The following is a 267,867-nucleotide window of genomic DNA, read 5'->3' as shown; positions in this document are numbered from 1 at the left end:
AATGAGAACCAATCCAAAGTAAATAGGTGAGTGAAGAGAGTCAACAACTCTCTGAGCTCAGCTGGAGATAAGGAAGTCTACTTCCTATTGCCTTCCCATTGCCCAGAGAAGTGGCCATCAGTTGTAAAGCCTGGGCTAAAACCCAGTCCTACTGCCTCCTAGTCCCAGGCCAGGCAGTACCACAGAGTCCCCCCAAAGGGCCTGCTGACTACTAATCTCTGATGGGGTTATAGAGTGTTTTTTTCATCAATCACTCTCAACGTAGGAAACAGAAGTATAAGTTACTTCATTAGAAGCACTCACACATAACTGGATACATTTACATATTAAGCAGGCAACTGAGACTCTAATCTTTCTATTTTATGTACAGCTGTAATCATTACTCAGCATCAGAATGCTTGTTAAATACCCAGGGTACTACAGAGAACTCTCAAACCTTTGCTAAGTATAGGTAACGATTAGAAAGTGCTCCCATTCACGAGCTGGATGCAATCTCCCCTCAGCATCCCTTGCACCACGGCGACCATGTATTCAGGTGTCCCTCGAGCTCATTCAAATCACCTTAAGCATAGACAGAGAGATAGGACTACAGGTCTCTTGGATCCCTGACGTTTAGTGTGTCTGATTAGGTAACTATCACATACAGAGAGCGGGTCCCGGTTGTTTTGTGCATTGTGTCTTTGATTTGGAAGTGAAGCAGAGAAGGGAGACAGAAAATGTCAGAGCTCCGAGAGCAGCAGAGGGACTATTTGAGAGGCCAGCGCCATCTGCAGTTGTCAGTAGTGTGGCTTAGCAGAGCAGAGGAAGATGAAGAGAATGCCTCAGAGAAATTTGCCCGTCTTAAAAACATTGTTGCCTCAGACCAACTCTAAAGACAGCTACTTGAAAAACAACTCCAATTCAAAATTCAATAAATACCAAACGAGACAAAGACATTATAAGAAAACTATAGCCCATATCCCTCATAAACGTAGACAAAAAAAAAAAAAAAATCCTCAACAAAATATCAGCAAATCAAACTTAGCAACACATAAAAAGGATAATACCTCATGACTAAGTAAGGTTTATTCCAGGAATGCAAGAGTAGTTAAACATTTGAAAATCAATCAGTATAATTTATCATGTCAAGAGGATGAAAAATAAAAACCATATAATATATCAATTTATGCAGAAAAGGCATTTGACAAAATGCAGACCTACTCATGATAGAAGCTTTCAGGAAACCAGATAAAGAAGGGAATATCCTCAACCTGATAAATGACATCTACAAAAACCCTACACCTAACATCACACTTAATGGTAAAAGACTGAACACTTTCCTCCTAATATCAGAAACAGGACAAAGATTTTTTAAAAAGAAAGAAACAGGACAAAGATGTCTGCTCTTACCACTTCTATTCAACATTGCATTGGAGGTTCTAGCTAGGGCAGTTAAGCAAGAATAAAGAAATAAAAGACACAAAGATTGAAAAGGGAAAAATAAGACCACATTTATTTACAGATATCATGATCATCTACCTAGAGAATCCCACAGAGAATACCAAAAACTTACTAGAACACATAAGAGTATAGCAATATGATAGGACACAGGGTCAATATATAAAAATCAATTGTATATCAGTTGAAAAGATTTATTTATATGAGAGAGAGAGAGAATGTGAGTGGGCGTTGGGGGGACAGAGGAAAAGGGAGAGAGAATCTCTGGCAGACTCCCTCCGGAGTGCAGAGCCCAACACTGGGCTTGATCTCAGGACCCAAGCTCATGACCTGAGTCAAAATTAAGAGTCGGACACTTAACCAACTGAACCACCCAGGTACCCTCAAAACTGAAATATAACAAACAAGACAATTTACAATAGCATAATAAAAATGAAATACTTAGGGATAAATCGAACAAAATATGTGCAAGATTTGTCTGCTGAAAACTACAAAACACTGATGAATTAAATTAAAAGAGACCTAAACAAATAGGGAGGCGTACCGCATTCATGGATCAGAAGACTCAATAGGGTTAAGAAGTCCATTCTCCCCAAATTAGTCTATAGATCCAACACAATCTCTGTCAATATCTCAGCAGGCTTCCTTGGAGGAATTGACAAGCTGACTCTATAATTTTTATAGAAAAGCAAAGGATATAAAAGAGCCCAAACTATATTTTAAAAGAACAAATTTGGAGGACCTACACTATCTGATTTCAAAACTATGAATCCACAGTAAACAAAGCAGTATGTTATCGGCATAAGGCTGCCTGTATAGATGAATAGAACGAATGGAAAATCTATAAGCAATCCCATACATGTACGGTCAGTTGATTTTTGACAAAAAGGCAAAAACAATATAGAGATAGGATCATCTTTTTAAAATTTTATTTATTTATTTGTCAGAGAGAGCACAAGCAGGGGGAGCAGCAAAGCAAGAGAAGCAGGCTCTCCACTGAGTGGAGACCCCAGTGCAGGGCTTGATCCCAGGACCCTGGGACCATGACCTGAGCCAAAGGCAGACATTTAACCAACATAACCACCCAGATGCCCCAGCATGGACTTTTCAACTAATGTTAGTGGGACAATTTGACATCTGTATGGAAAAAAAAAAAAAAGAACCTCGACCGTTACCTTGTATCGTATATAAAAATTAACTCAAAATGGATCATAGACATAAATGTAAAAGCTGAAATATAAAACTCCTAGAATAAAACATAAGAGAAGACTCTTTGTGACCTCTGGTTAGGCAAAGATTTCTTAGATATGACCAAATGTATCTGTACATAATGGAATATTACTCAGCCATCAAAAAGAATAAAATCTTGCCATTCACAATGCCTTGGATAGAGCTACAGTGTATTATGCTAAGCAAAAGAAGTCAATCAGAGAAAGACGAACACCATCTGCTTTCACTCATAGGTGGAATTTAAGAAATAATACAGATGAACATATGGGAGGGGGGGAAAAGAGAGGGGGAAACAAACCGTAAGAGACTCTTAAAGATAGAGAACAAACTGAGGGTTGATGGAGGGAGGTGGATGGATGACAGGGTAGATGCGTGATGGGTATTAAGGAAGGCACTTGTCATGTTGAGTACTGGGTGTGGTATGTAAATGATGAATCACTGAATTCTACTCCTGAAATTAATATTGCACTGTATGTTAACTAACTAGAATTTATTTTTTAAAAAGATTTCATTTGTCAGAGAGAGAGAGCGCGCACAGGCAGGGGGAGCAGCAGGCAGAGGGAGAAGCAGACTCTCCACTGAGCAGGGAGCCCAATGCAGAACTGTATCTCAGGATTCTGGGATCATGATCTGAACTGAAGGCAGACACTTAACCAACTGAGCCACCCAGGTGCCCCTAACTAACTAGAATTTAAATAAAATTTGAAGAATGAAATGATCAAAGAAAGAATGAACAATAGATGAAAAATGAACAGATTGAGCTTCATCAAAATTATAAACATCTGGGGTGCCTGGTTAGCTCAGTGGGCTGAAGTTTTTGCCTGCAGCTCAGGTCATGATCTCAGGGTCCTGGGATTGAGCCCCAAATCGGGCTCTCTGCTCAGCAGGGAGCATTCTTCCTCCTCTCTCTCTCTCTGCCTGCCTCTCTGCCTAAGTGTGATAATAATTAGGCAGAGATATAAATAAATAAATAAATAAATAAATAAATAAATAAATAAATAAATTCTTTAAGATAAATAAATAAATAAATCCAAGTAAATAAATCCAAATAAATAAATAAAATCTTTAAAAAATTATAAACTTCTGCTCTTTGAAATACAGGGTTAGGGGCACCTGGGTGGGTCAGTCGGTTGAGCATCTGACTCTTGGTTTTGGCTCAGGTCATGATCTCAGGGTGGTGGGATCAAGCCCTGCATTGAGCTCTTGTGCTCTGTGGGGAGTCTGCTTGGAATTTTCTCTCTCTCTCTCCCTCTGCCCCTCCCTTTGCCCACTCACCACTCACACACACATACACACACTCTCTCTCTCTCTTTCTCTCTCAAATAAATAAATAAACCTTTAAAAAAAAAGGGTTAGAAAATGAAAAGGTAAGCCACGGACTGGGAGAAAATCTTTGCAAAACACATATCTGATAAAGGACATGTATCCAGACTATGTAACTATATAAGTCAAAACTCAATCATAAGAAAACAAACAACTCACCTAAAAATTAGGCAAAAATATTTGCGTAGACAATTAATCAAAGAAGAGATCTAGATGACAAATAAGCACACTGGAGAGGAGCAAATTACATGACCCTAAAATATGTCACTTTATCATATGGATTATTTTTATATGAAGGCAATCAAAGATCTAGCAGTTTCAGGAAAAACTTTTCCTTTTCCCTTTACCATCTAAAAAAATTTAGATATGGGGCCTGCCTCAGAGAGAGAGAAAGCTATTACCAGAGATAGTTTGTATCTGAATGATCTCTCTGTATGTCAGGACAAACATTTAATAACCAAACATCTGCTCTTCTTATTGTCCTGTGAATTACCCTCCTACCCTTTGAAGCCCTGGGTGCCCATCCTATCTTTTAGTTCAAGATGGCACATAAGCCTCAACTGCCTGTCTTTGAGCTTCTTATGTCTTTGTCAGGCTCTTGTACATATGAAATTAAATTTGTTTTTCTCCTGTTAATCTGTCTTATGCCATTTTAATTATTAGACCAGCCAAAGAATTTTAAAAGGGAGAAGGAAAATTTCTCCTTCCCAACAACATGAAAGGACCCTCATTATTATTAGTCATTCGGAAAATGCAAAGTCAAACCATAAATACACATGTATTAGAATCCTAAAATCTAAAAAAAAAATTGACCCTATGCAAGCATTAGCAAGGATGCAGAACAACTGGAACATTTACGCATTGCTTATGGGAATTCAAAATGGTACAGTCATTTTGGAAACTTAATCACACACCCCCCAAACCTGTGCAGGTTCTTTTTTTTATGAAGTTAGGTATACACTTACCTTAGGAGCCAGGAACCCAACTCATAGGTGTTTACCCAAGAAAAATTAAAATATATGTTCATGCAAAAACCATACATAAATATTCATAGCAGCTTTATTAATTATCACTCAAAGCTGGAAACAACCCAAGTGTCTATCAACTGGTGAATGTACAAACAAATTATAGTACAACCATATGATGGACTACTATGTGGTGATTAAAAAAGGGATGAACTAAAACATAGATGAATGTCAAAAGCATTATGCTAAATAAAAGAAGTCAAACCTAAAAGTCTATATATTGTATGATTCCATTTATATAACCTTCAGGAGAAGTCAAAACTGTGGGAGTAGGGACGCCTGGGTGGCTCAGTTGGTTAAGCGGCTGCCTTCCGCTCAGGTCATGATCTCAGTGTGCTGGGATCGAGTCCCATGTCGGGCTCCTTGCTCAGCGGGGAGCCTGCTTCTCTGTCTCTGCCTGCCACTCTGTCTGCCTGTGTTCATGTGCTGTTTCTTTCTCTCTCTCTGACAAATAAAATATTTTAAAAAAAAAAAACTGTGGGAGTAGAAGATAGATCAGTGGTTGCCAGAAGTTGGATATAGGGGGAAAGGGCTGACTGCAGAAGGGCACAAAAGAACTTTGGGGGTAATGAAAATATTCTTGACTGTGTTTGTGGTGACACAACAATATACATTTGTTTGAAATTCATTTATATGTTTACTTGAAAAAAGAGACTATTACAGTATGAAATTTACCCTTCAATAAACCTGACTTTAAAATACAGGGATCATACTGGTGAGCCTGTGGTAGGGAATGGATTTACCAGGCTCGCTTCCTTACCTTCTAACTAAACCAAATGAAAGTTTATCCACTCAACACACAGCAAACCAATAAAAACAACCACGGAGATTTTGTGATAAAGAAAGGCGATTCATTGCTGTGGCATCACCCAGGAGAACACAGAGCTAATGCTTAAAAGTCCTGAGCTCCCCAGTGGCTTGCAAATGAGGGTTTTTAAGGGCAAAATTTGGGCAGGGGTCTTCTGAGAAGATGGACACAGTTGATTGGAGGCCCATGAAGTCTGCTAGCAGCTGCTCTGGTGCCACTTCGAACGATTTGGAACCTGAAAAATATCTTTAATTTTTATGTTAGAGATTTCATTAGGTACATCTGGTGATTGTATCTCTAGGGCAGTGCTGATTAACTACTTGTCCTACAGGTTCCTTTGAATGATAAGCAAGCATTCCTATGTCTTGGGGCTAGGCCTGTGTGCTCCTTGGGCAGTCGCGCTGTGCTTGGAGGTGACGTGTTCATTCTTCCATCTGAGCTGGTAAGATGGGCGCTGAGTTCAGCTTGTCTTCCACGCGGAAGGGTATGTGTGCTCAGGGGGAGTGTTCTTCCTATTCAGGAAGGGTCTCCGTCACTGCCCTGCTTGCCAGAAGGCCAACCTCGGCCCTTTGGTAGCAGCTGGGCAAATACAGCTGAGGGAGGGAGGGGGGAAGGGAGGAGAGTTAGCATCGCGCAGTAGTTTAGGGCACAAGTTTGGGTGTTTGTGTGTGTGATTAAGTTTTTAATTCCAATTCCAGCATAGTTAACATACAGTGCTGCATTCGTTTTAAGGCACAGGTTTTGGCATCAGACCAATGTGAGTTTAAATGGTAACTGCAATATCCAAGTTGCACAGTCTTGGCTAACCCACTCAGTGTCTCGGAGCCTCAGTCCCCTCATTTCTAAGACCCGAGCACTAATACTCAGTTATTTCCCAGCCTACCTGCAAAGCTCTCATACACAAACACAAGCGAAAGTGTCTGTATAACACAGCGATGAGAGATAACATAGGAAGTAATGCGTCTGAGAGGGCTTGATACGATGATAACCATTCTTATTCCTAATCAGAAGATCATGTAGGGTAGTAGAAGGAGAGCAACCTGGCTAGTAGGAAAGATGCGTGGGAGGCGTTGGTGCCTTCCACCCGAACCACATTCAACTCTCTCCACTTGTGGCATTACCCATTCAGTGGGTGACCCACATTCTGGAATTTCCGGGACAGCCGCAGTTCTAGTCCCAGGGGAGCACATGTCAGTGCTGGGGAAATGGGGGGAGGGGGGCTGTAGTTAGAGAACACATTCCAAGTCTCCCCCACACCCACCCTCTTCCTTGCTCTTCTCTTCTTTCCTCCCCATCAGCGGGGATTTGCTCAGACTTCTTTCAGGTGAAATCGAACAGAGCCAGAAGGTAAATCTCCTGGGTGGGGAAGAAATGGCAACAAAACCCGACCACCTCTGCACAATACATTTGAACGCCAAACACAACTGGTTGAGAAATCACCGTTATCTGCGACACTCCTCCCTTCCTCGCCACGACCTCACCGCCTCATCCCTACTCTCGCCCTCCCTCCTCCTCTCCCCTCCCTTCCCGTCTCTGGAGGGGCCTAGAGTTGAAAAAACATTTGTCTCCAAGCTGATCAACTGGGACTGAGAGGAAGGCAAATGAATTATTTCGGTTCAGCGGCAAGTGCGAGCGTGGGTTTTTCCGGCGCCCGCCCCCCCCCCTTTTTAATTAATGAACAATCTGGCCCATTGCTGCTCCCGTAGGTATGCAAAATAGCTTCTTCATTTGAAATCCCTGTTGTTGAATGTACTCCGCGGGGCACAATCACATTGCCGCCCCCTGTTTTGCATAAGAAACCGCTGTTTCCAAGATAAGAATCTATTCATTTAGCAGTCATGAGCTCATCCTTTTTCCTGTGCATTGTGGCTCCCGCTCCTTTGAGTCAACACCCAAACAATGGCCGCCTGCGCCGGCTCGGGCACCCTTCTGCCCCCCGCCCCGGAAGACACAGAAGCCTGTGGCCTCCGGAAGCCTGCCTAGGCAGGCAACCCAAGTTCTTTTCAGGCGTCAGATGTCAAGAGGGTCAGAAATAAGAAGATCCGAGACCTCTGAAAATCTTCCGCTGGCTTTAAAGCCGACCCTGGGAAAGAAACCTTGAATGGCATGGGGTGTGTGACGGTGGGGGGTGGGGGGGCGGACAGGCGGTGCCCTAGGATCATGAACTTAAACAGCCTGGGAAATCTAGGGCCAAGGAGTGAGGAAGCCACAATGCGCAGGGCTGCTCAGCCACTCCTCCTCTGTCCCTGATCATCAGACTGCATCCTGTCCCTGCCCTTTGGTTTGGAACAGCCACGCCCACCGCACAAACCACACAAAGGCTCTGCACTCCAATCAGAAGGTGGAAGGAGCCTTCTGATTTTCTGTTGGAATCGAAAGGCTGTCCTCTTTCTGCATGCAGGTAAACCGAGGCCCAGGAGAGAGGGAGCTCCAGCCTCATGCCGTTTCTTCCACCACACATGGCTGCCTCTGGAGGGAATCAATAACATTTGTGTACAAAGCGCTGAGGAAAGAGACATGATAGGAGATTAAATGCGATCACGGTAAACTACAAAGCCCATACAAACAGTAGGGGTTTTATTGTTAGCCTCCTCATTTGTAGGAGATATTTTCAAAAGATCCAGGAGAATAGCAAAATTTAACCTTTACCAATGTGAAAGGATTCTGCAGAAAGCAGTTGTTTCCAGACAAAATGTATGTAGTCAGTTTACCTCTGGGAATGGGGCTACACGGTTGCCTCAACTCCGCGCTCATTTATTTCCCCTTTGGGCAGAGGAAATAATGCAACAAAGAAGCTTTAATCAAACCATAGATAAGGACCGCCTATCCAGAAGGAAGCCAGACGCGCTGAGGCCCACAAGAAATGGGGAAGACAAAGGCCATGCCTTTAGAGAGGTTACAAGCTGGTTGATAGGATGTTTTGTCTCTGCAATTTGATCATAAACCCCTTCAGGGCAAAGCCCATGTATCCTTGGTAACTTCTGGCCGAGAAAAGCTCACAGTAGGAGTCTAGTGTGTTCTTGCTGATTGGTTGGTTGACTGGGATAAACAAGACCTCCCGGGCTGACTCTGAAGTATTCCCAGCATTGCTTTTTCTCCATGTTTGATACAGAGGAACCTTTATTGCATTTCAAACAAATAGTTCCCCTGGAGTCCTGAGAAAGCACCAATGATTCCCAGTATGTTTAGCCCTCTGTGGCCCTCAAGATGAGAGGGAGGCATTTTCCTCTTATGCACCAAAAAAAAAAAAAAAGAAAAAAAGAAAAAGAAAAAAAGTAGTATTTCAATGCCACTGATGATATTACTGAGTAAAAGCACAGCATGAAAATCGGGACAGATTTCCCTTACCAAACCATCAGTTTTATGGATCACACATCTCACATCCTAGATCTAAAACAGTGCTAGAGCAGAAGGCAGGGGACTTGGGTTCACATCCTAACTTGGCCCCTCGTTAGTTGTGAGAGTCTGGCAAGTCACCTCTCTTCCCTGAGCCCCAGTCTCCTCATCTGTAAAATGAGGCACTGACTAGACCAGTTTCCTAAATTCAGTGTTGGAAGTCTAAATCTTTTCAAATATTGGGGATGTGAGGGGGTTGGGGGGGAGTCCCTGGTGGTAAAAAGACAAGGACAAGTAATACCTTCAGACAATGGAATATTACTCAGTGCCCCCTCAAGATGAACTAGGAAACCATGAAAAGATAAGGAGGAAATTTAAATACATATTACTAAGTGAAAGAAGCCAGTCTGAAAAGGCTGTGTGCCACAGGATTCCAACTATATGACATTCTGGAAAAGGCAAAACTATGGAGACAGTAAAAAGATCAGTGGTTCACAGGTGTATGTGTTGGGGAGATAGATGAATAGGCAGAAAACAGGATTCTTAGGGCAGCAAAAATACTTTGTATGAGTATTTGCCCAACATAAACTATGGACTCTGAGTGATGATGTGTCAATGTAGATTCATTGGTTGTAACAAATGAACCACTCTGGTGAGGGGCTCTTGATATTAGAAGAAGTTATACATGTGTAGTAACAGGGAGTGTGTAGGAAACCTCTGTATCTCCCTCTCGGTTGTGTTATAAACCTAAAACTACTCTATTAAATAGAGTCTTTAAAAGAAAAAGACAAGAACCACTGGACTGGATGACTGTTTCTAGTTACAATATTTCCTGATTCTATGAAGTCCAATTTTTGTTCCTGGGATCTGCTTTAAAAGGAACCAGGGTGTTTGCTATTTGAAAGAACCCCACTTCCAGTTAAATCTGGCAAATTGAACACTTCCTGAGACCCCACAAAAAAAGACAGTAAAGGAATGAAAAGGCCAAACACCAGGAGGACACAGGCAAGACAGCGCAACCCCGCCCACCCTCCACAAAATGTGGAGACTAGAAAATGGATAAATGAGTAGTAACTGACTTAGTGGCCTACAGAATGCTGAAACCAAAGGAAGATGTTTGTATTGCAAACCCTAAAAGGCTCCAGAAGGTACCAAGTATTCCCCAAAGTGGGAGTTTGGGTGAGGAGTTGAAGTCAGGATGATTGATTGAACATTTTTAGAAGGAACAATTAGTCCCCAGATCTCTTCCTCCGTGCTAGCAAAAGATGGGACACCTGAACTAAGTATAGCTGACGGCCCACACTGAGATGCCAGGGTTTAAGTTGAAGTCTGCATTCTGAACATTGAGACCTCCAGTCCCTTCCCTTGGCTCAGTTCCTAAAATACTGACAGCTAGGTTTACACACTATGCAAGAGATTGGAAGGTTCTGCTGCAGGAAACTGACGGAACCCAGAGAAATAAAACAGAGATGATACTGGAGAAGTGAGCAGGGTGTCAAATGTGGAGTCCTGTAGGGTTTGGGGATGTTAGCTGTCTGACCAGAAAGTCCTCCAAGGGTTTTAAGTAGAAGAAAAACAAGATCAAGTTTGCGTTTTTAAAAGATAATTAAAAAGGGAACTAGTGTGGATGTTTACAGACAGAGAACACGGAGCCATGGATTGGCTAGGTCCAATCATATTAAAACACAATTGCTTACCTTCCCTGTTCATCTTCCCTTCCAAGCTTCTAGGAGTCAGTGGCAGTGAAGGGAGCTGTGACACAGACATAACAGTGGTATTCCTACTGGTTCTGGAAGACGTAGAGTGCTATGGAAGGGGCAGGAGGTGTTATAAGGAAGGATGTCAGTAGCATGTCAGTAGCATGCCCACCGGCACCCAAGGACATGGAATGGTAAGGAAAAGATAGCTGCACAGAGACACACTGGAGGTGTGTCTCTTGGTACCCAAAGACACAGGGCACTGAAGCATTGTTAAGATGCCAGATGAAAGAGCATTGGCAATGTGCCTGTTGACGTCTGAGAATGCAGAGTGCTGGTGGTAAGGGGCAGGGGTGGCAAGTGGAAGACGAAGCTAATGTGGTTCAGAGATTGGTTACATTAATTAAGCAAATAAATGAGAATTATAATAAGCGCCAGGTTTCTCACCATTGCAGAGGATACCAAAAACATGGAAAGGAGCAAGTCCAGACTGAACCCTAAGATTCTGAGTTGAAATCGGAGGTTTTGGTATGAACCCATGCTTTTTAAACATATATACTCAGAAAAATGGAGAACTAGTTATAGGGGTGTGTGTGTGTGTGTATGTGTGTTTGTGTGTGTTGTAGGCCCTCTTACAGACTAGCTCTGAGAGGTAGTCAAGAAGGTCTAGAAACAATGACAACCCATTGACAAAGAGCACACCAAGTGCCCAGGTCATGGTTTTTATCTACCACCCTCCACTAAAGGAAGTGCTCAAAGAATAATAGGATGCCAAAAGAACACCACCTTGCAAGGGATTCCCAATGGTCAAATCTGGGACAAATTGAGCATCAAAATAAATAATGATAATAATGGATTACAACCAGTTATATAAAATAGGAATCCATAAGTCCATATTGATACAAACAAACCAATAAATAAATAAATGGGGGGGATAGACAGACTGTATTTTACAAAGATACCCACCACAATATATTCCATGTCACATGCTGTTCTTATAATGAGATGTTAATGTAATTTTCTCACAGAGGGGTGAGGGCTATGTCCCTTCCCCTTAAACCTGGGTGGATACTTATGACCCCATCAGCCACAGAGTACAACGAAAGTGAAGCTGTGTGATTCCAGAGATAGTATCAGAAAAAAAAAACATGCGGGACACCTGGGTGGCTCAGTGAGTTAAAGCCTCTGCCTTCGGCTCAGATCATGATCCCAGGGTCCTGGGATGGAGCCCCACCTTGGGCTCTCTGCTCAGCAGGGAGCCTGCTTCTCCCTCTTCCTCTGCCTTTCTGCCTGCTTGTGATCTCTCTCTCTGTCAAGTAAATAAACAAAATCTTAAAAAAAAGAAAGAAAGAAAAAAAACCATGCATTTCCACCTCACCCTCTCGGGATGCCTGCTATTGAATCTCAGCCTCAATCCCAGAATACAACTAAGTAGCCACACAGAGAGGCCTCACAGAGGGTGTGTGGCTAACAAGTCGAGCTGAGCGCCCAGCCAAAAGCCAGCGCCAACTTGTCAGCCATGTGAGTGAACCACCTTAGAGGTGAATCCTCCAGCCCCAGCTCATAGTTCACCTTGCCCAGATGCAGCCTCATAAACTAGAGAAATATTTTTTTAACCTACTAAGTTTAAGAGTAGTTTGATACACGGCAATAGAGAGCTGGAGCAGGTCCCTTCTCTTCCTTATAGGAGAAGGCCACCTAAGGCAGAGCAACAGAAATAGAAAGTCACTCCAGGCGCCATGACAGTAGTAGGTGATTTAGGAGGCCAAGGTGGTGGCTGGCGGACTGATGAGGAACAGGGCATTGGCATCATCTAGGAATATCTCCCCACAAAATACAATTGATTACAGAAAAAACATGGGGTCTTTAGGGTGGAGAAACCTGCAGACACCAACCTGGCCAGGTGATCAAGTTTGACATTCCCCGTGAGGGGACGGGTTGGCATTGTCTGCCTTCTGATGTGAGGTACCGAGAAGAGCATAGCGTCATTTCTGGGATATTTCTACTGAGAGAATGTGGACTGAGTCTAGTCCTGAGGAGACACATGTGGGTCACCCTACAAAATGTAAAACCAGCAGTTTCTAAAACTGTCGAGGATGTGAAAGAATCAAGAAAGACTACAGAACTATTTCAGACTGGAGGAGCCTAAAGAGCCTAAACAACACAGGCATGCAACCCACGTGCCTGGATGGAATCCTGGACTGGAAAGGGAAAAGAGACCTCACTGGGATGGTCGGCGCAATTTTAACGAGGTCTGGAGACTGGAGAGAAAGACTTATGTAAGCGAGCACAAGCACAGTGAAGTGTTAACACTTAGGAAACTAGGTGGAAGGAATATGGACGTTCTCTGTGCCTCACTCGGCTTTTCTGTAAACTTGAAAATATTTCAGAATACGCTATTTTTCAAAACCACACAGTTGCTTATATTACCAAACCATTTCAGATCAAAGTCTCCTTGCTTAATTTCAACCACTCAACCAAATCTATTCTTCAAGGCAAAGAGGTAAAGATATAGCATGCCTAACCCCAAACCACAGGTATGCAAATCACGTTGCCAGCCAAGCCCTGATTCATACTAATTCATCAACATTTCCATGCCCAGTACCGCATCAGCTCTCTCAAGCCCAACCAAGAGGGCAGGGTGTGGCCTGCGCTTCCACCTTCCACCGCCACAGGTGCTCATTGCACAAAACAGCCCCTCCCCTGATGTGATGCAACAGAGAGGTATCCCTTTGTGGTAATAGTCTGTCATCTCTGAGTCTTTGGCAAAACTGTAACATTTCGATATCATTCTAATTCATTTTCTGCCTCATTCTTCCTTTTGTCACCTCATTCTCTACTCCTGATGCACTGATGGCTGGGGCGGGGGGGGGGGTGCGGATTTTGAGTCTTCCCCTCAAAGTGTCCTGCCCCTCAGCATGTGAGTTTTACCGCAGGGATATCCACGTAGTAAGTAACTGGATGGAAGAAATTAAACAACACGAGTAATTAAAGAATACAAATTAGACCACAATGTGGTAGGCTTATTTTTTAAAACATTTTTTTAATATTTTATTTATTTATTTGGTAGACAGAGATCACAAGTTGGCAGAGAGGCAGGCAGAAAGAGAGGAGGAAGCAGGCTCCCCGCTGAGCAGAGAGCTTGAGGCGGGGCTCCATCCCAGGACCCTGAGATCATGACCTGAGCGGAAGGCAGAGGCTTTAACCCACTGAACCACCCAGGTGCTCCTGGTAGGCTTATTTTGAGTTAATGCCAGCCTTCATGCAGCATGATGGTAACATATACTGATGATCACAAAAATATTTGTGCCTTGTGTCAAGCATTTTGATAAAATTAGCCTACTTTTAGAATGTTTCCCAGAAAGATTATTCAAAAGATAAAGAGTGTTGGGGCTCCTGAGTGGCTCAGTCGGTTGAGCATCTGCCTTGGGCTCAGGTCATGATCCCAGAGTCCTGGGATTGGAAAATCCCCCTTCACCCCCCCCAGTTTCCTGCTCAGTGGGGAGTCTGCTTCGCCCTCTCCCTCTGCAGCTCCCCTTGCTTGTATTTTCTTCCTCTCTGTCAAATAAATAAATCTAAAAAAAAAAGATAGTGTTATTTGCAATATTGAAAAGATTCACTTAATATAAATGTGAGCTATTCATACATTCTTTCAACAAATATTTACTGAGAACCTACAATGAACCAAGTATATATAATAGAACAGAGTAACGTTGAAGTCTTACAATAAATTGACAAAATGAAATGTTACATAACTGTTAAACGACTGTGTAGAGATACTCACAGGAAAGTGTTTATGAAATTACATAAACTGGAATAAGCAATTTTATAGACACTATGTATGAACTGTAAGTTATAATAAATCCAGACATGTCATTAGATGCTTAAGTATCTCGTTCAAATACTCACAGAAGCTCTAGTGTTACTGCCCCCATGGTACAGATAAGGAAACTGAGGCTCATGGGGATTATGAAAATACAATATTAGAATGTTAGTTCCACAAACTAATGTTCTGACTGTCTTGTTTATTGCTGTACCCCCAAGCGTCTAGAACAGCACCTCACATACAGCAGACAATAAATAGTTCTTGACTGCTGGAAGTGACTGAACCATGATTTGGACTCAGTGCCCCTATACGAGAAACTTCATTCAAATAAGGTAACCCCCCCCCCGACCCAGGACTATGGGGTAATGGGTTCTAAAGTCGATTTGGGTGCCTTCTGAGTTCTTTGCTGTGAGGGCCTTCCAGACTTTCCTCTCCTTTCTTTTCTCTTTTACTGCCTGCCCTCTGGTGGAGGTTCTGATGAGTAGCAGGAGTCAGGGAGGAAGGCCACAGTCCTTACTGACTAGACAGATTGCCTATGTCTTATCTGGAAGTGATTAACATCCAGTTTTGTCAGTTTCTCCATAGTATGGAAATAGCTGCACAGATTTTCACCAAATTTGGATGAAATTTCACCTATTTGAAGTGAGAACACATTATATTGACAAAATTAACTTTGAGTACTTATAGGGCACCTCAGTTATTTTTTTTTCTTCCGTGTTGAGTTGCGCAGTCCATCATTTTCAAGACATGTGTGAGTTAAGAAATTTACACTTTATGAATTGTGCTTCACTGCCGTGGATGAAGAGGACGTTCACAAATTTCACTGGTTTTTGAATGAATAAATTCATTATTTTTCAAAATTATTAATTTTTAATTTTACTTGTCTCTGATCACAAAGAAATACCACAAGATTTATCCCAAAGGTTTTAGATTAATATTAGTTTCGCATCACCAAGAACATTGTTAAATAAGAATTTTTCCAAGACACACCCATGTAAGGGCCAGTAGGAAGGATAGGCTCTTTCAAGGGCAAAGGAACATGAACATGCGAGAGGAATGTTTGGTGGAAGATCAAGAGACTGATGTTCTTACATTGGCAGTTGAAACCAAAGTCCAGTTCAAAGACACATTTGGCTGCGGGTCAGGAGCTACGTGTGCTATGAATTCAGATGTTTCTGCAAGAGAAAATAATGCTTTTAAATTTGAGCTCCAAATCAATGACGCCAGAGAATCCACACCAGTTCTCCGTCTGGAATCTGAAAGGAGAGCCTAAATGTTCCAACAAAAAGGTCACGTTGGAGCCAATTACCAAGCCCCTGAAGTTGTTAAAATCATTAATGGAACAGCATCCACAATTCCAAGAGCTTTAAGATAATATCAGGGCTGAAAATGTAATATTTCCACAGCGTGCAGTAGAGAAGAAACCGTATTTAACTCTGCCAAACCACTTGTTCCCTCAAACTACTCCGTCATCTTTTAAATGCCTGAAATACCGAGTATCTTACCCACCCCCATGGCTATTAATAAATCACAAGCACAGATGCCTCAAATAATCGGCGTTGTTCTGTGATGGGGCCTGCTCCTCATATGGGCAACACCATGTAATGTGTTCCTGAGTGATTAGCAACAGGGATCTACTCAAACCTGCTCCAGAATATAACACTAGGAATGACTTCTAAAGAAACTTGTTACAAAGTTGAAAATTATTACAGCTGTGAACTAATTATTTCCATTAGAGAAAAGTATTACAATTCCAATATTCAGGTTTTTATTGTTTCTATTAAACTTTATTTAATGATTGTTAATTATTCTTTTGCTTCCTAGAGTTTCATTTTTTCCAGGTACTCATAATCTAGGCCTGTAGTATTAAACTCTAGTTTTCTTTCTTATTGACGAAAAGAGACCAGCCTATCAGGCACTTAGAAACCTCCCCAGTGACTAGCACAGGGCTCGGCAAATAGTAAAGACTTAATAAATATTTGCTGAATGAATGAATAACCTTTATATAAGCTGGGGGTTTTTTGTTATGAATAATAAAATTCAATTCTTGTTAGCTTGGGAAAAAGAGGAATTATTTGAAGGTTAGAGGGGAGCAAAAAGGTTCAAGAAAAGCCTAGAGAACCCAGATCTTCAGAAACCAAGCATCCAGGGTGCCTGGGTGGCTCAATGGGTTGGGCCTCTGCCTTCGGCTCCAGTGATGATCTCAGGGTCCTGGGATGGAGCCCCACATCGGGCTTTCTGCTCAGTGGGGAGCTTGTTTCCCCCACTCGCCTGCCTCTCTGCCTACTTGTGATCTCTCTCTGTCAAACAAATAAATAAAATCTTTAAAAGAAAAAAAAGAAACCAAGCATCCAGAAGGCACCAAAGCAAGAACTGCTTGATGCTTCATCCCGTCTTTGTATTATTCCACTGGTGAATCAAATTCAAGAGGATGCTTCTAATTGACCTAGATTGGTTCCCCTTCACTACTCCTGAGCTAGGAGAGGATAGCGTGTCTTAATTAATATTCCTGCCAGTCTTTATCTAGTATATAAACAGAAGATCTCCCCAAATGAAACCTGGGTGCTAATGCCAACAGAAGGCAGGATGGATGCAGGAAAGGAAGGTAGGACAAAGGAATGGAGTCTTCTTCTAAGAGCTACATAAGGTTAGGAAGAAAGTATTTCGTATTAAAAAATCACTAAGGGGGCGTCTGGGTGGCTCAGTCGGTTAAAGCCTCTGCCTTTGGCTCAGGTCATGATCCCAGCGTCCTGGGATCGAGTCCCACATCAGGCTCCTTGCTCAACAGGGAGCCTGCTTCTCCCTCTGCCTCTGCCTGCCATTCTGTCTGCCTGTGCTTGCTCTCTCCCCCTCTCTCTCTCTGATAAATAAATAAAATCTTTTAAATAAATAAAATAAATAAATAAATAAATAATCACTAAGTAGGGGCACCTGGGTGGCTCAGTGGGTTAAAGTCTCTGCCTTTGGCTCAGGTCATGATCTCAGGGTCCTGGGATGGAGTCCGGCATCAGGCTCTCTGCTCAGTGAGGAGCCTGATTCCTTCTCTCTCTCTGCCTGCCTCTCTGCCTACTTGTGATCTCTGTCTGTCAAATAAATAAATAAAATATTTTTTAAAAAATCACTAAGTAATATTTTATTTTTTTAAGATTTACTTATTTTAAGAGAGCAAGCAGGGGGAGGAGCAGAGAGAGAGAATCTCAAGCAGACTCCGTGCTGAGCACAGAGCCTTATGCCGGCCTCTGCCTCACGACCCTGAGATCACAACCTGAGCCAAAATCAAGAGTTGGATGCCCAACTGAATGAGCCACCCAGGCACCCCCAAAAGCCACTAAGTAATAAAGTGTTGTCTTAGAGGTTGGGCTCCTAGGACTCCCCACAGGGCACAAGTTGTAGACTCCTAAACAGAGAAATTACTTTCAAGGGAGTATTAAAGTGAGAGGGCATTTGCTAGTCACTATTAACCTAATGCGAAGAACTAAGAGGAACTCTAGTTTGTTCAGAAGAGTTGATAAAGTATAAAAAATGGAGAGGTATGATCCTCACCATGTGCATCCTCAATAGAGATGCAGAGTAGACAAGAGGCTGCAATCTGAAAGATGCATCATAGTCTCTAATTTACTTAACGACCTGTATTTAGCAACACTAACAACTCTCAGGCTTCAACTTACTCATCAACAAAATGGGGTTAATAACACTTTCTTCACCAACTATATTAGGGTGCTCCAGAGAAACAGAATAGAACCAATAGGGTGTGTGTGTGTGTGTGTGTGTGTGTGTGTGTGTGTGTGTGTGTGTTTGGAAAGACAGTGAGATTTTTATTATAAGAAATTGCCTCACATGATTATGGAAACTAAGAAGTTCTTAGATCTATAGTTGGCCCTCTAGATACTCAGGAGAGTCAAAGGTATAGTTTCAGTCTGAATGTCACTAGGCTTAAAACCCAGAAAGAGCCAATGTTTCTGTTTGAGTTCAAAGGCAGGAAAAAAAACAGGTTTTCCAGCTCAAAGGCAGTCAGGCAGGAGAAGCTCCATCTTATTTACAGGAAGGTAAACCATATGTGTTGTGCAAGCGTTCAACCGATTGGGTGAGGCCCACCCAAATTAGGGCTGGCAATCTGTTTCTTTGTCTGGAGAACCCTGACTAATGTAAATTTTGTTACTACGAAAGGGAGTGCTGCTGTAGCAACTAACTAAAAATGTGGAAATGGTGTTGAAACTGAGTAATGGACTAAGACTGGAGGAGTTTTGAGCTAAAGGCTAGAAAACGCCTAGATTGTCATAAAGGGACTAATCGTAGAAATATGTTAGAGGTGATTCTGGTGAGAGCTTAGTAAGAAAAGAGAAAAGCTGTAGACAAAGCCTTCATCTTCTTAGAGAATATATAAATAACAGTGAACAGAATGTTGGTAGAAATATCAGTATTAAAGTCCATGGTGTTGAGATCTGAGACAGAAATGAGGAGCAGGCTAATTAGAAACGGGAAAAAAGGTGACCCTTGCTATAAAGCAGCAAAGAATGTGTCTGAATTGTGTTCTGGTGCTGTGTAAGAGACAGAACTTGTGAACAATGAAATTGGGTATTTAACTGATGAAGTTTCGAAGCAAATTGTTGGAGGTGTGGCCTGGATCTCCTTGACTGCTTATAGAAAAATGCAAGAGGAGAGAGAGAAATTAAAGGAATTGTTAAGCAAGAAGGAAGCAGAACTTGAAGATTTGGAAAATTATCACCCTGTCCATAAGGCAAAAAAATGGAAGAGCATGTTCTGGAGGGAACATAAAGGGTATGGCTTATTATGGGATTAACCAGCAGAAACCCTGCCAGTTCCCACTGAAGTGGGGATGGAGGCCACAAAACGAAGAAAGGCTGTTGAACTTCTTGGATTCTACAGGAAGTTGCCCTAGAGCTATCCGCTATACATTGTGTTATCCTTCAAGAAAAGAAAAGAAGGATTCTGAAAGTGATCAGGGGCCACCATTCCCAGCACAGACCCAGGGGAAAAAGTTGATTCCTCGGTTTTAGAGGGTGGGCCCACCTTTAAAGTTTCAAGACACCAGGCTGCCACAACCTAGAGCTCTGGAAACAGGGCTGCCGGGCAAAGCCTTGAGAGTGAGGCACCGCCCCCTCTCACCTGCAGAGACACAGAGACTGTAACACCACCTAGCAGAACTTCAGGGGAAGGAGCATAGCCTAGGGACATGGGGACAAGACTGCAGGACCCAGCTGGTTCAGAAGGCAGAGCACCAAGCCAAAAAGGATTATCCTTAAGCTTTAAACCCTAATGGAATTTGCCTTGCTAGGGCTTTATTTGGGGTTTTTTCCCCCTAGTTTCAAGCTTCTGTTTAAATTCCAGTTAGTTAACATACAATGTAATATTAGTTTTAGGGGTCGAATTTAGTGATTCATTACTTACATGCAATAGCTAGTGTTCATCATAAGTGCCCTCTGTAATACCCAACCCCCATCTCACCCATCCCCCATCCACCTCCCCTCCAGCAACCCTCAGTTTGTTCTCTATAGTTATGTTTTACCTCTATACCTATGTTTTACCTGTTTTATGTTTTACCTCTCTTTTATTCCCCCATGTTCATTTATTTTGTTTCAAGCTCCACATATGAGTGAAACCATTTGGTATTTGCCTTTCTCTGACTGGCATATATCCCTCAACATAATAGACATGTCATTCTCTTTTTATTTAAATTCAGTTAACATGTAGTGTATTATTACTTCCAGAGGTAGAGTTCAGTGATTCGTAAGTCTTAATATTACCCAGTACTCATCACGTCACATGCCCTCCTTAATGCCCATCACCCAGTTACCCCATCTCCCCAGCCACCTCCCCTCCAGCAACCTGCAGTTTGTTTCCTATGATTTATAGTCTTTTATGGTTTGTCTTCCTCTCTAATTTCATCTTTTATTTTTCCTTCCCTTCTTCTATGATCCTCTGTTTTGTTTCTTAAATTCCACATATAAGTGAGATCATATGATAATTATCTTACTCTGATTGACTTATTTCACTTAGCTCAATACCCTCTAGTTCCAACCACATCATTGCAAATGACAAGATTTCATTTTTAATGGCTGAGTAATAGTCCAGTGTGTGTGTGTGTGTGTGTGTGTGTGTGTGTGTGTGTGTGTGTATACCACATCTTCTTTATCTATTCATCTGCCAATGGATATCTGGGCCCTTTTAATACTTTGGCTATTGTGGACTTTGCTGCTATAAACATTGGGGTGCAGGATCACTCTATTTGTATCTTTGAAATAAATACCTGGTAGTGCAAATGCTGTGTTGTAGGGTAGCTCCATTTTCAGCTTTTTTAAGGAAACTCTATACTGTTTTCTCAAGTAACTGTACCAGCTTGCATTCCTGTCAACAGTGTGAGAGGGTTCCCCTTTCTCTGCATCCTCTTCACTTGATCTTAGCCAAAAGGCCGAGAGGCGATCTCTCTGCATCCTCTTCAACATCTATTGTTTCCTCACTTGTTAATTTTAGCCATTCTGACTGGTGTGAGGTGGTATTTCGTTGTGATTTTGATTTGTATTTCCCTGATGCTGAGTGATGTTGAGCATTTTTTCATGTGTCTGCTGGTCATTTGTAATCTCTATACTTAGCTTCTTTGCAGAAATATCTGTTCATGTCTTCTGCACATCTATTGATTGGATTATTTGTCTTTGGGTGTGGAGTTTGATAAGTTCTTCATAGATTTTGGATATAGCCCTTTATCTAATAAAACATTTACAAATAACTTCTCCTATTTTGTCTGTTGTCTTTTGGTTTTGTCAACTATTGCCTTTGCTGTGCAAAAGCTTTTACCTTGAAGTCCCAAGAGTTCATTTTTTCCTTTGTTTCCCTTGCCTTAGGAGATGTGCTGAGCAAGAACTTGCTGCAGCCGAGGCCAGAAAGGTTGCTGCCTGTATTCTCTAGGATTTTGATGGATTCCTGTGTCATATTTAGGTCTTTCATCCATTTTGAGCCTATTTTTTTTAAGGTTTTATTTACTCACTTGAGAGAGCGAGAGAGCAAAATTCGAGGGGAGGGCCAGAGAGAGAGGGAGAAGCACAATCTCCACTGAGCAGGGAGCCTGATGTGGGGCTTGATTCCAGGACCCTGGGATCATGACCTAAGCCTTAGGCAGACACTTAACTGACTGAGCCACTCAGGTGCCCCATTTTGAGTCTGTTTTTGTGTATGGTGTAAGAAAATGGTCCTGTTTCATTCTTCTACATGTGGCTGTCCAATTTTCCCAGTGCTATTTGTTGAAGAGATTGTCATTTTTTCCATCAGATACTCTTTCCTGCTTTGTCAAAAATTAGTTGACCATAGAGCTGAGGGTCCTTTTCTGGATTCTCCATTCTTTTCCATTGATCTATGGGTCTGTTTTTGTGCCAGTACCATACTGTCTTGATGATCACAGCTTTGTAAGAGAGCTTAAGTCTGGAATTGTGATGCCACCAGCTTTGGTTTTCTTTCAGCTTTTCATTCCTTTGACTATTCAGAGTCTTTCCTGGTTCCATACAACTTTAAGGATTATTTGTTCTAGCTTTTAGAAAAATGTTGATGGTATTTTGATAGGGATTGCATTGAATATATAGATTGCTCTTGGAAGCGTAGACATTTTTAACCACATTTGTTCTTCCAATCCTTGAGCATGGAATGTTTTTCCATTTCTTTGTGTCTTCCTCAATTTCTTTCATGAGTGTTCTACAGTTTTCTGAGTACAAATCCTTTGCCTCTTTGGTTAGGTTTATTCCTAGGTATCTTAAGGTTTTTTGGTACAATTATAAATGGGACCAATTCCTTAATGTCTCTTCTTAGACATGTCATTCTTTGTTTCCTTCTGATTTCTTCCTTTTGGAATAGGAAGAGCTATCTTTTTCCTGTCCCACCATTGTATTTTGGAAGCAGATAACTTTTTGGTTTTTCAGGTTCACAGCTGGAGAGGACTTAGCCTCAGGATGAATCATACCTCAAGTCTTGCCCATATCTGATTCAGATGAAATTTAGATGAAACTTTGAACTTTAAACTTTAGAGTTGATGCTGGAATAAGCTAAGACTTTGAGGCTGTTGGGGAGAAATGAATGTGTTTTTCATGTGAGAACAACATTTGGGGGGACCAAGAGTGGAATATTATAGATTGAATGCTTGTGACCTCCAAATTCCTATGTTGAAGCCTAGCCCTCAGTGTATGTCCAGATAGAGTCGCTAAGGAAGTAACTAAGGTTAAATAAGGTCATAAGGATGGGGCCTTGATCTGATAGGATCAGTGTCCTTATGGAAAGAGACACCAGGGTCTCTTCTTCCCCACCCCTCTCTTTCTCTCTCTCTTCATGCACACACATCAAGGAAAGGCCATGTGAGCACACAGTGAGAAGGTAGCCATCTGCAACCCAGAGGAAGAGTCCACATCAGCCACCAACCCCACTGACACCTTGATCTTGGATTTCCAGTCTCTGTAACTGTGATAAAACAAACTTCTGTAGTTTGTAGCACCAAGTCTATGGTATCTTGTTTTGACAGCCCAAGTAAGCAAATACATCTACCATTTAAAAAACTGCTAAGAAAATCAAATAATTTAAGTGATATAGAAGTGCCCTTTGAGGAGAAAGAGTTAAAATAACTGCATAGGTATAAATATTATTTTTGTGTGTCTATAATTAATATAGACTACACTGGCCATCAGTTGTTATGTAGGAATATCTGGAAGACCTAAGTGTGAAAGACTGCTAACATTCTCAATGTTATTATCAAAATATGTACAGGGAACATTTCAAATTAGTGGGGAAAGCATGAATTATTCAGTGAATTGTGTGGAGCCATTTGGAGAGAAATAGTTAAACTCCCACATGATGCCCAACATATAAAAATTCCAGACTCTTCTAAACCCTACATTTAAAAAATAGCTCAACAGCATTAGAGGGAAATGTTGAAAACATTTTTATAGTTTAGGGATCGAAAATATCTTAAGTTTCAAATTCAGAAGCCATCACACTAATGGAGGATAGTCAGAAAAAGGGCAGACAGTGGCAAGGGGCTCCCCATCCTAAGAAAAAACTACCTTTAAAAGGAAAAAGACCCCACCCCGTTATTCTACACCACCCTGGAAGAAGCCCTCTATACTTTCTCTCATGAACAACTACCTGATAGGTAGCTGAGTGTGTGGACAAAAACCTGACTCAGTGACAGGTACACGGAGGGTTAATCAGATTAAAACAGTCTGCCAACAATCTCATAAAAAACCCCAAAAACCTAGAGTCAGAAACTCTAATGGCAACTCTCTCTGGTGCCCTCCCTCTTTGGGAGCTTTGTACTATCACCCAATAAATTTTGCTTTGCTGCCCACCACTCTTCGTCTGGTCTACCTCTTCATTCGTCAAAGCAGCATGACCAAGAAAAGCAGGCACTAAAGGAAAAAAATCCTGAAACAATACTATGTAAAATTTTTCAAATTCTTTTTTTAAAAAAGATTTTATTTATTTATTTATTTATTTGACAGAGAGAGATCACAAGTAGGCAGAGAGGCAGGCAGAGAGAGAGGAAGGGAAGCAGGCCCCCCGCTGAGCAGAGAGCCCAATGCGGAACTCGATCTCAGGACCCTGAGACCATGACCCGAGCCAAAGGCAGCAGCTTAACCCATTGAGCCACCCAGGCACCCAATTTTTCAAATTCTTTACAGCAAACACACACACACACTTAATGGATAAGCAATAGAGTGGGAGAAAATATTTGCAGCATAAAAACAAAGGGTTAATAGCCACCAAATATAGTTTCCACAAATTAATATAACACCAATTATACAATAGAAATATAACCAAAGAGAACATAACCACACAATTCTTTTTGTTAAAGGGTTTTTAACACATTCACAATGTTGTGTAACCATCACCACTACATAAATTTCAGAACATTTCATTATTCCCAAAAGTAACCCATTCATATTAAGCAATCATTCCTTCCTTTCTTAAGCCCCTGGTAACGACTAATCTATATTCTGTGTAAATCTACAATCTACATAAATTGATGAATTTGCCTATTCCAGACTTTTTATGTAAATGGAATCAGATAATATGTAACTTCTTGTGTCTAGCTACTTTCACTTAGTATAATACTTTGAAGGTTCATTCACATTGTGTCATTCATTTTTATGGCTGAATAATATTTCATGGCATGGATATACCATATTATTATACACTCATAACTTGATGGACATTTGGGTTGTTTCCACTTTACAGGTACCATGCATAATGCTGTTATTTGTGTAGTTTTTTATGTGAATGTATGTTTCTAATTCTTTTAAGTATATACTTACCTAGGAATAGAATTGCTGGGTCATATGGTGAATCTATGTTTAATTTACAGATGAGCTGACAAAATGTTTTCAAGAGCAGCTGCACCGTTTTACATTCCCACCAGCAATGTTTGAGGGTTCCTATTTCTCCACATCCTTGCTACATCTTGTTATTTTCTGTTGTTGTTTATTATAACCATCCCAGTGGATATGAAATAGTATCCCATCATGGTTTTGATTTCCATTCTCCCAGTAAATAACAATGTTTAGCATCTGTTCATATGCTTATAGGCCATTTGTATATATTCTTTGGAAAATGTCTATTCCTTTGCCCATTTTAATTGGATTGTTTTTCTTTTTGTTGAGTTGCAAGAGTTTTTATATATTCTGGGTACTAGACCCTTATCAGACATATACTTTCCAAATATCTTCTCTCATCCTATGAGTTTTCTTTTCACTTTCTTGATTGTCTCCATTGAAGCACAGAAGTTTTTAATTTTTATGAAGTCCAATTTCTCTATTTTTTTTTGTTGCCTGTACTTTTGGTATCATATTTAAATAGTCATTTCCTAATTCAAGGCCACAAAGATTTACACCTATGTTTCTTTCTAAGAATTTTATAGCTCTTCCATTCAGAGCTTGATACATTTTAAGTTAATTTTTGTATATGATATAAGGTAGGGGTCCAACTTTATTCTTTTGTGTGTGGATGTCCAGTTGCCCCAGCACTATTTATTGAAGACTATTTATTTCCCATTGAATGGTCTTGGTACCCTTGTCAAAAATCAATTGAGCATAATATATGGGTGTATTTCTGGATTCTCAATTCTATTCTTTTGGTCTCTATGTGTACACTTAATCCAGTACCACATTGCTGTGGTTACTGTAGCTTTGTATTAAGTTGTGAAATCATAAAATGTAAGTTTTCCAAAATTATTCTTCTTTTTCAAGGTTGTTTCTGCTATTTATGGTCCTTTGTAATTCCATATGAATTTTAAGATTGATTTCTCTATTTCTGCAAAAAAAATGCCATTGGGATTCGGATAGAGATTGCATTAAATCTGTAGATCGTTCTGGGTAGCACTGCTATCCTAACAGTATTAAATCTTTCGATCCAAAAACACAGGATGTCTTCCCATTAAGTCTTCTTTCATTTCTTTCAGCAACCTTTTTTAGTTTCTAGTATGTCTTAAACCTCCTTAATTAAATTTATTCCGAAGTATCTTTTTTTGATGCCGTTATAATGGAACTGTTGTCTTGATTTCATTTTCAGATTGTTCATTGCTAGTACATAGAACTAAAGTTGATTTTTTTTATTTCTTAAGTAGGCTTCATGCTGGGTGCAGGGGTGAACTCACACCCTAAGATCAAGACCTGAGATGAGATCAAGAGTTGAATGCTTTACTGATTGAGGCACCCAGGGGTCCCAGTAAAGTTGATATTTTTTTTTGAGAGAGAGAGCAAGAGAGAGTGGGGGGAGGGGCAGAGGGTGAGGGAAAAAGAGAATCTTCAGCAGGTTTTATGCTCAGCATGGAATCTGACTCAGCTTCATCTCACAAACCTCAGATCATGACCTGGGCTGAAATCAAGAGTGAGACACTTAACCAACTGAGACAACCAGGTGCCCCTGTAAAGTTGATTTTTGTATGTTGATCTTATTCTCCGCAAATTTGCTGAAATTTATTAGTTTTAACAATTATTTTATGGATTCTTCAAGGTTACCACATAAAAGCTCATGTCATTTGCAAATAAAAATAGCTTTACTTATTCCTGTCCAGTTTGAATGACTTTTTTCTTGCTTAATTGCTCTGGTTAGAGTTTCCAGTACAATGTTGAATAGCAGTGGAGAAAGCAAACATCCTTGCCTTCTGTCTGATCTTAGGGGGAAAGTGTTCAGTCTTTCACTATTGAGGATGATGTTAGCTATAGGTTTTCTGTTGATGCTTTTTTAAAAAGATTTTGTTCATTTCTTTGACACATAGAGAGAGCACAAGCAGGGGAAGCAGAAGAGGGAGAGGGAGAAGCAAGCTCTCTGCCCAGCAGGGAGCCCAATTCAGGGTTCAATCCCAGGACCCTGGGATCATGACCTGAGCCAAAGGCAGACACTCAACCCACTGAGCCGCCCAGATGGCCCTCAGGGATGCTTTTTATCGTATTAAGGAAGTTCCTTTTTAGTCCTTGTATTCTGAGTATTTTTCTCATGAAAGGGTATTGGATTTTGTTAAATGCTTTTACTGCATCAATTGAGATGAGTTTGTGGGGATTCTATCCTTCATTCTATTAATATGAGAATATTAGTTAAGGAATATTCTCCAATATGGTGTATTACATTGTATAATTTTTATATGTTAAAACTACCCTTGCATCTCTTGCATAAATCCCACATGGTCATGGTGTATAATCCTTTTAATATGATACAGGATTCAGTTTGCTAATACTTTGTTGATGATTTTTGTATCTATCTTCCTACAAGATATTGGTCTGTAGTTTTCTTTTCTGGAATGTCTTTGTCTGGCTTTGGTATCAAAATAATACAAGCTTTGTTGAAGGAGTTAGGAAGTGTTCCCTACTTTTTATATTTTGAAAAGTTTGAGAAGGGTTGGTTCTTTCTTCAATGACCTTTCTGAGCTAATTTTGTAAGGTTTATATTCCTGGCAGCCATTGAATTCTTCATTCTATACACTTAGTGGTCAGCTAGTGATTTAAAAAATTTTTTTTTATTTATTCACTTGTGAGAGAACAAGAAAGCAAGCACAGAGGGAGAGGGAGGAACAGACTCCCCACTGAATAGGGAGCCCCATGCAGGACTCAATCAGGACCCCGGGATCACAACCAGAGCTGACAGTGTGGAGGCCGAGAAAAATTAAGGCCATCCCACCTCAGGTTTAGCCTTAGCATAAGTACAGCCATCTTAGCTCCGGCAGCCATCTCAGACCCGTGTGCCCAAGAGCTGAACTTTCCCCTACTTTACTTTAGCTCTAAGGACCCCCACCCTGCTTTGGTTCCAGAAACCCCCACCCTGCTTTAGTAACAGGAACCCATAAATACCCCTGCCTTAACTAAGCTCGGGGTCCAAGTCCCTGCTCCGCTGTGTCAGGTGTACTTGGGCCCAAGTTTAAGTTGTTAGTTAAAGAAACCCTTGTGTGATTGCATTGGTGTTGGCTCCTTGGTGGTCTCTCAGACGCGAAAACTCAGGTACAACAATGGCAGACATTCAACAGACTGAGTCACCGAGGTGATGAGGGAGCAGGAGGCTGGCTGAAGACAAAGCAAAAGCTGGCGCCTTGCACGCCCCTCTCCATCCGCTCCCCCTCAGTCATATGTGTAGCATCCCTCAGGCAACCCTGACCGCTATGAACAATAAGCAAATAGTTAACTTGCAGAGCTCACAATCCTGCTAGACAGGAGTCTCCCTTGGCTTACAAATGTCCTAAATCTCACTAACAAAGACGATTGATAGCAGGCTTGTGACATCCCACCAAAAAGTCTCCCAACTATCTTAATGTTAATGGCTGGTCTAAAGACAACATTGATCAAGCCCCAAGGGCAAGGCCTCTGTTAGGCCTCGGACATCCAGGCACCTTGTAGGCCCTCTTTAGCATATGAAAACTCCATTGAAACCTCCCTTCCCCTCACCTTCCCCCAACCACAGGGTACATAACCTGCCATCCCTCACAACCCAGGGCAGCTGCTCTTCCTGCCCATGGGTCCTGTCCCCGTGCTTTAATAAACCACCATTTTGCACCAAAGATGTCTCAAGAATTCTTTCTTGGTCATCGGCTCCGGACCTCAGCCCACCGAACCTCACCTAGGTTCTAGAACTTCATCAGAGGCACCCCAATGGTCAGCTAGAGATTTAACAGAGAATTCCTTAAATACCTGTAATAACAACAACAAAACCCCGAATCTCTTGTGTCATTGCTGAGGGGCTCTGTGTGTATTGTAGTATGCCATCAACACTCAGGTAGTTAACAAGTCTGCCCGACCCTTTATTACCTGCTTGCACAGAGACTGTGAGTAAGTCATACGTGAGAGCTTATGGCCTTCTCAGTACTTTCTTGAGCATGTGCCCCATCTTGGACATACGTGTGGCCTTCTAGATTCCGAGGAATATATAGGAGGTTTTCAAAGCCCTTTTCCCCAAAAGCAACTCATTTTCCAGCCTCTCCTCCAAAGCTTTTCAGTTTTCCATTGTTGGCCACTACTGTTGTCTCTTGCTCCAAGCAACAGTAGCTAAAACATTTGTCTTTCAATATTTTCAGCAAACAGCCCCACCTCAGCTCTGAGGGAGTTCCATATTAGGTAAAATGAAGGTAAGCCCTTTGAGCTAATCCTCCCAGGGAGATAATCAGACAGGTCAAAAAAATTAACCACAATTTGGGCTCTTCTTTAAAAAAAAATTAATCACAATTCTTAAGAATAAAGTCTGTTCTGCTCCCTTTAGTACTGGGTGGTTATACCAAAAATGCAGCTTGTTGTCTTCAAGGCCTCTGCCAAGATTGGGAATGAGGAGAGGTACAGGGTAAGTTTAAATGGTACAAAGCTCTCCTACTGAGATTCAGATCTAGTTTCTTTTTTTTTTCAAAAATTTGTTTAAATTCTAGTTAGTTAATAAATGTAATATTGGTTTCATAGATATAGTTTCTTGATTTAGCATTTCCCTGGTTGTTGTAAGCATTTGATTAATTTCCAGAATTCTGAAAAAGTTTGTTCTAACAGTTTTTGCCGGTTTACTCATTGCTTTTGTGGAGGGGTGAACTTTTGGAGTTTCCTGTTCTGCCATTTCACTGATGTTTCAGGTAATTCTTTTTTTGTTTTAAGATTTCATTTTACTTTGTTAAGTAATCTCCATACCCAACATGGAGCTTAAACTTACAACCTTGAGATCAAGAATCACATGCTCCACCAACTAAGCCAGCCACAGGACCGCAGACAATTCTTAAGATGAAAAATAGTTGTGGGGCCCCTGGGTGGTTCAGTCAGTTGAACATATGACTCTTGACTTTGGCTCAGGTCATGGTCTCAGAGTTATGGGATCAAGCCCTGCATTGGGCTCTGTGATCAGAGCTGATGAGGGAGCAAAAGGCTAGCTAAGGACAAAGTAGAAGCCGGCGCCCTACAACCAGCCCTCTTGTGACATTCCTCAGGAACTCCTGGCTGCCCTACAGGAAGAACAAATGGTTAACTAATAGAGGTCATAGTCCTGCAGGACAGGAGTCTCCCTCAGCTTACAAATGTCCTAGTGATTTACAATAACCTAACTTCCAGAAGATCCCCAACTGCCTTCATGTTGGTACCTCATTAGAGAAAAAACAAACAAACAAAACACAGCTTGGTTTGACAATAACCAGGTCTCCAGTAACCTCAGTCTTCTTTACCATATGTCAGCCCTTCTGAACACCCTCTTTGTCCTCACCTTCCCAGCTCCTGAGTACATCATCAGCCACTCCTCGGGATCACGGGGCAGCAACTCTTTCTGTCAATGGGTCCTGTCCCCGTGCTTTAATAAAAACATGTTTTTGCACCAGAGACGTCTTAATAATTCTTTCTTGGTCGTAGGCTCCAGACCTCACTTATATTCTAAAACTTCATCAGTGCGGAGTCTGCTTGTCCCTCTCCCTCCCCAATTTGTGTGCTTGCTTGCGCTCTCTCTCTTTCTCTCTCTAAAATACATGAAATCTTTTTTAAAAGATGAAAAATAGATGACTGTTACCTCACGAGTTATTAGTGAAACACAGATTAAAGTGATATTTTTTTTCTTACTCCATCAGTTAGCAAAAAAGCAAAAAGATTGAGGATATCTAGTATTGACAACAAGGTGTAAGAAAATAAGCACTCACATACTATTGATGGCATAGCTTTTAGCATGCAATTGGTAATATCTCTCAACTTTTTTGATGTGCATTCCTTTCGACTCAGTAATTCTACTCCAAGGAATTTAACTTATGGACACACACACATGTATAAAGATATATTTATAGGAATGGTTTTTGCACAATGTAAGTAAAAATCTAAAGACAAATGGGGTGCCCAGTAGGGGAGTAGTTAAGTAAATTATAGCACCAAAAAACCCTGTAATATACTGTAGAAACAGAAATTTCATCCTAACATCATTGGCAATTGGCTTCTTCCCCTGCCCAAGTGTTGGATGGGGAGGACTAATGGTCTTAGCTTGTGCGGGGAGCAGGGGAAGGAGTCTGGGACTTGGAGGAGAGAACAAAATTAGACAGCAAAATCGCAGGCAGCCTTGGAGAAGGAAGTAAGGAGCTAGAGGTAAATATCTCTTCTCCAGTATTCTTTTGGTTCAGTCCCCTCAGATTCAGTCCATGAACACAAACGACAAACCAAGATGCATAGTATGAGTCCATTTACAAAAGTGTGAATGTGTATGTGTGTGAATTGCATACATGTATATGTATGTATGTATGCAAGTGTCTTTTAAAAGAACTAGATGGAAACACATAAGCTAATAACTATAGCTACATCTAGGAAGAAAAAGGGGGCGATGGGGAAGGAATAAAGAAGTCTTACATTTTACTACGTGTAACTCTATGTTATTTGAACCTTTAGAACAGGAGGGAATTCATCTAACTAAAAAAAAATTATCTAAATTGAAACCTTGTTTAAGATGAGTAATGAAAGCAGACTGGGAAGAGGAATCAGTAGTAATTCCATTTCTCTAGCAACAATGAGCACAGTTAGAGAACCCCAGAGCCCCGAGTGAACTTACAGATTGCAATCTCAAAAGATGAGAGTTGCCCACATTGACGTAGTGAGTTAGTGACAGTTACACGTACAACCCAGGTCTTCTTAATGCAAGAGGAAAACTGGATTCCCAAAACAGAGAGAAAACCTGAAATGACAGTGGGAATCAATGAACCACTAAATGTGAGAAATGTTCTGGAGGCCAGTTGCAGCCCATGGTACTCTCCATCTCCGTGAACGTGGAAGAAACGACTAGAGGCTTGGTACAGACCATGGAATGTAGTGAGAAAGAGGCTGTGGCAGTTTTGCCTTCTACGAGGCCTCTGGTTTTGGTACCTGTCACTTAGAATTCTCCAGAAAGCTGTTTGACAATCATAAGAGGAAATTAAGTACTTCATTGGTATCTGTGGAGTCCTTGACTTTAAAAGAGTCCCATGCCCTGTTTAGCACGTAGAAGCAGCAGCAGTAATAAGCTGTTCTCACTCTTCAAGGTACACTTTTTAACCAATTGTTTTACATGGAGAAGGTAGGGAGAGAGGTAGCAGAATCCAACTCTGGCTAATCTGAATAAAAAAAGAATTTACTGGAATGGTACTGTCAGTGGTGCACTGGTAAATGTTTAATGACCAGCCCTTCAGAACAGCAACAACAACAAAAAATCTGATATGTAGTGTTTACTTATTCTCATCAAATATATACTGCTGGGGCTCCTGGATGGCTCAGTTGGTTAAGCAACTGCCTTCAGTTCAGGTCATGATCCCAGGGTCCTGGGATCAAGCCCTGCATCGGGCTCCCCGCTCAGCAGGGAGCCTGCTTCTCCCTCTCCCACTCCCCTGCTTGTGTTCCCTCTCTCACTGTGTGTGTCTCTCTCTGTCAAAGAAATAATTAAAATCTTTAAAAGTAAGTAAGTAAATAAATAAATAAATACTTCCAAAGATGGCCTATTGTAAGCTACCAGTGTGACATCATCTGACTCACAAAATTCCTGAAAAATCAACAATGGCCCTCAGAGCTGATAGGGGGAATTTCACAGGATGGAAAAGAAGCAGAAGGTCAGCCACCAGGAGGTACCAGTCTTCATGGCAAGAACTACTCGAAGATATTGTCAGGTCACCATCACACTAGCCTCTCCACACAGTTCTCTATATTGCTTCAACCGCTTGTCATAGGCTTTATGACTTTTAGGGAAAAAGTCACTCATTCACCTCAATATCCACAAACTATGTAATCCAAAATTAATGCCTGTGACCACACTGCTACCTCTCAAAATACCCTTAGCTGTGGGCCCTAGTTCACACCCACAAGCTCCAACTTGCAAGGTTTCTTCCTGCTGGTTCCTAAACTGTATGAAATGCGTTTGTACTTAGTTTGCGGCAATGGCTGAATTCATGGCTTCTTACTTTTTTTGTCTTTTCAAAACCCTTCATTATGGAAAATTCACACACACCTACAGAGGTAAAGAAAATAGGGCGAGGAACATTCTCAATAATTGTCAACTCACGGCCAATATCGTTCCATCTATATTCCCATTCTTTTTTTTTTTTCCCTAGGGAAGAAAAGCATCACAAGGAAGATTAGAGACAATTAAGATAGTTACTTGGAGGGTGCCTGGGTGGCTCAGTGGGTTAAGCATCTGCCTTCAGCTCAGGTCATGATCCCAGGGCCCTGGGACTGAGTCCTGCATCAGGCTTCTTGCTTAGTGGGGAGCCTGCTTCTCCCTCTTCCTCTGTCCCTCCCCCTGCTTGTGCGCACACACACACACAGACACACACACAGACTCTCTCTCTCTGTCAAATAAATAAATGAAATCTTTAAAATATATATATATATATATATGCAATCAAAACTTGACCACGGTTAAAAAAATAGGCTGCTCATTGGGGAAGGAAGTCTTTTTTTCCTCTTTATTTTTTTATTCAACTGAAATTAACACACAGTGTTATATTAGTTTCAGATGTACAACATAATGATTCAATAATTCTATACATTACTTAGGGCTCATGATGATAAATTTACTTAATCCCCTTTACCTATTTCACCCATTCTGCCACCCTTCTCCCCTCTGGCAACCACCAATCTGTTCTCTTCATTGAAGAGTCTGTTTTTTGTTTCTTTTTTTTCCTTTGTTCATTTGTTTTATTTCTTAAATTCCACATATGAGCAAAATCATACAGTATTTGTCTTTCCCTGACTGACTTACTTCACTTGGCATTATACTCTCTAGATTCATCCATGTTGTTACAAATAGATTTCATTCTTTTTTATGGCTAATATTCCATTGTTATCTATATGACATCTTTTTTTTTAATCTTCTTTATCCATTCATTTATAAATGAACATTTGTTTCCATACCTTAGCTTATTATAAATAATGCTGCAATAATATAGGGGAGCATATGTCTTTTCAAATTAGTGTTTTCATATTCCGTGGGTAAATACCCAGCAGTGGAATTACTGGATCATATGGTAATTCTATTTTTAATTTTTTGAAGAACCTCCATATTGTTTTCCACCATGGCTGCACCAGTTGCCTTCCCACCAACAGGGTACAAGTATTCCCTTTTCTCTACATCCTCACCAGCACTTGTTTTTTATTTTAGTCATTCTGACAGGTATGAGGCACTATCTCATTGTGGTCTTGATTTGCATTTATTTCCCTGATGATTAGTGATGTTGAGTGTCTTTTTATGTGTCCGTTGGCTATCTGTATGTCTTCTTTGGGAAAATGTCTGTTCGTATCTTCTGCACATTTTTTTCCTTCTGCCCATTTTTAATTGGATATTTTTGGTGTTAAGTTATGCTATTTCAATATTATTAATCACATCTGCAAAGTCCCTTTTCCATACAAAGTAACACCCACAGGTTGCAGGGATTTGGATATGTTTATCTTGTGGGGAGCCATTATTTGCCTATCACAGATAGCAAAAAGATAAAAGGCAACTATAATTCAGACTTCAAATCTGCCTGGATCAGAGCATGATAGAAAACCTAACTAAAGTAAGACTATCTACAAGAAGAGAAAACATTTTGGGGAAGAAGAGTTTACTTTGGGATATGTTACCTGTGATACAAGGGGTTGGTGGGACATCCATATGGAGAGGCCCACAAGAAACTTGCAATATCAGAGTTTGAAGTTTTGGAAAAGTATCCAGGCTGAAGATTAAGATTTGAGAGCATCTATAGAGATATGGTATAGGAAGAGTTTAAGCTCTTTGAAAGTAGATATTAGATGTTTGCAGTTCTAGCCTCAGTGACTAACGTGGTATCTGGTTCATAGGAGATGTTCAACAAGTGTTGAGTAAACAGGTGAAAGTAAGATCCCAGAGATGAACAGCAGGATGAGGTAGACAATATGGAGGAGTAGAGTTTGGGTGAGAGGAGAAAGTTTCCTTCTTTGAAACAAGAAGTAATAAAAGGGGGAAAAGGAGTTTATGCAAAATAATTTTGAAATGAACAGGATATGTTGCAAGATCTCACTTTGGACAATTCTGGAATTATCAAAATGGAAAAGTGACATCATCACTGAGGAATGTTACTGAGAGTGAGACTGAGATTTGAAGAAAGTAAACCATTAAATGTCAGAATGGAAAAAGACCTTGTAGAGTAGCCTATGGGCTACCTACCCTCAGTTTACAGACAGGAAAACTGAGGATTCAAGAAAGAAATACATTTGCTCGGGTTACCAAAGCAAACAGAGTTTAGTTCAATTCATGTAACAAATATTTATTGAATGCTGACTCTATGCCAAGCAGACCCTATGCTAGGTGATGGAATACAGTGAAAAACAAGGCAGACATAGGATCCGACCTCACTGAGTTTTTAGTACAGAGGCAAAGACACAGAAGTAAGCAGGGTGGTAAGTACTATGGTGGGAAGAACTTAAAGAGCCTAAGGAGAGCATAGAGGAGGAAGTATGTGTGGTAACAAGAAATGAATACCAAGACTGGTGAGCTGATATTCCAGCCCAGCTGAGGGCGGACAGTGACTTGGCTGTTCACCCAGGTACCAGTTTCATGACCTAAGTGATATTTATAATTCCAGGGAGAAGAAAAAAAGGCAACTCCCAGGACCTTGACTCTGGTTCTAACATTCCTTTGTACTTGGCTCGTCTCCTCATGTTCCCCAGACAGGCCAGACCATGGGAGGAGCACTTCAGTAAATTGAGTGGTCAACTGTGGATTAAATCCTATAAATCTGAACCCACTAACAAATAGGATAAAAACTCAGAAGTTTAGCTCTATCTTTCCAAGGGTACCCAGGACTGAGGAAGCTAACAGAGCAGGGATTATTTGCCTGAAGTAAGTGAGGTTTGCAGTGAGATTTCAAGTCTACAACCAGGGAGATTAACAGAGAGCACAGCCCACTTTGTTTCACTACTTTAATGTGCTATCACATCTCTCTTAAGACCAGTTGTGCTAGGAGCCAATAATAGCTTAAGACAATTATGTTTTGGCAAAGAACACATTTAAAGTGTACAAAAATATTTATACCACTTCTCTAGCTTGAAGTAAAACAATTACATTTCTATTACTTTTCTAATTAAATGATCCCTAGCCCCTCAGCTTACCCATCATTAGAATATGCTTCTTCACTCTCTAGGGTGCCTCCTCTTGCAAGGGTCCTATGAAACTCAGGGGTCATACTCATTTCAAAGGGTCAGTACTGGCTTCTGTCGACTTGAGGAAAGAAAGCTGGAAGCCCGCTCAGTCCACCTAGGAAATGTTTTCTTCAGCTGTTGTCCCTGTTGCTAAAACACAGCATTGCTAGGAGTCCAGCAGTCCAACCCCATCCTGGGTGCCATAGTGGCTGAGACATATGCTGGCGCAGAAACCTCTCTAAGTATTGGGGGTAGGAACAGAAGTACTGCTGTACTCAGCAGCAGGCAGGTCACGCCACCCATAGGCTTCAGCCTCAAAGCCTGGCTGCCCTGGGTAGTGGCAAGCATCCATCTCTACTCAGATGAAGAAACCAAAACCTTCTCTTGAGGACACGAGTACAGTTTCCCAAAGAAGTGGGAATGCTGGAGGGGCTGAAGAACAAATACTGAGAGCACTTTAGAGAGAGGGGTTGAGAGACAGCCAGCAAGAGTGCCAGTGAGACATCCTTCTTCTGAAGGCCTCAAATGGCAAAATTTCCTGCCATCTCCTCATGGAATTCTAGTGAAAGATTTCATAGATAAAGCAGAGCTTTCCAGTCCATGGGTCCTGACACACTGGGGTGCTTTCAATGGATTAGAAGTAGGCACGGATTATTGATCTTTTTAGTGTTTGGGGCAATCAGGTAGGGTTTAGGAGAGCCAGAGCTCCCAAGCTAGTTGTCACCAGCTGCTGGTGGCTGAGGTAGGTTTTTTTGGGTTTTTTGTTGTTGTTGTTGTTGTTGTTGTTGTTTTCAAAAGACAGACCCTGTAGATCAGAATCTGGAATCTGCCCTATAGTCTTCACAGCCAGCCAGCACAAAGGGCACTTCCGGTGATCAATACTCCATTTCTTCATGCTGAGCAGACCAAGGAGGTGCTCCACCACCAGGACATCAATTTGGGGGAGACCAGGGGAAAGAGTGAGGAGGGGAACTGCTGGGTTGGAGGCTACTGTTCCAAGTAACAGACTCAAATTCGCATTGTCACATGTCACACACTTAGCATGTTTGCTGTCTCCTTTCAGTTGCACCCAACTAAGCTATGTGCGTTCTGCAAATTGTAGCATCATCATGACTGCAAAATACTGTGCTTGACATAAAAGAGTTCAACCAGATTGGAAAACCATTTGTGTCATCAAAAGACATTTCATCATAGTATTTATCAATAAGAGAAAATGACTCTATACGTTGATTCTTGCAAATTTTGGAATGATTGTAAAACAAGGTTTAAATGGTCTTTTTTTTTTATTTCTTTTCAGCGTAACAGTATTCATTGTTTTTGCACCACACCCAGTGCTCCATGCAATCCGTGCCCTCTCTAATACCCACCACCTGGTTCCCCCAACCTCCCACCACCCCCGCCCCTAAAAAACAGTTTTTTAAAGTAAACTCTACACACAATGTGGGGCTCAACCCTGAGATTGAGAATCACATGCTCTACCAGTTGAGCCAGCCAGGTGCCCCCAGGTTTAAATCGTCTTTACCATCTACTTGTGGGAACAAAGTTTCTTGTCAATGGGGTCCATGAAGAATTCAAAGAATCATCACCCAAATCCTACTAGGGGATATGTATAATCCCTTCAAACACAACACCCCATATAAAAAGTTATATCGAAGTGGGGGTGCCTGGGTGGCTCAGTTGGTTAAGTGTCCAACTCTTAATTTTGGCTCAGGTCATGATCTCACGGTGGTGATATGGAGCCCCACTTCTGGTTCACACACTGGGTGTGGAGCCTGCTTAAGATTCTCCCTCTGTCCCTCTCTCTCTGTAAAAAAAAAAAAAGTTATATTGAAGGAAGCTCATGTTTTTCATGAAACAGTTTTGAAAATATTTTATGTGTATTGGACACACATGTTTAATATCTTCTTTCTTAAGATTTTATTTATTTGACAGACAGACAGAGAGAAAGCACAAGCAGGGGGAGAGGCAGGCAGAGGGAGAGGAAGAAGCAGGTGCCCTGCTAGGCAGGGAGCCCGATGTAGGGCTCAGTCCCAGGACCCTGGGATCATGACCTGAGCGGAAAGCAGATGCTTAACCAACTGAGCCACCCAGGTGCCCCACATTTAATATCTTCTTTAACATTTTGTATTTATCTTTCTTTCAATTACATGAGAAGAAAAAGTAATGGATGTTGTCAGTAAGTCTCATATACATACCCTATATTTTCCCCCAGGTGTCATACAGATGTTACCACTTTCCATTTGTGTCACGATATAAAAGGGTTACGAAATCACATCAGGATAAGAAGAAAAAGAAAGAGAGTTGCTTAAACTACTTCGCTAATCAAGACTTACTTATTTACAAGTGGTTCAAATATAACTGGTTTAAGCTGAATAAGCAGTGGGGTTGGAAGGTAACTTTATTTTCCCCAAAACCAAAAATGTATCAATGCTAGAGAAGGAGCTGGCTGCACTGATGACCGGAAGAAGGAACACAAGTTCAACTTGTTCTCACTGTCTCTAGATCTCCATTTCTCTATTTCTCACTGCTGTTTCTCTTGGAATGTTTCCTTTTCTACCTCCTCCTGTCAGATTTTCTACATGAGGAGGGGTAAAAAGAAGGCTTAAACAGATCTGGGCTTATATATTTATAGCTGTGTATAAAAATTCTGGAATAGCGATTCTGATTAACCCACTTTGGGTCAGGTGGCCACCTCATGACCAAGAGTACAGGGTGTTAGCAGAATAGTCACTGAGGAATTCATGACCCTTGATGACCTCAAATTTTTGTTTCCCAAAATCTGCATTGTAGTTCTGTGTATCTCCAGTCTGGAAGAGACAAGATTGGAGTGTTTCTGGGAAGGAATGAATGGTATCACCTTCCTGATTACCTTCCAGGATTCCAGTTATTAGAGAGCTGAGGGGACACAAATCCTTCCCAGGTTGATTATTAGCTAAGGCCCCCAAATAGTCTTAGAGGGATACTACAGATGGTGAAATGGCTCCTCTAGCATGACAGACTTTAAGTTTAACATCCCTGATTTCTCCTCCGTATTGAACCAAGGCCCATGCTACACCAGGGTTTATGAATCAAGATGGGCTAGGATCTGCTGGAGTAACAATCCTCAAATCTCAGTGGCTTAAGATAACAAATATATCTCATTCTCTCTTCATGTCCTTCATAAGTTGGCAGACGTCTCTGCTCATTATGATCACTCTTGGACTCAGCCTGAAGGAAAAAGAATGCTCCAGAGAGTCTACCATTGGTAACTAAGTTCTCTGGTTTAAAAGTGACATATCACCACTACTGTCTTATCAGCTGGGGCTGCTCTAACAAAATACCATAGACTGTGTCTTAACAGAAATTTATTTCTCGCTGGAAAGTCCAAGATCAAGATGCTAACCAAATTGGTTCCTGGCGAGAGCCCTCTTCCTGGTTTACAGATGGGTATTGTCTTGTATCCTTACGAGGCAGCGAGAGCATCTCTATTGTGTCACTTAATTTCCTGCTCCTCTTCCCTCTCCTTTTCCCCTTCCCCTTCCTCTTGCTGCTGCTGCTGTTGCTTCTTCGGTTATTCTTTACTTCATTCTTTATTATTTTTTGTGTCTCTTCCTGTAAAGGCACTCCCATTCCCAAGTGCTTTATCTTCGTCACCTAATTACCTTCCACAGACCCCACCTCCAAATACTATCACATGGGCTTCAGTATATGAATTTTGTGGGCACACAAACATTCAGTCTGTAGCAACTGCTCACACGTCACAGGTTTCACCTAACCTCAGAGAGGCCAGGAAGTGAAATCCTTCCATGTACCTAAGGACAACCAGAAAAAACATGGTTAATAACACTAATGTTTACAACACTGGTATATAACTGTACATATTGGAGAATAGGTGGTTGAGGCCTACAAAAAAATGATGTAGGTAGGTGATCTCTCAGTATTATTGTACCTGATCTCAGAAGAATACAATATGAAAATTGCAAATTATTAAACAAGATCAAACGTGGGTTACATATTCACAGTGCATGAAAGACACAAAAGGATTCAGCTTAGAATCTCTCTAACACATCTAAATGTTTACTCACAGATCATTTATTAAAGAATTCTGTAACTCTCGGGGCGCCTGGGTGGCTCAGTGGGTTAAAACCTCTGCCTTCGGCTCAGCTCATGATCCCAGGGTACTGGAATCGAGCCCCGAGTCGGGCTCTCTGCTTGGCAGGGAGCCTGCTTCCCCCTGTCTCTCTCTCTCTCTCTCTCTGCCTGCCTCTGCCTATTTGTGATCTCTGTCTGTCAAATAAGTAAATAAAATCTTAAAAAAAAAAAAAGAATTCTGTAACTCTCGAGTTGAACCTTCGGCTAACTCTTTTCACACACGTTTGCATTTTTACTGTATGTCGTGTTGCCTATCTCAGTGTTTCTGACACAGCGTATAAATTGATCCACAGGTTTTCCGGGATAAGCTGTAAAGGGTCTCTTGTTAGTGAAACCCAAGGAGAAGACTAAAAGGCACAGTGAAATAAAAAATGTGATGTCAGTTATGCAGAAAAGAAATTCACAGAGGTACGTAAGCTCTTCCCCCACATGAAAAACTCCCCCTTTTTCTTTTCAGAAGTGGCTGGTGCGATTTTCCAAGGAGACTCAGTTGTTGACATGTTTACACATTAAAATGAATAACAAAGACCTGGGAAGACACTATTCCCAGAGCAAAGTTGTTATAACAATAACCCAATATTAACATATGGCAACGCCTTCACTCAAGAGGACACCCTGCACCTCTGTAAAACAAGGACAAAAGTACACTTCTAGTCTGGTTATCTTTGCCAATGAACCTCAAAATCATCAGCAACCAATGCACAGCCAAACTTTGCCACCTCTGACAAGGTGAACCAAACAAAACGTTCAATAACCCTGAAACTTTCAATCAGCCTCTGGGGATTCTGCTTATCAAGTGTTAAGACTGGGCCAGCAAAGTTGGAATCCTTCAAAAGTGGTAGAAAACTTGGCATCGGTCCTCATGGACTTGACATTCCGCTTGAAAGAGACAGACCTGATAGAAAGGAAGGAAGAAAAGAAGAAAGAGAGAAAAGAGGGAAGGAAGGAAGGAAAGGTGAAGTTGCTTTGTAGGCACAAAAAAACAGCCTTCAGCTACACAAGCAATACTACTAACTCACCAGGAACATGAGTACCACCACTACCCTATTGCCCCATCCTCCAACCCCTTAAACTTGGCTGCTTTGCCCCAAATGTATCTGGAAGATTACATTGCATGTCTGGAGGAAATCAAATAAGAAAATTCGGGGGAGCTCCTTCCCAGGAAAACCTAGACAATTTATTGAAGGCTGAGGCACCGGTAGAATCCTCACACCGGAGATACAGAATGTCTGACATTCATTCACTCCCTTACTTAGCCATTCATTTGAAAATGTTTATGAACATCCATTAATCGCTAAGCTGCATGCGAGGCATTGGACAAAATGGACATGGCCCCTGCCCTTATAGAGCTCACATCCTGGTGAGAGAAACTAGTACAGTTGACCTGGAACAACCTAGGGCTTAGGGAAACCAATGCCCCATGTCGCCAAAACTCTACAAATAAATTTTCACTCCCCAGAAATGTAGCTACTAATAGCCTACTATTGGCCAAAAGCCTCACCAATATCATAAACAGTTGATAGATACATATTTTGTATGTTATATGTATGATATACTATATTCTTACAATAAAGTAAGCTGGAGAAGAGAAAATGTTAGCAAGAAAATCATAAGGAAGAGAAAATACACTTACAGTCCTCTACTGTAGTGATCAAAAAAAATCCACACATAAGTAGATCTGCACAGTCCAAACCGATGTTGTTCAAAGGTCAACTGCAAACTGTTAATTATGCTGCTATGACGGAGGAATACAGGGACCCGTGGGGGCACCGAGGAGGGGTCCTCAGCACAGCTTAGGTGAATCAAGGAAAGATTCCAGTGATACCTAAGCTCAAGAGAGCTCTGGGTGGAGTGAAAGTTATATGCAGAAGCACCAAGGAAAAAGACTCAAGTGGACGTCTAGAAAAAGACCACAGAGCAGCATCTTAGAGTGCAGGACAGGAATGGGAGACCAATGGGGAGTGAAGCTAGAGAAATATTCAAGGTACAGGTATTGCAGAACCTTGCAAACCATGGGATCAGAATTTGGACTTTATCCTAATGGCAGTGGGAGTTTGAAGCAGCACAGCGGCCTGCACAAGTTTCCATTAGAGAGCTGGGTCAGGTTGCAAAGAGAAGGAATAGGAGGAGGGCAAGGCAAGAAGAAGGGAACGCGTTGGAGGGCAGCGTTCGGTGCCGCAAGCAAGAAATGATGGTGGCCTGGGAAAGGACTCTAGATGTTAGAGTGGAGAGTAAGAAAGGATGAATTTGAGACGTGTTTTGAAAGTAGACTTGACAGGATTTGGTCGCTGATTAGATAAGGAGATGGGGGAAGAAAGGTTACAGAGGATTTTCAGGTCTCTTGATTTGAGCTACAACTTGTGGCCGTTTAGTGAGCTAGGGGAGGCAGGGTGTTAAAAGAGAGGGACACCTCTAGGGAAGACCGGGGCTTAGCAGCATGAAGTGGTGATGGGCCCCCTAGTCATAGATGAAACCGCCTGGCCTCACTACTCAGAGTGCCATCGGTCATGACCAGCAGCATGGGCATCACTTAGGAACTTTTTAGAAATGCAGAATCTCCAGCCCCACGGCAGACCTACTGAAGGCAAATCTGCACTTTAGCAAGCTCCCCAGTGTTCTGTGTGTGCATTAAAGTCTGAAAAACTCTGCGAGGCATATACATTTCTCAGTCTGGGCTCTGTATAAACAGTGCCTGTGAGGTACTTTGTCCCTCTCTATCAAATGAAGTTGTTTATTTGCAATAAACAAAAATTTGTAAGGCGAAATCACTTTCACATATGAACTTATAGACATGCAAAAGAGACTCAGGCCGCGGAATCACACAAAATTTGTGTGCCTTACTAAGAAGACAGCAGTGCATTTTTTTATAAGTTTTATTTATTTAAGTAATCTCTACACCCAGCATGTGGCTCGAACTCATGACCTCAAGATCAAGAATTGAATGCTCTTCTGACTGAGCCAGTCAGGCGCCCTCAGAGATGGATTTTGATGATGAAATCAGCCCCTATGATAGACGAAATTACATATCACATGATCTGTTAAAGAAAGAAAGTTACAGCCTCAGTGAAGTGGCAGACCCTTAACCTTCCACTAGACAAATTCTGTGATTCACTTAAATTCATGTGATCAACACCCTTTACAGATAGCCTTTTGAAGTGTCTTAAGTGTAATATTTCATACACCTCATCTCCCTACCAAGGAATTCCTACTAAGATTTTAAGAGATTCTTCCCATGACTGCTGGAGCTATTCCAGAGAACCTTGAGAGGATGTTTGGCTAAGAATGAATTTTACCCAATTTGTTTAATTCCATCAAAGCATGGTTATAAAACTTAATAGATACTATTTCTATTAGGGTCCTCCCAAGAGACAATCTGTTGGGGGGAGAGGTGTATGTGTGTGTGTGTGTGTACAAGGAGAGAGAGAGAGAGATTTCTTTTAAGGAATTAGCTTACATGATTGTGCCGACAAATTTGAAACCTATAGGGCTGGCTGACAGTTTGGAAATTGAGGTAAGAGCTGTTGTAGTCTTGGGGCAACTGGGTGGCTCAGTGGGTTAAGCCTCTGCCTTCGGCTCAGGTCATGATCTCAGGGTTCTGGGATCGAGCCCTGCATTGGGCTCTCTGCTCAGCGGGGAGCCTGCTTCTCCCTCTCCCTACCTGCCTCTCTGCCTACTTGTTATCTCTATCTGTCAAATAAATAAATAAAATCTTTAAAAAAAAAAAGAGTTGTTGTAGTCTTGACTCTGAACTCTATAAGGCAGCCAGCAGGCTGGAAAATCGGGCAGAATTTCTATGTTATAGTCTTGAGGCAGAATTCACTTCTTCAGGAAACTTCAGTCTTTGCTTTTATGGCCTTCGACTGATTGGATGAGGCCCACCCATATTATAGAGAGTAATCTGCTTTACTTAAAGTCAACTGGTTGTAAATGTTGATCACATCTAAAAAATATCTTCATAGCAACACCTAGACTTGTGTTTGACCAAACAACTAGGTACCATAGTCTAGCCTAGTTAACACATAAAATCAACTGCCAAACTGCCAAGCCTCCTCCTCCTCCTCCTTCTTCTTTTTTTTTTTTAGTTTTACTTATTTATCTTTAAGTGATCTCTACACCCAGCATGGGGCTTGAACTCATGACCCCAAGATCAAGTGTTGCACGCTCTTCCACTTAAGCCAGCCAGGCACTCCAGTTCTCCTTTCCTTCCAAGCACACAGGATATTACACTTCTCCATCCATCATGAAGTTGGTGAGGGCCATGTGGCAAGTTTGGCCAGGGGGTTGCAGATGGAAGTGACACATATCATTTCTGGAATGGAATATTTAATTGCTTGTGTAAGATCCTCAGACTGTCTTTCTTCCCATGCTACATCAATCGAGTTTAAAACAATCATATGTTTAAGACCATGCAATTATCAGACAATGAAGCCCCCATCAGCTTGGATGATATAATTGCCATATAGAGGTACAGATGTGCTAGAAATTCCCTCAGACCCACATTGGATATGAAAGACAAATAAATCTTTTCTGCTGTAAGGGTCTACTTTGTTACTATTTATTACTATATCATAACTGGTATATCCTCGGCTAATCCTTACAAACTTCGAAGGACAGGAGGAGGCTGGTAGCCAGCTTGAACCAAAGCATCCATCCTTCTCCTCTACCTAGGATCTCCCTCCATTCATCCTTTTTTTAAATTCTTTTTTTTTCAACATTTTTATTCATTTATTTGAGAGAGAGAGAGCTAGCAGGAGGAGGGGCAGAGGGAGAGGGAGAAGATTTCCAGAAGACTCTCCGCTGAGCATCCCACCACCCTGAGACCACGACCAAGAGTCAGATACCCAACGCAATGAGCTACCCAGCTGCCCCCATTCTTTTTTTCTGATGCGCTCTCCATTTCACACAGTCTCACTCCATTTCCCATCTACACCCAATATACAAACTTCCTTGTGTTAAAACAAATCATTTTAAAATGCATTATTTTTTTTAAAGATTTTATTTATTTATTTGACAGAGCCAGAGACAGCAAGAGAGGGAACACACGCTGACAGAGTGAGAGAGGGAGAAGCAGGCTTCCTGCCAAGTGAGGATCCCAATGCAAGGCTCAGTCGCAGGACCCTGGGATCACAACCTGTGCCAAAAGCAGATGCCCAAAGACTGAGCCACCCAGGCATCCCTAAAATGCAATATTCTAAGATGCCTCTTTGAAACAGCCTGTATTTCTATCAAATATTAAATGAAAACTTGCTGAACAGCTCTAATTTTCAAATTTAAAAACCAATAATGTGCCTTCATGTATTACCCTCTTCCTTGTTCATAAAATTCAATGTCTCTTTGATGTCTTAAAACACCTCAGCTTGGGGTTCTTAGCCAGTCAAAACAGACCAAAAAATGTAAAGCTGCACAGTTGACTCCATTGTATTAAGGATCATCAAACATTTCTGGCATGTACTGGTGGAATGGAAAAAGCATCATTGGAATAAAATATTGCCACAGAGGTGCCTGTTTTTATAAGCAAATGTGTTGGCAAGACCTATTTAGCAGCAGGCAGCCTTTATGAAAGACAGCATTGTAGGTCATCGACCTTGTTCCACTTAAAATATCCAAGGTCGAGAAGGGGGAAGATGGAGGAAAGAATCCGTCGGAATCTACCTGTTATGACGGAAAGTGAACGACTGGCCTAGGATTAATTGTGGGGCCTTGGAATTTTTTAAAAATATTGGTGGATTAAAGTTGAGATCGCTGTTATTTAAAGAATACGAGCACAGGACTTGAGAAGTGGAAATGTGAACTCGTCTTTGTTCAAACTGCTTCTTTTGGGGGAGAGGGCTGGGGAGAACCCTTGCATGGCCCTTCCGTTCCAAATATGCAAAGTATGTTTGTTCTTGAAGGAAACTATGAAGCAACCTGAATGAAGGTATTTTTCAACTGATAAACTGAGTTCTGTTTGATGATGTGAAAATTGCTGGGTGTTGTGGGAACTAGAGTCAGCTTGTGTTTTTGTAGATTTTTTTTTTCCTTTGCCCTGGCGACCTATCCTTGGCCTTATGATTACTGCTTATTCTTATGGAAATATGTCTCCTCCTGTTTGAGTGATCGCACAAAATGAGGCATTAAGCCCAAAAGGACATAGAGGAAGGGCCATCACTTTAAGCAGAAGAGAGAGAAAATAAAATGGGGCTGTATTAAATGCCAGCTTCTTCATTCTGGTAATTGAGGGCTAGATTATCTGGACAACCTTCATACTGAAAACAAGTGAAAAAGCCAGAGAAAATATAAAAATCACCATCTTAAAAGCACGAAAGACCCAACGTGTGACAGTACCAAATTATGAGGCCAAAGCAAAGGGCAAATATTCACCAGGGAGATGAATAAGAACAAAAGCAACTTTTTCTCTGAGGGTTTTTGACATTCCCCCCAATTTTTGAATAACCATTTCAAAAACTCACAGAAGTCAAAGCCCAGAGCCTTCACCAACAGAGCTTTCCCACAGTAAGTCAGGACCCTGGAGTTCAACACCCTCCGGGAAAGGGGGAGCCAGAATCGCGACAGTCCTTACATGGGATTACAGCCTAAATCCGATTCTTGGGTTATTCAGAGAGCGTCAAGCCTTCAGCTAAACTCAAAGCAATGCCATATTGCTGGCGCCCAAGTGCCTGACAGAAACGAATACATATCCTCTTTGGAGGAAGTTACTTTATCCTTGATCTCAAATTATTCTTACCAAAAAATAGAAGTATAGTGAGGAACACACAAAGATGACCAAGCACACAAGGGATTCCACTCCAAGAGCAAGAACCAGTAGAAATGACCAACAAAATCAATACTGCATTTTAAACAGAGAAATCATCAATGAAATATGCAATTTCCAAAAATGTTATTGTTATTCTTGTTTGTATAAGTTTTTGTATATTTTTACATGGAATGACTAATTGTTAACATTTAAACAGGATGAAAACAAAAAAAAAATTTTTTTTAAGATTTTATCTATTTATTTCACAGACAGAGATCACAAGTAGGCGGAGAGGCAGGCAGAGAGAGAGGAGGAAGCAGACTTCCCACTGAGCAGACAGCCCAATGCGGGACTCAATCCCAGGACCCTGAGATCATGACCTGAGCCGAAGGCAGTGGCTTAAACCACTGAGCCACCCAGGCCACATATTCAGTAGAATATGTAAATTCTAATTATCAATTCTTGTGAGATTTCCCCACCAACAAAATTAAATGGTTGTTAGTATTGTGCCTTGTTTTATGTATGTATTTATATATTTTTTAAAGATTTTATTTGTTTGAGAGACAGAGATCACAAGTAGTCAGAGAGGCAGGCAGAGAGCTGGGGGCGGGGGGAGCAGGCTCCCTGCCAAGCAGAGCCCAACATGGGGCTCCATCCCAGGACCCTGGGATCATGACCCGACCTGAAGGCAGAGGCTTTAACCCACTGAGCCACCCAGGCACCCCATGTATTTGTTTATATTTTTAATGTTTTCTTTGTAAGAAATAAAATATTACACATATATCCCTTCACCTCCTTTCCTTCTGTAAGATAACTACTATTCTGACATTGGTGTATGTCTTTCCCACATATGATTTGTACTTTTACTACAAATAAATGTACTCATAAAAAAATAAATAACTCTAATGTCATTTATCTAACTTGTAAAAAATATTGCTTACAGAAAATTTCTGTAGTTTTAAATATTAAGATAAACCACACTAAATGCTAATATTTAGCATTATTTTGTATACCCCAGACTAATACTTCATATATACATATATACATTAATCAGTGAATTAAAACAAAAACCTAAGTGCAAAGAAAACAAAAACAAATAAAGATGAATGATATGGGAACCATAAATAAGGTAGGAAAAAATCAACAAATCCAAATTTTTTTGAAAAGATTTATTAATAAAATTGGCAAACTGTTGGTGAGATTATTTAAGAAAAAAGAAAGAGAAAAGACATGAATAACCAAGCTAGGATCAGAGACAAAAATCAGATTTCATGCATATGTTGGACATTTTTCAAAAACAAATGACAAAAATTACTGAAACTGACTAAAGAAGAAATAAAAATATCTGACCAGATCTATAACAAGAGACTGAATCAGTAATCAAACAGAAAAGCACAGGATCAGATGTCTATACTGGCAATTTCTACCAAACATTTAAAAATAATTAACACTGAAGCACCTGGATGGTGCAGTCAGTTATTCATCAGACTCTTGGTTTCAGCTTAGGTTATAATCTCAGGGTCATAAGATAGAGCTCCGTGTTGGGCTCTCTGCTCAGTGTGGCATCTGCTTGTCCCTCTCCCTCCCCCTGCTTGCATGCACCCTGTCTCTCAAATACATACATACATATATATATACATACATACATACATACATACAATCTTTAAAAAATAATAATAGGGTGCCTGGGTGGTTCAGTCAGTTAAGCATCTGTCTTCAGCTCTGGTCATGATCCCAGGTTCTGATATCGAGTCCCGTGTTGGGCTCCCTGCTCCATGCGGAACCTGTTTCTCCTTCTGCCTTTGCCTCTGCCTCTCTCTCTCTGTCTCTCATGAATAAACAAATAAAATCTTTTTTAAAATAATAAAAACAAAATAAATAATTAAAAATAATAATAAACACTAGGAGCACCTGGCTGACCGAGTTGGTAGTCCGTGCAACTCTTGATCTGGGGGGTGTGGGTTGAGCTCCACCTTGGGCTCAGAGATTAGTTGAAAATAAAATCTTTAAAAAAATATTAACACTAACCCTTCCCAAGCAGAAGTGGAAAAAATACTTCTTAACTCATTCTTGAGGGTAGCATTACCCTGACACCTAAGTCAGACAGAGATAACAAGAAAGAAAAACTACAGACCAATATCCTTTATGAATATAGATGCAAAAATCCTCCAGAGAATACTGGCAAACCAAATTCTGCTGTGTACTAGGAGGATTATAAACCATGATCAAATGGGACTTATCCCACAAATGCAAGGGTAGTTCAACATAAGAAAATCAATGTAGTGATACTCCACATCAATAGGATAATGGAAAAAATCCACATGATCATCTCAATTGATGCAGAAAAAGCATCACACAAAATCTAACACCCTTTCAGGATAAAAACACTGAGAAAAATAGAAATAGAAGAGAATTTTCTCAACCTGATAAAAGGCATTTATGAAAAATATGTAGCTGATATCATATTTAGTGGTGAAAGACTGAAAACTTTTCCTCCCAAGTTCCTAAGTTCAAGGATGTCTTTTTCTTCACTGCTATTCAGTATCGTACTGGATGTTCTAGTCAGGTCAATTAGACAAGAAAAAGAAATAAAAGGCATCCAAATTGGAAAGGAAGAACTGAAATTTATTCACAGATGACATGATCCTATAAAAAGAAAATTATAAAGACTGCAGAAAAATCTCCTTAAGCTAATAAATGAATGCAGCAAAATTTCAGAATACAAGATCAACACACAGAAATCAATTGCATTTCTATACACTAGCAATCCAAAAAGGAAATTGATAAAACATTTGCATTTACCATAATATCCAAAAGAATAAAATACCTAAGAATAAATTAAACCAAGGAGGTCAAAGAATTGTGTACTGAAAACTACAAAACATCAGTATGCGGGAAGAAATGAGAGGGATTGAGTCCCAGCCAGGATCCAGAAACTATTACACCCTCAGATCTTAGCACAACAGTTTTACATTTCTTTTTCAATGGCTACAAAGATCTACCTCCATATCTTTTTCAGATATTGTTTTAGGATTCACCAGAAAAGGAGGCTAACAAATAAACATATTTCAAAGGGTTAATATACATTCAAAAGGCAGTTTCAAGTCTACATTTTGAAAACAGGGGCAGTCAAAATAAAGAAGGTAAAATATTCATCAGATATACATATTTGAGAAGGAAGAGAGTTGGTCTTCATCCAGAGAAATAAAGATGAAAGAAATAAGACATTAAAGAATTTTTAGTTGAAATTTTTAACATTTATAATATATAATTTAGTTATTTTGATTATGCAGAGATTGATTAGGTTAATAACAACCATTGGCCACTTTCCTAATTCTTATATTGAGGTTTTTTAATTGATTCAAAAGAGCTCTTTATATCTTAAGTTCACCATTCATCATAAATCTAAATATTTTTTTCCACAGCTCATTGTTTTTTTTTTCAATTTTCATGTGCTACTAGGAAACTATACATTTTTATGTAGTCAGATTTCTCAATTTTTCTGTGATTTCTGAGTTTAGAAACATACTTTATAATACCTTCCCCACCTTAAGATTATTATTGAAATGTTTATGGAGGGGCACCTGGATGGCTTAGCTGGTAGAGCAGAACATATGAATCTTGATCTCAGGGTTGTGAGTTCGAGTCACACATTTTGTGTAGAGGTTACTTTAAAAAAGAATCATTTCCAAAAAATAAAAAGATGTAATTCTATTTAAAAAGAGTAAGAAATGTTTACTGATATTTTCTCCTAATAGTTCTGTTTTAATATTTAAACCTTTGTTCTATTTGGAATTTATCTGGTTTAAGGAATGAGGTAGGGATCAAGTTGTTTTGGGGGGCAAATGGAGAGAATCAAGCTTTATTTTTTCCCCAAAAAGACTCACCAATTGTTCCAACATCATTTCGTGAAAAGTCCATCCTTTCTGTATTGGTTTGAAATGTTACTTTTATCATATAATTAATTTCCAAAGAGATTGGGTCTGTTTCAGAACTTTCTGTTCTGTCTACTCATCTGAAGTGGAGTTCTATTTTTTCACTTCCCATTTTATTTCTATTTACTGCTCTGATTGTCCCTTTTCTGATACCAAGGTATCTCTCGATCAAGCCAGAAAACAACTTAGTAAACAAGAAATGAGAATCAAAAGAAATACGTGGTTTGGGACAATTTCATTGAGGCCATCTGTACTACCTCTACCCAATAAGAGAGAATGCCTCTCTAATAACCAAAGGTATACAAAGCCCTTTGTGATCTAGCTCTTGTCCTTTTCCAACATCATCTCTGGCCACTTCAAAACAACCCCAAAACACCTTGTCATTTCATATCTTCTTGCCTGGCACCTACTATTCCTTTACCCAGAAACACTTCTCTTGCTTGACTACCTGGTGAATTCCTATCCAATCCTTTAAAATCCAGCCACATTGTAAATTATCTGTCACTCCTCCCATCCCACAATGCTTTTCACTAAAAAGAGTCAGAAGCTAACTTATTCATATTTGTATTTGCAATGCCTAAAAGAAGTACACAGATGTCCCACAGTGTTTGTTGAATGAAAAGGTTTACTCAAATCATACTGATGTTTCAGTTGTGAAAAGCGTTTTTATACTATATTGGGGTGGATAACATTCAGTAGTTCTTCAGAAAAAAAGTTTATTCTAACCAATATATCATCCCTTCCCTTCCTGTCCCACTTGCCTAGTGCACTTTACTAAACTGGGCAGGGGTGAGGATGGATACAAAAGAGGAGAAAGTCAGGAGAGGAAAATTAGTAATATCCTTAAAACAGCAGAGCCAGGGGTGCTTGGGTGGCTCACTTGGTTAATCGTCAGACTCTTGATTTTGGCTCAGGTCATGATTTTGGGGTTGTGAAATCCAGCCCCGCATCAGCCCACATCGGGCCCTGCACTGAGACCTCCATCAGGTTCCTGTATAGCAAGGAGTCTGCTTGACATTCTTTCCCTATGCCCCTCCCTGGCTCATGCGTGTGTTCTCTCTAAAATAAATAAATAAATCTTTAAAAAAAAAAAAACAAAAAAAACCCAGCAGAACCGTATTAGACACCATGGAGGGTAATAGGATTCTATTTCCATATGTATTTGCCTGAATTCATTGCTTGTGTAAAACAAGACATATGGGGGAGAAGGGGAGGAGCAAGATGGCAGAGGAGTAGGAGACCTACATATCATCAGGTCCCAGGAATTCAGCTAGATAGGTATCAAACCATTCTGACCACCTACAAACTCAACAGGAGATAGAAGAGAAGAAGAGCAGCAATTCTAGGAACAGAAAATTGACCACTTTCCAAAAAGTAGGATGTGTGGAGAACTGAATACAAAGCAACATACAGGAAGATAGACCGCGGTGGGAGGGGCCAGACCCCAGCAAGTGAGAGAGCAGCTGAGCACAAAATCAGAACATTTACAAGTCTGCTCCACTGAGGGATGTCACTCCAGAGACTAAATGGGAGTGGAGCCCTCACAGGAACAGTGTGGTCTCAGGACCCATGGGGTCACAAAAAGACCAGGGGTGCCTGAGTGTGGCAGAGCACCCAGGTACTGGAGTGGGGAAGCTAGCGGCAGTGACGGAGCTGGAGCCAAGGAGTAAACTCTCAGCTCAGGGTGACCTTAAACTGTGATCTGAGGCACATCCAGGGAGACTCACCTTCCTCCTCCGGGAGAAGCAGCACAGGAACATGCTGCAGGAATCTGCTGGGTTTGGAGACTCCAGACGGGGCTGTGTACCAGTGATAGAACCACATGGTCACAGGTTGGGTGAGCCGGGAGTGCAGCTGAAGACCAGGGGGATGGGAGGGATTGACTGCTTTTCTCTGAGGGCACATTGTGAAGTGGGCCCCTAAGCTCTTGGCTCCTCCAGGGCCAGAGATTGGGAGGACTCCATCTTCATTCCCATCCTCCAAAGCTGTACGGAAAGCATTCAGGGAACAAAAGCTCCTGGGACCAAGCATTCAGGGAACAAAATCTCCTGGGACCAAGACCGAGCAGATTACTTAGCCTAGCCCCTGGCAAGGGTGGTACAATTCCGCCTCCAAGACATTTGAGAATCACTGCAACAGGCCCCTCCCCCAGAAGATCAGCAAGAACATCCAGCCAAGACCAAGTTCACTGATTAATGAGAACTGTGGAACTCCAGAGTTGGGGGAAAGCAACACATAGAATTCTTGGCTCTTTCCCCATGACTCTTTAGTCTTTCAAAGTTAAATTTTTTTAATTTTATGTTTTTCTTATTCTATTTTTTAATTTTTCCTCTTTCCTATTTTAACGTTTTTTAACTATTCTATCTTATCAATACCTTTTTAAAAATATTTTTAAATTTTCATTGTTGTAGTCATATTTTATCCCTTCATTGTATTTAACCTTATTTTTTGTATACATATAGGTTTTTCTTTCTTTAAAATCTTGGGGTATAGTTTCTTCTAATAGATCAAAATATACCCTAAATCTAGGACATGGCTTTGTTCTAGTCTCTAGACTGATCACATTCTTCCCTCTTTTTTTTTCTTTTTTCAACCAACTTCTTATCATATCAATTCCATTTTAAGAATCTTTTTAAATTTTCATCTTTACAGTAATATCCCATCCCTTCATCGTGTTTACTCTTATCCATATATATATAATATAATTTTTAATTTATTTATATATATTATATATATCCATATATATTTTTTATATATATGGATATATATAATATATATAAATAAATTAAAAATTATATTTAAAAAATTATATTAAAAATTAAATTATATTATATATATATGGATAAGAGTAAACACGATGATATATTTTGTCTTTCTTTAAAATTTTTGGGAGGTAGTTTCTTCTAATAGACCAAAATGCACCCAAAATCAAGTGTGTGGCTCTGTTCTGTTCACCAGTTTAATACACACACACACACACACACACACACACATATACACACATACATATATAAACATACATATGTATATATACATATTCCATTTTAAGAATCTTTTAAAATTTTCATCTTTACAGTCATATCCTATCCCTTCATCGTGTTTACCCTTATTTTTGTATATATATACATTTTTCTTTCTTTAAAATTTTGGGAGGTAGTTTCTTCTAACAGACCAAAATACATACACATATATATATATATAGATAGATAGATACACATACACACACACACACACACACACACACATGCATATATATAAATATATATGTATGTATATATATATATATATTTTCTTTTTTCCCCCCTTTCTTCTCCCTCCTGTTTCAGGTCTCCTCTGATTTGGTTAGTGTATATTTTTCTGGGGCCATTGCTACCCTCTTAGTATTTTATTCTCTCATTCATCTATTCTTATCTGGATAAAATGAAAAGGTGGAAAAACTCACCACAAAAAAAGAACAAGAAGCAGTATGGATGGTAGGGACCTAATCGATATGGACATTAGTAAGACGTCAGAACTAGAGTTCAGAATGATGATTATCAAGGTGCTAGCTTCACTTAGAAGAAAGCATGGAAGATACTAGAGAATCCCTTTCTGGAAAAATAAAAGAATTAAAACCAAACCAAGTTGAAATTTTTTGTAAAAAACTGTCAATGAGGTGCAATTAAAAAAAAGGAGGCTCTTACTGTTAGGATAAATGAGGCAGAAGAGAGAATTAGTGGTATAGAGGACCAAATGATGGAGAATAAAGAAGCTAAGGGGGCGCCTGTGTGGCTCAGTGGGTTAAGGCCTCTGCCTTCAGCTCGGGTCATGGTCCCTAGATCCTGGAATCGCACCCCGCATCGGGCTCTCTGCTCAGTGTGGAGCCTGCTTCCTCCTCTCTCTCTGCCTGCCTCTCCATCTACTTGTGATCTCTGTCTGTCAAATAAATAAATAAATAAATAATCTTAAAAAAAAAAAGAAGAAGCTAAGAAAAAGAGAGATAAACAACTACTGGACCACGAGGGGAGAATTCGAGAGATAAGTGATGCCATAAGATGAAACAATATTGGAATAACTGGGATCCCAGAAGAAGAAGAAAGAGAAGGGGAGAAGTTATATTAGAATAAATTTTATCAGAGATTTTCTCTAATTTGGCAAAGGGAACAAGCATCGAAATCTAGGGGGTGCAGAGTATTCCCCTCAAAATCAATAAAAATAGGTCCACACCCCAACATCTAATAGTAAAACTTATAAGCCTCTGTGACAGAGATAAAATCCTGAAAGCAGCTCAGGACAAGAGGTCTATAACATACAACGGTAGAAATATTTGATTGGCAGCAGACCTATCCACAGAGACCTGGCAGGCCAGAAAGGACCGGCATGATATATTCAGAGCACTAAATGAGAAAAATATGCAGCCAAGAATACTATATCCAGCTAGGCTGTCACTGAAAATAGAAGGAGAGATAAAAAGCTTCCAGGACAAACAAAAATTAAAAGGATTTGCAAACACCAAACCATCCCTACAGGAAATAATGAAAGGGATCCTCTAAGCAAAGAGAGAGCCTAAAAGTAACAGACCAGAAAGGAACAGAGACAATATACAGTAACAGTCAGCTTACAGGCAATTTAATGGCACTAAATTCATATCTTTCAATAGTTACCCTAAATGTAAATGGACTAAATGCCCCCCAATCAAAAGACACAGAGTATCAGACTGGATTAAAAAAAAAAAAGACCCATTGATATGCTGTCTATAAGAAACTTATTTTAGACCCAAAGACACCTCCAGATTTAAAGTGAGGGGGTGGAAAACAATTTACCATGCTAATGGACATCAGAAGAAAGCTGGGGTGGTGATCTCTATACCAGATAAATTGGATTTTAAGCCAAAGACTATAATAAGAGATGAGGAAGGACACTATATCATACTCAAAGGGTCTCTCCAATAAGAAGATCTAACAATTTTAAGTATCTACGCCCCTAACACGGAAGCAGCCAATTTTATAAACCAATTGATAACAAAATCAAAGAAACACATTGACAATAATACAATAATATAGGGGACTTTAACAACCTCCCACTGAAATGGACAGATCATCTAAGGAAAAGATCAACAAGAAAATAAAGGCTTTAAATGACACACTGGACCAGATGGATATCACAGATATATTCAGTACATTCCATCCCAAAACAACAGAATGCACATTCTTCTCTAGTGCACATGGAACATTCTCCAGAATATATCACATCCTGGGTCACAAATCGGGTCTCAATTGGTGCCAAAAGATTGGGATCATTCCCTGCATATTTTCAGAACACAATGCTTTGAAACTAGAACTCAATAACAAGAGGAAAGTTGTTTTAGCCTCAAATACATAGAGGCTAAAAACCATCCTACTAATGAATGAATGGGACAACCAGGAAATTAAAGAATTAAAAAATTCATGGAAACAAATGAAAATGAAAACACAACTGTTCAAAACATTTGAGACATAGCAAAGGTGGTCCTGAGAGGAACGTGTATAGCAATCTAGCCTTTCTCAAGAAACACCTACACCTAAAGGAGCTGGAGAAAGAAGAGCAAAGAAAGCCTAAACCCGGCAGGAGAAGAGAAATTCTAAAGATCACACCAGAAGTCAATGAAATAGAAACCAGAAGAAGAGTAGAACAGATCAACGAAACTAGGAGCTGGTTCTTTGAAAGAATTAATAAGATTGATAAACCCCTGGCCAGACTTATCAAAAAGAAAAGAGAAAGGGCCAAAATTAATAAAGTCATGAATGAAAGAGGAGAGATCACAACCAACACCAAAGAAATACAATTATAAGAACACATGAGCAACTATACACCACCAAATTTGACAATCTGGAAGAAATGGATGCATTCCTAAAGACATATAAACTACCAAAACTGAACCAGGAAGAGATAGAAAATCTGAACAGACCGATAACCAGTAAGAAGATTGAAGCAGTCATCAAAAATCTCCCAAAAAGGAAGAGCCCAGGGGCAGATGGCTTCCCACGGAAATTCTACCAAACATTTAAAGGATTAATACCTATTCTCCTGAAACTGTTCCAAAAAATAGAAATGGAAGGAAAACTTCCAAACTCATTTTATGAGGTCAGCATTACCTTGATCCCAAAACCAGACAAAGACCCCATCAAAAAGGAGAATTACAGACCAATATCCTTGATGAACATAGATGCAAAAATTCTCACCAAAATACTATCCAATAGGATCCAACAGTACATTAAAAGGATTATTCACCATGACCAAGTGGGATTTATTCCTGAACTGCAAATCTGGTTCAACATCCACAAATCAATCAATGTGATACAATACATTAATAAAAGAAATAACAAGAACCATGTGATACCCTCAATAGATAATAAAAAAGCACTTGACAAAGTACAGCATCCTTTCTTGATCAAAATTCTTCACAGTGTAGGGATAGAGGATACATACCTCAATATCATCAAAGCCATCTATGAAAAACCCACAGTGAATATCATTCTCAATGGGGAAAACTGAGAGCTTTTCCCCTAAGGTTAGGAACACGGCAGGGATGTCCACTATCACCACTGCTATTCAACATAGTACTAGAAGTCCTAGCCCCAGCAGTCAGCCAACAAAAAAGAAATAAAAGGCATCCAAATTGGCAAAGAAGAAGTCAAACTCTTAACTCTCTGCAGATGATATGATACTTTATGTGGAAAACCCAAAGACTCCACTCCAAAACTGCATGAACTCATACATGAATTCAGTGAAGTATCAGGATATAAAATCAATGCTCAGCAATCAGTTGCATTTCTATACACCAACAGCAAGACAGAAGAAAGAGAAATTAAGGAGTCAATCCCATCTACAATTGCATCCCAAACCGTAAGACACCCTAGGAATAAACCTAAACAAAAAGGCAAAGAATCTGTACTCAGAAAACTGTAAAGTACTCATAAAAGAAACAAGGAAGACACAACGAAATGGAAAAACGTTCAAGGCTCATGGATTGGAAGAACAAATATTGTGCAAATGTCTATGCTACCTAAAGCAATCTACACATTTAATGCAATCCCTATCAAAATACTATCCATTTTTTTCAAAGATATGGAAAAAATAATCCTAAAATTTATACAGAACTAGAAAAGACCCTGAATAGCCAGAGGAATTTTGAAAAAGAAAACCAAAGTTGGTGTCATCACAACTCCAGACTTCAAGCTCTATTACAAAGCTATCATCATCAAGACAGTATGGTACTGGCACAAAAACAGACCCATAGATCAATGGAACAGAATAGAGAGCCCAGAAATGGACCCTCAACTCTATGGTCAACTAATCTTTGACAAAGCAGGAAAGAATGTCCAATGGAAAAAAGATAGTCTCTTCAACAAATCGTGATGGGAAAACTGAACAGCCACATGCAGAAGAATGAAACTGGACCATTTCCTTACACCACACACAAAAATAGACTCAAAATGGATGAAAGACCTCAATGTGAGACAGGAATCCATCAAAATCCTTGAAGAGAACACAGGCAGCAACCTCTTCAACCTCAGCCACAGCAACTTCTTCCTAGAAACATCACCAAAGGCAAGGGAAGCAAGGGCAAAAATGAACTATTGGGACTTGTCAAGATCAAAAGCTTTTGCACAGCAAAGAAAACAGTCAACAAAACCAAAAGACAACTGACAGAATGGGAGAAGAGATTCACAAATGACATATCAGTTAAAGGGCTAGTACCCAAAATTTATAAAGAACTTATCAAACTCAACACCCAAAGCACAAATAATACAATCAAGAAATGGGCAGAAGACATGAATAGACATTTCAGCAAAGAAGACATCCAAATGGCCAACAGACACATGGAAAAGTGCTCAATATCATTCGGCATCAGGGAAATACAAATCAGAACCACAGTGAGATACCACTTCACACCAGTCAGAATGGCTAAAATTAACAAGTCAGGAAATGACAGATGCTGGCGAGGATGCAGAGAAAGGGGAACCCTCCTACACTGTTGGTGGGAATGCAAGCTGGTGTAGCCACTCTGGAAAACAGCATGGAGGTTCCTCAGAAAGTTGAAAATAGAGCTACCTTACAGCCCAGCAATCACACTACTGGATATTTACCCTAAAGATAAATATGTAGGCATCTGAAGGAGCACATGCACCCGAACATTCATAGCAGCAGTGTCCACAATAGCCAAACCTAGATGTCCATCAACAGACGAATCGATAAAGAAGATATTGTATGTGTGTATATGTATATATATATATATATATATATATATATATATATAATGCAGCCATCAAAAATACTATGAATACTAGAACACCATTCAGCCATCAAAAAATGAAATCTTGCTATTTGCAACAACATGGATTGAACTAGAGAGTATTGTGTTAAAAAAATAAGTAAATCAGAGAAAGACAATTACAGTATGATCTCTTCTGTTATGAGGAATTTGAGAGGCAGGGCAGGGAGATAGGGAGGGAAAAAGATGAAATAAGATGGGACTGGGGAGGGAGGGGCGACAAAAAATAGGAGACTCAAACTGAGGGCTGCTGGGGGGTTAGGGGGGAGGGAGAGGGTGGCTGGGTTATGGACATTGGGGAGGGTATGTGCTATGGTGAGTGCTGTGAAATGTGTAAGCCTGGTGAGTCATAGACCTGTACCCCTGGGGCAAGTAATACATTATATGTTAATTTTTTTTAAAAAAGGCATACTCGGGGCTCAGTGCGTTAAGCCTCTGCCTTCAGCTCAGGTCATGATCCCAGGGTCCTGGGATCCAGCCCCGCATCAGGCTTTCTGCTCAGCAGGGAGCCTGCTTACCCCCTCGCTCTGCCTGCCTCTCTGCCTACTTGTGACCTCTCTCTCTGTCAAATAAATAAATAAAATCTTTAAAAAAAAAAAAACAAGGCATACTGTAAAAGCAGCAGGATATTGATACTGTAATAGAATATTCAAATTATAGTAATGTAATTAGTCAGATATGGTGCTGCTTTGATTGGACAAATATTAAAAAATAATTGAACTGTTTTCCTATACTGATAGGCACTCTATGGTATAGTTTTTAAACTGGAGCTTCTCATATAAAATAATTCTCATTTGGGACCAAGGAAACCTTTATTTGCATAAACTACATTTCTAAAAACTTAAAATTTTAGTACCAGATGTGAGCTTTAAATTGTTCTCAAAATTTTACTAAAAACATGGCTGACATAGAAAAGTACTTATGCATTCAAATTCCCTTTCTCCAGGGACTAGTCATTTTAATCTGTTTTATATACACAGTCCTTAGAGTTGATTGTATTATAAATGACACAGGTTGGCTTGAATTCTGTCAAATTGTTCTCCAAGTTCTTGGTGCAATTTTTAAAATCTGTTTTTCACTGAAAAAATTTTCCTCTTGACTTACCAACATGCTTTCTACCATTTCCAGCTACTATCTAATTTTATGGAAACAAAAAAGGTGAGTTTGCCTCCAGATGATGAAGACACAGTTGATTTGTGTTGAAACCAGCAACAAAAACTCCGTAATTCCTTTTGTTTCCCTTAAACATACTTCTGAGAAGAGGAATATATAGATTTTCCTTAAAACCTAGTGTATTTACTTTGCATGATCTTTTTTGATGGCATTTTCCCAGAATAATGGAGAGAAAAGGAAGGCTTATCTGGATAAATTGCTTTGAACAAAGTCAACCTGGGAAATCTAGCCACTGAGTTATTTTCACTCTCTGACGATTTGTTTGGAGTAGCTGAGGAGAGATGAGCTGTAGCCTTGTATATTTCACTTTGGCACAGCAGTTGGGTCCACACCACTCATCTTATCAGCAGACATCAATCGGCAGATGGCTAGGATGTCATGGAAGAGAGGGGAAGCAATGTGATGTGGTAGAGGTAGACTTATGACAGGGTGCTCATCGTCTGTTTTTATTTCCTATCTCAGTCTTTTAAAATGTGCTGTGTTTATACTTTCACCGATTAAATAGAACCATAATTTCTATTTTGCCAGCCTTCCTCCACCCAACAGCTTTTCTATGGGTAACCTGATCTCATTAAACTGAAAGACATTCATGTTAATCCCTGATGTCATTACCGTATCTTACAACAAATACTACTGAATGCCATCTACATGTCAGGCGTGGTTAATAATACCCGAAGGACCTATAAGCAAGGACTGTAGCAGGAGATTTCCTGGCGTCAGGTCAGCTAGAGAGCTATTCTGAGTGAGAAGAAGAGGCCACACATATGACTGGCTCATCTGGTGGAGATAGTCTTTTTTTTTTTTTAAGATTTTAAGAGAGATCACAAGTAGGCAGAGAGGCAGGCAGAGAGAGGGGGTGGGAAGCAGGCTCCCTGCTGAGCAGGGAGCCCTAATCGGGGCTCAATCTCAGAACCTGAGATCATGAGCCAAAGGCAGAGGCTTAACCCACTGAGTGACCCAGTCTGCCCTAGTTCCTGAGTTTATGACAAAGTTCAAGACACAGTTTCTGACTTCAAGGATTTCAAAGATTACTAAACAATGCAGGTCTGGTTTCCAGTCTAGCATGTAAAAAGCTGGGGAGTTGCTTCTCCAGGTTAACAGCAAGTAAAAGGTTGAAGAAACTGAAAAATCAGCAACTCTTCTTAGATCTTTAAAAGACATGAAGTTAAAAAAAAAAAAGTGAGGTCAAAGAGCAAACCAGGTCTCACAAAACAGAGGTGACTGACGGGTGAATACAGAGAATCACAGCTTAGCCAAGCAGAAACCTCTGGGGAAACCAGTGCTGGGATAAGGAAACCTGAACTGTAATTGAGGAATTGCTGAAGGCTCAGTGTGGACAAATCTGAGAGTACACAGGGGGATCCAGCTATCAGGGGTTCCCTACACTTCTGTGTGTTTTACCTCCTGGATTTCTACCAGGATCTCACAATGAGTATTAGAGAATAATCCCCTGCTTCTGGCAAGGGGAGGGGAAAGGGAACTATTTTGAAATACACCAGAACATCCTCTTCTCCTGAACAAGGTCTGCCCTCAGGAGAAACTGTTGAACCAGAACTTCACCTGCTGGGGTTTTATCAGAGCCTAACTGACCTGAGGAAGGCAAATACTCAAATCCAACCAGTTGTAGCCTTCCCCTGGGAGAAGGAAAATACTCACCACAAACTCACTCGAGCCTTCCTATCCCACCTAGGGAGGGAGAGAAACACCTAAGAAACACGTATGATGTTCACAGTCCAGAGGAACAGGTTGACTAAAATCTAAGACCGAATTTAGGACAATAGAATGCTTCCCCTTCCCCTATACCTTACTACCATATCATGAAAGGCCTGTCTACAGCAGTTCCTTTTACCCAGTACATCATGCCTGCCGATGAAGAAAAAATTGCAAGACATACTAAAGGGCAAAAACACAGTTTGAAGAGATAGAACAAGAATCTGAATCAAACTTCAATATTTCAGGGATATAGGAATTATCACACCAGAAATCTAAAACAACTATGATTAATATGCTAAGTTCTAACGGATAGACAGCATGCAAGAAAGGATAGGAAATGTAAACAGTAAGATAGAAATTCGAAGAACCAAAAAGAAATGCAACACTGTAACAAGAATGAAGAATACCTTTGATATGCTTACTTATTTATTTTTTTTAAAAGATTTCATTTATTTATTTGACAGACAGAGATCACAAGTAGGCAGAGAGGTAGACAGAGAGAGAGAGGAGGAAGCAGGGTCCCCGCTGAGCAGAGAGCCCGATGGGGGGCTCCATCCCAGGACCCTGGGATCATGACCTGAGCCGAAGGCAGAGACTTTAACCCACTGAGCCACCCAGGCGCCCCACCTTTGATATGCTTACTAGTAGACTGGACATGGCTGAGAAAAGAACCTCTGAGCTTGAGGATATCTCAGTAGGAACCTCTAAAACAGAAGAAAAAAAAAACTAGAAAAAAAACCCATAATATCCAAGAGCTGTGGGACAACTACAAAAGGTGTAACGTGCATAATGGAAACACCAAGGAGAAGAAAGTAACAGAAAAAATATTCAAAACAATAGTTTCTGAAAATTTCCCCAAATTAATTTCAGACACCAAATGAGACTCAAGAAATTTAGAGGATACCAAACAAAAAATAAATGCCCCCAAAAGCTACACCTAAGCATATAATTTTCAAATTACAGAAAATTAAAAGAAAAACTCCTGAAAGAAATCAAAGGAAAAAGCAACCTTACCTATAGAGGAACAAAGATAAGATTTACATCCAACATCTCATAAAACATGCAATCAAAAAGAAAGTGGAGTGAAATAGTTAATAGTGAGATAAAAAATAACCACTGTAAATCTAATATTCTGTACTCTGCGAAATAGAAATAGAGAATTTCCCAGACAAACAAAAACTGAAGGAATTTGTTGCCAATAAACCTGCCTTGCAAGAAGTGTTTTGAAAAATTATTTGATGAGAAGGACAATGATATAGGTCAGAAATTCAGTCTACATGAAGAATGAGCACTGGAAAAGGAATAATTGAAGGCAAAATTAAAACTTTAATTTTCCTTATACTTTTTTTTAAAGATTTTATCTATTTACTTGAGAGAGAGAGCTCATGGGCAGGAGGTAGGGGCAGAGGGAGAGGGAGAAGCAGACTCACTGCTGAGCAGGGAGCTCCCCCTCAACATGACTTGATTCCAGGACCCCAGGATCATGACCTGAGCTGAAGGCAGATGTTTAAGTGACTGAGCCACCCAGGCGCCCTTATTTTTCTTATTCTTAATTGATCTAACAGATAGGTTTGTTCAAAATAATAATAGCAACATTGTATTCAATTATGTATGCCTCTGTGTGTGTATACTCATGTACACTTATCGTATAAGTGAACTAAATGACAACAAAGGTACAAAGACAGGAGGGATATAATTATTTTGTTATAAGATATTGCACTATCTGTGAAGCTGTATAGGCTTATTTTAAACTGGACTTGGAATAGTTGTAAAGGCATATTACAAACTCTAGGACAACCACTTAAATAAGTAAAAAAAAAAAATTATAACTGATATGCCAAAAAAGGAAAGAAAATGGAATTATATAACAAGCTCATTTAAAACCACAAAAAGCAGAGAAAAGAGTGGAAGACAAAAATAAGAAAAAAGAACAAGGACAATAAAATAAAAAAACAGTAACAAACATGATAGCCCAACTATGCCAATAATCACTTTGAACATCAAGGGTCTAAATACAGCAGTTAAAAGACAGAGAGAGAGATAAAACAAGATCCAATTATATGTTATCTACAAGAAACCTACTTTAAATATAGAGGTACATATAGAGTAAAAGTAAATACATACAGGGGCACCTGGCAGGCTCAGTCAGTTTAGGATCCAACTTTTGATCTGGGCTCAGGTCATGATCTCAAGGTCATGAAATCAAGCCTTGCATGGGGCTCTGTGCTCAGCGACAATTCTGCTTAAGACTCTGCCTCCCTCTCACTATCCCTGCTCTCTCTAAATATAAATAAATAAATCTTTAACACAATTTATCAAACCTTGTGAAAGCAGTGGTTAGAGGGCAAATTATAGCACTGAATGCATATATTAGAAAAGAAGAAAGATTTAAAGTGAATAATCTGCAGTCAAATGCTCTACCACTGAGCTATATAATCTACACTTCCACTTCAGCAAACAAAAAAAAGAAAAGAAAATTAGGTCCAAAGTAAGCAAAAGACAAGAAGTAATGAATTAGAGCAGATATGTGGAATTTAAGAAACAAAACAAATGAGCAAAGGGAAAAAGAGAGAGAGAGAGAGAGAGAGAGAAAGCAAGAAACAGATCTTTAAATATACATAGAGAACAAATAGATGGTTACCAGAGGGGCGGTGGGTGGGGGGGATGGGTGAAATAGGTGATGGGGATTAAGGAGTGCACTTACTGTGATGAGCACAGGGTGATGTATGAAAGTGTTGAATCACTCTATTGTACACCTGTAACTAATATAACACTGTATGTTAACTAACTGGAATTAAAATAAAAGCTTTAAAAAAAGAATTAGAGCCGAGGGGCACCTGGGTGGTTCAGTGGGTTAAGCCTCTGCCTTCGGCTCAGGTCATGATCTCAGGGTCCTGGGATGGAGCCCCACATCAGGCTCTCTGCTCGGTGGGGAGCCTGCTTCCTCCCTCTTTCTCTGCCTGCTGCTCTGCCTACTTGTGATTTCGCTCTATCTGTCAAATAAATAAAATCTTAAAAAGAAAGAATTAGAGCAGAAATCAATGAAACTGAAAAAAAGGAAATCAATAGAGAAAATCACTGAAACCAAAAGCTGGTTCTCTGAAAAGATAACTGAAAGTGATAGTCTCTAGGCAGGATAAGGAAAAAATGAGAAAGCACAAATAGCTAATACAGGCGTACCTTGTTTGATTATGCTTTGCTTTATTGTACTTCACAGATATTGTTTTTTACACAGTGAAAGTTTGTGGCAACCCTTTGTTGAGCAAGTCTATTGGTGCCATTTTTGTAATAGCATTTGCTTACTTTGTGTCTCTGTGTCACATTTTGGAAATGTTTAAAAATAATATTTAAAATATTATTTTTAATATTTAAAATATTTAAATATTTTAAAATATTTTTCATTATTTTTTCATTATTTCAATATTTAAAAATTTTTCATTATTTTATATTTGTTATGATGATCCTTGATCAGTGATTATGACTTACTTAAAGCTCAGATGATGGTTAGCATGTTTTAGCAATCAAGTATTTTTAAATTAAGGTATAGATATTGTTTTTTCAGACATAATGCTACTGCATACTTAATAGACTACAGTATAGTGTAAATGTAACTTTTATATGTACTGGGAAACCAAAAAATTCACCTGACTCACTTTACTAAAATATTTGCTTTATTGTGGTGGTCTGAAACTGAACCCTCAATATCTCCAAGGTATGCTTGTATCTGGAATAAATGAAGAGACATCACTGTAGATCCCATAGACATTGAAAGGACAATAATGGCATACTATCAATAACTCTATGCTCACAAATCTTTTTTGAAGAGTTTATTTATTTATTTGACAGAGAAAGAGATCACAAGCAGGCGGAGAGGCAGGCAGAGGGAGGGGGAGACACTGGCTCCCCGTTGAGCAGAGAACAGAGAACAGAGCAGAGATCCCAGGACCCTGAGATCATGACCCGAGCCAAAGGCAGAGGCTTAACCCACTGAGCCACCCAGGTGGCCCTCTGCTCACAAATTTGAAACCCTAGATGAAACGGACCAATTCCTTGAAAGATACAATCTGCCAAAACTCACACAAGAAGAAATAGACAGAAATTATGGAAGGAAGAAATTATGCTAATTCTCCACACTCTCTTTTGGAAGATAGAAACAGAGGGTAATACTTCCTAACTCATTCTATAGGGCCAGCATACCTTAATACCAAAATCAGACAAAAGACATTACAAGAAAACTACAGACTAGTATCTCCCATGAGCATATATGCAAAAATCCTCAACAAAATATTAGCAAATTTAATCTAATAATGCATAAAGAGAATTATATACCACAACCAAGTGGGATTTATCCGAGGTATGTAAAGTTAGTTCAGCATTTGAAAATTGATTTAATTCATCACATCAGTAAGCTAAAGAAGAAAAATGCCATGATCATATCAACAGGTGCAGAAATAGCATGTGACAAAATCCAAGACTCATTTATTATTTAAAAAAATAAAACCTTTCAGTAAACTAAGAATAGAGAGGAACTTTCTCAACTTAAGAAATAATATCTACAGTCCTCCATATGCAAACAATGAATCATGGAACACTATATCAAAAACTAATGATGTACTGTAGGGCAACTAACAACATTAAAAAAAAGAAATAATATCTACAAATAACCAATAGCTAATATCATACTTAAGGGTGAGAAGTTCAAATCTTTCCCACTGAGAACATCAACAAGGCACAATGCCCCTTCTCACTCCTGCTTTTTAAAATCATACTGGAAATCCTATAAAATGCAATAAGATAAGAAAAGGAAAAGAGAGGTTTACAGATTATGAAGGAAGAAACAAAACTGTCTTTGGTTGCAGACGATATGCTTGTCTACGTAGAAAATCCAAATGAATAGACAAAAAGAGAATTGGAACTAATAAGCAATGATACAATTCAATTGCTTTCCTATATACCAGCAATAACTAAACAGAATTTGACGTAAAAAAAATGCAGTATCTTTTACATTAGCACACCAAAGAATGAAAAACTAAGGTATAAATCTAACAGTAAGTGTATATAGGAGTGCTGACAACACTGACTCCCTCAATCTTGTTTATGCCCATGCAATTACCTCCCTGGAGGCAATGTGTTCCAGGACCCTTCAAGGTTAATGTATGTCCTGACTGGAATGTGAGAAGGCTTGTTCTCATCTACCCTAAAGTGTGACACAGATGATACCACTTTAGATAATTATCCTTTGACCTCACCACAATGCCCTTTGCTCTATAAAAGCTATGAATTAAGGTTTGGACTGTGTGGAGAATAGCTGTGTAGTACCTGGATTGTTGGTCTGCCCAATCCCCCCTGCTAGCAAGTTACCCTGAACAGAACTCTGTATAAACCATATGGAGTGGCTTGCATCATTTTTCAGTCTCAGAGTGCCTTCTCAGTCTGGAGAATACTTCACTGTCTCTCAACTACCTTCTAACATATATACAAGATACAGATGAGGAAAACTACAAGAATCTGATTAAAACTAGAAAAGAACTAAATAAATGGAAAGATATGCCATGTTCACAGACAAGAAGACTCAATATTACCAAGATGTCAGTTCTTCCCAACTTGATCTATAGATTCAATGTAATCTAAATTAAAATCTTAGCAAGTTATTTTTTGGATATCAACAAAATTGATTCTAAAGTTTACATGGAGAAGGGAAAGACAGAATTGGCAAGACAGTATTGAAGGAGAAGAATAAATTTGGAGGACGGACCTTACCCAACTTCCAGACTTTTTATAAAAGAGGACAGTGTGGTATTGGTGAAAGATTAGACAAACAGATCAATGGAATAGAATAAAGAACCCAAAAATAGATCCACATAAATACAGTCAGCTGGTCTTTGACAAGGAAGCAAAAGCAATACAATGGAGCAAAAATAGTCTTTTCCACAAATGGTGCTGAAACAAATGGACATCCATGTGCAAAAAAAAATGTAGATTTTCAGAGAATTAGCTCAAAATAGATCACAGATCTAAATGTAGAATGTAAAACTATAAAACTCCTATAATGTAACATAGGAGAAAATCTAGATGGTCCTGGATTTGAAGGTGAATTTTTAGATACAACACCAAAGGTACAATCCATGAAAGGAAGGATTAATAGGGCTGGACTTCATTAACATTACATTTTTCTTCTCCACAAAAGAAATTTTCGAGGGAATGGAAAGATAAGCCACAAACTGGGAAAAAGATTTATAAAAGACATATTTGGTAAAGGACTGGTATTCAAAATATACAAAGACCTCTTAACACTCCACAGTAAGAAAACAAACCACCTGAATTAAAAAAAAAATGGGCCAAAGAGGGGTGCCTGGGTGGCTCAAGTTGGTTAAGGGTCTGACTTCAGCTCAGGTCATGATCTCAGGGTCCTGAGATCAAATCCCACAAGTCCCATGAGCCCCACATCAAGCCCTGTGCCAAGCCCCACATTGGGCTCGGCACTCAGCAGAGAGTCTGTTTGTCCCTCTCCCTCTGCTCACCCCAGCTCATGCTCATGCTTGCACTCTCTCTCAAATAAATAAATAAAATATTTTGTAAAAATGGGGCAAAGACCTTAACCAACACCTCACTGAAGAAGATATACAGATGACAAATAAATACATGAAAAGATGCTCCACATGGTGTGTCATCAAGGGTAATGCAAGTTAAAATAACAATGAGATAGCACTACACATCTATTAGTAGGCCAAAATCCAGAGCACCAAAAACACCAAATGCTGGTGAACATGTGGAGCAACAGGAAATCTTTTTCATTGCTGGATGGGAATGCAATGAAGCCACTTTGGAACACAGTTTAGTGGTTTCTTACAAAATTAAATACACACCATACAATTCAGCAATCATGCTGAGGAGACAAATACTTTTGCCTACAAAAAACATCTACATACATGTTTATAGCAGCTTTATTCATAATTGCTGAAACTTGGAATCAATCAAGATATCCATTAGTAAGTGAATGAATAAATAAACTGGTACATCTAGACAATGGAATATTATTTAGCGTGAAAAAATGAGCTATGAAAATTAACAAGTCAGGACACGAAAAATGTTGGCAAAGATGCAGAGAAAGGGGAAGTCTTTTACACTGTTGGTGGGAATGCCAGCTGGTACAGCCACTCTGGAAAACAGCGTGGGGTTTCCTCAAAAAGTTAAACATAGAACTACCCTATGACCCAGCAATTGCGCTACTAGGTAGTTACCCCAAAGATACAGATGTAGTGATCCGAAGGGGCACCTGCACTTCAGTGTTTATAGCAATAGCCACAATATGGAAAGAGACCAGATGTCTATCGACAGATGAATGGATAAAGAAGAGGTAGTGAATATACACAATGGAATATTACTTAGCTGTCCAAAAAATGAAATCTTGCTATTTGCAATGACGTGGATGGAACTAGAGGGTATTATGCTAAGTGTAATAAGTCAGAGAAAGATAATTATCGTGATTTCACTCATATGTGGAATTTCAGAAACAAAACAGAGGAGCATAGAGGAAAGGAGGGAAAAATAAAACAAGAGGTAATCAGAGAGGGAGGCAAACCCTAAGAGACCCTAAACTCTAGGAAACAAACTGAGGGTTGCTGGAGGGGATGGGGTTGGGGTGATGGGGTAACAGGGTGATAGGCATTAAGAGGGGGACATGATGCAATGAGTACTGGGTGTTATATACAACTGATGACTCACTGAACTCTACCTCTGAAACTAATAATGTGCTATATGTTAATTAATATAATTTAAATTTTAAAAAGGTATCATGCCATGAGAAGACGTGGAGGGATCTTAAGTGCATATTACTAAGTGAAAGCACCCAATCTTAAAAGGCTACACCCAATTTTAAAAGGTATGTTTCCAACTATATGACATTCTAGAAAAAACAAAACTATGGAGTCAGTAAAAGTTTCAGTGATTGTGGCGCTCCTGGATGGCTCAGTTGGTTGGGTATCTGACTCTTGATCTGGACTCAGGTCATGATCTTGGAGTCCTGGAATCAAGCCTCATGTTGGGTTCCCCGCTTGGCAAGGAGTATGCTTGGACATTATCTTTCTCTCTCTCTCCCTTTACCCCTCCCCCAGCTTGCACTCTCTCTCTCTTTCTCAAATAAATAAATAGATCTTTAAAAAAAATTTCAGTGATTGCCACGGGTTGGGGGATACATAGGAAGAGCACAGAGGACTTTTAGGGCAATGATGCTACTCTTTATGATAGTATATTGATGAATACATGTCATTATACATTTGTCCAAACCCACATAATATACAACAGCAAGAGCAAACTCTAATGTAAACTACAGACGATGGATGATAATGATATACTCATATAGGTTCTTTGACTGTAATAAATGTACCGCTGTGGAGCAGGGTGTGGATAATGGGGGACACTATGCGTATGAGGGGACAGGAGGTATATGGGAAGTCTCTGTACCTTCCACTCAGTTTTGTTATGAACCTAAAGCTGCTCTAAAAATTACAGTGTACTTTAAAAATATTCAGAAAGCATTTTCTTCAAGCAGCACACAAAACTGACAGTGTTGAGAAATGTAGGTCTCTGCAATGTAATGTCAAAATTTTATATGTGAAAAAAATTTTTTGATGTGCAAACCTCATTTCTTTACAGGACTATTAATACTTTTTCAATAGGATTTTGGATTTATTCTTATATTCCAGAACTTCTGTCTATGATAGTGTTATTTACTTTTGGCCTTGGCTTCAGGTAAATACTGATTTTTTTTTTACACTTGGTCATTAAGCATTTTGCTTAAATGTATATCCACTGCACTTCTAGTCACCAATTAAACAAGAGCATCAGAATCACAAATTTTCTGATTCATCCAACAAGCATGTGTTCTGGCTCTTCTTCAATTTTAGGTGTATCTTTATAACTTAATATCAGTTTGAAATAAGAGGATAGATTCTTTATCCACTCCCCCATGTAGGTTTTATTATCACAGACTAGGAGTGACAATGATAGAGGTTTCAAACCAACCCCTCTAAAATCAAAGTCACCTTTTTTGGTAGACATTCCTAAACATTTATCAAGTTTAGCACTAATGATCCAATTCAGCAAGTCACTTCATTTGGTTACCTAGGCATACGTTTTACAACTAGTTTCCCTTTGGTGGCTGGCTCATCGGGAATTATTGTTCCAAGCTAAATCTTTCCTGACATTCATTTTCATGACTGAGATTTGGTTACTGTTTTAATAGTTTTTTTCCAACCTATAATTACTATAGTCATGCTCTCTAGTTTAGAACTTGGGGGTCCGGTTCATTTATGTGCTAAAGCAGATCACAACTTCCTTCTCAAGAGTTTTACTGGCCCTGAGAGTGAGTAGTCCCTTGGCCTGCCTCCACGCAAAAGGGCAGTGGCTTTCTATTCCAGGATGGGTTCTTCTTTGGCTCATGTTTCACTTGGGTTGACTTTTAAACACATAGCTCTGCACTTCGGCAAACAGAATAGTTGTGCTCTAAGGACTTGTCAGACAGCATACCCTCAAACCCACAGCTGGTCAACTTACCAAAACCTCAGCTGAGAGAAATCAAATTTATGGAGGATCGCCTGAAGACTATGAAGTCTGTCCATTTCTCTAGTCTAAAATTTATCCCTGGAGGCACCTGGCTGGCTCAGTCAGTACAGCATGTGACTCTTGATCTCAGGGTCATGTGAGTTCAAGCCCCGCACTGGGCATGGAGCCTACTTTTAAAAAATAAAAATAAATTTATCCTTGGATAAAAGTGCATCCCTGAATACAAGAAACCTGCATCCTTGGACTGAATTTATTCAGCCCTACCTAACTGCTTTTTAAAAACTGAGATATAATTTACATACCATAAAGTTCACCTATTTAAAATGTATAGTTCAATGTTTTTTCGTACATTCAGAGTTGTGCAACAATTACCACAATTGTTCTTTGAAACATTTTCATCCCCCCCTCAACGAAGAAAATCCCATGCCCATTAGTTTTCACGCTGACTTTCCCCTTTCCACCACCCTCATCCACTAGAAACCATTAATCTCTGGTCTCTCTCCTATAGATTTGCCTTTTTTGAACAGTTCATAAATGGAATTATCCCATATATGGTCTTTTTGACTGGACTATTCATTATACAAAATATTTTCAAGACCTATCCATGTTGTAGCATCTATCAGTACTCCATTCCTTTTTTATGGATGAGTAATATGCCATCCATGGACATACGTCTTATTCGTGCAGCTAATTCATTTGCTTAACTGATAGACATTTGGGTTACTTCCATATTTTGGCTATTGTGAATAGTGCTCCTGTGGAATTCCTTTTAATGAGTTGCATCTTGGCATTACACTAATAGCCTGCATTAAGGGATAGCCTAAGAAATATGGTAGAAATGGGAAGTTTTCCTTACTGTTCTTCCATTACTCAGGATCCTATGTATGAGATTTATAAGAGTCGGCCTTAATCTGAAAAACTTGTTTTGTTTTATGTGCTTAGGGATACTGCGAATCCTGTCATCATCTTTTTTTTTTTTTTTTTTTACTTTTCGTGTTCACCTTTAGAAAGCTCAGAAACAAATGTATGGCCACCTCCTACAGGTCCTCACACCTGACTGATTTTTCACTTTTAATTATATTTTGTCCTGATTACTTGTTTATTTTTATATTGTTGTATTGTCTATTTTGAATAAAATGGGGTATAAATATTAGTGGCTATTTGGCCCACTCAGAAGTCATGGCTGAAGTCATGGCTGAACGGGAAGAAGGCCTTGAATATTGAAAGAAAGCAAACCTGAAGTCAGTTGGGCAAAAGAGGTCCAATGCACATTCCCTCTTAAATTTCAATAACTGGTTTCAAGGCCGAGGCATAAAATTAGGTTACCAAGACACAAAAAATCCTTTTACCTTTATCCATATTTTCCAGAATGAGCTCCTAGAAATATTAGAGGTCTTCAGTTAAATATCTGTTACCAAACAATGGAGATTTACACTACCTATAGGAATTCATTTGTTATTTTTATTTTTTGCATATTGGAGTTCTGTGTACCGTTTCATTTCATGAAATAGTTCTGCTAAAATGTTGGAAAACCCCTGGGAGTGAGGAAAATTAGAGACAAGTAGTCAAAACACTTGGGTTTGCCTTTAACCTGCTTAGTTAGTCCTTGTGTATGCTTTTGTCTGTGTTGAATAAAGTGAGTTGGATTAGAAATTTCTGAGGTTCCTTCCAATTCTGCCTTTCTATGATGAGTCACAAAAATTAAATAGTTTTCTGAATGCAGCCACACTACCAATTATTTAACAAGGCAAAAATCTTAAACAGATTGTGCTGATTTAAGTCAGGAGTTCTGCCATTGGGGAAGTGAATAAGCCAGCAGTGTTCTTGCTATTGTTGGCTAAGCTCTTTAATTACAATTGTACAGACTTCTTTAAAAAATATTTTGCTTATTTATTTCAGAAAAAGAGAGTACACAATGGTGGGGGGGCATGGGAGGGGCAGAGGGAGAGAATCTCAAGCAGACTCCGTGCTGAGCATGGAGTCTGACATGGAGCTTGATCCAACAACCCCGAGATTATAACCTGAGCCAAAAACCAAGAGTGGGCTGCTTAACCAACTGAGCCACCCAGGTGCTCCACAACAGTATACACTTTTTAAACAATGCTAAATTAAGTTGTTTTCCAAAAGTATATACAGTCTGCATGCAATCAGTTAGCTACCTCAGAGTCTATTTATTTGGTACTAGGAACAGGTTGTTAGCATTCCCTGTTTCCACAGACCACATCCTTCTTTCTTAGAAGCTAAGGACCAGTGATTCTTTCTTTTCTCTCTCTTCCTCTTTCCTCATTCCTTCTTTTCAGCATTTTGCTCTGGAGATTGTCAAACACAAAGGAAGTTTTCCAGAGTGAACACTCATATGCCCACCACCTGGAGTCTACAACTAATATTTTAACTACACATACCCATTCATCTATCCACCTCATCCATGAATTGATCCTATTTTTTAAAGATTTTATTTATTTGTCAGAGAGGCAGAGAGAGAGAGCACAAGCAGGGGGAACAGCAGGCAGAGGGAGAGGGAGAAGCAGGTTCCCTGCTGAGCAAGGAGTCCGATGTGGGGCTCCATCCCAGGGTGTTGGGACTGTGACCTGAGCTGAAGGCAGACCCATAACTGACTGAGTCACTCAGGCATCCCAAATTGATCCCGTTTTTATGCATTTTAAAATTAGTTAAAAATAGCAATATAAGAGGGTTCCCCTTTCTCCACATCCCCTCCAACACACGTTGTTTCCTGTCTTGCTAATTTTGGCCATTCTAACTGGTGTAAGGTGGTATCTCAATGTGGTTTTAATTTGAATCTCCCTGATGGCTAGTGATGATGAACATTTTTTCATGTGTCTGATAGCCATTTGTATGTCTTCATTGGAGAAGTGTCTGTCCATATCTTCTGCCCATTTTTTGATATGATTGTCTGTTTTGTGTGTGTTGAGTTTGAGGAAATTGGAAGGGGAGGTGAACCATGAGAGACTATGGACTCTGAAAAACAATCAGAGGGTTTTGAAGGGGCGGGGGGTGGGAGGTTGGAGTACCAGGCGGTGGGTATTATAGAGGGCACGGATTGCATGGAGCACTGGGTGTGGTGCAAAAATAATGAATACTGTTATGCTGAAAATAAATAAAAAATAAATTTTAAAAAAAACCATTCATTTAACTTCAAAAAAATAGCAATATATTTCACACTTAAACCTTCAGTATAAATATTAACTAGAATTAAATATTTGTTTATGGTTTTTGTTATGAGGTAAAGTATAAATAATATGAAAGGCACAAATCTTAAGTCTAAAGGTTTGAGTTACACAGGACAAAGCTTATGTCACTTTCCAGTCAATTCTGGCTTTCACACACCAGAAACAACCAACTGCTAGGATTTTTCCCACTATTCCTTTTTATTGCTGAGTCATAGTCCATTGTATAAATATACCTTGGTTTACTTATCCATTTTCCTATGGATGGAACTTGGGCTATTTCCAGTTTGGGGCTATTACCAATAAAGCTGCTGTGAACAGGCTTGTACAAGTCTTTTTATAGACATGTGCTTTTTACTTCTCTTGGATGAGTACCGAAGAATGGAACTGCTGGATCATAGGGCATGTGTATGTTTAGTTTCCTAAGAAACTTCCAGACCTTTATCCAATACAAAATATTAGCGTTTCCCTTGTTCTACATCCTTGTCAATATTTTGTGTCATCAGTCTTTTTGATTTTAGCCATTCTGGTAGGTGTGTAATAGTATTTCATTGTTATTTTAATTTGCATTTCCCACATGAGAGTAGTACAGAACACATTTCTCATGGGTTTATTTCTGCCTACCCATCTTCCATTGAAAAGTGTGTGTTCAAATCTTTTGCCTATTTTTATAGGTATTTATTTCATTGAGTTGTCAGGGTTTGTCTTTTTTAAATATCTCTATGCCAAATGTGGGACTCCAACTCACACCCTGATATTAAGAGCTGTGTATGCTCTATCGACTGAGCCAGCCAGGCACACCTGGAGTTTTTTTTATCCTGGGTACCAGTCTTTTCTCAGATATATATTATATGAATATTTTCCCCCGGTCTGTGGCTTATCTATATATTTTCTTAATGGTGTCATTTCATTAGCAGAAGTTTTAAATTTTGAAAGTCTATTTTACCAATTTTTTCTTTGATAGATATTGTTATCTATGCCTTAAGAAGCCTTTGCCTACTGCCAAATCATGAAGATATTCTTCCCATGTTTTCTTATAGAAGCTTTAGATCTATAATCCATTACAGATTGATTTTTGTGCATAGCATAAGATAGAAATTGAGATTCTTTTTTTTTTTTCATATGGCCATCCATTTGTTTCAACACCATCTTATACAGGAAGAAATCAAAATATAAAATTAAGATACAGAAATCAATAGCCTTCATATATGCAAGAAATAATCAGAGAAGATAATGGTAGAGAAAAATTCCATTCAAATTGTAATAACAAAGATGAAGTACTTAGAAACAGACCTAATAAGAAATGTGCCAATCCTCTGTGATGGAAATTTTAAACACTCCTGAAAGACACAAAGTAGAGTTGAACAAATGGAAAGATAGTGCCTGTTCTTTTTTTAAGATTTTATTAATTTGTCAGAGAGAGAGAGAGAGAGAGAGAAAAGGGGGAGTGACAAGCAGCGGGAGAGGGAGAAATAGGCTCTCCGCTGAGCAGGGAGACTGATGCAGGACTCCATCCCAGGACCCCAGGATCACAACCTGAGCTGAAGGCAGACACTTAACTGACTGAGCCACCCAGGCGTCCCAATAGTACCTGTTCTTGAATAGAATAACTTTAGCATCATGAAAATATCAGTTATCCTCAAGTTTGTTTTTAAATATACTACAAACCCAATTAAAAAAAAACAAAAATTTTATATGGAACTAGACAAATTGATACTATCTATAGGGAAAAATAAGCATGCAACAATAGCTAGGAAAACACCAAAAAGGAAACCACGTTTGGGATGTTAAAGCATACTATAAAGCCTTTATAAATAAAACAGTGTGGTACTGCTCACATAAATAGACAGACTGGTGAAACAGAATAGGAAGTCCAAAAATATAAACCAAGTACACAGAGAAACTTAGTGTATGATAAAACTGGCATCCAAAAGCACTAGGGAAAAGTAAAGCAAAATAAAATCACTAGGGCAAAGATGAACTTTTAATAGATAGTGCAGGATAGCCATTAAAGGAAAGATAAAATAAGAGTCATACCTCACACCACACACAAGAATAAATCTCAAATGGATCAGAGAGCTGAATAAATACAATGAACCATGTACGTCCTGGAAGAAAATTGTGCTGAATTCCTATATATGCTGGGTGTAGAGAATGGTTTTAACTATGACTCAAAATCCAGATGCAATAAAAGATTGATACATTTGACCACATACAAATTGTAAGAACTTTTGCATGGCCAAAATATCAGTTAATCTCATAAACAAAGTCAAAGACAAATGACAAGAGTGCCTGACTGACTCGGTAGAGCATGTCACTCTTTTTTTTTTTTTTTAAGATTTTATCTACTTATTTGACAGAGAGAGAGAGATCACAAGCAGGCAGAGAGGCAGGCAGGGACAGAGAGAGGGGGAAGCAGGCTTCCAGCAGAGCAGAGAGCCTGATGAGGGGCTCGATCCCGGGGCCCTGGGATCATGACGTAAGCTAAAGGCAGAGGCTTAATCCACTGAGCCACTCAGGCGCCCTGAGCATGCCACTCTTGATCTCAGGGTCATGTGTTCGAGCCCCATGTTGGGCATAAAGCTCATTAAAAAAAAAAAAAAAAGACAAATGACAAACTGGGAGAAAATATTTGTAACATGTATCCTAGATAAAGGACAAATGATTTTAAAATCTAAGGAACTCTTTAAAATTGAGTGGAAGGGGCGCCTGGGTGGCTCAGTGGGTTAAAGCCTCTGCCTTCGGCTCAGGTCATGATCCCAGGATCCTGGGATCAAGCCCCGCATCGGGCTCTCTGCTCTGCCCACTTGTGATCTCTCTCTGCCAAATAAATAAATAAATACATCTTTAAAAAATAAAATAAAATTGAGTGGAAAACATGGGGCACCTGGGTAGCTCAGTCAGTTAAGTATCTGCCTTTGGCTTGGGTCATGATCCCAGGGTCCTGGAATCAAGTCCTGTGTCAGGCTCCCTGCTCAGTGGGGAGTCCGTTTCTCTCTCTCTGCCCCTCTGCCCCGCCTGCTCATGCTCACACTCAGTCTCTCTCTCAAATAAATAAATAAAATCTTTTAAAAATAAGTAAATAAATAAAAATAAAATTAAGTGTAAAACACAAACAAGCCTGATAATACATAAACAAAAGACATAAGACAATTCACAATAAAAGATGTAACAAGGGCACTTAAACAATAAAAATATTCAACTGCACTTCCATAATAGAAATGTAAATTGATGGGGTCCCTGGGTGGCTCAGTTGGTTAGTCTTCTGACACTTGATTTCAGCTCAGGTCATAATCTTTGGGTCATGGGATCCAGCCCCGAGTGGGGCTCTGTGCTCAGCAGGGAGTCTGCTTGGGATTCATCCCCTCTCCCTTTGCCCCTCCCCCCACTTACGTGCTCGCACTCTCTCTAAAATAAAGTTTAAAAAAAATGCAAACTGAAACTACACTGAGATACCATTTCTCAGCTATCAGATTGTCAAAATTTAAAAAGTAAGACAAGATAGGGGCACCTGGGTGGCTCAGTCAGTTAAGCATCTGCCTTCAACTCAGGTCATGATCCCAGCATCCTGGAATCAAGTCCTGTGTCAGGCTCCCTGCTCAGTGGGGAGCCTGCTTCTCCCTCTGCCTACTGCTCCCCAGGTTGTGTGCTCCCTCTCTCTCTCTCTCTCTCTCTCTGACAAATAAATAAAATCTTAAAAAAAAAAAAAGACAAGACAGTTGGCGAGGCTTTGGAGAAATAGGCACTTGTATATTCAGTACCATATGGTGGTGAATGCAAATAGATACAAACCTTAGGAAGAGAATTTGGCAATATTTAACCTAAATACACAGGCATTTACCATTTTATTTATTTGTTTAAGGTTTTCTTTAAAAAAAAGATTTTATTTATTTATTTGACAGAGAGAACACAAGCCAGGGAGGGGCAGAAGGCTCCCAGGGAGCGTGATATGGAGAAGTGTGCATACGGATGTGTATATGGATGGGTATTTCCCAACTCTTTCATCTAAGATGGCCTCTAGAAGCAATCACAACTCAGTACCAATGAACACGTGCAGATCCTATATTCTGGTTTCTAAAGACCATTCTCCAACAAAAGGAACTGGGGCTGCTTGGAAAAATGGCTGATTCCAAGGCTGAGCAGGGGAATACAAAAGGAGCCTGGAATATCTTGTGGTATCAGAAAGTAATGAAACAATCAAAGAATTATGAGAACATATCAAAAGGTAAATAAAAACTTTAAAAAAAAAGAGGAGGGGAGCCTGAGTGGTGCAGTCACTTGGGCATTTGACTCTTGGTTTGGGCTTGGGTCATGATTTCGGGGTCCTGTCACTGAGCCCTGCAGCCGGCTCTGTGCTAAGTGCAAAGTCTGTTTGAGATAATCTCTTCCTCTATCTCTACCCCTCCCACTTGTGCTCTTTCTTTCTAACATAAATGAAATCTTGAAAGAAAGAAAGAGAACATAAGACACAGGAGCCAGTTTGAAAGGACTCCCATTGGCCAAATCTGGGACAAATTGATCAACGAAATACTATTAATGAATTATAACCATGGATTAAAGTAAATATTGCTGAGTCCATACTGATATAAATAAATAGTAATAACTGATTAAGACAAGAAAGTTGATGAGTTATAGAGTATTTACATGGACTCAAAGTATCTCCCCACAAAGTACTTATTAAATACAAGGCAAAAAAAATAGCAACTTCACAGTGGAGAAACCCAGCATCATCTCAACCAAGTAATCGAAGTTAAATCACCAGTACAGGGACAAATCAACATCATGTGCCTCCTGATACGATGTACTGAGAACACATTATTTTTGTAGTATTCCTGCTAAAAGTGGGTAAGCCCAAGTCTATCTAATCATGAGGAAATATTAGACAAGCCCAAACTGAGGGACATTCCATAAAACAACTGGCCTGTACTCTTCAAAAATGTCCATGTTATAAAAGACAAAGACTGGCGATATTTCTGGATTAACAGAGACAGAAGAGACATGATAATTACATGTAATATGTCATCATGAATTATTTCTTGGACTAGATATTTTTATTCTCGATATAAAGAACATTAACTGGACACTAGAAAATTTTTAAATAAAATCTGCAGATTAAATGATAGTGTGTCAATGTTAGTTTCTTGATTTTGTTAATTGTACTGTGGTTATGTAAGTGAATATCCTTGGTATTTTAGGAAATACATATTACTTAGAGCTAAAAGGGCATAGTGTCCGCAGCATTATTAAACTTTTCAGGAAAAAACTGTGTGCATATTTAGAGAGAATGATAAAATATGGTAAAATGTTAACACTTAAAAATATGGACACATGGTTTACAAGACTTCTATGTACTAATTCTTGCAACGTTTCTGTAAGTCTGACATTATTTCAAAATAAGTAAATGTAATATATAAAACATAGGCAAAAAACTATAAATATTGGACTCTATTAAGTGATATGCCTCCTAAACAAAATAGTTGTAAAAAATGACAGAACTTTCCACTGTCAGCCCAGAATACCAGAGAAGAGGAGCGACACCCTAACCTAGGTCAGCTACCTTGGACTGCAGAAGGGCAGAGAAAAGCCTCTCTTATGTAAGCAAATGTATATAAGTCATTGTCAGGTCTTGTAACAGCAGTGTAGTCTACATCAACTAATACAGATCAAGTACCTGAAAGAGGAGAATGCTTCCAAACAAAATAAACTATTTGTCATTGCCCATGGGTGGCCATGGATAATGGACAAGAAAAAACTGCCAGGAGGAGGATAAGGAAGACAAAAGAAAAGGAAACCCCATCCAGAGAACAGAACCAGAAGTCTTCACAATTTCTGTCTAGCTGGTTTCCTATGAACCAAGTGACTGCTACATTTCCCATCCTTCTGTTTTCTGAATGTGAGTCATTGTAGTCATTCAGTCCATGCTTCACATTTCTATACTGGGTGTCAGAGGGTATCTATCAGTATTTGGACCTGATGGAGAAGACTGAACTTGGAGCTGCATGTAGTAAGTGGGATAGGACGTTAGGTATGTCCTAAGGACTTCAAGTATGTCCTAAGAATGGCAGGATGGATATACGGGGATGGCAAAAAGGAAAAGACTGAGGCAGAGACTGCCAGTGGTCTGCGAGAATGAGTTCTTTCCTTTGCCCTGGGCATATGACTAAGGTACATTTCCCAAAACCCCTGCAAAGTTAGATGTAGCCATATAACTAAATTGACTTCAAAGGAATGTGAACAAAAGTGATAGATACCACTTTCAGGCCTGGCCCATGACAACCTCCCAAACACCATGATCTTTCCCCACCTCCAATGGGCTAGAATGGCGATGGCAAAACAACTTTAGGAGATAGGTGTTAAAGGTGGCAGAGTTACTTCCCATTCGCCAGTGTTTCTCAACAACTATGCAGAGAAAAGGTACCTGCCAATTTGGAAGAGCCGTCCTGAATTGCTATCAGAAGGAGAAATAAATAAATGTATTAAGTCACTTAATTGTTATGAAGTATCCTCTTACAACAGCTTAGCCTTCTGCATACAGAGGCTCTGAGGCTCTCAAAGCATGCAATTCTGAATAAAAGGACTTTGAAGGTGCTAAAATCCTGAGAACGTGTTGGATAAACCTTTAAATGCTCTGGAAGGGCTAGTTAAAATGTGTCTATACTTACACCGAGACTTGGTACAAAGGACCCAAGAGATTTAGAGTCAGAAACTGTGAATCTGACCCAAACAGGTTTTGGCAGGCATTAAATTGAATGCCATGCTCTGCTCCAAGCTTAATTTTAACACCCCATCCAATCTTCTCAACTCACTACCAAAACCATTTGCAAAGGAGAGGAAGATGATGAAATTGGTTGTTCCACTAACACAGGAAGCCAGGAAATTACTAGGAAATTTCCATGTGGCATAAGCCAGACTCTGAACAGCCATGGAGGTTAGCACAGTTACAAGTTCAGTTACTCTTGTGCAAGCTTTGGGAAAGCCCCATGGGAACACCATTCTGTTGGTTCCCTGTGATGGCAGCTAAAAAAAGGGCATCCCCGGGGCACCTGGGTGGCTCAGTGGGTTAAAGCCTCTGCCTTCGGCTCAGGTCATGATCCCAGTGTCCTGGGATGGAGCCCCGCATCGAGCTCTCTGCTCCGCGGGGAGCCTGCTTCCTCCTCTCTCTGTCTCTGCCTGTCTCTGCCTGTCTCTCTGCCTACTTGTGATCTCTGTCAAATAAATAAAATCTTAAAAAAAAAAAGGGCATCCCCAGAACTCCACCAAAAGGGCACAACATTCAACCTGCCATCCGTGGGTTAGCATGGGGCAGAGGGAAAAACTGTGATTTGGAGGACGAAACTAGTTCTACAGATAGGTTAGAGAGAATAATACTGGTAAGAATAATTGGCAAAATGTAGGTCATTGGAACACTGAAGTGTTTCGGTGAAGTAGTAGGAATGAAGGCCAGATTGGAGCGTATATACAAGAAAGGATGGCAAAGAGAGGAATCCAGGCAGCAAAGGGAGAGAAACAGAGCAGTGGCTAGAGGGAGAGGTTTAGTCAGGGGAATGTTTTTCCCCCTAGTTCTAAGGATGAAAGATGTTTTTATGTTGCTAGGAATAATTGAGGGGGAAATTAATAATGCAGGGGAGGCAAGAGGGGAATCCAGTGTCTCATATACAGCAACAGCTTATCCACCTACCAAAAGGAAACGTAGTATATAATACTACAGAGGCAAGTTAAGTCGGTACATTTACTAGCACAAAGATGAAGGGAGGTGGTTAAAAGCATGGACTGTGGGATGCCTGGGTGGCTCAGTTGGTTAAGCAGCTGCCTTCGGCTCAGGTCATGATCCCAGCGTCCTGGGATCGAGTCCCACATCAGGCTCCTTGCTCAGCAGGGAGCCTGCTTCTCCCTCTGCCTCTGCCTGCCATTCTGTCTGCCTGTGCTCGCTCTCTCCCTCTCTCTCTCTGATAAATAAATAAAATCTTTAAAAAAAAAAAAAAAGCATGGACTGTGAAGTCAGATGCCCTGGGTTCAGATCAAGGCTCCATCACTTATGAGTTACCTACACTTAGGCAAGTTGATTTAACATGGGCATCAGTATCTTAATCTGTAAAATGTGTATACTATTAACTATAAATTCAGAGCAAGAATTAACTATCAGTGAAGTACTTTGAAGTGTTCAGCACACAGTAAACACCCAACAAATACTGGATATTTCTTCAAAACTACTTACAATTTCGCTATAAGTACTGTGAAATTATTTAAAAACTAGCTTACCAAAGATTCTTTAGAATAAACTTCTCCTGCCTAAGATGGCAGAGAGTAAATAAGATAAATTCAAAAATAAGTAAACTTACTGTAGCTGCCTTTTTTTTTTTTTAGGAGCAAGCAAGTGCACAGAGAGGGGACTGAGGGGCACAGGGAAAGGAAGAGAATCTTAAGCAGGCTCCACACTCAGCACTGAGCGCAATGCAGGGCTCAACCTTACCTCCTGAGCCAAAACGAAGTCGGATGCTTACACAAATGAGCCATCCAGGTGCCCTGTTGACCTTTCATGCTTGCACTATCAGCCCCAAAACTGACTTCAATTGAGCAACCTACTTTTCAAAAATTTACAACTCATTTTTAATACAACCACACAACTGATGAATTGTAGGGAAAGTACTGTATTTCTCAATGGTAGAATAAGCCCAATGTGACACAAAGATCCATTTTAGTAAACAAATCAATTTATTATAACTCATAAATGTACCCTACTATGACTATGGATATTTGCCAATTCTAAGGATATTGCATGTAACACTTCAATTACCAAAGGTGCCAAGTTGTGAACACACTTTTTCATTTTTAAAGCTGATGTAAGGAGGTAGATGGCCAACTATCTTCCAGTTTTGCCCCATCCACCCTAAACAGTTACTGAATAGTTCTTAGATCCATGACAGTTGTTTATGCTGTGGCCCTTGCCTGGATTCTCAGCCTTGGTTATACCTTTCACCTAGCCCACTTCTCAGCTTTTAAAATTCAACTCAAGTAGTAGCTTTATTCCTAGAGCCAAAAGGTGCAACAATCCAGATGTCCATCAACTACTGAACAGATAAACTGCAGACACATACAACATGGATAAATCTCAAAAACATAGACTTTGCAAATAAAATACATATTGTATAACTCCATTTATATCAAGTTCTAGAATAACCACATTGGATCTATGGTGGAAAGAAAACAGTTGTTGCCTCTAGAAGGGATGGAAGCAGGGATTGATTGGTAAGGAACATAGAGGAACTTCCTGGATTGATGGTAATGTTCATTACCTTTGATAGGGATTTGGGTTAAACAGCTGATAAGCATTTATTAAAACTTGGCAAATATGTATTCACAGTATTTTATCACGTATGAATTACACATCAAAAGAAAAAGTGGTAAACAAGTATTAAACTCCTTACTATGACAGGCACACTAAATACTTAAATGGTGGACCCATGTTTGCAATTTTGAAATAAAAAAAAATTTTAAGTAAGTTCCACACCCAGTGTGAAGCCCAACACAAGGCTTGAACTCACAACCCTCAGATCAAGACCTGAGCTGAAATCAAGAAGTCAGGATGCTTAACTGACTGAGCCACCCAGGGGCCTCTACTTTGAAATAAATTCTAAAAATGAGACCTATTGATAGATGGGTATGTGGTAAAGCAAGTTCACTGTAAAATCCAGCATTGCTGTGTGAAAACCTACATAATAAAATGCTGGGGAAACGAAACCTAAAGTGACCACCTTACAGGAACACTTCTCCCAGAGCACACCCAGTTAGTGCCACCCTCTTCTGGGGTCCCAGAACACCCAATAAAAACATTGACTGTACTTCATTTTGTTAAGTTTTGCATCTACATCCCAATCCCCCAGAACCATAAAAAACTTGTTAAGTCTGTCTTATTGGTCTTTGCTTAGCAACACGAGGCCACATACATAGTAGACAGCTGAGATTTGCTGAAGTGATAGTGAACTTCATCACCTAGTTTTCTCATAAACAAAGGCCTTGTACTTCACTGGCTCTTTTTCTTTGGCTGAGTCATTACAACTACTAGAACAATCTATCTGACCTAGAACTCACTCATGTGAATCCTTTTAAGTTCTCTTAACTTAAGGGAGGATATTGAAGGCTATTGAGGCAGGATATTGAAGACCTCTCTTCTGGGTTATTCTCTTCTTTCCCAGTCACTTTAAAGACTATCAACTGGTAATTATTCATAGGCTCAGGGCTCAGATTTAATTTATACTCTCTACAGAAGCCAACTGGGTAGCATATTAAGGACAATGTTGCTTCACACCACTCAGTTCTATAGCCAGCTGGATTCCATAAAGATGCCCCATTTCCTCACCATGACACAATGAATAATGTGCCATTTTATCTTTATGCAATTATGTATTATCCTTATTTATCAGTTTCAATCCCTCTTGGGACTTACAGGAGCCAGACTTTCTGAACTTAAATGTCAACTCCCATCACTCACTAGCCATATATCCCTTGCCCAAGAGATTTTTTTCCTCACTGCCTCCTCATTTAGAAAAAGGTGGTGGGGTGGCAGATGGGGAGATGATAATAACAACTTGTATCACCTACTGTCATGACGTTTAATAAGTTACTGCATGTCCACTGCTTAAAACAGTCTCCCAGCTATTAACTATCATTTAATATGCTTACTTCTGAATCACCAATGACAGAAGACTGGTCTTATTATAATATGATCTAACAACTAGACTAACCAATGTGCTAGTTTTACAGTGATATGAAGCCTTTTCTAAGAGTACAATGTAAATCTTGACACGTTGAATAGTTTTTAAGTCAATTAGAAAGTTCTTTTTCCAAAAGTTGCCTTTCACTCACCTCCAAGCATGAGCCTCTTGTCTAAGGGAGGTTTTACACACACACACACACACACACACACACACACACACACACACACACCCTTTCTCATTCTCTAGCTCAGCACACACTGTTAATTTTCTTAACACTCCTTACAAGTTTAATTATTTTATTTTTTAGTCCACTAGATCTGTGAGGGAGGAACCTTATCTATCTTGTTCACTGTTAGATCTCTAACACATGTCTAGAACATAGTAGGCACTCAAATGTATCCTGGATGAACAATGCAGACATTTAAAGAGTTTTTAACCCACGCCAGATACAAACTGGAGCAATAATGGTTGCAGGCTTCTATTTTAAAGATTGCCCAATTAGGGATTTAGTCTCATTTAAAAATACATGATTCATTAAACATGTAAAATGGCAATGTTTTCTATAAATTATCCCCACCCAAACACGTTAAAAGCTTTGGTAAGAAATATGTTTTCTAAACCATTCATAGCCACCCTCCTCCTTTAACTATAAAAGATAAAACATACAACATGCTGTAGGTTTATTTTTATTCAAAAAGTTACTGTCTCAAGACATAAATACAAATCAGAAAACAGTACAATTAGGACAATAGAATGTGGAGGACAACAGGTTAGAGTAATATATAAAACATTTTTAGCTGGTTGAAAACAAAGCTGTAAGAACTGCTTTCACAAAGAAGTACTCCTTTCAAGAGTGAGGAAAAAAAAATCAACTTAGGTTTAAAATCATATATACAGTCCTCTCAGCAGTTCTAGTAAATGCAGTGGTGTGAAAAACAACATAGGCAGTACTTTTTGCACATAACAATATTCGTAGATGGAAAATCTGTTAGACAAGTCTTGTTTCATTTGTTATTAACCATGATTTAATAAAACAATTGTATTGTATCATGATCTTTTAGCTAACCTATGGTTTTTGGCTACCACAGCCCAATGCTTGTTGATTTCTGACTCTAAGAACTGAAAGCCTTTTGGTATTCACCCATCTGAAGATATTCTCGTATTGCAAGCATATTAAGGCATGGAATGATTAAAATAATATACCTCAAGAACTGAGAGACGACTGACAAAAAGATAGATATACATGTAATATAAGTTAATATTTTGTTTTAAACGATGTCTAGCTGCCTAAGCTTCGCAAAATGAGTTGATGTCAAAATGGCAAGTAGCCACTTTCTGTTTTAAACTAATTTATTTGTGAAAGGACATAAAATGAAGTTTAAAGCTTAGCTTTCAAAGAATATTATGGGTTATGAATTCTATTATCCCATCTAATTTACATACAGAGGAAATGTACTGTAACCTGTTAGAAGTATCTTTAACCTGAAGACTGCTTGCAAAGACAGATAGATAAAACAATATAAAATACAAATTTAAAAATCATTTTAAAGCATGAACACTCATGCTTTTCTATTTTTAAACATTGTTAAACTTTCAATATATTTCTGAAACCTCATAATTTTAAGTTGGAATTTAAAAGTAAGAAAAAACTAAACAAACTGCGCAATTATAAAATCAGCACCAATTTATATATATATATAATTTTATTTAAAATTTAGATCCCTATTCCCACACTCTAATAAGCTGTATAATTTTTGTTTAGAATTTTTCTGCAAACATACTACAATAAGCTTCTTTTATTTGGAGACAAAATACAGTGGCACTACTGGAAGGAATATCACAACATTACATTTTTATCTTAAAGGACAAGCAAACTTTCAGGGTTGATAATGGGATAAGCATGTTTGAGACTGGTTACCTTCTGGCAGTTCACTGCATCTGGATTATTTCTGAAAAGTATAGAGAAGCTCTTGGATTTTAAAAATATCTTAAAATACATTTTAGATGAAAAAATTGTAAAAGTTCTGCTTATAAGTTTACTTTTCTCCACAATTACAATATTTAAAAGAAAGCTTTGTTGATTGATGTTTTAAGCATTTAAATTTAGAATGCTAAAAACAATTCTATCCTATAATTTCAGGGCAGGGGAATAAATTCATCCTTAACTTTGTTTCTTGGATGTAAACAGAAATCCAGCAGAGGTCATCATTACTTAGTACACCCAGTAAATAAATGTGAGAGGATTCATGTCTGTACCAAATGCCTCTTTAGATTGTTATATTTTCTTTAAAAAAAGCATGAAATAATTGATTCAAAAGCCAACTAACAGCGCATAAATAAAATATTTACTTTCTAAGAAAAACTGTAGCTTATCATCAAACTGTTTACTTGTCCTTTACTTTTTTCAGGCAAACAAAACTGCCCCTCAATGCACTTGATCTTGGTAAGCATAAGCATGTCATATTCTCCTTAGAGAAAAATCTGTACAGAATTTCACTGTATCTACCACACTTTATTTTAAAACTTCCTCTTCCACTTAGAAAATGACTTCACCACAGATTTAATTGAGTACTGGTATTAAAACATTGACACCCCAAGAACCTAATGAAAGAGAAAAAAAAAACCTTGTTAAAATTATCATTCATTTCTTTGTAAAATGCATCTGTAAATGTTACATTAATATTTGTTAACATCAAGTTTAATAATGTTAATAAAAAACCACTCTGAAAAACGCCCCTCCCTTCAGATACATAATTCTAAAATTAAAATTACCATGAATATATAATGAAGTAACAGTATCAGGCCTAATCAAGATGTTACTTACCTCACAAATACAACTAAGAGCGGGGACCATGTCTCATTTTTATGTTTATTCATGCCTAGATAATGCCCTACACCCAGCTACTCAACATTTGTTGAATGAACAAATGTATGTGCTTCTTGACATATACTTCTGGCACAGGGTCAATGGAAAGAGCTTAACAATGTCTTGCAAACTTGGTCATCAACCCTGTGGAGTGGGTATAGCTTTTTAAAAGGCATTTGAACATGTAGACCAAAAATATCCAAGAACAATAAAAGCATGTAGAAAATTCAGAAAATCTAGCCTGAGTGAATAAAGAGAACTGTAAATTTTAAGAATTTAAATAAGGTGAAATCTGGGCAAAGTAACATATACTGATGACTTTTTATACCACTCCTTTTGGTAAAAGAAGGATAAAATCCAAAAATTATCTGTCACTAACTAAAAGCTATTCAACTAAAATTCTAGCACTTACTATGCTAAGTAATATCTTAAAATAATATAATGAGCTAGTAAAAAATGATTATAAAACCAGAGGTTAATGAGCTAAGCAAGATTAGGAATGCAAAGCGCCCTTATTTGTAAATGAGATCTCTCAAAGTCACAGAAGTCAGAAATTGTTCTGATCTGAAGGAAGTGAGTATTTTCAGACCAGGAAACAAGTATCTACCTGATTACTTAACAATTCATTACAAGGAGGTTGCAAAGTGTTTGGAATCCCCAGTAATAAGAACAGAGAGGATTAATGTGCCCCACTTCTTACCTGTCATTCACCAAAACCACCACTACTCACCCCTTGTTCTCCCCTCCCCTCCAATCAAGTGCAGGGGCCTCCCTTTTTGGTTAGAGTCAGAGATTAGATGTTTAGAAAATATTTCCACCAAAGAAGCCTAGATGATGTTTAAAGGTCCCTTCTAGCCATAATACTCTGTGACTCTGGGTAAGGGAAAGTCTGGTGATGAATGAAAGGATATAATCTTAGCTGGCAACGCTTAGTGTAGAGTGTGGCATGAAGATAAACTTCTCAGAGTGCCTAACCAGAAATCATATGAACAGTTTTTTTCCTGTTTTTTGTACAGACTAGGTTATAAGTAGATTCTTCTACTAGAACATAAGATTAGCTCCACTAGACTAACCCCTTCTTTCACCAAGTTTATACGACAGATAATTCTAATATGAGAATCGCAACACAACATAGAAGAATGACGTCAAGGACACTTTCTGTGCTAATAAACTACACCTGTTTCTGCTGTTAAAAAGTATAAGGTATAAAAAGTATAAATAGCAAGCTTTTGTGTGTTGTGGCAATACTGACCCACTAGAAGCAGAAAGTGATGACTGCTTTAAAATGTATAAATAGTATAAATAGCAAGTATAAATATTTAAAAAGTATAAATAGCAAGCTTTAGTGTGTTGTGGCAATTCTGACCCACTAGCAGCAGAAAGTGAAGATTGCCACAAATAAACCAATATTGTTTCCAAATAAAACTCACTAAAACATCAATCTACTATCTTGTGCATATGCAACCCAAACCTGAGCTGCTCGGAGTTCTTACACTACCACTTCTGAATCATGTGGATATCGTGTTACAAGATATATTTAGATTTAGTAGTAACTTAGAGCATCTATACTAGGATGTTTTGGGTTATTTCACTTAGAACTAGAGAATCTTAGAACTGGGTATAAAAGGATTTAAGTCCCAATTTTGTTATTGTTTTGATGACTCACATATCACAGGCTTGAGTAAAAACAGATGTAGACTATTGCTTAAACGATTTTTACATTTAAAAATGTCCGTCATTCTATTCCTTAAGTTACTGTTGAGACAATAGGTAAAGTCTGATGAATATTTTAAAATAAACTAGCATTAATTTAAATATATATTAACCAATAAATATAAAATAAGTACATACATATGGTCAAAGAGATCTAAAGATACCCGAACCTTCAAAGATTATTGGGCACTCAGTTATGTGACTGCTGCCATCATGTGGTAATACTATAAAACTACAGGAATAGATGCGTGTGTTTATTTTCCTAATTTTAATAGAAGCAGCTACACTACTATCATTTTAGTTATAACATAAAAAATCTATAACAAGTAATTATTAGGTTCCTATCTTTGGCCTCACTCAGATTGTAGTTTTCCTTAAATGCTATCAAAAATACACACACAATTTACATACACAATTTACATTGCTGTTTCATTATTTTAGAAATCTGAAGAACACCTTTTTGCACATCTAGTAAGTGACTAAGGAAACAAATGCCTCAAGCTTTCCTGACTTTAGGTGACCACATGAAAAAATAAAGAGATCTCTAACTGTCCTTATCAATTCTGACTACAGTTAATCATTTTGATTTCTAAATTACTTTTTTTGGTGTTTCTTATAAATGAGGTCTGATTTTAGTTCTGGAAAGTACAACAGCAGAGACAGCAAGAAATTTTTAAGTAAAAAAAGAACTCGGATCAAATTACTATTCTGACACTAGAGTCGTAAAACTAAACAAGTCAACGAACCACTTCTTCAGTCCCAAGTGTGCTTGAGTATAAAAGTGAGATACTACCACCTTTCTCACAAGGTTGCTAAGAGGATCAACTAAATCATGCCTAGCACAGCATCAGGCACATTAATCTCTCACGTACTAGCTTCCATCCTTCCTTTCATTTCAAAGAGACAGTCAAGGTGAACTAGAATACAAACTCCTGGAGGGCAGGGAGAGCACCAAACTGGTTTTAGCACTAAATTCCAGCTCAATAAATTGTCGAATTAATATATTCCATCATAGCTGCTTGAAAAGATTCTTTTACTCCCCATCAGTCACGACCTTCACTTTTTTTTTTTTTTTTAACGAACCAGAAGATACATACTCCTAGATTATCAGGGAACCATATACTTCAATATGCATGTAAACTATAGACTTATATGAGTAGGCCTAGATCACTTATGCTACTGAGAGTATGGACTGCAGATAAGAATTGACAGCACTTGTTAAGAAGCAGAATCTCAGACCACGCTCCAGACTTACTGAAGCAGAATCTTTAATAAGATCTCCAGATGATTCATGGGCACATCCAGAGACTGAGAAACACTTACTTACAGGATCTCAGGGTGGCTTATCCAAAGATTCCTACACCTGCTATCCTACAAAATAGTGTCTTCTGACTCAAACATTATTTATAGAATAAATAATTAACAGAATATGTTGGTGTGAGTTAGTCTGTCAAAAATTTTCGAAGAACTATCTGAAAGCAGATTATGAGGTGAGGAAGGGCAAGGAGAGAATAGTAGAAATTGGGGCAGGGGAGGCAAGCCTCAGCCGACGGTCACTCAAGGTAGCAGGTGTTAGGAGGAAGGAGCAGAAATAGGTAGACACTAGAAAGTGAGATGGAAGGGGACTTAACTGGTTTATTCATTTGACAAATAAAACTAAACACCTATTATGCTAGGCAAAACTCAAAATGAATAAATCATCACTGCCTGGTACTCAGCTTACTGAGCAAAATGTAGTATCTGTTTCACTGCATAGATCTGGTAATTATCAAAATAAAAATGTACACGATGTGTTATGAGAGCCAAGAATAAAGCATCTATCTGGAGGGGTCAGCAAAAACTTTACAGAGAGTATCAGAACTATTAAAGGATGAATTCACTAGGATGAAAAGGAAAGGGGCAATTCTGGCAGAGAGAAAAGCTTATTCAAAGTGATAGTGTCATGAAAGAGTTTAGTATGTCTAAGAGGAACTTTAAGACTTGATATGGTTGGAGAGCAAGATGCATATAAGGAAAAAGCCAAGATTAACTGGCAAAGGACCAAGAACACAAAAGTCTTTGTTCACCACACTGAGAACCCACAATTTTTTCTTAATGGTAATGGCAAAAAAAATCAGTGGAAGACCTAAAACTATGAGGGACAGAACCACTTCTGCATTTTAGAAAGATGACCCCAAAAGAGCTTTAAAGGAGTGCTGTAGCAGCAAGATCAGTCTAACAAATAAATCTAAATGCCTATTATGCTAGGCAGTACTCAAAATGAATGAAATCATCACTGCCTGGCTACTGCAACAGGCCAATTAAAAACTGAAGACAATTTATACCAAGGCATTGTCAGGGACAATACAGCAGAGGGGACAGACAGGAGAGGTACTTAAGAAACAGAACTGACAATACCTAATAATAACCAGTAATCTCAATTACCTTCTCTTTATTATCAAACCTTTATTCAAGTTCTATTTTTTATCATGTCTTCATATTATGATTTCTCATTCATCCTATCCATCCATAAATGCCAAGGAAATCTTTCTGAAACACAATTCTGATCATGCCACTCCCTCATTCAAACTCAAGCTTACAGGAAAAGTCCAAATTCCTTAACATAACACTCAAGTTCCAGTTGGCCAGGGATTCAAAGGCACTTTCAATCTGTCATCTCCACTGAATCACCCCTCCCATCCTCCTGAAAGCCCTCCTGCTGCCTGACTCCTTTTCTCCTGTCCAGTTGTTTTTAACCACTCTCAAAGTGCTGCCCCAGCTCTTCAATCTCAAATTTAGGGATTGCCTGTACTTTTGATTTTGCAATCCTGGGGTACATTTAAATTGAACGTACTGATTCATCCATAATTGAAGCTGGATCAAAGAAATCAGGTTTCAGTTCTGTTCTTTCTCGTCTGTTCTTTGATGGTGGCTAAGGAAAAAAAAAGGGGGGGGAGTTGACAATCGCTATTATCTATAAACCAGACAGCAGCTGAAAATATTAAAATTATTAAGTCTTCATGTGGCATATGTAACTGTGCAAGTATACTTTACAATATTTTAAATACTGTATATTAAAACTACCCAATGCATAAAAATACAAAAAGCAAATCATTCACAGGAAATTATTCTGAAAGATGAAAACTAGAAAACTCATTTTTATTTCACTTTAAAAATGCCATTCTCATTTTCCTTTAAAGGTGCCAATTACACTACTCTGAAGAGAAGCCATATTTAATTATTTCTTCCTTTTAAGGAGAATACAGCAAGGTACACTATGAAGTACAATCAGAAGACCTAGCTTATATTAAGTCTCAGCTTTACTGCTGCTTCTTAGTTTTGTCTCCGTGGACAGGCTAACTGTCTTAAGTTTCAATATCCTTCACCCTCCTAACCTACCTTCACTAAGTTGAATGATATATGTGGCAAGAGGAAATATGCAGAAGCATTTCATGTATCTGATAAAACCTTATTCATATATATATTTAATATGGAAATTTGTCTCAATAATATGGTAATATCAAGTTACTCATGTATTGTTTTGATAATGGCAAATAAATGGAAAATAAGGTGGATATGATACCTCATATAAGAGAAAGCAAATATATACTTTATATAGTCCTAAATTAATATGAAAATCTACCATCTTAAACTAAGAGTTAACACCCTCTTCAACCCTACCCTCTCCTCAATCCCTTCTCATAACCAAAATACCTGGCAACTATTTTATTTAATCTTTTTTGCAAAACTTACTTTTCATAGCAGGTATTTCCTTGAATTCCAACTTAATTTCCAAAGGATCTTAAACGAAAATCTGACCGAAATTATTAAAGTTTCTTACCAAGTCTATATCCATGGTGTCAAAATCCATTCCTTCGTTAAGATCTTCAATCCTCCCTTCTGAGGACATCATGACATCTTCAACAATCGGCTCTTCATCATCTTCCATTAGGCTTGTACCACGCCGACTAGAGAAATATAAAAACAAAGTCAAGATCTGAACCAATGTTGTGACTATTAATATAGTGGCAGCAACTATGTAGCTCTCTATATTGAAGTGTAATGGAAAATGATGAAATTAAAGGTAAGGGAAAATGATTAGGCATTGATCATGTCATCAATGATGTCAAAACCCCAATGTTCACTTGTCTAAAAATGCTAGGAGCTTTTATTCTACATTACTTCAATACATTTAGCTTGACAGTTCTGATATCCCACATAAAAGTTCAATGAGAATTTCCCACATGGGAACAGACAAGATACCTCAAATCCTTTTTGAAAGTAGGCAGGGTACAAATTAATAAACAAATATAAAACAGAGACCAAAGAAATGACATTTTCAGAATACATATATTTTCACTAATATACATTAGTTTTACCCATCATTCACTCATTCACTCGGTACCTAATCTGTACCAGGTACTCACTCACTTAACTCATTCACACAGTGCCTACTATATGCCAGGCTTCTTTTATGTCCTACGAACGGGGAAAAAAAGGTAAGTGAGACATGGTTCCTGCCCTCAAGGAGCTCACAGTCTACTATGGGAAAACAAAGATAATTGTTACAAAATGTGACAAATATTACAAGAGAGGTATGTATCAAGTGCTATAAAAACTACTGAAAGAAGAAATTAATTCTGCTTCAGGTAGAAATAAGCAACACTTAGGCTGAAACTTGGATTCTGTGTCCTATGAAACTCAAAACTAAGATATATGTGGAGAAGTAAAAATAAAAACTTAACACCATAAATGCTGTATGTTACCACATAATTTTAAGGCATAAACTCAGATTTCAAGTTCATAAATTAGCCCAGATCAGCATGAAGGAAGTCAATGTAATAGTGAAACTGAAGGTAACCAGTTGCCCAGTTTGCCCAATACTGCCTTCTTTCTCATTCATTTAACTCTTCTCACCACTATCAAAATAAATTACTTACAATTTAAACAACACAATGTTGAGTTCTTAAAAAAAATAATATAAAGATACCAAGACATGATGTTTAACCCACACAATCTGAACAAACATGTTGACAATGGTCCCTGTTTTCTAAGAGTTCTGGAGAGTAAATGGCAATTTTACTCTATTTGGTAGAGGCAACAATGAAGGAAGTATGTGTACTTTGTGGACCATGTTACAGAAAACCTGAAGTCCATTCTGCATCTCATCTGGAGTGGAAGATATGTGATAGAAACTATAAAAATACAAAGAGATACTTGGAAGTATTTTCAGTTATAGAGCAGATACCATTACAGAAAAATCATTGTAAAACAAAATTTTTTTAAAGTGTCAGGCAAAAATCACTTATGGCACAACAACCAAAAGAATCTTATGTAATAATTATTTAAATAGGAGAATCTCTTTCAGTCACCTTGGGAAGTTTATCTCTAATGGGAATTAAACTACAAACAAAAGAATAATGATAAATGGTACTGAATAATGAGATGCTATGGAAGATCTTAGGGACTAGCAGAAAATTTTCACGGGAGAGGTAAGGACCAAATGACTGTATAGTAGAATTCCAGAATGGCTGAATTGGTGACGGGCTGGAAGCTAAAAATTAGCTTGTTGAATTTGGAATGAAATAAGGATATATTAAAGGGAAATGTGGTCACAGAAACAGAGAAGAGGGAACAGAACCAAGTCATAATATAGATGATGACCATATCAGACAAGTTAGGATCCAAATCTATAGATTTAATAGAGTGTACATTATCTGTACAGGTTCATAAGAACAGTATAGAAATAACTAAAGCAAATTTTAATAGGTTACCATACATATGGCAAATAATCATTTCTTAAAAAAAATAGGTGAAATTCTCATTATTTAAAAACCAACAAAATAAAACATAAATTTTAAATAGGTAACAATTACTATCTCCCAATTTTAAAACATGCGCTACATTATGTTACAAATATAAAGCTTCTGAACTCAAAACTTAAATAATCAGAATCATATGTTTCCTTTTTTGTACTAATCACCGAAAGACTGCTTTTCTGCCATCTCTCCTAGACCGAAGCTAATATTCATAAAAGTCTCATACAGATTCCAGTAAAAAACAAAGTATTTGAAAGTCAAACTACAATTTTTTGCATTGGACATTTATTCATTCAATGAACATTTAACTTAGCACTTTTTATGTGCCAAGCACCAACAGGCAACAAGGTGGTCCCTGCCCTTAAGGAGCTCACAGTCTAGAAAAGGGATAAATTCATAAACAAATATTAATAATACAATGTGGTAAGTGCTACAAGAAATATGAACATACATAGTGTTAATGGGAGCACAGATGACCACAGCTTCACTTAAGGTGACACCTGAGCTTATTCTTTTACAACGATTTTACCAAGAAATGGGGGATAGGATACTAAATGTAGGCAGGGGTCATATTTTGAGGGATCTTGCATGCCATGAGCTAAATAGTTTGGACTTTATCCTGTAGGCAATGGGGACCATGGGAAGGTTTAAGTCAAAGAGTTACATGACCAGATTCTTATTCTACAATAGTCATTTTTGATGGCAGTGTGAATGATGGAGTGGTGGTGGGGAGTGAGGGGAAGAGTTTGGTGAGAGGATAAATGGGAGATTTGAGGGAAGAAAACAAGTTAGAAAGCTAATACAATGGTTCAGATGAGGGATGAGGACCTAAACTAAGCTGGGGAATCAATTAAGATGTAACAAAACGGGATTTTTAGCTATAATTCTGTGTACCAAAATAAACAAGGATTCAAATTTAAACTTTTTCCAACAGATCAACCTAAGATTGGTCCTTTAGCTAACTAGTGAATATTTAACTTTCAAAGTTTTCTTCTGTTGGAAAGACCAAATTTTAGTTCCTTGATTATTTCAGCTAACTCTAGAGAGTCTGCTGAAATTTTTAGGCAAGGCACACATCAAAATATGTTAAAATGAATTAGTGAACTTCCTAGACTCAGACAATAAGGCACTCTCACTTACATGGCATGCTGAAGATTAGTTCGTAGTTTAACATAGCTCACTGCTGCTCTCTCCTGCTGTTGCCTTGCTTCCTCGTGTTGTCTTTGAGCTAACATCCATGTTACCTGCGTGCTTCAAGGAGAATTTTATTCTTCTTTTAACTTAACTTTTTTCTATGTAATTAATAAAGTTATAATACAGAAAATGATCAAATGTACTTACTTATAATCCAGAGGAGTCTGATGATGTTCAGTCTGCATGGGATAGACACTCATGAAGCTATCCTCAGGTCGTAATCTTTTGGGCTCTCTCATAATCGTTGAGGTGAGTTGTGGTGTCTGCATCATAACTGGGGTGTGCAGTGTTTGTTCTCTGCTTAACCACATACTGTCACTACTACTGCTTTCTTCAGCTAAAAGAGAAAATTAATTGCAATAAAGTTCAGTCACTAACTCTGACTAACCAGATGTCTAATACAACCTACTCTGGTCAACAAACATCTGGTTACCTTCCATATGCTAGTGCTTGAAACAGGGGGATGTATACCAAGGTATGTAAGGTGCGATCCCTGTCCTTGGAGACAAGGAAAACACAGGCAATGACAACACAGTGTGGTAGTGCTCCAAGAGAGGGCAGCACAGGGAGAATGGGAGCAATGGAAAGGATCAGAAACAACTCCCCAAAAGTGACTTCTAATTAGTGTAGATACTGTATAAACAGTGACATTTTTCAGGCAGGGAGAAGAAAAAAAGCAAAAACGCCGAGGCATGAAACTGCAATGACTGAACCATATTAATTTGCTGGTATTCAGCAGTTTTTGACGTACAAAAATGGCAACTTCATATGGTTCAAACTAAGAGTGTGGTACTCCTAGGTTAAGCAGCGAAGGGTAAGGCTGAAAAAAAAGGACAGGAATCAATTTACACAAAGTCTTATAAGCTGTGCTAAGGTGATGGGAACTACTGCCGAAGGTTTTATGGAAGGACAATGTGGAAGTTACATGTCAAAGGTGGCAGTGTGGAAGGTGGACTTAAGAACATGAAGACTAGTGAGCAAACAGGCCAGTTAGGAGGCTAATTGTATAGCCCAGGTGAGTTAGAGGTGGGAACAGGAATGAATATAACGGAAGAATAATTCCTAGTTTACAGGATGCTCGCCAACTCCAAAGGGAGCACAAATCCATATACACATTAAGCACTGGACCAAAAACACTAGATTTCACACCTGCAAAAGCTATTTATTTTCAAATCTGTAGATGCTGCCATGATTAACAGAAGACAAATTCACATGCAAGTATTACTGAATTCATAGTGATTTTTTAAGAAAGATTTGAGAGAGAGAGAGAAAGAGAGAGAGACACAGACAGACAGACAGACAGTAAGAGAGAGCATGACAGGGGAGAAGGTCAGAGGGAGAAGCAGACTCCCTGTGGAGCTGGGAGCCTGATGTGGGACTCGATCCTGAGACTCTGGGATCATGACCTGAGTTGATGGCAGTGGCTTAACCAACTGAGCTACCCGGGCACCCTCAGTAATTTTTTTTAAACCACTGATTTGGGAGGTGAAGGTGATAGCACTTGATGACTGACTGAATATGAGTTTGCAGGAAAACTATTTTATTAGAAGATTATACATGTGCACACAGATGTGTTTTTAAAGAAAAAAGAGTGGACAGGAAAATGTACTAGTACCTCATTAGGTGCCAGATAGATTAGACATAAATTTCACAATCTGTAATATATCAGCCCTTAAGTTCTACTGTGTTTAGGCTCCAATTTTGCCTTCAACATTGCCCTGAACTAAAAGAAAAAAAAATGCCCTGAAATGGCCAGTCTGTCAGCATCATTCTTCCTTCTTCTAACTTACTAATGCCCCAATTGCTATGGTTTTCTCCAAAAACCTAAACAAAGAATATGGACTCTTTCTGTAAAAGCTGAACTACCAGGTTTGATAATCTATCTTCAAGATATTATATAAATACCAATTCATTTGTTCTCCATGTAGTCTAAGGAAAAGGAGAAAATTGATGGCCAGCATAAATCTTCAACAATTAACTATTTGTTCAGAAGAGAAATACAGTGATGTGCAGAAACATCATCTTTTAATCAGATAACTTTTGGACTTAAGTCTAAGGTTGTATTAGTTTTAAGTTTATGCAGGGTTTTTTCTGAAGATTTTATTAATTTATTTGAAACAGAGAGACAGCAAGAGAAAGAGCACAAGTGGGGGAGTGGGAGAGAGAGAGGGAGATGCTCCCGCTGAGAAGGGAGCCTGATGCGGGACGTGATCACAGGACCTGGGATCCCGACCTGAGCTGAAGGCAGATGCTTAACCGACTGAGCCACCCAGGTGCCCCAGTTTATGCATTTATATTATTGGACAAGAGATATAACCATTACTCTATGGGACAATCAAGTATTGAACACTATATACTTGACAATGGCTGAAGAATTATGTAGCAATTAGAAAATATGGCCCCCAAATCTTTGACACACCTCACATTAAGAGGTGGACAATTATGTCCCATCCCTTTGAAGCTAGGCTCTGACTGCTTGATCAAGAGAATATGGTGGAAATTATGCTAAACCAGTTTCTGGCCTTAAAAACCTGGCAGCTTCTACTTCTCTCTTCAGACACTTGCTCTTGGGAGCCCAGTAACATGCTGTGAGAAAGCGAAAAGCCATATGGAGAGGTCACATGTAGGTGTTCTGGCAGCAGACAATCCTGCTAAAGCCCAAGCTAATAGCTAGTACCAGATAAGTAAAGGTGCCTCCATAGGATTTGTCACCAGCCTTTGAGTCTTCCTAGCTGAGGCATCAGACATGATGTCCCTGATATGTCCTAAGTTTTGGGGTAGTCTGTTATTCAGCATTAACTGAAATTTTGGCAATTATGTTAATTTGTTTAGAAGTTCCAAAGGAGGGGCGCCTGGATGGCTCAGTCCTTAAGTGTCCACCTTTGGCTGGGGTCATGATCCCAGGGTCCTGGGATTGAGCCCCACATCGGACTCCCTGCTTGGCAGGAAGCTTGCCTTCCCTCTCCCACTTCCCCTGCTCATGTTCCTGCTCTCTCTCTCTCTCTCTCGCTCGCTATCAAATAAATAAAATCTTTAAAAAAATAAGTTTCAAAGGAGAGTGAAAAAGTCCCCAGGCCCATTACAAACCAACCCTACAGTGCTAGGAGTTCAAGAGACTGAAATGCCATATTGCATTCCTACTTCTAGGATTACAGACAGAAATCTTTATCAAGTTCTTCATGATAAATGACCTTTTCCCAGAAATTCAGAAGTCAGAACCTCCCTGAATCTGTTGCTCCACACTTAAACTAGATAATCTGATCTCTTAAGTAACAACTAGCTCTATAATGTTGAGTTCATATCCCTATGCATATATAGTATGGCATACTAATTAAAAAGCAGAAGTTCCAGAGCGAGACTGCCTAGCCACCGAATAGCTGTGTGATCTATGTAAGTTACTTAACCTCTTTGTGCTGGTTTTCTTATCTGAAAAATAAGGACATACCTGAAGAGTTATGAGAACTGAGTTTATGTATATAAAATGCTTAAAACACAAACTTACACATAACTGGACACACTGTGCAAGATATTATTTAACAACACATATCTCAAATGTGAACTTACTGACAATTCAGTTGGTAAATGTAAGGGGTAAGTATAAAGAGAAATGAACCATGTTCTTACTGAGTGCAAGTTGCATGCCTTCAACTACTTTCCGTTTTCCTGTAGACGGTTTTGACTTTTTACTTCGCACAGTTGACCCCCGACTGCTGATTCCACTAATGACTGACATGGTATCATCATCACCACCAGCTAGCAAAGAATTTCGGTAAGACATCAGAGGAAGCCACACATCTTCTCTTCGGAGTGACATCTGAAAGGTCATGAACTTTTCCAAGTAAACATACCTTAAAAAGAAGTAGAAACCTTTAATACATAAAACTGCCACAACTCTCTTTCCTCCTTTTTATTTATTCCTCCTAATGATCTTAATGTTCACATGCCATATAGAACATACAATGATTTTATTAGAATTAAACAAAAAGTAAATTAGAATGAAACAAAACAAACATTTCCTCAAAGCATATAGTAACAAATGAAGGTGTTAACATTTTCTTTCCTAATATGTCTCTGTTCTATCTTAATTTTACAGGTCTTCTGATAGAAGAACAAACCCAAGTCACACTTCTGGAAAGAAGACTGATTTAAAATCATGCAATTTGGGTTCTAGTACCAATTCCACCAACCCCTAGCTGTGTAAGTATGGGCACATTACTTCACAATTCAAACTCAGCTTCATTAGTACCCTGACGAGCACTTCTGTAGCTGTCAAGAGTCTTCGTTAAATGAAATAATCCAGAGCATTTCAGCTTAGTATTTGTCAAGCATCCACTATGTCACTATGTCTCTGGCACTGGGGATTGGTACAAAAATGAGTTAAGATATGGCCTCTATCTGCAAAAAAGTTTCAGCCTGATGGAAGTCACGTATTTGCCCTTGGATGCAAGTATCACAAGGATTCTATGGGTTACATGTAATGTAGCAATCAAAATTCAACTAACATTTGTGTGATTACTTATGTGTTAGTTATTTTTCTCTTGGGATCTTTAACTTTATTCTTACAATCCTGTAAGAGAGACATTTTCCTTGTTTGACAGATGAGGAAGCAAAAGATAAGAATGAGAAAGCAATATAACCATGATTCAAATCCCAGGCTTCTGACACTAAGAGTTCAGTGCTTTATTGTCTAAATTATGCTTCAAATACACGAACACAATTTTTGTCAACCAACTACAAAAAGTGCAACCCAAGTAATCTGTTGTCATAATTATGACTAATTCTAATCAATTCAAAAGCACCAGTTTTGAACACCATTAAAGAGAAAGGATAAGATGAATTCGTTACAAAGATTTTACTTGGTGTTAGCTCAGTATTTCTTAATTTTATTTCAGCTACACACAGTAGTACAGTACTCCTCCTCAAAGTGTGGACTTTAAACTGGCTGTCAGTCTAAAAACTGTAACCAATCTGTGACAAGATATGGAGCTTGAGCCAAAATACACTCACTGGTAGAAAGATTTTTAAGTATGTATCTACCACAGAGCTTAACTGAACATTCCAGATAAGGAGCCCTCCCTGATGCTACTTCCCGCTGATGCTATTTGTCCTCTTCCCTGCCACAAAGACTACCACTAACTTGAACTTATAACCCCACACAAACTTTCATATTTTTAACGTTTTTTTTTCTCAATTTTTGATTTAAATTCCAGTTAACATACAGTGTAACATTAGTTTCAGGTTTAGAATTTAGGTTTTCAACACTTCCACAGAACACCCAGGGCTCATCACAAATGCCCTCCCTAAGACCTATTTAACTCTTCCCTCACCCACCTCCCCTCAAGTAACCATTAGTTTGTTCTCTATAGTAAAGAGTCTATTTCTTAGTTTGCCTCTTGTTTCCTCCCCTGTTTTGTTTCTTAAATTTCACATGAGTGAAATCATAATATACTTTTGATATATATTTGTCTATAAACATTATAGAACAGTTTTATACTTTGCTTTTTGTACTCAACATGATGTTTTAAAAATCTAACCATTTTTGGAAGAGTGGCATCAGCTAATGTCGTTGTATTAATCATTTTCCAACATGTAAGTCTATCAAATCAACATGTTCACCTTAAAATTATACAATGTTATATAGGTCAACCATATTTCAGTAAACTTAGGGAAAAATTTTTAAAGATGAATAAGATCTGAGGATATAACATGATTATAACTGATGATGCTGTATTATTATAACACTGCATAACTGAAATTTGCTAAAAGAAAGCTTAAGTATTCTTAAAAAAAAAAAAAAAGCCAGAATAAGTATGTGAGGTTTTGGATGTGTTAATAACTTGATCAGGGAGATCCTCTCATAATATATACATATATGAAATCATCATGTTGTACACTTTAAATATATTACAATTTTATTTGTCAATTATACCACAATAAAGCTGGAAAATTTTTTTTAACATTTTAAAGACAGAATAATCAATTTGGATGTGTGACTCTTATTTCAAAGCCAATTCAATCAAACTGTAGAAATAAAAGTCATTTATGACATGAAACTACCATAAATTTGAAGAATGACTCAGTGTTTAAAAACATGAAGGAATTATATTTACTTTGAAAAAAAACCTAACCATTTTGACTGCTCATGATATTCCACTATACAAAACTCTATTGATCTCATTTTCTAATTAACAGATGTTGTTCTGAGCTTTCCTCTACCCAAACAATGCAATGGTCAAATTCTTTTATGGTTCTCCATGTACTCACATGTAAGAGTTCCTCTAGGGTATCTACCTATGAACAGAATTACCAGATCATGAGATAGGGAGAATCTTAAACTTTACTAGACATTGCCAAATAGCTCCACAAAGTCGTCTTATACAATTTTATAGTCACCAACAATGTATAAAAGTTTCTTGCTGGGGCACCTGGGTGGCTCAGTGGGTTAAGTCTCTGCCTTCAGCTCAGGTCATGATCTCAGGGTCCTGGGATCGAGCCCCACATCGGGCTCTCTGCTCAGCGGGGAGCCTGCTTCCCCCTCTCTGTCTGCCTGCCTCTCTGCCTACTTGTGATCTCGCTCTCTTTCAAATAAATAAAATAAAATAAAATAAAAAAATAAATAAAAGTTTCTTGCTTCACATCTTTGGCAACACTTCAGACTATCAAGATGCCTTAACTTTTGCTAATCTGCTAGGCGAGAAATGGTTTTTCAATGTTTTAATTTATATTTCTCTGATTAACAGTGTTAACATTAATTCTTAATTGGGATAAATTTATATATAATAAAATGCATAAAATGCACAGAACATTAAGAGTACAGTTGGCTCATTTTGCAAATAAATGCAGTAATATAATCCACACACCTATCAAGATAAAGAATAGTCCTACAAAACACCTTATGTTCCTTTTCCCATTCGATATCCCAAACTTAGAGTATTCACTATTGTGAATTCTATCACCAGAGATTAGTTTTGTCTGCTTCAGAATTTCATGTAAAATGTATACAGTCTTTAAATGCAAAATATTGGTAGACTTTCAGAAGCGGTACATATACTAGGAGTTATTCATATTCTCCTGCCCTTTTATACCTCAAACAGGGGAGTGAATTTTGAGTTTAATTCCATTAGTTGGGTTCTCTTAGAAGTAAGTCACCATTTTAGGATACTACACTAGAAAAGTATTCTAACTGGTCTGCTGAGGATAAGACTAGTAGTTAAAGCAAAAAAGATAAAAAGGAAACCTACTTTTCAGGGCACTCACAGCTCAGCATAGAGACTAAGATGTTCCTGGATGAATTACCGATATTACTGTCTGTTAAAGGTTCCCTCCTTCGTTAGACTAAGTGAAGAATGCAGAGAAGGATACATAAAGCATTCAAGTTACACCTCTAAAGCCACAACTACACTGTGAGGGGAACAGACAGAATTAAAAAGGAGTATTATGCATAAGATATAGTTATAATCCTTAAATCATAAATTTTCTGAAGCATAAATTTTTTGTGCATTAATGTAATCCTGAATTCTAATCTGTGTGTGCGCGCAGAAAGGAGAAAAACCGAGTATAACAATTCATCTTTAAGAATTTCAAAACAAAATTAAATACAATTATTTTTAGCAAATACATACACCGTTCTTTTGTCTTGTCGGAGTAGTTTAGAAGAAAATTCACTCAAAATATCAAGAAATGCCAAATTTAAAGGTGGATGGCTCTCTCCTTGTGGGTTAGGCTCTTTAAAAGCAAATTCTATGCCATCTCTGCAACAGTAACAAAGAGAAAAACATTAAAAAGACTACAATACAAATTTGGTAACTTGGGAAATTTCTCTCTACAGTTTTATTCCACTACTAAGATATTTCCTCTGTTATGTATTTAATCTGAGGAATAAAGAAAATGAGGCTATAGTGTGAGAATGAGCAAATATATTTACATTTTATGTCACTATTACTTTAAAACAAAACAAAAACACACAGAGGTACACACATACACACAGAAGCCTTTACTCTGAATGTGGTTTGGTGTATCTACTTTCCTTCCTTGGTTCTCTTCTCCATAGAAAATAGCCCAAATTCTCTCATGTAATGATCAATACATTTTCTATATTTTTCAAGACATAAAAGGAAAACTAACTTAAAAATAATTATTAAAAACTATTTGTAGTGACCCATGAAAGAGTAAATTTAAAACTTAAACTTCACTCAGGGCCTATTTTAACTATATTTACTTAATAATAAATACCTCTAATCAAGACAACAACCCAATAGTATCTTCTTATACTATACTGAAAATTAACTGTGTAAAAAAAAAAAATCCAGATGAAACTGGAAAGAAGGAAGGTTACGACATGAAGAAAACAATATATTACCTTCCCAAAATAATCACTAATCATTAAATGTGTGGTCCTTAAATATTACCTATTATCACCCAATGTATTAAGAGGCATAAAAAGGAATTTGAGACTTTCAGAGCAATGTGAAAGGAGAGAGTAAACTGAAGTTGGGGAAGGTATGGAACTAACTTAAAGAGCAGGAAAACATCTGTAGGGAGACAATTAACACTTTTATAATTAAGTAAGAAGTATGTGATGCCTGGGTGGCTCAGTTGGTTAAGAGTCTGCCTTTGGCTCAGATCATGATCCCAAGGGTCCTGGGATAAGTCCCACATTGGGCTCCTTGCTCAGCAGGAAGCCTGCTCTTTCTCCTTCTCTGATAAATAAATAAAATCTTTAAAAAAAAATAAGTCAGGAGTAAAAGAGACACAGATCGAACAAGAGACCTTTCATAAAATTGGTTGGCTCAGAGGCTAAGCTCTTCATCCAGAATTAAGAAATTATCTGTGTGTTGGTTATGTTAAAACTCTAAAATATGCTCATTATGTGAAAGCATGATTATCAGTAAATTACATGCCCCAAATAAAATCAGATATTTCAATCAATAAAATCAGATATTTCAATCAATATTTCCAGTATTGATAAGGCAAAGAATATATGTATACAGAAAGGTGGCTGTGGCTCAAAACATGGGAAAAGGTCACTACAAAATAGAAAACAGAACCAGAAAGAGAAAAACTGCATCAAGTCTCAAAAATTTCTCTACCTAGCAGTGAGATTATAATAAAAGCTGTTAAAAGAGATTTTATAATACCTAATAAATATGTGTTTCTTCACATAACTTATAAAGATTTTGTATTGCTTTAATTAAAGCAAAGACTTTCTATAAAAGAAGTTTTAGTCCCAACACATGTGTTAATGGAGATAGCATTATTACTGTTTCTCAAGAAAGGATATATGCCAGAGATGTGGAAAAAAAAAAAAATAACGCATCAACTGAGTTTGGTTATTCTAAACAAAAGAATACAAAAAAAAATTCATGATTAAAAAAGAGGAGAGCTGAATAAAATATTTGGAGATTACTTGTGTAGCATAGCAATGGCCTCTCTTGTTTTCAATTGATCAAGTCCAAAAGTTAACGCAAAACGTCGAGCAAGTTCTTTTATGCCGCTAAATGTTGAGGATGATCTATCAAAATTATAGCCGTTTTCTTGTATCATTTCATTAAAAAGCTATTTGGAAAGAAAGAAAGCATGTTAAAGAAGTTTTGTTATAATTACAGATTACTAACATCTTTTAAGAATCCCTTATTCTCTACTTTAAAATATAGCAGATGCTCATAAATGAGGCATTTCCTTTTATTCTAAAACTTGGATTTTTAAAAATCCCATGATACAAATGAACAAAAACACAGTCCTTTATATATTCTGACCAGAGGTAGTTATGGACATTAGACACTCTTAAGGTTATGGCACAACTCTGTTGGGCTGGTGTTAACTGGATCTTAAAACAGGATATAAAAATATAAAGAAAAAAGAAACCCATCCAACTATTAGGCAACTATGCTGTTACTCTACGTATACATAATGCATTTTCACATCAAGAACTTCTATCATAAATAAGCGCAACAAAATACAATTTTTCAACTACCAAGGAGCCAAGGTTTTTAACAGACAATGGCTACTACTGCTAAGAATATTACACAATGAGCACTCTGACCTGGTAGAAACAAAAACAGAGATAACCTTTCTACGGGAGAATCTGTACTGGAAGCTATAAAAACTCTCATGTCCTTTGACTAAGCAATTCTAATTACTGGCCTTTACTCAAAGGAATTATAATAATTATTTGTGCATGATACATAAGTACAAAAATGTTTTAGTGTTATCTGTAATAGCAAGGATGGTAAAAGACCTCAACATTGAACAAGAGATCTTGGTTAAATCATGGTCCCTCTATAAAATGTAGTACTATACAGTCATTAAAAATGCTCAGGGAAGTATTTAATTGCATGGAGGCAGTATGGTTTTATAACATGAAAAATTCAGGCTTGCAAAATAGCATGCCCAATATGGTTTAGTTTCTATAAAACTTAAGATTTCATATAGGCATAAAAAAAGACAGGCTATTAACAACTAAAAATGTATTTAAGTGAAAAACAAGAATAAGTTGTATTTTTTTCTAGTTCTTGTATTTTCTAAATGTTCTACAGCAAAAGTCTATTATTTTATAGGATAAGATTTAAATGTTACCTTTCAAAACCTTTTAAATTTTATTAACTTTAATTAGGAATATCTAAGTATGCAAATGGAACTAAGAGTTTTAACACCTAGATTTCTTAAAAACAAGAAAACTTATGACATTGAAATAGGTTAGGTTATATTCTGCATGCATTTGGTCTCCAAAGACAGAAGTATATTAAGCATATGATTTTTATGCAACTAAACCTACCTCACCACTGTCAAAATGAAAATGAGTATTGCAGTTTGATTATTAAGATTGATAAATGGTCATTAAAATAAGTATGAAAATGAAAAAAAGTAAAATTCACTTGAACCCTACCAGAGCAAGTTAGCCACAGCTAAAATTTTGGTGATTATTTTTCCAGAAAGATATACAGATAAGTACAATTTTATAGGGATGCTACACTATAATCTTTTAAATTTTATTCTCAAAATATGTGTTGTGAACTTTACACACTAGTGAATACAGATCTACACTAATTTTACCTTGGATAAAATTTTAAAAGTAGAACTGCTGCCACAAATGGCAAACACATTATATATTTTAACATATACTGCCAAACTGCCTCCCAAGGTTATATCAACACATAGTGCCGACAGTACTATTTCCCCCCAAACATTAGATAGCTGTTACGTTTTGCTAATCTTACCAGTCTGAAAGCAAAAAATGATCTCGCTTACAGTGTCTACTACTAAGATTGAAAATCTTACATTTCTATTTTTATGAACTGTCTACTGCATCCTTTGCCCAGTTTCCTACTTGCTATCTTGAAAAGTATTAGATATTAATTACGTTTGCCTAAAGTTGATACTCTTCATAACTTACCTGCTGCAAACTGAGAATGAGGGTCTTTGCACACTGAATTTTGTCTATCTGCCTTGTTTTACTCATTGTTTCTTTGATGATATCTCCATAGTCATTATAATACTAGAAAAGAAATTTGTACAAATTAGAGCTTTATTTCTTAAAACTCCTGGACAATAAGACTAGTTTTATGTTAGTCATGTGAGTAGTATATATTACAAAATTCTTATTTGGCTAAAATTATGCGTTCAAACAGAGAAAAGAATGTTACTGAAACTTGAATTTCTAAGCATATTAATCCCTAACACCAATAAATTCTAAAATAGACAGCTGAGATCTAATCACCTTAAGCTCCAGACCGGTTTTAAGGAGGTGTGGAGTAAAACAATAATCAGGCACTACACGCTTTCAAAAGTAACAAAAAGGACATAAACAAAGTTCTTCTGCTCTTTGTGAACTACTAAGACAATGAATATAATCAGTTACTTTTTTAACTATTTCATTGTTAACTGGCATGTTGATCATGTGCCATTTCCAACTTTGTTAATTTGGCTTATAGAAACTAACAGCCTGGGGCCCCTGGGTGGCTCATTCATTAAGTGGCTGCCTTCAGCTTGAGTCATGATCCCAGGGTCCTGGGATCAAGCCCCGCATCAGGCTCCCTGCTCAACGGGAAGCCTGCTTGTCCCTCTCCCGCTCCCACTGCTTGTGTTCCCTCTCTCGATGTCTCTCTCTCTCTGCCAAACAAAAAAAAAAAAAAGAAGAAGAAGAAGAAGAAGAAGAAAAAAGAAACTAACAGCCTGTTAATACGTAAAAGAAAACTCACTGTGTCAACATTTATGTTGTCACATTATAATCTAAGACCTTGTTTCAAAATGAAAACATAACAACTCTCAGAGATAACAGGAAACCATGCCCTTAAGACTAATAAAATTGACTTTACAGGGGCGCATGGGTGGCTCAGCGGGTTGAAGCCTCTGCCTTCGGCTCAGGTCATGATCTCAGGGTCCTGGGATCGAGCCCCGCATCGGGCTCTCTGCTCAGCAGGGAGCCTGCTTCCTCCTCTCTGCCTGCCTCTCTGACTACTTGTGGTTTCTGTCAAATAAATTTTTTTAAAAATTGACTTTATAATACGTAAGCCTAGAAAGTTTAAAACTCACAGAAACACCTTCACAAACCTTAGTTTTTTTCTTAAAAATCTAAAAATGGTAACGCCAAATAACTTAAGTCCCAGAGTAATTTATGATGGTGTTAGAGTTCTATCATGTGGCAAAATATTTCAAGAGAGAATTCATTAATTAGGTTTTTGACAAATTTATTACATATTTAGCTGGTGACAGCAAGGACTTAAAAAAGTTTATATTCATAATTAGTTTTTCTTTAATCCTTTCTCAAGTAAAATCTATCTTATCATATTTAGTTATATTTCATTAGTATAATTAGTAATATCTTTTCTACTACCACTTAAATATTAGAGAATCTCACAGATACTTATGAAGACTGTGAATAACACACAGTGAATCCAATCAGATTTTCAAAGCCTAAAGGAATCTGTTATCACAGTGGAACAGATGAAGAAAGGCAGGATACAACAGGTACTGAATTACTCAAGGTCAGGAGCTACATAGTAACCAAGCCAAAACTATAATGGCTAGGTCTCCTGAATCCTAGAACAATACCCTTTTTATGCTACATCAAGCAGACGAGGAACACCATCCAATTGTCTTAAACTACACCACAAAGATAAAGACTAACAGTGATAGTTAACCCAAAACATTTCCAATATTTTAAATGAAGTGAACTCAGTAAACTCAAAATGTCCATTAATGGAAGACTAGAAAAACGAAGTAATATTACAAAAAATGTTAAATTTTAAAAGAAATTTATTTTATGCTAGAAAAGTAATTTACTATTTAAAAAATCCAAAGGCAATCAGAAATAAAAGCCAGTGTTACATTCATTTTCTTTTAAGCATTATAAAAAATAAGTTGCTGTGCATTTTCCAACTTTACCTTCATATACTGCTTGAAGATATCTGCAGCAGTATTCATCTCCACCACAGTATATACAATTAGCTTACAAAACGCTGCAAGTAAATTTCTCCTCTTGTGCAGAGCTTCAATTTTACTGGCTTCATCCTCCTGCTGACCATCTGGGAAAAAAAGTTACAAACATTAAGCCATCTGTATTTTACTTCAGCCATATGTATTTTTTAATTCTTACTATAAAATACCTTTATTTTGGAGAATTTGAAAAATACAGTAAACACATTCAAATAAAATACCAATTACAATCACTCCTAATATCTAAGTGAATGACCAGTCCATTAATCCCAATACACAAAAGTTTTGCGAACTCAAAGAGTAAGCATAAGGCTGCTTATTGAAAATGTAACAGGAACCAGTTGAGTGAGTCAGAGGAACTGATGTTTAGTGAAGTCAGGCTTAGCCTGCCTAAGGCAATCATCCACCTCCCTACTAGGATTGCTTGCCAATGAGATCTGCATCTTCAGTGTTCACTGGTTAAGGCCATTGGGGGCTGGGGGCAGCCAACCTCAGAAATTCTTCTATCCTTTCCAAGGATGACCCCATCCCACCTGAGCCCCAACTCTCACTGACACATACTTACTTTATATATATTACATATACTCATGAAGTCTGACCTAGGAACTATTCTGTCTTTTTAAGATAACTTCTTATGTTTCTGCTCTGACCCATTATGTTAGATGCTGACATTCAGAGTTATCACGGAAATAGGCTTATTTCCAACTTTGTAGTCAAGGAAGCTGGACTATAGCTTCCAAGTACTGCCAAAAGACTATTACTGATTATTTGATATTGCAAACAAAATTGTGATGAAGCCTGTTATACAAAAAGCTATGTAAAGAATTTTCCTCTGAACAAACTTTACCAACAAAATTCCTTATTAAAAGCGACCTTATTCTGATTTACATTTCTTTGGTTAGCAGTGAAGTTCAAATTTTTTGCGCATTTATTAGCCATTTATGTTTCCTCCTTTGTGAACTGTAGGGGTATACCCTGTCGGGTCTTCAATATAAGGTTCCCAATATCAGAAAAATAATTTGTGAAATAGGAATGTTCTTTAAAACAAATGTTTATTTTACCCTACCTCTGATAATCTTCAATAACTGCTATTAAGTTAAAACCAAATTCTGAGACTAGGAATTTTAGACCATAAGAAAAAATTTTATCACAAGTGCAGATTCCAGAACCCCAAAGACATTTATTTGCTTAGAAACCTAAAATATCTTGTTTACTCTTTCAGAAGATTACCCTGAACATATAAACTTTTTCTAATTGTCTCTGTGATTATAATGGATTTCTATACAATACTGTTACTAATCACTGTTCAGTACTACTCTCAGAAGTACACATATGTAGAGGTTCTCCCCTACAGACTAAATTATCCAGATATTAATTACCCAGTTTTTGAGCTCTGATTTTCATTTTCTTTTTCGCCTTTTTCTTTTAAGGTAGGGGTGTGTGTGTGTATGAGTGTGTGTTAATCTCTACAACCCAACATGGGGCTTTAACTCACGACCCTGAAATCGAGAGTTGCACGCTCTTCTGAATGAGCCAGTCAAGGCACTCTGGGGTTTTTTTCACTTCTCATCAAAAACTAGCCACCTTTTATCTTGTGGGGATTAAAGAGTGTTAGAAAAGTATCAAGCATACTGGGCCTTTCATGTATGTCAATTGCCTTTATTTTTCTGTGTTATCAGTGCCTCTAGAAGCATTCTCTTCCATTCTCTCTTTCTCACCTAATGTACACGGGCTAACAAATCAAATAAATAACCATGGGTCTACAACACCAGGGGTTAGATGAGAATGAAAACCAATGGAAACTCACCCTGCTGGTGGGAGAACAAAAAAATACAACCACTCTGGAGAGTATTTTCACAACACGTGGTAGAATTAAGATGCACAAAGACTATATAATCTGGCAATTCCACTCTTAGGTATGCACTAGAAAAGCATTTGCACATGTGCTCAAGCTGGTAAGTTTAAGGACATTTATTGTACACTATTTATATAATAGGGAAAAAATGGAAAAAAGTTGGATAAAGTAGTCATGCCTGGGTGGCTCAGTTGGTTAAGCATCCAACCCTTGATTTCAGCTCAGGTCATTGTCTCACAGTCATGGAATCGAGCCCCACTGAGCCCAATGGGGCTCTGCACTCGGTGAAAAATCTTCTTCAGATTTTTTCACTTTCCTCCTCTGCCCCTCTCTGCTCATGCTCTAATATGAATACATAAAATCTCTTTTAAAAAGGGTAAAGTGGGGCACCTAGGTGGCTCAGTCAATTAAGCGTCTGCCTTTAGCTCAGGTCATGATCCCAGGGTACCTGGATCCAGCCCCACATCAGGCTCCCTGCTCAGCAGGAAGCCTGCTTCTCCCTCTCCCCTGCTTGTGCTCTCTTGCTTTCTGTCAAATACATAAAACCTTTTTATAAGAAAAAAGGATAAAGTAGGGTTAATTATTACATAATAATTCAGCAGTCAAGATGAATAAGCTAAACCATATGTCAACACTGACAATTTCAAAAATGTTAATGCAAAAAAGCAAGATGCAAAATAAAATGTTCAACATAATACCATTTATATGGGAGCTAGCAACAGAAAATAAACTATATATTGTTAACAGATACATAAACTCCTGGTATAGTAAAATTAAAATGCAAAGGCATAACACCAATGCAGGATAGCAGTTATCCCTAGGGAAAAATAATAGGATTGGACAGGGATACAACTGAGGGTTTCATCTGTATCTATACTTTATTCCCCCTCTAAAAAAATTGCTAACAACAAAATTTGATAAATGCTGATGGCAGATATGGACAAATATGTTATATTTTACATTTTTTAAAAAAAACTGGAATATATTTCACTTTTAAATAGGGGGGAAAAAAAAGTCCAAGAAGGTAAGACTGAGCATAATTTCAAGAAGCTCCTAGAAAATTCAGAAGTATTGGCGAGCTTATTCTCATTCTAGTTCTATGGTATAAATGAAGCAGAGGCAGTCCCCCAACTAAAGCAAAAGGATTATAAAAGAAAACTGGTTTTGTATCAATTTTTGGAAGGCAGCTAGGCTTTCCCAAGAAGTTTTAAAAACTCCTACTCGTCTTTTAGGATCCAATCCAGATGCTAGCTTATTTCAATATTTTGACTGCCAGACCAGTTAATAGGTCCTCTACATGACCACAACAATGTGGACATGATTCTATTGCTTATCAAACTGCATTATAATTATTTGTGTTCAGGTATTTTTTGCACTTGAATTTTTTTGAAGACTTTATCTACTTATTTAACAGACAAATATCACAAGCAGGAAGAGAAGGGGAAACAGGCTCCCTGCTGAGCAGAGAGTCCCATGCGGGGCTTGATCCGAGGACCCTGGGATCACGACCTGAGAAGAAGGCAGAGGCTTAACCCACTGAGCCACCCAGTAGCCCCTGCACTTGAATTCTTAAAAGGAACTGTCTCATTTTTTGATATCCACAACATCTACTTCCTGACCAACAAATGTCAAATAAATGTTAAAAATAAAAGTGTAACTAAACCATCAACTCCAAGTAAAAGGTAAAAAATTTTAAGTATATAAACTTTAGTATACAGACTTTTGACAACTGTTTTTGCTACTCTAGGTTTCTCAATTCTCTTCTGGCTAAGTTTTAAATACTTAATAACAAGTTCTTATTGAAAATAAGCTACAAGTCATTTCTAAAATTATATGTATTTAGGGGCGCCTGGGTGGCTCAGGTCATGATCCCAGGGTCCTGGGATCGAGCCCCACATCGGGCTCTCTGCTCCGCAGCGAAGCCTGCTTCCCTTCCTCTCTCTCTGCCTGCTTCTCTGCCTACTTGTGACCTCTGTCTGTCAAATAAATAATAAAATCTTAAAAAAAAATAATAAAAATAAAATTATATGTATTTAGAATCTGATCTGCAGTGGTACGTTAGTGTATGTATGGAGATTCACATATACTGATGTTATATTTTTTTAAAAGATTTTTTTTATCTACTTATTTGTCTGTTTACCAGAGAGAGTGAGCTGAAGCAGGGGGAGCAGCAGGCAGAGGGAGAAGCAGATGCCCCGCTGACAAGGAGCCCAATGTGGAACTCAATCCCAGGAATCTGGAATCATGACCTGAGCCAAAGGCAGATGCTTAATTGACTGAGCCACCCAGGTGTCCCTATAATGATGTTATATTGTCCTTCAAGTATAACTTCAAATTAAGACCAAACCCAGAAAGAAGCCACCCAACACTTTTTTCCATGACCTCTTATTTAAGTAAGACATCTGTTGTATGTAATTAGGGAAGAAAGAGTAACTTACCACTAGGGAAGACTGGTGAGATTATTTTCCTGTGAACATTCTATACTGCCCCAGACATTTACAGAACAATTTCAGACATCTTCTAACACTGAGAAATTACAAAGTTTAATAACCCCCTCAAAATATGAAAACCTGTGTTACAGAAGTATACAACAAAAATGTCACTTAAAGAAATACTTTATTCTGCTCTAACTACCTGGAAACTCGTTATTACCAATAACTAAGGGGAAGAGGGAGTAAATTTTACTGAGTACCTACTTCATGCCCAGGCACTGCACAAGTCACTTTCCTCAATTAATTCAGACAGTTCTGTAAGGTAGCTACAAATCAGAAAAATAGGCTTGGGCTAGTGAGAAGCAAAGATCTGACTCCAAAGCCTATGCCCTTAGATATCACCATGTTTTTAGAATATTACAAAAATTAATATAAATGTGCTGGAACATGCACTTGTTTCATGTTTTCAGAATAAAATATCATATAGTATCACAACACTTTAACATCACTGTTACTTCAGTTTATGGTGGATGCAAAGACTTAACAAAAAGATGCCAAAAAAATTACCTGCACTGTTGTTATCATCATCCTGTTCAATGAAGACATGATCCAGAATGAAGCTGAGCAACTCAGATTGCAATGAAGAATCAGGGGTGTAAACTAATGGCTCTAACATGTCGCGCCCTCCTGACATAATTTGATGGCTGAAGATCATCAGAATATCACATAGAATAGTGAAGGCCTATTAAAAAAAAAGTACAGCGTGCTATAATCCAAGGTTTCTCACCAACTGCCACAACTAACATATACTTAACACAGAAACAGAAGCCAACTTCTAAGAAAAATCAGTGTATAGTATTTTCTTAAGTTTTTAGACCTGAGGAATAAAATTTCTGTAAAGATGATTTCTAGTATTTGCAATCATGCTTTACTGACTGCAAGGTAATTTCATTAAGTATTATTTTCAGCAACGTTAAGTGACTTGTGTACAATATATTAACACTACCAAAACATGCAGTCAGGACTCAACTTCAGGTTTTCTGACTCCAAACCCCACTCTCCACTATATGACAATACCTCATGGTATACATCCCTAAATAGGGAATAACAGAGGACAAAAACATACCAAGGAGATCAACTATCTCCGAGAATAGAGATCACAAAGTCCTTGGTACTTTTTAAATGCTCTCATTCTCAATATGTGTAGTGATTAAGTAGGGGAAAAAACCACAATAAACTATGTGCCTGCTTAGGTACTCATCTGACAAATCCAATAATATCATAATAAACATAAACCCAAAGTTGTATCTCAAGAAGCTTATAAAAAACTCTCCCAGGAGTTTTAAATGGATTCAAACATGGTAAAAGTATTCAGAAGAAAACTGGAAATTTTTAATTATCTGTTTGGGAACGGGTAACAAAAATAGAATTTAGCAGTCACAAAGTCAATAGCGAATTACATTAAAGGAATTACATTTAAGTTACTGCTAAGACAGGTAACACAGAGCACAAAGCAGATCTCAATAATGTTTTCACCTTCTTAGAACTAACCACATTTACTTCTTTTTCTTTTACTTTATGCTTTTACTTCTTTCAGTTTTTCCTCATTTTACTATGATAGTAGTCATTTACACCCATCAGGATATCTGAGTTTACAAAAACTTTCGCAACATACGTGGTAAGAAAAAAAGAGTGATAAGCATGGTGATATTGACTAAAAAAGTAAACTGGCAGGTCAAGTGAATTGACCAGGACAAGACTTTCTGGAAGCTCTTAGGAAGACTGACACACAAGGTATTTCATGACCAAATAATTAATTGCCAAGGACTGAAAAACAGATTAAATAGGAGGTCACATATGATAACCCATAAGAAATTATGTTAACACTTTAATAGGGAATATTACGCTCAATATCTTGGTGGCATATGAAAACAAAGAGGAATACTTCATGTTATTAATTTTGGATCAATGTATACCTCATTAAAATCTATCGTAAGAGTTTAATTCTAAATTGAATTTACTATATACGGAAATTTTTGTTCCTTTCATGTGAACTATACAGATGAAAATTAAATTTCCAAATCCTTTATTGCTACAATTCAAAACTACATACTTAACACTGGAGAATTTAGCAATGTAGTAATTATAGGAATATACTTCATACTTTTGCAAGAAAAATGTGGAAGTCAGTTACTGGATCTTGGCCATTTATTATCTTCTAATTTATTTATGCCCAAGCATACAGGTATGGGAGTGACAAATGGGAGTTGGAAGAAGAAAAATAAAATTAACAGCTGGATAATGAATGTGAATTTTTAACTATAAAACTCTAAATGTATTTTACTGAAATCAGTTTTGATACTTTAAAATAAAATAAAATACAGACAAGGGACACTCACAAAGGTTGAAGGACTTTACTAATTGCTTTATAGCTGGATGACCATATCTGAACTGCTTTCATAGTAGCTTTAAGAAGGACGGGACTGGAAGAGACTATGCTGAGTGAAGTCAGTCAAGCAGAGAGAGTCAAGTATCATATGGTTTCACTTACTTGTGGAGCATAAGGAGTAACATGGAGGACATTGGGAGATGGAACAGAGAAGTGAGTTGGGGGAAATTGGAGGGGGAGACGAACCATGAGAGACTGTGGACTCTGAGAAACAAACTGAGGGTTTTGGAGGGGAGGGGGGCAGGGGGCTGGGTGATCCTGGTGGTGGGTATTATGGAGGACACATACTGCATAGAGCATTGGGTGTGATGCATAAACTATGAATGCTGGAATACTGAAAAGAAATAAAATAAAATAGAAAGAAAAAGAAGTATACCCTAATTTAAAATGAGTAGTAACCCCAAAAATTTAAAAAAAAAAATAAACAGTCTCCAACATAACACAAACTGTTAAAAATAGCACTTCTGATGACGGGTGGGGCTCTCCCCCAATATGCAATGGTTAAACAGAATGAAATGGTCAAAAAAAAAACCTTGAAATCACCATAACCACTTTGACTGTATCACTATTAATATTTTTTATGATTATAAAAATGTCTTCTCCATAGAAGCATTTAAAAAGCAAATGTACAAAAAAGCTTAATCCTCTATTAGGGAATTAAAACTAAATAGGCTCTCAGTCCCAGGATTAGAATTGATATTACAGATGGGAAACCTACCTATGACAGCAGTTAACAATGTATTTCCACAATGAGAGCATATGAAGTAGGAAGATAACACTTTGAAGGCAGGGGAATGATTAAAATGTTTATTTCAGACAAAGTCCACATAACACAAAAATAATATGCACAGTCAGGATGGGCAGGAATGTCAAATCTATCTGATAATATTCTCAGAGATGACAAAACCATGTGGACCCGTTCCCCTCCCTGAGGCATACTTGCACTTGCTAAGTTCAAGAATAACTTATGTAATTTCATACATCTAATTTGTATATATGGGCCTGTTTACCAAGTCATAAATAATAACATAGAATAATTTCAGTGAAGGTAATCTATAATACAATCTATAAACTCTATATGAAATTATTAATCTTTTTTTGACTATCATATACATGGACAGATATAAGACATTTCTGCTTTGCTCAACCTCAGTATTACTTAAATTTTTTGTATTAGTTCAGATATTTATTAAGGGTTGCTTACAAAAGATGGCTACCTATGGTAATTACTAACCTGTTCCTTAACAGTAGTATTCACGTTGGTCAGGTAATGCTGACATATCTGACAGAAAACCCTCATCTGTTTCTTTAAACGCAGCAAATCCTCCTTAAAAAATTTAACATGAATTTAAAAAATTAAATTAAATTAAAAAACATTTAACATGAACAATTGTATAAAAACCTCATTTAGTACTTAACATACTTCAAATTACATAAAATATTATGATATATTTAACTATACTGACTCCACTTATACATTAAATTCTTTAGTATTTATAAGAAAGAAAAAAAACCAAATTAGACCTTTTTAAAAAAAAATAACAACAAACTACAGGCTTAAAAATAACAGGTATATTACTGCATAATATCCAAAGTGGACTGGGTCCTTTAAAATGAGAAAACCTATATGACTGTATATGGCTATCTTTTAACGAATCTACTACCTCAGAATGCTTAGAGAGTAAAGATTAATGCTCCATCCTTGTTTTGTAATTTGAAGGATAGCCAACTGATGAACAGAAGAAATTAATTAATAGAAAAGACAGCATCTTTCAGTTGTACTTTTTAAAGAGATGGGAAAAATCAGTTTTGTAGTATTACTCCAATTTAAACAAATTTTAACGTCTTGTAAACTTGTATTAAAATGATAAAATCTTTTCCTAAAAACAGGTTTAACTTGATTGATTTGGTAAAGAAAACTTAACCAAGCTTCAGAGTAATTTTGTATTTAGTATCATTCATTTTCACCCTTTCCCCTCTACTCAAAATATAATATTTTCCCACTTTAGTTTTTATTTCAATGCTTTTGACTTAGATGAGCAACCAAATTTGGTTGTTGTTCCTGCTATAAGCTTCATATTGAGTTAAATGAATTTCTTAGCTGTCTGACAAAAAATACACTAACAACAATACTGAATTGCTTTTTCAAGGGGAAAATACCCATTTCTTGCTCTTTAAAAGCTCACAGAAATTCTAAGCATTTAAAATTATTCTGTGATTTTACACAAAAGATACTTAGTATCAAGACAATCGTTTTTGAGGGAAAAAAGCGATGAACAACGAATTCTCTATCTCCAAGATATTACATAGTACCTATAAAAATGTACCTGAATAATATTTACGGCTATATGTACAGCAAGTACAATCTTTTTAAGTTTCCAGTTTACAAATAAAAAAAGACAAGGGGCACCTAGGGTGGCTCAGTCAGTTACAGATGAAAAAGGCAATATTGTTTTGGTTCAATTACTAAACAAAGTGACTTAAAATGAATTTGGAACATCAGTAGAAAGATCCTGCATATGAAAAACGTGATCCCAAAACAATACTGAGGCATAAGAAGATCTAGGGGCAACTGGCTTGTTATCAATTTATATAATCCAATAGCTGTAAGCTTGTTTCGAAAGCTCTTGGTCATAATTTATAAAATCTGTATTTCTATATGTTCTCAATACTTTTGAGAACATGAAAATATATAAATTATGCCACCTTAAAATGTGAAATTTTTTAAATTTAAAATCATACCTTGAAACATATTAATGTTCTTTCACTGAATATATATCAAACTATAAACATAACTTTCTAATGGTACACATGCCTAAACAGTAGTTTAGAAATAAGCAAGACTTTACCGAAATTGATCTCACTGAAAGTTTGCTGAAAACAGTTAATGATATTTAATGTAATAAGAACTCCACTGGACTACCACAAACCTTTGTAGAGCTGCTTTCAGTTATCTTTGCAAGCTGCCAAAGGATTACATAGTGAGTACACTGCAGTGCATGAATAACTATCTGTAAAAAGAAGAGAATACAGTTAAAACTAAAAAGTCCCAAGTATTCATTCTCAAAGTTAAATACGTAACTTGAAAATAAATAAAAACCTGCTCAGGCATGTCTCCATTTTCAATTCCGGTTTTCAACAGTTTGTAATTACAAGCAAACAAATCCCACTTTGAAAGATCATGGGCACTGTAAAAAAGAATCAAGTTTTATTTAAAAGTTAAGCTTAATCACTTTTATTCTGGACTTGAATGTTAACAAAATGCTGTCGAAGTAAATACAGCAAACTTTGTAACATGCACCCACAACAACAAAAAAATGTATTTTTTTTTAAGTATGCTGGTTGACAGTCTATCAATTACTTCTCACTTCAAAACATGACTCTGTCACTACTCTTTATATATAAGCACAAGAAATCTAGCAGAACTGGGATGCCTGGGTGACTCAGCTGGTTAAGCATCTGCCTTCAGCTCAGGTCGTGATCCCAGCATCCTAGGATAGAACCCTGCATCGGGCTCCCTGCTCAGCTTCTCCCTCTGCCTGCTGCTCCTCCTGCTTGTACTCTCTCTCTCTCTGACAAACAAATAAATAAAATCTTTCAAAAAATATTTAAAAAAAAGAAATCTAGCAGAACTGATAACATTATAACACTAAAACATGCATGTTGGTTTTGAATTTGCTACAGTTTTAAGAAATCAGAACATTAAAATTCAACTTACTTATGAAAAGCAGTGATTCTCTTCAATGTTGACAATACCTGATATGCATCATCTTCATCAGGTTCTTCACCCTATGAATATCAATTATATATAACATTAAATCTTAATAACCACCAAGTGAAAAATCTTAGACTATCACATTGGTGATAACACCTTGAAAAGAAAGAAGAGCTTAATACCACAAATTAACTCTGTCATTCAATACCTAGATCTGCCCAAATTTAAAGCAATATGGCTGGAGTAATGAATCAACACAGTTATCATCACAGGTACATTACACCCAAGAGATAAACACTGAATGACATTCTCCCCTCTCTTTGGAAGTAATCTTGACCCAAACTATGAAGACATTTAGTCTTTCACAATAAAAAATGTATTAGGACTATAAAGAAAAAAACAGTAAAGGATAAGCAAGAGATCACACAAACAACACCTAAAAGACAAAACCTTAATGAAAGAAACATAGTGCCCAAGAAAGACAAACCGGACCAGTAACAATTTGGATAAAACCTTCTGAATAAAGAGTAGATATGCATAGTCCTTCCTGGATATCAATTTTCCAATTGAGAGTATCTTAAGTTTTTGAAAAACTTACGAGTCTTACTGCATGAAACTTGTAAATTTTTCTAAACACTACCAAATGTACTGAACCCCAAGTCTCAAAACATGCTTATTTCTAAACATGGTTTTTCTACATTAATAAATTTAATTAACCCACTGCTTGATTTTAAATTAACTTGTCCTAATCACAATCATATCTAGCCAAGAGTAGAGCCATCACATTTTTAAACTAAGAATGTGATCACTGTACATTAACTTATTTCCACAAACTACCAGTTAAGCAAACTTAGTAAAAGCATGGACTGTTACACAAAAAAGAAAGCTTAAGAAGCAACTATTAAAAAGAAAACTGAAAATTACATTGTCCATATGATTTTTACAACATTAATGACAAAACTGATGTGAAAAAGGCTAAATGTATTGAGAATTATGACTTTATTTTAATGCACGTCAATTAAACTGTTAAGTACATACTTCTTTTTTATTATGTTCAGTTAGCCACTATACATCATTAGATTTGATGTAGTACTCAATGATTCAGTAGTTGCATACAACACCCAGTGCTCATCACAACATGTGCCCTCCTTAATCAAAAAAGATAAAAGTAAAAAAACTGAAAGTGTATTTGAGTGCCACACTTTAACTTTCTTTGGAAATATTAACAGAACAGAACACAGGAAATGACAAAATCAACAGTGGCTCTAACAGCAATTTATCAAGGCTTAACAATATCAAAGATTATTACCTTTCCTTACGAACACTGCCGAAACAGTTAAGAAACAGCCTACTTTTTGAGGCTAGATAGCCACAGTCTAGCTCTCCTTTTCTGTTTCATTTACACTGTGTTGCCTAACAGCCTCTAGTTCGGCTAAACCCTGGTAACATCTGAAATCATTTCTTTAAAGTTAAAAAAGTGTAAGGGGTATTAGTTTTGCTTTTACCTTCTCCAAGTCACAGATTCTTACCACCTTCCCATTTTGATGGAAGAGTAACAGTAGTATGATGAATCAAAGAACAGAGTATCTGAATATTTTTCAACATACTGCTAGGGACTATCACCAGGAATGGTGACTAATTCAGTTATTAAAGGGGAGGGACCCAACTGACAAAATACTTTTAATATATACCTCTTGCAGAAAATCTTCAAGAAGCCGGTTAAATTTATCTGCCAACTCATCTATCAGTTGACTTCTTGAAATATCTACCCTGTTGAAGATTGTGAACTCTTCATTACAGAGTGCATGGTAAGTTTTAGAACATGCTTCCAAAACATCTGTATCTGTGTGCTTCTCTACAATATTCCGGATCTGTCGTAATAAGGCATCCAAATGCTGCAAAATCAAAGTTTTTTTTCATTAAAACTAAGGTACATATTAGAAAAAACTAAGGTACATATGATAAGCACAGAAAGCCTATACTCACTTGGTGTAAAGCTTCAAAAGCAGTAACTCTACAAGTAGGGCATACATTTCAGTGTGTTTTCCTAGTCGTGGTAAGTAAATACACTGACCCAACCATACTTATTTCCTCAGCTTTAATGGGAACAATATTACCTACCCCATAGGGCTTTGGTAAGAATGTTAATACAAAGAATTTATATTCCTGGATATATTATCTAAGTATCTACATTCCTGGAACACAGTAAAAGTACTTACTGAATATTAACTGATTTCATTTTATAATTATTATCCACTTACCTACCCCCAATCTCCATAAATCTCTCAGATATAATCAAATAATGGCTAGGAATGAGGGCACGGGTATGGGTATGAATCAAAGGGAAGCCTCATTAATACCATTCTCTAAATCCAACTTATAAAAAACAAAGAAGATATATAAAATGTAGGTTTCCTTTAAAATTAGAAGTTTCAAAAACATAAAGAAACAATATGATGGGACAAACTAAACTAGTAGTTTTTCTTCAAGGTTGTTTTTATACAGAGAAAACATTGTACCTTTTCTAATCGTCCAGTGGTATATATTTCCAAATCAAAATATTGAGGCAACTGCAACAAGTTAGTCACCTTTTCTGCATCTATAGAATACTTTGAAATAAAAAAAAAAAAATAAATCATGTCAAAACATCACAATAATGTTAAGTAAACATCATGATAAAAATCGGTTTGACATTTCCAAAAAAAACCCATTAATTTCTTATGAATACTCTTCTATTATACAAACTTACCTTAGCTAATAACTGAGGAAGGGCCACAGCAAAAAGTTCAGTGATTTTTGTCCTGTCATCCAACTGGGTCTTCTTCTCCTTCGCTGTCAGCACCTAAAGCAACACAATGATACTTCTAAGTATTTATTAAACCTACTAACACCGTTAGGTGCTCAAGTTGAAGTTAAGACATACAAAAAAAAAAAAAAAAAAAGACATACAAAATAAGTAATGAAACTACAGTTTAAATGAAGGACACTAAAATTTCTACTGTAAAACATGAAACCCAAAAGTAACAAAGAATAACTTGCACAGTATTTTTTAAAAGCCACCTAAAATAACAGCACCAAAAAACAAAAAACAACAACAACAACAACAAAAAAAAACCTCTAAATAGTTCTAGAGGCAAAATCAGTACCCAATTAAACTAACCAATGCTACCATTAGACAAATAAGGCAACAGTTAGGAATAGGAAAAGTTTAGGAGCTTATACAATAATGGGACTGAGTAGCATTTCAGCCTATTCTAAGCTGTAGGCCATGATGCATGGATTATGAACTCAACATGAATTCACTTAGGATAGCATGAATTCTATCATCAATTAGAAAAAGAAGAAAAAAAACAGAAAACAAAATAAAACAGAATGTGTCACATACCATAAGTATTGTTTGAAGAACTTTTGTTTCAATTATACACAAACACACATATATATAGGTGTATACTATGTGACAAACCATGTATTTTTACGCCTCATAATCAAAAAGTTTCAAAGGTTGTGAAATTATTGGTCTACAATACAAATATATGTGAACTTTGTAGTGATGAATTAAAATATAATCCAAGGAAATAGAAATTTCTCCATTTTGATGAATAATTATGTTTTAACTCATTTTTATTAAAAGAAAAATCAAATCTATAAGTAAACCAAAATGCAAAAATGCACCATTCTAAAATGGTAAGCTATATTAAATCTTGAGAGAAGTCAATCACTTTATCTTCTATAGTAACTAACAAAGTATCTCATGGAAGGAACTCAAAATTTCCCTAACTGTTAATGCTTTAAAATTTATGTCTAACATATATGTATGGGCAAAGATCATCTGAAAAATAAAATGTTAAGATTCAATAATTTGGCTTTACAGTTATATGCAAAAATTTTAAAAATCCTATCAAAAGGAGAAATACACCTTAGAATAGTAAAGCTATACCAACATACCCTTTTTCCTGTCCCTCTTCCCACAGGGGGATGACATTCAGCTGCTTGTCTAATGGTACAAAGCATTATTTCAATCAGAGCACTCTCTTGTCTATCTGTTAGTGCTGAAAAAAAATCAGAAAGAATTAACCTTTTTCTTTTTTCCCTATATGTTATTTACAAGTATTACATAACAATCCTGCCTGTGACAGAATGTGACCTAATGTACTAAAGAAAATCCCATTACTGTATCACAGCTAGGATGAGAATTAAACTTTACTGAACAGTACAAATCTGTGTACCACTGGTCCACAATTTAACCAAAGAAAACATGAACAGAGATACCACAAAAATTTTTTTAACAACTCAGTACTGACAGCAACTACATTTTTCTTCATAATATCCATGTATATGAAAACAAAATTATTCATGTAGATTTTCAATTACTTTTTTTAAAAAGATTTGTTTGAGAGAGAGGGAAAAAAAACACTCACGCAGGGGAAGAGTAGAGCGTAAGGGAAAGAATCTCAAGCAGACTCCATACACAGCCCGAGGCCCAATCTAAGGACCCTGAGAAAGTCATATGCCCAACCGACTTAACTACCCAGGTTAAGTTAACCACCAGGTTAAGTTAACCACCCCTCCATTACTTTTTAGTGTATGTGCTGCCAAAGCAAGCACTCTCAACTACTTTTTAATATTAAAGAGAAACAAATGGAGTAAGTAAACTCTATTTTTAAAACTGACTAGGTAACAAAACACCATAATTAAACATCCATTTACCTTCTTCTCCACTCAGCGGCTCCTCCAGCAACAAGCTATTCATACATTCCCAGTCTTTCAGTAGCTCGGTAGCACAGTCCCACATGCTATCCACAAGGTATGCCGCATGCTCATGTAACTAAAATTTAAAAAGACCAATGCGCTCTTAAGACAAACAGCATACTAGCCTCAACTCAAAAGAATGGAAGCTTTGCTGGCACCATGTACAAACTCAAACAGTAATCTGGTTTTTTAGGTCAAATGGAAAAAAGAACAAAGAAGAAAGTGCCTTAGCTTGCTGGATATAAGTAAACTCACAATAATTATTACGGATAGTTAACAAGAAAATTAATTCTGAAAAAATTATATGCATGTATATTTAGTACCTATTTGGACTCAATACTATATGAGTTATCCACACTCAGTTATAAAACACATTGTTAATTTAATTTAATGGGAGTAATTATGGTTACTTAAACATTTTTGAAAAATTTACTTATCAACTCAATATCTAAGCATATTATTTCTCTTCATTTTGTGAAGACTAAAAGGCCCTACAGATTCCCAACTTGTTTCCAGGGACTATCATTATAATGATACCAAAACCTATCAAAGACATTACCAATAAAAAAAATATGGAGGCCAACATCTAACACGAACAAAGAGGGAGTATCCTCAAAAACTCAGCAAAGTGAAACCAGCAATATATAGAATTCAATCCTGAATTCCTAGGATAAAACCTACTTAGTCATGATCTGTATCATGATCTGTATCATGACTAAGTAGGTTTTATCCTAGGAATTCAAGGTTGGTTCAACAGTAAAAAAACTAGTCAACATTATTCAAATATTAACATAATGAAGGATAAAATATTCATCTCAATAAAATAATCATCTCAGAACAAGCACTGGACAGAATTCAACATCATTCATGATAAAACTCAACAAAAGGGATAAAAGAAAACATTCTCAAAATAAATAACTACACCATGTTATTTTCATGGTCACATGAAAATGGTCACATTTAGTTATAGGCCACATGGTTCACCATGTGGCCTATAACTAAATAACAATGTAGAAATACTGAATGCTTTACCCCTAAGATCAGGAACAATCAAAAGATGTCCACTCTCACCACTTCTATTCAACATTCTACTGGATGTCTTAATCAGTACAATAAGGCCAGGGGAAAATGGCACAAATACAGGAAAGGAAGAAGTAAACTGAACATTATCTGCATTATTATAGATAATCCCAAGGAATCTATTAAAACCTTACTAAAATAAGTGAATTTAGGAAAGATACAGATGCAAAAGTCAACTATATTTCTATATACAGAAAAAAATTTTTAAATTTAATTAAAAGACCCTAAAACTGACTGAGTAATACATAACATGAACACGAAAAATGTATGTTGGATCCTCTCAAATTCTGGTTAACAGGCAAATTTTCAATCTGAGGGAAACCTAGAAGAGCTGAGGTTAAATGTAAATCCCTACCTTCAACAAAAGTTAAAAAAGCAGGTACCAAATACTGAGAACGAAGCGCAAGGTCTATATTAACAGTTTTGCATGAAAAATGAAGAGTTTTACATGAATTAGCTCAATGTTACCTGATAAATTATTATCCACATTTTTACAAAGAAAATGAGACTTAGAAAGATTAAGCAACTAAACCAGTTACACAAGTAAGTAGAAGAACACAACTGGTAATAAGATCTTTCTGACTCCAAAATTCATACTCTTAGTACTATACATAAATCCCATTATTTGAACATCTTACTAAAAGAATGTTTCTCTAAATTTTGTGTAATGGGTACAACTTTATTCTATCCAAGATTTACTGTGATATATGGAAGATTTTAAGATGTACGTCATTTCAACCCCTTCTCCAAACTGTTTTGAACCTAAGTACAAAATGAACAACATCAACTAACCTCACTTTCCAGAAAGAAAAAAACCAATGTCTTTACAAGGTTAGCATTTGGACCTTGTCGCCCCCTTCTTTTCATCATTCCATCGTCCTCTGGATCTCTACGACTGAAGAGCCTATGATCAAGGAAAATATTAACTTTTAAAACAAAAAAAACCCCATTATTTCCTAATTTTAAAAAACAGTTTGGATTCTATATTTAAGCATCTAATAGAAGAGAGTAAATGGGGCCTGGGTAGGTATTCTCCAACATGATACCCAAGTAAATAACAGTTATAAATCCTTTTCATTTCATACTTAACGGTACTTCTAAGTCCTCTTCAATTAACTTCTCCAGTTAATTTCATGGAGTTATGGCTTCTTTCTTTTTTTAAAAGATTTTATTTATGGGCGCCTGGGTGGCTCAGTGGGTTAAGCCGCTGCCTTCGGCTCAGGTCATGATCTCAGGGTCCTGGGATCGAGTCCCACATCGGGCTCTCTGCTCAGCGGGGAGCCTGCTTCCCTCTCTCTCTCTCTCTCTCTCTCTGCCTGCCTCTCCATCTACTTGTGATTTCTGTCAAATAAATAAATAAAAAATCTTTAAAAAAAAAAGAAGATTTTATTTATTTGAGAGGGCAAGCGAGCAAACAAAAGAGCACAAAAGCAAGGGAGGGGGGGACATGAAGAGGGAAGGAGGAGAAAGCAGGTTCCTGGCAGAGCAGGAAGCCTACTACAGGGCTCAATCCTAGGACCCTAAGACCATAGTCCCAGCGAAAAACAGACACCCAACTGACTGAGCCACCAGGCACCCGTGGATTTTTTTTTTAAGATTTTTATTTATTTGATAGAGATCACAGGCAGGCAGAGAGAGAGAGAGACAGGGAGGAGGAAGCAGGCTCCCTGCCGAGCAGAGAGACTGACATGGGACTCGATCCCAAGGACCCCAAGACCATGACCCAAGCCGCAGGTAGAGGCTTAACCCATTGAGCCACCCAGGCGCCCTGGATTATTTCTTTTTAAAAATATTACTGCATTTTATGCAACTATCTCCTTTTGTAAAGGTATTACACTAGCCCATACCATTTATGCACTTTAACCTATGAATAGTCATCTCTTTAAAACTGAACATGTATTTTCCTTCTATCTTTCTTGCACAATTATCTCAAAGTGTGAATACAGTGGCCTCTTTCTATGGATATCACGGTGGTTTTTCCTTATAAATAACAAAGAAATATCACTGGATAGCAATGAATAGAAACTGGACTATGAACATTTTACATCATGTACTCTAATAAATGCTCTCCCACACGCATTTTAATAAAATCCTACCAGAAAGATACAGTTTAGTCCATGTGGTTCAAACTGTTCTCTTTTTTGTTTAAAGAGAAACTGTCTTTTCTTTTTTTAAAAGGTTTTATTTATTTATTTGAAAGATAGAATGAGAGAGAGAGAGAGCACACAAGCAGGGAGAGGGGCAAAGGGAAAGGGAGAAGCAGATTCCCTGCTCAGCAGGGAGCCCAAGGCCGGGCTCAATCCCAGGATCTTGACCTGAGCAGAAGGCAGACACTTAACCAACTGAGTCACCCAGGTACCCCATAAACTGTTCTCTTTAAAAGCCATTACATAACATTTGCTGAATGTTTTCTGTGGTCAGATATTCACACTGCTATCCATACTACTTAATCTGAAGTGTTATACCAACATAAAAAGGACTATAGGGTTTTAGGGATTCTTACATCAAACTCTATCAAACACATAAAGCAAAGCCCTTTAATATTTTCTAAAGCAAGCAATAAGACTTAAGACTAAATATTATAATAGGGCAATATTTAGGAACTGACACTGGCAAAAACAATAAAAAATTAGGAAAGGGTCTTAGCATGATGATTTTTATATACTTCGTATGGATTTTTATATATTTTATTCATTAAAAGACATTTCCCTTTGAAGATTTAATTTACACAGATCAAGTAAATTGGAGAACTGAAACCTCTGAAGGAAAGAGTAAAATGTTAAAGTTTCTACTTGACCTGTATGAATAGTTTTTTAAATGAATTATATATATTTTTAATATTGATTAAAGTATAATAAATTACGGTCATAAAAGTATATTTTAAAGAATAACAAAAATGTAGGTTTACTTTTTGTAGAGAAATTCCCCAGCTGCTACTGCTACTGGCCGGTGAGCTGAATAAACCAGATGGTAGACATTTTCACAATCTTCTGCAGTAAGAACTTCTTCACTACTCCTAAAAAAAAAAAAAAGAAAGAAAGAAAAGAAAAAAAAAGAAAAGGAAGTAGCAGATTCAATGACTTAATTTTAAGGGTACTGAGTACAATGATCCATGCTCATACATTAAAAAATAATACGCTTTTCACTAACGTGTGTTTAAAAAAATAGACTTCATTTGATTATCATCTGTCAGTAAAAGCAAGCCCTGATAAAAGAGCTGAATATTTTGTCAACATCTAAGATCAATGGGAGGTAAAATGAGAGTGAATACCAAAATACAAAAATATCTGCTGAAAAGTAGTAATAATGTGACAAGGGTATTAAAGAGAAAGGTAGACAAAATAATATAAACTAATGTAAAAAAATTAAGTGGTGGCATTCTAAGAGCTTAGAGTTAATAATCACAGAAAACACTATATTTCACAGTAATATTAACAAGATAATATCACATTAAAATATACTAACAGCCCAATTATCTCAAAATGATAAATACTTCATGCACCATGTACCGAATACCATATGAGGAAATCCAAATGGTTTTTTGAAATAATCAAAATTTAAATGCCGAAGACCTTTAATTACAAACTACCACTGGAAAAATCTTACTGAAATGTACTGCTCATTTTCCTGATCTTACTTTTAAAAAACAAAATAAGCCTAATAAAATCTTCTGGGTAAATAAGTCATTATTAGGCCCATCAACCACAGTACCCAAGGGTAAACGTTGTCGAGTTCTTCCCTTACAGACTCTGCTTTCAGGGTCCTGGTGTCTCACAGCTCTTTACCCCCTAATATGCTTTCCGTCTGCTGTGAAATAAACAACCTAAGTTTTTAGCACTCTATATAAATTGAGAACCACAGGACCACCACCAGCAAAAAAGGTCTAAAGTACATTAGATGGTTAGGTGAGGAGCTCAGATCCTTTTTGGTTTTCTTCTCTTTTTTTTTTCCCCTTTTTGGTTTTCTGCTGTGTCAAGGTTTCCAGAAGTCTGATGTCTAAGGGAACATTACTTCTTTTTGAGAAAAATAAAACCAAAATGTTAAAATTCAAGTTTGGAAAGCATTCTGACTTAAATTACTCTATGTAGAATACTGAACTGTTACTGGAAAAACCACTTGAGTCATTTTACAATGAAAAGACATATATTGGGATGCCTGGATGGCTCGGTTGGTTAGACGGCTGCCTTCAGCTCAGGTCATGATCCCAGGGTCCTGGGATCGAGTCCCACATCGGGCTCCTTGCTCAGCGGGGAGCCTGCTTCTCCCTCTGCCTCTGCCTGCCACTCTGTCTGCCTGTGCTCACTCTCTCTGACAAATAAATAAACAAAATCTTAAAAAAAAAATCTTAAAAAATCTTAAAAAAATATATTGAGTCAAACCAGTTAAAGTATAGTTAAATGTGCAGTAGTCTGCCCATTTTAATTCTTTGAGAAAGACTGTTCTTGACAAGTTTCAGTTATTAGGTATTTATAATGGCCAAATCAACATAAATGAGTCTATTATCCTTCATAAAAATATGAGAAATAAGGAAAAATGTCCGCAGGATATTGAGGAAGAACCAGCTACAGAAATACACGTAGAGTACTATTACTTTCTTCTTTCAGAATTCTTCCGATACTTTCATAACATGTATCTATATTTACAATTTTTTAAGTCCAACTAGAAGAGAAAATGTCATAGTTAAGACTGCTCAAAATAGCTATTACATATTTAATTCTTCCTCTACTGATAATCACTTATGTTATTTCAAAAATTCTATTAAAAACAATGTATTCGTTAAAGAACGTGAGCATTTAAAATTTTGAATAAAGATACTGCCAAGCTTTTCTCCAAAGAGGATATACCAATTAATAGTCCCCCATCACAATGTTTAAGGACCTGTTTTTGCACAGCTTCAACAACACAGTATACTATTAAATACTTTTCTTTGTCAAGCAACAGGTTAAAAAATGATCTCATTTTAATTTACCTGTCTCTGAGTGTAGCTGAACGTGTTTTCATATATTTAAGTTTTTATTTTCTTTCTGTCCATGATCTGGTTCTCTAACTTTTGACCATTATTGGGTTTCCATTCTTTAATTTATTGAGTATGACTCCAATGGTAAAAAATATTTTGACCAACCTGTCACTGGTTTTCTGAGTTTATGGTATTCTCACTTTTCATTTTTATATAGTTAATTCAATGATTTTTTAAAAGATTTTACTTATTTATTTGACAGACAGAGATGACAAGTAGGCAGAGAGGCAGACAGAGAGAGAGGAGGAAGCAGGCTCCCTGATGAGCAAAGAGCCCAAAGCGGGGCGATCCCAGGACTCCGGGATCATGACCTGAGCTGAAGGCACAGGCTTTAAACCACCGAGCCACCCAGGTGCCCCAATTCAAAGATTTTTTTATGTCTAGGTTTTATTTCATGTTCAGAAAGATCTTGTTTATTTTACATATAAAATAAAAACATTTAATCTCCCCAAGTTTTCATCTAGTACTTTAATGGTTTCATTTACTTACATTTAAATTTAAACATGTCATCCACCTAGAAATTATTTTTTTCCATTTTATTTCTTTTCAGTGTTCCAGCATTCACTGTATATGTACCACACCCAGTGCTCCATGCATTATGTGCCTTCCATAATACCCACCACCAGGCTCACCCAACCCACCACTCCCCTCCCCTCAAAAACCTTCAGTTTGTAATTATTTTTATATAAGGAATGAGATGGGAATCTGATTTAATTTTTCCCCAAAAAGAACCTAGCTGTCACAAAACCATTTATCTTTTTAAGATTTCTTTATTTGAGGGGCACCTGGGTGGCTCAGTGGATTAAAGCCTCTGCCTTCAGCTCAGGCCACGATCCCAGGGTCCTGGGATAGAGCTCCATATTGGGCTCTCTGATCAGCGGGGAGCCTGCTTCCCCTCCCTCTCTCTGCCTACTTGTGATCTCTGTCAAATAAATAAATAAATAAAATCTTTTAAAAAAGATTTATTTGACAGAGAGAGAGAGCACGCACATGCATAAGCAGGGGGACCAGCAGGCAGATGGAGAGGGAGAAGCAGGCTCCCCACCGAGCAGAGAGCCTGACATGGGGCTCGACCCCAGGACCGTGAAATCATCACCCGAGCCAAAGACAGACATTCAGCCAACTAAGCCACCCAATACCCCAAAACCATTTCTTTTCATTTTTTTAAAAGATTTTATTTATTTATTTGACAGATCACAAGTAGGCAGAGAGGCAGGCAGAGAGAGAAGGGGGGGAAGCAGGCTCCCTGCTGAGCAAAGAGCCCGATGCAGGGCTCGATCCCAGTACCCTGAGATCATGACCTGAGCTGAAGGCAGAGGTCCAACCCGCTGAGCCACCCAGGTGCCCCAAAACCACTTATTTTCTTATAGGAAACGCCACCCTCACCCTATACTAGGTTCCTGGATTCTTTATTCTCTGCTACTAATCAGTCTATTCACACACCAGTACCAAAATTTAAAAATTACTAGTTTTATAATCTGACTTAAAATGACACTGGGCAGTCATCACTCATTAGTTTTTATCACAATTTTACTGGCTACTATTACATGATGAATTTTCCATAGGAATGCAAGAAGTAGTATGCTGTATTAAAAAAATATCCTTTGGCAACTATTATTTGATCATGGTAACAACCTAAATGTCCACTGAGAGATGAATGGGTAAATAAGATGTGGTAAAAACATACACTGGAGTATTACTGATGAAAAGTAAGTGAAATCGTGATACATGCTACAACATGAATGAGCTCTTAAGATACCATGCTAAGTGATATAAGCCAGATACAACTGGACAGATTCTTATGTGAGTTACCTAAAATAGTCAAATTCATACAGACAAAAAGTACAACAGTGGTCACTAGGGGCTGGGCAGGAAGGAAGTAAAGGAGAATAGTGTTTAATGGGTACAAAGGTTTAATATGGGATGATTAAAAATAGTTATGGATATGGATAAGGGTGATGGCTTCACAACAAGGTGAACATACTAAATGCTACTAAACTACATTTAAAGTATATATTTTTTTAAAGATTTATTTATTTGACAGAGGGAGAGAGACAGCAAGAGAAGGAACACAAGCATGGGAATGAGAGGGGAAAAGCAGGCTTCCCGCTGAGCAGGAGCCTGAAGTGGGGCTCCATCCCAGGACCCTGGGATCATCACCTGAGCTGAAGGCAGACGCCTAACGACCGTGCCACCCAGGTACCCCTAAAATTGTAAACTTTTAGGACTAATATTCCATTGTATGCATGTACGTGTATGTGTATGCATACACACACCCACACACTTTTCTTTATCTATTCATCTGTTGATGGGCGTACTTATGTTGTTTCTACGTCTTGGCAATAGTAAATAACGTTTCAATAAATATAGGGGTGCATATATATATTTATTTATATTATATATATTTATATTATATATATTTATTATATATAAATATATATTATATATACGTATATTATATATGTATATACTTCCATGACTTAAGTTATATATATTATATATATTTAATACATATATAATAAATATAATATAAATAAATATATTATATAAATATATTATGTGTGTGTGTGTGTGTGTATATATATAATGTATTTTATCAATCAAATAAAACAAAACCTCGGCAGAAGACCCAAACAGACATTTTTCCAGAAACATACAGATGACCAAATGACAAATGAAAAGGCTCTCAGCATCGCTAATTATTAAGGAAATGCAAATCAAAACCATGATGAGGTATCACTTCACACCAGTCAGAATGAAAGACAAAGAACAATATTGGAAAAAAAGGAAGCCTCGTGCACTCGTGCAAAGGGGAGGTGGGTAGGGGAATGGGCGAAATGGGTAAGAGAATTTAAGAGGTACAAACTTTCAGTTATAAGTAAGTCACAAGGATGGCAGTATGACAACAAGTACATCATAGGGAATACAGTCAGTAATACTGTAATACACATATTGTGGTGAGGATTTCATAAAGTATATAATTACTGAATCAGTATGTTGTACACTTGAAATGAATTTAATATTATTTGCCAACTACATTTCAATTAAAACTTGAAATGTTTTTAAAAATTAAAATGGTAAATTTTTTAAAAGAAAAAATAAATTACATTATTATTACATTTTAACATAACAGAATGCTTTAAATTCAGATTTGTTTCCAGAGAAATTTCAGTAAATACTAATTTCTAAAAGTGTAACAAAATATAATAAGCACATTTAATACACTCAGGTGTTTAATTTTATTTCAAGGGCACCTAAGACAGTGAAATGGTAAGGAAACTGACTGTTAGAATGGGAACACATGAATTCCTAGCACGGTTAAAATTTTTTACTCTAATGATTTTTTCTTTCCATTTTCTCAGACTTACATGAGAAAATCAAACTTCCATGACTTAAGTTATTAAAATTTATAACAGATAAATTTAAACCATGTAGTCTAATGTATTATTTAAATATCTGGACATTAGTAATATGCAATAAGAACATACTTACTGTAAAACAAGAGTTAGTAATTTTATTGCTTGTACTGCAACATCATATTCTTTGTCAAGAGTCATAGACACAATTCTATCCTAAGGACAAAAGAAAATTAAGATATTTTTAAAGTAAAAGTAAGAGAAAAATATTTTCAAACAACAGGTAATTTTTAAATACAAAAAGGAATACTAACCTTGAACCGACTGGTAAAAAGCTCCAGTTTGGAATTAAGCTCTTTGTTATAATAAAGCCCTTGTAGAGCAGTGAGACATTTGAGTCTTACCTCACCTTGCTAAATGAAGCAAGAAGAGAAAATTCATTAAAACTTGGCATATTTTCAACTTGAATATTCAAGACATACATAATATCTTTTACTTTAGGTTTTTAAATATGTTCCATACAATTCTTCAAAACTCTCATTCTAAAAAACTCTCATCTTTGATAATGAAAAAATAGCAATCAGTACATACATTTAATACTAAATACCTTTGGGGTTACTATTTCTGTATGTCAAATGAAAATTTTTTGAAACTCTGTTCAGAGCAATACTATTGTGAAGACAATAGTAGCATATTTCACAGTAAGTTTTCCTTTACAGAAAGCAGTGTCTGTAAAGGATATATGCAAAGAACTTCAAGTCTAGTTAAGAGGCAGCCTAAGAGAAAGGTAGAATAAAAAAAAGTAAAATAAAAAATGTCAGAAACCAAGTTGTAATTTATAATCTGGCTAAGATACATGTTTATAAAGAGAAAAGAAAAGTTATAAAAACTTTAAAAAGTATATAGCACTCACATAGTAAGAATAAAGACTCTTCTTACAGTTCTAAGAAATGCCTATCCACCACCACCCACATGATTCTAATGTTTGTTTCACTATAAAAAATAATTCAAGATTGAAGTCTAAATCAGTTACTAAGATTAAAAAAATCTAGGGGACCATAGAGACCATGTTTTCATTGTCTTCTATTCAGACAGAAAAGCATAAAGGAGAAAGGCCTATAGGAATGTGGCCCCAGGTATACCTATACACAGATAACTCATTAGGAATGAGAGCTATAGATAGCTATGCCTATGTATAGACATATAAACATTCTGTAGGGGCATATCTTACCTTATCATGCATAGTCCAGCCAACATATTTTAAATAACTGTCATTTAGAAAGGCATCACTATACATCTTCATCCAAATACCAATTTCTTCAATGCAAATAGCTCGAATTTCAGCTATTGCATCACTGAATGGAGGAAGGAAAAATTATGTATATTAGTGCCACTATAACATCAGGATTTGTGATTTATCCAAGAGCTGCCAAATACTTCACACCTAGTATGAACATACCACTATCTTAAAGATCACTGGGGATTTAAAAGTAGAACTGAAGCATGACCCCTGAATGTTTACAAACTACTTGGCAAAGCATAATTCTCATCACATATATACTTAAAATTAAACAAAATTACAAACAAAATTAGATCCCCACCCTTTTATACCATGCCATACCCCAGCCTCTGCTCACACCTGCTGGGCATGGTGTGTTCAGAAGAGAGCAGGCACACTAGTTTGGATAGAGCATAATTTTCCACGAGAAAATTAGTTACATGTAAAACTGAGGCCAAGCTTCATTTGGATTTGAATGTCAGACTAAATTATTTTTAATTCATCCTGTAGGTACTAGTGAGTAACTGAAGACTTCTGAGCAGAGGAATAACACAACAAAAGAATGTTTTAGGAAAACTTCAATAATCTCTAGGCATGAGAATGAAAACAGACTAAGGTAATGGTGACAACAGAAACAAAGAGGTAAGAATGTACCAAGGGACATTATAAAGAAAGCGACTGAGTAACTGCCAAGTTGAGGAAGTGAGGGAGAAGTTGAATAAAAATACCACCAACATTTAAAGAATAGGTTACAACAAAAATAGTGATAAGATTACGTATTTCTTTCCTCTACTCACTCAAAAGAGTAAAAGAAAATACTTAAATCTATCCAAAATTTCCCCCTAACATGCAAACGGTAGAGTCCGGAACGATTATGTATAGTTTCTGCTAACTTAGTACATCCAAAAGCAATTAAGTGTCTTGTACCCTGACTCCTAATCATAGAATTAGATTCCATCTGCTGGGCAGTTACTAGTCAGGCACATTACCCCATTTTTTTCAGAGAGGAAACATCAATTTCAGAGCAGTTAAATAACCAGAGTATCTCAATCAGTGGAAGACCTTACCTTGTAACACTGATCTTATTCCAATGTTCTTTCTACTACTTTATACTGCCTAAACCACTAAATATCCCAATCTGAATAGAAGAAATGTCGTGACTTACCGGTATCTATGTACAAACACGCCCTTAAATATTGCATTCATCATATTTTCTATTTCATCTTGATTTTCTTGAAGCTGAAAAGAATACAGTATTTCTTTTCAATTGTAATGGAATACAACCAAAATAACATCTAAAAGTCATACAGGTTTTTCCAGTGTTTTGGTGATTACATCTCATTTTCAATTCTACTAGACAACAGTAACCACACAGAAAAATTAACAGCTGTTATAGGTCAGGTAGCTAAAGTCCCTTGATACCTGAATATTTGACTTGGCTTTTAATGTTTAGCTAGTAGATTAGCCTTTTCTAAGGCTCACAAATTTCCATTGCAAAAAGGCACATAAAAATTTGTTAAGTAATTTATTAAAACACGTATCTATTATATAACATATATGTTCATATCCAAAAACATTAGAGTATTTCACTATCTTGGTCATTATGATCTGAAAAAGAAAAGTAATGTTAACTAGTACTTGCTCAAAGAACAAAAGAGGTTTCAGTAAAATAACTTGGTGAAAACTTACGCTACTAAATTCTTCTGAAGGAAACAAGGCTCACCTTAAATAATCAAGAAAACATTTCAAAATCTTGATTTACTTACCGACTCCTATTTTTTTCAATTCAGAGTTTGAGAATTAAGACAAAATTGTTTCAGAGTTTAAGAGTTAGGAGAAAAATCTTTCTCACAGTCCAAATATCAATTAGCTCTTAGATTATATTCTGTAATTTTGTGAAATGTATTTTTTTCTTTTCATGAATATATTCTTGCATTTCCAAGTAATGCTAACAAGGGTGTGCACTTCTTATATTCATTAGCACAGAGAGTCAAAGGTACGTGTTCAAAAACTTAACCCTAACCCAGAAATGTCAGTATCTTGTATTTGCACAGGAATTTTAACCTCAAAATCCTTTTACCTATACACACTCATTCAATGCTCACAATCTTAAACTTATGTCCAAGAATTGGGCCATAATTCCAAGGCCAAAGACATGCATTATATTTACCTAATAAATCACCTGATGAAATTTAGTAACTACAATTAAGAGGCAAGAAGGTCAATTCTTCATTTCGAACTATATGAAAAAGATGAGGGATTTAGGTAGGGGGAAATATGTACAAGATTTTCAGGCTTTTGTTGAGTCAGGGCATTTTAAAAAGTTATTGACTATCTCAGAAATAACCAACTAAAAATTATAGCTATTACCAACCCCAAATAAATCCAAATCAAGTTGTAAGTTCCGAATTACCATGGCAAATATTACCTCAAATGTATTACTAAAACATTTTTGAAACATCAGATTTTGCCTACTAGAAAAAAACATCACCAATATTAGATAACAAAATACTGTATCACTAATGAAGAAGAATTTAAATCATGAACACAACAATTAAAGATTTTATTTAGGGGGTGCCTGAGTCAATTAAGCTTCTGACTCATGATCTTAAGGTGTAAGATGGAGCTCTGCACTGGACTCCATGCTGGTTGTAGAGCCTGCTTAAAATACTCCCTCCCCTTTCCCCAACAAAATTAAAAAGATTCTCTCTCCCTCTCCATCCATCCTTCCCCTTCTTTAAAAAAAAAAAAAAAAGATTTTTATTCAGTATTATTTAGCATAAGAATGAATAAACATCTTCCTCATTCAAAGTTAAATTTGGTGATCAGTCATGTCAATCAACTGCCTCCTATATTACCAAAAAAAAAAAGGGCAACAACTGAGACACCATAAATAGCCTGTTAAGTTATTTTTCAAAGTGATGTCACATAAGTGAAATCTGAATTCATCCTGACAACTAGTTCAGGGAATAAGTTAGGAGAGACATGTTCATGGCAGAGATGAATACTACTAAGGCTTAAAACAACTTGTCCGATTGATCCAGGACCTTACTGAAAGCCTTAAACTCTTAACCCTAGTCTACAAAGAAAGAAAATACACACAAAAGGTATTGTTGGCATGGACAGTCAACAAAACTGATATTTAAACAACTTGAAATGTTATTTAAATTTAAATCTTTCCAAAAAATGTATCTGATAAGCTAGCAACATTGTATCATAATTAATAATCAAAGTTGGTCATGGATTAACATCTCAAATATTTAATGCAAAACTTTACCTCTTTCCGCTTCTGTAGCAAGAGTTCTAGCCTCTCATTGGCTCGTTTTCCAATCATTTTATTCCGTTCTGCCTCATACTGTCTTTGTGTATTATCCATATTAATGCTAAGATTTAGTGCCACATTCACCAAAGCGGTCATCAACTTCATAGCTATTTTTAAAAGGAAAATTTTAAAATTAGTCTCACAGATGCTAAAGTTTACAATTTAGTATCAAATTAAGAGCAATTAAAGACAAGATGGGCTGTTCTGCTTCTAAAAGAAAAGAAAAGTACACCTGCTACAAATGACAACAATAAACGACAGCTAATGTGTACTGAACACTAACTATGTATCAGTTACCTGTGTTAAGGATTTTTCGTGGATTATCTCCCAGTCTTCCCAACAGCCCTCAAAGTTAAGTATTATCCCCATTTCATTCATGAGGAAACTAAAAACCACAGAGATTAAGAAATTTCCCTTAGATTACACAGTTCACATAAGTAGTTAAACCAGTATTCAAAACTAGGTGATCTGATGTCAGACTACACTCAAATCCCACTATTCTAAAATGTGTCCCCTACAATGATCTTTTTCAAAGGTTATAATTCATCTCAGAAAATTTTGGTTCCTGTGGCAGTACTTAGCTATTTTGGTTACCAAAGGGAGAAGGAGCTTAAGTGCTTCATATCAAACCACAATATGTAAAAATTAGTTTCATCAGTATTTGATTTCTTTTAATTTTACTCTATTGCATATCATCATAAAGACAATGGTGAAATTACAAAGAAAAGATCTAGATCTAGATGAAAAGTCAAAGTACAGGGGCCCCTGGATAGCTCAGTGAGTTAAAGCCTCTGCCTTCGGCTCAGGTCATGATCTCAGGGTCCTGGGAAAGAGCGGCACATGGGGCTCTCTGCTCAGCGGGGAGCCTGCTTCTACCCCTCTCTCTGCCTGCCTCTATGCCTACTTGTAATCTCTGCCTGTCAAAGAAATAAAATCTTTAGAAAAAAAAAGTCAAAGTACAAAGAAAAATATCACTAATAAAGTCCGTTTTATTACACTTCCTCCAGATCCCCTTACCTTCTGTTACTGAACCCTTGCTCACAGGCAAGACTGTGATTTAAAACTTATTAATTGAAGTATCTCACCATTTTACGCCTTTTTAGTTTACTCCAGACTATTTCTCAGATCTGGTTCATTGCGTAAGAGAACACCACAGAACTGTATCTCTGTGACTACTGGGTCTCTTTAAAAAGGATTCTCAACTTTATCTTCAGAGCTATTTCACTCCCTTAGGAAACCAGTTTGTTATTCTGATCTAAATTATTCACCTTACGCCATCATACTTATTTTAATTTGCTTTAGCCACCAAGTTCTTAACATTAAATGCTACCTAAGTTAACAGAGCAAGATCACATTCATATTTTGTGACTTCCAACCTAAAAACAAAAATCCTAGGGAGCACCTGGATGGCTCAACTGGTTAAGTGTCTGCCTTAGGCTTGTGTCATAATCCCAGGATCCCGGGATGGAGCCCCATGTCCGGCTCTCTGCTCAGCAGGGAGCCTGCCTCTCCCTCTCTCTGCCTGCTGCCCCTCTGCCTGCTAGTGCGCGTGCATGCTCTCTGTCAAATAAATAAATAAATCTTTAAAAAATAAAAAATAAAAATCTATAGAAAGGTTGTCTCCATTTTTGTCCTCCACCTCCTTCCTCCAGATTACCTGCATTTTGTTTTTTGAAAATTGAGGATTTAGCTAAAGTACAGCTTTAATTCTTTAGGAAAATGCTCTGGAAAATAATATCCCCATACTTGGAGAACAAAAACTTTTTGTATATATCAATATATTCTACCATTAGGGCTTATGATACTATAATAATGCCCAGCTGATTTTTTTCAAACTCCAACAAAAAAATACATATTCAGTAATAGTGTATCAAAAATTTTACCTTCACCATAAAGGAGAAATCAAAAGATTTTATAAATACCAACATCAAAAATCACTGTTCTAGAAATGTGTGAGGCTTAAAAAATATAACTCATTTCAAGAAGCAAAGGATTTAGCTCAGCCTAAAGTTACGCAGAAAGGTAAGAAAAATCAACTATTTTTTAATTTTTTTAAAGACTATTTATTCATTTGACAGACAGAGATCACAAGTAGGCAGAGAGGCAGGCAGAGAGAGAGGAGGAAGCAGGCTCCCTGATGAGCAGAGAGCCCACTGTGGGGCTCAATCCCAGGACCCTGGGATCATGACCTGAGCCGAAGGCAGAGGCTTTAACCCACTGAGCTACCCAGGCACCCCAAGAAAAATCAACTCTTATGGTATGGTTAAAGAGTAAACATCAGGGACGCCTGGGTGGCTCAGTGGGTTAAGCTGCTGCCTTCGGCTCAGGTCATGATCCCAGCGTCCTGGGATCGAGTCCCACATCGGGCTCCTTGCTTGGCAGGGAGCCTGCTTCTCCCTCTGCCTCTGTCTGCCATTCTGTCTGCCTGTGCTCGCTCTCTCACCCTCTCTCTCTGACAAATAAATAAATAAAATATTTAAAAAAAAAAAGAGTAAACATCATCCTGCAGGGACCATTAAATTAGGAAGGACAGTTGTTCACATCACAGACAAAGAGTAAGGAACATTAGAACTACGTATCTAAAATGACTTAACAGGGGCGCCTGGGTGGCTCAGTTGGTTAAGCAGCTGCCTTCTGCTCAGGTCATGATCCCAGCGTCCTGGGATCGAGACCCACATCGGGCTCCTTGCTCAGCAGGGAGCCTGCTTCTCCCTCTGCCTCTGCCTGCCATTCTATCTGCCTGTGCTCGCTTTCTCCCTCTCTCTCTGATAAATAAATAAAAATCTTAAAAAAAAAAAAAATTCTTAAAAAATAAATAAATAAATAAATAAATGAAATGACTTAACAGTCTCCCCAAATTTTTTGTTAGTATCATCCCTGATAACACATCTTTCAAGAATGCAACACATTCCTATCCACCTTTTCCCTTTCTGTGGCATGTAATCAAACAGGCTAAACCCAAGAAAATCACCATATACTAACTATAGTATACCTTCACAGAATCAAAACTGAAAATAGGGACGCCTGGGTGGCTCAGTTGGTTAAGCAGCTGCCTTCGGCTCAGGTCATGATCCCAGCGTCCTAGGATCGAGTCCCGCATCGGGCTCCTTGCTCGGCAGGGAGCCTGCTTCTCCCTCTGCCTCTCCCTGCCATTCTGTCTGCCTGTGCTCATTCTCTCTCCCTCTCTCTCTCTGATAAATAAATAAAAATCTTTAAAAAAAAAAACTGAAAATAATCATTGCATTCCCAGTAATTCAGAGAGGGAGAGGAGAGAGTGTTCTGTTAGTGGTTACTCTAAAGCAAAATTCATTAATGAGTCATCATTTCTTTTAATGAAAACCATTTTCATCTCTAACCTAAGGAAATATGCAAAAAAAAAACTTCTAAATACTGACCTGCCAAGGTGCTCGTATGTCGAAATGCTCTGACTTGTGAGTCAGACAATCCTGTTAGAAGTGAAATGACCGTATCCATCATGTACTCATCATATATGATACTATATTGACACTGCCGTACTAACACGCCAATGAATTCACAAAAACTGGATTTGAACTTCTTCCACTGAGGACCAGCCATGGTAAGTGGATAGTCTCCACTATCCTAAAACAAAAATTTTAAACAGTAATTTCATTTAAGACACATGATTTGACAAAATTTTGCTTGTTTATGAAATACTCTAGGCAGAAGCTGAAAAGACTACTTTACCCCACCTTTCTTCTACAATAAATCCTCAAAGTAGGAAGGAGTTACTTTTGAACAGTTCTGCTCTTTAAGACCAAAATGGATATTACGAATTCAATTTAACCAATAAAATATATGCTAATTACTCAAAGTTAAAAATAAAAAGTTTCTCTCATCAAAGCAAAATATTATACTGATAAACAAAGATATACTCATTGAATTTCCTTAAAAAAGCCTAACAAAAGCATACCAAAACCAAACCAAAGTTAAATTTTTAAATGGATTCAAAACAATGAAATCATATTTTCAACCAGTCTGATGTTATGATTTATAAATAATCAAAAGATTACAATGTATATTTTCATTAGCCTCAAGGACTAGTGGACAGACATAAACAATGACATAACTTATTTTTAAACAATGACATAATTTTAAAACGAAATGGAGGTGCACCTGGGTGGCTCAGTCATTAAGTGTCTGCCTTCAGATAAGTCATAATCCCAGGGTCCTGGGATCGAACACCACACATCGGGATCCCTGCTCAGAGGGAAGCCTGCTTCTCCCTCTCCCACTCACCCTGCTTGTGTTCCCTCTCTGTCTGTCAAATAAATAAATAAAATCTTAAAAAAAAAAGGGGGGGAAATGGAAATGTAGCTAGTGCAGACTGGAAACACTAGTACTTAAGTATTCTTCTATACAGAGATGAGGCATTCTCCAATGAAGTTACACTGAAAATCCCCATAAACCATTAAAAACAAATCCTTAAATGGGGTGCCTGAGTGGCTTAGGGGGTTGACCTCTGGTTTTGTCTCATAGGTTGTGGGCTAGAGCCCCATGTCAGGATACGTGCTTAGCAGGGAGTCTGCTTGAGTCTCTCCCTCTGCCCCTCTCCCCACTTACTCTCTCTAAATAAATTAATTAAATCCCCCCCCCAAAAAAACTAAATCCTTAAAAATAAAAAGGGCAATACTACACAGAACTTCTAAAGGCAAGAGTTGCTTTGAAGAGTATTCTGGAGACTTAAGATCATTTTATCAGAAGAGTTTACCAATTTTTTAAACCACTACATATGTATGTATGTATGTATGTATGTATGTATGTATGTATGTGTGTGTGTGTGTGTGTGTGTGTGTGTGGCTTTTTTTTTAAAGATTTAATTTATTTGACAGAGAGAGAGAGAGAGCATGCATAAAAGCAGGGAGAGCAGCAGAGGGAGAGGGCGAAGTAGGCTCCCCGCTAAGCAGGGAGCCCAACGTGGGGATCTATCCTAGGACCCTGGAATTATGACCTGAGACGAAGGCAGTCGCTTAAGCAGCCGAGCCACCCAGGTGCATCCCAGCCATTTTTTTTTTTTAAAGTAGGAGAATGGTCGAGTTTCATTCTTATGTATATAGCTGTCCAGTTTTCCCAGCACCACTTGGTGGCTTAAGACAACAGAAATTTGTAGCATTATTTACAATTGTCAAAAGGCAGAAACAACACAAGTGTCCACTGATGGATGAATGGATAAACAAAATGTGTATACATACAATGGAATATTATTAGGCCTTAGAAAGGCAGAAAATCCAGATACATGCTGTGACATGGGTGAAACTTTAAGGCATTATACTAAGTAAAATAAACCAGACACCAATCAGTCAGTCAAAGTAAGTAGGGGCCCCTGGGTGACTCGGCTCATTAAGTGTCCCACTCTTGGTCATGATCTCAAAATCCTGGGACTGATCCCCGTGTCAGGCTCCCTGCTCAGTGGGGAATCTGCTTCCTCTTTCTCCATGCCCTTCCCCCATGCTTTCCCTCACTCAAATAAAATCTTGTTAAAAATAAATAAATAGGGATGCCTGGGTGGCTCAGTTGGTTGGACCTGAGCCAAAGGCACAGGTCATGATCCTAGAGTCCCGGGATCGAGTCCCACATCGGACTCCCAGCTCCATGGGGAGTCCGCTTCTCCCTCTGACCTTCTCCTCGCTCATGTTCTCTCTCACTGTCTCTCTCTCTCAAATAAATAAAAATAAAATCTTTAAAACTAAATAACTAAATAAATAAATAAAATAAACTCTGTGTCCACTATGGGGCTTGAACTCATGACATGAGAGAGAATCACATGCTCTACCAACTGAGCCAGCCAGGCACCCCTATTATTTTGTCATTAGAGCAATTTTTTTAAAAAGATTTTATTTATTTATTTGACAGAGAGAGATCACAAGTAGGCAGAGAGGCAGGCAGACAGAGGAAAGGAAGCAGGCTCCCTGCTGAGCAGAGAGCCCGATGCGGGACTCAATCCCAGGACCCTGAGATCATGACCAAAGCCGAAGGCAGCAGCTTAACCCACTGAGCCACCCAGGCGCCCTAGAGCAATTTTTTTAAAAAAATTTTGTCATGCCACATGTAAGCTGAACTACTATTTCTTATTTGTGAATAGGATCCTAATATTCTACAAAAAGGATTTCTTCCATATTCTCTGAATCTTTTAGTGACTACACTGAAATGCATCATCTTAATTGTCTGCAACTTTGTTTGCTTACAATTTCAAATCAAATCTCAGGATTCTTAAATAGCTGTTTCCTTTTGGTAAGAAGGTTCTCACTAAAACATTTAATATTAGTAGGTAAATAAAGCAGTCATGTTCCCTGCCCCCTGCTGCCCTTTATCCATAGTTTCACTTTCCACATTCTAGTGTCCCCATGGTCAACCTCCATCTGAGAGCAGATGATCCTCCTTCTAAGGTGTTGTCAGAAGAAGGTCAGTAGTAGCCTAAAACTATGTCACAAGGCCTATGTCATTCACCTCACTTCATCTCATCATGCAGGTATTTTATCATCTCACATCATCACAAGGGTGAGAACAGAAGATATTTTGAAAGAAATTACATTCACATAATTTTTTACAGTATAGTATTTAATTGTTCAGTTTTATTATTGTTGTTAATCTCTTACTATGTCTAATTTATAAATCAAATGTTATCACGGGTTACGTATACACAGAAAAAAAAACAGAATATATAGGGTTTACTACTATTTGTAGTTCTAATCATCCACTGGAGATCTTGGAATGTATCCCCCGAGGATTGGGGGGGGGGGGGGGAGACTACTGTAATACCATTACTCGTAATTACCCCTCAAGTACTTGTGACTGATTAATAGCACTTAATGCTCATCAAAGCCTTTTAAACAACTCTTGTCTATCTTTTAGAATGATCACTGAAGCCTCCTTCATCAGAGCAAGTAAGAAAAAATGATAAAGTAAAACTCAAATGGGACAAGAGTTTCTACTTGAAAATTCACAGTGACAAGTTTTGAAGAGTAAAGCTGCTGCTGCTAGAATGCAGTTGTGAACAAACAAAAATCTCTGCCCTGAAGGAGCTCAGATTATAGTAAATATAAATGTCTTTATTAGTAACAATACTTCAAAGGCATCACTGTGATAACGGATTCACTCAAGTCTAAGCTACCATTTTTTTGTATTGTTTTTATTACTCATACTTGAACAAAAAGGAGATTTTTTTTAATTTTAATTTATTTGACAGACAGAGATCACAAGTGAGAAGAGAGGGAGGCAGGGAGAGAGACAGAGAGGAGGAAGCAGGCTCCCCGCTGAGCAGAGAGCCTGATGCAGGGCTTGATCCCAGGACCCCGGGATCATGACCCAAACCAAAGGCAGAGGCTTTAACCCACTGAGCCACCCAGGCACCCCAAGGAGATATCTTTTTTAAAGATTTTGTTTTCAAGTAATTCTCTATCTACACCCAATGTGGGGCTCAAACTCACAACCCCAGATCAAGAGTCACATGCTCTACTAACTGAGCCAGCCAGAAGCCCCCATAAAGGAGATTTTAAATAGTAACATGTAGAGAGTGGACCATTAAACAACAGGAGTTTGAACAGTACAGGTCCACTTATATACAGATTTTCTCCAATAAATGTACCTACAGTACTATAAATTTATCTTCTCTTCCTTATGATTTTCTTAATAACATTTTCTTTTTTCCAGCTTACTTTATTCTAAGAATAAGTATGTAATATATATAACATACAAAATGTTTGTTAATCACTGTTTATCAGCAAAGCGTCTAGTGAAAAGTAAGCAAGCTATTAGAGTAATTAAGGCTGGGTGGGAAGCCAAAGATACATGCATATTTTAGACCACGTGGAGGGGGCAGTAAGCATCCCTAACCCTCATGCCATCTAAGCTTAACATTATAGTCCTTTGCCTAAGCTACCTGATTCCCCAAATATTGACCAAATCTATCTTTGACGATATTCCAAGACATGTTCTTAGGCACTAAATTTTACTGAAGTTTTAATTTTCTGACAGTAACAATAATAGCTACCATTTATTAAGTTCTTATTACATACCAGGCACTGTAAAATGCTAATAAGGTTTTCAAACATTACTCATTTAAATCCACAACAGGCTTATGAACGAAGTATTTTTAGCCAAGAGTATTATTCACAGATGATAAAGCCAATGCTAAGACAACAACTTGCCCAAGGTCACTCCTCATCATTTGATTCAATGTGATGCCAAAGCTGTTTACCATTAACACTCAAACACAGAATTTAAGAATACTTTTAGGTTATTTCAAGATCAACATGCATAAAATTATCAAAATATTAGGGTAATAAGTTACCTCATCAAACTCTTCAGTCATTTTTCGAATTATTTCAGAGTTCTGCATATGTCTAAACATTTCTGCTGTGACAACTCCTGAAATTTGCAAGTGTAAGAAGTTAATATACATTGTAGAATGAATAAAAGAAAGAGAATTTCTAAGTCAGTCTCTTACACTGTTAGTCTCCATCACATTCCTACCTGACTTAATCGACTCTTGCCTACAATATGTATACTGGCTTAGTCCCTTTTAATATAATACACGTTATCAAGGGTTAGGCAGCACCCAGGATAACAATTAAAACTTTAAGGATAAACCTGAAGATAAAAAAGAGTGATAGGTAGGGTTCACTTTAGTCAGGTTTCTTTATTAAGCATTACTACACACACACACACACACACACACACACACACACACACACACACACGACAACTACATCCAATCATCCTCTAAAAGGGCTTCAAATAAACATAAACAGTAAGTTGTAGTTTCCGTTCATCCATAATCTAGTTGGAGGTTTAATAAACAACAACAAAAACAGGAAGGAAGGGAAGGAGGGAGGAAAAAATAAAAACTATAAAAGATAGTACATAAGAAAAGCCCTAATGAGTGACAATGCCAATAAAGGCCACGGGTCAGAACTAACTAACTAAATAAATAAATAAGCATAAGTCAGGTGGTTTCACAGAAAAAGAATCTGATAAGGATATTTAGAATTTCAAAGGAAGATGGGAAAGGGGAAGAAGAAGGATGCACATTATAAGAAGTAAAAGCCAGGTAGAGATCAAATATCAGAAAAGGGATTTCTAGAAGAAATTATGAGTATGAGACAATACAAGAAAAAATATGCGTGAATTTCCACTGATAGAGTATCTGATTATTTTAAAAAGAACAAATGTAGAAACTGGATGCTCAAAGCTGGATTTCTATTGCTGGATTACTTATTCCTTGCCAGTCATATTACTACTATGAATACCATAAATATGAGGCAGGTTCTATAATCCTGGCTTTACTGATGAGGAAATAAAAGCTAAAGCAAAGATTAGTTAAATACCTTGTCTGAGATTATTCATCTACATCATGATGCCACCCCCAAGTAAGATCAACTTCTAGTGGTGCTGTGAAGAGTCTTCCCTTACCACAACATTAAAGAACTACATGATTATTTTAAGATATTAACAAATCTGGAAGAAGGCACCATTTCTCTTGCTAAAGAAGCAGCATTCTCAAAAACCTTTTGAAGGGTTAATTTTAATCAAGCCACGGATATATCTTCTGAACCTTCCTGTACTTTACACCCAGGTGTTATAAAGTTGGCAAAGCTATAGAAGAACAAGTTACTCAATCCCTGAAACAATTTCTACAAAATAAATATGTATATAGCAGTAAATCGCAAAGCAAACATACTGCATACACTTTGACAACTGTCCTATTTCTAAAGCTCCTCTCTCATCTCAGACCATTTAACACCCAGAAACCCAAAAATAAGCAGGAAAAAAAAAAACAGCTGTCACAAATTCCATGCATGTAACTCCTGGGGCAGGTGTGAAGGTGCCATTAAGACATCACATGTGAGCCCCATGCCTTGAAATTATAGCAGACATGAAGAGAGACTGCTAAAAACTGGCAAAATGAAAAGTGGCAGATGACCAGGAAAGAATAAAGAAACAATGGTCACAGATTGAGCAACCACAAAGCAGTCTGGAACCATTCAATGTATAGTCAAACATCCCTCCACACCTCAATAGCTGCTGAAGACAAAAATACAGTAAAATAACTGATGCTCGCAATGACAATCCTGAGCCCAAAAGAAAAAGCCTAAAGTACAGCACATATAGAGATGTTTCTAAAAGAATTCAATCAAAATAATTCTAAGTAGTTTTGAAAGTACTTAATGACCTTAACTTTGATTAGATGATAAATTCTCCTTTATGGAGTTTTCTTGATTCTAAAATAAACATTATGACAGTGTTTAAATCTACCTGATAATTTAAGTTTCCAACACTTTCAATTTTAAAAATCCGGACAACCCAATATATGACAAAGTACATCCGAAGGTTCAGTTGGCAAGCTCCTGATTCACAAAACAAAATGGTGCCAGAAAAGGAAACAATCTGACAAAGGGAAAATGTTCTGACTATAGCCTTGTTTTAAAATTACAATTCAGAAGCCCAACTAGGAAACTAAAACTGACCAAACTACAGTATGAACAAGAAGACTGAAGATAGAAGTCAGAATTTCAGCTCATCGAGTTATTTCTGGCACCTGTTCAGTTGTTCGGCAATCAACCTACCTTCACAGAATCTGAACAGAAAGGACAGGGTCCTTGATTACACAATACAACAAATAGGTACCTGATTCCTTCTACCCCAGAAAGATAGACTGGACACAGAAAAAATAAAAATAATACCAGTATATCCTTTTTTTTCAAAGTGTTAATCTGATTCACCATACTGTCATTACTACATTTCTTTTGAGCAGAGTCAAATTTTCTATATTGATTTGCAGCTACCTATGGCTAAGAAGTCAAATTAGGCAATTCTCTGTACTCCAAGGTTTTAAATTCTCTAAAAAGTTTTAAAAAAATTTTTTTTTCTCAAAACTAACCATGTTAATGGCATTACGCAGATCAGACTCAAGAAGTTAATATATTTCTCTATCAGGCCTCATACATAATATCTAGTATGCATGCTGCAATGAATGTTGTGATCAACCTCGAATAAAATGCATCAGTTCATAAAATATTGTTTATATGGAATTGCTAAATCATGATATTGTACACCTGAAACTAATATATCACTGTATGTTAACTACACTGGAATCAAAATAAAATTTTAAAAACCAAACTGAAAGAAAATCTTTATATACAGTCAGATTATCTATATCTTACACTGAGCAGTATAATTTTAAGAGTTAGGATTTTAATCCTATACTACCCGAGAGAAAAAGTTATGTGGAAAGAATGTAACTCAATTTATTTTCAATAAAATGTCACTGAATCAAAGTTAAAAAAATTAAAAACTTTTTAAAAATGTTACTTGTTTTACAATTCCAATAACATTATTTCTGAAGTATTACTGTAGAAACAAAGCAGTAGACATAAATAAATTGCTTCCTGGGATTCTTTTTACAGATTTAACTCATTCTTTACCATCTTAACTTCTGAGATCTATTTTTAAGCAAACTGCCCTCCTTCTGACTTCTGATGTACATGTTTTTGGTGCCACTTTCACTAAAAAAATGTAATACTCTTGGGAAACTTTCTAGCATTTATTTTCCTGGACATCTTCTTAAATTTCAAGGATGGACCAAGTATTAGGGAGAAACAAAATAGATCAAAACTTGTCCATGATTTTGTCTGAATCATTTACTAATTGAGAACAAGATGTATGACACCACCCCAACTTACCTAATTGTGTCCCCCTGCTCAATGTCGGCACTAAATATTTTTGCCCCAGGGAAGACACTACTGTATATTTTCCCCTCTCATACTTCAAAATCTTTTTAAATAAAAAGTGAAAACATTTCCAGTAAGACCCCACTCCAAAACTTCTCTACTTTTTAAGAAAAAAACTAGAAATTTCACCAATACCTTTCTTAACTTAGTTACTTACCTACCTACTTACTTAGTTATTGTCATTCATGGCACTTTTAAACTCCCTACACTTTACAATTCCCTGCCACTTGAACTTGTACCTCTTCGTTATCTTCCTTCTCCCATTTTAATCCATTTCTTTGGTCCTAAAACCAGATGCTAAAAGTGGTAAATATATCTAATAAAAGTAACAGACGTTACAAATTGCGAAGCTTTTGGTTAATTTTTACACATGAATACACAATTGTCTCAACAGAGTTTCTTTCTTTGTTCTTTGCTCCTTTTTCCTTATACATTCTATATGATTATAATGCAAACAATACCATACCTTGGCATTATTTTCCATGTAAAGTGCTAATATATATTTAGGTGGAATAAAAAGAGACCATTTCAGAACATTCTGCTTCCAAAATAAATGTATCTTACCTTTACAGCCTGAACACTGAATAAAAAAGTTGATGAGGTCAAGAAGTGCTATATCTCGGTCATGCTTGTATGATTCTATCCAATCATCTACCACCGACTACAGCAGAGAAGGAAAAAAAAAACATAAGAATTAAGTCTGATTAAAGTCATTAAATTTCAATATTAAGTAGTATCACATTTCTTCAAATTAATATACATATACTTGTATTCTAAAATTTAAAGTTAAATTTTAACAATAAAAGAAAACTAAATTCAGTAAAATAATCACCTGATAACACATAATGATGATCAGTCTTCTGTTTATTTTGTATTAAAAGGAATCTAAAAACTAACTATGGGACCCAACTCTATAAAGTGTACTTATTTCTTAGTGACATTAAGGATATCCTAGAAAATGTTAAAAATCACACCCATATTTCTTTTGGACTAAAATAGTGTACTAAATACAAATAACACTTAAATATTAACACTGCAATGGAATGAGAACAAAAATCTTTCTAAAAAGATATAAATGCCTCTGTCAATAAGAAAATGCAGAACCAAATTTTTTTCAACAGTGAACACTATTGGTCCCATGTTAATAACAAAAGTAAATTAATGGCTAAATAAACACAGTTAAGTAGGACAGTTCATCAATCTGTAGACAATAACTCTCCAAACAGATATACAGAGTCAATGCAATCCCTATTAAAAACCCAGCTGGCTTCTTAGTAGAAACTGGAAAGCTGATCCTAAAATCCTTATGGTAATGCAAGAGATCTAGAATAGTCAAAACTATCCTGAAAAAGAAGCACAAAGTTGGAAGACTCACATTTCATTATTTCAAAACTTACTAGAAGCTACAGTACTCAAGACTTTGGCTTAAGGACAAAAGTATAGATAAATGTAATAAAAATGCAAATCAAAAATAAACTCTCATATTTATGGTTACTTGATTTTTGACAAGGAGGCCAAGACAATTCAATGAAGAAAGACTAGTCTTTTCAACAAATGGTGCTGGGACAACTGGCTATATATGCATGCAAAAGAATGAAGTTGGGAGTGCCTGGATGGTTCAATAGGTCAGTTAAGTGTCTGACTCAACTTGAGCTCAGGTTATGATCTCATCAGGGTTTTGAAATCAAGCCCCACATGGGGCTCCACACTGAGCGTGGAACCTGCTAAAGATTCTCTCTCACCCTCTCCCTCTGCCCCTTCCCCTGCTCATTATCTCTCTCAAATAACGAAATCTTTTTAAAAATTAAAAAAAAAGACTGAAGTTGGACCCTGTCTCATACCATAAATAATACTTATAATGGATGAGAAACTAAAATCTAACAGCTTAAACTATAAAACACGTAAGTCTTCATAACCGTATGTTAAGCAAAGTACTCTTAGATATTAGACTAAAAGCATAAGACAAAAGAAAAAATGAATTTCATTTAATCATAAAAGTTTTGTTTCAAAAGACTCCATCAAAGATGAGAGAAGCAACCCACAGATTAGGAGAAAATATATGCATATATCTGATAAGGCACTGGTACTCAAAATATAAAGGCATATCTCGGTTTACTGCACTTCGCTGGGCTTCACAGTGCGAGAGGGAGACAGAGAGAGAGAGAGAGAGAGAGAGAGAGAGAGAGTGTGTGTGTGTGTGTGTGTGTGTGTGTATTACAAGCCAAAGGTTTGTGGCAACCCTGTATCAAGCAAGTCAATCAGAGCCATTTTTTAGCAGCAGGTGCTCACCATGTGTCTCTGTCACATTTGGCAATTCTCTCAACATTTTAAACTCTTTCATTGTATTTATTAATGGTAATCCGGGATCAGAGATCTTTGATGTCACTATTGTAGTTGTTTTGGGGCACCATGAATCGTACCCATATAAGACAGCAAACTTAATAAATGTTGTGCGTGTTCTGATTCCCCCATCTCTCCCTCTCCTCAGACCGCCCTATTCCCTGAGATTAACAGGAAACAGTATTAACAGATTAACAGATAACAGTATTAAAATTAGGCCAATTAATAACCCCACAATGAGCTCCAAGTGTTTAAGTGAAAGGAAGAGCTGCATATCTCTCACTTTAAATCAAAAGCTAGAAAATGATTATGCTTACCGAGGAAGGCATGTGGAAAGCCAAGACAGGCCAAAAGATAAGCCTCTTGAGCCAAACAGCCAAGTTATAAATGCAAAGGAGAAATTCTTGCAGAAAATAAAGTGTTGTTCAGTGAACACGTGATGACAATGAAGTGAAACAGCCTTATGCTATGTGGACAATGTTTTAGAGATATGAATGAAAGAATCAAACCAGCCACAACACAGCCTTAAGTCAAAGCCTAATCCGGAACAAGGCTCCCAACTTTTCAATTCTTTGAAGGCTGGGAGAGGTGAAGAAAAATGCAGAAGGAAAACTTGAAGCTAGCAGAAGTTGGTTCATGAAGTTTAAAGAAAGGAGTCTCCTTTATATCAAAGTGCAAAGTGAGGGCGCACAGGTGGCTCAGTGGTTTCAAGCTTCTGCCTTCGGCTCAGATCATGATCCCAGGTCCTGGGATCAAGCCCCACATTGGGCTCTCTGCTCCACAGGGAGCCTGCTTCCCCGCTCTCTGCCTGCCTCTCCGCCTACCTGTAATCTCTGTCTGTCAAATAAATAAATAAAATATTTTTTAAAAAGTACAAAGTGAAATAGTAGTAAATGCTGATGTAGAAGCTGCAGTAAGTTATCCAGAAAACTAGCTAAGATAATTAACCAGAGTGGCTACACAACAACAAATTTTCAATGTAGACAAAATAGGCTTATACTGGAAGTAGATGCTATGACTTTGATAGCTGGGGGAAGTCAATTCCTGTCTTCCAACGCTTCAAAGAACAGACTGACTCTCTTGTCAAGGACTTAATGCAACTGATTACTTTAAACTGAAGTCAGGGCTCATTTACCATTACAAAAATCCTAGGGCCCTTAAGAATTATGCTGAATCTACTCTGCCTACGCTCTACAAATCAAACAACAAAGACTGGATAATAGCCTGTTTACAACATGGTTTACTGAATATTTAAAGCCCACTTCCAAAACCCACTACTCAGAAGAAAAAGATTCCTTTCAAAATATTACTGTTACTGACAATGCACCTGGTCACTCAAGAGCTCTGATGGAGATGTACAATGACATTCATGTTGTTTTCATGCCTACTAACAAAAAAATCCATTCTGAAGCCCATGGTTAAAGGAGTAATTTCAACTTTCAATTCTTCTTATTTAAGAAATACATTTTCACAAGGCTATATACATAGCCTTACGTGGTGACTCCTCTGATGGCTATGGGCAAAATCAACTGAAAATGATTCATCATTCTAGATTCCATTTAGAACACTCATGATCCATGGGAAGAAGTCAAACTATCAACATTAACAGGACTTTAAAAGAAGCTGATTGTAACTCTAATAGATGACTTTGAGGGCTTCATGACTTTCAATGGATGTGGTAAAAATTTCACTGCAGATGTGGTAGAAAATAGCATAAGAACTACAATTATAAATGGAGCCTAGGGGCACCTGGGAGGCTCAGTCGGTTAAGCGTCTGCCTTCAGCTTGGGTCATGATCCCAGGGTCCTGGGATGGAGCCCCACGTCGGGCTTTCTGCTCAGCGGAGAGCCTGCTTCTCCCTCTCCCTCTGCCTGCAGCTCCCCCTGCTTGTGCTCTCTCTGTCAAATAAATAAACAGAATCTTTAAAAAAAAAGAAATGCAGCCTAAAGATGTGACTGAACTGCTGAAATCTCATGATAAAAGTTTTAACAGATGAGGAACTACTTCTTATGGATGATCAAAGAAAGTGATATCTTGAGGAGAAATCTACTCCAGGTGAAGATGCTGTGAAGATTGTTGAAATGACATCAAAGGATTTAGAATATTACATCAACTTGGATGATAAAATAGCAGGAGAGTTAGAGAAGACTGACTTCAATTTTTAAAGAAGTTCTAATGTGGGTAAAATGCTATCAAACAGTATCTCATACTACAAAGAAACCAACTGTGAAAAGGTATCTATCACTGCGGCAAAGTTCATTGTCGTCTTATTCTAAGAAATTGCCATTGCCACCCAAACCTTCAGCAAACACCACCTCAATCAGTCGGCAGCCATCAACACTGAGGCAAGATCCTCTACCAGAAAAAAGATTATACAACTCACTGTAAGCTCAGATAATTAATATTTTTTAGCAATAAAGTATTTTTTAAGGTATATACAGTTCACACATAATGCTGTTGCAAACTTAACAGACTACAATATAAACATAACTTTTATAGGAATTGGGATACCAAAAAAATTCATCTGACTTGCTTTATTGTGTTATCTGCTTTAGTGAAGTGGTCTAAAATCCAACTCGCAGGACCCCTGAGGTATGCCTACATCAAGAACTCTTGCAATTTAATGATTTTATAAAAATATTTTTATTTATTTATTTGACAGAGATCACAAGAAGGCAGAGAGCAGGCAGAGAGAGGAGGAAGCAGGCTCCCTGCTGAGCAGAGAGCCCGATGTGAGGCTCGATCCCAGGACCCTGAGATCATGACCTGACCGAAGGCAGAGGCTTAACCCACTGAGCCACCCAGACTCATGAAGTTTAAGGAAAGGGACTTAAGAGCAATTCAGTAATTTTTTTAAGAGCAATTCAGTAATTTTTAAAAGTCAAGTAATCTAATTAATAATATAGACAAAGATTCTAAATATAGCTCTTTATAGAAGACATACCAATAGCCATTAGCTCATCAAAAGATGCTCAAAACTGGCCACCAAGGAAATGGAAATCAAAAATAAAATAGTAAGATACCACTTGGGAAACCTGAGTAGCTCAGCCCATTAAACATCTACCTTCAGCTCAGGTTATGATCCTGGGATTGAGCCCCACACTGGGCTCCCTGCTTACTGGGGAGCCTGCTTCTCCCTCTCTCTCTGCTGCCCCCACACCCCGTCTGTGCTCTCTCCCTCTCAAGTAAATAAATAAAATCTTTAAAAAAAATAAAAAAGGTTTGGGGCCCCCTGGGTGGCTCAGTCATTCAGTGTCTGCCTCCGGCTCAGGATCCCATGATCCTTGGATCAAGCCCCAGATCAAGCCCCACATTGGGCTCCCTGCTCGGCGGGAAGCCTGCTTCTCCCTCTCCCACTCCCCTGGCTTGTATCCCCTCTCTCGCTCTCTCTCTGTCGAATAAATAAATAAAATCTTTAAAAAAATAAATGAAACAAAAAAGGTTAAGCAGTTACCATATGATCCTACAACTCAACTCCTAGATATATAATACCCAGGAGAAATGAAGACATACACAAAAAATTAAAAAAAAAAAAACTTGTACAAGAATACCTGTAATAGCATTACTCACAATAGCCAAAAAGTAGAACCAAAGCAAATATGCATCAAAAGATGAACGGATAAACAAAATGGAGTATTATTTGGCAATAAAAAAGAATGAGATTATAATACATACCATAATATGGATGAACCTTGAAAACATGCTAAGTCAAAGAAACCACTGATAAAGGACCACATATTGAATGAATCATATATATGAAATGTCCAGAATAGGCAAATTTATAAAAACTACGTTAGTGGTAGCCTAGACCTGGGACAGGCAAAGAGAAAGTAACTGACTAACAGGCACAAAGTTTCCTTCCGGGGTACTGAAAAATATTTTAAAATTAGACTGTGGTGTTGGCTACACAACTCTATGAATATACTAAACACAACTGAATTTACATTTTAAAAAAACATTTTAAAATTGTGTAGTATGTGAAGTATGTTTCAACAGAGTATTTTTTTTTTTAATAGGACAGAGCTAAAAAAATAAACAGCAGCACGTTATTCTTTGGGGGATAGGAGAGGAAACCAAACAGCAGATGAAAACTATTTTTAAATAAACCAAGTTTTAAAAATTAGGATGACAGGGGAACCTGGGTAAGCTCAGTTCATTGAGCATCCCACTCTTTGATCGCAGTTCAGGTCATGATCTCCAGGTCCTGAGATGGAGCCAAACTGCGCTCCACACTCAGCAGGAAGTCTACTTGATATTCTTTTCCTCTGCCTCTCCCCCCATTCTTGCACACACATGCACACTTTCTAGCTCTAATAAAATAAATACATCTTTTTAAAAAAAAAAAAGCATCAGGAGGGAAAAATGTTTAAGTTATATACAAATAAATACAAAACCTGGGTATAAACTAAATGGATTATGTGTGCAATCTGATGTACAGAAATGGTGGTATCATTACAAATTAAAGAAAAGAAAAAGGATATATTATCTAAGAATTACCTAGCTCAAAGAGATTGACTGGAGATCTAAAATTTTACCTAATTTCTAGATTTCAGTCCTTTTCTATATTTGACAATAGCTTATGTATGTAAACTTAAGATTATTCCCAAATATCATACAGGTAATAAATATCAAAAGAATGTATTATGGGACTGTGAGAGTTTTAAAACGTGGCCCAAAATGTTTGACACTGCTCTTCAATAAGTGGGGTCTACATTCCCTTTTCTAGGACTGAAGGCAATAAAAATGATGCTTCCAAGATTAAGTCATTGACCACCATTCCACTTCTGTACTTGGTTCTTCTAGCACACAGAATCAGATCTCTGCTCAAGACACTCTCCAAACCCAGAAGCCATACTGTAGGAAACCCAAACCACATGCAAAAACCATTTGTAGGTATTCCAGGTAATAGTTCCAGCAGTGCCCAGCCTTCAAGTCACTCCAGATTAGGCACCAAAAATGAATAAAGAAGCCTCCAGGGAAGTACAGTCCTTACCTGTTTATGTAACCTCTGAGCATTAAAAGTATCTCAGGTTAAGGCACAAACCATCATGGATGGGAGCACAGACCATTTCATCCCTATTTATTTCTGCCTGAATTCTAGACCAAGAGAATCATTAAGCCTAGTAAAATGGCTGTTCCTTTACATCACTAACTTTGGAGTGATTTGTTATACAGCAATAGACGACTGGAAGAAGGGCTATTTCAACAATAAAGATATAAAAATACTTAATGAAATCTTACAAAAAAGATCACCACATCATATTAAAAACTTATTCAAAAAGATCAAATAGACTTCGTACTGGGAATACAAGGCTGCTGTAATAAAAATAATGCAATATAACACTTTAAAATTTTAATCATCAAGCAGTATGCTAAGAATTTATCCAATAAAATTCAATATATATTATCTAATAGAACTAGGGGCATATGCATGCATGATCCCTTTTTTTTAAAAGACAGATTTTTTTTTGAAGATTTTATTTATTTATTTGACAAAGAGAGATCACAAGTAGGCAAAGAGGCAGGCAGAGAGAGAGAGAGAGGGAAGCAGGCTCCCCGCTGAGCAGAGAGCCTGATGCGGGGCTCAATCCCAGGACCCTGAGATCAGGACCTGAGCCAAAGGCAGTGGCTTAACTCACTGAGCTACCCAGGCACCCTTTGAAGACCAATCTTTTAAAAAGATTTCCTTATTTGTCAGGGAGAGAAAGAGAAAGCACACAAGTGCATGCTGGAAGGGTAGCATGCAGAGGGAAAGGCAGGGATAGGGAGAAGCAGATAGGCAGGCAGAGAGAAAGGGGGAAGCAGGCTCCCCGCTGAGCAGGGAGCCCCAAGAGGGACTCAACAGCAGGAGCCGAAGGCAGACACTTAACCTACTGAGCCACCCAAGTGTCCCAGATCCCTCCTTTCTTAATATATAATAACTATTTTAAAACCAACAGCCAGTCTGATACTTATCCTCACCTCTAATTACTGAAATAAGTATATCCTGGGATTAAAAAAATGAATAATATACAGTCCTTGATCAAGAAATTAATGATCTAGAAGCAAATTCAGACATATGCACACCTATAATAAAATATATTAAGTGCTATAATGGAAAGAGAAGAGTAAAAAATATATTCAAGGGGAGAAAGAGACAGAGCCCAAGAATGCTTCTCAGAGTGACATGTGATTTAAGTTAATCTTACATGAAGAGTATTCCAGGCAAAGGGAAAAACAAAAAGAAAGGTGGGGGGGTTGTGGAGAGTAGGGTGGAGGCAGAGTATGTACAGTGGCTGGGGAATAGGAAGCACATCATAAAAAAAATCTGGGCTGGAACTTTTAGATAAGGAAGAACTGTTAGAAGCTTGTAAACAGGAGACTTCCTTGATCAAATTTCCTATTACCAAGATAACACAAGTGGGAGTACACAAAACAAACTGGAGGTTAAGAGTCCATTCAGGGAAATCAGTGGAAAGATACTGTGCACATTTCACTTTTAAGGGTGAAACAGAAAAAACAAGTTAACACAGAGGTACAATCTTAATATATGCAAACCATAATCAACATAAAAATAAGGAAAAAGTTCATTCTTTAAACACTGAGATACCACTAACAAAACAACTGAATATAAAGCTAAATCCTCACATTTTCTATTAAAAATTTTTGATGAACAGAAAAGTTAAACAAAAACCCTATAGACTAGACAAAAATAGAACAGCCTAATTAGCTGTGGATATAAGTTGAGATTTCTGATGTTAACAAAAATGAAAGATACCCAAAAAAGATTAATGCATTTAACAGCTTAAAATATTGTAGAGAAAAAGTATAATATAAAAAGGAAAGTAATGAAATGGTATATATAACGTAACGGAGACAATTTATTCCTTTGATGAAGTTTACCCAAAATGGCAATCAGAGAGAAGGGGACAACTTTCTAAATTAGGGAATGACTAAATAAACCATATCACTATAATATAATAGGACATTATTTTTAAAAATATTGAATGTATATATGAAATAATAATTTAAAACATAAAATAAATAAAATCTATACCTTCATCACAACTATATAAAAGGCAAACCATGTATGACTAAATTAAGGCAAATTCAAATTTTATTTATTATTTTTAAAGATTTTATTTATTTGACAGAGACAGCTGAGAGGGAACACAAGCATGGGGAGTAGGAGAGGGAGAAGCAGGCTCCCTGCTGAGCAAAGAGCCTGATGCTCAATCTCAGGGCCCTGGGATCATGACCTGAGCTGAAGGCAGTTGCTTAACAACTGAGCCACCCAGGCATCCCCAAATTCAAATTTTAAAAGTCACAATCCTCTGTACAACTGGTGATAGCTCAAAACAACAAACAATTTTTATTTTACATGTAAAAATGTGGCTTCTCATTCCCAACTGATACTTAAAAATTTATCTACAAAGCCATACATATCAGTTAAGTCCATATTTATAAACAAGATTTGCATTTGTTACTCTCTCGTAAATGGCTAGTTCTCCATAAATCATTTAATTAATTGAAATTAATTCCCTAAAAAATATTCCCTATGGCTTTTATACAGTAAAAAATAACTTTAGTAAGCATGTATATTCTTTGAGCATAGTGTTTATTCAATTTCTTTAAAACCATATGGGTTTAGTCTCCACTGTAAAACCTAAATGCTTCTATTGTCATAAAATTATACAGAAGGAATAAAATTAGGATGATTTGACATGGCTATGACTCTCACTTTTTACTCTTCTGCTAAGAAACAGCACAAGTAATAAACTTTGTAATAGACAACAGTGATCAACATAATTCAATTCACTAAAGTGGAGAGTGATTATATTAGATCACTCAACCAAGAATTCTATATGGGCATAGGACTTCATATTTTAATGGCAGCCAAATAAATTCAGGGGAAACTGAAACCTCACAGTTTACATCAGCATATTTGTTTAGCAAATAATTTTTTATTATATGCTATTAAAAGAAAATAATGCAGCAGAAAATGACTCAAGACACAGCTTAAAGGTCTTATGTCTGAATAGACAGATTCCTAGTTTTCCGATGACTTTGTTGCTTTTTTCTAATAAGCAAGTGTCAGTTTCTTTTAGTGCAATTAGAAAACTCAGGGATTTTATATAACTCACTGAAGTTTAAAATGAACAAATGAACTGGGAAGAACATAATAAACATTACCTGCATAGCACTCTTGCCCATTTTAACAACTTCAAACAACATCATGTTTTCCACTCCATTCTGTTGGTGATGACCATTCATTCGGTTTGGACCAGAAGGAGGTTTTCCTCCACCATTTCCACCTTTGCCCTTTTCTCCTGGGCCCTTTTTGCCTTTTTTACAAGTCTGCATAAAAATACAAGTTAATTAAGTTATATCATTATCCTTGAAAATTGAAAATAAAGCTACAGCAGAAAGCAGTTAAAAAGGTACGTAATTATAACGTGCCTAAACCTGACCTAAAGAGGAGTGCCATACATGTCATAATAAAATGATACGGTTGAGACAGCTTCTTTGTGGCATCAACTTTTTCATTTACAGTACCAGACACCTCACATGACACTGTAGTAAGGAGCACAGCCTCTGCAGACTGACAGACTGCACGGGTCCAAAGTTTTACTCCTATTACCGGAGTGATGTTGGGCAAGTGACTTAACCATACTGTGCTTCAGAGTATCTAATCTGTAAAGTGAGGATAAAACTGTGCCTACTCATAGGGTTGCTGCTTTAAGGGGCAGACTGCAGTGGGCAGCAAGAATAACAAAACACTTTCTCAAATAAGTAACTCGTACTTAGTTCAAATTTCTAAATTTTAACTACTATTAGTCTTATAAATTATTGCAGTGCACTGATAAAGGAATTCTAAAAAGTATGAATATGTGTATCAACCTCACTCATATTCCGAATAAACGAAGGAGAATTCAAATTTAAAAAATCATGTTCCTCTGTACAACTAGTGTAACTCAACACTTATTTATCAAGAAAATTTGTTAATGAACACTATGGAAATGAAGCCCCTTTATAAGGGAGTTGTCAGTACTGAGGAGTGGGGACTTCATAATCAGCGAAAAGGCTGCCTACACGCCTCAGTTATAAAATACTTCCCACGGCCTTTTAACTTGTTATAGAAAAGCAAGTCATTCCCTAACTCAGAATCCTCATTTCTAAAATGTCAAAGTTGTATTACATCTTTACAGATTAGGGGCATCTGGGTGGCTCAGTGGGTTAAAGCCTCTGCCTTTGGCACAGGTCATGATCCCAGGGTCCTGGGATCGAGCCCCGCACTGGGCTTTCTGCTTGGTGGGGAGCCTGCTTCCTCCTCTCTCTGCCTGTCTCCCTGCCTACTTGTGATCTCCCTCTGTCAAATAAGTAAAACAAAAATCCTAAAAAAAAAAAAGAAGAATATGTGACAGAGATGGAATATGGTGGCCTGCAAAGTCTGAAATATTTACTGTGTGGTATTTTACAGAAAGTTTGCTGATCCTTGCTCTAAATCACAGAAATGCGGAGGTTGAAAAGAGATGTAGAAATCATCTATTGTAATATGTAAAGATATTTTTTAAGATTTTATTTATTTGACAGAGATCTGTCACGTATTCTTTATTTTTACAAGTCTTTAAAAATTTTAAAAAAAAATTCTTAGATCATGAACACTACAGAAACAGGCCATAGTTTGCATACCCCTCATCTACCGCCAGGTCTACACACTTATTTCTACTGACAGCCTGTATGTTTGTATACTTTGTTCCACAGAGGATCCTTCCTCCTTCCTCAAGAGTCCAAAACCACCCTACTCTTTTTTTTTTTTAAAGATTTTATTTATTTATTTGACAGAGAGAGATCACAAGTAGGCAGAGAGGCAGGCAGAGAGAGGAGGAAGCAGGCTCCCTGCTGAGCAGAGAGCCCGATGTGGGACTCGATCCCGGGACCCTGAGATCATGACCTGAGCCGAAGGCAGCGGCTTAACCCACTGAGCCACCCAGGCGCTCCCCAAAACCACCCTACTCTTAACAACTACCTCAAACTCCTTCCTAACAACTGAAATGTATTACTTGTTAATTTACATTCTTTTGTTAAGGAGAGTCAGTCTTTGTGAACCTAAGTCATTAATTCCTAATTGCAGAATGAAAGGTTATTGTCCCCAGTAAAAGTAATTTCAGAGATAAGGGTGAAAGAAAAGATCAACTACAGACAGTACACCAGAAAAGTAGAAAATGTTAGTGTTAATTAAATGGAATTATATATTTTCAATTTACCTATCATACGCTTCAATATTCCCCATTGGTATGGAAAACTAGTACAATTAAAATGGCTCAGTGGATATGCTATGCTAGGAAAAAAAAAACAATGTGCAAGGAATGGTAATACAGGGAAGTACAAGAAGTAAACATGCTAACCTGGGCACAATCTTGTAGATGAAAAAATATCTCTAAAGCAAGACTATGGGGTTGGGGGATTGAGGTGGGGGGTACCTGGGTGGCTCAGTGGCTAAGCCTCTGCCTCTGGCTCTGGTCCTGATCTCAGGTTCTGGGATAAAGCTCCACATGGGACTCCCTGCTCAGTGGGGAGTCTGCTTCTTCCTCTTCCTCTGCCCCAACCCTGCTTCTGCTCTCACCACCCTTGAACAGATGTGGGTTCAAACCCTTTAACCACTGAACTTCTCTGGACCAGTTTCCTATCTATAAAATCAGGAAGTTTTCTAATTCACAGGGTGGTTCAAATATTAAATTAGATAACGTATTTTTAGCACAGTGCTTGGAACATACATAGCGCAGTGTCAAAACGTAGTTACTATGATTATTATTATTATAATAAATCCTTAAACTGAGACCTAACACCTCACTCATAGCAGTGACTATACAACATTAAACTGTGGCACAAAAACTTTGGGGAGTCCTCTAGTCAGATGCCACTGTGAGTCTTATCCCAACTTGTAAATTAAATCGAAGTCAAAAGTACATTTTCAGTTTTGCAAGATGGCTAAAGAATAAGAAAAATTAGTTTTCTAATGGATAACCATATACTACCCACTAGAATTGACTGTCTTCGAACAGTCATGAGTTAACATTTAATTTATTCACACTTTTGTCTCAAAATATCTATGTTTTAAGAGACTGAAAAAGGATATCAAATTATGAAATATGGATTATGTGAACTCTAAAAATATACGCCAAAAATTAATTAAATAAATTGTATTCCATAGATAAAATGGGGTACTCTGACACCATTAGAAATGATAGCCAAAATTCACTGACGGGGCACCTGAGTGGCTCAGTGGGCTAAAGCCTCTGCCTTAGGCTCAGGTCCTGATCCTAGGATCCTGGGATCCAACCCCACATAAGGCTCTCTGTTCAGCAGGGAGCCTGCTTCCTCCTCTCTCTCTCTCTCTCTCTCTCTCTCTCTGCCTGCCTCTCTGCCTACTTGTGATCTCTTGTCTGTCAAATAAACAAAAGAACCTTTAAAAAAAATTCACTGACAGGAAAGCTACTTACAACATACTATTAAGTTTTAAAAGCAAATTAAACAGTTTGCATAGTATGAATCCATTTAAGTAAAAGTCTATGTGCATGTTTATAGACAGATGTATGTATAAAAGAACGGTTCACAAAATGTTTAAAGATTATCTTACCTCTGTGAGATAGGTTTACACGGAAATTTACTTTGTTTATTGTACAGTTCTGTATTATAGACATTTTTCCTTTTGTTTTTAAGACTTTATTTATTTATTTGTCAGAGAGAGAGTGAGCACAAGAAGGGGGAGTTGGAGAGAGAGGAGCACGCTCCCCACTGAGCAAGGAACCCCGAGGTAGGACTCCATCCCAGGACCCTGGAATCATGACCTGAGCCGAAGGCAGAGGCTTTAAGCCACTGAGCCACCCAGGCACCCCAGACTTTTTTAAAAAGATTTTATTTATTTGACACAGATAAAGAGAGATCACAGGTAGGCAAATAGGCAGAGAGAGGAGGAAGCAGGCTCCCTGCTGAGCAGAGAGCCCAATGCAGGAATTCATCCCAGGACCCTGAGATCATGACAATTACAGACTTTTTAAAAATAAGTGTGTCACGGTGCCTGGGTGACTCAGTCAGTTAAGCATCTGACTCTTAATTCCAGCTTAGATCTTGATCTCAACGCCATGAGATCAAGCCCTGCATGGGTCTCCATGCTCAGCGTGCAGTCTGCTTGAGATTCTTTCTCCCCTTTTTTTCTGCCCTAAGTCCTGCTTGTGCTCTCTCTCTAAATAAATAATATCTTTTTAAAAAATTTTTTAAATAAATAGATTTTAAAAATTTGTTGTAAGAAAATATAAATCCAAAATTCATTTTGGGAAAGAAAATGGTGAACAAAAACAAGTCATCTTTTACACACTGTATTTACACACATGCACAGAGTCAAATGTACTTTCCAAAACATCAAAATAATTTATGCATTCAACAAGTCATTCAGGGTCCTCAAGCTAGGCACTTATATTCTAAATCTTCATTCTGTTGAATCAGAACCTCCCTTTGTTAGGTTTTAGTTTTTTTTTTTTTTAATTTTTATTTATTTAAGTAACCCCTACACAACCTGGAGATCAAGCATTGAATGCTCTTCTGACTGAGCTCGCTACGGACCCCTCACTTTGTTACTTTTTATCAAGAGTAAAACTCCTGTCAACTGGAACCTACTGGACTTAAACTGATTATAGGTTACATTTTCAGGATAGTTTAGAACAAGGAATTTTATTTATTGCTTTGCTTATGTTTGACTACTCATGCGTAAATAAAGCCAAAAGAGTATCACATTGTGCTTAGCAAATTGTGCTTTACAAAATAAACTATTAGAAATACAAACAACAAGTGTTGGTGAGGATGTGGAGAAAAGGAACACTCATGCACTGTTAGCAGGAACACAAACTGGTGCAGCCACTGTGGAAAACAGTAGAGGTTCCTCAAAACATTAAAAATAGAACTACCCTATGATCCAATAATCACACTACTGGTATTTATCCAAAGAATATAAAAACGCTAATTTGAAAGGATATATGTACCCATATGTTTACTGCAGCATTATTTACAATAGCCAAATTATGGAAGCAGTGCAAATACCCATCCATAGATGAATGAATAAAGAAGATGTGGTGTCTACACATACAACAGAAAATTATCCAGCCACAAAAAAAGAATGAAATCTTGCCATTTGCAAAAACATGGATGGAGCTAGAGAGTATAACATTAATCAAAGTAAGTCAGAGAAAGACAAATACTGTATGATTTCACTCATATGTGGAATTTAAGAAACAAAGGAAAAGAGAGACAAACCAAGAATCAGACTCTAACTACAGAAAACAAACTGATGGTTACCAGAGGGAGGTGGGTGGGGAAATGGATGAAATAGGTGATGGGGATTAAAGACTATACTTATCATAACAAGCACTGAATTATGTATAGAATTGCTGAATCACTAAACTGTACACCTAAAACTATTACACTGTAGGTCAACTATACTGGAATTAAAATTAAGAACTTAACAAAATTTTTAAAAAGAAACAATGTATTATTATTTTCAACTTTACAGTAGTGGAAAACAGATAATCAAAAGATATTTGACCTAGAAGCCAAAGAAACCATATACATTCAGAAGGCTTACCATACCAGTGGTGGGGAGAGAACTTTTAAAAGACAACATGTGAGCCATAACTAAAACAGTTATATATTTTTATATGTATATATGCATGTATGTATACAAATGACTTAAAGAACCAAAACAAAGTCATATATTCTATACATACTTTTCCTTTGCCTTGCTTTTGGTTTTTTCCTTCAATGTCTTCAAAATCTGTGTCAGAAGAAAAATGTGTTTCTGACTCCCTGTGACAGAAAGATAAGCAATTATTTAAAACTTTCTTTAGAAATATAGGTGAAGTTTCTAATTTTAGCCATATTTTCTAAAACAAAGGCTTGGTGAACTCTTCACAAAATTCCTTATTAGCATTACATGTAACTAAGATGCTTTCCCAAAACATCATACCATAGCATATTACCAAACATAAAATTATATAACAAACTACAAAGCAATAATCTAAAATAAAAATATCTATAAACATTTTTTATTTTCTTAATTTTTAACCAAAACAAAAACATATAATACCAGTGGCTCTCAAAATTTTAACCACAGGGGTACCTGGGTGGCTCAGTGGATTAAAGTCTCTGCCTTCAGCTCAGCTCATGATCCCAGGGTCCTGGGATCAAGCCCCACATCAGGCTCTCTGCTCAGCAGGAAGCCTGCCTCCCCCTCTCTTTCTGCCAGCCTCTCTGCCTACTTGTGATCTCTGTCTGTCAAATAAATAAATAAAATCTTTTTAAAAAATTTTAACCATAGTAACTGTGGTGTTCTATTGTAATGGCTGGTTTCATTTTCTGATTCAACACCATGGAGTTCAGAGAAGACTACATTTTAACACTAGGAACTGGATGATCTTTATTAGGGAATTTTAGTGATATTAAGAATCCTCTGGGGGCGCCTGGGTGACTCAGTGGGTTAAGCCTCTGCCTTCGGCTCAGGTCATGATCTCAGGGTCCTGGGCTCGAGCCCCGCATCGGGCTCTCTGCTCAGCGGTGAGCCGGCTTCCCTCTCTCTCTCTATCTCTCGCTTTCTCTGCCTCTCTGCCTACTTGTGATCTTTGTCAAGTAAATAAATAAAATCTTAAAAAAAAAAAAAAAAAAAAGAATCCTCTGACCACTCCTTGCTCACTCAAAAAATATTTGGAAATATAACTATACAAAACATGTACTTCTGAAAGGATATGTATAAAACATTTTTATAAACTAAACCATTTGAAATACAATAAGGGGGGTGCCTGGGTGGCTCAGTGGGTTAAGGCCTCTGCCTTCAGCTCAGGTCATGATCCCTGGGTCCTGGGATAGAGCCCCACGTCGGGCTCTCTGCTCATCGGGGAGCCTGCTTCCTCCTCTCTGTCTGCCTGCCTCTCTGCCTAATTGTGATCTCTGTCAAATAAATAAATAAAATCTTTAAAAAAAAAAACAAAGAAAGAAACACAATAGGGAAGTGCTAACTGATCAAAATCCTTTATGAAGTAAAGAGGTGGTGAACTACAGGAGAACTGATTCTAGTACTAAGAAACTGTGTGATCTTAGACAAGTGACAACCTCTCAATCTTTTCATCTATAAACAATGTACATGTAAGAAAGAATGAAATCTCTAAAGTTTCTTCAATCTCCTCCAATATGTAAATCTACATATTTTCACTGTCTCTCTCTCAAATAAATATATAAATCTGTAATTCTAGGAAGCTGCCCTTTGTTTTGGAGTAGGTGAGGTGTTTTATATAATCTGGATTTTCTCACACATAAGGAAGAAGACTAATTTGAATACATATGTATAATGCTTCCTATATATGCAAACATGGGTCTATCTAAGTAGTAGTAATATACCCTCACATTTAAGAGCTGAAGGCAAGGCTTACTTGAAATCTGGGTCATAATGAGTTTAGAACTGAGCCACACCCATGAAAGATACATTTTTACCACTTCAAATATGTAATCCTAGTACCAGTTTTGCTTAAAACAAATGAAATCAAAATGCAAAGCTATTCTTCTCTAACTAGATTTCTTCTATTTCCATTTTTATTGCTAAAATAACCAGTTGTCCAGAGGTTATAAGGTAAGTAGGTATACTTTATATACCTATAGTAATGGTTAAGTTGCTAGCAAGGAAAAAAATTACTATTAATAGCAGTTACCTACAACATAATTTAAACAATGTATTGAAGATTGTGGCAATCCTAACTATGTCCTATAATGTTGTGAGGAAAGGGCCTATAATAAATCCCATTTCCCAAGAGTTAATGCACCAAAACCTGAATGACTACTGTCATATTAACCCTGAAAATCATGACTATTACATCTTAAGAAGATTGTTGTCATCAATATCCTTCCCACACGCCTATATGGCCTTGAACAAAAAAAAAAGAGAAAGAAAAGAAAAAGAAAAAAAAGATAATGTTTTTAGGTATCTTGTTGTCTATAAGTAATATTTCTTTATTCCTAAGACACTTGTGGGACACTAGCTCTCTTAGCTCTCTAACTGCTATAAATCTACAAACAATCACTAGTCTTCGCAATATTCCAATGGCCACAGACTAATCACAGGCTCAATTACACTCTTAATCCTCATCTCTCCCAACTAAAAGAATGAGCCACTAGAGGTTTGATTACTAACTGGAAAACCTTATGAAGAAAGCTAAAGTGAGTAATCAGTGTAAGAGCCTAAAACATCCCCAACCAAAGAAATACTCTTGAAAGTCTGCCTTTCTCCTATGTTTTCCTCTGCTTTTAAGATCAAAAGAACACCACCACCACCTATCCCAGGTAAAATAACCTATGCTAGCATGTTTATGGAGCATACCAGGTTAACCTTTTAGTGGCCTGAAATTTCGTGAGTCATCTATCATATGATTGACTCTTCCACTCCTTTCTCTTTACCCTGTCCCCCATCTCACAAACCCAACCGAACATTTGTTTATTCTACCTCCACATCAATTCCCTCTTACCCATTATCCTATTTCAGGCCTTAATTACTTGAGATATTCTAATAGTCAGTAGTCTAGTTTATAACACAAACATTCTTGTCTCCAATCTTAACATATTTAAGAAATTTCATAATTTCATAGTAGTCCAACCAAACATTGTATTTTCCTTGGACTATCCTGTATCCTACCTCAAACAGAAACACGTAATTTTCCTCAAGAATCTTAAAAACAGAGTCCATATACACTGGGATAATATCACACTGAAAAGCACACTTCAAAATACTAGCAATATCCCCATAGACCACCTTAGTCTCCACCGAAAATAATAAAATTATTTTTAAAATGAATACCTATAAAGCATCAAAAGTAGACACTGGCTACCATTATGTACAAAGTATTTATCTGATGTTTTCAAAATTCGTAGCAGCCAAATTATTTTCAAATCAAGTGTTATAAAGATTCCAACAGAAAATATAGTATAGTATATAAAGTTAAAGGGATCCAAAGGCAGTTTAAGGGTTCCTTTTTCACTGAGGCACCTCATGAAACTGCAGCTTAGTATGAAAACCACTATTACATACAGTAGCTGAAATTCCTCCCTACATCAAATACTAAAGAGTAATTAGAATAAAAGTTGAATAAGGAGTAGAGGTAGCTTTAAAGACAAGGGTGACGAAAATACCTATGTTGAAGTCACTTTATAGACTAATAAGCATGTAATTTTTTCTGAAAAAAAATATGGACAGCATGTCCTACCCTCCCATATTTAAACTTATTATCAGTGCGTTTTATAACAGAAATCTGGTATTACACCCTAAATACTACTATGTGGTATATATTCCTTACCAATGGGAACACTTAACTTTTTAAGAATTTCATGGCACTCCCTCAAAACAGTTGCGATTGTAAAACCTAATTATGGATTCAAAGAACTCCACAGCAAAATAATAAATTGTACTGTATCTAAATTAAAAAATAAATCAAAAACATAGTACAAAAAAACATGGAATCACTGTTACAAAGACCAATGAGCTTTGATATAAACTGTTTCAAAATATACATACTTTTATCTTATACATTAGAACTTCTGCAGAAATAATTTTAACTGAAGTTAATATATTGCCCATTTTGTGGAAAAAGTATTTAAGAATTTTCATAATATACTTACTGTAGTAGATTAAAATCAGTTGGTATTTCTGGAGCTGCTATCATTTCTTTATCATCTTCTGGAACACCCCAATGTCAGAAAGATATTCATAGATTTACGTGGGTAAAACAATGGTTTGCTTCTTTCTTCTAAGACAAACAATTCCTTTAAGGGAAGGGATGCCATATTTATTACCAACAAATGAAAAATATTGGGAAGGATATCTGTACTCAAAAATTAAATTTCCCAGGGCCTGCCACTGTCCTTCAGGTAAAAAAGGATTTTTTTCCCCTTGCATTTGACTGCATTTTTTAAAAAAGATTTTTAAGACTTATTTATTTATTTGAGAGAGAGTGCACAAGCAGGGGGAGGGGCAGAGGGAAGGTGAGGTAAACAGACTCCCCGTTGAGCAGGTAGCCCAATAAGGGGTTCCATCACAGGACCCTGAGATCGTGACTTGAGAAGAAATCAAGAGTCAAACGCAGTTAGATGCTTAACCGACTAAGCCACCCAGACACCCTGCCTTTTTAAGATATGGATTTGTTATAAACTGTTGCAGTCCCACAACAGTATTAACAGATACAAAGAAAAACCCTGGTATTATAATTATTTTTAAAATTTGTATGATTCTCGCTCTTTGGTCTTAGCCACAGAAACAAGATGATGAAGGAGGGGACATAATCACTGGAAACCACTGCAGTAAGACACACATTTAGTGCCGCCACTGTGGCTCTAAGGCCTACCGCCTTCAGAAATTGACCTATGGCATATGTGGCTATCCTGCCAAGAGGAAGAGAAAGGAAAGTACAACTGAAGTGCCCAGGCTAAAAGATGAAATACCACTGGGACTGGTCGAATGAGACACCTAATTGTATACCGCAGATTCAGGCATGGATTCCATGAAGGAACAACACCTAAGCTCAAGAGGGCAGCTGTTGAAACAACCAGCTCACCTTATGTATTTCAATGATGAGTCACATAATAAATGTTCTGATTTTAATTAATTAATTAAAATAAAATAAGATTTGTTATGATGCTCTTGCCTGGCTTAAAAAGACATATGCCCTAAACAGGAACAGGATGTGATTCTTCTACTGGTCCTAAAATCCTTATGACAAATTCAAATCATAATACAATGCCTGAAAACTCCACAGCTTTTGCTAGCAGTACCTGGCTGGTCACGAGTTCAAGAGCCATATTGGGCATAAAAAAAAAAATGGGGGGGGGCAGGTTCTTCTATGATAGATGAAACAGAGAGCCTGCAAAGTCTCACTCATTAATAAATAACCTTGATTAATACTATACTGTGTTGAACAGGGAAGGGGAAACAATGTTAGTACTGATCTATTCCCTTAAGAACTTACAATCAATTTAAATACCAATAATGTCATATGAACAACAGATGAATACCATCTGTGACCAAAATAAGTTTAGTTTGGCCACAGGAAGGACAATATTTCTGGTTTTGAAGGTCAAAGATGCAGTTCCTAACTGAGAGAAAGATCTAAAAGCAAATGACAAATCTGTAACAAAAGAGAAAATACGCTGAGTCTGAAGCTCTTAATTTGTATATAATTTTCTTTTATAATTTTCTTATGTTTTCCTTTTATTTTCATGTGAATCTAGGACTTGATGGCTACCTAAAGAAAAAGCAGGTAAGACTTACATCCAATTAATAATAAATGTTAAAGTATCACATACTGATTAGCTTCTAATCTCTCCCAATAAAAACATTATACAAACCAATTCAATTTTTCCATTAATTTTAAGATTTTTTTAAAGTAATCTTTACACCCAACCTGGGGGCTGAACTCATAACCCCGAGATCAAGAGTTGCATACTCTACCAACTGAGAAAGCCAGGTACCCCCATTTTTTCCATTAATTTTAAATCTCTAAAAAACATCATAAAAATCGTAAATGGCGGGCGCCTGGGTGGCTCAGTGGGTTAAGCCGCTGCCTTCGGCTCAGGTCATGATCTCAGCGTCCTGGGATCGAGTCCCGCATCGGGCTCTCTGCTCAGCAGGGAGCCTGCTTCCCTCTCTCTCTCTCTGCCTGCCTCTCCGACTACTTGTGATTTCTCTCTGTCAAATAAATAAATAAAATCTTTAAAAAAAATCGTAAATGGCTAGTAATATTCAATTAATAAAAATTTAAAACAGTGTACTTCCTAGCTCACTCTAATTAAGCTATCATGAACAACAAAATAATGAGGTAACAGGACAAACAAAAAGAATGAATAATCCACAAATCAAGCCCTGAATAATCAAGAGTTGTCTACACTACCACTTTGAGTTTTTCTTTTTTTCTGAAGAATACTCATACTATAAAATCTTTATTTAGATATGACTGTTAGAATGGGCTTCTCCTTGCACTAAATTATGGTCCCAGGACTGGCTTCCTCTAAAGCCACTAATTGTTAACCTGTTACTATTCATATTATAACCTAAGGAATTATCTAAGTAGCACACCAAAGTTCTGAAACTTGCCCTCACATGTAGGGTATACCCTAGGCTCCTAAAAACCCCAACTTATTTAAAAAAAAAAAAAACTATTTCTTAAAAAAACAATTTTGTTTTTTATAAGGGAGCTGGAGAAGTATAGAGCTAGTAAGTTCTATACATGTCAGGTAATCTAGATGGCAAGTTGAAAATAAAGTGCTTGTATTGTCTGCCCACCTGCAATGCCCTCTATCCACCCCTCAAGCATTTTGTAAAACCAAACTTGCTACATTCCTTAAATATACAATTTTTAAAAAGTAGTTCATAACTATATTCTCCTAAGGGACATAAAGAATGCATCAGCTCTGTAGAGCAGAGAACACCAAATAAAATAAGTATTATGTGATACCGTTTTCACCTTCCTCTAAATAGCACAGATTTCTAGTGTACAAGTTTTGCCAGGTCAAATTATATTGTTCAGTGTATAGGGCTATCTTAACATGTATTTGGTAATTAGAAACCAAAGCAAACACAAAAGAAAAATGGAATTTATAAAAAGGTGAGTCTCCCAGGTGAGTTGTTTGTATTTTAAAAAGAAGTATCATGACATGGTCTAACAAATTTAGAAAAAAATTATTAAACTAACTCCCTATTCCAGTTAAATACATATTTTAAGAGTTTTTAAATATTAAAAATCCATCCAACTAATCAAAAGTATCTACCATGTGCCAAACACAATGCTGGGCACTGGGGCATGCAGTTGTGAACAGGAGAGATCCTTGCCATCATGGAACTACTTGTACCAATAAACATGAGAATGTGTTTCTACAAGAAGGTACTTACCTCTACTGCCACCCAATATTATTAAATATAAAGATAAACTGCTTATGTCAGAGTTTTTACTATTTTAATCATCGTCTAAATAACCAATTTGCCACCAAACATTTCTTTATAGCTCAGAATATAAGTTGCTTTGTACTTTAAAAGATGAGAAGCAATGGGTAAATTAGCATTGGGTTTTTTTTTAAGAATGTGAACTTTACATGCAGGAAGGGCTATGAATTTCTTTTCATTTTAAATGTCTACAGCTGTATATAAATACAATTTGCTTACCCCAAAGAGTTACATTTAAAAACTTAAAAACAAGGTCTTTAAATATACTTAATATCATTTGTCTGTAATAATATGTAATGTTCAAATAACAAGTATGAGTTTAATGATTAAACTCACCACACCATTTCTGGACTACTGTAGGTTACTAATTTTTCAAAAAATATGCTCAAAGATCACAAGGTGGAGCTCTTACCTAGTGTCAAGGAAAAACTGAGATTTTTTATCACATGTACCAATTCTCTGCAACTACTATAGAAGAGTTAACATTCCAAAAGCTTTGAAAAATAAATTATAGAAATGAAATTTGCTTTAACTCTCAATCACTATGTTCCTTTTGAAAAAAAAATACATCCAAAAACAATTAGCTTCTGTTTATCCTCACTGAAAACTAAGCAAACACATTTGTAGATGAGTTGAATACACTTTAAAACCACTTCCTTAGGCTCAAGTGTACAGTATACCACCATTAAAGGTTTGTTAAATATATTCATATATAATTACTGAATTAAAAATGGGTGATTATGTATTTTTAATTCTCTACATTAAATTCAAGTAAATGCTCTCAGCAGCACTGCTTTTATACAGAGATCTAAAAGCTAAAACTTGATCACCATAACTTTTTCAAGTTACCTATAATAAATATGTTTATAGACCATTACTCAGAGTTTACATTACATGTTTAATTCAATAACAAAAAAGCTTTCTTCTATCACTTCTAAAAACATGTTGGACACCAATTACTATAACATATGAACACAAACATATAAAAAATTATATAACTATGCTTGCATCTTTAACTTCAAATGACTTACTAAATTCATTAAAATTACCCCCCACATAAAAGAAAGAATACACAAAAAACCTGTTTTTCTATGATAGCGTTTAAAAATCTTAAAGTAATTTTGATTTTTTGGTAAAAGAATAATTGTTTCCAAGTTCTTTTAACTCAATCCCAAGTGGTCTCAAGATAAAAAATAAAAAGCTGCAAAACAGAGAGCCATCACTAAAAAGGTCCCTCAGAATCCACACATTATGAGGGAGTGAGGGAAGCACTTAAAGTAGCTAGGTGTGTTATTTCCCTAAAAATGCAGAAAAGTGCAGCTGCTAACAGCCAGCAAATTTAGCACATACAAATATGCCAATCTATTATCTTAACACTCCTCCCAAAAGGATTACATCCTTCTATCTATGAGAATCGCACAAAAGAAGCACATAGAACCTTCTGAAATGCAACCATCACTATAATACAAACACTTTAAAGTAGGAACTACCTAAATATACAGCCATATGTTAATTTACCATACAAAAACACAATTAATAGAAAACTCACACTATTTATGATGGCTAGTAACATGGGTCAAGATTGATAAATCAAAGCCCTATATTAGGATGCAATTATTACCAACAACAAAAAAGCAGCAGCAAAGGAAAACAGTCAGCATAACAGGGTGGTGACAATGTAGGTGATTTTTACATTTTTAATCTACAATTTTATTGTTCATTTAGAAAAAGTAAATTACGAGGGTGGAAATGTGCTTTTGAATGTCCTCTTTTAAAACCTGAACTACCTGAGAAATTACAAAATGTCTCTGCAGGTAAAACTTGATTTATTCATATTTCAGGTCCATAATCTTATGAAGTAGGTACAAAAAACTAATTTCTATCATAAAATTATTTTTCTAGGGCACCTGGGTGGCTCAGTTGGGTTAAGCAACTGCCTTTGGCTCAGATCATGATCCTGGAGTCCTGGGCTCGAGTCCCACATCAGGCTCCCAGCTCCAAGGGAGTCTGCTTCTCCCTCTGACCTCCCCTCTCATGCTCTCTCTCACTGTCTCTCTCTCAAATATTTAAAATCTTTTTAAAAAATAAAATATTTTTGGGACGCCTGGGTGGCTCAGTTGGTTGAGCAGCTGCCTTCGGCTCAGGTCATGATCCCAGTGTCCTGGGATCGAGTCCCGCTTTGGGCTCCTTGCTCGGCGGGGAGCCTGCTTCTCCCTCTGCCTCTGCTTGCCATTCTGTCCGCCTGTGCTCGCTCTCTCTCCCTCTCTCTCTGACAAATAAATAAATAAAATCTTAAAAATATATATATATTTTTTTAAAAATTTAAAAATTAAAAAAAAATAATCTTTTTAAAAAGTAATCTCTATGCCGACATGGGGCTCGAATTCATGACCCTGAGATCAAAGGTCACATGCTCTACCAATCAAGCCATCCAGGAGCCCCCAAAAAACGATCTTTATCATGTTCATCTACTCAAGGTGAACAGGAAACAAAACTTTATGAACTCCTGACAAGACCCATAGGCGTGCTCCTTTTACTGCCTACCTACTTAGAAGATAAAAGGAAAAAGTCTCATTTAGGCTGAAATCGTGAAATGTTAAAAAGTAAACTTCGTTCCTACAGTAGCAGCACATTTAATCAAAGCACGCAAGTTATTATCCTTCCATTACATCAAATGATAGGTAGTGACTATGAGAACATAGTTAAGAAATGAAAAGCTCACCAAAAACACCGAAAAACTGTTACATGTAAATACATACACCTTCAAAAGAAGAAAATCTACTGCCCCTTTAATGATTAGTAAGACTTTTTAAAAAAGATTTCTCCTTGCTCAAAAAGGTATTTTTCCTCCCTATGTTTATCTCCCCAATTTCTGCTACACATCTTCTGAGGAGATGACAAGGTGAAAAGAATGACAAATCAAGCAATGAGCATGCATACCCAGACAAGTAACAAAATTTTAACCAAAACATTTTTTAAACCCGGAGGCTTGAACTCAGGACCCTGAGATCAAGACCTGAGCCAAGTAAGATCAAGAGTCAGATGCTCAGCCAAAGGAGCCATCCAGGCACCCAACCAAAACGTTTCTTGATAGCATACCCGTATCATAGCTACCCACATATATCATTTGCAAATATAATTTCCTTTCCATAAGCCTGGGCAGTGTCCTTAAGAATTCTAATGGTAGCACAGGGAAAGGAAATCTGGAAATGATACTAGAAGAAATCTGCGTGGGGCACCTGGATGGCTCAGTGGGTTAAGCCTCTGCCTTCGGCTCAGGTCATGATCTCAGGGTCCTGGATCAAGCCCCCATCAGCTCTCTGCTCAGCGGGGAGCCTGCTTCCCCGCCCCCACCCGCCTGCCTCTCTGCCTACTTGTGATCTCTGACAAACAAATAAATAAAAACTTTAAAAAAAAAAAAACAAAACAGAAGAAATCTGACACTTAAGAGAATTAATTACCCTGTCTACATTTCTAACTAACTCGATAGGTCAAATATTTGCCCTTACAAACTTAAATAATAATATACAGAAGAAAGGCAGGAGGCCAAAAGTAAAAAAAGACTTTCTCAAATAATTAAATAGACAAATCGAACGCAATTAACGCCACAACACTTCTAAACAATTTCTACTTTCAGGAAGAAGGGAAGGAGCAAGCTGGGGCACAGATATGGCATCACTACACATTGCCAGAAACTAAAGCCAGACAGAACTGGAAACATCCACCTGTTCCCTTCCTATTTTTAAGCATATGATAGTAGGTGCTCAGCAATCTTCCTCGTTTCCTTGTCTACCCACATTCCCCCAATACTTTCCAAATAGGACTCCAGTCCTAAACATAATTAGAATCACCTGGCCCAACCTACATACTGACCTTGCCCCAGATCTCAGACCATCAGTGTTGATTTCTGTAGAAAATTTAGCACGCCACTCCTGAACTTGGAAACAAATGAGTACTACCAGTTGCGGTTAGGGGTGGGAAGGAGTAGGGAGGTAAGAAAAAGGTTCTGCCTTATTCCTGCAGACCCACTACTGTTTCACCCTATACTCAGTTGTACCCTGTGCCTGAGTCATCCCAGGATGAATACCCTACTTTGTTCTTGCTATATATTATCTACCAGCCCCATCCAAGGAACTGGATTCTTGCCCCTAAACCTACTCTAAAAACAGTCTCTGTCTCTCAAGTTGCCACAACCTCCTCTCATCTGTCTACCACACTGGCACTTGCTACTAGACACTGGATAGCAGGTCATACCTGATATACTGGACATATATCAACTATCTAATTCCAAGTCTGCTGATTCCCCAGTGTGCCCTAACAAGCTGTGGTTGATTTTTATAAATAAATATCAAAACATATAAGTATCAAATAAATATCAAAATAAATGTCAAAAGATAAAATATTTATCATATACTATCACCTTAAAATCTTACCTCAGGCTACCAAGGTCAATAGCTAAATCATGAATAATTTTTTTTAATTTTTTATTTTTTATAAACATATGTTTTTATCCCCAGGGGTACAGGTCTGTGAATCACCAGGTTTACACACTTCACAGCACTCACCAAAGCACATACCCTCCCCAATGTCCATAATCCCACCTCCTTCTCCCAAACCCCCTCCCCCCAGCAACCCTCAGTTTGTTTTGTGAGATTAAAAGTCACTTATGGTTTGTCTCCCTCCCAATCCCATCTTGTTTCATTTATTCTTCTTCTACCCACTTAAGCCCCCATGTTGCATCAATGATCACTCTTCAAATCACTTATACCAGAACACCATATTTAGCTTTCTGCAGTAAGTTAATTTTAAAAATATACACGCCCCACTGACATTACTTTCTGTATGTTAAGACATCATGAATAAACAGTGATAATTTCAACTGGGTGTAGTGGCTATCAACATTTCAGAGGTGGGACCCAATTAGCTGGTATTAATGAATATCTAGATCTGAAAATCAAATATACAACCATGAGCTAAATTCATGTGTGAACACTTGTAAATGGTATACAACATAATATAAGCACAGTGCATTATTACCATCAAACTCACTTCACACTGGGCATCACTGGCTCACTGGCAGACTTCAAGCAGTAACAGATACTAAGACAGATTTCACAGCAAAGTAGATGAAAACAAGATAATCTTGCCTGAATTTCAAGGGAAATCCAAATTTTTATTTCACGTATTCTAAGACTGATTACATGAAAATTTCACATTTATTTATTCAAGGTGTACAAAAAAGTATCTAAATGAAATATTGAGTCTTTAATATTAATTCACAGGAAGGTAGAGATAAAATTGTAACTAAGATAATAACAAAAAAACAACTAAGATAATAACAATAAACAATAATAAAAACTAAGTATAAACAAGCTAAACCACTTTATGAAGGATAATGGGAAATTTTAATATAAAATTTAGAATTACGGGGCACCTGGGTGGCTCAGCGATTAAGTGCCTGCAATCTGCCTTCTGCTCAGATCATGATCCCAGCTTCCTGGGATCCAGCCCCCTGTGAGTCCCATGTCCGGCTCCCTGCTCAGTAGGGAGCTTGTCCCTCTGCTCCTATCTCTACTTGTACTCTCTCACTCTCCCTCCCCCTCTCTTCTTCTCCCTTTCTCTCAAATAAATAAAATCTTTTAAAAATTTATAAAAATTTAGAATTGCAGTTACTACTAATAAACACAAAATTTTTGTCATTTTAGTATGACCACAAAGCATAACATACATCCTACATACTTAATATTTTTTGTTCCTTCCATTTCTTATTAGATAACACCCTATTAAAATACCTAGCATTAGTATCCACTTGATACAAACTGCTAACCTTTCTACTAACATGCACAGTATACAATTCATGGGCTTGAAATATATTCATACTGAAGTTTGGAAATCCAGTATGCTTTCACAGTGAAGTTTATAAAAGCAGTATGGATACTTCTCATTTCTTCTTTATTTTTTTAAAGATTTTATTTATTTATTTGACAGAGAGAGATCACAGGCAGAGAGGCAGGCAGAGAGGGGGGAAACAGGCCCGCCCACTGAGCAGAGAGCCCAATGCAGGACTCCATCGCAGGACTCTATCCCAGGACCTGGGGAACATGACCTGAGCCGAAGGCAGAGGCTTAACCCGTGAGCCACCCAGGCGCCTAAGGATACTTCCCATTTCTTATTGCAGATCTAAGAGGTTGGTTCTTCAGTGGTAATTCTAAACAAAGACAATGACAGAAAAGTCATATGTATTGTACTCTAAATTTATTTAAATCCTAACCCTTAGCTTTCCTAGAGTAAAACATGTAAATGACTTTTTAAAAGGTAAATTTAAGCCAGATAGACACCACAAAAAACCTCAGACCAACATCCCTGATGAACACCAATACAGAAATCCTCCAAAAAAATACTAGCAAACCAAATTCAACAGCACACTGTAAGTATTATACACCATGACCAAGTCAGATATATTTCCAGGATGCAAAGCTGGGGCAATGCACCAAAATTAACCAATGTACTATATTAAGAGAATGAAGGACAAAAAATTTCATAATTATCTCAACTGGTCCAGAAAAAGCATTTGATAAAATCCAGTACCTTTTCATGATAAAAACACTCAATAAAGTAAGAATAGCAGGAAAGTACCTCAACATAACAAAGGCCACTTGAGAAAAGCCCACAGCTAACACCATACTGAATGGTAAAAAACTGAAAAGTTTCCCTTTTAAGATCAGAAATAAAGCAAGGATGCCTGCTCTCACTTCTATTCAACATAGTATTAGGAATCCTGCCTAAAACAGTTAAGCAAGGAAAAGAAATAAAAAACAGAAAGTAAAATTACCTGTTTGCAGATGATATGAACTTGTATGTGTATAAAACCCTAAAAATTTCACATTCACACACACACCCCAAAAAACCCATTAGAATAAATTCAGCACAGTTGCAGGATACATAGTCAACACAGAAAAATCAGCTGTGCTTCCATACACTAACAATGAACAGTCCAATTTTATTACACATGTTGCCAAAGCGAGCACTAACCATGAACAATCCAAAAGGAAACTAAGAAAATAATTCTATTTGCAATAACACCAAAAGAAAAAAATTCTTAGAAATAAGCCTAACCAAGGGAGGCTGAAGATTAATACACTGAAAATTAAAGAACACTGCTGGATGAAATTAAAGAAGACACTTGGGAGTGCCTGGCTGGCTCAGTCAGTGGAGCATGAAACTCTTGGGTCTCGGGTTTGTGAGTTTGAGCTCCATACTAGATGTAGAGATTACTTAAAAATAAAAGAGGATAAAAAGAAAGAAGACACAAATAAGTCTAAAGATACCCTATGTAAACTGACTGGATGGCTGTTATTATTAAGATGTCCACAGTACCCAAAACAATCTACAGATTCAATGCAATCCCTATCAAAATCTCAAGGGTTTTGTTTTTGTTTGTTTGTATGTTTGTTGCAGAAATGGAAAAATTCATCATAAAACTCAAGGTACTACAAATAACTAAAATAATTTGGGGGGAAAAAGAAGAAACAAAGTTGGAGGCATCACAATTCCTGATTTCAAAACATATCACAAAACTACAATAATGAAAACAGTGTGCCACTGGCATAAAGAAAGACATACAGACCAACAGAACAGAATGCAGAGGGCAGAAATAAACCCTTGCATACACATTCAAATTATTTTTGACAAGACTGCCAAGACCACTCAATAAGGACAGGACAGTTTCTTCAAAAACTGGTGCTAGGAAAACTGGATATCCACATGCAAAATATGAAGATAAACCATTATCTCACACCATATAAAAAAATTTCATTAAAAATGGGTTAAAGACCTAAATGTAAGACTAAAACTATAAAGGTCCTACAAGAAAACGTTAGAGGAAAAGCTTTTTAACACTGGACTCAGCAATGATTTCTTGGATATGACACCAAAACAGGTAATAAAAGCAAAAACAGACAAAAGAGACTACATCAAAACTTTTACTTATCAAAGGACACAATCAACAGAAGGCAAACTACAGAATGTGAGAAAATATTTGCAAATCATGTATCTAATAAGAGGTTAATATCCAGAATATATAAAGAATTCCTACAACTCAACAACAAAAAAAAATCAAGTAACACAAATTTTAAAAATGAATAAAAGACTTGAATCAAAATCACATCAAAACCACAATGAGATACCACCTCATACCCTCTGAGATGGCTAGAATCAAAATATACACAAGTGTCTGCAAAGATGTGTAAAAAACTGAGCATCTGTGCACTGTTGGTAGGACTGCAAAACTGTCTATCTGCTATGCAAAACAGTATGGAGATTCCCCCAAAACTTTTAAATGGAACTACTATATGATCCAACAATCCCCACTTTCGTGTACGTATCTAAAACTGAAAGCTGATTCTCAAAATATATTTGTACACCCACATTCATAGCAGCACTGTTCACAATAGCTAAGAGGTGGAAGCAGCCCACATGTCCATCAACAACTGAATGGATAAACAAAGAAAGATGTATACGTACAACGGAATATTATTCATCCTTAACAAAGGAGGAAATCCTGTCACATGCTAACATGCAGCATGAACCTCCATAGCATGAACCTCCAAGACATTATGTTACATGAAATAAGCCAGTCACAAAAAGACAAATACTGTATGACTCCACTGACATGAGGTACCTAAAGTTGCCAAATTCATAGAAAAAGAAAGTAGAATAGTGGTTACCAGGAGATGGGAGGAGTGGGAAAAGGGGCATTGTTTAATGGGTACAGAGTTTCAGATTTTCTTTCTTTTTTTTTAAAGATTTTATTTATTTATTTGACAGACAGACAGAGAGGACAAGTAGAGCAGAAGGCAGAGGGAGAGGGAGAAGAAAACTTCCCAACAAGCAGGGAGCCCAATGTGGGACCTGATCCCAGGACCCTGGGATCATGACCTGAGCCACAGGTGCTTAGTGATGAGCAGCCCAGGCACCCCAAGTTTCAGATTTTCAAGATGAGAAGTTCTGGACATGTTACACAGGAGTGTCAATGTAACTGCTGAACTGTCCACTTAAAAATGGTTAAGATGGGGGAGGCACTTGGATGGCTGAGTTAGTTAAGCACTGGACTCGTGATTTTGGCTCATGTCATGATCTCAGGGTCATTAAGATTGAGCCCCATGCTGGGTATGTAACCTACTTAAGATTCTCTCTCTCCCGGGCGCCTGGGTGGCTCAGTGGGTTAAGCCGCTGCCTTCGGCTCAGGTCATGATCTCAGGGTCCTGGGATCGAGTCCCGCATCGGGCTCTCTGCTCAGCAGGGAGCCTGCTTCCCTCTCTCTCTCTCTGCCTGCCTCTCTGCCTACTTGTGATCTCTGTCTGTCAAATAAACAAATAAAATCTTAAAAAAAAAAAAAAAGATTCTCTCTCTCCCTCTGCCCCTTCTGCCCTTCTCCCCAAACCCTCACTCTATCTATTGCTCCCAGAAAAAAGGTTAAGATAGTAAATTTCATTATTTTTTTACAGTAAAAAATTTCAACATCCTTTTATCAAGTAAGCAACTCTTTTATCATACAAGCTCACAAGATTTCATAAATCATCAAACATTTGAAAATACCTTTCTACTGAGCAAGCATATTATAGACCTTAACTACTGGTATCTTTTGAAACATAATTTTCTTTTAGAGGGAGGGATGGCAGATGGAGAGGCAGAGAGAGAATCTTAAGCAGAGTCCATCCTGGGCATGGAACCCTACACAAGGCCAGAGCTCACAACCCTGAGATCATGATCTGAGCCGAAAGCAAAAGTTGGACACTTAAACAAGTAAGCCACCCAGTGCCCCTGAAATATAGTTTTATAAATAAGATACTAACAATTGATACCTACACACTCAAAGTACTTTGTTTTGGCATACAGATTTTGTTACTTATATACTATGATAAAAATGAACCAGGGCACCTGGGTGGCTCAGTTGGTTGAGCCTCTGCCTTCGGCTCGGGTTGTGATCCCTGGATGCTGGGATCCAGCCCCACATTGGGCTCTCTGCTCAGCAGGGAGTCTGTCCCTGCTGGCTCCGCCTGCCTCTCTGCCTACTTGTGATCTGCCTGTCAAATAAATAAATAAAATATTTTTTAAAAAATTAACCAAAGCTTGTGTAACTTCATGGCAAAGGACCCAAAGAAATACCTAGCTTTTGGGGGTTGAACAATTTAATAAGCTAGTCCCAGCTACATTTTCAAATTTACTCACCATATGGTATGAAAACAATCACTGAAACCCATTTAATAATAACATTTCTCTCCCTTGTTAAAAATTTGATGGTATAAGTTTTATAGTTTCCCACAAGAGAACAACTTAAAGCTGGAAAAAAGGCAACAAGAACTTTCTAGCAGCAATCAAGCAAACTGCAGTCAAAAACTAACATGCAAGTTATACTGATCCCTAAAATATAGCATGTGGTTCCATTAATTTGGGAGAGGGAGCTTATCATTAGTGTAAACCAGAAAGATGATACTGAAGAGAGATCAAAATGTTAAAATGTGTATAGATTACTGGTACTAGATGTTACAAAGGGCCCCCATATTTTGCCCTATAACCTATTCCATTTTTTTAATTTACATGTAATATATTATTAGCCTCAGGGGTACAGGTCTGTGAATCTCAAGGTTTACACATCACATCACTCACCACAGCACATACCTTCCCCAATGTCCATAACCCAACCCCCCCCCCACCCCTCTCCCCCCAGCAACCCTCAGTTTGTTTTGTGAGATTAAGAGTCTCTTATGCTTTGTAAGTGACTCTTAATCTCAGAAAACAAACGGAGGGTTTCTTGGGGGAGGGAGGTTGGGAGAGCGGGGTGGGGTTATGGACACTGGGGAGGGTATGTGCTATGGTGAGTGCTGTGAAGTGTGTAAACCTGGCGATTCACAACCTGTACCCCTGGGGATAAAAATACATTATATGTTTATTAAAAATTTAGGGGAAAAAATTTTTTTAAAAAAAGAGTCTCTTATGGTTTGTCTCCATCTTGATCCCATCTTGTTTCATTTATTCCTTTCCTACCTCACCCAAACCCCCCACATTGCCTCTCAACTTCCTCATATCAGGGAAATCATATGATAATTGTCTTTCTCTGATTGACTTATTTCACTAGGCATAATACCCTCTAGTTCCATCCACGTCATCGCAAATAGCAAGAGTTTCTTGCCATTTCTTTTGATGGCTGCATAGTATTCCACTGTACATATATACCACTTTGTCTTTATCCATTCATCTGTTGGTGGACATCTAGGTTCTTTCCATAATTTCACTATTGTGGACATTGCTGCTATAATCATTTGGGTGCACGTGCCCATTTGGATCACTACATTTGTATCTTTAAGGTAAATACCCAGTAGTGCGATTGCTGGGTTGTAGAGTAGCTCTATTTTCAACTTTTTTGAGGAACCTCCATGCTGTTTTCCAGAGTGGCTGCACCAGCTTGCATTCCCACCAGCAGTTTAGGAGGTAACCTATTCCATTTTTAGGGCCTTTATACACCCATGAGTGTACTTCATCCACCCTGGTATGCCATCCAATGATGAAAGAGAGAGAGAAAACCAATTCTCAAATTGAGCTCTAAGATTATGGGAATTTTTTAAAGTCCTAGAGCAACTGAAACCAAAAGACTACCTTATTTCTAAACCACCACAAATATATTAAAGCATCCTGAAAAACATCTCCCCGAAGGATTATCTAAATGCTAAAAAAGGAGGCAAAATAATGATTCAGCACACATTTAATATTAATAATGATATGCTATTAAAGGAAAATATATCCTAGAACTAATGCTTTAAGTATTAGGTACCCTTGAAAGTATACTATATTGCAGAGAACTCAAAACTACTATCTTAAATTGAAGAGATTTATAGTTACTGTGACCTTACTTTTAAGACATAATTTGTTGTACTAATGATTTTATCCACTAAGTCATTAGAAAAAAAAAACTCCTCAATTAGAAAACTCTTTCCACAGAAAAACATGTGTTGTAATGATCCACTTCACAAGTTTCTACCAAATAATTCAGCAAAAACCTGAGAACAACATGCATAAGGAGACTCTTTATACACAAGTATCTCCCATTTTATTCTATGATTATTACTTTGGCAAAGAGCTCAAAATGCTCTTTTCATCATGAAAAGCAATCTCTCTCTACCATCGATTATGCTCAACCTTACTGATTAATAAATCCCAAACAAGAAAAAGATTTCTTCTTCAACTGCTTCTTGTAAATCATTCTGCTCGTTTGCCAAATATTCCACTCGTGTCATTTTACTCTCAAGTTTTACTTCATTAGGCCCCTGCCACCGCCAATGCCCCCCCACCCCCACCAACGCACAGGTTAGTCCTGTTATTGTATTACCTGCCTTGGCTAGCAGTGACAACTTACTAGGTATTCAACTGTATTTCACCTGTCTCTTTTTCTGTCTAAAATTACACAGTAAAAAGCAGATTTCTCCAATGATGTAAAAATCATCAGCGTAAGTACTAGTAAACCTATCTCACTAATTTACAGTGATCGCAACTTGCAGATAGATCAAGAAATGGCTCAGGTCACTATGGCAGATTGAACTCTCACACCATGGAAAACGTCATCAACCCAAATCAACATCTTCTGTTAGGTCTGGCACTTAATATCAATGTCTGTAACAAATTGTTTTTGCCAAAATATACTACTTTCAAGAAAGAACTGTAAAATATATATGGATGCATTTGCGCAAAAAGAAATACTGGAAGGATTGACAAGAAACATTTTTTAAGTCGCCTGTAAGAGGGAGGGGATGAAAGAAAGAAAGAACAGCAGAGGCAGGAGTCTCTGCAGACTTCTATGCATACCTTTCTGTATCAAATTTTAACTTTTGATTTGGAATTTTAACTTTTGATTTAGGAAAACAAATTACCTCTCTAAAATATGAGCCTGAATTTCTGAAATTCCTTAAGTTGAAAAAAATTTAGAGAAATAAACCTAATCGTGTATATCAAATGCATATGCAGAGAAAACACTTACAGTAAGATTGCAAAACAACATCCTTAGTGAGATAATTTCCAAAGACAAAAAGACATATAAAGAAAATTCAGATTTAATAGCTTTGTTGTTTCAATACTGATTCTGCTCTTCTGAAGCTATTTTCTTTTTACTGTTAGACAGCAAATAAGTAATCGTGTTAATGGTATTAAAAATCAAGAGTTTAAGTGTAAGAGAAAAAGGTAGCTATTAAAAAAAAACCCTTAATAACACACGCTAAAAATTAAAAAAAAACATGCTAAAATTGAGCTGAAGAACAACGAGATATCACTATTCCTATCAGAATGGTCAAGATAAAAAATAGTGACAAAACCAAATGAAGCAAAGATGCAAAGAAACTGATACTCATATACTGCTGGGTATAATTGTAAAATGGTAAAAAGTTTAGAAGTTAGTCCTAAAAGCCATACATGCTTGCCACAAAAAATGTCTTTTTTAAAAGATTTCATTTATTTTTATTTGAGGAGGAAAAATGTGTGCTGTGTGAGCTGGGGTGGGGGGCAGAGGGAGAGGAAGCAGCAGACTCCCTGCTCAGCAGGGCTCAATCCCAGGATCGTGAGATCATGACGTGAGTCAAAGTTGGACACTTAACTGACTGAACCACCCACATGCCCCAAGAAATGATCTTTATGTGACCAGACAGAAGTGTTATCTAAAAGCTATGGTGGTAACCATATTGTAATATATAAATGTATCATTAATACACTGTACACCTTAAACTTACACAATGTTATATGTAAATTGTTAGATGTAAAAATTTTTAGAACTAGAAAACCATATATACATTTACCATAAGAACCTGCACTTTTTCCCAAGCATTTATTCACAGAGAAATGGAAATCTACGTCCACACAAAAATATGAATGCAAATGTTCACAGCAGTTTCATTTGTGATGACCAAAAACAGGAAACTATTTGTTCTAGGTTGAACTGTGTCCCCCCCCAAAAAAATCATATTTTGAAATCCTAATCCCCCATACCTTGGAATGTGACCTCATCTGGAGTTAGGGTCTTTACAGAAGTTATCAAGTTATAACGAGGATTTCAGTGTGGGCCCTAATCCTGTAAGACTGGTATGCTTATAAAAAAGGGAAATTTGGGGGCCCCTGGCTGGCTCAGTTGGTGGATCATACAACTCTTGATCTTGAAGTTGTGGGTTTCAGCCCCACACTGGGTATAGATTACTTAAAAATAAAAATAAAAAAATCTTTTAAAAATGGGGGAGAGGAGATTTGGAGAGACATGCACACAAGTTAGATCATCAGGTGAAGAGGGAGGCAGAGACCAAGGTGACACTTTTAAATAAACCAAGGAACACCAAAGATTTTCAGTAAACTACCAGAAGCTTGGCAAGAGACATGGAACAGACTCTCTCCCACAGCCCTCAGAAGGAACCAACCTTGCAGATACCATGATCTGGGATATCTAGCCTCCAGAAGTGTAAAACGATAGATTGGTCATATAGGCCACCCACTTTCTGGTACTTTTTAATGAGACCACTAGCAAAGTAATAGAAACAAATAAAAACACTAATTCAAATACCCTTCAATGAGTCGGTGGTTAAAACAAACTGGTAGGTACATCCATACTGTGGAATATGACTCAGCAATATAAAGGAATTAACTGATGGAATGCAACAACTTGGATGGATCTCAAGACAATTATGTTGAGTGAAGAAAGGCTAATTTCAACAGGTTATATACTGTATGATTCCCATTTATCTACGAGCCTCCAGAATGACACAGTTACAGAGAACAAATCAGTGGTTGCCAGGGATTAGGGACAGAATTGAGAAAGGTGAAGGAAGGTGATGAATGTAACTATAAACAAGTAGTACGAGGGATTTTTGTGATGATAGAACAGTTCTGTATCTTCACGGGGGTCGTTATACCCATCTACACCTGTGATAAAACTGGACAGAATCGGGGTGCCTGGGTGGAAGCACCTGCCTTCAGCTCAGGTCATGATCTCCGAGTCTTGGGATCAGCCCCGAGTTAGGATCCCCATTCAGCAAGGAAGTCTGCTTCTCCCTTTCCCCTCTGCTCTGTGCTATCTCTCTCTAAAATGAGTAAAATCTTTTTTAAAAATGGGACAGTCATAAACACAAACACAGTCACACAAATGAGTGTACATATAACTACAGAAATCTAAATAAACTCGTGTGGACTACACCAATGCCAATTTCTTGGTCTTGATATTGTACTACAGTTATACAAGATGTTTTCACTGGTTGAAACTGAATGGAGAATATATGGAAACTTCTCTCCTGTTTCGGCAACTTCTTATAAATCTAGTATTATGACAAAATAAAACTTTAAAATGTCTAATCAAATTCCTAGCAAGATTTGGAGTGCCTAGGTGGATCTGCTGGTTAGCATCCAACTCTTGGTTTCAGCTTAGGTTGGGATCTCAGGGTCGTGGGACGGAACTCCTTATCAGGTTCCACGTTCGGCACAGTGCCTACTTAAGATTCTTTCTCTCTTCCAGAGTGTGCCTGTGCACGCGCTCACGTGCTCTCTCTCTCTCTCCCTCAAATACATAAATAAATAAGATATCTTTTAAGAATCCTAACAAGTTTTTTTTTCTCCCCTTCAAAAGCAACAAATGATTCTTAGGTGAAAAGGCAAAAAAAAGTATAAATGCCAAAACAATTCCGAAACAGAACAAATTTAGAGAACCCTCACTATACACTATATCACAAGCTTACTATAAAGCTACAGAAATCAAGACAGTACAAACGGTGATCAAGACAAACCTACAGAACTAGAAACCTGAAACAGATGCACATACGCATGGTCACTTGGTTTTTGACAAAAGTACCAAGGCATTTCAATGAAGAAAGACAGTCCTTTTCAAATGGCTGGATACCCATGTGCCAAAAAAGGTTACTTAATCCACACCTTGTAACAAATCCAAAAATTAATTCAAAATGAATGCTAGACTCAATATAAAAACCTCAAAGCATAAAACGTCTAGGTGCTTTACTTACTTTACTTATGGTCACTAAAAGGTAAAAAACAATCCAAATATCCTTCAACTGGTGAATGGATAAGCAAATTACATTTACACCCATACAATGGAATACTACCCAATAATAAAGAGGAACAAACTTCTGATACACATGACTCAGCTGAATCTCAAATGCATTATACTAAGCGAAAGGAGCCAGGCTCAATAAGCTAGTAATTGTAGGATTCCACGTATATGACAGTCTAGAAGGCAAAGAAAAAAAAAACCAAAAACCTACAGACATAAAACAGATCAGTGGTTGCCAGGGGCTCAGGCTGGGAAGAAAGACTGATTACACCAAGATTACTGGGGAAATCTGGGGGTGGAGGTACTAGAATTGTAATATATTTTGATTGCGAAGATGTTTACATAACTATACACATATGCCAAAACTCTCAGAACTGTACACTTAAAAAGAGTGAACTGGACTTTATGTAAATTATCTTAATAAGAATTTTTAAATTTGTGTCCATCAGTGCTGTCCCCTACTACCAGTCAAATGCTTCCTTCTAATTAATTTCTCTAACATCTACACTTGAACCCCAAAACGATGCTTTAGCCAGTTGAAAAATATTTAATTCAAGGTTTCTCTGGTCATTTTAATTAATTAACACGTAAGCTGTCCCTCATACCACTGGACACAATTAAAGATTTTAGCCGAAGGCCATAAGCATTTGTAATTTTAAGAGAGAACACCAAAACTGGCCTCCCTAAACAAAGGCTATACCAATCTGTACTTCCACCAGCAACCGATGTGTGGGTCTGTTTCTGCACATTCACTAACAGCATTGTCATGACTTCTGAATTTGGGGGGCACCTATGTGTCCTACTCTTGGTTTCAGTTATGTTGTGATCTCAGAGTCATGAGACAGAGCCCAGCGTTGGCTCTTTGGTCAGTGTGGTCGGCTTGTCCCTCTCCCTCCCCCTCTTCCCCTAGCCCCTAGTCCTCCTGCAAACCCTCTAAATTTCTCAAATAAATGTTTTTAAAAAGTTTTATTTGCCAATCTGCTATTGTGAAAAATTAAAGACACAGGATAATCTCCTTAAAATGAGGTTCCACTTCACAAACTTAGAAACCAAAAATACTTTGAATAAATCCCATTATTCAAAACTGATAAACTGAAAGATTTGGGTAATGCAGTATTCATCATAAAGGGGGGTACTTGCAGTTTAATTTGCACTTCCCTAATTCCCTTATGTTTATTTAAGAGCCATTCTTACTGTCTTTTCCATAAACACTCTATTCAGGTCATTTGCCCATTTTCCAAACAGGCTGATGATCTCTTTTTAAGCTCTTTAAGTGTTAGTCCTGTTTTTCAAGCTTGATAAAACAGATTCTCTCCACTGCTTCCACAAAGACAGATCACTTCCTGCTAAAATGGCGTCCTTGTGCAATGTAACAATCGTTACATACAGCCCCTATAATCTCTCCTAGTCTGACTAAACCTTGTCCACCAAAGCTTTATCTTCCAGTCTGCTCACCTCTTTCTCTGCTCCCATTGCCACATACAAAAGATACTATCTTTTGCACTTGAGATTTGAAATCAGCCATCTCCTCTTGAGCTAGCTCACTACTCTCCATGCTTCTCTGATGCACTACCTACCTCCCTTACATATTTTTTTGTAATGTGCACATTTTCTCTCTCCAAGTATGCATTTTAAAAAGTCTGCAAAGGGTTTTTTTCTGTTCACCTCATTATTTCTGTATCATACCCAAAAAGAAAAATGCCCTTACATCATGGTAAAACCAGAAGTCTTATCAAAATACCTAAGTAATGTCATAAAATGGTTTCTACAACACATCATAAACTTTCACTGAACACTGACGGACACTGAGTATTTTTTCAAAGGTTAAGAGTTTTGCCCAAGGTCACACAGGTGAGGAAAAATCTGGGTTTAAACCTATCTTCTGCTCATTTGCTTCACAAATAGATGGGTATCTTGTTAGGCTAATCCACATACCATCTCTTCAGAACATAAATGAGATTATGCTCTTAAAGTCTTCTGAATCAACCCATTCCAAATATAAGATGTGTTGGGTTTCCTTCCTCTGTATTTTAATATCTAAAATGATTACATAGAAAAAACCCCTGAAATATCTTATATACTTTGTTCAATATAAGCACTAAAAACAACTGTTTCCTTACGATCGTGTACACAAAATGATTGCTAGCAAAATCTTGAACAGCAGAAAATCCCCAACAGCTGCATTTTACCATCAATCTTATTATAAAGCAATGAGGCATTTGCTGCCTGTAACTGTGCTTTTCTGAAGGCAAGCAGTGGCTCCAGAGTAACACCGACAGTTGATCACTTAATAAATAAATAATGTCTACATGTAAAAGAGTGGTTCTCTTAAATTCCAACTGCATGAGAATCATATAAAATGCTTGGTTTTTTTTTGAAGGGTTTTTTTTATGTACTGTCAGAAGGAGAGAGAGCACAAGCAGAGGGATCAGCAGGCAGAGGGAGAAGCAGGCTCCCCAGTGAGCAAGGAGCTTGATGTGGGACTCCATCCCAGGACCCTGGGATCATGACCTGAGCTGAAGGCAGACGTTAACCAAATGACCCACCCAGGTGTCCCTAAAATGTTTATTAAAATACAATGTCACAGGACCCACTTCTAGGGTTTCTTCAGTAATCTTTATAGAAGTCTCAGATATCTGTATTATTCATAAATCCCCTACATAGCTAGGTCCATACCACACTTTAAGAAAAGCTGCTGTAAGCCATAGAATCTGCAGCCTCTAATATACAGAATGACCCAGTTTTAGAGGCAAGAGAAGGCGAGAGTAGTTAGGAGGAGAAGGAAACACACTTCCCCTTTCCTGCCTTGGGCCACTTAATTATCTGAACCTTATTCACTCAAATGCCAGAAACCCAAGCTCAATTCATTTCCCCAAAATGTCCTTAAGAAGCTTCCCAGAGTCTAAGCCACCAGTAGTCACCATACCACACTCTTCTTTCCACAAGAAGGAAATGGGTCTTTTCTAGAAGATATTGCCCAAGTTTAAGTTAACCAAGATTGAAAATCTCCAGAAACTTTATTCCATATGGACTTCAATTTGCCACTGGAATCTTCTTCCTCTTTCCCATTTCTATATTCTATAGAAACACCAGGAACTGCTACTTTCTAGAAAGTCTGAATAACCCAAGACAAAAGTTTACTTAATTGAAAAGTATCAGATAAAGTTTATTTTTTTAACTATGAGTTTAAGAAAAATACAAGATAACCTCTTGTAGTACTTGTCATATTTTTTTAAAGATTTTATTTATTTATTTGACAGACAGATCACAAGTAGGCAGAGAGAGAGAGAAGGAAGCAGGCTCCCTGCTGAGCAGAGAGCCTGATGCAGGGCCTGATCCCAGGACTCTAGGATCAGGACCTGAGCAGAGACTTTAACCCACTGAGCCACCCAGGTGCCCCACACTTGTCATATTTTAACACCATCAAGCCACTTCCCAATCCTGAGGAGATCCTGCAACAACCAAAAACTAATGTTTTTATTAATGAAATTGAACCTATGGCTGCAATTACAATTCTTGTCTCATTATTCCACAAGAGGTACAGTTTCTCCAGCCTATAGCTATAAACACCCTCTTCTACTTAACCTAGAACCATTCTTTAAAGCCCAATAAAAACCCTAGCTTCTAACATCAGTTTCTGATACCCTCTCAACCTAGTTATTCCTCCCCACCCTATCACCAAATCCACTGCCTAACTACCCTTTTCTATTAACCTAATATTTAGTTCAGCCTTTAAACAATACATTATTCTAATAATAATAATATAGTAATTATCCCTGTTCCATGAAATTCTCTCGACTCCAGCCCTTAATGAATCACTCCTTACAAGTGCAATACATTTATAGTTAAATGTACAAAATAAAGGATTTCAATTCAAATACTAGGCACCTCTATACTAGTACTTTGAGAGCCCTGATGATAAAAATAACAGGCACAATTTTCAAAATTTAAAAAAAGGATGAAGATGAATAAAACATGAATTCCATTTAATGACCATAATGCTGACATCTTTAGGGACAGAAAGGTACTAATGTCTGCAACATACTCTGAAATGTATCAAAAAAAAAAAAGGTCAATGACAATAGATAGAAGGGAGCAATGGCTAGATGGATGGTTACTGGCAAAGCAAGTATAGCAAAACGTTAAAGATCGAATCTAGGTGATGGACATATGGGTGTGGCAAAGCAAGTAGAGCAAAATGTTAAAGACAGAATCTAGGTGATGGACATATGGGTGATCACTCTAGAATTATGGATGTTGTAAATTTTTCATAATAAAATATTGGGGAAAATGAATAAAACAAAGTCATCCTCCTCAAATGAGCTCACAGTGAAGGTGCCACACAAGCAATTACACTATAAAGTACAATCAAAGTACACTGGCATAAATATGCATAGGAAGCCCCAGGGCACAGAGAAGTAACTCTTAACTGGGGAAAGAGGAGCTTAGATATGGTTTCCATGTGACCCCAATCTAAATCTGGAAGGACATATACAGTTCTGCTGGCAAGTGGGTGCAGGAATATTCCAGGCATTAGAAAGCTCAAGCAATGGGGCGCCTGGGTGGCTCAGTGGGTTAAGCCACTGCCTTCAGCTCAGGTCATGATCTCAGGGTCCTCGGATCGAGTCCCACATTGGGCTCTCTGCTCAGCAGGGGGCCTGCTTCCCTTCCTCTCTCTCTGCCTGCCTCTCTGCCTACTTGTAATCTCTCTGTCAAATAAATAAATAAAATCTTTAGGAAAAAAAAAAAGAAAGCTCAAGCAAAGAATCATGTAGGCATCACACAGCATGGTATGTTAAGAGAACTAAGAGCAGTTGGATACTACTACAACGTGTAAGAGAGGAGAGAAGGAGTAGGTTGGTTGGTTTGGAATGCCCTGATAAACTTCTACTGAATCTCAATCACTACTCATCCCCTCTAAGGCACACTCCCTTTAGACTCCCAGAAAATCACTACCTCTCTCTATTCCTATACTTTACACAAGTTTCCATCATTACAATAATGATCTTGTATTTATGTTTTTGTTTCCTTAGCTACTTTTTGCATTAAGACTATGAAATCGTGGGGCACCTGAGTGGCTCAGTCATTGAGCATCTGCCTTTGGCTCCAGTCGTGACCCCAGGGTCCTGAGATCAAGCCCCATATCGAGCCCCTCATCGGGCTCCCTGCTCAGAGGGAAGCCTGCTTCTCCCACTCCCATTCCCCCTGCTTGTGTTCCCTCTCTTGCTGTGTCTCTGTCAAGTAAATAAATAAAATCTTTAAAAAAATAAAAAAGTCAGTCTTATACACAATTCATCACTCTGAAAAGACACCACTAATAATACATATACAAAGTTTTTCTGACACAGTATGCCCTAAATCACATCCCCATGAACTTCCCACCCAACAGGAACTGTCTAGGCCAGCTTATTATAAAAAAAAAATACAATACCACTTTTTCTGGAAAAAAAAAAAAACACTAAATTACATGTATTCCCAGAAAAAAAATCTACATTTTTAAAAGCTATGGGGGATAATTAGATTCATAAATATGAAGTATATACTGCTAAAATATGTGCTGATATTATAAAATGTGTCAAGGGGAAAGAACAAATTACAGAACAATACATATAAGCTTTTTAAAATTTTTTTCTAAAGCTTTATTTATTTGAGAGAGAGAGAGAAAGTGAAAGAGTGTTTGCACACATGCATGAGAGTGGAGGGACAGAGGAAGAGTGGAGAAGATCGCAAGCAAGAGTTCCCACTGAGCATGGAGCCCAACGCAGAGCTCAATCTCACGACCCTGAGATCACGACCTAACCAGAAATCAAAAGCTGGACGCTTAACTGACTGAGCCACCCAGGCAACCCTAAGCTTTTTTTTACAAGACTTTTAAGTAATTTCTATATCTAATGTGGGGCTCAAACTCACACCCCTGATATCAAAAGTTGCATGCTCCATCAAATGACCCAGCCAGGAATCCCACACACCCATACATATAAATATGATACAATTTTTAAAAAACATCTCATTTATTTATTTGAACAGAGAGAAAGATCACAAGTAGGCAGAGAGGCAGGCAGAGGAGGAGGAGGAAGCAGGCCCCCCTGCTGAGCAGAGTCCTATGCAGGGCTCAATCCCAGGACCCTGAGATCATGACCCGAGCCAAAGGCAGAGGCTTAACCCCCTGAGCCACCAAGGCACCGCCCCTAAATATGATAAATTTCTTTATGCTTACAAATCTTCTATAAGTACACAAAGAAACTATTAGCAATGGTTACTTCTGAAATTGGGAATGGAGGGACTGGGTTGTTCACATTACACCCCTTCTGTACTGAATATTTATCATGGGTAGAGATCATTATTTTTATACAAGTAATAATACAGTTATTCCTTCTTTCAGAGTAGTTTGTGTTAAACATTTTAAAAATCCTCTGAAGACATGAAAACCATGCTGCAGAATCTGTAAGTCTTTCAATGTCTGTGTAAAATACACAAGAAAAGCGAACATTCCAAGGAATGCAGAGAACTCTCAATTGTTTCACCTGCAGACATATACCCTGAGTATTAGTTTAAAAAAGAAATCAGGAGCACCTGGGTGGCTCAGTGGGTTAAGTTTCTGCCTTGGGCTCAGGTCATGATCTCAGGGTCCCGGAATCAAGCCCCACATCAAGCTCTCTGCTCAGTGGGGAGCTTGCTTCCCCGTCTCTCTACCTGCTGCTCTGCCTACTTGTGATCTTTCCGTCAAATAAATAAATAAAATTTAAAAATAAAGATAAAAAAGAAACCAGACAGAGTGCCTGGGTGGCTCACTCAGTTGGAACACCCAACATTTGATTTTGGCTGAGGTCATGACCTCCTGGGCTAGGGGATCCAGCCCTGCTTTGGGCTTCACACTCAGTGGGGAGTCAGCTTGGAGATTCTCTCCCTCTACCACCCTTCCACACCCCACCACACACACACACTCATGCAGGCAAGTTAGCAGTCACTTGCTCTCTCAAATGGAAAAATAAATCTTTAAAATTAAAAAAAAAATCAGGGACACCTGGGTGGCTCAGTGGGTTAAGCATCTGCGTTCAGCTTAGGTCAGGATCCCAGGGTCCTGGGATGGAGTCCTGCATTGGGCTCCTTGCTCAGCAGGGAGATTGCTTCTCCCTCTGCCTGCAGCTCCCCTTGTTTGTGTTTTCTCTGACAAATAAAATCTTAAAAGAAGCAAACAAATCAGATAGAGGTGTGTACAAGAGCACACACATGCAATGGTGGGGGGGGGATATCAATATAACAATACCCTCAACTGGAACACAACTCAGAACAACTGAAAAAGTATCCTGGTAAGTTTTCAAACCACCAAGACCATCATATTATTTACATAGGGAAACTCTAACAAGCTTATTTTAAAATCCATATATAAGTGAGAAATACAAGAATCAATGATGCACTGTGTCTTACAGTACTCACAGATGAATAGAAAAGAAGGAGTCAAAAAACACCTCAACCAGTCTTTTTTATGGAAGCAATGAAACAGAAAAGAACACAAATACCATAAAATATATCAACCATAAAATGTATGAAGTAATTTGAAAGGCAGAGGGCAGTAAAGTATTTGCTTTGCTGATTGACAAGCTACACAAAAAGCAATGGGCATAGAAGATTACAGTGGATGGTTTCCCTCATAATACTGCATTGGGACATATATCTTGGGCTTAAAGCATGCTTCTTTTATGTCACCAAGAAGCTGAAGATTTGCAAATTCATTAAGGGAAAAATGGTTATATAATATAGGTCTACTTATTGTGGCTGTAATTTTCAAGAACAAGAGGAATAACACTAAAATTCCATGGTAAAATCCAATAGTTGACTGATAATGTGTGCTGAGAGTCCACTTGAAGAATAAAGTAAAAATTCAGTAGTTCATAGTATTCAAGTCCCCTCAAAGTATTAAGATACAATATATTGGACCATGTCATCTAGGTCAAACCCCCTGAATATTTTAAGGGCAATGACCTTCAATGCATACTACACAGGAAGCATGTGAGTTGGTTTTCACAAAATTTCATTTAAGAAACTCAGAACAATCACACAGCATCTATTACCTAATAAATCACTTATTTTCATTTTTCTTCCCAGGCTTTGTCTATATATGTATGCATGACTGCTTAGGTGTAAATTTTTTCAAAAATATCAACACAAAATAGGGGTGCCTGGGTGGCTCAGTCGTTGAGGATCTGACTCTTGATTTCAACTCAGGTCATGATCTCAGGGTCATGGGATCAAAGTGAGTCGGGGGAGTCAGTTTCTCTCCTTCTCCCCTCGCTACTCTCCCTGCTCACCACTCCCTCTCTCTAAACTCTAAAATAAATAAGTATCTTTAAAACTATAAACACAGAATGGGTAATAGTGCAGAATTTTTCATTGGTATATGCACTTCTACCATTTCTGTAATATTCATAATAAAAACTAAGGGTTTCATGAAATTCCACCAGATATGATGTACCGTAACCTACTTACTTATTGTTAGATGTTAAGACTGACCCCAATATTTCACTATAACACTGCTTCCTGTACATAGATCTTATGTTAAATTATTCTTGATTTTCTCATTATTAGATCCAAGTAGATCAACATTTATTTTTGGGCTCTTGATTACAGACAAGGTACATTTCTACAGTTTTGGGCTATTTGTAAAATAGGAAACATTCACCTCTACTTTGCCAAAGTTACTACTGCCTAAAGATTAAAAAGATTAAAGATTAAAAGTGCTGTCAAGCATTTCGCTTAGTGTCTGGCACTTAATAAAACTCAATAAATGGTAGTAATATTATTAAAACCTTCAAATCCACTAACATTTAAGATCAGAATAGTTTTTTATATCAATTTGTACAAATGCTAAGTAATATAAAACCTCTGGTCATATTTGCTATAAATGCTTTCTCTAATCTTTAAATGTTATTTAAGTAATCTCTATTCCCAACGTGGAGCTTGACCCCACAACCCCAAGACCAAGCATCACATGCTCTCCCAACTGAACCAGCCAGGTGCCCCAAAATTTGTTTTCATCTTACCTGTTCCTTTCTGTACTGCAAAAAGTGAGTTTCAAATGTAACATTTTGTAAAATATTAACATTATGGAGCACATTTCACATGTCAGAAATGTAACATAAGACACATCTTTAATTATTTTACCGTAGGTGATATCCTGCCCATTTTACAGATGAAAAAACAAAGAAGTTAGGTAATTTCCACAAGGTCACACAGTTGAAAAAAGGAGGCACAAGATTCCAACTTAAATCTGCACAACTCTAAGACTTATATTCTACTACTCCAAGATGCCTCAAAATACATACAAATATTTCAGGAAGCTATTAACCATTACAAGCATACACACGAGCCAGAAAACTATTAAGAAACCCAAATACCTTTGTTACCAGCCAGCCAATTCATTCAATAACATATACATTTGCAAGATCAGAGACATGGAAGATTAGAAACAACAGAAAACCAGTCTGAGGAGAGCTGAACTGCAGTCCTGGCACATTAGCTTTGTAATGTTAAATTATTTCATAATTTATATATATGAGATTAAGAGTCATTAAAGCTTCCTCCTTATCTAAAATTCTATAGTTCTAAGGAACACAGAACCAGGAAACAAAAATGCATGTTCTAGAGTTTATTTTACCACATTTAGTTGTGTGACCTTGAGCCGTGTTTGGCACCTCTGAAAGGCTAACTCCTCCTTTGTGTAACCGCCTAAATAGCACAAGACTTCCATCCCCCTAAAGGATTATTATGAGGACAAAGTGAAAAGTGCTATGTAAACTCTACAATGCACTAAAACTATCCTGGAATCATCACTACTGTTACACTTGATTAACACACATAACGAGCAGCACATCTGGAATTTACTATTAGGTAATACGTTTAACACTGGAAAATACAGTGCAGGCAAACATACTTCCCCTACCCCAATCCTCCTACAAGATGGTGGCAAAAAAGCGATAATATAGTTTCTAACTATAATACAATAACAATAATACAGTTTCTAACTATTCTTTTCTCACTGGCTTCAGATTTCTTTTCTGCAACTTGCAAAAGAAAGTAAGTTTGGAAATATACCAAATCAGATGCTTAAGAGTAAAAGCTTGTCTTAACTTGTGAAGATAAAAATGATCAGAAAAAATATGCTAAGTCATAATCCAGATAATTATCTCAGACATAGTTACATATAGCACAAGATTTATTTAATGAACTTTAGAGACCAGGGTCTTTTTTAACCTTACCTCTAACTTCTCATATTCTATAGTAATACTGACAAGCCCAAACCCCTCAGATCTCAAAACTTTTCCCACTTCTCAAAACGATTTAAACAAAAAGCAAAAAACCCTGAGTGATTTCTAAAAGTTCGTAAGTTTAGTTACATTCATAACTAAAACTGAATTTATTTCTAAATAATTCTAAATAATTTCTAAATAACTAAATCAGTATCCAGATAAATTACCATCATTTTTTAAGTAGGCTAGACACCCAATGTGGGGCTCAACTCATGACCCTGAGATCAGGAGTCTCATGCTCTACCAACTGAGTCAGCCAGGCACCCCAAGTATCCAGATAAATTACTTAATAAGTTATTCATTCAACAAATATTTGAATACCTACTAGGCACTAGGTACTGTCAGAGCCACCAAGGTTACAGCATTAAACCACAAAATCCCCACTCCCATGGTGCTTAAATTCTAGTAAGGGAAAGACAGACCACAAAGAAAGAAAATACCAAGCAGTGGTAAAAGCTACCTTGAAAACAAAACAGGATGATTGTGTCGAGAGGGGAGAAGGGCTCCATTCACTACGCTTAAAAATCATATCACAGGGACGTCTGGGTGGCTCAGGTCATGATCCCAGCGTCCTGGGATCGAGTCCCACATCGGGCTCCTTGCTCCGCAGGGAGCCTGCTTCTCCCTCTGACTCTGCCTTCCACTCTGTCTGCCTGTGCTCGCTCTCGCTCGCTCTCTCTCTGACAAATAAATAAATAAAATCTTTAAAAAAAATCATATCACATGTACACGTATAATCATTTTAACTAAAGCTATAAACACAATTTTTTAATATTTTTTTATTCTTTATCAATACAACTTGTGTTCCTAACTAAAGTAAATCAATCTATAGAATGTTTGAAAATTAAGTACTCTGTATTTCCATTTACCCTGAACTTCTCTTCTGGACTTGAAAACTGTTTCACTACAAAGTTACTACTGTAGGGGCCCCTGGCTGGTTCAGTCCATAGAGCATGCAGTTCTTGATCTCAAGGGTTGTGAGTTCAAGCCCCACAATCGGTGTAGAGCTTACTTTAAAAAAAAAAAGTTGGGGCACCTGGGTGGCTCAGTCAGTTAGGTGTCTGCCTTTGGCTCAGGTCATAATCCCAGGGTCTTGGGATCAAGTCCCATGTCAGGCTCTCTGTGCTTAGCGTGGAGTCTGCCTCAGATTCTTTCCCTTTCCTTCTGTTATCCCTCCCCCTACTCGCACTCTCTAAATAAATAAGTATCTTTTTTTTTTTAGTTGCCAGTGCATCTTTAATTACTCGAAAGTTAGATAGTCCAGAACATTCTCAGATATCCTAAAGGAAGAATGGTATCTTTTTCCACTGGTTTCACAATGCCTTAGCACTGACAAAATCTCAACAGGGAATCTATGGACTTTCTTCCTAGAAGTAGTCAATGGACTACCACCTGACATAACCATAAATGCAATCAAGTAGGGACACCTGGGTGGCTCTCATTTGGTTAGGCGGCTGCCTTCAGAGCAGGTCATGATCCCGGCGTCCTGGGATCAAGTCCCACAACCGGCTCCCTGCTCAGCGGGGAGCCTGCTTCTCCCTCTGCCTCTGCCTGCCACTCTGTCTGCCTGTGCTCAATCTCTCTGACAAATAAATAAATAAAACCTTTAACAAATGCAATCAAGTAATTATTTTTTTAATCATGTAATTTTTTTGAAGACTTTATTCATTTATTTGACGGAAAGAGAGAGATCACAAGTAGGCAGGCAGAGACAGAAAGGGAAGCAGGCTCCCTGCTGAACAGAGAGCCCAATGCGATGTAGGGCTCGATCCCAGGACCCTGAGATCATGACCTGAGCCAAAGGCAGAGGCTTCACCCACTGAGCCACCCGGGCACCCCAATCATGTAATTTTTTTTTAAAGACTTAATTTACTTATATAACAGAAAGAGAGCGATCACAAGCAGGCAGGGGTGGGAGCAGGCTCCCCGCTAAGCAGAGAGCCCGATGCGGGGCTCAATCCCAGGACCCTGAAATCATGACCTGAGCCGAAGGCAGAGGCTTAAACCACTGAGTCACCAAGGCGCCCCACCAATCATGTAATTTTTTAAAAATAATGTCTAGGGGCGCCTGGGTGGCTCATTCATTAACCATCTGCCTTCAGCTCGGGTCATGATCCCAGGGTCCTGGGATCAAGCCCACATGGAGCTCCCTGCTCAGTGGGAAGCCTACTTCTCCCTCTCCCATCCCCCTACTTCTGTGCCCTCTCTCTCTTTTCTCAAAAAAATAAATTCTTAAAAAAAGAAAGAATGTCTAACAGCCTATTTTACTTTATCCACCCTGCTCATGACTAAAAATAAGCATTACTATCAAGAAACAGGCTGAACTAATAAAAATTTAATTTCACTGTAGGTTCCATTGCTAAAAAGATTACACTGCAGTAAAAAAAAAAAAAATCTGGGCTTTTCCCCCTGGTTCTCATACTCTGTTTAAAAAACACTTCACGGGGGGGGGGGGGGGGGGGGGGGCGCCTGGGTGGCTCAGTGGGTTAAGCCCCTGCCTTCGGCTCAGGTCATGATATCAGGGTCCTGGGATGGAGCCCCGCATCGGGCTCTCTGCTCAGGGGGAAGCCTGCTTCTCCCTCACTCTCTCTGCCTGCCTCTCTGCCTACTTGGGATCTCTGTCAAATAAATAAATAAAATCTTTTTTAAAAAATTAATAAAAAAACACTTAACACGGCTTATCTACAAACTGTCCACTGAATGCAACTTAGCACTACTGGGCTAGACAAGAGGATGGATAGATTACTGAAGGTTTCCTAAGTAAGCGCTACTTGTATATTGAAATGAACTAGAAACACAAAGTGAATAGACATTACAAAATAATACACAGATCCAATTTAAAATAATTAGATATCTACTTAATACTAAAAACCATTACTACCAGTGATTAACCTGAAAACTATTACATACTCATAATTAAAAGGCCCTCAGGTTAAACTTACGTGTTGTCGGTCACATTCAAAATACCTTGCTCAAAAATAAGAGGAAATGTTCCTTCTAGCTAATACAGAAACCCAAATTAAAGGCATGTGAGATATCACTGGCAAAACTGCTTAAAATAGGGGCGCCTGGGTGGCTCAGTGGGTTAAAGCCTCTGCCTTCGGCTCAGGTCATGATCCCAGGGTCCTGGGATTGAGCCCCATGTCTGGCTCTCTGCTCAGCGGGGAGCCTACCTCCCCCTCTCTCTCTGCCTGCCTCTCTGCCTACTTGTGATCTCTGTCTGTCAAATAAATAAATAAGTAATTTTTTTTAAACTGCTTAAAATAACATCTCCAAAGCAGGGATAGTGTAGTTAACATACATCACAGCTACAGTGGCTCTGTTAGGTGTGTACAATCCTATTGGAAAATAATAAATCTTTAGTTACTTAGAGCTTTAAAAAGTTCGTGCTGACTGACAGCATTATCCCACTGCTGGACATAATTAGGGGGAAGAAAAACCACAGAACTACTCACAGAAGCAGTGCCTCCAATCTAAAACAGAGGGAAGAGACACACAAACGTACAGCAAGAAAATTATTAGGTAGTTCATGGCATGGCACAAAAAAAGGCAAAAGCTCCATTATGTTGCACACCTAAAACAAATGTAATATTTTATGTCAACTATAACTCAAATAATTTTTTTTAAGAAGACAAACATATGTACAGATCAACTGGCTCTGAGACCGAATTCCAATGTGTTTTTCTTCCCAAAGAGCACCAAGTAATTCTCCAGTCACCAGCTCCGAGTCCTACAATTTAACTCAATTCTGACACTATGTACCTCAAGATAGCATCAGATTCCACAGGTTAAGCATTGAGTCCTACAGGACTGCCCTCTCCACCATCACCTTCTGCCACCAGTTGCAAAACCTGTGCATCTGACCATGAGCTACAGAATGCAGATTCCCATGACTGCCTCCCAGGACTTCACAGGACAGTTGCAAATTCAGGTTGTCACCTGTACTTCTAACTAAACAGCTGTAAGTGAGAACTTCCTAGGACCCTCTCCTCAGGTTCAATTAACTTGTTATAGCAGCTCACAAAACTCACAAAACTTTTACTCACAGAACTCAGAGAAACCCTTCACTGGTTTATTATAAAAGAATGTAATTCTTGGGGCGCCTGGGTGGCTCAGTGGGTTAAGCCGCTGCCTTCGGCTCAGGTCATGATCTCAGGGTCCTGGGATCGAGTCCCGCATCAGGCTCTCTGCTCGGCAGGGAGCCTGCTTCCTCCTCTCTCTCTCTCTCTCTCTCTCTCTGCCTGCCTCTCTGCCTACTTGTGATCTCTCTCTGTCAAATAAATAAATAAAATCTTTAAAAAAAAATGTAATTCTCAAAACAGCTAGATGGAAGAGACAAAATAAAAAGCAAGGTACAGAGAAACGACACGAAGTTTACCTGCCTACTCAGAGCTCACCACTCCCCATATCTCTAGGTGTTCACCAACCTGAAAGTTCTCGGAACCCTGGTGTTTTGGCTTTTTTTTTTTTTAAGATTTTATTTATTTATTTATTAGAAAGATGGAGAGAGAGCACAAGTAGGCAGAGCAGCAGACAGAGGAAGAGGGAGAAGCAGGCTTCCTGCCTAGCAGGGAGGGCGACGTGGGGCTCGATCCCAGGACCCTTGGGATCATGACCTGAGCCAAAGGCAGCCACTTAACCCACTGAGCCACCCATGCGCCCCATCTTTGGTGTCTTAATGGAGGCCTCATTACAGAAGCGTGATGGACTAAATCGTTGGCCAATGGTGACTGGATTCCATCTCCAGCCCCTCTTCCCACTCCTCACAGAGTTGGCACCACCCGCAACAAACGAGTCCCATCCTCAAGTGCTTTCCAAAAGTAACCTCATTAACATAATTTAAGACATTAACTTTTTAAATGTGAAAAAAAGCAGAAAAGATTTCCATGCAGTGGTGCAGGAAGTAGGGTGCTGCAGGGGATTATACTAGAATATGGAAAAGCATTTGCTGTTTTGTATTCTTCTCACTAACAATATATACATTACAACCATATAAAACATATACATGGCACTCTGTACTTGCCCTTTTGTAACATTTAACATACTTAATTGTAACTGCTTATTTAATACCTTTTACCCCCAGCAAATTAAATTCTTTGAGGGCAGGGGACAGGTCATTGCTTGATCTCCAATGCTTAGTACAGTGCCTGCCACATACTAGACACTCAAATATTTGTGCAGCAATTATACTTCTGGGTATACACAAAAGAATTGAAAGTAGGGACTCAAAAAGGTGTTAGTACACCCATATTCATAGCAACATTCTTCACAATAGCCAAAAGTTGGAAGCAACCCAAATGTCCATCATGGATGAATGAACAAAATGTGTTATATACATACAACAGAATATTATTCAGCCTTAAAAGGGAAGGAAATTCTGGCACATCCTACAAAATAGATGAACCTTGAAAAAGTTATGTCAAGTGAAGTCAGTCAGTCCCAAAAGGACATACATTCTATGCTTCCTCTTTTATGAAGTACCTAGAATAGTCAAATACATAAACACAAAGGAGAACACTGGTTTATCAGGGACTGTTTTGAGGGCAGAGGGGAGATAGGAAATTGTCTAATGGGTACAGAGTTTCATTACGGGAGGACGAAAACAATGCTGGAGATGGATGGTGGTAATGTTTGCACAATGAATAATGCCACTGAACTTTCAGTACACTTAAAATGGTAAAATTTTATGTTTACCAAAATTAAAAAATAAATATTTTTGGTATGAAAAAAGCATTAGAATTATGGGTAGTTTTCCAGATTGGTAACAGTAATTTCTCTTCATAATATTATCCCAAGAAGCAGAAAAGTGAGAAAATTTTGTAAGATATTCATGTCTAGTATTATTCTACCCAAGATAACTTTTCCACAAAACCTGAAGAAAACTGAAGTTACCTATATACTTTATTTCACACAGAAGTACAGAGGGAAGAAAGAAAAAAAATTTTCCTTTTCAAAATAAGACTCTAACGAATCCAATCATAATTATCATAGCTGCTTTGCAGAGGACATCAAATTGCAGTGTACTAATACCACTCACATATTTAAGTATAATCAGTTCTTTGATCATCCAAACTAACATAAATGTTTCATACAAAATAATTCCAATGAATTCTTACTTGACTTTTTAGAAAGTAGTAAGCCAGGTATGCCCTCCTTTGTCCTAGATCACCTCCCAGTTTAGTCTTATTCTTGGTAACTTGGGATCCAGTGTGCAAGAAGAACCCAACTCCCAAGAGATGCCACAAAGAAAACAATCTACATAAGGATAATCACTGATTATTATCAGCTTTAATTTCAGCTTGACATAACCAGAAATAGTTTTTATACTGTACATAATTTAAAAGCATCTCCAAGAGGAGAGAACATGCCACCTGGATTCTTTTCAAATGTAGACACTTTGGGATTTTATTCTACATTTTCCTAGATTTTCTCCTATCTCCCTGACCACTCTCTACCAATGGTCCTACTTCTTTCTCCTGTCCAACAACGAGTTTTCACCCACACCCTCTGATCCTTTTTATAAATTCTCCCCTCTAAAAGCCATCGTACTCTATGCACAGGAATCTCTAACATGTATCTCCTGGTCTTCTATCTACTGAACTCTGATTGCATAACATCGGCTTAAGGTTGAAGTATCTAAGATCTAATCCACCTCCTTCTCTCCAAAATCAGCTGCCATTTAAATGCAAAAGCACATACAATATTATCACTACTGTGTTCCAACTACATTAATCATTACAAGAAAATTTTCAAGAAGTAGAAACAAAGAAAGAGGTATGCATTCCAGGACATCATAAAATAATGACTTAATGTGCTATCAAAATATTAACTAAAGCATCATTATTGAAGTTTCAATACATGGCAGTGTTTTAAACACGCAAGTATATTTGCATATACATATGCTGTATGTATGTCTTTTTCTACTAATCTGTAAGTGGCAAAGCTAAGAATCATCCTGTCTGAAGCCAACTCCCTACACATCTACCTCCACACTATGTTCATTACAAACACACTATAAAACCTCAATTAGCAAATCTTGAGGCAAAACGAGGGGACTGAAAGTTAAGACAGTAAAAAGCTGGAAGTCAGACCTCTACTAAGAGATAAAAGGCTTCGCAGTACCTAGAAACTAAGCTGAGTGCACATGTTCCTCCTGGATTGAAGGCAATTCATGAGAAAAGTCTTCTGAAAACTGTTAAGACAAGACTTTGTGACCTCCCCACTCCCACCCCCAAACAGGCTCAAGCACATGCCACAGCAGTTCACTATTCCCGGGCATGCCCACCTTGGTCCATTAAGAGTAAATCAGTATGGGACTCCTGGGTGGCTCAGCTGACTCAGGTCAGGACCTCAGGGTCCCGGGATCAAGCTCCATCTCAGGCTCCTCACTCAGTGAGTAGCCTGCTTCTTCCCCTGCCTGCTGCTTCCCCTATTTGCCCCCCCCCCTGACAAATAAATAAATAACATCTTTTTTAAAAAAGGGTAAATCAGTTTAACTCAGGGTCAGCTTGCAAAGAAAGTCTAGTGAGTCTCACAATACCAGAGTTAAGAAGGAAAGTGCATGCTGAAGGCAAAGGATATTATTTTATATAACATGACCAAAAAATACTTCGCTGAAAGGCTAATTACTTTAAAAAAAAAAATGTCCTGAATAAGTGAGGAACCAAGCCAGGCAGAGGGAACAGCAAATACAAAGGCCCTGAGGTAGGAAGCAAATTATTCCAGCCATTTGTTTCTTTCGGCCTCAGTTTTCCAACCTGTAAACTAAGTACATAGCATTCCCTACAGCAGGGTGCCTGGGTGGCTCAGTCGTTAAGCATCTGCCTTCTACTTGGGTCATGATCCCAGAGTCCTGGGATCCAGCCCCGCACTGGGCTCCCTGCTCTACTCTTACTTAGCCTGCTTCTCCCTCACCCACTCCCCCTGCTTGTGTTCCCTCTCTCTCTGTCTCTCTCTGTCAAATAAATAACAAATAGCATGGAGGACATGGGGACTTAGAGTGGAGAAGGGAGTTGGGGGAAATTGGAAGGGGAGGTGAACCATGAGAGACTATGGACTCTGAAAAACAATCTGAGGGTTTTGAAGGGACGGGGGGTGGGAGGTTGGGGTACCAGGTGGTGGGTATTATAGAGGGCACGGATTGCATGGAGCACGGGGTGTGGTGCAAAAATAATGAATACTGTTATGCTGGAAATAAAATAAAATAAAAAAAAAGTATTAAATAAAAAAAAAATAAAAAAAATAACATCCCCTACACCATATAAGAAGGTAGTATATTACATCAAGTATCTGACACATGGAATGTATTCAAAAACCGAGACTATTACAGTATCTGGGCACCTATCATTCCGGCAAAACCCTCAGCATATTGTCCAGCTCAGAAAAAATACTGTCAAATAATCCCCATAATAACATAAAGCAGACAGAGGTGCCTGGGTGGCTCAGTCAGTTAAGCATCTGCCTTCAGCTTCGATCATGATCCCAGTGTCCCAAGATGGAGCCCCACATCAGGCTCCCTGCTCAGCGAAGAGTCTGCTTCTCCCTCTCCTCTGCCCCACACCCTACTTCTCCTCTCCCTCTCTAATAAATAAAATCTTTTAAAAATTAGTAACATAAGGTAGATGGGATCGTGCCTATTTTACAGCTGGGAAACCTGTGAATCAGAAATTTGCCCAATCTTCTGCTGACCCCTAAAATTTGCCCAATCTTCTGCTGACCCCTAAACAAACACACACTACAATTAAAGACAGCACTTAAAATAATATACTGCCAAGATAATGAAACCATTCAAATTACTGTCAACTAATCAGCAGCATTAAGAACATGGACTCTACAGTCAAACTGCCTGGGTTCACATCAAAGCTCCACTACTTCCTAGGTAAGTGTCCTTGGGCAATTTTACATATTTACTCACACCTCTGTTTCCTCAACCATAAACAGGAAATAATAATAGTACCTACTTCACAGGGCTGCTGGGAGGATTAAATAAGTTACTTTTTTTTTAAGATTTATTTATTTGACAGAGAGAGAGAGAGACAGTGAGAGAGAGGGAACACAGGCTAGGAGATAGGGAGAGAAGAAGCAGGCTTCCTGCTGAGCAGGGAGCCCAACGCAAGGCTCTTTGATCCCAGGACCACCACCCGAACCAAAGACAGATGCCCAACAATTAAGCCACCAAGTAAATGGGTTACTTTTTAAAATCACTTCTATTTCAGTGTCTAGCATTTGGTTATCCAATGTTAGTAGTAACAGCATAATATTTTTTAAAAGGAAATCACTATCAAAACCTTTCTACTTCCCATGGAGAATTTTAGAAATTGCAAGGCTACTGGAAGTGGAAAAGCAGCAGAAAATGGAGACAGGAGAAAATGAAAAAAAAAAAAACCCACCACCACAAATTGACCTAATGTTGCCTGGACTCAAACCAATTTACCTGAACAGATGCTCCTATTAGTATTATTGTCCTTTAGTAGGAACACTAGTAGTGAGATTATATGCCAACAAAGCTTTGGATAACATTTTACTTCATAGTATAACAAGTTTAATTACTGAAGTTTTTTTCTTTTTTTTGAGATTTTATTTATGTATTTGTTGAGAGAGAACAAAAGAGCAAGCAAGCACACAAGCAGGTGGAGCAGCAGACAGAGGGAGAAGCAGGCTCCCCACTAAGCAAGGTCCTCAATGCAGGACTCAGTCCCAGGACCCTGGGATCATGACCCAAGCTGAAGGCAGACACTCAACTGACCAAGCCACCCAGGTATCCCTAATTACTAAAAATTAATTCAGATGTCCTATTTCTGAGGATTACGGCAGGCAGAATATAATAAACTTTATCATCTTCCCCCCATCCAACCCTCTTGTAGGTGTTACTTGATGCTTACTACAAAATATGAAACATCACATGCTAACTTCAGACTGAAAATGATTTATCCTTTATCAGCTACTGGTAGAAATAAACCTTTCTGGGAGCCTGGATGGCTTAGTAGGTTAACTGTCTGACTCTTGATTTTGGCTCAGGTCTCTGGGTTGTGGGATCAAGCCCCACAGGAGGATCTCAGCACAACTCAGACTGAGAGATTCTCTCTCCCTCTCATTCTGTCCCTCACCCCTACTCATTCTCTCAAATAAATCTTTTTTTTGTTTGTTTTTTAATGATTTTATTTATTTATTTGACAGAGAGAGACACAGAGAGAGGGAACACAAGCAGGGGGAGAGGGAGAAGCAGGCTTCCCACCTAGCAGGGAGCCCAATGTGGGCCTCGATCTCAGGACCCTGGGATCATGACCTGAGCTGAAGGCAGCTGCTTAACAACTGAGCCACCCAGGCGCCCTCAAATAAATCTTAAAAATTAAAAAAAAAATTAAAAAGAAGAGGGGCGCCTGGATGCCTCATTGTTAAGCACCTGCCTTCAGCTCAGGTCATGATCTCAGGGTCCTAGGATTGAGCCTCCACATAAGGCTCCCTGCTGGGCAGAGTCCGCTTCTCCCTCTGCCCCTTCCCCTGTTCCTGCAGTGCAGTCCTTAATGCACATGCCCACATGCTCTCTCAAATAAATAAAATCTTTAAAAAATCAAAAACACAAGGGGCACCTGGGTGGCTCAGTGGGTTGAGCCTCTGCCTTCGACTTGGGTCATGGTCTGGGGTCCTGGGATCAAGGCCCACATAGGGCTCTCTGCTCAGTGGGGAGCTTGCTTCCCCCTCCCCCTCTGCCTGCCTCTCTGCCTCTTATGATCTATCAAATAAATAAAAATCTTTAAAAAAAATTTTTTTAAATCAAAAACACAAGAAATGGGGTGCCTGGCAGGTTCAGTCAGTAGAACATGCAACTCCTGATCTCAAGGATCGTGTGTTCAAGTCCCACAATGGGAGTAGAGTTTACTTAAAAAAAAAAAACATACAAGAGGGACACCTGGGAGGCTCAGTCAAACATCTACCTTCAGCTCAGGTCATGATCTCGGGGTCTGGGATGGAGCCCCACAACAGGCTCCCTGATTAGTAGGGAGTCTGCTTCTCTTTCTTCCTCTTGCTCATTCTCATTCACTCTCTCTCAAATAAATAAAATCTTTCACACACACATACACACACACACACAAAACAACAAGTGTTATCAAGGATGTGGAGAAAAATGAATCCTTCCTTGATCACTGATTGTAGGAATGCAAACTGGTGCAGCCACTGAGGAAAACAGTATGGAGGTTCCTCAAAAAAATTAAAAATAGAACTGCCATATGATCCAGTAATTCCACTACTGGGTATTTACCCAAATAATACAAAAACACTAATTGGAAAAGATGCACCCCTATGTCTGTTGCAGGATTAGTTCTAATAGCCAAGACAAGGAAGCACCCAACTGTCCAACAATAGGTGAACAGATAAAGATGTAGTGGAGGGGCGCTTGGCTGGTTCAGTCGGTGCAGCATGCGACACCTGTCTTGGGGTTTTAAGTTTCAGCTCCAAGTTGGGTGTAGAGATTACTTAGAAAATAAAAATCTTTAAAAAAAGATAGATGCGGTAATGTGTGTATATACATATATATACACACACACATATGTATATATATATATATATTTATATATATATATATACACTATTAGTCATAAAGAATGAAATCTTTTCTTAAGATTCTATTTAATTATTTGACAGAGAGAGGGAACACAAGCAGGGGGAGTGGTAGAGGGAGAAGCAGGCTTCCCACTGGGCAGGGAGCCTAATGCAGGGCTTGATCCCAGGACCCTGGGATCGTGACCTGAGTCTAAGGCAGACATTTAACGACAGAGCCATCCAGGCACCATAAAGAATGAAATCTTGCCACTTCCAACAACATGGATGGATCCAGAGAGTATAATCCTAAGTGAAGTCAGTCAGAAAGAGACAAATACCATGATTCGACTCATATATGAAATTTAAGAAACAAAACAAATGAAGAAAAAAGAGACAAACAAAAAAACATACTCTTAAATATAGAGAATAAACAGATGGTTACCAGAGGGGAAATGGGTGAAGAGATGGGTGAAATCCTAGGTGAAAGGGATTAAGAGTACCTATTGTGATGGGCACTGGGTAATGTAGAGAATTTTTTCAATCACTATACTATGCACCCGAAACTAATATAACACTGAATGTTAATTAAGCTGGAATAAAAAAAAAATAAATTCAGGGTAGCTCAGCTGGTTAAGTATCTGACTCTTGATTTCAGCTCGGGTCACATCTCAGGGTCATGAGATCAAGCCCCTCAGAGTCAGGCTCTGCACTCAGAGTGGAAGCTGCATGTCCCTCCACTCCTAACCCCGCTCATGCTCTCTCTCAAATAAATAAATAAAATCTTTTAAAACATAAAAATAAATTTTTTAAAATGTGTTTTAATTCTCAGAGCAGGAAAAAACAAGCCTTTCTCCTACTTAATTGCCCAAAGTCCTCGGACTACTTTGAGAAGTTTAACTTCCTCCTTGATCTCAACAATTTTGGATTATTGTTTCCATTTTTTAAAAATCTGTATTTATTTTTTATGCGGGCTCCATGCCCAACACGGAACTTGAACTCAGTGACCTTGAGATCAAGAGTAGCACGCTCCACCAACTGAGCCAGCCAGAGGCCCCTCTCTTTTTTTTAAAGTAAGCTCTGTGGCCAATGTGGGGCTTAAACTCATGACCCTGAGATCGAGTCTCATGTTCCACCATCTGAGCCCGCCAAGTGCCCCAATTATCATCTTTTATTTTCTTTCCCCCAAAAAAAGTTATCACTAAGAAATCTATAAATCACCCCACTGGGAGGCAGTGTATCACCACATAAATAAGTATGTTAGACTTGGGTAAAACTGGATTTAAAAGTAGGCTCTGTCACTTACTAGCTGAGTGAACTTGGGCAAGTCACTTAACCATTCTGGAACTTCATTCAGTAAATGAAAATATCACCAACTACATAACAAGGTTGTTTAAGAAATAAAAAAGTCTGTGTTAGAAAAGTACTACAACTTGCCATCTAGTAGATGCTGTAAATGATATCCTATAAAGTTCACCTTCACTGCAAAGCCAACTAGAGGAAATTAATTACTTTTCTTCCAACACACAGTTCTTTAATATGAATATTAATAATGTAATTATAATGCAGAGTTAAATTTCTAGAAAACCTAAGGTTGAATTCAATTATCATTTAAGAATCTGTATAACATACCACATGACACAAGAATTCAAAATTAGATAAAAATACAATTCCCAGTCTGAAGAAGTTAATAATTTACTTATAAGAAATAAATGTGAATATTCACCAATACTGTACACTTAAGCACTATATATTTATACACACACTCAAATAGTTACCTCTCATGTTAGACTTGCTGTTCTCATGCAGCAACCTGGATGCCTGCGTTTCAGCCTAACTTCAAAAGTTTAGGAAATAATTCCTCACTGAAGAATTTTTTTTCTAGGGGCACCTGGGTGGCTCAGTTAGTGAACCAGTTACCTTCAGCTCAGGTCATGATCCCAGGGTCCTGCGATCAAGCCCCACCCCATCCAGCTCCCTGCTCAAGCCTGTTTCTTCCTCTCCCTCTGCCTGCCACTCTGCCCACTTGTGCTATCTCTGTCAAATAAATAAATAAAATCTTTTTTAAAAAAAGGAATTTTTTCTGGGACTCCTGGGTGGCTCAGTCAGTTAAGCTGCTGCCTTCGGCTCAGGGCATGATCCCAGGATTCTGGGATCCTGTCCTGCATTGGGCTCCTTGCTCAGCAGGGAGCCTGCTTCCCTCTCTGCCTCTGCCTGCCACTCTGCCTGCTTGTGCATACTCTCTCTCTCATTCTCTGACAAATAAGTAAATAAATAATTTTTTTTAAAAAAAGGAATTTTTTCTAATATAATCCCATATTGTCCAAATAATCCCTCTGAAATTTTGCAAGTACATTTTGAACACCTAGATATGAATGCAACTACTGAATATTCCTCAATGAATTGCTCACTTTATGCATTGATATTTAATCAAAACTCAAAAAAGTACATATACACAGAGCTGGAAAAATCCATTTGTCATTGACAAATTTGCTTTTCAAAAACATACCTTCATGCTTCAGCTTCCCTGCCAACCATGGCTACCACCACTTCCTCAATTCTCCTGCCAGGAATAAAGTCTGAGGAATGTCTTTTGGCCTGAATGAGTAGTGGAAACAGAGAGGGATAGATCCCAAAAGAAAAATATTATGGCTTTGCTAATATTTCCTACATTTTCTCTATTTCTTTAGTGTAAAAGGGAAATTCTCAAAGGTTCATGTTCCTAACTATCTTTAATACTATTTCTTTAAACCACAAAAAAGACCTTTTTTAGTATGAGAATATTAACCATGTTCTTTGTGGCAGTAGACACATCAGTGAGTGTGGAAAAATTCTTCTTGCTTTTAAAAAAAGGGGAAAAGATTAGAGATCCAAGAAAAGAGGATATCATATATCCCCATTCTGAAATGGAAATACTTCAAATATATCAAAACTAAGTCATTATATAGATCATATACAGAGAATGAATTTAATATCATATACTGCTACAAAGACACTTTAAGCTAACATTCTAATAAAGAATTCAAAGTCAAAAAGTTAAACACACAAACACATTTAACTTCAAATCCCTATTTTTAAGTTTATTTTTAAGTAATCTCTACACCCATCCATATGGGGCCTGAACTCAAAATCCTGAAATTAAGAGTTGCATGCTCTTCCAACTGAGCCAGCCAGGCACTCCAAAATTCCTATTTAAAAGCAAGCATTTAGAAAGTGAGATAAAGACACACAAGAGTGCCATGTAACAGTGACTGCCAGGGCACCTGGGTGGCTCAGCATCTGCCTTTGGCTCAGGTCATGGTCCTGGAGTTCTGGGATCGAGTCCTACGTTGGGCTCCCAGCTCCATAAGGAGCCTGCTTCTCCCACTGCCTGCCACTCCCCCTGCTTTTGCACATGAGCTCTCCGGGACAAATAAATAAATAAAATCTTCAAAAAAAAAAAAAAAGTCATTGCCGACTGCCTCTTTTCCTTTTACACAAAATCAGAACATCTTTTAGAAGATCTCGGTTTTTGGATAACACGGGGTATGAACATGGGCTCTTTTAACTTCATTTATAAACAACCACCCAAGACTGAAGCATTCCAAGGCTTCACTTACAGTCCTCAATCGTTATTTTTCACCCAAAGCTTTTCATTGGGGCACCTAGGTGGCTCAGTGGGTTAAGCCTCTGCCTTCGGCTCGGCTCAGGCCGTGATCTCAGAGTCCTAGGATCAAGTCCTGCTTCCGGCTCTCTGTTCGGCAGGTAGCCTGCTTCCTCCTCTCTCTCTCTCTGCTGCCTCTCTGCCTAGTTGCGATCTCTCTGTCAAATAAATAAATAAAATCTTTAAAATAAAGAATACTTGTCACTGGGGCACCTGGGTGGCTCAGTGGGTTAAGCCTCTGCCTTCAGCTCAGGTCATGATCCTGGGGTCCTGGGAACCAGCCCCACATCAGGCTCCCCGCTCAGCAGAGAGCCTGCTTTTCCTTCTGCCTGCTGCTTCCCCTGCTTTCCCTCTCTCTCTCTGACAAAAAAATAAAAACTAGAAAAAAAAAAGTCACCAGGTGCACCTGGCTGGCTCAGTCAGTAGAGCATGTGACTCTTGATCTTGGGGTTGTAAGTTCAAGCCCCACTAAAATCTTAAAAAAAAAAAAATTCTTGTCATTAATCTCAAATTAAGGACACCATATCAAAAACAACTGCATTGATGGCTACTGGTTTTAGCCTAATATTCTTTAATATACAGTAATCCCTGTATGTAGTGTTTGGTGGTTTTTTTTTTTTTAATTTGACACAGAGAGAGTGCGAGCGCACAAGCAGGGGGAGTGGCAGGCAAGCAGGGGGAGTGGCAGGCAGGCAGAGGGAGAGGGAGAAGCAGGCTAACCGAGGAGCAGTCCTAGATTAAAAACAAGCAACAACTTCTTAAAATACCAACTGTAGGGGCTCCTGGGTGGCACAGTCAGTTGAGCATCAGACTCTTGTTTTCTGCTCAGGTCATGATCTCATGGTCGTGGGACTGAACCCCATGTTGGGTTCCCCACTCACTGGGGATTCTGCATGAGTTTCTCTCTCTCCCTCTACCCCTAGGCTCTCTCTCTTTAAAAATAAATAAAATCTTTTAAATAAATAAATAAAGTCCCAACTGTATTAATTTCATATAATAAACCAAATCCACAAAAAATAACCTTTTGTCTATCAGTGACTATGTGGCCCACAAATATGGTAGGCCACTTTCATGATGGATTTAATGAACTAAAGAAAAGACTTGCAAAATTAGATAGACCCACTTAATAACCTTGCAGTTGTTTGTAAAATATTGACACCAACAAAACCTCCAAAAGTGAACTAGCTAAGGGATTAAAAAAAAATACAAAAATTCCTCAACGAAATATTAAAATGGCCAAAAAAGAGCCAAGTTAACATCAGCTCTCTACCGGGGCGCCTGGCTGGCTCAGTCAGTTAAGCGTCTGCCTTCCCACTCAAGTCATGATCCCGGGGTCCTGGGACCAAGCCCCAAGTAGAGCCCTATGTCTAGTTCCCTGCACTGTGGGGAGCCTGCTTCTCCCTTACCCTCTGCCACTCCCCCGTTGTGCTCGCTCTTTCTCTTGAATAAATAAAATCTTAAAAAAATAATTTTTAAACAAAAGATCAGCTAACAATTACCCCCACTAAAAAAAGGGGGGGTGGAAATCCTAGTTTACAATATAGTATAATCTGAGATTATGCTAAAATTATTTCTCTGTTTGAATTAACCTACAGTAATCATTTTGGGGGGATGAGATGTGTCACAAATATAAACAGGTAGGAACAGAAGCCAACTACAAAAGTCACCCAAAAATAAAGTATTGATTTTATGATGACACTTCAGGGGCTCCAGGGGTGGCTCAGTCCGTTAAGCAGCTGCCTTCAGCTCAGGTCTTGATCTCAGGATCCTGGGATCAAGCCCCACCCCATCCGGCTCCCACTCAAGCCTGCCTCTCCCTCTGCCACTCCCCCTGCTTGTGCTGTCTCTGTCGCGCGAGGGCTCGCACTCTCTGTCAAATAAAAACCTTTAAATAAAATAATAAATAAAAGAAATGGTAACTCAATGTCTATAAGACGTACCCCTCAAATTATGTTACAGGATCAGTTTAACCTGAAATAAGTCTCTAAACTACCTTTTTCTTTCTAACACCACTTCTCCCCAGTCACAAAATTATTTCTCTTTCAGCTTTCTTCTGAGAAGAAATATAAGAACCCCCAAGAAACAGCACAGATTTTTAACATTTCCTCCCAAGAAAACAGTAAGGGGAGTCTGAATAATACATAAGAAAAACACAGCTTAAACAGTCAAAGTAGTTATCTTGGCTTTTCTTTTTTTTTATTTCAGTGGACCTCAGAAGTTGTTTTTCAACAGTCACTCAAAAGTCCAATAGTCACTTGAAAAAAGACAACTGGAAATTCTACTAGGAAGAATTTTTAAAACTGTCTCTTGTCTTCTGCAATCAACCCCACACCAACAGAAATTCCCCCAGGAGTAAAAATGAACTCTCAGAACATGGCTGTTTAAAGTCATTTAAATCACTTTCACGTTCGAATAAACTGTAGAGGCTGTGAATCCCCTACTATCACTTACTAATTAGGCAAGGTACTCGGCTTCCCTATACCTTAGATTCCTCCTGGAAAATGGAGTATTAATCAGGGACATCATACACCCAATTTCTCTGGGACAGTTCCAGTTTATGCTATTACCCCAGAATGCCATCTAGTTAGTGTCCCCTTTCATGCGCAAAAGTATCCTGGTTTGAGCAATAAAATCATATGGTAATGGGTAACAAGGTCATGAAGATTAAGTGAGGTAATACATGTAAAGCATTTTAACAGTGTCTGATGGAGATTAAGAGTTCATTCAGTTAGTGTTAACTATTGCTAATGTTAGTCACTGTCAAATACTTTTTTTTACTGTCAAATACTTTTTATAAAAAATTTTGAATCATATAATGAACAGAATTTCTACAATATTTCTTTTTACAAATGAATTATGCATTTAACTTCCCACATTCAATTTTCTGAAACAACTAAGTAGCACTAACTGCTTGCAGTCAACACTAACCAATTTATCCTGAGATGGCAATATTATCAATTGCATTCATATTTTATTATACATAAATTTTAGTAGAGGCTATATTAAGGTTACTGACAGGAACGTAACTGAAAAGTATAACTCTGGGGGCACCTGGGTGGCTCAGTGGGTTAAAGCCTCTGCCTTCGGTTCAGGTCATGATCCCAGGGTGCTGATATCGAGCCCCACATCAGGCACCCTGCTCAGCCGGGAGCCTGCTTCCTCCTCTCTCTCTGCCTGCCTCTCTGCCTACTTGTGATCTCTCTCTCTCTCTCTCTCTCTCTCTCTGTGTCAAATAAATAAATAAATAAATCTTTTTTTTAAAAAAAAAGTAGAACTCTGTTTAGAACCAAACCAAGGCCCTTAATATTCTGCAGCCCTTCTCATCCAGGGTTCCACAATGTTGATTAACCACAAAACTCAAAATTATTTGAATGACCATTTCCTGAATTCTCCCAAGAATGGCACAAAACTAGTATCTTGCCAGATACACAGGAGAGAAACTAATTCATTACATACAATGGATGCCTTGGGGCATAATCCTGCTGTAGAACACCAGGGTCTTGTTATTCTTGGGAGTACAAAGAGGTAAACACAGATGAAAAGACTCAATATTGAACAAAGAATCTGGGGTAAAAGAAGACTGCATCACTGGAAAAATTATCTCCCACAGAATGAAGCTTAAGGGAACAATTAACATAAAATATATAAATTTGACTCATGGCTATGAAAAGCACTATACATTGTTTTACTTCATCTCCACTAATTTACTGTAGGCCAGCTATCCAACATCTAGCAGTCCTTCAGGTAAGAAAAGTTCTAATTGTAGTTTATGAGAAGCAGAAAGGAGAGAGGAAAATCAAAGCTGAGACCAGGATTCCTGTCACTGATCACTAATGAACCTACTAATGATCAAAGACACCAATATTAACTATTACCTATACAAATTAGAACAAGAAAATTTAATAAAGTCAAAAGATGAACTAGAATAGCAATTAGAATCAAGCAGAAATACCAACACAAGGGAAGAGAATTATTTTTAAGGTACCATTAACTAACAACAAATTCCCCTTACAGAATCACTCAGAGCAGTGAATTATAAAAGTCATTTTTATTTATAAAAATACATTTTTATTTCAAATCTAACTGCTCAATAAACAAGCTGAAAGACTGGGGAACTACGCTCAGACACACTTAGCCTGTATAGAACATAAATTACACACGGAAAAAATTCAGTGAAACCACTCTATCTACCATAGCAAGACCACCCCCCCAAAAAAATCAAGAACACAATTCATCATATTATCGCACAAACTTTTGTATAATGAGCACATGCAAGAAAAACAAAGCTCAGATTTCTTTCAACTAATCTTTTAGTGTAAAACAAAGTTTAGACTTTTCATTAGGCAGCAACTCATCTAACCCTGTGTAAAACATCTGTATTTACCTTGCACTACACATGAAAAAAATCTTCATTTTACCATATTAAAATGACACACGCTTTGTGGTGATAGATAACCCAAGACTGAAACCACTTACTTAAGGGAAACTAATGAGCATTAACAAAAAAAAAAAAAAAAAAAAGAGTGCCAAGGTTTTGAGGCCAAATTAATTTGGGTCTGAATTCAAACCATCAATTATTATCATGTGACAAGTCATTTATTCTCTGAGTCTCAATTTCCCCATCTGTAAAATGACAATAACCACCTATCTTGCAAGGTATAGAAAATTAAATTAAAAATGTTAAAACAAAAAAAAAGTTGAAACAGTTATTGGCATTCAAAAGGAATGCAAACTAAATTATTTCTTAGAATATCTCAGGATTCAACAAGTTATAGAACAAATCCCATTACACCAATGTTATGCATGCAAAAAGTGTAAACAGGACTTACTCTTTTTCCCTTTAACAACAGTAAGACATTAAAAAGGAATTTTACCTTTGAGTGTACCCTAGATTATTCAGAGCTTACAGTAATCTCTCTAGTTGGTCTCATCAATCCTAGTAATGTATTTTCCAATTAAAAAATTTTTAAGAAACAGCATTAACATTATTCACCCATTCCTTTGGAGGAATGGGGAGTATAAAACAATTTCAATAATCTCCTAGCAAACCATATGCAAAGACTTCTTGTTTTCTTCTGGTTTGTATCAAAGAGAGAACTATATCAAGCATACGTTAGGAACCCGTTCAGGTAGCAGATTACCACAGCTGCTAAAGAGATGTAGTTTGTTTTCTATAATGCACATATTCAAAACTCCTCAAGCAACACCACTTACACTGAAGAAATATAAAATTTGGTTCGATTAAATGCAAAGTAGGCAGCTCAGGATATGTAAAAAAAAAAAAATCTAACTGACAATTTTGTTTTCTCACATTATCTTCACCAAACAGAAAGAACATGCAATAACCACCACTCATGACAGCCAGAGATACAGAGAAAATATTATACAGGGACAGTACTGAACCACAAATTAAAAGTCCTATGCATGGAACAAATGTAGAAAACTGCAAAAGGAAAACATACAGAAGTTTTAAAATAGCCTAAATCATTCAAGTTTCTTCTTTATTCTCCAGTAATTAATCACATTTCAGTATATACTGATACCCATAGCTAACTGGGACTATCCCTTTCCTTTGCTAAGGTTCCCAACTTCCAAAATAGGTATACACTAGTGCTCCACTGTACAATAACTGTCATTTCAAGTATCTGAATAATCTACTAATAGCAATTTCAAAATGCTGATACAAGACCAGGTTGGTTTTTTTGAACATGTGAGGCACAAAAGTCACCACATTAAAGAGATGTGAACATTATCCTGCTAAGATAAAATGATCAGATCATTGTGACCACTTAATGTAAATTTTATACTCAAAAGTTAGCTTGCAGCCATCAAAATCTGGAGTCTTCCACCTATTATAAAGAACCAAAAGCAAAAAGAATACGCTATTCACTGTTTACTCCCTTCCCACACATGACTGTGGGTGGCATCAGTTAAACATGCAGAATATTAAGCACTAAACTGTCCAAGGCATATTTTCACATCTAACACTATATTCCCGAAAGATAATTTATTTGAGCCTGAGCCTGCTCCCCACCCTTCCCTACCCATTTTAATATACAGGTCCTCAGACAACCACCCGTCAGTAAGGCAAGATTGAAAAAGAAAATAATGAAAAATGTAGGATTGAATCTCATTAAAATCTGGAGTGTGTGAACTTTAAAAAAAAAAAAATCCTAACTAAACAGACTTCAAAGTTTCCTAACTCATAATCTGTTGGCTTAATAGTTTAACTGTTACCTTGCCACAATAAATCTGAAGCCACAATCCTCATCATCTACTTAAGATTTGCATACAAATAAGAATTCAAAATATGTAATCTGTCTTCTCATAACATTCTTCTAAAGCTAAAATGCTAAATATGAATATACAGACTAATATTAACAGTTATGAGATACCTGTTCCTAGAGTAGGGTGGAATTTTGCTTTAATAATGATGAGGGAACACACTTCACCCAACACAAAAATTAAATATCTATTATTTTGGATTCCCTTTAGAACTTTGACATATATTCAAAACTACATCTCATGGGGTAAAAAGCCTGACACTGAACAACACAAAACTGCAGAAAATAAGGTACTTACCTTCAAAGAGTGTAGGAACAATTCACATATATATTAATTGTGGAAACTGATTATTTTAACTGCAATGCACTTTTACTGCTTATGGTTAATGGTCAGAATGTCCTTTATAAAACACATTAGAATATTTTACATATATCAACTTTTAACTACAACACCAAATCCTTAAAGAGGTGGGATTTAACTCATTTTATAAGTAAACATTTGTTTTCGTATCAGTTACCCAAAAAAAAGAACCCACCCCACCCCCACTGCCAGTCTCTGATACCGTGGAATGCTAGTTATTTCACAGTGGGAAAGAAAGGCTAATAAGTACATTTCTTATCCAATCCTCTTCTCTACCCATTCATTAAACACCAAATACTGAAACTGAATTCAACTCCTACCTCTATCTTCCTACCAGGAATGCGCCCCAGGGCACCCGAATCCCTTCCACTGTCACTTATTGCAACTGCCAAAGCCCCTCCTATTAATAGTAAATCCCTTTCATACTGACTCACTGTAACTCCAACTTAATGAAATAGACAAGAAGCAGAATTTACAAACTTTGAGAATGGAATTTTCCCCGTTTTCAAAGGCTTAAAAAAAGAAACTAAAAGTTGACCACATTCAGACTAAGTTACAAACACTTGAAGTTCAGCCAATTTGTAAGAACTTATATTGCTTATTCTATATTGGTTCAATTTAAGTATTTTTTTCAAAGTTTATATATCAGGCATTGTATAAGTATTTATATACAAGGACAAGTTTTCCATGCAGTAACTGATACGTAAATATAAACTTTATGTCATCACACCAAAATTCCAAGACAATTTGAAATCTTTTTTCAATTTTTTTGTTTGATTATGGACATTTTCAAGTACACACAAAAAAGTAGAGAGAATAATAGTACAATGAGCTCTCCTGTAGTCATCACCCAGCTACAATCAACTCAAGGCCATTTTTTTTTCATCTCTACCTCCCACCCTCCCTTATCCAATTATTATCTTCAGAAAAGAATTATAAGAAGACACTGTGCTCAGTAAAAACACTGACAAAAACCCAAAGATAGGGAAGTATCAAAGACTAGCAAGAAATCAAGAATTAAGCAATGTAACTGTCACCCTACACAACTACTTGTTAAGCGGAAAATTTAAGAATTCAGTTAAAAACAAAGAAATGGCCATCTTTAAGAATTTTAATAAAGTCCATAAGATCCAAAGGGCATATTTAAAATTATATCCACAAGGATAAAAAGGAATATGTGATGAAAATGAACTTAAACATCTGCAATTAGCTTACATTCATATAGCACTTGGGCTCAAAATGAAAAAAAAGAGACTATTTAACATAATGTGTCATAAAATTACAATTCAGCCACTTGAAAAACCGCTTAACACTTATGCCTTAACTGGTCCTTCTGATCCCTAATTATAGATTGATATCAATGTAAAAAGAAAACCAGGCATTTTAATGTAAGTGGTTTAAAATGTTCAAAATTAACCCCATCGTTCATTGGAAAATATATGAAAGCAAGTCTAAACTACCTGAATTGTATGTCATTAAACAGAAATGTATCCACTTTCCAGGGCCGGTTTTTTTTTTTTTTTAATAAGTTCACATATACCCTGAAACGCAACGCGCTAGGCTACAGATAGAATTAGAAGACCGCCTCCTGCTCTTGCTCCTAACCAATACGCAGAGAGAGAAGGTTGGCAGGAAAGTGCTGCGAGGACAGTAACAAACACCAGCAGCTCCCGAGCAGGCCCTGCTAGAGCCAGGAATGACGCACTTCGGTAACCCGACTCTTTCTCCCCTCCACCCCCGCCCCCAGCAGCGGTGCTGACACCGCCAACAGCCCGGAGTAGGAAAAAAGACAACAGAAAAAAGGCAGAGGTTGGACCGCACAAGGTTTCATCAAGAAACCTCGATTATTCCTCTTTCGACACTAACCACTAGGACTAAACAGGAAAAGAAGCTTCGTGCTTAAGCAAGTCCCATCATGGTGGTTTAAGAGTCACTAAATTAAGCTGATAATGAGTCCAATACACAGAGACAAATACAGGGTGTGGCTGCCGTGAAATACGGCGGTCCGTGGGAGAAAAGGGGTATGGAATTTACACTCCAGTACTAGGGGAAGATGGGGCTTTACCGGGGGTGGGGGGGGGCGGCCCGCGCATTTTAAGGAACCATTTCAAAGAAACACAAGCTTTTCGTTTACTTAAACCTAATCCCACAGATCAAAAGTTTCTAATAGATATACCGTGTAAACTGTAAATAACCATTTAATCAAGCTCCATGACCCTCAATTAAGAAACTACATCCAAGAGAAAGGCGGAGGGAGAGGGAAGGGAGGGGTGGTAGGCAACAACATATAAAACATTTCTAGGCCACGGAGGAGAAAGTCTCACAAACCGGATGAAACTACTAATGCAATATTAAAAATTAAAGCTGAACACTGCAGCACGAAAAATCTCACGACAAAACCCATTACAGTTCAGAATTAAAAATAAAATGACATATACACCAAGGGAGAGCGGAAACTAAATGTCGAAAGTACAGCGGTTTATAAAAAACTAAAGGCAAAACAAGACCTTCTCGCGACGAGGAAAAAAAAAAAGGCAGAAATCAACAATACGTTTACGAATGTAGGCCAGAAGAAAATGGGAACGGGGCTCAAAGTTTTGCGGAACTACTTGATGCTGTTTCCCACACCTTCTCTCTCCCATGGCCCATCAGACCCTTTTCCTGCTAAAATCGCCGTCCACAGATCACTGGGTACGCGAGAGAAGAAAAAAGAAAGTCAACCCCAAGCAAGAATAAAAGTGTGGAGGGAAAAAGCAGAAGCTGCCTACCTGGGGCAAGGATCAGCTCAGTTCGTGCCTTGAGAAAGACAGTGCGGGTGGGGGTGGGAACGAAAAGCAGCACTAAAACTAAAACAAAAGTGGCGCCAAAACCCCCCAACAAACAGCCTTCCACTCCCGCCCTTCCCCCCTCCTCCCATGCCAGGCAGGCAGGGCCCCCTTCGGGGCAAGGTCTGCACGCGGGGGCCAACACCGCCAGACCCCAGCCTATTTATAAAATTGTTGCCCGAAGAAAACTGACCGAAGTCGGGCCTCGGAAGGGATGGAGAGATCGATGCCAATCGCTTTCCCAAGCAGTTCCCCCACCACGCGCTGGAGATGATGGGGCGGGGGAGAAGCAGAGGGGCCCGTCACATGAATGTTGTTCCCTCTCTAGGAAGGGAGGAAGAGAGGGAGGGAGCGAAGGGAGGGAGGAAAGGAAAGAGGGGAAGGGAGAAGGGAGGGGGCACGAGGGAGGGGTGTGATCAGAGTAGATTTTCCCTCGCCTCCCTCGGTCCGAGGCCCAAATATACACAACTGAGCCTCCGCTTCTCCCCTCCCCCCTAGGTTCCCAGCACCACCATTTTGCTCTCTTCCTTCCCCTCACCACGATACCGCGCTCTCCCCCACCCCAGCCACGGCCTCCCCGGCTTTCCTCCCCCGACTACGGCTCGCACTCCACCCCACCTCCAGTTTGGGCTCTCCCAGGCTTAAGAGCCTGCCGGAGAAAAGGCACCTAAATCTAATGCTACACAGAGAAGCGGAGCCTCCATCTTGCGCTGCTCCGCGTTCTCCATTTTGGGCCACCCATGGGGGGGGGTCTCCGTGGAGGCCCCGAGGGAGAGTTGGGCGAGGGAAGGAAGAGAAAATCTTCAGCGAGGGTAGTCGAAAAGAAGAGTCGTGCAGTAGAAAGCCACTCTAGGAGTAGGAGGTAGGGAGGAAGGGGGTCTGGAAGTTCCTTGGTAGTGTTGAGGTAGCCACTTGCGGGGAGAAGGCAGAAAGAAGGGTTGGGGGTTACGCGGGGACGGGGAGGCTTCTCCCCGTCTTGACTTAGCCACCCGCTCCATGGCTGCCCCCGCTGGGGGCAAAGGGAGTAGAGGGGAAATTAAATGGCAACAGAGTGCCCATTCTCTTTCCCTCCCAACTCCTCTCTCGCGCCCTATTTCAACCATACACACCTCACAGTGGGCCCCGCGCCCTCCGGGTGCCCCTCCAAACTTCTAGAAGCTTCGCCTCCGCCATTTTATAACTTACCTCCCCCCTCAGCGTACACAGAGGCAGCAACGAGACTGTTCGCCTCCCCCACTCCTCCTTCCTTCTTTCTCAGGCCGGGGGCTTCTTCACCCCTGGGCTGGTACAAGATATTTTCCCCTTCCTCTTCTTTACACCCTCGAATTCTACTCAGGGACGGAAGCTCCCGCGGTTCTAGAGCGGTGGGGGGTTTTGAAAGTGGCGGTCGGATCCGGCGGGTTTTTTTTTTGTTTTTTTTTTTCTTTTTTTTGTTTTTTTTTTTTTTTTTTTTGTGGCGCTTCGGGATTGTTTGGGGTGTTCGCTCTTCGGCGACTTGGAGGCGAATGGAACGCGCAGGCGCCATCTGTCGGCCACGAACCCGCGCTCAGCTCCTGTTGGGAGGGAGCGGCATCTAGCGGTAGAGAGCTGGCACTGCAACGCTTGTCTCCCAGCGTCCTCCTCCCTATCACCGACCAATCGTGGCCGACTGCCTCCCGGGTTCAGCGTCTCCGACGCCGTCTGCGAACGAGGCGCCCGCAGGGGCGCGCCGCCGAGTGGGGTAAACAAGGTGCCGTGCCCGCGCCTGACTTACTCATTCGTTTGGCAGCGCTTCCGCCGCGGACCGAAGTGGGCCGCGTTTCCTCTTTCTTTAATGGGTGGGGGGGCCCGAGGGTCGAAAGGAGGTCGTTAGGGATGTCCGGCAGAGCCCCGGACCGTGGGAAATCGGAAACCGGGCTCGCTCGGGACTCGTCCCTCGGGCCCCTGCGCCCCGCGCGCAGCCCTAGGTTGGCAGCCCAGTCCGGCTTCACCCTTCCCTGTCCCCTCCTCTGACACGCCCCAGCGAGGGGCCTTCCGTCCTAGTTCCCAGACCCTCGCTTCCCCGCGGTCCCTACTCCTTACCACCAAAACAGCTCTACTCGCGGAACTCTGGCACCTGATCTTAAGTGATTTAGGAGGGTTGCTATTTGAGTTTCTGTTTTGTTTTGTTTGCCTTCTGCTTCGGCTGTGGAGGGAATGCAAGCCGATTCTCTACTAGGAAGACTTGACACTGGAGAAAAAAATTTTTGTTTTTTTTTTTTTTTACAGCCCACTATGCCTGTCTCCCAGAAAACGTGGTCTTTCTCTCGAGGGTCTAGGAGACTTAAGGAACTGGGGCTACGAGCCTAGGCCGGGCGCTCGACCAATTTATTGACTGCTGGGGCGGGGGAGGGGGGGAGAAACAGGACGGAGCAAAGTGGAGGGAATTCGAAATTTGGGCTGAAGAAGTCGAGGGGTACCTACCCCGTTTTCCCCCGCCTTCCTCGATTATCCACCGTGTTCCTGGAAACGTGTGACCCGGCGGCCTTGCGACTTTGTTAAGAATTTTGGCTCCTTCTTATCCTGCTTCTTCACCACTCCTCCAAGGTGAAGTGCAAAAGGACCCCTTGCGCTCCTTTGACCCCCAGTTAAGTCTTTATCACCCTTTTTATTTTTTTTGTTTGTTTTGAATCCAGCCTCCCGGACCTTTGACCGCCGAGCGCTCTCTACCCGGGGGAGAAAAAAACTCGGGGAGGGCCTGTCCCCTCCGAAGCGCCGCTTTTCCTAGGACAGGAAGAAGTGACCTATTACAGTGTCTCCATTGCTGTTAAAGAAGTTCTCGGATTCATACAATAGTGTATAGCTAAGAGCTCTTAGTTCCTCTTTTCTTTTTTAAAAATTTTTGGTTTTAATATTCCTTTAATACTACTTTTTAATTAGAAGAAAAGGAATAAATATATTTAATAACAAGACAAATTTTCTAAATGAGGAGAAACGAAAGACCCTTGTGAATCGTGGAGATTTCACCCGGTATCACCTCTAAAGCATTCCTAATGCAATATAATGATTAATCTCAGCCCTCAAATTATATTCCACACTTGTTTTAGTTTCCCATTCTCTGTGCTTACTGTTTTTTTCCTGCAACTTTAAAAAAGAGTTATGGTATATTTAATCAACTGAACAATAAAAGTTAAACAGAAACATCTAAATATCAATAACAAATAAAATCCGAGACATTTTTACTTACCTCTAAAGCTTTCGGGAGTGGAATACTATTCAAAATAAATTTCCATTTCTTTTATAGACCATCTTTGGTAGAATGTTATACAGTTTTTAATAGATTCAAGTTACAGAATGATGCAGCTAGAACATTAAATAGGGAGTAGTGGAAAATTTACAGTTATATAAGTTAATGCAAAATTCCACTTAAAGTAATAGAAAAATTGGGCTTTGTACCAAATCATTTTACATTAATTTAGTTCAGTTGTGCCAATTTAATATCAATTGATATTCAATGATTTCCTGTCTTAGTATTAGCTGAAAACTACTGATTTTCTGCTCCAAACATCGCATTATATAGTATGTGGTACAAACAGTATTGCATCTATCTTATAAATTCACATTCTTGTCTGATTGTGTAGCAGCTAATTTTATACTTTGAAAAATTAAACAATTTTATACAATTTTATACTTTGAAAAGTTCCTCTTTAGTAAACTTATTTTCATCTTGTGAAAAATACCATAGAAGAAAATTAATAACTAACTGGTGTAACATCAGAAAAAAATTGTATAGCAAATTTATACTGATATTTAAGTATGTTTCACAGTAGCCTCTCTTTCTAGAGATTATTCACAGGAATATTTATTAAGCCTTCGGTGTGTGCAGAGCACAGTGCTATGTGCCCTAGTTCTATCCGAAGAAGTGAAATTTATTTCATAGGGTCCTGAAAGACAGAAGAGTAAACCTTGGGAATTTGAGGACAAAATGAGAAAATGCCATCAAATGAAATACGTAACTAACAGAAAATAAGCTTTAATCTAATTATTTTGTAACCTATCTGTCATGGAAAAAAATCATCATATTGTAATGACAGGGTGGCTCAGTGGGTTAAGCCTCTGCCTTTGGCTCAGGTCATGATCTCATGATCTCAGGGTCCTGGAATCGAGCCTTGCATTGGGCTCTCTGAGAGCCTGTTTCCCCCTCTCTCTCTGCCTGCCTTTCTGCCTACTTGTGGTCTCTCTCTGTGTCAAGTAAATAAATAAAATCTTTATTTTATATATATATATATGTATATATATATACAGTGTGTGTGTATATATATGTATATATATACATATATATATATATATATATATATATATATCTCTTAATGACAGAAGCTTTTGGTGCCTGATGACAAATAAGAAAAAGGAAAGCTGAATACTTAGAACATTTGATGCTATCTAAGGGACAAGACACTATTTGATGCAAAAATATTCTGGTCGCTAAAAATGCACACCCCACAGTATAGCAGAGATAATCTAGCCTTACCATAATATGAGTAAAGTATCCCATAGTTCTCTTCAACTCCATCTATACAAATGATTGGAACAATCTTCTGATTATAAATTAAGTTTCCTAGATAGCCTAGAGTACTAAGCAGCATGTATACATATTCTGTATTTTCTAACACCATTCTAAATGTGACCTAAAATCCAGAAGCCTGAAGATCGATAAATTCGAGTCCACAGAAATCTAAAATTATATATATCAGAATACCATAAACAAAGTCAAAAGATGAAGTATAAGCAGAATATATTTGCTATATGAAAGGAAAAGGCATAACACATGGGAAGAACTCTCACAAATCAGTAAGGTAAAAATACTCCAATAGAAAAATGGAGAAAAGATATAAAGAGTCAACTTAATGGATAAGAAATGCAGATGGCACTTGGATAGCTCAGCTGGTTGAGCTTCCCACTCTTGGTTTCAGCTCAGGTCATGATCTGGTGGTGGCATCAAGTCCTGTGTTGGGCTCTGCGATCAGTGCAGAGGCTGCTTCAGATTCTTTCTCCCTCTTCCCTCTCCCTCTGCCCCTCCCCACTCACACGCATACTCTCTCTCTCTAAAATGAATTTTTTTAAGATTTTATTTATTTGTTTGACAGACAGAAATCACAAGTAGGCAGAGAAGCAGGCAGAGATTGAAGAGGAAGCAGGCTTCCCGCCAAGCAGAGAGCCCAATTTAGGGCTCGACCCCAAGGCCCTGGGATCATGACGTGAGCCAAAGGCAGAGGCTTTAACCCCCTGAGCCACCCAGGCGCCCCTAAAATGAATTTTTTTTAAAAAGAAATGTAGGTAGCTAATAAACACATAAAACAATGCTCAACTTCATTCAAAGTCCTACCAATTAAATACACTTTGCCTACCAGATTGGCAGAGATGAAAAATTTGGGTAACACTCAGTGTCAGTGAAGAACTAAGAGTTCTCATATACCATTGGTGGGAATTGTTTAAAAACAAGATATCTCAACATATAAAGTGTAAAATTAGGGGTGCCTGGGTGGCTCAGTTAGTTGAGCTTCTGCCTCAGGCTTAGGTCCTGATCCCAGGGTCCTGGGACCAAGCCTTGCCTAAGGCTCCCTGCTGAGTGGGGAGCTTGCTTCTCTTTTTCCCTCTGCCTCCAACTCCTGCTGCTTATGCGCGCTCTCTCTCTCTCTGCCAAATAAATAAAATATTTTTTTTTAAAGGCAAAATGTAAAATTAGCCTAACACTTCTAATTCTAGGAATCTATCATGCAGATATGCTTGTACAAATTACACAAAGATCTATGTAGTAAAACTTTCATCATAGCTTTGTAATAAAGAGAAACTGAAAATAGAAATGGCATCATTTAGGGAATTGGTTAAAGAAATTATACATCCATACAATGGGGTCCTATTTCCATTTAAGCAGTTAAGTACAGGGACATCTGGCTGGCTTAGTTGGTAGAGCATGAGACTCTTGATCTCGAGGTCATGAGTTCAAGCCCCACATTGGCTGTGGAACCTACTTAAAATTAAAAACAATATTTAAAAGCGTGTACATATTTATCTACTGACACCCAAAACTTCTAAGATATGTTAAGTGAAAAAATAATTTGTAAATAACTTATATAATATGACCCCATTTGTGAATATATATATTTATATACACACATATGTGCTTACATATGCATAAAACATTCTTATTTATTTATTTATTTGTTTGTTTGTTAGAGAGAAAGAGAGAGAGCACAAGCAGGCAGAGTGGCAGGCAGAGGCAGGGAGAGAAGCAGGCTCCTTGCTGAGCAAGGGACCCGATGCAGGACTCAGTCCCAGGACCCTGGGATTACCACCTGAGCCAAAGGCAGTGGCTTAACCAAATGAGCCACCCAGGAATCCCTGCATAAAACATTCTTAAAGAATATATAGGAAACCTGGGACACCTGGGTGGCTCAGTTGGTTAAACGACTGCCTTTATTTAGTTCAGGTCATGATTCTGGAGTCACAGGATTGACTCCCACATCCAGCTCCCTGCTCTGCAGGGAGTCTGCTTCTCCCTCTGACCCTCCCCCCTCTCATTCTTTCTCTCTCTCTCTCTCTCATTCTCTCATATAATAGATAAATAAAATCTTCAAAAAAAAAGAATATATTGAAAACTAATGACAATTACCTCTCAGGAAAGAGGTTGTGTAAGCTTCCAGGATTTGTCATTTTACTTTCACTTTATACGTTGCTACCTTGTGTGAATTCTTTTACAGTAAGTGGATGTTACTTATGTGATTTTTAAGATCTAATCCCGGGGGACACCTGGGTGGCTCAGTGGGTTAAGCCTCTGCCTTCAGCTCAGGTTATTATCTCAGGGTATTGGGATCAAGCCCCACTCAATGGGCCCTCTGCTCAGCAGGGAGCCTGCCTCCCCCTCTCTCTTTGTCTGCCTCTCTGCCTACTTGTGATCTCTCTCTCTCTCTCTCTCTCTCTCTCTGTCAAATAAATAAATAAAATCTTTTAAAAAATCTAATCCTGGTTACTCTGGAAAACAATGTGGTACTTTCTTATAAAGTTAAACGTACACTTACCATATGACCCAGCAATCTTGGTCTCTTAGTCCTGAGCTTTTATCCTAGAGAAATGAAAATGTATGTATGTTTACTCAAAAACGTGCATACAAATGCCCATATGAGATTTACTTTTGAAAGTCAAAAGCAAGAAACAACCCAAATGTCCATCAGCCAGCAGATGGTTAAACTGTGATATGGTCAAACAGTGGAATACTACTCGGCCATCAAAAGGATTACTGATATATGGGACACCTTAGATGAACCTCAAGAGCATTATGCTTACCGGAAAAAGCCAATCTCAAAGAATTTACACATCATATGATTCCATTATGTGATAGTCTCAAAATGTCAAAATTACAGTGATGGAGAAGAGATCAGTGGTTGCCAAAGGCTAGGGTTGAGGAAAGTGTGTGACTATTAAGGGGTAATGGGAGGGGGTTTCTTTGCAATGGTGAAACAGTTGTGCATTCTGATTGTGATGTTTACTTAAATCAACACATTATAAAATTTCATAGAACTACAAACACACAGACACACACACACAAGTGCATGAAAAAATGTGAAATTGGATAAGGTCTGTATTTGAGCTAATAGTACTGTATCAGTGTAAGTTTCCTGGGCTTGACAATGTACTATGGTTACATAAGCTATTATCATTGGGAAAAGCTGCATGAAGGGTACATGGGAATTATCTATTATTTCTGAAACTTCTTGTGAGTCCTAAACTATTTCAAAATTAAAAACTTGTCATAAGGGATGCTTGGGTGGTTCAGGTCATGATCCCAGCATCCTGGGTTCAAGTCCCACATCGGGCTCCTTGCTTGGCAGGGAGCCTGTTTCTCCCTCTGCCTCTGCCTGCCTCTCTGTCTGCCTGTGCTCACTCTCGCTCCTCTCTCTCTGACAAATAGATAAATCAAATCTTTAAAAAAAAATTTTTGTCATAAAAAAATGAGTGCTGGGGCACTTGACTGGCTCAATCAGAAGAGCATGTGATTACTAATCTCAGGGTCATGAGTTTGAGTCCTGTGGTTGAGTATAGCAATCACTCAAATGAATAAATAGAAACTTGAAAAAAAATAATGTTGGTAATAAAAGAAAAATCTCTGGTTAGTGGAAAGGTAATTACTCCACTATATATTAAAAAACTGAATTTTTAGGTTTTGTGAACTTTGATATAGTGATTTAATTTCTGAAATCCTTATCATAACCCCTGCATGAATTTGTATGATTAAGGGCCTGATACTGTGACACTCAGGAGTACACTTTGGACCTGTGGCGTCAACAGGAAGTAGACATGCCAACAGGCCTTGTCCAAAACGAATAGATGGCATCTTCTAAGACATCTCAAATACCTTATTATTGAATTTGCTGATATTTTTTCACTTTGAGTAACATACAATATTTCCAGTATGAGTTAATGGAACTGAAGCTGTATCTGTATACAAAGGATTGATTGTCCCTCACATCCAACCCCTCCCATTTCTTATCTGAGCTACAGTAATAGACCCATGTCCAATTTCTTTTGCATCTGACCCAGAACTGATTAGAATACCACTTTACTTCCTACTGTCATACTTACTTACTTGCTCCATTCTTCCTCCTTTACTTTAACTCATTCATTTGCAGACTCTCTTACCGGCTCAGTTGGCCTTGAACAATACCTCTCGAATGTTAATGTGCTTAAGGATAATCTTCAACAGATGAATGGATAAAGAAGATGTGGTACATATATACAATGGAATATTATTCAGCCATCAGAAAGGATGAATACCCACCATTTGCATCAACATGGATAGGACTGGAGGGGATTATGCTAAGTGAAGTAAGTCAAGCAAAGAAAGACAATTATCTTAAGGTCTCACTCATTTGTGGAACATAAGCAATAGCATGCAGAACCATAGGAGACACGAGGGAAATCTGAAGGGTGACAAATCAAACAGGGAGAAGACCCTTGAGAGACTATGGACCCTGGGAAATAAACAGGGTTTCAGAGGGGAAGGAGGTGGGGAATGGGGTAACAGGGTGATGGGTATTAAGGAAGACACATTTTGGGGCACCTGGGTGGCTCAGATGGTTGAGGGTCTGCCTTCGGCTCAGGTCATGATCTCCAGATCCTGGGATTGGGCCCCTTGTTGGGTTCCCCGCTCAGCTGGGAGTCTACTTCTCCTTCTCCCTGGGCCTCTCCCCCCTTTTTGTGCTCTCTCTGTCTCTTTCTATCAAATGAATAAATAAAATCTTTTAAAAAAAGGAGGGCATGTGTTGTGACAAGCACTGGGTGTTATACATAACTAACGAATCACTGAACACTACATCAAAAACTAATGATGTGCTACTATATGCTGGCTAACTGAACATAATAAAAAATAAATTTTTTAAAAAGGGGGAGCTGGAGATCTTGCTAAAGTGCAAATTGTGATTCAATAGGTTTGAGGTTTGGGCGGGACCTGAGATTCTGCATTTCTAACAAACTCCCAGGTCGTGCCCAACCCATGCAGCTAGTCTAAAGTCCACACTTTGAGTGTGAGGGCCAGAGGAACAAAGTACAAACTCTAGCTTTCAGTGCCTTCCACAGTCCTAGCCAAATCTCATCGCTCGTAACTCTGAACTCTGCGGGGGCAATGTCTGTATAGGTCACTGTTTATCCCCAGCACTTAGAATAGAGCCTGAAATGGGATAGGTGCTGAAAAAGTATTTGTTGAATGATTAAAGGAACGACGGAATAAACTAAACCACTACTCCCAGCTCACATACCATACTTTCTGAACAAACTAAATTACTTCCCATTTTCCTAGTACTTGCCCACCTCTGTACATTTGCTCAGACACTTTTGTCTCCTTTCCTAAGATTTGCCCTATTCAAATTTTCTTCATCTTTAAATGCCCAGTTTAAGTGAGAAAATCTCCATGAAGCACCCCCTGATGTCCCAATACGGAAATAATCTCATTTTATGAGGTTTCTCCTACCAGATTTCAAATGCCTTGCAAATAATAATCACAATAGTATTCGTATTTTGTTCACATTTGCTATAACCACCATGGCTAGCACAAATGTTAGCATATAGCAGAAAATCAATATTTATTAAATTGAAACAGGAAAATAAAGAATTTTCCAGATCAGCACTATGTAGTGGAACTTTTTGTGATGATGGAAATTTCTGTAATTTGTGCTGTCTGGTATGATACACACAAGTAGCTATCGAGCACTTGAAATGTAGATAGTGTGACTGAGGAACTGCGTTTTCTTAAAAGATTTTATTTATTTATTTGACAAAGAGACAGCGAAAGAGGGAACACAAGCAGGGGGAGTGGGAGAGGGAGAAGCAGGCTTCCTGCTGAGAAAGGAGCCTAATTCAGGGCTTGATCCCACGACCCTGGGATCATGACCCGAGCCAAAGGCAGACGCTTAACAACTGAGCCACCCAGGTGCCCCCAAGGAACTGCTTTTTAATTTTAATTAATTAAAACTTAAATGTAAATAGCTACATGTGACTAGTGGCTATGTACTGGACAGTCGCTTTCTAGGCAATTTTAGTTAACAATTGTTCTACATTCAATAGTATTTTCTGAGTACCTTCTAGGTGCCAGATACAGAATAGGCTACAGGCTGGTGATACAAAGATGAATAATTCATGGTGCTTGACCTCAAAGAGCTTGCAACCTATTAAGAAAAGATAGTCAGGATCAAATAAATTCAATCAAGTGTTATAGATGCTATTATAGAAGACTGACAAAATAGATTGTGTGTACAGAGGTGAATGTGGGCATGAGTCAGAAAAGGCTTTATAAGGGAGTTAAGAGTTGAAATTACATAGTGTTCATTAGGCAAACAAAAGATAAAGAGCTTTGCTCTGGGAGGAGTGTGAACAAAGACATGGAAAGTCAAAACAGAGAGCCCCTCTCCTCCTGGAGCCACAATTAGTGTGGCTAACAACTGGGAAGTGGAGAGCAAAGAGCTCTATTAAAAGGAGAGCTGGAGAAGTTTATGCTGGAGACATACATACACAGGATCCCAATCACGGCCCCCCACCCCCACCACCCAATGCCCGTGCTAAGGAATGAGCTTGCTATCTACAGACAATAGAGTGCCATAGAAGCAACGTGCTCAGTTTGACGTTTTAGAAAGATGTCTCCAGATGGTGGATTGGAAAGGGATAGACAACCTAAGAAGTTGTAGCCAGGGTGCAGAGGCAAGAGCACCTGACACAGGGTCCCGGACAGATCAGGTTCAGCCACTTGCCACTAACAAAATCCGAAGGCGGAGAAAGGGTTGGTGATGAAAAAAATAAAAGGATTTATTTCAGAGAGGCCACCACCGGGAAGACCGTGGACTAACATCTCAGAGACACACACCCACAGTGCTGAAAATCCTTTCAGGGTCATATAAGGAAAATGTGGGATAAAGGTCGGAGGGTACACGCAGGTGGACAGGAAAGGTCAGGTTGATCATTGTCCTGGGGTCAGTCATGCAGGGTCTTGCTGGCTCAGGACAGACCTTATTGCTTGAGGGGGTAGTTTCAGTTGCCATCGCAGGATGCTTTGCCCACTGGGACTTTTGCCTGAGTTAAGAGTTAAGCTGGAAAGGAACTTAATCAATTAGAAAGCTAAAGGTCAAAATGGAGGTAGTGAAGTCATCTTTCAAGGTAGATGGGGCTTGGACTGAACAGTGGAAATAAAAATGTAGTCAGGGTCTGGATAGGGTACACGTGATTTTTGGTCTGAAATAAGATGATAATTACAGTGAGCATCTTTGTTTTGTCCTTATTTGATAATCCATTCTATTTTCCTTTTTTTTTTTTTTTTTTTTGCATATAGAGACATAGCTTTTCACTGGCCAGATCTCCATGGAAGCAAAGTAGAAACTTAGTATGAATATCCGGAAATTTCAGGGAAAAAACTGCCTTCTGCCTTCTGCTTAAATCATTTGAGAAATACTAGCCAAAATAATCCATTCCTATCAGTAGCCAATTCTTTCATCACTCAGTGCTTTCACTAATCCTAGTTATTTGTATTAAATAGTTAAACATGTCATAGGATTTGTTGCACAGACAGATGACATTTGCATTATTTTTTGAGTGCCAACATTTAGTAAACAACAACAAAAAAGACTTACCAAGACACAGGCACACCTATTAACTCGGACTTAGGGATTGTTTTATTTTTTTAAGATTTTATTTATTTAGAGCACCTGGGTGGTTCAGCGGGTTAAGCCTCTGCCTTCGGCTCAGGTCATGGTCTTGGGGTCATGGGATGGAGTCCCACACAGGCTCTTTGCTCAGCGGGGAGCCTGCTTCTCTCCGCCCCACACCGCCCTCTCTGCCTGCCGAAATTTCTGCCTATGGTGATCTCTCTCTCTCTCTCTCTCTCTCTGTCAAATAAATAAATAAAATATTTTTAAAAATTTTATTTATTTACTGACAGAGCACAAGCAGGGGGAGCCGCAGGCAGAGGCAGAGGGGGAAGCAGGCTCCCTACTGAGCAGAGAGCCTGACATGGCGCGCAATCCCAGGACCCCAGGATCATGAGCTGAGCCAAAGGCAGACGCTTAACAGACTGAGCCACCCAGGTGCCCCTTATGGATTATGTTATAGGTTCTATTGTGATGCAGGAGTTTTCAATGTGTTCAGGAGATATTTATCAGTTTATACCTATACACATTCTATGATTACATTATTCTTTTTGCTTGTTGCTCTTGTAGAACTCTTTGGTGGGCATTCCTTTTTATAGAAATAGCGCTAGTTTTGGCAGCAGAAGTATTATTGTTAGCAGAATAACAGACACACACACACACCCCAAAATTAACATTTTTTTACCTATTTTCCTATATGAGTGAAAGTGATTTGGTTAAAATCAGCATTGCCCAAGATCTCCAATACGGCTGTCTTTTTTCAAGACTCTCTTTTATTGCCACTCATGCGAGCTTATAAAGCCAAGATCAGGGGCACCTGGGTGGTGCAGTCAGTTGGGCATCCAACTCTTGGTTTCAGCTCAGGTCTTGGTCTCAGGGTCTTTAGATAGAGCGGGCTCTGAACTGAGGGTGGAGTCTGCTTAGGACCCTTTCTCCCTCTCCCTGTCCCTCTGCCCCTCCTTTCCTCTCTCTCAAATGAATCTTTTTTTTTTAAAGCCAAGATCATATTAATTAATGCCTAGGAGGGACACTAACATTAATAACAGCAAAGACTATTTCTTGAATTTAAGTGTATTTGGTGTTAGTAACTACCAACCTTAAGTAAAATTCAAACACTTGAACCGCTGTAAGCATTTGATGTCTATCATTGGTAGCAAGTTTACTGTTATATGCTGATAACACTTCTAATGTTAGACACTAGAAATTAATGCTAGAACTGTTTGTGGAAAGATTAAGAAGTGTGAAAAAAAGATGAAGGGAGAATTGCAAAGTAGAAGAAGAAACTTCTGAGAAAATGTATTTTATCCCCAAAATATAGACAACACTGGATTAGATTCTGGACCAAACCCTTTTTTTAAGCTATAAAGGCTATTTATTATTGGGACAAATGGCAAAATTTGAATAAGGTCTAACACATTATGCAATAATATTTTGGCAATGTTAATTTCCTGATTTTGATAGTCATATTGTAGTTACTAGGAGGTTGTCTTCATTTTGTTTTTCTTTTTAAGTAATCTCTACACCCAACGTGCAGCTCAAACTCAAGACCCTGAGATGAAGAGTTGCGTGCTCCCTGACTGAGCCAGCCAGGAGCCCCAACAGTCCTTATTCTTGAGACATACACACTGAAGTATTTAAGGGTAAAGGAGGCATTACGTCAGCAACTTACACTTTTTTTTTTTTAAGATTTTACTTATTTATTTGACACAGAGAGAGAGAGTTCACAAGCTGGCAGAGAGGCATGCAGAGAGAGAGATGGGAAGCAGACTCCCTGCTGAGCAGAGCCCGATGTGGGGCTCGATCCCAGGACCCTAAGATCATGACCTGAGCCGAAGGCAGAGGCTTTAACCCACTGAGCCACCCAGGCACTCCAGCAACTTATACTCTGATGGGTCAGAAATAAAGGTAAATATATTCCTCATATACATGATACATATTATGGCGGTATGTTAGACCTGCTAACACTGACTCACAAGAGCTGAGTGTGGACATCCTCCCAACTCCAGTTATGATCTCACATTGGGATCTTGAAATCAGACATGGTGAGAGCATTTACACCATGAAAACCAGTAAATGCAAGAGATTAGGGCTATTTTCCCCCATGGAGAGCCAGTTGTTAAAACATATTTACCATGGATCAAAATAAAGGATAATGTCCAAAGTCATGAAATTTTTTGTGTTGTAATTGATAGACTTAACACAATTCTGGTTTTTTTTTTAACCTGAGTTGATACATTAACAAAAAACCTAGTGATCTTAAACACTCAACAATTATAATAGTAGTAAGAATAATAATTTTTTTTTAGAATTTATTTATTTGACAGAGAGAGAGCACAAGTAGGCAAGAGAGGCAGGAGAGAGAGAGGAGGAAGCAGGCTCCCTGCTGAGCAGAGAGCCCAATGCGGGACTCCATCCCAGGACCCTGAGATCATGACCTGAGCCGAAGGCAGAGGCTTAACCCACTGAGCCACCCAGGCGCCCCAATAATATATTTTAATACGTCATCCTCTAATCATCTGAAAATACATTTCAAATTTATGCACCCAAGAAAGTAGGGAAATATATACGTTATTCTAGTTTTGCAGTTATTTAGTATACACTATAAAAACAATCATATCTAGCAGTAAGAACCAACCCAGATATGCCCAAACACTGCTCCTCTCCCTAGCACCTGAATTCTTCATGGGACTTTGTGAAGCTTCATGTTCTTTAACACCTCTCTTGAGTACTACAGTCCACATTGGTCCCTTCCTTACAGTTTATGTAATTGTCTAGAAGATACATAGAAGAGCATCCAGACCAGCCTCCCCTTTTATAGTGTTTTTTTTTATTTAATTTAATATTTTTCAGTGTTCCAAAATTCATTGTTTATGCACCACACCCAGTGCTCCATGCAATCCATGCCCTCCTTAATACCCACCACCTGGTTCCCCCAACCTCCCACCCCCCGCCCCTTCAAAACCCTCAGATTGTTTTTCAGAGTCCATAGTCTCTCATGGTTCACCTCCCCTTCCAATTTCCCCCAACTCCCTTCTCCTCTCCATCTCCCCTTGTCCTCCATGTTATTTGTTATGCTCCACAAATAAGTGAAACCATATGATAACTGACTCTCTCTGCTTGACTTATTTCACTCAGCATAATCTCTTCTAGTCCCGTCCATGTTGATACAAAAGTTGGGTATTCATCTCTTCTGATGAATACTCCATAGTATATATGAACCATATCTTCATTTTTCAGAGGAGAAGCTGAAGAGTCAAGAGATGAATGTCCCCAGTATAATATAATGTCCAGTGACAGAGCTAGGAGCAACACCACAGTCCTCTCATCTCCAAGCCCTCAGGTATTTCTCTATACCACTAGGGAACACACTTTTCCAGACAACATTTAGATACTGGATCATTGTCTTCTGCTTCCTAGCCAAATTTAGTATGCTTACTCATTTTGAGAATAGGAACAACTATCCAGCATAGTAGATAAGTAAAACTTGGTGCTCAGTAGACAGTAGATTTGATATATCCATTAGTTTAGAATGGCTTTCATAGAGACTTCTTTTTTTTCAAAGATGCTTTTAGATTTATTTACAAAGCCGTAAAACCTGACATATATTTTCTTAGAGCTGTAAATGAAGAACTGCCTACCAACAATGAAAGTGGAGGACTTGTTTCACAGAGGGTTGGACATCCAAATGTCTAGGTGCCAAATCATAAAATGAGATCAGCTTTGGAATCTCTACTGAGATTTTTTTTTTTCGGATTTAAATATGGTTTACAGAATACTTTGAGAATCAATTTAAAGTCACTTCACAAAGCAAAACAGTATAGCCATTTAGATATTCTTAAAAGAGAAGTGTATCAATTATTGGCACAAGAAAATACAAAAAATAAAGGCTATCAGAAATTGCGTGGGGGAAAAAAGTCGTTTGTCCCTACTTTGAAAAAATAACACTTCCCTGCAGTCTTCAGGATGAGAAAATGACAAAAAAAGGTCTACCAGAGGTGGTTAGCATCTGAGATCCCAGTCATCAGAGAGACTTCAACTGGGATCTTTATTCCTTTAAGAGTTGTTCAAACAGGGGCGCCGGGGTGGCTCAGTGGGTTAAAGCCTCTGCCTTTGGCTCAGGTCATGGTTCCAGGGTCCTGGGATCAAGTCCCGCATTGGGCTCTCTGCTCAGCAGGGAGCCTGCTTCCCCCTCTCTCTCTGCCTGCCTCTCTGCCTACTTGTGATCTCTGTCTCTGTCAAATAAATAAATAAAATCTTTAAAAAAAAAGAGTTGTTCAAACATTCTTAAGGATTACAACCTACCATTCAGCAAGTTAAGACCAATACGACACCCACTTGACCAATTCAGTCTCTTCCCAAGAAGAAATAACAAAATTGAGTTTTAAAAGCCACTCATTAGTTATAGCTGTTGTGACATGAACCTCAGAAACCTTTGAAGTATGACCTTTCAAGTACAATGATCAATCACTATGTATAAAAAAAATCCGATTTTATACAAAGCAGAAGAATTGGTATGCTATTTGATTAGAGGTTAGTGTCTATACTTCAGTTTGCAGATAGCAGTATGCAAAAATTAAAAGGCAGTACAATGATAATAATAATAATAATTAATAAGACCAGTATTTGGTGTCATGACATCATCACTTCAACCAAATTGTAATTTTTTTTTAAGATTTGTTTATTTGTCAGAGACACAGTGAGAGAGGGAACACAAGCAGGGGGGAGTGGGAGAGGGAGAAGCAGGCTTCCCATGGAGCAGGGAGCCGGATGTGGGGCTCGATCCCAGGACCCTGGGATCATGACCTGAGCCAAAGGCAGACACTTAACAACTGAGCCACCCAGGCGCCCCCCAAATTGTAATTTTAATGCTCAAGAGGGTAGCTGCAAATGTTTAGAAAGTCAAAACACCTTTTAACATACATTTTTTAAAGATTTATTTATTTGTCAGAGAGCATGTGTGCACACACAAGCAGGAGGAGTGGCAAAACAAAACAAAAACTTGATAAAGATGAAGAACTCCAGAGAAATTCTCATATAGAGGTACACAAAAAAGTGTATAAGAATGTTCATTACAGGGGCGCCTGGGTGGCTCAGTGGGTTAAGCCTCTGCCTTCGGCTCAGGTCATGATCTCAGGGTCCTGGGATCGAGCCCCGCATCGGGCTCTCTGCTCAGTGGGGAGCCTGCTTCCTCCTATCTCTCTCTCTGCCTACTTGTGATCTCTCTCTGTCAAATAAATAAATAAAATCTTTAAAAAAAGAAAAAGAGTGTTCATTACAGTACTTTTTATAATGGAAACAACCTAAATGTCCATCACGGAAGAGGAGATATATTGCTGTATATTCATATGACAGAATGCTATGTAGTAGTGAAAATGAACTACTGCTATATGGGTAAATCTCAAAAATGTTATGTAAGAAAAAGCAAGGTGCAGAATAATAGTTAATACATTATGCTTAGTTTATTATGTTCTAAGTGCTTTATATGTATCAACTCATTTAATCCTTAAGACAACATTACAAGGTAAGTATTTTTATGAATTTCCATTTTATAGATGAGAAAATGAGGCACAGAGAGAGAAAGTAATTTGCCCAAGGTCACACAGGTAGTAACATTTGCAGCAGATATTCCAGACCACGTCTGGCCCCAATGTTGGTGCTCCTCTGCGTTGCACTATACTGCCTCTATTACTGAATGTATGTTGCCATTTAATAAAACTTAAAATATGCACAACAATGTCCTATGGATAAATACCTGTGTGGTAAAAATAAGAAGACATGCATGGAGATGAAAGTCCTCAAATCCATGATTGCAGCTACTTCTGAGAAAGGGAGACGGGAAATGAATGGAGGCAGGAAATTTCAACTGTATCTGTAAAGTCAAATTTCCTTCCTTTCTTTCTTTAAAAAGGATCTTCAGTAAATATGGGAATTTTTAAAGATTTGACAACATTGGGCAATAAGTATATGGGAGTTTATAGTATTATTCTCTTTATTTTTCTGTATACATAAAACATTTCATAATTTTTTTAAGATTTTTTTTTTCAATTTATTTGAGAGAAAGAGCATGAGGGGAAAGGGTGTAAGGAGAGGGAAAGACAGGATCTCAAAGAGACTCCCCACTGAGTGTTGAACCCAATGCAGGGCCCGATCCCATGACCCTGAGATCATGACCTGAGCTGAAATCAAGAGCCAGATGCTTAACAAACTGAACCACCCAGGTGTCCCCATTTGATGATTGGAGTACCTGGCTGGCTCAGTCAGAAGAGCATGCAACTTTTGGTCTCGGGGTCATGTGTTCAAGCTCCACGCTGGGTGTAGAGGATACCTAAAAAACAAAAACAAAAACAAAAAACAGGCGTAACTAGGTGGCGCAGTCAGTTAATTGTCTGACTCTTGATTTGGGCTCAGGTCATGGTCTCAGGGTTGTGAGACGGAGCCCGATCTGTGGCTTCACACTCAGGACGGAGCCTGCTCTCCCTCTGCCTCTGCCCCTCCCACTGCTCGTGCTCTCTCACTCTCTCGCTCTCTCAGATAAATAAATAAATAAATAATCTTTTTGAAAAAATTAAAACATTAGGTTCTACAAATAACAGTAATGAAAACGTCACAATAAAATATTACTAGTATACGTTCATATAAATATAAGTAACTCTTGAGAGACCATGTGTAAGTTCAAACCAGAAGTCCACATAACCGTTTGGGATTCCTTTTTTTTTTTTTTAAGATTTTATTTCTTTATTTGACAGATAGAGATCACAAGCAGGCAGAGAGGCAGGCAGGAGGGAGCAGGCTCCCCGCTGAGCAGAGAGCCCGATGCGGGGCTCTATCCTAGGACCCTGATCATGACCTGAGCCGAAGGCAGAGCCTTAAACCACTGAGCCACCCAGGCACCCCTAACACAACATTTTTAATTTAAAGGTCAAACCATTGATTTGAAATGTGGCAGACGACCCCCCAAAATTTAAGATGCACTAGTCTTTGCTTCATTTGGCCGAAAGGGGGTTTCAGCTTCTGTTGACAAGAGAAAGAAATATCTTTATTACTATTTTCCCCTTTTAAGTAGAACAGAAAATTCCCCAAGTAGGTTTCCTTTCCTAGGAATAGTCGAGAGATGGGGTGCCAGGGTGGTTCAGTCATTCAAGTGTCTACCTTGGGCTCAGGTCATGCTCCCGGAGTCTTGGGATCAAGCCTCCCACATCAAGTTCCCTGCTCTCTAGGGAGTCTGCTTCTCCCTCTCCCTTGGTTTCTCCATCCTGGCTTGTGCTATCTCCCTCTCACTCACTCTCTCTCAAATAAATAAAATCTTTTTAAAAAATTGTCAAGAAAGCTCAGGATTATATAAATATTCATATAGTTCCCCCCACCTTTTAATTTGTTTTTGCCTCCCTCTTATTTACACATTTCCAAGCACATCTTCCCTGTACATAAGAATTAGCCCCATCCTTTAACCTGGGAGTGAAAGGAATTTCCCACTGCAAATGTTGCTGTCTAGCTATTGTGCACATAAATTATGTTTCTGAAACACTGATTCTCCATGATTTTCAAAGCAGTGTTCACTCCACACTGAAGGGGTCAACTTTGGCATATGCTCAAATCTTGAAAGTAAGATGTAGTTAATTACCATGTTCATGAGACATTTGTTGCCTCTTCTTTCATTCCCCATGTATGTGAGTTCACTCCTTTGGTGTTAAAGATCTGGGAAAAGGAGGTGAAAAGGAAAAATCAAATTATGATACCTTTAATTTCTATGTCCTAACAAGGAGCTCTAAGTACTTTTTTTTTTAAAGATTTTATTTATTTATTTTTTGAAAGACAAAGATCACAAGTAGGCAGAGTGGCAGGCAGAGAGAGAGGAGGAAGCAGGCTCCCTGCTGTGCAGAGAACCCGATGCGGGGCTCTATCCCAGGACCCTCAGATAATGACCTGAGCCGAAGGTTGAGGCTTTAACCCACTGAGCCACCCAGGTGCCCCTCTAAGTACTTTTATAATGCTGCATTTTCCTTTGCAACTTCCCTTTGAATTGCGTGTGTGAAAGCTAAGGAGAAGGACTCAGGCTATCACTTACCCTTCTGGTTTCATTATCTGTTAACTGGGAATAGTAAGACAGGCTTGACAAGCTTTTGTTCTTTGAAGTTAGAGTTAATAAATATAATACATGAATCCATTCTCCTTTAAAAAAATCAGATCATTAGGGGCACCTGGGTGGCTCAGTGGGTTAAGCCTCTGCCTTCGGCTCAGGTCATGATCTCAGGGTCCTGGGATCGAGCCCCCTGTTGGGCTCTCTGCTCAGTGGGGAGCCTGCTTCCCTCTCTCTCTCTGCCTGCCTCTCTGCCTACTTGTGATCTCTTTCTCCATCAAATAAATAAATAAAATCTTTAAAAAAATCAGATCATTAAAAAGGGTAAAGCTAAAATCTCTATTGGTTAGGGTTCTCCAGAGAAACAGAACCTGCAGCATATCTATATATCTATATTGATACTTATGCATGTATATATGTATATGTATGTGTATGTGTGGAGAGATAGAGAAAGAGAAGGAGAGAAAGAAAGAAACTGGACTTATCATTAAGAATTGGCTCAGCATGGTGCACCTGGCTGGCTCAGTCAGTGGAGTGTGTGACTCTTGATCTCAGGGTTGTGAGTTTAAGCCCCAGGTTGGGTATAGAGATCACTTAAAAATGAATGGAGGAATGAATGGATGAATGGCTCAGCACAATTATGGAGGCTGGGAGGTCCCAAGATCTGCGGTTGGCAAACTGAAGATTCAAGAGAGCTGACTAGAGAGGCATGAGGAGCTGATATTTTCAGTTTGAGCTGCTTAAGCAAGGAAGCCGGAGGAAGGATCAGCCTTTCTGTTCTGTTCAAGGCCTTCAACTGATGAGGGCCATGCCCATTCGGGAAGGCAGTCTGCTTGACTCAAGTCTACTGATTCAAAGGTTAATCTCATTCAAGAACATTCACTGGAGGGAAAGAGGGTGGAAGGTCAGGTGAGCCTGGTGGTGGGTATTAAGGAAGGCACGTATTACATGGAACACCGGGCGTGGTGCATAAACAATGAATCTTGGAACATTGAAAAAATAAAATTAAATTAAAAACAAAAACAAAAACATTCTCACAGACACATCCAGAATAAGGTTTGACCAAACACCTGGGAACCCTGAGGCCTAGTCAATTTAACATGTAAAGTTAACCAGCACAGACCATCCCCTTGGCCGCCTTCCCAACTTCCTTCCCTCCCTTCCCCCAACAAACATTTTTTAGTTTGATGAGCATTCTTCCAGATCAACCTTTTAAATACCTTTACCTAAATGGTATAGAAAAATACATAGTATTGTGGTATGTTACATAAATGGTATGACGCCATTCATATCCCTTTTTAAAAAGATTTTATTTATTTATTTGACAAAAGAGAGAGAGAGAGAGAACACAATCAGGGGGAGTAGGAGAGGGAGAAGCAGGCTCCACACTGAGCGGGGAGCCTGAGGTATGACTGGATCCCAGGATCCTGGGATCATGACCTGAGCAAAAGGCAGGTGCTTAACTGACTGAGACACCCACGCTTATGATCAGGAGGTTAACATCAACAGACGAGTTTGGTGGAAGTGTGAAGGATGGACAATGGGGCAAGACTAGTATCATCGGAACCTTCCAACAGGCTGTGACACTGGGTCAGAACAGAGACGATGAGGTAGACCCTGGACTAAAACTATGGTGGGGGAGACAGGATTCAAACTCAGGTTTATTAGGATGCAAAATATATGGGCTTTCCACAACCAAGCCATCTTTCAGTGTAATTATTTCATTATATTTCTAGGTATCATTAATATCTTCATTCTAGTTAAACGTATCTTTTTTATGCAGACTTTGTGTCCCCTTCTGGTTTACTTTTTTTTTTAAGATTTTATTTACTTATTTGAGAGAGAGAGCATGAGTGGAGAAAGGTCAGTGGGAGAAGCAGACTCCCTGCCGAACAGGGAGCCAGATGTGGGACTCGATCCCGGAACTCCGGGATCATGACCTGAGCCGAAGGCAGTCACTTAACCAACTGAGCCACCCAGGTGCACCCCCCTTCTGGATTACCTTAATAGTGGGCTTCATTTTATTTCTTACCTTGATGGGAAGGAGTTGAAGGAAGAATTAAACTTCTGCTGCTATCTAGTACCTTCTTAATTCCACCATTGTATATTTTTGCTTAATAAAATGATTTTGCTTGTATTTTTTTGAAGATTTTATTTGACAAAGAGAAAGACAGTTAAAGAGGGAACATAAGCAGGGGGAGTGGGAGAGGGAGAAATAGGCCTCCCGCCCAGCAGGGAGCTGAGCAGGGAGCCTGATTCGGGGAACCTGATGCAGGACTTGATCCCAAGACCCCAGGATCATGACCCTAGCCAAAGGCAGATGCTTAATGACTGAGCCGCCCAGGCACCATTTTAAAAAATGGCTAAAACAGGGGCACCTGGGTGGCTCAATGGGTTAAGCCTTTGCCTTCGGCTCAGGTCATGGGCTCAGGGTCCTGGGATCGAGCCCTGCTTGGAGACCCACATGGGGCTCTCTGCTCAGTGGGGAGCCTGCTTCCCCTTCTCTCTCTGCCTACTTGTTATCTCTCTCTCTTTCTGTCAAATAAATAAATAAAATGTTTTTTAAAAAATGGCTAAAACAACAGAGCAAGAAAAATCATTCATAAATTTCGGGACTCATTCATTCATTTGTCCATCCATCCATTCAACAGACATTTATAGAGTACCTATTATGTGACAGGCATTATGTTAGTTTCTGAGGATAAGAAGATGAATGTGACATGATTTCTATTCTCAAGAAATTCACAGTAGATGGCGGGGGGGGCATCCTACAGGCAAATTGACACTTACGATACAATGTGATGTGTGTTCTACCTAAGCAGGAAAGTAGTATAGTGGTTTTAATAGGGGTTCCTTGAGTCAGGTACTTTGGGTCCAATCCTAGTTCTGTCATGTACTAGCTGTCACAGTGGGGATGTCCTTCAAGCAGCTGGTATGAGTATTGAGTTATTCATGTGAGTGATCGTTAAGTATTATTATTATGATGATAGCAGTAACAACTAGGTGCTATCATGGCACAGAAGAGGGGCACCTAATACAGAATGAGGGGCATATAGGTCAGGGAGGTATTCCTAGAGATTGGGTCTTGAAAGAAAACTGGGAGTTACACAAGAGGAGGGGGCAATAGTTTTTGACACAGAGTCTAGCATGGGCAAAGGCACTGGGACATGAGGCATGGATGAAGTAAGGAGCTACAAGAAGTTTGGGTCGCTGATATATAAAAGGCAAGGTCAAGGGGGGCAATAGAGTGAGATTAGGTAGGGGGACAAATCATGGCAGGCCCTTGTATTCAGTGCTAGAGACTGAACTATCTCTTTTGAGAGTGACAGAAATCCATGAAGGCTTATGATTAGGGGGCTAACATTGGCAGACGAGTTTGGTGCAAGTGTGGAGAGTGGAAAATGGGACAAGACTGGTATCATGGGAACTTGCCAACAGGCAGCGACACTAGGTTAGAATAAAGATGATGAGTTAGACCCTAGACTAAAACTATGGCGAGGTAGATACAAGGATAGGACAGTCAAGAGATATTTAAGAATTGTGATAAGTAGCACTTGGAGGCCATTTGAACAAGGTAGGTAGAAGATTTGAGTCCCTATTTCTGCCATTCACTAGGTTAGGAAATATAGGAGAAAAAGTTTGGGAGATATGTTCTTGGCTTCAGTTCTAAGTGCTTGCAAGATAAAATCTAAGTTCCTTAGCATGGCATTCAAGGTTCTCTATGATCTGGCCCTAAACTCTACTTCCAAGTGCATCTCATTGGTATAGCTTTTCCCAGTCAGATTATGGGAAGCTGTTCTTTCAGACTGTTTCCTTAAAGCCCTGCCTCCTTCAAGTGTGTCAGGGGCATGCCAGAGTATAACAGGGGAAACAGTCATGGACAGAAGAATAAGATAATGTCCATGAGATAATGAGATAACCTGACGGTCCTCCCCGTCTCGTCCTCTGTATCACACACGATGAACAAAGAGGTGACATTTCAGCTGTATGGTTGTTAAAAATGGCTCCCAGTGAATTATGCTTCTCTGCGTTTCAGGTCCCTTTGCAAAGTGATTCTGTAACTCCTCCTAGCAAGAGGTGGAGTCCATTTCCCTTGCCCTTGAATCTGGGCTGACTGTATAACTTGCTTTGACCAATAATATGCTGCAGAAATGACATTCTGGGATTTCTGACTCTAGGCATGTCTGAAGGTAAATAGCAGTTTTCTGCTTTTGCTTTTGGAATCCAGTTGCCATGGCAAGAAGACTAGGCAATGGTGCTGGGAAGAGGCTGTGTGGAGGCATGAGAAACCACAGGTGTGACAGCGTCGCAGCTGAGCCCAACCCTTAGATGACCCACCAGCTGAGGGAGCCCAGGCAAGCTCAGCACCCCTGCCCAGCCAACCTAAATAATCTTGGGAAAATAATAAATCAACTTGTTTAAAGCCATTCAGTCTGTGGGGGAGTTTGTTATGCAGCAATTGGTACATTAGACAAACTGGCAATGGAAAGGGGAATAGGAATTCCTTAGGAAGATAATCGAGGAAAGAACTTTCCAGTCGGACTGAACGCTACACACAAAGGCACAAAGGACAGAAAGGGCGCAGCCTATCTCAGGAAGGGCAAATGGTCTTGTGTGGTTTAAAACGAAACAAAACAAAAAACAGGAAAAAAAAAAAAGGTGCACAGCAAGGAGTAGCTGATGTTTCGGGGAAGCTGGATTTAAGTTTGGAAGGGAAAAGTGTTGTTACCAGTTGTAATTTATTTTTTTAAAGATTTTATTTACTCATTTGACAGAGAGATAGCACGAGTAGGCAGAGCGGCAGGCAGAGAGAGAGGGAGAAGCAGGCACCATGCTGAGTAGAGAGCTTAATGCAGAACTCGGTCCCAGGACCCTGGGATCATGACCTGAGCTGAAGTCAGACATTTAATCGACTCAGCCACCCAGCTGTAATTGAATGTGAGCTTTGACTCTATCACATTTTAGCATGTTATACAGGAATTGTGTTTCTCTGGTATTGTTCCTTGTTGCTTTGTAAACAGTTCTCTCCCAAACTTCCTCAAAGAAATTATTAGGTCACCATCTAGTTTCCTTCAAGGCCATCATGGAAAGGTTACTAAGAAACACTGTCAGAATTTAGCTGCCTCTCCAGCAGGTAAGTGAATGTTGCCTTTCATTTTTCCTTCATTATTTAAGTAGGCTCCTTAACCCAATGGGGGCTCGAACTCATGACCCCAAGATCAAGAGTCGCAGGCTCTGAGCGCTGAGCCAGTCCGGTACCTCCCGCTTTCATTTTTCTTAAGTTTGTTTTTTGTTTTTTGGGGGTTTTTTGCTGTTCATTTATTAAAGACGTGAACATTCATTGAGTTCCTAGCACATGCCAGGCACTTGGAATTCAGAAAATGTAAGCCACAGTTTTTACCTTCTAGAAATTAATAGGCAGTAGGAAATTACGAAACAGCATGCTTAGCCCCAGAAAGGAAGAAGGGGCTTCCATATAACAATTATTATCGAAGACAATACTGTATTTACAGAAAGAATTACCATCAAGATCCATTATTTGTTTCTGAAATAAGAGACTGTAGGTTTTTAAGCAGCCACGAAACTGTGATTGGCATGATGCCACCAGCTTTGGTTAGATACCACCTGGAACACTTGAATGTCAATGTAAACTTTGCTCCAAAAGACCCAAATTAAGGGGGCACCTGGGTGGCTCAGTGGGTTAAAGCCTCTGCCTTCAGCTCCGGTCATGATCCCAGGGTCATGGGACCAAGCCCTGGGTAGGGCTCTGCACTCAGTGGGGATTCTGCTTGAAATTTTTCTTTCTCCCTCTCCCTCTGCCCCTCCCACCACACTCTCTCACTCTCTAAAATAAATAAACAAACCATTTTTTAAAAAATAAACCAAATTACATATAGCCAGGCTCCTTTTCCACCTCCTATGTAATCCTTCTGTGAGATCCCCATTTTTAAAGTTCTTTTGATTATTTTCCTATCATTTTCTTTTTTACAGACTAGAACCTGTTCTATGTTTTACACATTTTTTCATTCATGTATAATTTCTCAGCCATTCGGAGGTGTTGGAATCAGCTCTGGGCTAATACTTGCAGCCTCTGCATCTGGAGATTCTCATTGCTTCTTTTCCCCTTTTTGCTTTCGATCATACTTTTGTCAATTCCCTTCACCCAGTCTTTCTACTTGCTCATTAGAAGTTACTGTATAGCCCTTTGATTCTTTTATAGTGTACCTGGCTGTCAGTTCCCTTTTTGCCCATGTGCCTTTGAAAACCTGTAGGAGAGCGGCCCTTCCCTTTCTCCCATGTTTGCCCCAACATGGTAATCTTGATCCTGTGTCTGCTAAATTCTGAGCTCTCTCCTATTCCATGCTGGCACTGAGAACCCTAACTCAGCCTCCAGGAAATTATTTCCCTCCTTGCTTGGATGATATCCTTCAAGTCTTCCTGGGGATGGAAAATATCATCCGGCTGAGCCTTCAGGATGTTGTTTGAAAGAATGATGTAATTTGCCAGGAATATCTGCACAGTAGTTGGACTTTCAGTATATACATTATTTATCATCGCTTAGCCACACCTAGTCTCACATATCATACACATAGGATACTAGGCAAAGATTTGGCTTGGACTGACCGGGAATTCTTCTCAGTTCTCTATCAAGGTATATATTAGTTTGAGTCTATCTGAGTTACCTCATTATTGACTCACACAGAACATTTTAATTGGAAAAGGTTTTAATACTTAAACAGATGGGCTGAGCCATTTTTTTCTCTTTGATTCCCTCAGGACAATAATTACCTCACAGAAAATGTCAACTAGAGTTTTCCTCATCTCACTTTGGTCTTATCTACTGCTACCTTTTTGTTTCAAATATATATTCAAAACCTAGCCTTAATATTCCTTCATTTCCAAAAAAAAGGCTGTATCTACATTTTTGCTATACTTGACACTCTAGTATGAAGATTTAATCTTTAGGAGATTTATTCCTTTCTCAAAACAAATCTGAACCAGTCATTTTGCAGTGATGGCACCTGGGTTAAGGTAAATTTCTGCCTAAACATCAGCATGATTTCCTATTCTTATTAATAAAAATATGATTCTATAATAAAAATAAATAGACATTAGGGAGTACCATTACTTTGTTCTTTATGATATCTTAGACCAACTTTTAAAAGAAATAAAGATTGTACAATTCAGCATCTTATTTTTTCTATTTTGAAACCTAAATTCTTTACATGGAATGTTAAGTTGTAATCAAAAACCATTTCTGAGGCGCGTGGGTGGCTCAGTGGGTTAAGCATCTGACTCTTGATTTCAGCTCTGGTTGTGATCTCAGGGTCATGGGATGGAGCTCTTTGTTGGCTCTGTGCTCAGTGAGGAATCTGCTTGAGATTCTCTCCCTCTCCCTCTGCCCCTCCCCCCCATGCTCTCTGTCTCACACACTCTCTCTCTTTAAAATAAATAAATAAAAATTTAGAAGAATATAAACATTTTCTGCTTTTCTGATGTATCAAACTTTGGTTCTGAATCACTCCATCCTCAGAGGCCAGCTCACCTCTCAGGGCTGAGCTTTCTTCTTTTTGTCTCAGCCATGGGAGGTTTGTCTCCTTGCCTATGCTGTTTGAGTAGGGCCCAGCAAAGTCCTGGTTAACTTTTTTTAACTGAAATTCTTATTGAGCTAAATGTAGATTTGCATGTAGTTGTATACAAAATACAGAAATCCCTTGTACATTTTGCCCAGGTTCCCTCAGTGGTAATGTTGTGGGGTTGTCGAGCGAACAATCAAGAAAGAATTCTTGAGACATTGTATGGTGCAACTTAGTAACTTGATTTGAGTAGCACAGGGACAGGGCACTGGGCAGAAAAAGCAGCACTCTTCTGTATGAAGCTGGTGGTTATATGCTTAGTGTTCAAGGGGAAGGGGACATGCAGGGAGTATTACATCATAAATGCCTTCTTCAAATTTCTACTTCTAAAACCACTTTTGTAAAATTTCTCTTATAATTTCTGCTTATATAACATATATAATTGCTGCTTATAATTCATTTTGATATCAACCATCAGTGAGATATACAGGCAGTCATGAAACCCTTTAAGAACGTAGCAACCAGGGGTGCCTGGGTGGCTTAGTGGGGTTAAGCCTCTACCTTAGGCTCAGGTCATGATCTCAGGGTCCAGGGATAGAGCCCCACATCTGGCTCCCTGCTCAGGAGGGAGCCTGCTCCCCGCCCACACCTGCCTTTATGCCTGCCTCTCTGCCTACTTGTGATCTCTGTCAAATAAATTTTAAAAATCTAAAAAAAAAAAAGAATGTGGCAATCAGCAAGTATCTGATGCTTGTCAGAACTATGTAGGCTATAGGTCAGCCTTCTGGACTAAAGGTGAACATTTTTTTTGCTTCTATGCTTCATCAGTTACATCTTGCAAAACTACAGCATTGTTGGGGAGGAAGGAATTTACTCTTCCTTTCAAGATCCTTCTTTAAAAAAAAAAGATTTTATTTATTTATTTGATAGACAGAGATCACAAGTAGGCAGAGAGGCAGGCAGAGAGAGAGAAGGAAGCAGGCTCCCTGCTGAGCAGAGAGCCCAACGCCGGGCTTGATCTGAGGACCCTGGGATCATGACCTGAGCCGAAGGCAGAGGCTTTAACCCACTGAGCCACCCAGGCGCCCCAAGATCCTTCTTTTTTAAAATGATTTTATTTTCCAATTCACGAGAGACAGAGAGAGAGAGAGAGAGAGAGAGAGAACAGGCTCCCTGCTGAGCAGGGAGCAGGAGATGGTATCTGATCCCAGCACCCTGGGATCATGACCCAACCCGAAGGCAGACACTTAGGCTCTGAGAAACCCTGATGCCCATTCCAACTAGACTAAGAATCACATTGACATGAGACAGATGAATGGGAAAATTAAATTTAGTTTCGTATATATGGGGAGTCCACACAGACATGAAATCTCAAAGACAGGCAACATGAGGCACAAATGACATTCTGAGCTAAGAAGAGGGGTAGGATGTGGGGGTACAAGAGGGAGAAGACAGCAGCAAAAGCGAGAGGATGTCCCTGTTATGCATATCAGTTTCTTAGGTAAAGAAGAATCTCTGTTAATAGCTCTCCTCCTGGTACAGGTAGTAGGCACTTGAGGGGGAGGTCAAGTTTTTCCTGAATCTCTTGGGTTTTGATTGCTTTTAGTTTAACTCAAATAATCCTCATTCCAAAGTGGCCCATCGTGGGGCAACCTGTTCTTGGACCCTATGGTATGATATCACAACCAGAATATTGACACTGATACAGTTCACTGATCTTACTTGGATTTCCCCACTTTTTTTAAAAAAAATATTTTATTTACCTATTTTGACAGGCAGAGATCACAAGCAGGCAGAGAGACAGGCAGACAGAGAGGGGGAAGCAGGCTCCCTGCTGAACAGAGCGCCCGATGCGGGGCCGATCCCAGGACCCTGAGATCATGACCCCAGCTGAAAGCAGAGGCTTTAACCCACTGAGCCATCCAGGCACCCCGGATTTCCCCACTTTTAATTGTACTAATTTATGTGTGTGTGCACGCATGTGTGTATTAATTTTCATACAATTTTAATCACCCATATAGATTCATGTATCCACCACCACAGTCAAGATAGCAGAACAGTTCCAATACCACAAGGTTTCCTCCAGTTGCTCTTTTGTAACCACACCCATTTCCCTCTGCTCTCCCCTCCCCAATCCTTGGAAACCACTAAGCTGTCCTCCATTTCTTCAATTTTGTCATTTCAAAATTGTTATATAAATAGATACTTTTCAAAAGTTTCCTGCACTTTGAGTGAGAAACATATGCAGTGCTATAGTATTTCAAGAAGGGGAAAAGCCAAGCCCTCTTGGTGTTTTTTACTCCAATCAAAGGAAATTATTTCCTACCAGCAAAGTAAAAGTAAAATGGACCCACTCTCTGGATATCTTAGTCTGTTTAAGTTCTAGTTTTGTGATGGTAACTGAAGCCATTCAGGAATGGGCACTGCTGTGAGTAGTGGTTTCTATGAAAGGAAGCTCTGTTCCCCTAGGTAGTGCAGACAGAACTCGGGGTTGGAGAGAATGAAAGAAAGCTTGCCTGAAATTCATGTAGAAATTGTCACACATATTGCTCAGGTAGATATAGATTCTCCTTTCAAGTATGACCTTCCAAAGGCTTAGAGACCACCTCTCAGAAGCCAAGAACAAAGATCATACCTCTTTTGGGGCAAGGTTCAAATATTTACTACACAGTGAAATCAACTGCAAGATTATTACAACCATACAATTGTAATACACAATTTCATATTTAAAGAAACGTATTTGACTATTCTGAAATATGTTTGACTTCTTTAAAACCTTTAAAACTACCAGCTGCATTTTTTTACTTATTTTAAGAATAAAAACCATAACTTATTCTTTACTTGTTATAGCAAATAAAAATAAAGCTAATTTTTAGTTGCTTGGGAGGAAAAAAAGAAGAAAGGGCAGATCATTTTTATGTCCTTACATTTATCTTGCATTTCAACATTATCACTACCAACAGATTTTATTTTCTTCTTTAAAATGGGGAAATGCCACAGATAGAAGGAAATTAATGAGACACAAAACGATATGCAATGTGGGATGCTGGACTAGACCCAGGAACAGAAAATGAACACGAGGGGTAAAACTGGTGAAATTTAAGTAAGGTCAGTTGTTTACTGTTAGGTATGACTTGTGTGTATTTACCAAGGCTAATTTCCTGGTTTTCATCATTATTCTGATTCCTTGAGTTGTTACTATTAGGGAAAGCTGAGTGGAAGATAAATGTGAAAATCCAGTATTGTTGTTGCAACTCTTCTGTAATTTTAAAAGTACTTCAAAATAAAAAGTTAAAAAAACAGAAAAGAAACTGTCACACATATTGACAGAATTCAAGCTGAGCTTAAGAAAAAGGTTGGATTTATACTCATATTCCATCTTAGAACCAAATGTTCAGGAAAAAGTGTGCTTTCCTTTGAATAAAGATGTCACTACGGATCCAAGGTCATTAGGGTAGATAAGCTTGACGAGCTTTTCCTGTGACGGGGAAGGATACCACCTTCTCTCGCTCCCTTCTGTCAAATGGTGAAATGGCACAAGGAGTTTGTGGAAGGCAGCCCATGTTAGGGGTCAATGGTTCTCTTTTCCTGTGTTCTCAATTAGCTTTGTTTTTCTAGGTTTCCCCTTACTACCAAGATAGACTCGGATGTTGTCAAAACATCTTGCTCGCATCTCCCCTCTAGTTTTCTGCTTGGCCAATCCCAGCACCCCCTCTACCCCCCAAATCAACAACTCAACATTTGGATTTTAGCATCTCTTTTCTTCTCCTGCTGTGGAGTCATCTAAAGAATTTCACCTGCTGTGTTTCCAACAGGCCAATTAAAACGGGGGAGAGGGGAGGAGGGAAAGAAGAAAAAATTTGGAGGCAAAGAAGAAATTACCAAGTATTAAGCAAAGCAAAGAAGGGCCTCCTGTTAGGTTTCAGTGAAGCCATTGAGCTGATCTTTTACAATCTTTGGGGATTATTATCAGAGAGGAGATGAGTGAGTCCACTGAAATGGGAAAATTGAGAAACGTAGGTTGAGAGTGATCTGGAAAACTAAACTCCCCAGAAGGAAAGACTTTAAGAATCCTAAAGCCAAGGGATTAGTGGTCCTTACTACGCTGTGGGCTGCATTCGATTTTAAAGGCAACTGGTATCAGGGCTAAATAATGTAGTAGTAACTCGAGGACAAGGAAAAATCTACCTGAGCGCTGTCATTTTGAATACCTATTAAAGAATGAGTGGAAGGAGCCAGCTCACCGCAGGGTGTAATTATGAACTTTGAAAGCAAGGTTCATGCATGGATCTCAAAGCACATTACCAACTTCAATTATTTTTCATAACACCTCTGTGAGACCATTATTTCCTACAGACAGATGAAGAAACTAAGTCAGAAAGGTTGCCAGACCCCTTCAATCACACCATGAATCACCTGCTGAGTTACTCCTATTTCGGAGTTGTCATTTGAATTAATTGACCACTTCCAAATGAAGAGAGAACTACTTGAGCAGTGCTCTGAGTGAATTCTGGCTTTTTTTAAAAAAAAGTCTTATTTATTTATTTGTCAGAGAGAGAGCACAAGCAGGGAGAGCGGCAGGCAGAGAGGGAGAAGCAGGCTCTCCGCTGAGCAAGGAGCCGGATTCCAGGCCTCAGGGATCATGACCTGAGCCAAAGGCGGGTGCTTAGGCTACTGAGCCACCTAGGCATCCAAATTTTGGCTTTGTTTGTTTGTTTGGATGCAAGAAAGGCTGAATTCTTTTTGAGATAGAATGTTGTTCAAGGGTGCCTGGGTGGCTCAGTCATTAGGCGGCTGCCTTCGCTCAGGTAGTGATTCCGGGGTCCTAGGATTGAGCTCCGCATCGGGCTCCCTACTTGTTGGGAAGCCTGCTTCTCCCTCTCCCACTCCCCCTGCTTGTGTTCCCTCTCTCGCTGTGTCAAATAAATAAATAAAATCTTTAATTAAAAAAATGCTGTTCAAAGCGTTATTATTTAACGAAATGTGTGGAAATATATTAAAATACTATTCAAGACACCTGCCAGAAACCACAGATAAGCCCATATAGCATAACAGCCCAGTGGGTCCTTTTGTCCTCCATCATTAAACTTGCATACAAAACAAAACAAAACAAAACAACAAAGGTGTCAAATACAATCATAAAGGTTTTTTTTTTAAGATTTTATTTATCCATTTGACAGAGAGAGAGAGATCACAAGTAGGCAGAGAGGCAGGCAGAGAGAGAGGGGGAAGCAGACTCCCCACCAAGCAGAGAGCCTGATGTGGGGCTTGATCCCAGGACCGTGAGCTCATGACCTGAGCCAAAGGCAGAGGCTTCACCCACTGAGCCTCCTAGACACCACTACAATCGTAAAGTTTTAGTATCTGGAACGACCTTCAACAATCTCAGATCCTTTAGCTTTGGTCATACCAATTTCATGAAACCTACCGTAATTATTGGTTCACACCCTCATTTGTCCTTCTGTGTTCCTACAATAATGATAGTCTACACCACACAATCTAGCACTGTATCACACTGTATTTACATTCTTTTGCTCTTTTGATATTTTGAGTTAAACAACACAGTGGTTACCAAAGACCCATGTATTATGTTTGAAACGGGGGAATATTTTGTGAATGATGAATGTACATCTCCTTTTGCCGACAAGACTATAAACTCCAGGAGGGCAAAGCCTATCTTGGGGGAGACTGTTCTGAAGGACGGGACCCTTGAAGTAGTCAAGGAGGTGGAGAAAGGGAGTTCTGCCTAGGAGAGAAGCACTCCTATCACTCTTATTCTCCTATCACTACCTCCCAGACTTTCTGCAAGCACTCAACACACGCTGTTGGTGTGACTTAACAAGATTAAAGACGTTGGTGGAGGCCCGAATGAAGTGAAAGAAGGTTTCAGTTAACTCCTTAAACAAGGTAGTGTAATTTGAATACATATTTCTAATAAAAAGGTGCCTATGTGAAACTCATATATTCCATCCAGCCCCAGCAAAGGCAGTGATGGTTGCAGGTGATGGTTGCCTGGAAAATCAGTATCTTTTCCTTTATTCCCAAATGTACCACACAAAACCTACTTTAGAAATTAAGTTTCCTATTCAGAAATACAAAACCCATTACATACCAGCTTGAATTTCTCTTCTCTCTAGGGGGAGAGATTAAATGTGTACCCAGGGAGACCTAGTGCACATAAAGAGCCCTTGAGAGGGGCGCTTGGTTGGCTCAGTCTTTAAGTGTCTGCCTTTGGCTCAGGTCACAGTCTCAGGGTCCTGGGATCCAGCCCCACATCGAGCCCCACATCGAGCCCCACATAGACCCCACATCGAGCCCCACATCGAGCCTCACGTTGGGCTCCCTGCTCGGCGGGAAGCCTGCTTCTCCCTCTCCCACTCCCAATGCTTCTGTTCCCTCTCTCACTGTCTCTGTCTGTCAAATAAATAAAATCTTTACCAAAAATAATGCCCTCAAACCTCTCATTCAAAACCCCCATTTTTAGTTCTTCAGAGGCGTCAGACTTTGTTGACTCTGAGCTCTGCGCATGCTTCTCTCCTAGGCAGAACTCGCTTTCTCCACCTCCTTTACTACTTCAAGGGTCCCCTCCTTCAGAACAGTCTCCCCGAGACTCTCCCCCAAACAGTTTGAATTAGAGACAGTTACTACTGCCCTTCTGTGCTCTATGACAGAACAGATCCCCTAGCATCTAGCACAGAGCCTGGCACAGAGCAGGTGTTTGATGTTTGTTCATAAAAAGGGTTGAAATTTGTGGAAAACCAGCATGAATTCTAAATTGTATTATATTTGTCAACGCACAACTTTTAGATGAGGTTTTCCCATTCCGTTTATTTATTTCTTCATTCCTTCACTCATTTATGTATGCACTGAAAAAATTAACTCTGTGCTTATTAATGGACTAGACAGCATGGTAGTCATTGCAAACACAGTGGTTGGGAAGACATGGTTCCTGACCTCCAAGGTTTGCCTTGGCAATGTAGTGAAAAGTCCTCTTTCCCACTTCCAAATTCTTGAGATCAGAAACACAAATTTTGGAGGCACCTGACTGGTTCAGTCAGTAGAATGTGTGACTCTTGATCTCGGGCTCATGAGTCCAAACCCCACGCTGGGGTTAGAGCTTATTTTAAAAGAAAAATTTTAAAGAAAGAAATGTAACTTTGAGTTTTTCAGAATTAATTTCGTAATTCTAGTTGAGTAGACATGCTAAGGACGTCATACACGTATTTACTGCTTCTATTTGGCCTTGTGGTTTGGTATCATATGGCCAGTCAGGTCTTGGCATCCAAAATAGAGCCTGGATTTGGACATATATACTCTAAGTTCAGACAGTGAGGCAGCCAGTCTTGCTAACCCATGCCAAAAATTAGCTAAAAACATTCTCACTGCCTATAAGAACAGCTTGACTGGTGATTCACCATATGATTTAGGTGAGTCACATAACCTTTATGTCTGGGGTGCCTCAGCTGTAAATTACAGAGATGCTAGGAATATAATGCATGAGAGACACAATGGCAGAGTGCAAGAACACCAGACCCATTATTTTATTGTCCCTAAATTTAATCTGGTTTATGTATTCTTATTTTCACATGTTAGAAAACAGAGCTGACCTGACTGCCCAAGCCAATCTATTTGAGAACCCCTCAAATGGCAGGGTTTGTGAATCTGATTTCCACAATCGTACACGGCAACAATTTCTCCAATTATCTCTGGGCTGTTATCCATGCATTTTTCTTTTTTTTTTAAGATTTTATTTATTTATTTGGCAGACAGAGATCACAAGTAGGCAGAGAGGCAGGCAGAGAGAGAGGAAGGAAAGCAGGCTCCGTGCTGAGCAGAGAGCCCAGTGCGGGGCTCGATCCCAGGACCTTGGGATCATGACCCGAGCCAAAGGCAGAGGCTTTAACCCACTGAGCCACCCAGGCGCCCCTACCCATGCACTTTTGATGTAAACACAAGGAGTAACCACATAGAGACTGGAAGACATAGAGACTATGTATATGAAGGGTTTTGAGAGTCATGGAAATGGCCCAGAAACTATATAAATGAATTTCATCACCATGTATCCCCCATTAATCAGATGCTGGTCCAGAACTGTTTCGTTTTGTGTAAAACTGCCCATAATTAGTGCAGTAAATTCTAATTAGAGGAGTGATTCCTTGGGCTTGTATAGAGGGTTTATACTTTTTGAAGCTCTTTCATGTACATTTACTCATATGATCCTTGCAACAATCCTCTGAGTTAGGTGGAGTGGGGATTATTATCCCCGTGTAGTAATACTTTTGTTACATTTTATTTTGTATAACTAACCAAATCTTGCTTTAGAACTTGTAGGTACCATAGGTCTTTTTACTTAATTCTTATATATCACATAAGACTATAATATATACAAAAAGTTTATAGTGGGAAACTAAGAAAGGTATAAGTAGAGTACATTCTTTTTAATAATCAAATGACAAACAAACAAACAAAAAACCCTAGTTGAAAGAAAAACAGGTTTTTTTAGACAAGTTAGGTCATTCTCTTAATGATTAACATGGGCCTTTATTAAATTTCTACTAGGAAATCTATGCACAATGTTTATTTAATGAAAAATAAAATGATGTTTAGTAAGCTTTTACCCATTTCTGATTAATTTAATGGAGGAGAATTGGGATATTTTTGTTTTTAATATAAGTTCTTTGGTGGGGGGGAGTAAGTTCCTCTTAAATATCAGTACATGTTCATGAACATATTCATGTGTTCTGTTTTCCTCAATACGGTTGTCAGTAATCTGGCAGAAGCAGAGCCTAATCATTGCCAAACAAAATTCCAGTATTTAATGAGAAAATACATATTTGATGCTTTAGCCAAAAATGCAAAGCCCCTTGCATAAGCTAATGGAATTAAAAAGAAATCCCTAGTACCTGGTAATGGAATAAAATTGAAGAAATACAATGCACAGACTTAAAGAAAAGTAACTCGCAGAACTTTATGTAACAAATGGACATCTATAATTTTGTATGTAGAGCAGTCCCCCCTTATCTGTTTGGGATACATTCCAAGACCCGCAGTGGATGCTTTAAGCTGTGAATAGCACCAAACCCTATATAGACTATGTTTTTTCCTACAGCTGCCTACCTATAATAAAGTTTCATTTATAATCTAGGCACAGTAAGAGATTAACAATAATAAAGTAGAGCATTATAACATACTATAATGAAAGTTATGTGAATGTGATCTCCCTCAAAATATCTTATTGTGTTGTACTCACCCTTCTTGTGATGTGAGATGACAGTATGGTTATGTGATGACATGAAGTGAGGGGGATATGATGTAGGCTGGTGAGGTAGCGTTAGGCTACTATTGACCTGACGATGGTCAGAAAGACAATCATCTGTTTCTGGACCACAGTTGATAACAAGTAACTAAAACCATAGAAAGGGAACTAGATAAGGGGGGGACTACTGTAAAATATATCTTTTAAATATATATATATATATGTATATATATCTTTAAAAATAATTTATTTATTTGACAGAGAGCTCAAGTGGGCAGAGTGGCAGGCAGAGGGAGAGGGAAAAGCAGGCTCCCCACTGAGCAAGGAGCCTGATGCAGGGCTCCATCCCAGGTCCCAGGGATCATAACCTGAGCCAAAGGCAGATGCTTCACTGACTTTAAGCCACCCAGGTGCCTGCCCCCCACCCCAAATATATCTTTTTGTTTTATTTAAGCGACCTCTACACCCAATGTAGGGCTCAAATTCATGACCTCGAAATCAAGAGTCACATGTCCTTGTGACTGAGCCAGCCAGGCCCCCCCTGTAAAATGTATCTTTAGTGAAGTTTATTGAAACAAAAATTATTTTCTTTAAAGATTTTTTTTTATTTGACAGAGAGAGATACCGTGAGAGAGGGAGCAAAAGCAGGGGCAGAGGGAGAGGGAGAAGCTCCCTGCTCAGCTTGCTTAGTGTTCTATCCCAGAACCCTGGGATCATGACCTGAGCTGAAGGCAGATGCTTAACGACTGAGCCACCCAGGTGCCCCTGGAACAAAAATTAGACTTTGAAGCAGGATCATTGTTTCAATCACATTACCTCAACTGATTATAAATCGAGTTGTGTTTTTTTTTTTTTCTCAACTTTAAATTCCTCTGGGAAATTGACAGGGGAAAATAATGATTAAAGTTTGGTTTCTCGGGGTACCTGGGTGGCTCAGTGGGTTAAGGCCTCTGCCTTCAGCTCAAGTCATGGCCCCAGGGTCCTGGGATCGAGCCCCGCATTGGGCTCTCTGCTCGGTGGGGCGCCTGCTTCCTCTTCTCTCTCTCTCTCTGCCTGCCTCTCTGCCTACTTGTGATCTCTGTCTGTCAAATAAATAAATAAAATCTTAAAAAAAAATTAAAAAAAAGTTTGGTTTCTCTTGGATTTTTATTCCTTGTTTTGAACGGGTATCCTTCCATTATTTATTCATAAACTAAAGTTAACAAGTATTGGCCCATACAAAATATTTTTTATGCTGTTGTCATTAATTATGGTGAATATAGGCTCTTGAAATCTCAAATTAAACAGAGTAAGATTGAGATAAAAAACCTCTGAGCAGACCAAATCTATTCAAAGCTAAATGGCCAGTTTATGTAAGTATTTGTTATAAACAAATTAGTGGTTTGCAGGAATAGAACAGAAAAGAAAATCACCGACTTTCATCTAGATTTAAGATTTTAATTTTGGGGCGCCTGGGTGGCTCAGTTGGTTAAGTGTCTGCCTTCAGCTCAGGTCATGATCTGAGGGTCCTGGGATCGAGTCCCGCATCGGGCTCCCTGCTCGGTGGGGAGCCTGCTTCCCCCTCTTCCACACTCCCTGCTTGTGCTCTTTCTCTGCCAAATAAATAAATAAATAAAATGTTAAAAAAAAAAAACAAAAAGGAATTGCAATAAGATCTAATGATCTTATAAGAAAAAAAATTTTAATTTTGGTTACAGTTAAGACCAATAGTGACTAATAAGTGTGGATTTATGCAACTCTGAAGGCCTTCAGAGACCCGACACCACTTCAGGAAAGAAGAATTCAGGGGTGCTATTTATTATGAATTAGAGAGGCTTCGAACTCTAACATTCTATCATTGTAGATTAACTCCTCACATTCCACTGAAGCTTTGGCCCTTTCTAGAAGTGCAGGTCCGTTCTGGGCAATTTCAACTGATTCCTGTCACACTAGCACTTGTGAGTGCAGCTTCAAATATTTAACTCTTTCATTGCTTGATTGGAGGATAGTTTAATGGCATGGGCAATGTGGGGCAATTATGCATTTAGCAGTGGAAGGGCTAAAGATTTTTATTAAATTCAAAGAGTACTCTATGCCGGAAAGTTTTGTTGAAAAGTAGAATCAGAAGGGACTTTCAGGATGTTGTCTTTTATGTCTTCATGTTTTGATTACAGGAGACCATACAGGACTGGATCAGCAATAAATTATAAGGAAAAGAACAGTGAGGATGACAGTCATTTGCAGAGATTAATTTATAGGTTTAATTAATTTATAGGTCAATTAATTTATAGATTTCAGCCATTTAGTTCTTTCTGGATTCAGACCTTGTACCATATCCCAGGGGTTTTCAAACTTTAGCCTGCATCAGAACCACTTACGGGGCCTGTTAAAACACAGATTGTTGGGGCACCTGGCTCAGTGGGTTAAAGCCTCTGCCTTCAGCTCAGGTCATGATCCCAGGGTCCTGGGATTGAGCCCCACATCGGGCTCAGCTCGGGCTCTCTGCTCGGCAGGGAGCTTGCTTCCCTCTCTCTCTCTCTCTCTCTCTCTCTGCCTGCCTCTCTGCCTACTTATGATTTCTGTCTGTCAAATAAATAAAATCTTAAACACACACACACACACACACATTGATGTGTCAAGCCCCAGAGTTTCTGATTCAGTAGGTTTGAGATGGGGCCCAATAATTTGCAGTTCTAACAAGTTCTTAGCTGTTGCAGATGCTGCTGGTCCCAGGACCACACTTTGAGAACAAGGTATCCATTCACCATGCAGTTAGCTTACTCATCTATATATTTCAGGCTTTATTTATTTGAGAGAGAGAATGAGTGGGGAGGAGGGGCAAAGGGAGAGGAATCAGACTCCTCACTGAGTGCAGAGCCCTAAGTGGGGTTCCATCCCAGGACTATGAGATCATGACCTGAGCCGAAGAGGCTTAACTCACTGAGCCACCCAGGTGCCCCCTTTTTAAAATTAAGTAAACTTTATGCCCAGTGTGAGGCTTGAATTCACTATGTCAAGATCAAGAGTCACATGCTCTACTGGCTAACTCAGCCAGGTATCCCGAAACTACTAACTTCTAACAACTACCACATTTATTCTATAATCTATAAACAAATTACAAATGACATAGTGAGAACATAGTTTTTTTTTTTTTTAAGATTTTAGTAATCTCTACACCCAACGTGGGGCTCGAACTCACAACTCCAAGATCAAGAGTCACATGCTCTACTGAGCCAGCCAAACCACCCCAAGAACATAGTCTGAAAGCGTTCTTATTATTTTTAAAGATTTTATTTATATGACACAGAAAGGGTGCACGTGTGCACACACTCGAGCATGGAGAGGGAGAGAGGGAGAAGCAGACTCCCCACTGAGCAAGAATCCCAGTGTGGGACTCAGTCCCAGGTCCCTGTGATTATGACGTGAGCCGAAGGCACAGGGTTAACAATGAGTTACCCAGGCATCCCTGAAAGTATTTTCAAGTATCAGTTCTTTTTTTTTTTTTAAGGTTTTATTTATTTGTTTGACAGAGAGAGACATAGCAAGAGAGGGAACAGAAGCAGGGGGAGTGGGAGAGGGAGAAGCAGGCTTCCTCCTCAGCAGGACCCTGGGATCATGACCAGAGCCCAAGGCAGACACTTAAAAACTGAGCCACCCAGGCACCCCTTAAATATCAGTTTTTTTTTTAAGATTTTTATTTATTTATTTGACAGACAGAGATCACAAGTAGGCAGAGAGGCAGGCAGAGAGAGAGAGAGGGAAGCAGGCTCCCCGCCAAGCAGAGAGCCCAATGCGGGACTCGATCCCAGGACCCTGAGATCATGACCTGAGCCAAAGGCAGCAGCTTAACCCACTGAGCCACCCAGGCACCCCTTAAATATCAGTTCTGAGGGGGTTTATTTACCCTAATCTTCAAATAGGGGAAAGGGCAATAAAGTTGACTTTAATTCTTATTTAGATGTCCATTAAAATTCAGCAGCAGTAGAGTGTTAAAAACTTAATTTTTGTTAAAAAAAATTCTAATCTGGGATAGGTACATAATAAGGTAACTACAGAAGAAATTACATGATGCCTAGGATTTGTTCTAGAATATGCAAGCAAAAAAGGGGAGGAAAGTGGGGAAATCCCAGATGAAAACAAGATGAGCAAAATGTTATTTATTTATTGAATAGTTTTTATTTATATGACAGAGAAAGAGAGTGAGCACAAGCAGAGGAGTGGCGGGCAAATGGAGAGGAAAAAGCAGGCTCTTGTGGGGCAAGACGCTTAACCGACTGAGCCACCCAGGTGCCCCCAAAATGTTATTTATTGAAGCTGAATGAGGAATACCATGGAGCTAACTATAACTTCCTTTCTACTTTTTACACGAAAGTTTGAAAATTTCTGTTAAGAGAAAGCTTTTTTTTTTTAAAAAAGATTTTATTTATATATTTGACAGAGAGAGATCACAAGTAAGCAGAGAGGAAGGCAGAGAGAGAGAGAGGAGGAAGCAGGCTCCCCACTGAGCAGAGAACCCGATGCAGGGCTCGATCCCAGGACTCTGAGATCATAACCTGAGCCAAAGGCAGAGGCTTTAACCCAACTGAACCACCCAGGCGCCATTCACGTCTTTATCAATATTCACTGGAAGTATAGTTGACATGAAGAAAGGTAGGCTACATTTTAATTTCTTGCTCATGATTTGTTATGGTGACTAATATTATCTCTTGGGAGAAACAGGCCAATCTTTGTGGGG

The 267,867-nt window shown here is 38.3% G+C and overlaps 1 protein-coding gene and 1 long non-coding RNA gene across 8 annotated transcripts; both read right to left on the bottom strand.

The window, feature by feature from the left end:
- Positions 1 to 5,473: 5,473 nt before the first annotated feature.
- LOC116583482 lies at positions 5,474 to 37,487 on the bottom strand. Its single transcript, XR_004282749.1, has 3 exons — positions 36,240 to 37,487; positions 15,775 to 15,857; positions 5,474 to 8,326 (listed from the first exon to the last, which is right to left on the bottom strand). It is a non-coding gene; the product is annotated as an uncharacterized LOC116583482 (long non-coding RNA).
- Positions 37,488 to 86,381: 48,894 nt separating this feature from the next.
- Positions 86,382 to 227,562, bottom strand: STAG2 (stromal antigen 2). Of its 7 annotated transcripts, XM_032329454.1 has the most exons (35): positions 226,719 to 227,177; positions 226,294 to 226,424; positions 171,746 to 171,889; positions 167,818 to 167,896; positions 162,230 to 162,394; positions 152,282 to 152,378; positions 148,279 to 148,355; positions 143,366 to 143,570; positions 139,926 to 140,077; positions 137,814 to 137,887; positions 136,601 to 136,724; positions 135,684 to 135,782; positions 135,506 to 135,585; positions 129,905 to 130,012; positions 127,789 to 127,900; positions 125,875 to 125,992; positions 125,113 to 125,216; positions 123,917 to 124,009; positions 123,687 to 123,776; positions 122,859 to 123,062; positions 121,171 to 121,241; positions 120,553 to 120,640; positions 120,383 to 120,463; positions 118,687 to 118,779; positions 115,571 to 115,745; positions 110,666 to 110,805; positions 108,675 to 108,776; positions 106,689 to 106,837; positions 104,905 to 105,033; positions 100,907 to 101,130; positions 97,430 to 97,619; positions 97,229 to 97,339; positions 94,111 to 94,237; positions 93,124 to 93,201; positions 86,382 to 88,312 (listed from the first exon to the last, which is right to left on the bottom strand). In XM_032329454.1, the coding sequence occupies exons 3-35, from the start codon at positions 171,787 to 171,789 to the stop codon at positions 88,289 to 88,291; spliced, it is 3,807 nt and encodes a 1,268-aa protein (XP_032185345.1). In that variant the 5' UTR covers positions 171,790 to 171,889; positions 226,294 to 226,424; positions 226,719 to 227,177; the 3' UTR covers positions 86,382 to 88,288. The 7 variants fall into 7 exon arrangements, with proteins under 7 accessions (XP_032185345.1, XP_032185343.1, XP_032185347.1 ...); XM_032329452.1 differs by lacking the exons at positions 226,294 to 226,424; positions 226,719 to 227,177 and adding an exon at positions 227,286 to 227,562; XM_032329456.1 differs by lacking the exons at positions 226,294 to 226,424; positions 226,719 to 227,177 and adding an exon at positions 227,210 to 227,286.
- Between the last annotated feature and the right edge of the window lie 40,305 nt (positions 227,563 to 267,867).

Source organism: Mustela erminea, chromosome X (assembly GCF_009829155.1).
Source record: "Mustela erminea isolate mMusErm1 chromosome X, mMusErm1.Pri, whole genome shotgun sequence".
Classification (NCBI taxonomy): Eukaryota; Metazoa; Chordata; class Mammalia; order Carnivora; family Mustelidae; genus Mustela; species Mustela erminea.
Note: the sequence above shows the minus strand (reverse complement) of the source record. Positions and strands in the feature narration are given on the sequence as shown.

What these genes read in the sequence shown, in the direction of transcription:
- STAG2 (XM_032329452.1), bottom strand. Translation starts at nt 171,789, where the DNA reads ATGATAGCAGCTCCAGAAATACCAACTGATTTTAATCTACTACA. An exon ending in TGATGATAACAACAGTGCAG is followed by an intron (nt 110,806 to 115,570) that starts GTAATTTTTTTG and finishes TTTTTTTCCCAG; the next exon opens with ATGGTCAGCAGGAGGATGAA. An exon ending in TCTTCAAGCAGTATATGAAG is followed by an intron (nt 108,777 to 110,665) that starts GTAAAGTTGGAA and finishes TTTCTTTTCTAG; the next exon opens with TATTATAATGACTATGGAGA.